General features: G+C 42.1%; 1 protein-coding gene and 2 long non-coding RNA genes across 13 annotated transcripts; 2 read left to right on the top strand and 1 right to left on the bottom strand.

Moving 5' to 3' along the window:
* Positions 1–3,638: 3,638 nt before the first annotated feature.
* Positions 3,639–7,074, top strand: LOC115644845. Its single transcript, XR_003998605.1, has 4 exons — positions 3,639–3,676; positions 4,055–4,174; positions 5,269–5,448; positions 6,480–7,074. It is a non-coding gene; the product is annotated as an uncharacterized LOC115644845 (long non-coding RNA).
* Positions 7,075–9,121: 2,047 nt separating this feature from the next.
* Positions 9,122–17,161, top strand: LOC115645498. Its single transcript, XR_003998763.1, has 2 exons — positions 9,122–9,291; positions 11,851–17,161. It is a non-coding gene; the product is annotated as an uncharacterized LOC115645498 (long non-coding RNA).
* Positions 16,111–184,017, bottom strand: ARHGAP12 (Rho GTPase activating protein 12). Of its 11 annotated transcripts, none has more exons than XM_030550204.1 (19): positions 183,912–184,017; positions 174,004–174,748; positions 102,839–103,102; positions 85,695–85,835; positions 83,772–83,852; positions 62,876–63,001; positions 52,242–52,316; positions 46,558–46,619; positions 42,296–42,377; positions 39,296–39,418; positions 35,445–35,549; positions 34,051–34,149; positions 30,607–30,709; positions 29,473–29,592; positions 26,046–26,144; positions 23,677–23,754; positions 19,260–19,394; positions 18,220–18,322; positions 16,112–17,680 (listed from the first exon to the last, which is right to left on the bottom strand). In XM_030550204.1, the coding sequence occupies exons 2-19, from the start codon at positions 174,664–174,666 to the stop codon at positions 17,506–17,508; spliced, it is 2,634 nt and encodes an 877-aa protein (XP_030406064.1). In that variant the 5' UTR covers positions 174,667–174,748; positions 183,912–184,017; the 3' UTR covers positions 16,112–17,505. The 11 variants fall into 11 exon arrangements, with proteins under 11 accessions (XP_030406070.1, XP_030406064.1, XP_030406066.1 ...); XM_030550206.1 differs by having other exon boundaries at positions 35,445–35,546; XM_030550205.1 differs by lacking the exon at positions 183,912–184,017 and adding an exon at positions 183,439–183,457.
* Between the last annotated feature and the right edge of the window lie 46,129 nt (positions 184,018–230,146).

Below are 230,146 nucleotides of genomic sequence, written 5' to 3'. Positions count from 1 at the left end.
AAATTAGGCTGTCCCATTATTACCATCCCCTCCATAAACTTATCAAGCTTAATCTTGAAACCAGATATGTCTTTTGCCCCCACTACTCCCTTTGGAAGGCTGTTCCAGAATTTCACTCCTTTGATTGTTAGAAAACCTTGGTCTAATTTCAAGTCTACACTTCTTGATAGTCAGTTTATATCCATTTGTTCTTGTGTCCACATTGGTACTGAGCTTAAATAATTCCTCTCCCTCCCTGGTAGTTATTCCTCTGATATATTTATAGAGAGCAATCATACATCTCCCCTCAGCCTTCTTTTGGTTAGGCTAAACAAGCCAAGCTCTTTGAGTCTCCTTTCATATGACGGGTTTTTCATTCCTTGGATCATCCTAGTAACCCTTCTCTGTACCTGTTCCAGTTTGAATTAATCCTTCTTAAACATGGTAGACCAGAACTGCCCAGAGTATTCCAGATGAGGTCTCACCATTGCCTTGTGTAACAGTATTAATACCTCCTTATCTCTACTCGAAATACGTTGCCTGATGCATCCCAAGACCGCATTAGCTTTTTTCACACCCATATCACACTGGCGGCCTCATAGTCATCCTGTGATCAACCAATACTCCGAGGTCCTTCTCCTCCTCTGTTACTTCCAACTGATGCCTCCCCAGCTTATAACAATAATTCTTGTTATTAATCCATTGTTACGGATGCATTTGCAAAAGAAGCTAATATAATTCTGGGCTCTATTTATAGGAGTGTTGAATGTAACGGTACGTCTATACTATCTGCTGGATTGGCGGGTACTAATTGATCTATCGGGGACTGATTTATCCCATCTCATCTAGACGCGATAAATCTATCTGCGAATCAACTCCCATACTCCACCTCGTCAGGAGGAATAAGCAGTGTTGATGGGGGAGCCACAGCAGTCGACTCGCCGCCGTGAGGATGGCCAGGTAAGTCAAACTAAGATACTTCGACTTCAGCTACACGAATAGCGTAGCTGAAGTTGCGTATCTTAGACAGATCCCCCACACCCCGCCAGTGTAGACCAGCCCTAAGATACGAGAGGTAATTGTCCAACTTTACTTAACGCTTGTGAGGGCACAGCTGGCGTAATGTGTCCAATTCTGGGCACCACACTTAAGGAAAGGTGTAGTTAAATTGGAGACAGGAGCGCAACAACAACAACAATGATGAAAGGGCTAGAAAACCTGACTTATGAGGCATGGTTAAGAAAACAGTATGTTTAGTCTTAAGAAGAAATCACTGAGGGGGGAACCCAATATGTTTTCAGATATATTAAGGACTGATCAGTTGTTCTCAATGCCCCTTGAAGGCAGGATAAGAAGTAATGGGCTTAATCTGTAGCAAGGGATATTAGGCAAAACTTTCTATGATTGTTAAGATAGTTAAGCACTGGAGTAGGCTTTCAAGCGAAGTTGTAGAATCCCCATCATTGGAGGTTTTTACAAACTGGATAGACAAACAAGGATGGTGTAGGTTTACTTGGTCCTGCCTCAGCACAGGGCACTGGACTAGATGACCCCTCAAGGTCCCTGTGATTCTAGGTTTTTCTTTCTGTGAAGCCTATTTTAGAAATGCAAAGAAGGCCCAGCACACATTTAAATAGCTAACTGGGGCGTTAGATATGATTTTTTTTAAGAGCTGATGCTACCATCCTCTGTTCATTGTTTATTAACTGTCTTTACTCACTTTCACTTGAGTAAACTGTGTACATACAGGGGACAAGGCTGAATACATCACTGCCATACAGAACACTTGGCTAATTGCAAGGAAATCTGTACCAAGAGAATTTAATGGTGAGGTAGGGAGAAAGTTAGTTGTCTGAACGACTTTTTACACAAAACTAAGTAAAGGGGCTGGCATTAGTGACCTTCCTTCGCAGTGGCATTAGTCAGTGCAAGTATTCAGATGTTCAGTGATTTGACAGATGGCTTATGTATCAGTCTACTCTCAAATGATGAGATGATGTTTAAGTGTTTGGCATGAAATTGTATTGCCTTCTCAAACACCACTTCAAAAATATCTAATTGTTTTATTCATCCCCACTTTTCTGTACTTCTGCCACACCATGAAATAGGCTACCGATATGTGATCTGCTTTCACATAGTTGTCACTAGTTGTAGAGGAAAGTTGTTATATATTCCTATACACTCAATTATTTTTAAATCTATAGCACTGCTTGGTTCAGATTCATGATTAGAAAGTAGCCATCAATGTTGCAGTACTTAAACGTGTGTGATGCTCCCTGCAGGCAAAGCAGCAACCCAGCATTCTTTGCAAACTAGAGCGCATTCCAGCCCACATTCTCAGTGATGAGACTGTACAAATAAGGAAGCAAACAGTCCCGAGTCATACTGACTTTCAGTGCCATAGAAATAACAGGTGGATGGACAGCGAAGTTAGTGCTTACCAAAGAGGGAAAAGGACAGACTAGCTATGAAAGAAGTGTTATTTTTAAAGCTCCAAAAAGGAATTCTGAATCCAGTAACTAATGGAATTAAACTATCACCGGTTAACAATAGTTCAGCTGAGCTATGAGAAACTGCAATCTTGTGCTTATTAGACAAACTTGTATGTCTGGAAAGGGGGCTACACTCTCATGTGGAATACTTAAGCGCATGTACTGAGAGGAGAGGTCTCTGCTCCTGGCAGGCAGCCTGGAGCAAACAGTATCATTCTTCTGTGAACAGAAATTATGGGATGTTTGTGCAATAGGCAAAGACGAGGACCAATCACTAGCCAAAATACCCAGTAAACAAAAATCCCAAGAATTTAGAATGCAAAATCTTTAGGGTGGGGATTGTCTCCAGACAGCACCTAGTACAATGGGTCCTGCTTCATAACTGGGGTTCAGTTGCTACACTAATACAAATAACCACCCAGCAGAATGCACTCCATGCTTTGCCTGAATATTAGAGTTCGGGCACTGCAAATTATTTCACTCTGCCTACATGACAATAAGCCATTATTTTTATGTTTATGTTTTTTATTTATATAAATATGACTAGTCTAGCTTAGTATTCTTGGTAAGGCTAATGAAGAGCATATAGGCAAATCAACATGACAGGTAATTTGCCATTAATAGTTTGATTTCATCAGCCTGGCCACAGTGCATTATAAACTAGGAAAATTATATGAAGCATGAGATGATATCATCAGTGTTTAACATTTAGTTTCCATTATGTTACTGCAAAAGAGAAGTACGGCATCTCTTACTGCATTTTTGTTAAAGTATTTTCATCATTAAAAAAATTTACAAACTCAGTGGTATCTTTTCTTCATCTGGACAAACCACCATCCCAGCAGGCTGGCCCAATCAAGCAGAGCTGTTGTACTACAGAATCTTCATGAAAAGTTTACTGAAGCAGATTATGACTTAAACCTACTGTGACGGGATCCCCGGCGTGCAGCTTGGGACTGTAGGACTGCTGTTTGCCCTTAACTCTTCAGCCTGGGCTGTCTCTAACAGTGTTTTCATACAGACAAGCAGGAAACCTCTCCAGGAGCTGTGATCACTCAGCACAACAGCATGTGGAGCCGCACACCCAGCTAGATTGCATGAATGCTCCCAGAGCCACTCATGAGTCACACAGAGAAAGGCATCAGCCAAACTCCCAGCTTTGTACCTCAGGAATATACCATCTTGCACTGCTCAGGACCAGCAATGTAAGTTTATTACTTGGTTCACCCCTTCGTAACTAGAAAGGGACAGTTGTCTGTTCCATAACTGGCATTCTTCGAGATGTGTTGCTCATGTCTATTCCACAGTAGGTGTGCATGCTCGCCACATGCACTAGTACTGGAAGTTTTTCCCTTAGCAGTACCTATAGCGGGATCATTGCTGTGACCCCTGGAGTGGCACCTCTATAGCGCGCTATAAGGGGAGCTGTGCGCTCCCCCCACCCTCGATTCCTTCTTGCTGGAGCAACTCCGACAGAGGGGAAGGAGGGCAGGATGTGGAATAGACATGCGCAACACATCAACAGTTACAGAACAGGTAACTGTCCTTTCTTCTTTGAGTGTTTGCTTATGTGTATTCCACAGTAGGTGATTGCACGCTATGTCTGATGGAGGTGGGTAGGAATTCACAGATTCCCTGGCTGAAGCACAGCTCTACCGCAACCAGCGTCATACCTGGCGTGGGAGACAATCGCATAGTGTGAGGTGAATATGTGCACTGAGGACCAGGTAGCCCTTGTTGAGTGAGCCCTCATGATAGGTGGTGCGGGAACCCCTGCTGGGTCATAGCATGTGTGGATGCACAATGTGATCCACCGGGAAAGCCTCTGGGTGGAGATTGGTTGACCCTTCATGCGCTTGGCTGAAGCAACAAATAGTTGTGGACCTGCGGAATGGCTTAGTCCGATCCAGATAAAAAGTCAGTGCCCTGCGCACATTGAGCTTATGGAGGCAGCATTCCTCATTAGAGGCATGAGGTTTGGGGCAGAGGACAGGCAGGAAGATGTCCTGGCCCATGTGAAAAGCAGAGACCACCTTAGGGAGGAATGCAGAGTGTGGGTGGAGCTGCACCTTGTCCTTGTGAAAGACCAAGGGGGTGGGGAGAAGGAATCGCAGGTCAGGGTCCTGAGCTCCGAAACCCATTGGGCTGACATGATAGCCATGAGGAAGGCTACCTTCTATGAAAGGTGAGACCATGAGCATGTGGCTAGGGGCTCAAACAGGGGTCCCGTGAGGCGGGATAATACAAAATTTAGATCCCACTGAGGAACAGGGGTTCTAGCATAGGGAAAGGACTGGTCTAGCCCCTTGAGGAAACGCCCAGTCATGGTATGGGAGAAAACCAGCAGTCCTGGACCGACAGATGGAATGCCAATATAGCCGCCAGGTGCACCCTGATGGAGGAAGGTGCCAGGCCCTGAGTTCTAAGGTGAAGGAGGTACTCAAGGATAAACTGGAGCAGGGCAGACATTGGGGAAGTACTCCACTCACCCGCCCACCTGGAGAACCTGCACTACTTTGTCAGGTAGTCTTGGCACATGGATGACTTCCTACTTTCTAGGAGGACATGCCTGACCCCTTCCGATCACCTCTCCTCTGCATCTAGCCATTGAGTAGCCATGCTGTCAAATAGAGGGTGGCCAGGTTGGGGTGGAGGAGGTGGCCCTGATCCTGGGAGAGTAGGTTCCGGGTGGAGCGGCAATGGCCACGGAGGGGCCACCAGCAAGCCCAGGAGGGTCCCGTACCAATGTTGCTAGGACCAAGCTGGGGAAATCCTTGTCCATTTTCACTTTCTCTAGGACCTTGTCAATGAGGAGGAATGGGGGAAAGGCATAGAGGAGTTGACCTGACCATGACACGAAAGCATCTGAGATCGCATTCCTCCCCACCCATCCTCTCAAACAGAATCGGTGGCAATGCCAGTTCTGTCAGGTCGCAAACAAGTCTACTTGGGGAGTGCCCCACGCTCAGAAGAGCTGGTGAGTGACCTCCGAGTGGAGCGACCACTTGTGTTGGGAGGAGAAAACCCTGCTCAATCGATCAGCCTGTGTGTTGATGCCTGGCAGGTGGAAAGCCTTCAGGAAGCTGGCGTGGGCTATACAGAACTCCCAGAGGCTGAGGGCTTCCTGGCAGAGCACCGAGGACCTCATCCCACCTTGCCTGTTGGTGTAAAACATCGCAGTCCATGTGTGCTCTGACCACTTTGCCATGCAGTCGTGAGCTGAACGCCACACAGGCTAAGCGTATTGCTCTGAGCTCCCTGACATTTATGTGAAGGGGCAACTCCAAGGCCGAGCACATCCCTTGAGTCTGAGAGTTCCCTGTGTGGGCCCCTAGCCCAAGTCCGACACATCAGACATGAGGTTTAGTAATGGGGTTGGGTCCTGGAAAGGAATCCCCTGGAGCATAAGCTGATTGAGGTCTCGTGAATCCAGGATAGGCCTGAGCCCCCCTTTCGCCTTCAGGATAAGGAAATAATGGGAGTAAAACCATTTTCCCCAGAGCTCCCTTGGAACTTTCTCCACAGCTCCCAAGCTGAGGAGCTGTCCCACTTCCTGCTCTAGGAGGGGTAAATGTGACAGGTCTCCCCTGCCATCTGAGGGAGGGGAGATGAGAGGGTGGGAATAAGACAAATTGTAGCATGTTGAGGACCCAACGGTCCAATATTATTCAGGACCATTCTGTTAGGAGCACACAAAAGCAGTTGCTGAAGACAAACTTTATTGGTAGGTGCCTCTTGGGGGGACACCCGGGTACCCTCCTGCAACCAGTCAAAAATGCCTCTTGCCCCTTGTGGGCTCAAGTAGTGGGGCAGAGCGAGATTGTCTTTGAGGTCGCCTCTTTTGGGTCTTGGACCTCTTATAGGCAGGCTCATATTTTGGCTGGGGAGCCGGGGCAGGAGCCTGCGGCTTAGGCTTTTCCTTGGGCAGAACATAAAGCCTGAGGGTTTGTAGGGTGTACGTGAGTCCTTCATGCCAGGAAGTTTCACGTCCGTTTGTTCCACAAACAGGTCCTTGCTATCAAAGGGAAGATCCTGCATCACAGACTGTGCTTCCGTGGAGAGCCTGGACAGCAGTAGCCACAATGCCCTGTGCATGGACACCACCGAGGCCATGGACCGAGTAGCTATGTCAGTTGCTGCCAACAGAGCAGCCTTTGCAGCAGTGGCACCCTCCTCAATGAGTGCCTTAAATTCCTTCCTTTCACGTTCTGGGTTCAAATTTCAGCAGTGATCCCCCACAAGTTTAAACTCATTAAGGAGGGCTTGGTGGTTGGCCACCAGGAGCTGGAAACTGGACAATGAATAAAGTTTCCTACCAAATGAGTCCAGCCTTATAGAGTCCTTATTCTTGGGTGTGGGTCCTGGTTGACCCTGTCTCTCCCTATGATTTACAGACTCCACCACTAGGGAGTGGGGGGCCGAGTGGGTATAGAGATACTTGTGCCCTTTCGTGGGCACAAAATATTTGTGCTCTGCCTTCTTTGATATTGGCACAAGGGAGGCTGACGTTTACCAGAGGGCATTGGAAATGTTAGCCACCCCTTCATGCAGCAGCAGGGCCACTCTGCTTGGTGCCGAAGGCGAGAGGACATTGAAGAGCGAGTCTGAGAGTCCCTCCATCTCCTCAGCTTGGAGTTTGCGGCTCAACGCTACTCACTTCAGTAGCTCCTGGTGAGCCCTGAAGTCTTCCTGGGGTGTGGAGGGGGGTTGGGGATGTAACCTTGTCATCCGGCACGGGGGAGGCCAGTATGGAGCTCTGGAACTCCGTACTCTGCTTTAGTCACCCACTAGGTTGTCTGGTTGGGTTCCGTCGAAGACTGTGCAGGCCTGAGAGCGGTCCTCTGACTGGGATCTGCGTTGGGTCGGGGTCAACTGTCTAGAGCCCAGCAGCGGCTTGCCTCTAGAGCAGGGCCCGGGTGCCGGTGGTGCCCTGGGTACCTGCAGAGTCATAATTTCTCGGGCCACCTGCAGAGCATTCGGACAGGCCTGAGTCGACGCAACCAGGCTGCTCCGCTTGATATGAATTGGAGCTCTGGGGCCCGGGGCGGGAACTCGGGCTGCCCAACGTGGGTCTAGCCTCTCCCCCTGCTTTCTCGTGACACCGCTGATTAGACTGGGCCTTTCTCTGTTTCTTAGATGGGAAGCGGTGCTGACCACTGGAAGGTGCCGGCAGGGCCTGCTTTAGGCCAATTAAACCAATTCCCCTGAATCGGGCCCCGCCCCTAAGAGGGCCCTGCACCCAAGCCCCGGTACTGCGTACCAGCAAGAGTTGGTGCACTGTACGGGGTGGCCCAGCTTCCCCAGGGGGCAATTTAAAGGCACTCCAGGCCCTTTAAATTGCCACCAGAGCCCCACTGCTGGAGCTCTGGGGTAGGGCTGAGGGGCTCTGGGGGGCTATTTAAAAAGTCTGGGGCTCCCACTGCTTCTACCGCCCTGGCCCTTTAAATAGCCGTGGGAGTCCTGGGGAAGTGGAGGAGTTCCCAGGGCCTATTTAAAGGACTGGAGTGGCAGAGGCAGTTGGAGCGCACCCCCACCCCGCCCCCGCCCTCGCCCTGCTACCCCAGGGCTCCCATGGCTATTTAAAGGGCTGGGGCGGTAAAAGCAGGGGAGCCCTGGGCCCTTTAAATAGCCCCCGAGTCCCAGGCTGTTGCTGCTACCCTGGTGGGAGGAGGTGGGGGCTCTCACCATACAGGGTGGGCTGCACCCCCTGTACCTGCACCCCCTGCCTGCAACAGACCCACACCCCCCTGCCCTGCCTGCACCAGCCCGTTTGCAGCCAGCCCCGCACCCCCTGCCTGCAGCCAGCCCGTCTCCAGGCAGCCCCTGCCACATCCCCTGCCCTGCCCGCACCAGCCCCTGCCTGCAGCCAGCCCTGCACCCCCTGCCCTGCCTGCACCAGCCCCACACGCCCTGGCTGCACCAGCCAACCCCTGCCACAACCTTCTGCCCGAAGCCAGCCAGTCCTGCATGTCTCTGTCTCTAGCCCTACCAACCCATGCCGCACCCCCTGTCTCCAGCCAGTCCCGCACCCCTTGCCCTGCCTGCAGCCAGACTCTACCTCCAGTCAGACACTGCCCTGCCACCAGCAAGCCCCATGTCCACTGGTGCCCTGCAGTTCCCAGGACAATAACCATGCACATCTGAGTCAATGAGGGTTCAGGGTACAGCTGGGACCCACACATGTGCACACCCGCAGGGAGTGGCAGGGACCCACACATGTGAAACGGAGCTCATTTCTAGTTCAGGTCCATCTTTTTAAAAAAGAACTTTAGGTAGGGTTAACATATATCCGTATTTTCCCAGACATGTCAGGCTTTTTGGTTCTTAAATTGCCATCCGGGAGGAAAATATGGACGTATGGTAATCCTATGGGTACAAAAAATACATACTGTGGCACATCTCTTAAATCAGAACTTTTTATAGGCAACCAGTTGCTAAGAAATGAAAGGCCTTTTTTTTTTTAACGTGTTTTTTTTTTTTTTTTTTTTTTTTCATCCCTGGCAGGGCTCTGCCAAAAATGTTTGAATTGGGCCCCACACTTCCTAAAGCCGGCCCTGGGTGCTGGGGGATCACTGTGCACCAGGGTTAGAGCCGGTGCTGACTCCTAGAGAAGGAGTCTAATGTCTCTTTCTTTTTTAGTTTTAGGTTTAAAGGACCTGCAAGTCACTAATGTGGGATTCACCCAAGCAGCAGAGACAGTTGGCAGGCGGGTCACTTCTGGGCATGGAACGCCTGAAAGAGTCGCACGCTTTAAGCCCTGGGGCACAGGACGTGCCCCAGCCCGAATGCTAACTAACTGAACTGAAACTAATGAACACAGGTACCACTAACAATGAATGACAAGGTCTGGGACGAGCTGCAGCAAGTAGGTCCAACGCACCCTCACTGGCGGCAAGAAGGAACTGAAGGTGGGGGGAGCTCCCCTTATAGCACTATGGAGGCATCACTCCAGGAGGTGCAGCAGCGTTCCCCCTATGGGTACTGCTAAGGGAAAAACTTCCGGCATTGGTGTACGTGGCAAGCATGTGCCCCTACTGTGGAATACACCTGAGCAAACACTTGAAGAAAAAGTGGATATACACCAGCCTTTTTAAACCTGAGCAGATTTACCAAACACTTCAGGCAAACTTAGGGTTGCCAGATGTCTGGTTTTCAACCAGAACACGTGGTTGAAAAGGGCCTCGGCGGATTCAGTCAGCACTGCTGATTGGGCCGTTAAAAGGCCAGTCCGCAGCACAGTGGGGCACAGGCAGGCTCGCTGTGTGCCTGGCTTTGTGCAGCTCCCCGGAAGCAGCAGCATATCCCCCACCTCCTTCGGCTCCTACACATAAGGTCAGCCAGGGGACTCAGCATGCTGCCACCACCCCAAGCGCTGGCTCTGCAGCTCCCATTGGCCAGGAACTGTGCCCAGCAACACTAGAGGACGGGGCAGCGCACAGAGCCACCTGGCTGTGCCACTGTCTTGGACCCAGAGAAGGGACATGCTGCTTCTGATTCTGGGAGCTGCTTGAGGGATGCTCCTGCTGGAGCCTGCACTCCTGCCCTCCTCACATACCCCAACCCCTTGCCCTGATCCCCCTCCTTCCCTCCAAATCCCTTGGTCTCAGCATGGAGCACTCTTTGTACCCCAGAGCCCACACCCCCCAGCCAGAGCCCTCTCACACCCCAACCCCTTGCCCCAGCTCAGAGCCCCCTCCCACATCCTGAACCCCTCATTTCTGGCCCTACTGTGGAACCTGTCCCCCTAGCTGAGCCCATATGCCCCCCAAATACCCCAGCCCTGCCTCAGCCCAGAGCCCCCTCCCATACTCTAAACCCCTTGGCTTCACGCTCCAGTCCCCTCCCATACTCTGAACCCCTCATCCCTGGCTCCACCCGAGCCCTCACCCCCTCTCACATCCCAACCCACTGCCTCAGCCTGGAGTCCCCTCCCGCATCCTGAACTCATTTCTGGCCCCACCTCAGAGCCCACCTCCCCAGCCAGAGCCCTCACCTCCTCCGACACCCCAACCCCTGAGCCAGCCTGGTGCAAATGAGCAAGTGAGTGAAGGCGAGGAGAGCAAGCAACAGGCGGGGGTGTGGGGGGAATGGCATGAGAAGGAGTAGTTTTGTGCAAGTAGAAAGTTGGCAAACTCGCTGGTAAAGATAAACAGTGAAACAAGTTTGACTTTTTGCCTATAACTTATAATCACTTAAACTCTACCTTTTGTAGTCAGAGTTACCAAAATATAAGCACGCAGTCTAAACTCTCAACCCTGTTAGACTAGGCAACATGTAGATTAAGGATTTTCTGCCCCCCCCCATTAGATATTGCAGTTCATAGTACACAGGTTTCACCCTTGAAACCTGGGCCAGTCTCCAAAATGGCGTCTTCAGTCTTCTCAGTGTTCTGGTTGCTTGCAGCATAGGTGCAGGAGAGGAGAAACAGCAAAGCATGGGGCCACTGTGTTCTGTTTTAGCTCCTTAGTCTATGTACTTGGAGAATACAAGCCCAGGCATGTCCGGTGAGCATTGCTGAGGCACCATGCAAGGTTGAGCAATTCCCCTGGTGTGGCCCTGTGCGAGTGGCATTGCACCGTAGCCTCCCTGTTGGACAATGGCTGTTGGTGGTTGTTTGACAGCGACCCAGGCATTGGTTACTTTTCCTTGCTGTTGTCTCTGGGGAGCTGCTAATTCCCCTATTTAGAGCATGTTTTAGTGACAGCCATATAACAGTCTCATAACTTCATAGCACTAATGATTTACATACTTAGAACAAAGACTTTCAGCAGCTCATGGCCTTCCCTGATACCTCACATGGCATGCTTTATATGCAATACCACAATTTTATATAAATGAGGAATATGGGGGGGTGGAATTTACAGGGCCCTCTCCCAGGTACAGTATGTCACACCGACCAATAGTACTGTTTTATATAGATGAGAACTCCCACTTACACTTTTCAAGCTGAACTTATGTACTAAACAATTGTTCTGTCTCATTTAGGTAAAAGCTTTAGGCCATGTACTGTGTCCCAGTATATGTACAGTGCCCAGCATGGTAGGGTCCTGATCTTGGTTGGAGCATGTGGGTGCTACTGTCCTAGCTCTTCATGGCAGGAACCATCTTCTATGTGTACAGCACACAGCACATTGTGACCTGGCTTGCAGCCTGTGTGTGCTATTATAATATGTGCTAGTGAGCTGCACAAAACTTTATAAAAGGAATCAAGATTACAGTAGAGGGTTTACATAGAAATGGTATAGCAAAATGGGAAGGGGGTATATTGAGGTGGACCCTCCACATTAGATTCAGGTAGGGGTATAATCTCATCACAGTAGTAGAGACTTGCATGCATACCATAGGTGTCTAACCTTCAAGTGAAAATCCTTTATTGCAGGTCACCCCTTCAGATAGAGGCGTTCTAGATTGGGATGGAAGATTTGGCCTGTGTCCTGCAAGAGGAGGTGTAGAGTCAACTGTACAGTGATTGGTGGACAGACTGCCATGTGCATGAAGTATGGGTACCAAGTCTGACATGGCCATGTTGAGGCTATGAGAATGACCGTGGCTTGTTCCACCTGATTTTGTGAAGCACTTCAAACAATAAAGCCATATAACCAGTACATCCCATCTAATGAGGAAGGCGTCCCTCAGACAGCTGACCCAGTGAGTCCACCATGGTGTTCTGGTGTCCAGATAGGTAAGAGGTTAAACTGTTGATGTCATGTCGGATACACCAATTCCTCAATTTTAGTGCTTCTGAGCACAAGTTTTGGGACCTTTCTCCCCTTTGTCTGTTACTATAATATGCAGGCGACATTGTCATTACTCTTGCCATCCTTTAAAGTGCTGGTACGTGTTGCAGTCTGCATGTAATTCTCACCAGTTGATATGCAACACCAATTCTGAAGGAGCGCACCTGCTCTGTACTGTGTGGGTCTGTAGCCATGCTCCCCAAGCACAGGAGGTGTGGGGGCAGGTAATTGGTTGTGAGTATCAAGGACAGTCTGTGCTCTTCCTTTGGTAATTACTGATTATCCAGTGACAGGTACCGGATGCTGCAGGGATTGGTGTGTGCCTAGTGCTAGCCTGAACAGAGAAAGCAAGGTCTGCGGCGCCCTGGAAGGTATTGTGCGTGTGTGGGGCGGCCAGCAGCACAGGCTCTTGGTTTCAGGGAGCTGAGCTACAATAGCCATAGGCAAGATTGCTTCTTGCTAAGGGTAGATAGTGGGCCTCAAATTTGGAGGCAGATAAATAATATCTGCTATAGTTCTTCAGCTGCAGAAACTACTGCACATGCTGAGGCTGGGAGACATTACTGCAGTTCCAGAAACACGTGGTAGGAAGAATGATGGGGATGTGTGGAGGGAGCTTATTTCATTGAGCTGCTCTTCCCAGTTAGCTTAAGTTCCTTTTCCCACCAGCCTAATTGCACTGTCAGACCTTTCCCAGGGTCAGTCAGTTTGCACAGCTTCATGTGCGCTGGAGTCACAAACTGGGCTCAGAATAGGCTTCTTAATAGTAAGCAGTAAGCAAAACCTGCATATACATACTGAAAAAAGCAAAACCAAGGACTGGAAAGAGAAGATAACCTGCTTAGAACTGAATCCTTCCATACTAGGAGATAAGGGGCAGCAGATTTTCCCCCACAGCTTCAGAGGAAACCCTCCCCCAGTCCGTTTATAGAGACGTGTCTTCATGAGCTGTGTAGCTTTTACACAGAATATGCTGGCTGACAGAAAAGAGCAGAATTCCATGCAATCTGGCTCACTCAGATCTCTGCTTCCTGGCCAGTCTACTGCTCTCCAGTTTTCTTTCTAGTTGTCTGTTTTGGGCTCTTCCATCTCCAATTGCTTTGGACTATTTGTCTGATATCTCCAGTCTCCCCCCCCCCCATTATCTCCTTTTTGTCACCTTTAGAATCCTGCAGCTAACATTACTTACCCAAAACCAGTGAGATCTATTTTTGTTTTCCTAATATGCTACATTTCTGTGGAATATGCAGTAGGAGGACACAATCCTAAAAGTAGCACCTGTTCATTACCAAGGCCTTTCCCAAAAGGAATCTCATTCCATCCATAAACTAAACCTCCATTTAAGAATTGCTGATTTACACATATTTACAAGGCTGCTGCGGGTAGATTAGGCACTCATTTCTTTCACAAAAATCATTCTAAGTGTCTTTATGTATTTTTCTCTGAACAGTGAAGCTGGCCAACTTAAAGAAATTGCAAGATCTTTAATATCAGAGCTACCATTTGATTCTTCAGGGAAAAGAGGACCAAAAGAGGCCAGGTTCCCTCCAAATGCCTTTTATGTTGCTTTGTCACAGTGTTATCTTGTTTTACAAGTGCTCTGTTTACGAGAATGCCGTGAAGAAAAATGTTCATTTAAGTTCCGTAATCACATAGGGCTACTTTGTAAGCCAACAGAATACAGCCTCAGCAGCTGCTTGCCCACAAAACTTTGCAATTGTGGAGACTAATTAAGATTCTTCAGAGGAAGTTCCTTCTCTTTGCAGAATGCCTTATTAGATATTCTGTACCTCCCTTCTTCAGAGCAGAATGTCTGACGGTGCCTGTTCTAAGTTTATGGCTTATGAATTACCAATTGATTCCAAAATATCTCTGCTCTTTTCTGTGTCTGAATAAAGTTGTTTCCTTTAAAGGAAACAAAAGTGGCATTCTGCAATTAACTACCAAAAGTCTAGCTATTTAACTGTGTTAGACTGAACTTTTAATTAGACAGCACAATACTTTCTAACTCATCTTCTCTATCAAAGGCTGTTAGGATTTGCATGTCATAATGCAGAGGGTTCAATAAAGGGGGAATTAATCATGGCTTTCAGCTGATGGTGGCTAAAGTTCAGGACAGTCTTGCCAGTTTGTAAGACTTGATTAAATTCAAGAGATTTTTTTTTAAATCAACAGAAGGACGTGTCAGGTCAATTTGAAAACTATTTTATTTACAAGGCTGGATACACTTATTAAAGTAGTCGGTATCTGTGACCAGTTCTCTTCACTGATCCACAGTAACTACAGCAAAATGTCCTCAATATCAAGCTTGAGCTATTCCAAATGTCACTCTTTAGTACTACTATATTCAGCACCTCCATGAGGCATGCAGCTATTGCCCATGGGACAAAACTTGAGTTTGTAAAACAAGTTGACACCAGTGCATAGCCACAGTGGGGATACAGGTTGTACGTCTGGTATACTACTGTCTCTAGTTTTAATAAAAAAATCAAGTTTATACTCTCACTTTTATGACTACTCACTTTTCTTTACGCATTTTTATTCCTATTTTGGGCTCTATACATTAGATAAAACTTTTATAAAATGTAAATAGTTACCTTTACCTTTTCTGCTGCTCAGCTTCATCAGTTTGTGTTCTGTTCCATACTGGCTTTGAAATAGTCAATGTAAAAATAAAGCTCTTAAACTTAAAGGTATGCCAATTTCAGGAAGCAGCAAGGCAAGTGATTAATGTTAGACATGGAAGACACCATTTGCTACAAGCTTATATCTATTACTAGGATTTGAAAAGGAAGTAAGAGATGTTAAATATGTAAACAAACTGCCATGGTTCTAATGTACAAAACTTCTAGCTGGTTTGTTTGTCTTTTACCATCAAGTAGATCAGTTTTGTTTTTCTGTTGACTGCAGTACGTGTTTAACTCTTGCCACATTATCTGGATTTTTGGGGAAGTATTTCCATCTCCCCAAATTTAGCAACTTAAAGCTTTCATATCACTTGCTGCACAAAAGTTATACTGTATTATGTAGTAACAAACACTTAATTCTCTGAGAATATAATGGAAAGTTACATTCCTCACTGTTCAAAGAGGATATTCAACACAGGTATTTTCTTACTTTGTTACAGCAACACTTAGACAACATGGTCTGAAATTAAACAATGCTATTCAGAGGAAATTGATCTTTTTTTAAAATTGGGATTTGACTAAACTATAACAAATTTCAACTTCATTTATATTTCCTACTAGAATGATGTGTCTCAGAACAAGTATCAAAAAAGAAATTGTACTTTTAAATCTCAACAGGAGGTTGAAAATGCAACATCGATTTATAGATATCACGATTCTCACCCAAGTTGTTTTGCAACAAACCGCAAGACTTCACCACTACCACAACAAAAATGAAGTGAGAAAACCACAAGATTAGTCGTCCCTTCTTTTATCTACAAAGACTTTTTCAAGCAAGCTTTCTGCTGCTGGAATTCACACCTTCAACATATAAAAGATCAAAGGTCAAATGGGATAATTTCACCACTTGTCTGCTTTCCTTTTGTGGGCAGGTGGTTTGTGTGTGGAATATACCAAACATTAGGACAAAAATACTTGTGTGGAACACTTATAAATATTTGCAAATTTAAACTTATAAATTACCCATCTTCATAATGCAATCCAACTACTGTTGAGGGAAAAGTGGGATTCTTAAAAGTTTCAGTTAGACACGCCATTTTTAACCACAGCACAATCTCTGCTGCAGGGAATATCATTTCAGGCAGTCAGACACAACAGAATATTTGGAAGTGTTTGCAAATTCAACAGGGGACTAAGTCATCCAAATTTGGACTGGCAAACTCCAAACTAGCTAATAGTTTTCTTTATTCAGATTAGACATAACAAATATCAGGTACAGCAGTTAGTCTAAAAAAATACATTTAAAAATCTTCGTAGACCATGCTCCCTATAACAATATTCTTCCAAAACCAACTTTATTTTACAAATTAATCTACATTATTAATGTAAAAAGAAATTCTCAAATTTAGCATTATGTCATTATTTCCAAACAAACATCTATTGGAACGTTTCCATTATTTGCAAATGTTAGAATCTGTAATACATTTCTCTAATGTATCCTGTACATATTAAATAACCTAAAAGGCTCCTCTTGTAGTGCATTAACAATTCAGCAAGCACACAGTATTTTTCCAGTACCATTTGCATTACAATTATTTGCCTGCAAATGTAATTAACATCTAAAAGTGCACGTTTAGTTTTTTGAGTAACCTGTTTATCTGAGGAAACCTAGACCTCCACTGGAAGTGTTACTCTACCTGTAGCTAATCTAACCATGATTAGAAATGTGCAACTAGAAGGTACTTTGAGACTATACAACAACTGAATTATGTACATAAGCCAAAGGTCATTCAGTCTTTAGCTTGTATTTACATCCAAAAATGTTCATTACCACAGGATCATACCGTGAACTCAATACAGCATTAGATAATGATGGTATTTAATTAGAATTGTTAACTGCAATTCAGTATAGCACAAAATGTAGCCCAAGAAATACCCTGAAAAATGGATGTGTGTATTAAATAAAACTCTAATATGTCACAGAACAAATCCTCTGCTGGATATTCTTACAAATTCAGTGTTTGAAATAATAGGATCCTGCTCTATCAAGCAACTAGAAGATCCAGCAAGGATGCTATATAATACAGTTAAAAAAAAAGCCTCAAATGAGGGATTATTTGAATGACTGTAAACCACACTGGCCACTGTTAGCACTAGTTTAAAGACAGTCACACTACATGCAGAATCCCCGCTGACAGGATCCACACGGGTTTCAGTACATAAGCATAGGATGAAATTTTATTGTCACTAAAAGTATTAAGAAACATTTTTGAAGCCAGTTGACAGTGTTTTCCTCACTCTACCAAGTGGTGAACCTTTAAAAAAAGCCATTCCAGATTATCCAGTCAGAGATTAATTTTAGCTTCTCACCAAGAAATCCAGTGTATATGCCCATACTAGAATTGCAATTTGTATTATTAAAACAGGCTTTGAAATATTCACAATGTAATAAGTGAATTATAAAGAAATTCAAAATGTTATCAATTTGCATGAATAGTAATTAAATCGGTCAAACACTCCTCCCGTTTATTCCCTCCCATCCTACTGAAAAGTGCAAAATTGAGCTATCGCTTGGTCCACAAACACAATACATCATGTACACAGAGAGATTTGACTTCTGATGGAAATCTGTTGCCAACTCCTATCTTCAGTTTTAACTTTGAGAAAACTTTAACATCCAAAGATGGAGTTCAGTTCCAGCAGAATTAATTCTACAATCTGATTCTGGTAAACAGTGTGGACTGCTATGTTACCCGTCTCTTTCTCTGGCTTTAACAGAGTTGGTCCAAAAACTATTGCTACACTTTGATAAGTCATTCGGTTCTTTTCTCCATTTTCTACAACTCTGGGGAAAAAAGAAAATAAGTGTTTAAAATAAATTCATCCATGTGAGAGAATAATGTGTTAACAGAGAAGAGAAACAAAACCAAATCAGTATTTCCTCATAATATTTATTCCATATTTACTGTCATTCATGAAACATGCCACTATTGTAATCACTTTCATTGTTTAAAATATATTTGACAATAGCTCTGTCCCTATAATCTACAAATTTCGCAGCTAAAGCACAACTAATAAAAACACTGTCCAAAAGTTGGATTTGCTTCTCCATAAGCTTGTATAAACACAGACAAGTGTTTTGCTTTGATGAAGCACGAACATCAAAGGAAACATGATTAGAACCTTCCCCGAGGACTTTTAATGTTTGATCACTCAGCTTTAAAAAGGGTGACTAGATGTTCTGATTTCATAGGGAGAGTCCCGATATATCTTATATAGGTGCCTCCCCACCCCATCCTGATTTTTCACACTTGCTATCTGGTCACCCTAGCTTTAAGAGAGTACTGCAGTACATTAAGACTTTCTCTTCCTTCTACTACTCACCTCTTGAGGTGTCTAAAAAGTATCTGCATGGTATCCTGATTTGGCTTTGGCAACTGTTTAATTAAATCTTTGAGAGCATGAACACGCTGTCTTGGTTCTTGTTCTGGAAAAGATAAAAGGCAGATACACCATAAATTCAATATTTTTATTTAAAATTTCAGTAGCATACAATTTACCAAAAACTGAATGAAGCAAATTTTACAGTGCTGATATTAAGTAATACATTGCCACCTGGTGGCCATATTGAATATTACTGATAATCTGAAGGTAACACTTTAGAGACAAGAAGGGAGAGATAATATCTTTCATTGCAATGGCTCTCAATCTTTCCAGATTACTGTGCCCCTTTCAGGAGTCTGATTACTTTGTGTACCCCAAGTTTCATCTCACATAAAAACTACTTGCTTACAAAATCAGATATAAAAATACAAAAGTGTCACAGCACACTTACTAAAAAATTGCTTACTTTCTCATTTTTATAAAATAAATCAACTGGAATATAAATACTGTACTTACATTTCAATGTATAGTATATACAGTAGAATAAACAAGTCATTATCTGGATGAAATTTTAGTTTGTATTGACTTTGCTAGTGTTTTTTATGTAATCTGTTGTACAACTAGGCAAATATCTAGATGAGGTGACATACCCCCTGGAAAACCTCTGCATACCCCTGGGGTACACAGAACCCCTGGTTGAGAGCCACTGTTTTACTGGACTAACTTCTGTTGATAAGAGACAAGTTTTTGAGCTTACATAGAGCTCTTCTTCATGTCTGGGAAATGTACTCAGTTTCATAACTAAATACAAGGTGGAACAGATTGTTTAGCATATATCAAGGACCATTCATTCACCTTGTCTCTAATATCCTGGGACTGACACAGCTACACCACAACTGCATATAAGGTAACACCTTTACAAAATTTCATAATTTCTCCTTTTTAAATAGTGAAAAGGAGAACATATTACAATTAAGTGCACCGTGCATACTTAAATATTTATGATTTATGAAAATGCTGTGCATGCTTTACGGACTTACTAATTGCATTGACAAAGTCATTGAAATGATTATACGTGAAGAGTGGTTCTGGCAGTTCTCTGAAAAACATTTTTAGAGCTCCTGTGATGACATGTATATCTTCCCATTTACTGTCATTCAAGTCCAATTTCTCATCTGAAAGAAAGCATATGAATGATTACTATAATCTAGTAGGTGTTCATCATTAATTACCTATTTCCTATACAAGTTGAACAATGAATGGGATTCTTATTACCCAGTGTAATGGGACCAGAGGAAACTGTTACTTACTGTAACTGTGGTTCTTCAAGTTGTGATTCAGACATGTATTCCAATTAGGTGTGTGCATGTAATCCACATGCCTAATACGGAGATATCTCTTTAAGAGATTTATTGGTGGGTGAGAAGGTATGAGTTGTGTCTGTCATTGTTGCTAGGCGGATGCACACTTAGCATTCCACATCCAGAAGTTTCTGGAATTGGGTGTGGTAGTTTTGGGTATGCTCAATAGGTTCCCTACTGGTAGGGTCGGACTCCATGAGGGCAAGCAGTGAGGGCAGCTGCTTTACAAAAGGCCATGTTGCTTTGTGTGGGCTGGGAGAAACTGAGCCCAGGAACAGAAAAGCAGGCTGTCTCTAACTCTAAAGCATTTTGCAGCAGGTTAGTGATACTGTTAACCCTTCAACAGGGAAGTCCTAGCAATGTTAAATACAGAAAGGGAAAATTGGGAGGGAAAAATAATTTTTTATTTTAATCATATACTTTGAACAATGTTTGATTTTAGCCAAATCATTTTAGTTAAATTGTCTCAACTAGTATGATTCACCAACTTTTCTTTAAATGTAATAATGGAGAAAGTCATTTATTGCTGTTCTGTTTTGTATTTTTCTTGTAACAGTGTTGGTTTGTTTAACCAACTGCTCAAACAAGTATATGGGTTTTTAATCAGCTGACTGGCTAACACTGATTTCAGCAGAGAAAGAGTCTGCATGGATTCCAACTGAAGATTCCTACAGGCAAGTGGAGGAAAGATGTTGCTTTTAACTCAGCAGATTGTATAAATTTGGTGATCAAAGACAAACTGAAACTCAGGTAAACTCAACCTAAGCTTTTGGGAACTCTGAGTTTCATCTCACTGTTTTTCTGTGGGAACTGACCTGTTTAGATTTAATTTTTTTTTTTGTGTGTTTCGGTATAACTGTGAAGATAATGTGTGTGACTTATAAGGTAGCCATGTTATGTTGTAAAAAATGTAGTTATTTATTATGTTTCTTTATCATAAGATTTTTAAAAGTTGGTACTTAAGAATTAAGTTAATTCTTTGAGTTCCTTTGGACTTGATTGTGGGGAGGCTGACTCTTTGCAATCCTTGCTGAAAATCCTCCATGACTGATTTCTGTGTCTCCAGGCACTGAAGAAGGCACCCACAGGTTACAATGCACACCCAGCATGCGAGAGCCAGATAATTTTCCCTAGCAGTATCCGTAGAGGGATGGCGCTCACGCCTTCTTGCTGTAGCCCTTCCCCTGGCAGTTGTGTTCCAACTCCCACTGCACTGAGCACCTGGAGTGCACAGAGACTCCAGTGCAGAGGGCATGGAGGGTGGGTTGTGGAATAAATGGCTGCATCACATCTTGAAGAACCACAGTTACAGTAAGTAACCGTTTCTTCTTCTTCAAGTAGATGCAGTCATGTATTCCACTTACATGGCTCACAAGCAGTATCCCCTGGAAGGCGGGGCTTGGAGTCTACCTAAACAAGATTTGTAGGATCGCCTGACCAAAACTTGCATCCTCTGGAAGATGCAGTAACAGATCGTGTAGAATGACCTTGCACACACTGAGGAGGCATAGCTGAAGCTATTTTATATGCAGTCTTGATACAAGATCTTATCCATTTAGAGATCATTTGTGAAAAGATTACGCCATATGTCGTACAATCTACATAAGACACAAATAGGTGAGAAGAAGCACAAAACACTTTAGTCCTGTCCAGACAGAAGGCTGGACATCACCTGACATTTAACGTATGGAGATGAATGTGGCTTAGGAAAAAACACAGGTAAATATAGCACCTGGTTCAAATGTAATTGAGAAGAAACTTCACGACCACACCCCAAATTTTTGTCTAAAGTCACTTGGTCTTTGGAGACTTGTGTCTAAGAAGGCTCTGACATGAGAGCCTGCAACTCTCACACTCTTCTTGTGGATGTTATCGCTACCAGGAATGTAGTTTTCGGACACAAAATCAGAAAGAGACAAGACGCCAGATGCTCAACTGGAGGTCCCATTAACGTTGCTAGGACCAAGTTAAGAGATCACGGAGGAAATGGCTCTCAGATCAGAGGATGGAGATGTAAAAGCCCTTTTAAGTATCTTGCCACCACGGCAATGGAGAAGACAGATCTTCCCTGAATGGGTGGGATGAAATGCCAACATTGCTGCCAGATGCACTTTCAATGAACTAAGTGCAAGACCTGACAACCGAAGGTGCAGCAGATATTCTCAGAACCCGAGGGCAACCTCTGATTTGACAAGGGCCTTGGTGCCGAAGCAGACCACATGCTGCTTCAGATCAAGATCCCTCACCACTTGAAAGTCTGTTTGGTGAGCAATTTGCAAATTAAACAGGCCGTGAGAAGGAACCGAGGGGGGTCAGAGTGGCACCACCTCATTCAGCCAGGAGAGGGGCTATGGCAACAAGGTGCAAGCAACGCCCTTCTACAGATTCTGCTAGGCAAAAATTCTTGCCCTGGATATGCATGCACCTAAGTGGAATACATGGCTGCATCTACTTGAAAAAAAACAGGGAGAAGAGTTGGAGCAGTGTAAAGGGGCTCTAAGAGCTCCATATTTGTCTGGGGGAGGATTCTCCTAGCTCAGGCATTGTGGAAGACACCTGAAAGACTTCATTCTGATGACCCACTGCCAGCCAGAGCCTGCTCCCCAACCCCCTGCCCCAGCCCTGATCTCCCTCCCACCCTCCGAACCCCTCGGTCCAAGCCGGGAGCACCCTCCTGCACCCCAACCCCTCATTCCCAACCCCACCCCAGAACCAGCACACCCAGCCGAAACCCTCACCGTCCCGTCCCCCCTGCACTCCCAACCCTGGTGTAAGGTCACAGCTGTGCAGAGATTATGGGCAGCACTAAGCCCATAAGGCAGTCCTAGGGAGGTTGCTGTAACTCAGACAGGCCCACTGGTTTACCTAAATTATAAAAAAGAGCCTTTTCAGCCTCCAGAGCAGCAAAGGATTGGGAGGGGCAAAGGTGGCTTAAGCTACTTTAGAATCCCCTCTCCTTCTAAGCCAGGTGGGCAAACTTTTTGGCCCGAGGGCCACATGTGGGTACAGAAAAATTGTATGGTGGGCCATGAATGCTAAAGAAATTGGGGATTGGGAGTGCAGGGGGCGGGATGGTGAGGGCTTCAGCTGGGGGTGCAGGTTCTGGGGTGGGGTTGGGAATGGGGGTTGGGATGCAGGAGGGTGCTCCCGGCTGGGACCGAGGAGTTCGGAGGGTGGGAGGGGGATCAGGGCTGGGGCAGCAGGTTGGGGCACAGGAGGGAGGGGGTCAGGGGAGCAGGCTCTGGGCGGCACTTACCTCAAGCTGCTCCCAGAAGCAGCAGCATGTCCTCCCTCTAGCTCCTATGCGGAGCCGCAGCCAGGCAGCTCTGTGCGCTGCCCCTGAAGCTCCCATTGGCCGTGGTTGCCGTCCAATAGGAGCTGTGGGGGCAGTATGTGGAGCCCCCTGGCTGCACCTATGTGTAGGAGGCGGGGGGGGAAAGGCAGGGAGCATGTGCCGCTGCTTCCAGAAGCCTCGTGGAGCCCCAGCATGCATGGAGCAGGGCAAGCCCTGGACCCTGCTCCCTGCCTAGAGCTCGAGAACTGGATTAAAATGTCTGAAGGGTTGATGCAGCCCCAGGGCAGTAGTTTGCCCACCTTTGCTCTAGGCTGAGAGTCCTTTGCTGGACTGCCTCAGGGCACAATAGAGATTCTCACCCAAGGTCAGAAGGATAGACAAATGTTAAATGCTAGTATAAGGTTGCTGGGTTTTTTAATACTTTTTCTCTTGCTTTCCATAAGATATAAAAATATTCTATCTGAGCGTCATTCCTTTTAAACTGCCATGCCACACGTTGCTTCAGAATTATTACAGGAGTGATTAGAGGGCTTCAATTAGGACCAAGGCTCTGGTGTGCTGGGTACTGTATGAACAGCACTGTATGATGTAGACAGTACCCACCTTGAAGAGCACAGAAGCTGCTATTTAGTAGCATTTTCATTTTGAAAACTCCTAGATATTTCTCATGAAATGTTGTCATATTGTTTTAAACAGATGGACCAAAAATCAATGCACAATCTGAAGAACTTTCTAGCAATTTTGACAAACACTCTTGCATATATTTTCAAATTGATAATACAGTTAGAGAATGGAACTTACCATGATTAACTGCAAATCTTAGCTTTTGTATCACTGCAAGATTACCACTAACTCGGTATAACCCATCAACATCCAATCCTAAAACAAATTTTAAAATTTTTTTTAGATACTTAAATGTGTCAGTCTGCTCATTTTAGAGATTCGAGTTAGCAAAAAGAAAATCCACCATCTGGAGAACTTCAAAACCTCTTGTCACAATGAAAACTATTTACTTATCTGCAGAGATAGTTGCTGACTAGTATCTTGCCACTGCTAAACTTATGCTTGAAATAATGTCTAAAATGTGATGTGTACTCAGACAATGTGAAGGAGTCTTCAGGAGTGAGGTGCCCAGCTCCCACTGATTTTCAATGATGGCTAGGGGCCCACCCTCCAATTAGTTTTTAAAAATCTCACACCAAGATTTAGTAAGCAAACCAATGCTTAGTACATGAAGGATTTCACCTTCTCTCTTGCACATATATGCGCGCTTTCGCGCTCTCATATACCTCCACTAATCCTAAAATACTAGCAGTGAGATTGTAGGGTTTTTGATTTAGGTTTTCCTTTCACATTGATACTATATTTACCAAAATGTATGGCGACTATACCAAGCTAAGTCAGTCATTCTGGAAAACATCTCAAAGTTGGTAGTGAGTGACCAGGTCCACCTGATACCACCCATTCTACTGGTTTATGAGTCTTCATGTGTGTTTAATTCCACCCTGTTCCCTTACTTTCTCGTGGCAAGCAGATATCCCCTCCATCCCTACCACATGTTAACATCTTTAAAGTTTCGACGAAAACACTGGATTTGGCAAAAGGAGAAAAACTACTTCTCAGTGGCTGCTGTTGCAGAAGATCAAAAGTGGTCAAGTGCGGAAGACAGGAAGGATTTCTGTCTACCGATGCTCATAACGTTTACATGAATTCAGTGCATTGTTTTGGCTGATATGAGTGTTGCAAAGACGGGATTCAACAACCCCCTTAATCCCATCCACAGGGAATCCTGATGCAACAGAAGCATCAGGAGATATGGCGCACAATTGTCAGTACCATCTGTCCCACCCATCTGTTCCCCACTACCTTTTACTGCCACAATCTATTGGCCACTCTCTCTCTGCAGGGATAATGGGTTGGGGAATGGAGATGGAAGAGGAGTGAAGAAGCTGCTCATATCAGTCCACCTTAAGGTAAAAGAGAATTTGCTTCTTTCACTGCTGTCCTATCTCAATGCAGAAAACACACATCCACTGCAGCTTCTGGAGTTGGGTGGAGGACAATAGAACCAGTTCCTGCTCTTCCTTCTTGCACTGAGTCACCAGACAGCAGCAGTAAGGGTGGCTACAAGTTGCACCATATTATTTCACTGTAGCTGCTTCCCCCATGGAGGGCACCTATTTCGCCCTGCAACATTTACCCTTAGCTCCCACTCAGGCCCTGAATGTGATTTGAAGGAAGTGGGGTGCTCCAAAAAGATGGGTGGGTAGATTCTCTTACACACAACTTTGATCTTTAGCATCAGCCACTACCTGGGAATAGTTTCAGTACAAGGGAGTAAGTGAACCACTTGCAATACTACTCTCATAAGAATTCTAGTAACAACCACAAGCAGCAAGCAAGCAAGAGACAAGCGAGGAGACAAGTCAGGGTGGGGATAAATATGCAGCCACTGTTACCTAAAAGTTTTTATACATATAAAATGCAGAAGCCTTGGGTCATCTTATACCTCAGACTTTCCAAAATTTTAACATTCAATCTAGATTCGCTTTAAATACTTGAGTAAGAGAGATTTGCTTTCTCTTACTGTCAACAGGAAAAGAGAAGGACATGTTCAACAAAATCAGGGCACTTGAACAAATCACATAAAATGAAGAAATCTGGTAATCTGAACAGTTTCAAGCAAATTTTCCAAGTTTTATCAGTGTAACTGGCAAAAGGAATCTCAGATGACTTAGTGTTAACTGAAGGCCTTGATTCTCAATGTATTTACACAGGTAAGGCGTCCCTAAAATGAACTTTTAGGATAAACAGTCTTTAATGCAAATGGTGTTTTGTTAACATAGGTAAGGATAAGAAGCAGTTTTATTAGTTACCTACTGACAAGGTCCTTTTCAACAATCTCATCCCCAAATATGATGAGCTGTTCCCAGTTGCCTCTTGCTACTCTTTGCTAGCCACGATCTCACTGGATACTAGTTCAGGTTCCCTTCCCTCCCTACATCCCAGCTGTTGACATCCTATTGCTATAACTCCAGCTATAAGACTCAGACTTCACAGTACTCAGTTACCAGTCATTTGGAAACAGGATAAGAATTAAGCTTCCAAAATTAGATACTGACTCTCAGAGATTTGAGATAAAAAACAAGAGATGAACATTTGCACCCTACCATGTTCTTCAACGTGTTCAATGCACAGCTTCACGAACTTTGGCACCGAGCTGTTTTCCCTCTGACACAAGCTGGTGAGATTGGAACCGAACACTTGATCTGGAATCAAGTATATAAAACAAAACAAAACAAAAAAAACCAACCCTCATTTATAGTTGAATGAGCTTCAAAGGATAAAACTAGTTCATGTACAACAGTGATATACCAAGAATATATGGCAACACCATGTTGGGTAACAAGCAGCAACGGGCACAGTTTTCAAAAGAGCTCAATACCCAACAAAGTTTTCAAAAGAGCTCAGCACTCCTGGGGAGCAGTGGTAACTTTTGAGTGCTGAATGCTTGAAAATTCACCTCCAGTTGCGAGAGCTGAGCACTCTTGACAATCTGGCCCAACATGTCTGGTGATTCGAGTAAAGGATTGGAAGTTAAAAGACTAATTTATTAAATTCTCAGCCACCAACTCAATGTATGACCTTGAGAATGTCAATGAACTTCAGTAAAATCTGTTACTATCACAACGGGCGGAAGTATAGACTCATAGACTCTAGGACTGGAAGGGACCTCGAGAGGTCATCGAGTCCAGTCCCCTGCCCTCATGGCAGGACCAAATACTGTCTAGACCATCCCTGATAGACATTTATCTAACCTACTCTTAAATATCTCCAGCGATGGAGATTCCACAACTTCCCTAGGCATAAAACATCCCTAGGTATAAAACATCTTAAGATACATACTTATCCACCTAGCTTAGATATTGTTATAGCTCTCAGACATGAAGTATCTTAAATGCTTCGTCTATAGAAATCACTTTGACAGCCTCCAATGAATTATTATAAAATGTCAGGGATACAGTTACTGTAAAAACGGACCTTTAAGGATTTGCATGTTTTAGGGTGTATTTTGCACTCATATGAATAATCACAGGACTATACAATATATATTTACTGTAATCTTTGTGCCCAACTTTTCTGTACAGAGATAGGGAGTACCAATAAGGAATATTTAAATCACAACTTTTGGCATTATCTTTAATGTTACTTTAAAAGAGCTACTAAACAATATTTCACATCATCGACCTGTTTAACTTAGTATACCCCTATAAACAGAGGTCCAGATCTATAACAAGTGCCCTCATGTTGCAATTGGATCCATAAGGGTGGATCCTCGTATCAGTGCACGGCCCTACTGACTTCAGTGAGGCTCTGCACAGGTGATCCAATTGCCTAATTCAGGTCCACCAGACTTCACTTCCTCATTTAAAATCTTTCTGAAGATTCACTTCTTCTTTGAGGGCCACAAACACATGCAAAAAATACACACTTGCAAGTGTTTAAGTGCCCCCCTTTGGGGTACTCCAGGTTCCTGTTCTTTCTGTTATAGCTTGAAAGCTCTCCCTGGACCACAGATTGCCCTTGTGTTTGCATCATGCACAGCACCAAGCATGTTTTGGCTCTTAATAAATTAAGTGGCCTCCTGTTCCTGACATGAGTGCTAAAGAGTTTTCCATCACTGGAGCATAATGGGATATCCCTAGAGGGTTATGGGTATTAATCATCACCCTGTGCCTCTTAATGTTTTCTTCCATTGTATCTTCAAAGTATTTTCCTTAATTGTACTTTTTCATGTAGTAAAAGCTCATTTAAAAACAGTTACTATAATTAATGCATGCTGTTCTCCAGTGCTTTCCTAGAGATTGTTTTTTCAACATTTTCCTTATTCTAATCACCTGCTTTTGTAGTTTACTACACTTTTTTGTAAAAGCTTTTGCATTTTTCTGTCTATTAACAGCTTCTGTATAACTCATTACACAAGGATAATGCAGAATTGCAGATTTATATTTTAAAATAAACTAATAGCACCAACTTTTGAAGTATATATGCTTGCTTCTTAAAAAAAAACACCTTTATTAGATCCAAACACCAGCATTGCATTTGCGCACACAGTTCAACTTGGATCAGTGTTCATACTAACTAATTTCTCAGAAATTTACACACAGTGCATAAAGTCAGCTCCAAATTATAAAATGTAATACAAAGCTGCAGTCTGGGAATAACTCCCTCCATCCCAATTAAAAATCCCACAATTTACTTTTGTAATTACGATCTGGAAGTATGATATATTTAGAAATGTTTGGGCTCCTATTACTTAAGCAAATTGGTAGAAATACATGAAATTTGACAGATTTAATGTCAGAGAAGAATTTGGCCTGGTGTATTTCTACTGATGTGAGCTATAACTATATTTATTGTACCAAGTGGACTTTTAATTATGAAGCAGTGCAACGTATATTGGACCATAAGAAACTAAGTCTAGAATAATATCAGATTAATAACGTACATGAACTTATGGTTTAAATATTTAAACCTTCATTCACAATTTTAAATCTAGAAAATCTATACAAGTATGTGTCATATTGGAACCACTACATACTAATTAGCAACTCATAAGGTATGTCTATACTACGAACCAGTGGTGAGATTCCCAGCTTGCATATACATATGCATGCTAGCTCTCTTTTGAGCTAGCGCACTAAAAATCTCAGGGTAGCATAGGCAGCAATGGCACAAGTTAGCTGCCTCAAGTACAAACTTGCTTCAATCCTGTGGGTACATACTTGGAGCAGTTAGCCCATGCCACCACATACTGCTGCCTGTGCTATCACAGTTACACTATTATTTTTAGCACCCTAGCACAGATGAGAATTAGTGCGAGTACATGTACACGAGCTGGGCATCATACCCCTAGCTCGTAGTGTACATGTAGCCTTAAGTCTGATACAAAGACGTATCATTTAAGAACTACTTTTTGGAAAAGATCAAATAAGTAAAATTAAGAAATATTAAAGCTAAAAACAAATTGACCAAGAGTAAAGAAATTTTAAATTAGGACTTCTTTAAACTCATCCTGTTTGGCTTAGGTATTTCACTTGTTTCTGAATAGCACATGGCTGTCTGGTACCTTGCATACTACAGAAAGATCCCTTTCTGTAACAGATGAGAATCTACCTGTGTTCAACTCTGCATTGTAAGATCATTTTGTTGCCAACAAAGGAGTGTTGGCTTCCCAAGCTTGTCAGCTGAAAGTGCAGAACAAAAAGAATTCTGCTTCCCATAGGCACTGCCCAAGGCCCGGTGGGTTCTTGGGACCTCATCCACCCCATCCCTTCACCTCTGTCCATTATAATAGGATGATTACTTCCTCTCTGTAGCTGAATTTGGTGACCATTAGGGCTGTTGAAAGAATGACTGGAACTGAAACTATCACATCTGCCATGTGTTACAAAAATAACTGGTTAATTTTCAGTCAAAATGTAGTTAACGTTATAAAGCTGGTTTCTTCTACAACACTAATTCCTGCTCTGCTACAGACATGATTGTAAAATTCAGCTTATCAAAAGGTTTCCTGAAGAAATAAGGATAATTTACCCTTAATGTAGCCTTTTTCTCGAACAGCTTGTAATGTAGGGCGTCGTGTAAGAAATTTCTTCAGCTTTGTTTTTGTCTTCTTCTGTTCTGAAGAATCCATGCTGCTAGATATTTTCATTGCTAAAAAAGAAAAAGTAAATTTAATATAAAAATGTAAAAACAAGCTTACTAAATGTAAGTAGCTAATAGTTTGCTAGAGAACAATACAAGAAAAACTTTATTTGAAACTGGCAAATACTTCAAGGAAAAAATAGTATATGCTAACACATTAAAATATACAGTGCAAACTATTCTCTCTCTATATATTTTTATTTATGCAAGCACCTGGTACATGCTAGGCACTTTCCAAACTCTCAAGAATGGCCCCTTCTCACAGGAGCTTACAAGGCAAAGGATTAGTTGCAACATTGCCATATACACATACACAATTTACTACAACTGTACTATTTCTAAGTCAGGCTTTTTACCTTAGATTTGTAAATTTCATATCCAGCATCAAACCTCCTTGATATGAAATTACTTACGCAGTTAAAATAATTAGAAGTGAAATGTTTGCCTGATCACTTTGTTTATTCTGCGCATTTGACAGTGCCTTTTAAGTTTCAGGTTAATTTGTCAAAAACATGAAACTTAAAGAAGGGATCTTCACTTATTGATATATCTGCTAACTTTAAAAAACTCTCCAATTGTTCAGTACATAAACCTCGAATTCATTTTATTCACTAGTCCTGGATTCTAGAGCAGCAAACTATTTTTCTTCCATTCAACCTTATCAAAAATCAAGTTAACTACAAAAATTTGAATCTCAAATTATGAAGTACTTCTCTTATATCTTGCAAAGCTTACAAAAAAACAACTGATGAAGCTTAAGCTTTATGAAACCAAACAGCTAAATTTCAAATTTTTGAAAAGTAGTTATAATAATTAGTATATGGATTGTACACTGGAAGGGTACAGGGCAGTTAGGATTGTTTGGAAAACTTTAACTTTGTATGATCTTTCATTTGTTTATCCTTTTAAGGTGTTTTAAACTGCAATGCACTAAAAGTTCTTTTTGCTTAAATTATATTATTTCCAATCTTAACCAGGTAGATATTAATAATGAAGGTTTTACTGGGAATTAGCTTAACTTACAACGAAGTTTCTTGGAGTCTTTATGGTCCTTCTCTTTATCTTGTTTTTCCACCCCTGGGGAATCCGGTACATCATCTTCAAATGCTTCATCGGACTCCACTGCCTGTTGATTAAAAAAAGACACTGATTAGTTCTCTTATAGCTTGACAGTTTTCAGAACAGACAATGGTATATTTTATTAACAATCATAATCCATATAGTGTCTTATAATACAAAAATGCTTTTTAAAAATATTAAACTGGTAATTTCTTGGAATCAGAAGCCATCGTCTTGTAAGCAATATTCTTTTTTGTATCAATAAGACTAGTATTAACTCTTAACAGTTACAGGATCTGTTCACAAGGCCCAACAGAGAAAACATCACTGGACAATCATTAGGTCAAAACACTAGGCCCTGCTGAGATTCTGTAACAACAACCAGCCAACCATTTATAAAATATTCTTTCATGTGGAGGTAGGCTGTTCACTATTCTAACTATGTTTTCCACCACAAAATCGCTTAGTGTGGGGGTTGGGTGTACAGGAAGAGCACATGAAGCAGTTTCCCTATCTTTGTCAGCCATGCCTATATTTAAGAAGCAATCTTCTATGTCAGAATCTGGAAACACCTATTGGCAAAGCAAAGTGTTGTCAGAACAACACACCAAAGATAATTTGATATAGTGATCTTGTCAGCCTCTGAAAGCCTAACCCTTTTTGCTAATGTCAGTGTTCTCTCAGCATGTTAAAGTGAATAGCTCACTCAGATGTAATCAGTGTGGATTATTTTCTACAATCAGGCATAAATTCCAACTAATCCAAGGGCTATTGCCAAAGCCCCAGTGAAACTGTACCTGCAATGTGATACCTGGACAGAACACACAATTCTGTTTAGTTTGGTAAGGGTGCTCTTGTTGGCTTTAGTGTAACATCTCCATATTCTGTTCCTTGTACTCTACTCCATGATTCCAGGAATGATGTACTTCTGCTTCATAACTATCATACTAACAAGACTGTTTTAGACTTGACTTTCACACTATTTCAAGGCCTCTATGTGCATCACCTTATTTTTGAGGAAAGAGTGAGACATTTTTATTAAAAAAAACAAACAAACAAAAAAACCAACAATAATCAATACTCTGGTCACATGTACAATAAACATATTTATAAATCCAGCAATTAAATCAATTATCCATTCAAAAAGGCTAGAAGTTAACCCTAACCCTTCCTCATTCCCTGCTGCCTTCTCAAAAGCCTAGGAGAACAGATAAACTCTCCAGGATGCCCTGAAGATCAATATGCTCAAGTTCTCATTACAACCAGAGATACGGCTACCAGACATACTGAGAACACTTGGCCAGTATCCTCTTCCATTCAGATCCTTGGCTGATCTCAAACCATTTATGACTAAACCGATTAAAGCCAAAACCTTCACTGAGAAATTAACTGGAATTCAAGTGACATCATAGAACAAGTGTAAGATGCTCATTCCTAGACACCTCACTAACCAAATGGGCAACCACATTCTGTACTAGCTGAAGTTTTTGAATGGTATTTGGGTATGGTGCCTTGCACAGCATATTGCAGAAACTGAATCCTGAAGTGAAAGATTAGGATATATGTAATGAGGTCTTCAACAGAAAGAGGTTGGAACCCTTTAGCTAGCCACAGAGGGAAAAGCACTCTTGGCCACTGCTGCTATCTGGATATCCAGAACCAGCTGTGAATCCAGTGTTGTTTCCAGGTTTCACAACTGTTACCAATAATGGGAACATATTTAGAGCTCTGAGCGGATACAAAATTTATACCTGATGATCCAGATATCCACGGATATAAAGCAGATATCTGTGGAGCTGTAGGGCTTTACAAGGAAATGGAGTGATGAAAGCAGCAGCATATCAGGCTGCCGCTTGCAGGAGCTGGCACCCAGCCCAGGCAGCTCCTCTGGTGTGGCTGTCATGCCCCTCGCCTTTCCCATTGGGGTGGGCACCAGGCTTACTGGTAGCTGTCCCTGGTCACACTAGTGTGGGCAAGCAGCTCGCATGCTCCTGGACAGGAGACTCACACTACTGCGTGGAAGAGACTCCTGTCCGGGAACGTGCATGAGCGCTCTAAACATATTCCCATAATCAAGGGAGCTGAAATAAACTCAGCTAATTTTATCAGTTGCCTCCCCCAGCCAAACAAGCTCTACCTCATTCTTGTCTGGACTAAATCTCAACCAAGTTAGCCCTAAGCTAAATTGAAAACTGTTAACAATGGGTAATCCACTCACTTGTGGCCCACGGGTCAGACAGGAGGAAGACAAAGTTGAGACCATCTGCATACTGGAGACAGTGCAGCCCTAACTCTTAATTAACATTCATACCATATACATGTTAACCAAGAGAAAGCGCTCAGGGTAGATGAGCAGTTGCCCAAAATTATCCTGTGGGTCTGTGAAGAAACGAGTTAAGCCACTCAACAGATTTTTCTACTTGTGCCTGGGGATCACACACGTGCCAACATCATTTCGTGGCCAAGAACACTGTTTTAGACTGTCATCTGCCTTCAATCAGCAATAAATAAAGTTTGTATTCGTTGCCAGGAAGATAACAATTGAGACTATTGCAGTCTTTGTGCAATACCCAGCTCTAAAATTAAACTGACTGCGGTAACAAATCTTAAGAATCTAGATAGTGATGGAGCTGCCTCACCACCACCTTCTCAATAACCTTTCCCAAATATAAAGCTTCCCTATAAAATGGTAATTACAGTTTGTCAGTATCAAGAGATTGTTCACAAGAGGTCTAATTCACTTCTTTTAACAAATAAAAAGCCCTTGGCATAATGCTTTCTCTAGGGAGGCACTGAAAATCAACTCTAATAATATCACACTAGTCTTCACCAGCCAGGAAGGGTATTACTCTAATTTACATGCAATTAAATGTATGTAACTTAAGCGAATGACTGACATACTCAAGCAAAAAAGTCTGCACTTAATATGGAAGTACTTATACTGACCTCCTCCCTGCAGCATTCAAGTACATCAGACATATATAGATTTTATCTTCATAATGCCTTTTCACCACAAAAGTATTATCCCCATTTAACAGATGGGGAACTGAGACACAGGACAGATCAAGCGACTTGCTCAAGAAAGGAAATTGCACAGGAAGCTTGTAATTGAGCTGGAAATTGAATCCAGGTCATCCCAGCTGAGCATCCTATCCATTAGACAATCCCTTTTCCCCTTATCAGTGCTTGGTGCTATTAGATTAGCCAGTCAAAAGGGACCGCTGAACTAGCTACTAAATACTGTTTCCTCTTCCCACCTCCAGTATACTCACTTTCCAAGAAGTCAAGAAATGAAAGCATGAGTGATACATTTAATGCTTGAAGGGCTGGAATCATGGAGTAGGTTCACAAAATAGTTTCTAACTATGACAGCACTGAAAAAAGTATGTTCAAGATTTAAATACATACCTGATTACTGATAGTATAACTAAGAACTTTAAACCACTCATTAATAAAAACGTCATTATCAGATTGAATTAAGAGTTCAGTTCCTTGGCGGGTTTTCAGCTTTAAAGAAAAGAAATATTCTATCAGAATTAAAACAAAATACAAATATTCAGAATAATTCAGTGTTTTAATATCATGTTAAGTTAAAATCAACAGTTGTACATGACCACAAATGTGCAGTAGCTGCAACTCATAGGACAATTCAAGCCTGTGTGTGTCAGACAGGATATCAAACCCTAAAGTGAATCTTAACTATCCTTTATTGTGTATACATGCTGTACAACTATTGTTTGATTAATATAGAAATTTTAAATGCTGTAACTGTTAATGATATTTATCTGTGACCTCTGTCTTCTCATTTTCAGACAGGAGAACAATGTACAGCATGTCGTAGTTAGCTATGCTGATAATATAAATATAGCAGACCCTCGCTAGAATGTGCATCTTTATAGCGCAAATTCGGTTATAGCGGTGGACTGCACATGGATCCCAAACTGAATTACTTTCATTGGAATCCATGGTAATGTGCTCCCAGTGTTAATGCGGGACCGCGCATGGATGCAAAACCCTGCGTTCCAGCAGGGGTCCGGTATACAAGGTACACAGCCAAGGGGTATTATCAGATGATCCAGTTCTCCAGGGCCAGCTCCAGGCACCAGCGAAGGAAGCTAGTGCTTGGGGCAGCCAATGGAAAGGGGCAGCACGTCCGGGTCTTCGGTGGCAAGTCCCTCAGTCACTGGGAGTGAAAGACCTGCCGCCAAATTGACGCAGAAGAAAGAAGCGGCACATTTGAGCTGCCACCAAAGTGCCCCCACACTTCGCCACTTGGGGCGGCAAAAAAGCTGGAGCCAGCCACGCAGTTCTCACAACAGAATTAAGAAATAAGACAAGGGTATAACATGTTGACCACTGCTTAAAACTTATTCAAAACACATGCACAAAATTGAATACTATTTAGCAGCAAATGACAACAGTTTATTTCTAAAAGATGTGTTAAAATGGCAATATAGTATTCTGGTTTCAGCTAACCTTAAGTTCCTGGCTACTGCTTTCAGGTGCTATATAATGATTCAAAAATTGATGTCACTAAAAAGAACAAGTTAACCTACATTCTAGAGCAATTATACATTATAGGCTATATTAAAGAGGTAAACAGCTTGCACTTAAAGTAATGTGTACATATTTTAGAAAAACCTTTATCTTGATATTGTCCTGGGGCATGTATGCCTTTAATTCAACTGACTGATTTTTTTTGTTTGTTTGTGTTTGTTTGAATTTTAGAGAAGTTTTCCCCCCCTGGAGTATAGTAAACCACACAAAACAAAGCCATACTTCTGAAAAGTAAATAAATTCACCTCAATAACATTCTTTTTGCTGGATTTGTCCTTTGATGCCCAGTCAATAACTGACCCTCTGAGATCCACTGTGAATTCTGGCTTAGATTGATTGACCCCAAACTTCTGAAAGAAAGAATAAATAATGATTTTCTTTAACTACCCTAAAAAGTGTACACAGACTTATGCCCTGCATAAAAAATAGAGCTTAGTATTTTACAGTCTACACACAGTTAACTCAAGTACATTGTTCTGCCCAACTACCCAACAGAAGCGATACCATGAAAAACTAAATGTTTCCAAAGAATGGTCTGTTTTTGAGGCTAGGTAAATGTACGAATACCAAAAAATGCTTTAAATGAAAGAACCAACTCCAACACAGAATATTTAATGTGACAATTGTACAACTATAATTTGACTATAGTATGGTTTTGGGCATAGATTGTCCAGAGTTGTAAACAGGTTGGCGTTGGTGAAGTCATTCTAGCATTTAACCAACACCTGGACACTGGGACCTAAAAAATACTAATGGCTTTATTAAACAGGCAAAAATATACTCTTGTAGAATATAGTAAAACCTCTCTCTGGTTTACTGAAGGGATGTTGGTTTTTAAGAAATGTTTCATAAAACCCAATTGATTTTACTATTAAAATGTTACTTAAAACATTTCCCTGCAATATTTGCAACACAAACACTGCTGCACTGTGCAAGTGCACAGAAACAGAAGGCAATTTCACTGTCTAATGTTCAAACACTGAATAACCAACAAATTGTGAAAGACTGAGAATTACAACCCACAAGTGTGCTTCACGCAAGTGGGGAAAACCATTCACAAACTTTCTTTTTTCACTCTTTTCCTGGTATCAGCACAACCACCAGTTTCCTTGTTAAACAAGGAGTGTTGCATTGGGTTTTATGAAACAATAAAATAAAAATTAAAAACACACTGAAAGTTTTACTGTGGTACATGTATAATGTAATAACAGTCTTGAGTGACCATTCAGTTTTCCATTTGAGTTTCACCTCTTATCACACAGCTTTTATTTCCCTTTTAAAGGGTCTGAACCGGTGGTCTTCACAAAACACAAAAGGTAATTTTGGGCCAAAAAATGAATAATCCAAATTTTAATTAGCCAAAAAGGGGAAGATTAGAAGTGAAGTTCTGACGGCATAGAAATTCAGTGCCATACCATCACAGAGATTCCTGGCTCCAGACTAATGACTAAACATGTTTTGTCTTTCTATAAAGGTGATATGAATGTTTGTGTGGAGTGCTGATTGACTGCTTTGGAGAAAAAATATCCTCACATTAACCACAGAAGAGAAACCCATGGAGCGAATCAATGAAAGCTTCTGCACAGTGAATCTATCAATATGCCTCAGCTCTATTCAGGAGGAACCACCTTTAGGATGACAGTGGTTCAGTTTCCATTCCCATTTAATCTGGGTCCTCTTCGCTGAGACTGTCAGCAATGATGTCTGTTAGGGCCAATGGTTCTGTACCATGGATACTGTCCACCAGGAACAGAGCAGGAGGTTTTCAAAAGGCAAACAGCAGCTGGGTAACTAATTATTATTTGTGGCTTTACAGTCTTAGTTTATTGAAAAATTTTCAAACACTGTGGAGACAACAGCTATATGCCAAACAGAATGACCACTTAAAATAAAAACACTACCTCATTCCATATGCGCCTCTAGGCAGCCATCCAATGATAAGGAAAACCATTTTAAAATAGTCTTGCAGCAGTAGCCAGAGGACTTGTTCAGGATCAGGCTCATTGAGATAACTGCTGTACAAGCACACACAAATACAGGATACCTGACAACCACCTAGGCCAATTCAAACTATCAACTTAGTCTGGTAATATATGAAATGAAAATTCTCTGAGTCATTCATTTCTTAACACATGCTGAACTTTTTTGGCTATTTTTTTTTTTTAAGTAATTTAATGAAGGGAGAAGGGATTTTACTGTTTTCTTTATTTTCCCAACAAAAGGATAGAAGAAAAGTTTTTCAGTAAGAATTTGTCTTTAAACTAGACAGACCCAATCCTCCAGAAAGATTTTATGTTCCAATTAGAGATAGTGCCTTGTAATTTTATTCTTTAATATACACAGTTGCACAATACTGGCAAGTTATGGTACAGCAGATAGTTTTAATAATATAAACATATTTAAGAGATCTCAGATAATGTAGACTTTTAGTATAGGTTGACAGCTGAACATTCCAAAGCAGTTTGTTGTATTTTAGTAAATCACACAACTCAGATTTTCCTAGAATATTTATTAATTTTGTCTTATTTCTATTACCATAGTGCCTAAGAGCCCCCATCATGGACTAGGGCTCCATTGTGCTAAGTGTTACAGACAGAACAAAAAGCTGGTTCCTGCCCACACTGAGCTTACATTAGTTGGCAGTGGACAGTGCAAAACTTTTGGTACCAAGCAGTTAAGAATCAGGCTCTCATTCAGCAACTAAAAGTCTAAATTTCTTCAAGAATCAGTTCAGATTCTGAAAGAATGTAGAAAAATCCAAACCACATTCTCAGAGACCATGTATTCAGGAACAACGGATGGTAAATATTTATGAGCAATCTGGGCCTAACATTTCATGCATTCAACAGCACATTTTGATTGACAATGGAAAAGAGTTTACATTAGTTTAATTTCTCTTATTATTTTGCTAATTAAACATGCACAGATGCATTTATACTGTCCTATTGCAAACCCCACCAAAGAGATCATAATCAAAAGTGATTGCCACAAGTGAAATATTGCCAACCATACCAAATCTCAAGTAGTCTGACTGCATTTAAAGTTAACAGCCTCTTTCCCTTTCCTCTAAAGGCACTAAAAAGTAATTGTACAACTATGGCATTTTTTTTTTTGGCAACATTTCTGTCCATCGTCATCAAAACATACTGAAAGTATGCCCACGAAAGCTTATGCCCAAATAAATGTGTTAGTCTCTAAAGTGTCACAAGGACTCCTCGTTGTTTATAATGAAAGTAGATTTTGACGTTTCGCGTTTGAGCTTTAGCTTTTTTTATTTAACTGATAATTTTGCAGAACTCAAGATACCTCAAACGAGCCAATTACCATCACTGACAAACAAACTTGCTAGCTGAACAGTAACATTTTAACCTACAGATATTGGATTCTTTTCTGAGAATACAGCATTTCTATATTGTATCCACACTATACCAAAGAAAGCTGTCTTACTGTATGTAAACTGGTATGGTGTTTTGCATCTGTTTTCTGCATCCTGTGCAGTAAGACATCTTTGACATTTTCCTCTTATTTCAGCTGCATTACATGTCCCATGATGCACAATGTGACATGTATGCAGTCATGTTATCATTAGGTATTTCATTTATAGCTAAAATTGACAGATTTCAAACTGACCATTCAATCAAATGCATATAAATATCCTCCAAACATCCTACATTAGTTGTCTTGTTAGAAAGAATTAGAGACAGGCCCTAAAAACTGTTCATATACTACATCATGCTCTCCTTTAGTCAAGATACTAGTGGTTCCAGTGATTGGTACAATGTGGGTTAGAACTCCAGTACCGATGAAGTGTACATCTTTGTATTTAGTTCCATTAGGATGATTAAGGGATTACTGGAATATACCCGTTAATTTTTACCTTATACAACTTTAATGCATTTCCAAAACACACACACACAAAACACAAAAAACCCCACAGAAGATACAGAGAAAACATGAAGCGTTACATAAAATGGCATGAAAATGACTTCAACTCAGTTAGCAATTCTTGGGAAATTATGTCTTTCAAATTTATTTTAAGATACTGATAGTGAATAAAATAGTATGGTGGCAAGAGGCATGTAACAAGAACACATACAGTGATAGCTGAAACAGGATCACAGTTTACATAGGTGACAGCAGGCCGACCACTGAGAGCATTTTTCCAAGAAGAAAACAGCGAGAGCAGGAGCTCAGGAATTAAGCCCCACTGGCAAAATGACTTGGTGAGAAAAAGGAAGAAAAATGATGAAGTCACAAAGCAATGCACAAGAATAACAGCAAATATATCAACCACTAGGTAACCACTAAATAAATATCTTTTCAACCAGATGATGATGACACTAAATTTGGGTCTTAAATAGGATTCACGTGGATCTTAAGCATGATTGTACAACATGTGTTTAAATATTCTTATGGGTTGTTTCTGAGGGGTAAGAGTTTACAAATGACTGATGAGTAATTTTTAAAATATTGTATTCATTTTTTTCATTACACAGGGAGAGCAGAAAAGTGCATAAGTATGTACACACAGAAATATACAGTCTTTGAAAACAGGTACTCTCTCTTGATAATTTAGAGGCTAATTTACACTGATCACACAGTAAATATTCTTCTCATTTCCCTCACTATATTCCTTAAAGTACTAAACAGAAAATATTTTACCATACAGTGGACAAGATATGTACTTGTATTTAAATTAGATCCTTGGTTACCAAACTTTAACAAACTGTGTTGAGGAGTTTAAGACCAGATAGGACACTATATTATCAGGTCTGACCCCCTGTATCTTACAGGCCATCACATTAATCCCAACAATCGAAATTAGACCAAAGTATTACAGCCCATAGGAGATTAGATAAGTGCCACAAGCAGAGAATAGGTGTACCAGTGCGTGAAGCCCCTGAGATGGGAGGGAAATAATTAAGTGAGATATACCTAGATAATCCTGGTAAGTAACCCAAATGGTGTAGAGGAAGTGCAAAAAACCCCAAGGTCACTGCCAATCTGACCCAAGGGAAAATTCCTTCCTGATGCCACATATGATCAGTTATATCCTGAGTATGCAAGCAAGAGCTATCCAGCCAGGCACCCAAGAGAGAGAGACTGCTTGGTGCCACCTCAGAGACCTGGCCCTCTCTGTTCAACCTCCAGCCGGAGATTCGCTGAATTGATTTGGAAGATTACAGTATGTGTTATACCTTTAGCTACAGAAAACTATAAAAATGATTAGAGGGAACCAATAACAGCAATGTGCTTTAAAGGGAAGGATCATCTTTATACATGACAGAGACTGAATATCAGAGTTCTCATGATCATCAGTAGTGAATATGCTATTGTGTAAAGTGGGTTGGTGAAATTAAGCTAATTAGATTCCAGTCAGCAATAAAAGGGAGAAAAATTTAATTTGTATTCTTGCCAAATCTAATCACTTCACTAATCCCAGCATTTCCCACTCCCATGCTCACCTTTCTAGATTCTTCAATATTTCTTCAATATGCCATGTTATTAAATTTATGTAAAAATCACATGCACTGCACAGAAAAGCATTTAAGTGTTTATATGTAATTGATTTTTTCCTTTAAAATGTAAATGCTTGTAGATGTCTTCTACCCAGTATTAGAATGATTATAGATGCACAAGTCATTTAACATTTGTTTCCTTTATCCTTTTAAGTGTTTCAAACCCACTTTCTATGCTTCGTCAACCATGCTTCCACCCCCATGCACACCCCCTCCTGTTCTTTCAATTCATTCATATTGTGTGAACATATCCTTAGATCACTAGGTCCATTCTCTATCATATCCCAATATGATTAACATTGCCTCATTCCTTTTACTCTTCATTTTGTTCTTCTCCTTGTTTTTTCTCTCTCCTTCCTGTCACCTGCTCCTGGTCCATCCTAGTAGCTTCTCTGTCCTTACCTATTCCCATTGTGCTTCCTGCAACCATCCACTCTACTGCTACAGAGCAACAGAATGGCAAAAACGACAAGATTTCTGATCTCTGAAATGAAAACAGTTCTTCAGAAAAATTGTCAGTACCAATTTGCTGCTCATACAGTGTGAAGCAGCAGAGGGTGAATCAAGGAGAAAAAAGTTCCAGAGAGTATGCTAGAATAATAGCACATGCCAGTCAAATACAGCTGCTAGAATTACAATCTAACCATTCATTAGTTTTCAAATAGGACTACATAAATATTTAATAAAAGAACTTCAGTAATCTTGTACAAAATCTAATATGGAAAGAAAATGGATAGCAAGACACTTCTGTGATGTAACTGGATATATACATAATCATTGAAACAATAACTGTTGTTCAACTTGGGGTGGATATACATTTGAAGACTTTTCAGTCTCAAGATACCCTTAACCAATGCCTTTTGTCTATTGGACATACTGCATGTGAAAAAAATATTTATTTCAACATGCAGCATAAAACAAAATGCAATAAAGCATGGATTGTAACATGAAAAAAGCTCAGTAAGTGTTCTGCCTTCTCCCCCATCCTTCAGATTGCTTCACACACATCGGGAGCATAATCTATGAAGTACATACTCGCTGATTCAGTTCTTCCAGTGTAATTAGAGCATCAGCATTTCCTTTATTATTTAATTTTATGTATTTATTTCAAACTTACCTCAAAGTGTGATAAATCTCTTCAAGCTACTAACTAATCCATGAACCAAAAAACACACACAAAACAGACCCAATTCAGAAACGCATTGGTGAGAAACAAATCAAGGACATATTTGGTGTGGAGCATCTTCTGCAACCTTCTGTCTTTTTATTCATTTCTGACAAACTTGAAGACAACTGAAAACCCTTTATGAGTTTCTAAATTAGTGCTGATAAAATAAAATCTTGATACATTCTTTTTTTTCCACACAGAAAAGAGTATATTTGGTTTTCTTCTTACCCTTCATCAAAATCGACTGCTACACTAAGCTCTTTTCCCCCTCCCTCATTTTCCTTGTTTTGTCATTTTTTGAATGATGCAAGTACCTTTTTATACAGATTCTACAGATAATTGCTAGAATTTATTGTGCTTAATCTGATCCACATTTAAATAAGGCAAAAAGATGGGTTGAAGTGCTTACCCAACTAGTTCCAGTTCCTTGGGTTTTAGTAAACAATAACGATGAACCTTGTAATACTGCCCACGATGACATCCAGTTCTTTCTGCAATTAAAATACTGACATTTATATTTGTTTGCAGATAAAATTAAACTACCTCATATTGTCCATCACTGCTAGAATGTGGACTGGTGTGTTAGCACAATTAACTACCTATATTCTCATTAGTGATATTAGTAAGTCTTTTAATTGCTACTATTATATTTGTGATGGGGAACTTGTGTTAATAGCCCTAAGCTGGCCAAAGTCTAAACCAAACCGAGCTATTTAGTAGTGAAAGCCACCAGTTTCACTAGAAGAATCACAGTGTATAATTATGATCTCAAAGATGCTAATTTAGCATGCCCAAACTGCAGAGTATTAAATAGGTTATGTCAAAGCATTGCATAATCATGAGACTGACTGATCATGGTACCTCATACCTACACAGGATGTAAATGTACCATTAATTTGTACTTGGATTGAAATAATTTTTGTTGTGCATTTACAATGCAGAAAAATGTAAGTCCATTACCATTTCTGAACATCTATTCCCTTGAGGTAAAAAAACAAAAAATCTTGAGTAGCCATGTCTTCTAGTCTTATTGCCTAAGTATGAAATAATAATAAATAGCTTAGCAAAATAGACAGAGTGGCCATACTACTACTTTTTAAGCAGAAGTCCATAAACCTAAATGGCTATACTAAACCTACCTGCATGATTTTTAAGGGCTTCTTTGGAACAAAAAATGTAATATTGCATGTGAGTCTAAGCAAGACACTAACATTCCACATTTTAAATTAAACTAAATGAAAAGTAGACCTGAGTTAAGTAGAAAATATTTCTACATTAAGGCAACAATTAAAACAAAAAAAAGGCAGAATTCCAAAAGTTGTCTCATAACATCAGACTGTCCATATTACAACCTGTATATTTATTCCTATTTATAATTTAAGTGGCCATCTGTGGAACTAAGCAAAGTGTCAGAGAAATTAAAGATGAAGATCATCACTTAGGCCAGAGATAAGATTGAGCCAGTACTCTGCAGTATATCATACTGACAATGCTTTGGTGGCCAACAGGTTTCTGAAACATTTCAGCTTTCATTTTTTAAAAAAAGTTCAGTTTATAACCCTTTTATCTGAAAAGAGAATACTCTGAATGTGAACACTGCAGTCTTACTGATGCCACACATGGATAAATTATCACTCTAAGTAATGTGAGCTGCCTCACTCCTCTCAGCTCCAACACTTAACTATTTCACAGCTGATCAGTTTCATCCAACAGTGATACATACTTCAACTTCAAAATAGCACTCCAACATAAAACCTTAGCCGATTGACCTCATATGCCTTCATGTCAATTATATCAACAAATCAGCGCATGCTGAATCACTTAAGCTTTTGTTTTAGAATGCAAGTTTGCCGAAGTTGGGTACCTACTGCTTTTGAGTATCTGTTGGAGGTGGAAATGAAAGCCTTATGAAGTATTGGAGTGAGTTACCTACTATTGTAGGCAATAAGAAAGTGGAAAGGAATGCACAAGTCTATCCTTTTAAGATATTTCCATGTCTTTAAGGTTTTGGGTGGACGCTGTCGCAATCTTCACTGTTACAAAACATAGTTTTTGTTTTTCCTAGATATTTTTAATGCATATTTGAGGTACCTCAGTGAATGGCACCAGAGCCAGGGAGAACAACAGCTGTACCTGCCTGGAATTCAGAGGGAGAAACTGACTTTCCAAATCTCCTCCAGTGTTGACCCTCCTGACAACTGTGAGAAACTGTGATGTGCCTCAGTAAATTCTTTGTGTCTAACATTTTATCACCATTTTAAAAGTTACTGAGACTAAGTACACCAAAAGCAGCCCTATATTTAGCAGTAACAGCATAACCTGTCAGCTGGAGGGAACAGCACTAAAGGAGTCATTTCCCAACACACTCCATGGCCTCTCATGGACTTCTAGAACTTGGATACAGCCAGATGCATTTGCAGCACTAGGGTGCATGTGCTTGTATTACACCAGCAGATCTGTTTATTGTTCTCCCCATTCCCTGATGGAATGAAGCATGCTTCTCAAATTTCAAATGTGTCAGCGGAGGACAGTTGCAAGAGTGATGGCCACCATGTTGGCCAACACAAAGGATTAAACCAATGACCTCCACAGCTAAAAGCTTTTACAACTTATCCTAAAGAGTCAGGCTCTCAAACTGTCACAAACTCGCATCCTCTGTGGATTTGGCACAAAAAGTGACAACACAGTGACCAGTGAGTTACACAAGCAAAATGTGTGATAAATGACTGAAATGTGCATTTTACAATTCATATAATAATTTACAGATTATCATAGTTTAAGTATAAAACCTACTTTTAAAATGGTCTAGTCACTGTGCAAGTCACACGTAATCATACTAACCTCTCACAGAGGAGCAGCAGGATACTAACCTCTTGACCTTCAGATCCCTTACTACTAGAGCTACAGGAGTAACTGCTAAAGCCTCCGTAGACCTGATATTGGAGGAGAACCTAACACTTTCCCAATGGGTTACACAACTGTTTACTAGTCAGCAGTAAATGGTTAATGATCCGGAATCATGGATTCTATCCCTAGCTCTGGGAAAGGAGTCTGGTGTTATAGTGGTTAGAGATAAAATAGCCAAAATAGGATTAGTTGCTTTGAAAGTCAGCACAGCGCAGTGGATAGTATTGGTTTTTTTCAGAGATCTAAGTTTTGTATTGGCAATGATATTGAATAAACTCTCTAATTTAATTGAACGAATTAGGGTGGGTGAATGTTTGGTAGCTCTTCATTAACTGTTCTAGGTTGGGGTTGAGGGTTGTTGTCAATAAGGCTAGTGAATTGCATGGAAATTTAAACAGCATTTAGAAAAGGTGAGATTTGAAGTTCTAGTCTTCGCCTTCCCACCTCAGGAAGCTTTCCTCTAGGCATCAGAGGGTATTTGGTGAAGGAGTCACTGTGATAGTGTTTGCACAATGATGATTTTTTTGTAAAATCAGCCTTGGTGCACATTTTCCATTATGGCTAAAAAATAATAAAATGCTCTCTGGATTAACACTACTAACATGAAACTGATACTCGAGGAATCAGTATGAGGCACCACAATGTAGACAAAGGAGAAGATCCCAGAGTGCTCTTGATTTCTTGCAAAAGAGGTACAAAGAAAAGTGAGACAATCCGGTTGGGAAAAAATTGCCCAAAGTGGTAATATTACAACTTATTTTTTTGTATGAATTCCTTTTTCAAACCATGAAAAATTCAAATAGTGTTCCAAGTTCATGTTTTGTTTTTTGCCATTTCAATGAGATTTTTACAAAATAAATGGTTAATGCTCCTATTAAAACTGAACCTCAGTGCAACCTCAACTATAGTGCAGTTATAGCACAGCATCAAAATACACCTCACACCAGTCTCTTTGAAAGTTTTTTTTTTGTTTTTTTTTAAAGTGCAAAAGATGAAAGTGGTAAAACTTATATCCACAAAAAAAATAAGAATCCGGACCAGAACATCTCCTCTCCTATGAGGTATAGGCTAGACAAGATAGCTAGAGGCAATAACTGAAGCTTCTCTCTCCTCCAGGGAATACAAATACTCTTGGAGTATAGGAGAAGAATTAGTACAGTGTTGATTAAAATTTAAAATTAGCTTTGTTATGAAAGTCACACTTCAGTTCTTTAAAGGAAGACTTATTTGATGGGAAAACAAAGAAGAACAAAGGTCTAGTTAAATTGCTAATGCCATACACGACTAATACCTTTCATCACCATATTCCTTTACCAATCAGTCTAACTGATATTTGGAAATGAACAATTTGGATAATTACAACAAAAATTAATTAGGTGAACCTGTGGATTGATTAATAATAGCTATTGCCTCACAATATCGCACCCAAATGGAGTACGAATGAGCACTTTCAACTAACGCAGGATCTTATTCAGAGATCTGACATGCCATAGTCTGTGTTGCCAGAAATCTAGGATCTTTAGTCCATTGACAGAATCACATGTTTAGCTCTGGGCTAGGGAAAATGTTATCCCAAAGAAAAACTGAGGCAAATTCACACAGAAATGTTACAAATTCTATCCAGAATAAAGAGGTTATAAATAACTGATTAAAAGTCCTACTATGAAAATCCTAATATTTGCTATTGCATACTTACTTTGATAAATAGCAATACACAGAACTAGAATAGGATGACCAAGGAGATATAATTAAGTGTAGACTTACCTGACTTTTTTCCCATTTTCTGTAATTTTTGTTACGTTTAATAATCCATACTTCTCTTGACCCTGTAGGACAACAAACATTACACAAAGAATAAGACATTACATTTATGAACACTAGCCTCTATATTCTTGTTCATCAGTAGCACCACTGAATAAGCATTTGGCAATAAAATGTTTTCACTGATATGACACTTGCAGAAATTATATTATGTTTAAATATATGCATAGTGATGAAAACAAGATGACAATGGAAGGTTCATCATTACCATTCAATAAGTGGGAAGCTGACTATTCAGGGCCCCATGTACTCTGTTGGAAAACTAATTTATTTGACAGTCTGGGGCAGCGGACTGGAAATTCTGTGGCAGATTCATTTTAAATTAAGGTGTGTAAATGAAGGTCTCTCTACACATTGATGACATACTGTATGCCCTCTCTTAAAATGATTGGTCTAATTGAAGACAAACCAGCCTTAACTCTGAATTCTGTCAGTTAAGAAGAAGCTTTTAGAAGTAATTTTAGCATTGCATATTTTTTAAAAACATACTCTGCAGACTCAGTAAAAATTTTTTCCCACTAATGTGTGTTTAATTTAGCTTAAACATAGGAAGTGAAACACTGCTTTGATGTCTCGTATATTATTTCCCCACCCCATGTATGTGCTTAAAGATTAAAATAAAAACTGCTGAGCTAAGATCTCTTGATGGCTGATTTTTTTTTTGATTTTTTTTTTGCTGTGTGGGGTGATCAAAGTGGTTTGCAGGTGCCACGGGGTTAAATATTTTCCAATGTTATGCAACATTAAGAACATATATAGGCATATTTATCAAATTCTCAGATTAAAAGAGGAAACTTTATATTTGTACTGTTTCAGACTTGCAGAATGAAGTAATAAATATAAATTCTGCCACTTCCTCCTTTGTTGTATGCAGTTTAGTTTTAGCCATGTCAGTTTCAGGATATTAGAGACACAAGGTGGGTGAGGTAATAGATTTTATTGGACCCACGTCTGTTGGCGAAAGAGACAATGTTTCGAACACACAGAGCTCTTTTTCAAGTCTGGGAAAAGTACTCCCAGTGTCACAGCAAAATGCAAGCTGCAGCATAAGAAGTTAGAACATATTGTACGGGACCATTCAAGGTAGAGTGGCCTGTTAACACCTCTGCAGTCATAGTACAAAAAAGAGGGGTTTAGTGGGTTACGGATCATTATAATGAGCCATAAATCCAGAGTGTCTGTTCAATTCATGATTTTTAGTGCCTAGCAGAGCAATGAATTTAAGCTCCCATGCTCATCTTTCGAAAGTGTTGGGTAGGTTTCCTTTAAAGATGAAAACTGATAGGTCAGATATACAGGGATTGCTTTGTGAAAAGTATTCATCCACAGGTGACAGGGTGTTTTTGTCTTTTATCATTTTCCTGTGAGAGTTCAGTTGAGAGCACAGTGATTGTTTGGCTTCACCCACACAGTTATTTGGGCATTTACTGCAATAGATGAGATAAAACCCAGATAATTCATATACCATATACCAGCGGTTTGCAAACAAGGATAGAGTACCTCTGGGACTACACAGAGGTCTTCCAGGGGGTACATTAACTCATCTAGATATTTGCAAAATTTTACAACAAGCTACATAAAAAGCACTAGTGAAGTCACTACAAACTAAAATTTCATACAATAGCTTGTTTATACTGCTCTATATATCATACACTGAAATGTAAGTACAATGTTTATATTCCAATTGATTAATTTTATTATATGGTAAAAATGAGAAAGTAAGCAATTTTTTAGTAATAATTTTGTATTTTTATGTCCGATTATGTAAGCAAGTAGTTTTTAAATGAGGTAAAACTTGGGGGAATGCAAGATATATCAGACTCCTGCAAGGGGTACAGTAGTTTAAAAAGGTTGAGAACCACTGCCATATACCACATGCTGTGATAGGACCCATAGATCTTGAAAAGTGTGTTTTCGGGTGTGTCATTACTGTAGGAGTGGTGATACAGCTGCAGTTTTTGCATCTGTTGTTCTGCTAGAGTCTGGGGCTGCTTTAAGTTGGTGTGTCCTGGTCCAGGAAGGCGGAGGGGTTGGTGGGGGGGCGCGCGGGAGGGTAGCTTGCTTCTGATGATAGGCTTGGAGAGGTTGGGGGGTTGTTTGAAGACCAGAAGAGAGGGTTCAGGAAAGATTTCTTCCAGGATGGGGGCTCAATTGAGTATGGATGTTAGTTTGATGATACCCTGTATGGTTTTCAATGTGGGGTGTTAGTTTACAACTAAGGTGTATAGTTGAAGGGCATTTTATTTCTGTATTGAAGCAGACTCTCTTGGAGTATCTGGGTGACCCGTTCTACAATGCAATCCACTTCCCTAGTGGAGTGTCCTATTCTGATGAAGATGGTTTTGAGTAGTTAACATGCATATCCTGGATTTCTACTCAGAGCCTATTCTGTGGTATCTGAGTGCCTGACCATAGATAATAGATTTCTTAGGGCACGGCTACATTTGCAACTGTAGAGCGCTGTGAGTTAAACTCACCTTCATAGAGCGCAGTAGGGAGAGCGCTGCAGTCTGTCCACACTGACAGCTTCAAGTGCACTGGCATGGCCACATATGCAGTACTTGCAGCGGCACTGAGAGCAATGCATTATGGGCAGCTATCCCAGCATGCAAGTGACTGCAACGTGATTTTCAAATGGGGGGTAGGGGTGGGGTAGAGTGGAGTGTGACAGGGAGTGTGTTGTATTTATGTGGGGGGGAGAGACAGAGTGGGTTTTTCGGGTGCTGCGAGTGTGTCAGCATGCTGTCTTGTAAGTTCAGACTGCCCCTCCCCCCCGGCTTCTCTCTCTCTCTCTCTCTCACGCAAAGCAAACAGTAAATGTTTGCTTTTCCTTGGAGCTGATAAGCAGCTGGCTTCTCCGAAATGGAGCTTTGAAAGGGCATTTCCACATTCCTGCAGCTGATTTCACAACAATGACAAGAGTGGCCACTTGACTTAAGGGGATTATGGGACATTTCCGGAGGCTGATCGCAGTGCAGTACTGCAACACCTTGCTCACACTGGCGCCATGGCACTCCAGTGGGGGTGCAGCAAAGGTTATTCCACTTGCCAAGGTGGAGTACCAGCAGTGCTGTAGCTGCGGAGTCAGAGTGCTCTACATACCTTGCCAGTGTGGACGGAGAGTGAGCTGGGGTGCCTAGGCCTGCTTAATCGCTCTAACTCGCAAGCGTAGCCAAGGCTTGACTGTGTTCATCAATTATCTCAGGTATATTATCGGTTTCATGGTGCATTTGTCCAAAAATTCTTCTTAAAGGTGGTCCATGAAGAGATTGGCATATTGGGGAACCATCCAAGTACCCATGGCTGTTCCCATGGTTTGGACAAGTGTTTGCTGTTGAATGTAAAATTGTGGGTGGAGATGAAATGGATGAGTTTGGGATGGGTATCTGAGGGTTGTCCGTTGTCATGTAAATATTTGAGGCCAGCAGCTATGCAGTCGTGATGGATGTTGGTGTACAGAGAAGTGACATCCATGATGGCGGGAATGGTGCTCTGAGGGAGGTTGTTAATAGTATGGAGTCTGGGAAAGAAGTCAGTTGTGCCCTGGGGGAAGCTAGCCAAACCACTCATCATATAAAGGGCAAGCTTCCTCCAGGACACAATACAAAATTGAAAGACGCTGATTTGGGTCAATGTTTTATTTTGATAATTTGTTATTGTTTCAGTTAGATTTTTACCAAATTTCATTTTTTTAAACTCTTACTATAATTAGCTCAAGTTTCAAGAAAAGTAGTTTCAACCTGAGAAACTGAAATTTTTCATTTAAAAAATGTCAGAATGGGACGTTGAGAATATTGAAGCTTTTATCAACATTTTTCCAGTGATGAAATTTGCAGTGAAGGGTAGGTTTTGACAACAGTTTCGGTTTCAAATTGACATTTTGTAATGCAAAAATGGTTTGCTGAAATATTCTAGAGCTGCTTGGGAAGTAGCATTTTCTTTGTAGCATGCCCTTTGTGGTCCTAACAAATCACAACTAATATTTGCATTTTTGCACTCTCCATTCAAACCTTAACGCTTTATTAATAATAAGGGGGACAACTTATTTCCTCCCCACAACCGTTAAACCTCCCCTCCACCTTTTCAGTGTTATTAAGCAGGCTGAAACATGCTGTTGCTAGGTATATATGGCAGTACTATTGGAAGCGCATCACAAAAACACCTTTGCACCCACCATAGCCTGAACAAGAGACATCGATCTTCTCAATGGGGAGGAAGACTCCAGAAGATAGAGTAAACTAAATAATTTCCTACTAAGCAACAGGAAGTGGGAGAGCTAATTTCTCATGTGAAAAAGGAATGAGAAGGGAGTAAGTTAAGGATCAAGCAATACAAGAAGATTTACTTGATTTTGTACGGATGTTTGAAAGCAGTGGAAAAACAATGAGCTGAGAAACACAGAATTTGCTGGAGAGGCAGTATTTTTCTGTTATTTAGACTGGTAGAGAATTCACATAAAATACATTTTTAATCATTCAAATACTGTGCCATATATAAAAACTATGATCAAAATAAGGAGTAGTGTTGTCTTAGTGCACAGGCAAACAAGCAATTCAGTTTGCTTGTAGGTGGAAAAGCTTAGCATATTGAGAGAAACTACCTATTTTGTTCTATTTAGCAACCTGAATGTTCATAAAATAGAAAAAACGGCACATCGTGAATAAACTATGGAATGATTAATACATGCCTTGGATGCACTGAGAGAGATGAGACTAAAAGATGTAGCCTTAAACCTCACGAGATAAATATTAACGACCATTAAACACGCTTCAAAATGTCATAATGCTATCACATTATGGCTTTTCAGTTTTGAAAAGGAAAACCCAATTGCTTTTCCTATTCCACAATTATTTAATACAGTTTCAAAAAACAAAGACGTATTTAAATTTAACCTAAACCCCAAATTGTTAAATACTCAGAACATGAAGTTGATGGACCTTAAAGGTTGCACAGATCACCACATAAAACCAGCTGAGTTCAAGCTTTCCTTTCAAAGCTGAGCTATTGCTAGAGAAGAATGCACACTACTGACTTTCATTAAGTTTCCACAATTTCAGTCTCTCTTTTGCAAGACACCAGTAGTAGCAGGAAGCTCAGAAATAACAGTTGTAATTAACTATTACTGTTTACTAACAATGGGAAGTACTTCATGCCTTTGACCTATCAAATTGCCAGCTGAACAAAAATAGTGGAGATGTCCCTTTGAGATGTTAAATAACTTGCCATAAATTATTTATTCCATATGCAAGTCCTAACTAAATACTTTGGAAAAAAAAATGTAAGCCATTAAAGAAAATCTTCCTATCTCTACAGGGACGTTATGAAGATATTATTGTTTGTGTAACAGGTAAGCATGTTACAATCTCAAACGATAGGCATATGAGATACTGAATGCTATTCTAAGGGAAAATCATGCAACATTTTCTTTTCCAGTATTACTGGATAGAGTCTAAATCCTAATGTACTTTTAAAATGTAATTTCAGAAACAGATACAAGACAACAGAGAGAAAATCCTGACACACCTTTACTTTGTTTAAAAGCACAAACAGACTTGCTGTCTTAAACTACCTAGTTCACCTGTTGCCTCACATCTACATATCTATTATGAGAAAACTTGCATACTGACTGTGGTTTGGTGCTTTGGCGAGGAAGGAGAGGACTCATTTTCCGGACAGTTGGGCTTTGAAGCAGCTGGAAATTCCTACAAGAAAAATAGATGATGCAACCAGTTATTCTCCTTCCTACAATAATATTCTTTATATCAGTCCTGGAAAAAAAAAACGTAAGTCATTTTACAATCTCAGTCCTGGACTATGGATCGTTTTCTGAAGCTTAAATAGTATACTGAAGTACTGATATTATAAAATTGTTAACTCAGCAGGAGCTCCTGCAAGATTTACAGAATCCAAACAAACTGAGTTAATGTGGACATGTTCGCTGAAAAGGAATAGTAACACCATCTTCACTATGCCATATTAGTTTACAATGATGCTTCTTAATATAAGCACAATTTTTGTATGGTATTATTTTAAAAAATTCACCTGTGTTGTCAAAAGGTAAATCATGTTCTGGATACTAATGTGTTCTGGGAACGTGTGGGAATACGTGGTATTAGGCAAGAAATGTTCAGAGGAAATACGTCTGTGCTTGGTTGGTAACTGTACAAATACAAAATTATTTTAACGTGTGGATAAATATTACATAGATTTTGCTAAATATTCTGGAGTGATTTTGGTAAAATTTTTTGTAATCAGTGACTAGAAGTTTCTGGAAAAAATCCAAGAGAATCAGGTTTACTGAATTATGTATTAATTATCCCTCAAAAAGGGAAGTGCTAAATCTCGAAAGACCAGGAAAGTTATTCAACTGAATTTTTTTTTTTTTTAAATTAAGTGTTTCCTCTGAAGCTCTTTATGATCATTCTGCATTTGAAAAGTTTTGTGCAACTTTCCCCTACACATCTTCAGTGGCGGTATTTCATATAAGAGACATTGTTTGGTTTTACCTGTTATTGATTGAAATTCTCTTTCTTATTCACTTTCCCAGGTACTTCTCCAAAGGTTAGACCAAAACCAGATTAGTGAACTGTCTCACTGCATATTTAATATTAAAGCAATAGTTTTTCCAGGGGCATGCATAACACTCATGATATAGCCCCAGATTCCTAAGTGGCCCCCTCAAGGATTGAACTAACAACCCTGGGTTTAGCAGGCAAATGCTCAAACCGCTGAGCTACCCATGTCTCCCCCAATATAAATGTTTGAAATCTATCCACAAGTCTAACTATAGCAGTAGCATGTTAGCTTTTTTACAGTCATGGTCACCAAGGGCATTAGAGTTGTAGAAAAAAATCTAAATACTAAAATTCATGTTTCCTAATTTTACTTCACTTATAAGGAAAGACAAAAATCTCCTCTGACTGTCACACAGAAATGTAAATATGGACAAATATGTACAAACACCGTAGTGCATATCGCCCGTTGCTGCTAGGCATTGAGCAGGTACTGATTGACATTGCTGAGTTATAAATTGTGAAATTAATTTTTGCAGCCCACTTGGTGACCTACACTGCTGCTCCTGTTGCCCACTTCAAGTGCTCCTTTGACTTCATAGAGAAAGAAATAATTTTGTTTTTTTCCCAGAAATTGTTTCCTAGAAGTTGGATGTGTTTCAACAAACAGTGATCCGCACTACTATCTGCACCTACCAGGCTAAGTGCATTTTAGATTGAGGATATAAAGGGGTAAGTTATTTTCCCTGTTAGTGCTAGGAAAAAAAAAAAGCCACCTAAAATTTAATTTAAGCAGGAAAACTCCAATGCATCTGATCGTGGACTATCCCTCACCACCTCCCATCCCATCCAAGCCAATGCAATGCCACGATGGTCATCCATCCACCTTCCAGTGGGTACCTCAATGATCTGAACAAGGGTTGTGATATTTTCAAATTCCACTTTCCATTCAATGTTAGCTTTTTGCTCCTCTCTATATTTTCTTTTCTCAGAACATTTGCACATTAGCACAGAGACTGCAGTTTTCGAAGAGCATTTGCAAGTGCATACTGCCTCACCAGCGCATGTAGTAGGCTCTTACAGCTAGCCATAAGTGCTCACCAGGTGACAACAAATTAAACTATTGGCTCAGACTGAATATGTATTATATATGCAAAGCCTTGAAATGCCCAATGCAGTGGCTGTATCACCTTTCAGGGATATAGATGATACTTAGTCCTGCCATGAGTACAGGACACTTGACTAGATGACCTCTAGGTCTTGAGGTCCCTTCCAGTCCTATGATTCTATGATCAATCATTTCCTAGCTTGTTTTGAAAGGATAGGTCTGGGAAAAAAAGGAGGAGGTGTTGCATTGTACATCAAGAACATATACACTTGCTCTGAGGTCTAAGAGAAAGTGAGCACAGACCTACTGAGAGTTTCTAGGTGAGGATAAAGGGCAAAAGAATAGTAGCAATGTTATGGTGGGGTCTATTATAGGCCACCAAATCAAGAAGAGGAAGTGGATGAGTGATTCTACAAACTGGTAACAAGATTAGCTAACACATGAGCAAGTATTAATCTGGATTTTAACTTCCCTGATATCTGTTGGAAGACTATTATAGCACAGCTTAATATGTCCTTCAAATTTTTAGCATGAGTAGGGAACAACCTTCTGATTCAGGAAATTGAGGAAACGAGAAGGGGGTCATCCATTTTGGATTTGGTTTTGACCAACAGAGATGAAGTAGTTGCAAACGGGAAGGTGGTTGAGAACTTGGGAGGACGTGATCATGATCTGACAGAATTCAGGATCCTATGGAAAGGAGGACATGAAAACAGCAAAAGAAGGATGTTAGACTAAAGAAGGCGAATTTTAACCAACTCAGAAAAATAGTAGGCAAGGTCCCAGGGAAAGACAAATTAGGAAGAAAAGGAGTCAAAAGGAGCTGGCAGTTCCTAAAAGATACGATACTAGAGGCTCAACATCAAGCTATTCTGATGCACAGGAAAGGTAAGAAGAGCCACAGGAGGCCATGTGGCCGCACAAGGATCTTTTTATCTAAAACCCAAAAGGCATACATACAGGAAATGAAAGGAGGGGCATGTCACCAAAGAAGTATATACAGGAATAACGAAAGCATGTAGGGACAAAACTCAGGAAAGCCAAGGCAAAGAATGAGTTAGGCTGGCAAGAAACGTTAGAGACAACAAGAAGGGGTTCTTCAAACATGTCAGGCAAAAGGGAAAGATCAAGGATTGTGTGGGTCGGCTGCTCCATGGAGAAGGTGAGGCTGGCAAGAAACGTTAGAGACAACAAGAAGGGGTTCTTCAAACATGTCAGGCAAAAGGGAAAGATCAAAGATTGTGTGGGTCGGCTGCTCCATGGAGAAGGTGAACTGGTAACAGACGATGTTAGGAAGGCAGAGGTGCTCAATAACTACTTTGCTTCAGTCTTCTCACAAAAATAATGTGACCACACAACTAGCTAAGTTACCATAGTCAATAAAGGGGAAGGGATGCAAATCAGGATAAGTAAAGAACACATTAGAGATTTTTTGACCAATCTGAATAAGTTCAAATCAGCGGGGCCCGATGCTATTCACCTGAGGGTACTGAAGGAATTAGCTGAAGTAATTTTGCAATACTGTTTGCAAACTCATGGATGATAGAAGAGGTCCCGGAAGACTGAAGAAGGGCTAACGTAACACTTGTCTTTAGATAGGGGAAAAAGGAGGAGCTGGGGAACTACAGACCAGTCCGCCTGACTTCAATATCTGCGAAGCGACTAGAGCAATGTATAAAACATTCAATTTACAAATACCTGGAGGATGAAATGGTAATAACTAGAAACCAGCATGGCTTTACCAAGAACAAATTATACCAAACCAGCTTGATTTTCTCCTTTGACAGGGTAACTGATTTGGTGGATAGTGGGAATGCAATGGACATAATATACCTGGACTTCAGCAAGGCTTTTGATACAATCCCACATGACATTCTGGTAAGTAAGCTGAAAAAGTGCGGGCTTAGTGGAACTACCATTAGGTGGATGCATAATTGCTAAACAATGCATAAAAAGAGTCACTATTAATGGAATGATGTCAGGTTGGAGGGAGGTCTCAAGTGGAATTCCACAGAGATCTGTTCTGGGTCCAGTGTTGTTTAACATCTTTATTCCTACACCCAGATCATTAATAGAGAGTGTGCTGATCAAATTTGCAAAGGATACAAAGCTTCTGGAGGACAGAGTTAAGATTCAGAGGAATCTTGATAAATTGGAGAACTGGGCTACAGACAACAAACTGAAATTCAACAAAGACAAATGTAAAGTGCTACACTGAGAAAAGAAAAACCAAATGCAAATATAGAATGGAAGATAACTGGCTTGGTAGCAGCCCTACTGAAAAGGATCTGGAAGTTGTGATGGATCACAACCTCAACATAAGTCAAGTACATGATGCTGTTGTAAAAAAGCAAATGCACTAATAGAGGTATACCATGCACGTCATGGGAGCTGATAGTACTGGTCAGGCCTCAGCCAGAGCATTGTGTCCAATTTTGCTCACCAATGTACAGAAAGGATGTGGAGAAACTCGAAAGGATCCAGAAGTGAGCAAAGATGATCAGAGGGATGGAATGCAAGCCATATGAGCAAATGCTGAAGGAACTGGATATGTTTAGTTTGGAAAAGAGGAGATTGAAGTGTGACATGAAAGTCTTCAAATACTTGAAAGGTTGCAATAAAAAAAAGATGGAGAAAAGTTGTTCTCCCTTGCCAGATAGGGTAGGACAAGTTCAAACTACAGCATAGCAAATTTAGATTAAATCTCAGGAAAAACTTAACTCTAAGAACAGTAGGACAATGGAACAGATAGTCTAGGGAGGCTGTGGAAGCTCCTTCAATAGAGGTTTTCAAAAAGAGGCTGGATAGCCATTTGTTTCAGATGGTTTAGACACAACAAATCCTGCATCTTGACAGGGGGTTAGACTAGATGACCCTGGCGGTCCCTTCTAACCCTGTGATTCTATAAACATTTGTACTAGTTGCCTTTAAAGCCAGTGCAAGATCTTTACATTTGTGCAGCTGGATTTGAGTTAATCTACAACAATCTCTCTCCAATGTGAACAAGCTGTTGCAAGTGTTAATTCTTTTCTGGCTCATGTTGTTTCACATAGTTCCACTCTACAAAATAGCGTCCAACTCTCTGTTTGGTGCTATGAGATAGGTGCACCAGGAACCAGAGAATACAATGATACAACTGCAGCCACAGGGTAGGCTGAGTGTGGATGTGCCACAATGGCAAACCACCACCACGTGCGTGTGCATGGAAAAACCAATTTATAAAACATTTTATTTGCTCAGTGTTCTGCAACAACTTCCTTGGTTAGTATAGTCACACCCAAGGACAACCCAGTGATAACAAGAAATCTTACTCTAGGAGAAGAGTCTCTGGTGAAAAACAAGGCCTACAAAATTAAGCCTAGAACCAATGGAGCCCATTAAATACATGGCAGTAGTCCTGATTTGGCTGGACCATCCCTGAGTTTTGAAATTAGACTGAGAACAGGATTTTGTGAGGTGGGCTCTTCTATAGGCTAAGATAAGCATCTAAAGGTAAGTCTGCACTGCAATAGAAGAGCCTGGGTTAGTTGACTTGGGCCCAGGCTGAGGGGCAAAAAATTGCAGCACAGACATTCAGGCTTGGGCTGGAGCCCAGGCTCTGGGGGACCCTCTGCGTCCCGGAGCCCAGGGTCCAGCCTAAGCCCAATGTCTACACTCAATATTTAGCCCCACAGTCCAAGCCCAAATCAGCTAACTTGGACCAGCTGAGGCTGTGCTGCAGGTCTTTCATTGAAGTATAAACGTACTTTAAATGTCTGAATGCTTTTAGAAACCGTAAGTCACTGAAAATAAGAGTCACCAGAATGCACATACCCCCAAACTTCCATGGCCCCCAGCCCCCAACCTAGGTAATGAATGATCTCAATATTGGCAAGTATTTAACTGGTGACACACTATCAGGAACATGGCAATACAATGGACTACTATAGCTCTTTGGACAGAGTCCTCACATCAGAGATAGAAAATTGCCACTTCCAGGAAAGCAAAGATTAAGAGATTCAGTCTAATAGAATTTAGTGAACAATCACCTCTGGAGCACTTTTCATTATCAACCACAAAACGCTTCCCAGAGGAGGATAAGCACTTCTGTGCTCATTTTGTGCGTGGAAACTGACAGTGCCACAGAACTAGGCTTCCTAACACCAGTGTGGTGCTCTATCTATTGGACGACACCTTTTCCCTCAAATACTAGTTCTATATACAATTATTTGTTTTCAGCAAGTTGAATAGTGAGTTGTTTTTGCTTTGTTTTTCAATATTCAACTTGCTCCGTTGCAAGGCTAAAGTAAAATTTTAATAAAAGACCAAATAAAATTAATAACTTGCAATATTACCAAAAGATTTTTAAAATTTAGGTTTATTGTTCAATACTTATGTTTCCTGTTTACTTTTTGTATTCAGCAGCTTTGAAAATGAAAATAATTAGCAACATTTTGCAATATCTGGCTTGCAAACACAGAAGAACCTTTATTTTAAAAAGTTGGAATCTTTAAAACACTTGTTTTAGTCTTATTTTTACAAAACCTTAATTCTGACTTAGTCTAAACGGGTTGAAGTAAAAGTGTTCTTCAGTGTGTGAACGCACATGTAGGAATCAAAAGTATCCTGGTTCTTCCAGTCATTGCTGAAACCGTAACTCTGTACTGCGCGGAGTGTCTTAAACTGACTTCAGTGGGAATTAGGAGCACATAGAATATCAAGCCTTGAAGCACTATCTATACTAGGAAAGTTTCTAATCAGTTTTTAAAACAATTCCACTAATTGTTTCAGTAAAAATGTTTCACAGGGGTAGTGCATGCAGAGAGGGGCAGTGCACGGAGCCACATCCCATCCCATCCCATCCCATCCCGCCTGGACCCCCAGCAGGGGCACATTGGCCCCTTCCGGGAGCAGTGTGGTGCCGGGGTAGGCAAGGAGCCTGTCTTAGCCTCGCTGCGCCTGCTGCCGACCGGGAGCTGCCGGAGGTAAGTGCTCCCGGCAGGAGGCCACATCCCAACCCCAGCCGTGAGCCCCCTCCCGGAGCCAGCAACCTGTACATCCTCCTGCACCTCAACACTCTGCCCCAGCCTGGAGCCCTCTCCTGCACCGAAACTCCCTTCCAGAGCCCATACCGTGCACCTTCTCCTGCACCCAACCCCTATCCCAGACTCAGTCCAGAGCACCCTCCCACACTGCAAACCCCTCAGCCTCTCCCCAGAGCCCGCATCCCTTCCCGAACCCCCTACCCCAGCCCGGTGGGAGTGAGTGAGGGTGGGGGAGAGTGAATGATGGAGAGAGCGGGGGGATGGAGTGAGCAGGGCAGGGCAGGGCAGATCCTGGGTTGCCCTTAGATTCAAAAAGTGATCTTGGGTGCAAAAAGATTGGAGACCACTGATCTATGCCATCAAGATTTTTTGAGGGAGGGTGGGGGGGAAGAAGCAGATTTAACTATAGTATACAGCATTTGCCCATTTGAGGAAGTATTAACATCTAATACAGAATTGTGTGCAGCACAATCTCCAACGTGTACTTTAGTATGTTACTTTTTCTCAAGAAGTTTGCGTTAACTGATATGACTATATTACATGAAAATATAAGGTTCCTTCTAATTTAGATTTATTGCTTGGTGTTTTTTTGCAAATTATATAATCTTGAAGAACTAAAGCTCCTGTGGATTATAAAGAACTAGACTATTAGTCCACAATTTCTGGAAATATATATTTTTATCCATCCATCTTTTATCCATGGCTTTTGGCTAATTTTTATGTTTAAACCTTTATTCCAAAGAGCTATGGTACCTATGGAGTTCCCTGCGATAAGGTTCATTAGTATTTTATAGGCTAATATTAAAATTTATTAAGGTCAAAGGGTTTATAGTAGACTTTTCAATAGGATGCAGATCCTGCAGGTCTTTTTAACATTCAAGTATTTTAAAAAGTTGCTTCTGAATTGCAGGTAGTACAGCCAGTTTTTGTTTCAAACACATTTTTGTTATCGGTATAGGAAGCCCGCTATTTGTGAACGATTATTTTACAGTTTCTTTTGAGTCCCAATCTTGCCCCTATTTGGAATATGGGATCTATGAATCCTTGTGGAAAGCCTTGACTCCTACTACTATTTTCTATTGTGTTCAGAGAACTTTCCTAATCTTGAACCAGACTATACCTTGCATAAAGGGGATGTACCATGGCTGGGCCATATAATAAATTTCTCTTAACAAAACAAAGTTTTCAATAAAGTAACATGGGCAGGTGAAAACTGTGATTCCAAGACAAATACTACCCAATGGCTCCCGGGCACTGTGTGTATTCTAATTGGGTAGTCCAATAGTATTTTTTGAAGCCAGGTAATCCAATACATTCACCCTCTTTTGGGCACCTGAGTTTACTCAGTGCCGCTCATCATCGTTTCTGGAAGAAAGCATTCTATTTCTACTGAGAGAAAGAATGATTTAAAATAAAAATACATCTGGATACAGTTATAATATTCTAAACAGCATATTCATTTTTATTAAGTATCAGAGGGTAGCCGTGTTAGTCTGGATCTGTAAAAGCAGCAAAGAATCCTGTGGCACCTTATAGACTAACAGACGTTTTGGAGCATGAGCTTTCGTGGGTGAATACCCACTTCCTCAGATGCATGTAATGGAAATATCCAGGGGCAGGTATATATATGTGTGCTAGCAAGCAAGCTAGAGATAACGAGGTCAGTTCAATCAGGGAGGATGAGGCCCTGTTCTAGCAGTTGAGGTGTGAAAACCAAGAGAGGAGAAACTGGTTCTGTAATTGGCAAGCCATTCACAGTCTTTGTTCAATCCTGAGCTGATGGTGTCAAATTTGCAGATGAACTGAAGCTCAGCAGTTTCTCTTTGAAGTCTGGTCCTGAAGTTTTTTTGCTGCAGGATGGCCACCTTAAGGTCTGCTATAGTGTGGCCAGGGAGGTTGAAGTGCTCTCCTATAGGTTTTTGTATATTGCCATTCCTAATGTCTGATTTGTGTCCATTTATCCTTTTCCGTAGAGACTGTCCAGTTTGGCCGATGTACATAGCAGAGGGGCATTGCTGGCATATGATGGCGTATATTACATTGGTGGATGTGCAGGTGAATGAACCAATGATGGTGTGGCTGATCTGGTTAGGTCCTGTGATGGTGTCGCTGGTGTAGATATGTGGGCAGAGTTGGCATCGAGGTTTGTTGCATGGATTGGTTCCTGAGCTAGAGTTATTATGGTGTGGTGTGCAGTTACTGGTGAGAATATGTTTCAGGTTGGCAGGTTGTCTGTGGGCAAGGATTGCCCACAATTTGCCCAATCATTTTTATTAGTCACTCTACTCAACAGAAATGCAAAACTTTTTCCTTTTAACAAGAGCTTTAACATTTGTAATTGTAGTTGCCCATTTATGTTTATACAACTATGGAGATCCATATTCCCAACTATCTAATTTTCCCCTTTGCCTTTATTAAAGAGAAATTTTCAGAAGGAAAGCATGCATCCATTCCAACCGATAGGAATCAGATTTTAACTAGTTTATTTTATATCCTCAGTATTGCAAAGTTACCTATGATTTCCATTAAAATCCTGAGACTGATTGCTCTGGCTGAATTATGAAAGCTAGAAACTCACCAGGATACAATGCTAGTTTCATTTCTTTTCCATTTATATTGATACTTATAATTTACTGAAAGCATTTCATGGTAATAACTAATTCGGCTATTGCTAAAATGAGATATAATAGGGTAAGTGGGCACACTTGTCGCTTTAATTTTATTGAAGTTTCTTTATATTTTGTTCGGTGCCAGAAGGGCCTAAGTGAGGGGGACCATCAGCAATCACTGTGCAAGGAGCAGCTTTTAAAAATGAGACTGAAAGAGCTACTCAACTCAGCTGATCTCTGGAGAGAAATTAGAGCCACTTGTTTAGCACGTTCAATACCTTCTATATAAGCAAAAATAGCTCCATGTGACAATAGCATATCCTCAACATTATTAACCGAAATGTTCTCTTCACCAAACCAAATACAAAGGAACTCAAGGGAATATTTGTTAAAAGAATAAAGTTACTACATATTTCTACTATCATTCCAATTTTAAAAGATAATATTTAGCTTGGCAAATATCCATGTGTGCCTAATATTACTGTGACAGTGAAACCCATATAAACACCTACTGAAAAAGGAAACTGTAAATGTTTGCACTTCACCAGCGTCTTCATACCATAACTCTGCTGCTGACAGTTCAAACCTTCAGATACAATGTACCGAGCATTTTACATAATTGATATTACATTGCTAAATACTATCAATTTTTAACCAAAACATAGGTGGTTTCTAATTAAAGGCAAGTAAACGGTTTTGAATCTACAAAGCCTAAATTAATGTTAGTTAAAATTCACATCAGCCAGTCAAATGAAGGCTATGGAAACAGTTCAGAAGAAAGGAAAACAGCCCAATAAAGATAAAAAATAAGCTACTCTATTTCAAAATAAAAAGAAAGATACCAGTTTATCAAGTTGTCCTTGGTTTCATCAAATATTTACACACATTACATGGTATGTAGCATAGAAAAACTGCCAATAATGAATCCTTCAGAAATTAGTGTGAATTAAACACTTCACAAACCAGACAATGACCAAAATACTAACATGCTCTTTAACTCATTCCTACCTTATCATTGGTGTCCAACACAATCGTGCTGTGCCTCCACTTTGTTAAAACTATTGGTTCTTGTAGCCTCCTGTCCAGACTCCTACTCTTAATTATTTCTCTTTGCTGCTGTGGTGAAGCATTACACTAAAGAAGAGAAAAATCACACTATCAACAGGGTCAAAATTATACTAACACAAAACCCAGGTAATTCATCTGTATATTTTCCAGCAGTACCACTGATTCAGCCATGAAACTGTTAACAATAGCCTACATTTTTAAACCCTAAATCTTGAAAGCTAAATTCTCTAGCACTGTTTTCTGAAGAGGTAAACAGGAACTAGCCTGATGTGATAGTGCACTGTACTGTCATCCAGGTGTTTGATTTCTGATCCCAAATTCTTGCTGCCTGCACCTGTAGGCATTGGGAATGCCACCAAAGCACTACAGTGTTATCAGCCACTCTTTAACAGAGTAGAATTAACATTGGATTTAGACCTGGGAAGTGTTAAGAGCACTACAAACACAATTGTATAAAAGGGGTGTGTCATGTCACCCTATTGTGATACCTCTGAATCAAGAACTATGATAAGGTCTGAGGGTGTAACGTCCAATCCTGTTTGGCCAGAAGGATGTTTGTGGGGGAAGAAAGGAGACACTGCAAGGTAGTCTATTCTGATACAGCAATTCCTGTCTCCTAGTGGTGGCAATGCAATAACTTTACTTCCTAGACCAGATTTATGCTACATTTAACCACAAACAAATATATATTTAGAGTAAAAAGTTGCAATTTAGTTTAATATCCTGATAGTAACCAAAGAGGTATGACTTAGAGAAAGGCACAAAGTCTATAAGCAGGGCCATGCATATTCTGTGTAATAGTAGCCCTAAACTTTGCAGCAAGCCCACCATCTCTGGCACAATAGCACTAAGTTATTATGTGCACAGAAATTCATGCAACATCCAAGTAAGTTAAAAAACATTCCAAACAAAGCTTTTTATTGAATATACAAACAGCAAATAAGAATGATATGACATTTTAACAATAAAAAAATCTTGACTGGAATTTCTTTCTGGGGCAATGCTAAAGTAGCAGAACCTGCGCTTTGAAACACATTAGACAACTAAGAATGTACTTGTTGATTCACTACACAAGGATTGTAATCCATTGAGTTTGGCATATGACAGAAGCAGGACATCATAGTTTTATTAAAATGTAAAAAGGGGATGATGATGTGCCATTGCACTCTAGATGATTTTATGAAAATATGCTGTGTGAATATAATGTAACTAAAATATGCTTCATGCAAAACGTTTCTTGTAAAGTATCATTACAAAGCTCATAATCTACTGAGTGTGGTCATCTTATTTGTACAAATGTATCACTCTTGTATCTGAAACTAGAAATATGAAATATAACTCTGAGGACTTGTTTTAATTATGCAATGTGTAGGCTATTAATGGTGGTTCGGAATCTTGATGGCTCCCATCGGCCAGGACAATTGACTGTGAATGGCTCTGTTTGCAGGCAGGCCTTCCTGTGAGTCAAGCTGGGAGGAATGAAGGCTTGGAATCTCACAGGAAATGTGACCATGTCAACCTGGTACTGAAATCCATCTTAAACCTGGTGCTTTTCCATTTAGAAAGGGTGGGGGGGGAGGTCAGAGAGATAACAGATTCCCGCCTTGTGCCAAAGCCACATAAGGGGGTGGAACAGAACAAAGGGGCTGCAATCATGAGAAATCCCCTTGCTACCACCTGAGCTGGAACAAGGGCTTTACCAGCAGAAAGGATTGTGCCCAGACTAAGAAGACGTCCAGTCTGTGAAAGAAACTTATTAAAACATCTCTGAGGGTGTGATTTTTATCTATATTCATTTTTATTACTGTATTAGGCCTAGATTTGCATGTTTTATTTTATTTTACTTGGTAATTCACTTTGTTCTGTCTGTTACTACTTGGAACCACTTAAATCCTACTTACTTTATTTAATAAAATAACTTTTTACTTATTAATTAACCCAGAGTGTGTATTAATACCTGGGGGGAGGAGGGGGAACAGCTGTGCATCTCTCTCTATCAGTGTTATAGAGGGCGAACAATTTATGAGTTTAAAAACGGATTTATTTGAGGTTTGGACCCCATTAGGAGTAGGGCATCTGAGTGTTAAAGACAGGAACACTTCTTAAGTTGCTTTCAGTTAAGTCTATAGTTTTGGGGCACGTGGTTCAGACCCCGTGTCTGGCTCAACAAGACAGGGTGCTTGAGTCCCAAGCTGGCAGGGGAAGAAGTAGTCTTGGCACATCAGTTGGCAGCCCCAAGGGGGTATCTGTGATCCAACCCATCACAGATTACACTAACCTCAATCGTAAAGTGCTTTAAGACCTACTGATGAAAAGTGTTATGCAAGAGCTAGGAATTATTCTCAGATTTGCCACTGACTCATGATAGTAACATCTGGCAAGTCACAACCTCTTAACGCCTCAGTTTTTCCATGTGTAAAATGGGAATAACACATACTGATACTTATGAAGCACTTTGAGATCTACTAATGAAAATTTAGACAAATGTAATGAATTAACATCCTGAGCTGCACCATGCTCCAATAAAGGGTAAATACTGCTACTGCCATGGCAGATACCATGCTTATGTTTGCAGCTTTTCATTTTATTATATATAGGATTCATGCTTCAACAAGAAATGTAAAAAAAAAAGTAGTGATTTTTCATGTCTTATTGAAATATTTCCACATGCATCACAAGAACGAATCACTGCAAATGGAGAACCTCATGTTAAAAAGAATAAAATTTGGTAATTGTGTCTAAGACAAACATACAAGTCTCCTATACTAGTAAGAATTATTTCACATCTGAGAACATAGAACATGGATTCAGTACACTCATGTCTGCATGACAACTGTAACAAGTACAGTGAAATAGTGAGGTCTGGGTGGCTCTCTCAGTTTGTTCCCATGTCAAATCAGAGCTGAATGGTCAGCCATTTAGCCTTTCAGAAGTGTTTTTCCTCATGTGTGCTGGAGTGCATCTAATCTCTGGTTACTTCAGGGGTAGGAAACCTATGGCACATGTGCCAAAGGCAGCATGCGAGCTGATTTTCAGTGGCATTCACGCCGCCCGGGTCCTGGCCACCAATCCGAGGGGGGCTCTGCATTTTAATTTAATTTTAAATGAAACTTCTTAAAATTGTAACAACCTTATTTACTTTACATACAACAATAGTTTAGTTATATATTATAGACTTACAGAAAGAGACTTTCTAAAAACGTTAAAATGTATTACTGGCACGCAGGGCCGCCCAGAGGATTCAGGGGGCTTCGGGTCTTCGGCAGCAGGGGGGGCCCATGCCGCCAAATTGCCGCTGAAGACCCAGCACTTCAGTGGTGGGTCTCAGAGCAGAAGGACCCCCCGCCACGGGTCTTTGGGGCATTTCAGCGGCGGATCCTGGAGCAGAAGGACCCCTCCACCGCCGAATTGCTGCCGAAGACACAGAGCGGAAGAAGCTCCAGGGGCCTGGGTCCCGTGAGAGTTTTACGGGGCCCCCAGAGCGAGTGAAGGATCCTGCTCCAGGGGCCCCGAAAAACTCTCAATGGGGCCCCTGCGGGGCCTTGGGCAAATTACCCCACTTGTCTTCCCCCCTAGGCGGCCCTGCTGGCAAGCAAAACCTTAAATCAGGCCATGGCTACACTGGAGAGTTGCAGCGCTGGTGATGGGGTTACAGCGCTACAACTCACTCTGTGTCCACACTTGCAAAGCATGGCCAGCGCTGCAACTCCCTGGTTGCAGCGCTGGCTGTACACCTGGTCTGCCTGGGGTGTAGCGATTCCAGAGCTGGTGATGCAGTGCTGGTCATCAATTGTGGACACCAACAGCGCTTTTATTGGCCTCCAGGGTATTAGGAGGTATCCCAGCATACCTTTTCAGCCACTCTGCTCATCGTTTCACACTCCACTGCCCTGGGCTCAGGTGACCTGCCCTTTAAATGCCCTGGGAATTTTAAAAATCCCCTTCCTGTTTGCTCAGCCAGGTGTGGAGTACAATCACTCAATCAATCAGTGACCATGCCTCCACACCCCAAACGAGCGCCAGCATGGAACACTTCCGAGCTGCAGGACCTCATCAGTGTTTGGGGTGAGGAAGCTGTGCAATCACAGCTGGGCTCCAGCCGTAGAAATTATGATACCTATGGGCAGATATCAAAGTCCTTGCTGCTAAGGGGCCATGAACGGGATGCACTCCAGTGCAGGGTAAAAGTAAAGGAGCTGCGCAGTGCCTATTGCAAAGCCCGTGAGGGAAACCGCCGCTCAGGAGCTGCCCCCACGACCTGCCGTTTTTACAAGGAGCTGGATGCCATACTTGGGTGTGACCCCACTGCCAATCCAAGGAGCACGATGGAGAGTTCAGAGCAGGGAGAAGTGGGGGAGGGTGTAGAGGAAGCTGAGAGTGAGGCTACTGGGGTGGAGGGAGACACCCCGAAGTCCCAGGAGGCATGCAGCCAGGAGCTCTTCTCAAGCCAGGAGGAGGCTAGCCAGTCGCAGCAGCTGGAACTTGTTGGTGAAGAAGAAGCAGAGGAGCGTGTTCCCGGTAAGCAGATTTTATTTATAAGACGTTTTGTGAGAGGAGGGTGGGGATTATGGCTGCCTGCATGCGTGCCTAAATGTGGAATAGCCCATTGATTTGGTCTATCACATCTCTGTAATCGGCCTCAGTAATCTCTTCAAAAGTTGCAGCCAGAGCGTGGCCAATGTGCTTGCGCAAGTTTATAGGGAGAGCCACCGTGGTCCTTGTCCTGGTCAGGCTAACTCGTCCACGCCACTGTGCTGCGAGGGGTGGGGGGACCATTGCTGCACACAGGCAAGCTGCATAAGGTCCAGGGCGGAATCCACATTGCTGTAGAAGACCCTCCCTCTCTTGCCAGGTAACACGCAGCAGTGATATATCTGGCAGTAGAAAATCCTGTTGAAAATGTAGTGATGATTATTCAGTGCAGGTCCCCAACTATCTGCACTCTGCTTTCCCCATTGCTGCTCCCCAACTGTCTGCCCTCTGCTTTCCCCACTGCTGGTCCCCAACTGTCTGCCCTCTGCTTTCCTCACTGCTGCTCCTTTAGTTATAGATTGGGGATGCATCAGTTGGAAGCAACAGAGGAGGAGAAGGACCTTGGGGTATTGGTAGATCACAGGATGACTATGAGCTGCCAATGTGATATGGCCGTGAAAAAAGCTAATGCGGTTTTAGGATGCATCAGGCGAGGTATTTCCAGCAAAGATAAGGAGGTGTTAGTACCGTTATATAAGGCGGTGGTGAGACCCCACCTGGAATACTGTGTGCAGTTCTGGTCTCCCATGTTTAAGAAGGATGAATTCAAACTGGAACAGGCTCAGAGACGGGCTACTAGGATGATCCGAGGAATGGAAAACCTGTCATATGAAAGGAGACTCAAAGAGCTTGGCTTGTTTAGTCTAGCCAAAAGAAGGCTGAGGGGGGATATGCTTGCTCTTTATAAATATATCAGACGGATTAATATTAGGGAGGGAGAGGAATTATTTAAGCTTAGTACCAATGTAGATAGAAGAACGAATGGGTATAAACTGGACACTAGGAAGTTTAGACTTGAAATTAGATGAAGGTTTCTAACCATTAGAGGAGTGAAGTTCTGGAACAGCCTTCCAAGGGGGGTAGTGGGGGCAAAAGACATATATGGCTTTAAGATTAAGCTTGATAAGTTTATGGAAGGGATGGTATGATGGGAGAGCCTAATTTTGGCAACTGATCTTTGATTATCGCCAGATAAGTATGCCCAGTGGTTGGTGATGGGATGTTGGATGGGATGGGATCTGAGTTACTGCAGAGAATTCTTTTCTGAGTGCTGTCTGGTGAGTCTTGCCCACATGCTCAGGGTTTAGCTGATCGCCATATTTGGGGTCGGGAAGGAATTTTCCTCCAGGGCAGATTGGCAAAGACCCTGGAGGTTTTTTGCCTTCCCCTGCAGTGTGGGGCATGGGTCACTTGCTGGTGGATTCTCTGCAGCTTGAGGTCTTCAAACTACAATTTGAAGACTTCAATAACTCAGACATAGGTTAGGGGTTTGTTATAGAAGTGGATGGGTAGGGTTCTGTGGCCTGCTTTGTGCAGGGGGTCGGACTAGATGATCACATTGGTCCCTTCTGACCCTAGAATCTATGAATCTAACTGTCTGCCCTCTGCTTTTCCCACTGCTGGTCCCCAACTGTCTGCCCTCTGCTTTCCCCAATGCACAGAAACCCCAGTCCTCTGGCAGTTCCCCTTCCCAGGTGAAGTCACGGCAGAAACACTCACCCCATTGCTCGACATGCCTATGCCTTCGCTGCCGTGGCCTCTCTGTGCTATGTTAGGTATGTGGTAATGATACTACAAAAAGTCTACAAACTCCTTCACTGTGATAATAAACAAACAATGTAGCCTCTGTATTAAATGTTTCTATTTATGTTTTTTTAAGTGACCTTGAATAATCCAGCCCTATCACCGCCTGCGCAAAGGTTACAGAACTTGAGGAAAAATCCTAGAAAATCAAAAGAAGATTTGATCAAAGCAGTTATGAATCAATACGCCAAAGACAGTAAGAGGCTGAAGGACTGGAGAGAGAAAATGCATAAGTGGAGACAAACACAGAGCAGGAGAAAGGAATTGGCTACCAAGAAAAGCACAAAGCAGCTGATAAGCCTCCTGGCTCGCCAAACTGACCGTATGCAGTCTCTCGTAGCCATGCAGGCAGATCAGTACCGTGGTAACCCCCACCCCTCCCAAAGCTCTCTCCCTTGTTCCCCAGTGTTCGCACAAAACACCTTTCTCCAGCAGCCTGGTTCTTACCACCACCAGCTGCCCCCAGCACCTGTACGTTCACCTACAAGCCCTGATAACTACAACCCTTACCCTATGCACTCAACCCCCATCACGATGCAGCATGTTAATCCTGAAGTGCAGCAGGCACTGAACAGCAATCCAAGCAGGACATATTCAAACCTCTGAATGTACAGTTCACCACCCTGCCCTTCCCTTTTATGTACTGTATTTTGAATAAATCATTTCTTGCTTATAAAACATTTTTTATTATTGAAGAAAGTGATAAATACTGTACCCCAAGGGAAAAACGAGCACAGCAAAGGCACCAAACACTACTGTTGGCTTTCAGCCTCAAATTGTTCCCTTAAGGCATCCCTAATCCTTGAAGCCCTTTGCTGGGCCTCTCTAGTAGCCCTGCTCTCTGGCTGTGCAAATTCAGCCTCTAGGCGTCAAACCTCGGAGGTCCATTCCTCACTGAATCTTTCACCCTTCCCTTCACAAATATTATGGAGGGTACAGCACGCGGATATAACAGCGGAGATGCTGCTTTCCCCCAAATCTAGCTTCACGTAGAGACACCTCCAGCGCGCCTTTAAATGGCCAAAAGCACACTCCACAGTCATTCTGCACCAGCTCAGTCTGTAGTTGAACCGGTCCTTCCTCCTGTCAAGCTTCCCTGTATACAGTTTCATGAGCCATGGCATTAAGGGGTAAGCGGGGTCTCCAAGGATCACAATGGGCATTTCGACATCCCCTACTGTGATCTTGCGGTCTGGAAAAAAACTCCCGGCCATCAGCTTCCTGAACAGGGCACCGTTCCGAAAGATGCGTGCATCATGCACCTTTCCAGGCCATCCTGAGTAAATGTCAGTGAAATGCCCACGGTGCTCCACAAGCGCTTGGAGAACCACAGAGAAATACCCCTTGCGATTAATGTACTCTGATGCCAGGTGGGGTGGTGCCAGAATAGGAATATGCGTCCCATCTATTGCCCCTCCACAGTTAGGGAAACCCATTTGTGCAAAGCCATCCACAATGTCCTGCACGTTCCCCAGAGTCACGGTTCTTCTTAGCAGGGTACGATTAATGGCCGTGCAAACTTGCATCAACACTATTCCAACGGTCGACTTTCCCACTCCAAACTGGTTCGCCACCGATTGATAGCTGTCTGGAGTTGCCAGCTTCCAGATTGCAATAGCCACCCGCTTCTCCACTTGCAGGGCAGCTCTCAATCTCGTGTCCCTGCGCCGCAGGGTAGGGGCGAGCTTAGCACACAGTCTCATGAAAGTGGCTTTTCTCATCCGAAAGTTCTGCAGCCACTGCTCATCATCCCAGGCTTGCAGGACGATGTGATCCCACCACTCAGTGCTCGTTTCCCAAGCCCAAAGGTGGCGTTCCATGGTGCTGAGCACGTCCATTACTGCCACAAGCAATTTATTGTCTTGCTTGTCAGGCGAATCAATATCATCGTCTGACTCCTCACTGTCACTTTGGAGCTGAAGGAATAGCTCCACTGCCATGCGTGATGTGCTGGCAACATTCATCAGCAAGGTCCTCAGCAGCTCGGGCTCCATTTGTAACAGAAATCGCGCTGCAGACTCACAAAGGCGCCAAACTGCTTGGAATGTGTAGCAAAGCACCACGGGGCGCTGGAACAGGAAGCGGAAAGACCCACACCCTTCCGTCCCCTTCCCACAAGCCACAGCGTCAAAATGGGACGAGGTGCTCTGTGGGATAGCTGCCCACAATGCACTACTCCCAACAGCGCTGCAAATGCTGCAAATGTGGCCACATTGCAGCGCTGGTAGCTGTCAGCGTGGCCACACTGCAGCGCTGGCCCTACACAGCTGCACAAATACAGCCGTAACTCCCAGCGCTGCGCAAATGTAAGTGTAGCCATACCCTCAGTGTGAATAAATGACAACTCAGCACACCACTTCTGAAAGGTTGCCGACCCCTGGGTTACTTTCTTGCTAGGGGAATATCGACTCTGCAGGTATTTAGCCCACAGAGGCACTCTCACAATTCACAGTATATCAGCAGCTAAGCATTATCTAGCAACCTGGCCCATCTTACAACTAAAAACTGAACTGTCTGCTATGGGACTATGCTTACAGTTAACTCAACTTCTAGGATTCAAACAGTGTTCTCTCAAGGACTTAAAGTAATTTAAGAAATGTATAGGCTGAAAACATATTAGCTACTTATTTCCTGCTATGGAAAAATGGGATTACTACTTAATTTAGTAATATTAGCCAGCATCATTGTGAATTTATGGCAGTCTGTGTATGCTTCTGCATTTGATTGTTTTATTTTTAATATGCTTTTCAAATACTGTGCAAGTTCAGAGTCCAGGATAAGTGCTTTGAATTCCACTGAAATAAAAATTAAATGTATTATTTTAAAATAAATCTTACATTTGTAAAATATGCAGGGCCTAACTGTACATGATCTATAATCAGAGGTGCCTCCGGTACCATCACAAACCATGAGGAGACTTTACTGAATAGGACAGACAAGTCCATTTTGAAGAAGGAACCTGTAAGGCAACATAAAACTCAGGTTTTAAATGTTTCTGCCAAAAAAGCAGAAGATAGAAACAGTTCAGGTATGAAGGACTGATGACAGCCTTGTTCAAATTCAGTGACAATAAGCAGTGCTTCTTAGCAGCTTAAATACTTTGCATTGCTAATGTAAATAGTGTTAATATACCCTGTAAATTTTCTGAGAGAACATTTGCCATGTTTCTATTTTCTCACATTGCAGGTGTCAAATAAACATCTTTACACTTGAATGTTTAAAGATTGCTTTCACTTCTTCTTCACCGCACAATACAACTCAAAAATAGTGGAAACAATAACATGAGGATAAAGCTGGTATATTTCTAGGCTAGAGAAACCCTAGACTTTACAAGCCCAGGAAAACAGTCTATTTACTTTAAGACTTTTTGCTGTCAAGTCCTTTTTCTGACTGAACCTATTAACAGGAACAACTGTCTCCCATATGACATGTCTTCAGACAAGATTCTTTATTAATACTTAACAATGCTGCTTTCAGAAGTCATTTGACATAGTCTATGCACTTCTGAAAAGTTTGTTAATTTCTTCTCTATTAAAGTAAATGATTGGGTTTTTTTAATAGCATCCCAGCATAGAATGTACATTGTTTACATTAATTCCATCACCAAATATATCAACATTCGTCTTCTGTTGTCTATACAATTATGCTTATGGATCTGACCATTGTTAATTAGTCTTTGGAACTGGCAACAAGCAAGGATCATTTGTTAGGTTAAAGTAGGCATGTCCAGGATTATGGCTATCCTGCTGGGAGAGTACCCTGTTGGTACTCAGTAACCAGAGGACTAATACTCAAGTATGATCTTGAAGGTTAAAGCTCATGCTTTAGGGCATACAATAAATTGATCAACTCAGGAGGTTAAAAAGGTATCTTACTATCATCCCCACGTATAACACTAAATATTTAGCTAGATCAGGAGTCGGCAACCTTTCAGAAGTGGTGTGCCAAGTCTTCATTTATTCACTTTAATTTAAGGTTTCGCGTGCCGGTAATACATTTTAATGTTTTTAGAAGGTTTCTTTCTATAAGTCTATAATATATAACTAAACTATTGTTGTATGTAAATAAGGCTTTTAAAATGTTTAAGAAGCTTCATTTAAAATTAAATTAAAATGCAGAGCCCCTGGACTGGTGGCCAGGACACGGGCAGTGTGAGTGCCACTGAAAAATCAGCTCGTGTGCCACTTTCAGCACCCGTGCCATAGGTTGCCTACCCCTGAGCTAGATGATGAAGGGAGTTCCAAGCTTTTCACAAGGTGTAACATATTCTTAATTGAGATTATTAAGATCATTTTGTCCTCTCCCAATCACAGTCACATTACACCACTGTGACAACTACATTAATATATTTACATGGAAGAATTAAGATGATAAAGTACTTTTACATTTTAATGCACTTTATCAACAAAAAATGAGAAGAGCCAGCACCATGTGACAAGCCAGGTCTCTGAACCATCAGCAAGTGCTCCATGGACCAAAGTTCGGGAACCGCTAGACAGATGTAGTATAGGCATGCATAGTGGTTTTCTTAATTCTAAAGCTTTATATATTGCTTGCTGCAAGAGGTAGACTTGATGAACCAACTGATTTGGTAACACAAATTCTGTGTGCTTATGCTACAATCAATCAGAGGCCGGTTCCACCCAAAACTGAAATCTTATGCCATCACCACAGAACACCATCTCAATTTATCCTACTTTTCGCCATCAGTTTCCCTCCACCACCGCGGAGATAGTAAGCACAATTTTCATGACTAGGTAGGATATCTCAATTTAACTATATACACTAAGGCCATGTCAATACGTACAGAGCTGCAGCAGCACAGCTGTACCGTTAGAGCTCTCCCATCAGCATAAAAAAACCTCAGTGAGCAGCAGAAGCTATACTGGTGGAAGAAGCTCTTACACCGGCGTAATTTATGTGGCTCGTTGGGGTGGTTTATTCACATCCCTAAGTGACAAATTATACCAGCACAAACTGTAGAACAGACAGACAAAGTCTAAAAGTAACCCAGCCTTATTTCTGTTCTGTTAATGTGGTATGGCTCAAGGCTGTGTTCCAGCCCATTTGTGCCTATTTGCAGCAGGTGTCCTCATTCTTATGTAGATGACAGGTTTCAGAGTAGCAGCCCTGTATCCGCAAAAAGAACAAGAGTACTTGTGGCACACCTTAGAGACTTAAATTTATTTGAGCGTAAGCTTTCATGGGCTACAGCCCACTTCATTGGTTACATGCAGTGGAAAATACCGTAGATAGATAGATATATACACACATACACACACACTTCCTCACATCTTCTTGTCAATTGCTGGAAATGGGCTATTACTACTACAAACAGTTCTTTTTCTCTCCTGCTGATAACAGCTCACCTTAACTGGTCACTCTCCTTATAGCGTGTATGATAACACCCATTGTTTCATGTTCTCTGTGTGTGCATATACTGTGTATTCCTACTGTATTTTCCACTGCATGTATCCGATGAAGTGGGCTATCGCACACCAAAGCTTATGCTCAAATAAATTTGTTAGTCTCTAAGGTGCCACAAGTACTCCTGTTCTTTTTTATGTAGATGAGTTTCTCAAGTTTCAGGGAGAGCACTGGTTCCTCTTTCTATGTCAGAAAGTACTTTCCTCTTAAGGACACCTATAATCAGATTAAAAGGAATTGGGCACAGCTTCATTGGAAGAATGTGGGAGAAAAAAATTGGCCACTTTTAGTAGACATAGCTCAAATTAGATTTTACTTTGTTTGCTTGGTATCTTAGATTAGTTTGAGATTTCAGTTTTTCCCATTACAAGATAATTTTCTGACTTGCAGAGACCTATTACATTTACCTCTCTTTTTTGAGACTTCTATCAACCTTCGTTACCTCTAATATATTTACCGCCATTCCTCTGACAACAGATTTTAAACTGACGCTGAAGAGAAATCCAAAAACTAAAAAATGTTTCTGCAATAAATTCTTCTTCCATTACTCATTTTTATATTTTTGATCATTTGAGGGTTGAGTTCATAATAAGTAAAAAAGAGCATCTGAAAATTAAGTGATCCTAGATGGGTTTCGGGGTTTTGTTTGTTTTTTTAAACCTGCCCTTATATATGCTATTGTTGATCTTCAAACAAAAAATGTTAAGACTTGCCCTCTTCCCCCTTTATATAGGTAAAAGGCCCAATGTCCTCCCCAGGTATGTATGCACACACGTTTGAGGCATTAGGTGCAATATGTGAGGCAGCTGCACCTGTCTACAGAGAAGAGGATGCCGCTGCACAAATCAACTAGAGAACTCCTAAGATAGAGAATGAAGAGACACCCTAACAATCCAATTCCTTCACTAAACTGTCACACATACTCTTTCCCCAACCTTACACTCCCAGCATCCCTTCAGATTGCTAGTCTTTGAAGCATCAAAAAGCCTGTTCTCTGCAAGTAGGTGTTGATGCCACAGATCTTGCTGTTGTGCCTATTTCAAATTCCTAACTAAGCAGAAGGAAGGTATTCTGTCTATACCAAGATCTGACCACCCACGCCCCATAAAATATCCAAAGTTGAAAAAACAAAGAAGACAGGTCGTTTACTCAGCTTTACTCTCATTTTTACAGCAAGAGACATCAGTGATATATGAACTACATTTTAAGATAGTTTCAGACTTTTTGCAGAAGTTTACACTTTTACGGCATACTGTCTTCTTTTATACTACTTTTACTCTAGATTAATCTCTTTGGCTGAATTTTAGATGACATCAATGATAGAGCTTTCAGTTTTACACCCACGCTATAGAACACATTCCTTGAATCTCAGAATTATCTTCTCCTTTATTAGCAAGAAATGAAAGAAAAGGCTGATTATTAATTTAACACAGCTGACTAGCATCTTTTGTACACAGTATCCCAGGAAAACATTTAAACCTGAAACCTGAGTGCAGGGACAGGTGGGCTGGGGGTGGAGGTGGGGGTGGTGTTACTGTCCAAGAAATTCAAAGTTTTCTGAAACTCACGGAGAATAATTTTATCTGCTTACGTGTGAGTTCATTAACATTTTTAAAAACCTACTACTTTAAAATTTAAGTTGAAAAAACTGTCCTCTCAGGATGCATGCCCAATCTGCCACCTATCCAGATTTTTTGGGATCAGTCCCAGTTTTGTCAGGGTGATTCCATGTGTTATGAGTAGAGCATTAAGGACAGTTATTGGTCCCAAAAATTACATAACATGTCATTACATATTAATCATGTAACAGTTGCAACTGCAAAAAATGTTCCTTTTATTTAGCCACAACTGACTATTGTGTCAAAGGACCTTTGGACTGAAGGCAAACTAAATTATCGCCTTTTGTTAATTCAAGCCCACGTGCTTCTGATCAATACTGTATTCTTCAATGTTCCTTTCATACCTATAAATTAAGTCTCAGGCTCTTCGGTAACCACATTTATCGCCATGACAGTGGGTTTGATGAGCCTTTCACAGTTCTGCTCATCTGTTGGTTTTATCAAAGCTGCTTTGCAGCCCTTGTTATTTTTATTAACATAGTGCCTATTAGGGTCCCATGGATCAGGGTCCCACTGTGCTAAGCACGGTAGAGAAAAAGTAAAATGAAGACTACAATCCTTGCCCCAGAGAACCCTCAGTCCACATCATCAGAAGACAGAATGCAGCAGATGAAGGAAAGACAAAAACAGTGGAGATAAGTTGGAAGGATGAGGTAGCAGTGAAGGGAACAGAAAAGCTAAAATTACAGCTCACCACTCACTTAACCAAGGTCAAGTGACATTCTCATCTAAAATTATGTGGTTGACAAGATTACTAATGACAGAGTTAGCTTAGAACTGATCTGACATCTAGCCCAAGGCCCTGTTCATGCAAACTACTTACGCATATGAGCAGTCCCATGGAGTTCAATGGCACTATTCATTTTTGTGAAGTTATGCCTATGCATTAGAATTTGCAGGATCAGGACCCAAGACACTACTTTAAGTGGTGGATTTTCACAGTACTTTCATGAACCTTGATTTTTAAAATGCAACCTTTCTATTTTTCTAAAATATTGAAGGGGAAAATTAGAAATCAGATGGAAGCTACTATTTTTAGCTCTAGATATGATTTCATGCAAAAATGTATAATTTTCATTAGCTAGAGTATAAATGGTTACTGTTTTTGCAGTTATTTTAATATACAAACTATTTAAATTGTTGAATTGGAAAGGTGTATATTATACCATTTCTTGATCTCCTCATTCTTATTTTAAATTTTGTTTCTACATTTCATTGCATGTTATTTTCTTAATATTACTTGATCTTTGTTCTGCTTTTACATTATTCAATTTTAAGTTGTGTGTAATAGACAGGACTTAGCATTCATTTGGCAGTACTGTGGCCTTTGAGACAGATGATCACAGGTTTGACTTTCAAAACCAAGATTCGGACTTATATCTAATGCTGACAGAGCAAAGTTAAGAAGTGAATAATGGACTGTTGGTCTAATCAGGTATCAAAAAAGGAAGTCCTTTTCTGGTGACTGTGCTGTATGTGGTGGGTGAAGGGGGAAATTGATGCTATGTTAATTTCTTGACAAAAGGAAGACTATCACCCAGTTTTTATGGTCAACATTGATACGTTTAAACTTTCTAAATATAAAAAACTGCGTGTTAGCTCAATGTTTAGAGATGAGTGTGATGGAAAGACCTAGGAGTGTCTCTAACGCACAATAGATTTTTTCCTTCACTCCTGTTTCACTTATTTTGTAATTTTCTCTCATTTTTGCTTTCTTTGATCTCAGTTTTTGCTTCTTAAATTAAACTTATTTTTATTTTACTTGCTTCATTTCAGGGATATATGACTGAGAGCTGGACTAGACAGATCAATCAGTGGTCATATGTTCCTATGCCAGTGTGGGGTGAAAGACTGGGAATGCATGTTGGAAATAGGTCTGTTAGTTTCAGTATCCCTTTAACCTCTACTTGATTGTGCTGCATTCTTTCCCACTTCTGAAAATTATTTATTCAGTATTTTGTAGGTAGATAAAAGGAAACATTGATAAACAATTTTTTAGAAAGCTAGTACGTGTTACTCCAGACTTCATATTTTTTCCTTTATAAATTATGCCTAATGTTCTCACAATTAAAACTAAGTGTTTTTAAACACATTTTTAACTCTTCATCTGGATTTTAAGTGCATGCAACATTTTTTCCTACACACCCATTTTATTTCCCATATCAGGGCTATATGATCCCGAAGCGGTGTATGACAGAGGAGGGTTGAGGCTTGAGCCTCAACATGATTTGGATATATACACACTGGATGAATAAAGTGTGGAGGAGAAAACAAAGCTAATTAGGACAGCTAACTGTCACAAATATTAGAAATTATGGACGATTAAAAAAATTAATCACAATTAATTGCACAATTAAAAAAATTGTTATTAATCACATTGTTAATCAATCATAGAATATCAGGGTTGGAAGGGACCTCAGGAGATCATCTAGTCCAACTCCCTACTCAAAGCAGGACCAATCCCCAGGCAGAGTTTTGCCCAGATCCCTAAATGGCCCCCTCAAGGACTGACCTCACAACCCTCAGGCTAATGCTCAAACCACTGATAGTATACATTAAATATTTTTGGATGTTTCCTACATTTTCAAAAATATTGATTTCAATTACAACACAGAATACAAACTGTACGGTGCTCACTTTATATTTATTTTTGATTACAAGTATTTGCACTGTAAAAAACTAAAGAAATAGTATTTTTCAATTCACTTAATACAAGTACTGTACTGCAATCTCTATCATGAAAATTGAATTTACAAATGTAGAATATGAACAAAAAACCGCTTTAAAAATAAAAATGTAAAACTTTAGAGCCTGTAAGTCCACTCAGTCCTATTTCTTGTTCAGCCAATCACTCAGACAAACAAGTTTATTTACATTTGCAGGAGATAATGCTGCCTGCTTCTTGTTTACAATGTCACCTGAAAGTAAAAACAGGCATTTGCATGGCACTTTTGTAGCCAGCATTGCAAGATATTTACGTGCCAAATGTGCTAAAGGTTCATATGTCCCTTTATGTTTCAACCATCTCAGGGAACCTGCGTCCATGCAGATGATGGGTTCTGCTCAATAACAAAGCAAAGCATTCGTTTTCATTATCCGAGTCAGATGCCATCAGTAGAAGGTTGATATTATCTTTTGGTGGTTTGGGATGCTTGGTTTCCGCATTGGAGTGTTGATCTTTTAAGACTTCTGAAAGCATGCTCCTCACCTCGTCCCCCTCAGATTTTGGACGGCACTTCAGATTCTTAAAACCTTGGATGGAGTGCTGTAGCTAGCTTTAGAAATCTCACACTGGTACCTTCTTTGCATTTTGTCAAATCTATGGTGAAAGTTTTCTTAAAATGAACAACATGTGCTGGGTCACCATCTGAGACGGCAACAACCTGAAATATGTGGCAGAATGTGGGTAAAACAGAGGAGGGGACATACAAATCTCCTCCAGGGAGTTAAGTCAGAAATTTAATTAACGCATTGTTCTTTTAATGTGCATCATCAGCATGCAAGCATGTCCTCTGGAATGGTAGCCGAAGCAAGAAGGGGCATATGAATGTTCAGCATATCTGGCACATAAATACCTTGCAATGCCAGCTACAAAAGTGCCATGCAAACACCTATTCTCACTTTCTGGTGACATTGTAAATAAGAAGAGGGCAGCATTATCACCAGTAAATGTAAACAAATGTGTTTGTCTGAGCAATTGGCTGAACAAGAAGTAGGACTGACTGGGCTTATAGGCTCTGAAGTTTTACATTATTTTATTTTTGAGCGCAGTTATGTAAACAAAAAAAATTCTGCATTTCTAAGTTGCACTTTCACAACAAAGATTGCACTACATTACTTGTATGAGCCGAATGGAAAAATACTATTTCTTTTGTTTATCATTTTTACAGTGCAAATATTTATAAAAAAAATACACACTTTGATTTCAATTACAAAACAGAATATAATATATCTGAAAATGCAGAAAAACATCCAAAATATTTAATAACTTTCAATTGGTATTCTATTGTTTAACAGAGTGATTAAAATTGTGATTAATCACAATGTTTTTGAGTTAATCACGTGAGTTAACTGCAATTAATCGACAGCCCTAGAAAAAAAATTATATATATTTTATATATATTTATTTATTTAAAGTGTACTCTGTTTGATTTTCATTTTAAAATATAATTGTTGAGATGTGACAACTAAAATTTTCCAGTCAGCAGAATCTGTGTGGGATACAGGAAATAGTTTTCAAAATATTCTTTAAAGAATAATAAATTTTGTTCATAATGTAAGGCCCTATTCAGTATGCTCATCTGTTGTAGTATAGCAGGATAGGCCACAATCTTGCAAGGCCTACTAAAGTTCTTTTAGCAGTTGTCAAAGCAACTCCAATCATCCAGACTTTGTGTTAGCTGGAGGCATTCTGCTACTCCAATATGTCACTGCATTCATTTTATTTCTATATAGATTTCTTATATCAATATTATATAATTAAATTGTTGTTTTCAGAGAAAGATATATATTTTTTCTCTCTCTCTCTCTCTATATATATATATGGAAAGAGTACTGTATATACTTGTTCATAAGCCGAATATATTAGGTAAAAAGGCGAAGCATCAAAGAGCAGGCGTCGGCTTATAAACGGGTCTACACCAAAATTTGATGATTTTAAACTCTATGGAATCACTGACTTGAATATCTAATACATGGATAAGCAACCTTTGGCACGCAGCCCGTCAAGGTAAGCACTCTGGTGGGCTGGATCAGTTTGTTTACTGGCCACATCTGCAGGTTCAGCCAATTGTGGCTCCCACTGGACACGGTTCGCCATCACAGGGAACTGAGCGGCTCCATGCCTGCAGACGCTCCAAGTAAACAAAACGTCCCGACCTGCCAGCAGCTTACCCTGACGGGCCGGAAGCCAGTTTTCCAATCCCTGAAATACAGGGTCGGCTTATGAAAGGGTCATACAGTTTTTGCTATTTTTACCTAGCCATTTTGGGGGGTTGGTTTATGAAGGAATGGGCTAATGAACGAGTAGATATAAGTTTCCCTAAAAAACATTTATGTATTCACAGTTCAAGAACATGCACTACAATCCCAGTATTTTTATCTCTCCAATATGTGTTTGAATTTTCTTCCAAGGTGGTATATTCATAGCAGTGTCCAGTATCCAACATACATCATGAGGATTTTAAAATTTTAATCTTAGGTTAGCATCTTTCACAGTTAACTCTTTCCAGACTATTTTTGATGATTTTTTGGTTCCCAGTGATAAGCAGTTGCTCTAAAGGATTTGTAATAATTTACCAAAAACGATTCTAGGTAAGAGAACTGGTGTGGTCTATATGTAATTTTTTTTTAAGTTCATGTTCAGAAGGATGTCAGAGTAGGACCCCCCTAGCTTCAACAGTATACCTTTTCAGTTGTAAAAAAAGCCAAAAAGTCTCCTAAAGTCTTTTCTTCTCCAACTCCTGACAGTTAAGAAGAGAAAAATCTTTTTCCTGAAACAGATCTTCAGTCTGTATTATGTTTTCCAATCCTTTACTTTCTGGGTAAGTTTTGAACCAACTTCTAATAAATCAGGTGTTTTCCAGAAATGAGGCTTCAATTGTGCTCCTGCCTTTACTCATAAATCTCTATTATTCGCTGTAAGTTATAGGTTGGGTAGTCTTAAAATCTTCTGTGGAAAACTGGTACACTAAATGACTTCTAGAATTTCAAGCTGTTATTTTAACAGTAGATAGGGCACTGGGTTATAGCGCGCAATCAAGTGTTCATTCGTTTACACCAAGTTAATATTTGGCAAATTTTGGTAATTTCAGACTCATTTACCATTAATCATTCATTTAAAAGACTAAGATTATTTCCTAACCATGTAAACAGAGACTAATTTAATTAATTAATTTTTCCTATTGTAGTGGTGACTACAGGCCTCAATCACGACATCCTTATGCTAGTACAAACACAGTGAAAAGACCATCTTTGCTTTAAGAACAGAGTCTGAAGTGATGATGAAACAACAGGTGGATACAGACAAACAAGGGAAGCATGTGTTAACAATGAGGCAATTGTGTGTTTTCATTTTGGCTACATCTGCACTTGGAACTGGGGATGTGATTTCCAGACACAGCAGACATACTTGTGCTAGCTCTCATCAAGCTAGCACACTAAAAACAGTAGTGTAGCCACAATAGTACAGACAGCAGCACAGGCTAGCCACGCTAAGTATGTACCCACAGGGTCCAGGCAGGTTTGTATTTGGGGCGACTAACCTGTGCTGCCGCTCACGCTACTGCTACACTACTACTTGAAGAAAGCTAGTATGAGCATGTCTGTTCAATCTGGGAATCACACCCCCAACTTCAAGTGTAGACACAGCCTCTGTGTAGTTACAATAACTAGTACAATCAGGCCCTGATCCTTGATTGGGACCTCTAAACTACCGCTTTACAAAAACACACAGCACCTTGAGACACCGCCTTTTTCTACTCTTCTGCTTTAGATAAATTTCTATTGGGTTGGCACTGTGAACTGTAGTTCTTAGATTAGAGCCAATAGTATCAATTATTTGTATAATTCAGATCCAAAACTGAATTAGTGTGCAAGATAGACCCATTCCACTCTGTCAAAAACACTCTGCATTAAAAATAGTGACAGTATGCAGCAGAAACTCATCTTTCACTTCCTGGATTAAATTTATATTATACAAATTGACTGCTCAAGGTGCTTTTGATAAAAGCAATTTGTCCAAGGGTATAAGACTGCTAATTACTAGACTGAAGCAACTGGGCAGTATTAGCCTGGTAGGTCTTTGGCTGCCACAAAATTTAAAATCTCTATTGGATTAGAGGATTAAAGAAAAATCTCCCTAACACATTGTGTGCAGATTACAGAAGAATTCCATTTAACTCCTTAGTATTTTAAAGGTCAATATATTTGAACAGGCTTAATAAAGTTTGTTACAAAACTATCTTCCTTGTCATTTCTCACTTTGCTCAGGTCTCTCTTTCTTGGTCTCCTAGTATTGGTATTGCAACTTGTTTTAAAAGCTAGTTCACAGTTTCTCTCAAGAGCCTCTGATGAATATCATTGTCTATAGAGCTGAGTTTAAAAAGTGAACACAATACTACTACTCATAAAAAATACTTTGAAAACTCTGCCTCTATAACAGGAAGGCCAATGCTAATGTGCAGCACTACTTGAAAAATACTGTTAGGCACAGAGGTAAGATTTTCTCTTGAATTTTTAATACTATTATACTGAATTATTTCTGATGTCACATCCTTCATGATAATGAGTTTGTCTTCACAGAAAAAACTCCAAGAAGTGTCAAGAATAATTAAACATGGGGCATTAGCGCCACAGCTGAAAGAATACATCTGTTGTGAAAAACTCCCACCACAGATTTCTGAACGTTTACTGAAAGAACAACCAGTTGTCACCATACTTTTGGTTTTTGTTACCTTTGGCAGTTCCCATTCTGATCGCGATCCATCAGCACTGTAGTAATATGGTCTACCTTGTTCATCTACATGTTTTATCCACTGTAGAAATAAATGTGATAATAGGAAGTTTAATAACAGTGACAGAAAGACAGACATCACAACACATCTTAGATACTTTGCATTCAAGCTTGAAGACAACTTGCAAATATAAAAATTCCATTTACTTCAGAAATGTACCAATTGTGCACCCTTTTCAAACAGGCAAAACTAAAAAGCAATGAGAAAGTAAATTGTATGTGCTCTTTTTCAGTTCCAGGTCACATTCACTCTCAACATCTCTGTTGTAACTCCCCAGAACATATAAACCTGTGATGTCACAGTGTTGAGATAAACAGGGTTTTTTTTTAAAAGTACAGTATATACTGCACTCTTAAAAACGTAACCATTTCACATTGAAAAAAGTCTGAGAACAGAATACAGACATTTATATAAAAGTCCTGCCACTTATCTGATCAAGCTCCATTAGGTTCCTGGTACGGCTAAGAGGCGAGCTGTAATAAGGGCTCATTTTAGAGAGATTATTGCACAAAAGGATTGTTCTAAACCTTTAATTATTTAGTAAGAGTATTGACAAGTCATTTATTCAGCTCCTGTAACTATCTGTCCAGAGGACAAGCAGTCTGCAGACCCAGCATCTGTAACAGTGCACACTCACAATTTCACTGAAAAGGAAGAGCTCTTAAGGGCAAAGTTCTTCGTATCAGGCCCTGATCCTGAAACAAGATACACAGACAGACCTTTGAAGCCAGGCAGAGCCCCTCAGAAAACAGTGGGACTTCACCCAGATACTCTTACAAGAAATTCTTTGAGTCAGGAAATGTATTTTACTGTAAAGCATAAAGTAAATTTATAATGCTACACAGCATAGCAAAGTAACACATTCTGCAACACCCAGGGGCAGTTTAAAGAGAGGAAAAGCTCTGGTAGTGGTGAAATTCTGAAGTTTTTTCTGAAGTAAATTAAATTTATGACTTATTTGCACGTCAATTTTGAGAAACTGAAGAATTAAACATGACAATTCATATCTCCTTAAAAGTACACTAGCTAAAACTTTCACAAAATTCAAGCCTTTACTAAAAATCTATTGTAATATAAATTCTGCATCTTAAAAACGATTTTAGTATACAACATATTTCAGCAGCATATCCAATTCAGTTACACGAAATTCATAATTGTTTCAAATAATTATTTTAAAAAGAATTAAGAGCAGCATTAATATGAACACAAACCAAAAAGATTACAAACTGTTTTACAAAACAGGGGTGTTATTCCTATTTTACAAATCAGGAAACAGTGTTATCATGACTTGCTCAAAGTCAAAGTTAGTCAATGGCAGAAATTAGAACAGAACCCAAGTCTCCTGATACTGCTGTGATCTAGTCACTAGATTTTGCGGCTTCCCAAAGGAAGATTTAACAAGGTTACAAAAAGCAAAAGCAAAGCAACTATATTTTCAGTAGGAAACAGACCCAGGGAGAATACTATATTATCAACCCTACACAGCACCATCAAAAGAAGTGTTTCTGAAAGACAGAAAGAAGAACATTAGAATGGTAAGGAATACGTTCCTATAACATCACAAAGAGGACAGAAATATAAAGAATTGTGCAATATACAGTCGTGTGTAAATTGGAGCTGATGCCCCAAATCTCTCACTGAATTAGCATTAAGAAAATTATCCCCAAGCAATATCAATACAACATACACCAGAGCAAACTGTTAGTTCAGTTGCCAAAGTTGTGGACATTTAAGAACAAAGGAAGCCAGCACTGAGTAAAGATTTTCACCACTGAAAATGAAACTGTATCGTCTTACAACTAAATTTATTGAAAAGGTTCTGCCAATTTAGAATATATGTGATGAGAAGAAAGGAGAATGTACCTTTTCATTAGTATAGTCATTGGTATATAAGGTTTGACCATGTTCATCCAATTCTTCTGACCAACCTTTTGGAGGAGAACCATACTGACTATCTGACTGGCTGTAACAAGAACTGTGGTCGTTTTCTTCAGATGAAAGCAGCTATAAGTAGTCAGAAACATACAAGCAAGTTTTAAGAATGAATATAGTTCAAAATCTGAAAGAGATCAAAGTTTACTTGGCTAGAAATAGGTTTTAAAATGCAGAAATAATTCAAAGGGTGTTTCCAGTTTTATTTAATACCGTTAAGTCAGAAAATAAATACATCTTTAGTGTTTAGAAACTTATCTGGTTATCACTAACTAGTTTCAAGACTTTGAATTTGAAAGAGCTAGATGACATCATAGAACAATGCTGTTCAGTATTTCCTGACATCAAACATCCACTCACCAAATTATTTTGGCATGTGTCACGTAACAAAGCAGCTTCAATTTAATTCATTTTCTCAAGGTTCCTGGTCAGTCAAGGCACCTGCATTTTATTAACATATATCTATTTGACATTTTTGGGCTGATTCAGTAGTTTAACTGCTAGCAATCCACAGTCTTGCATAAAACCTAAGGGGAGCAGATACCAGCTATTTATATCAAAATCTTACTCCCAAACTCAACGTACCAAACCTCAAGAATAACCTGAAGCCCCAGCGGTACTGTGCTAGGTCCCAGAACCCTCTTACTGAACAGTTGTGCACATGCAATGGAACCTACGGTGCTCCAAATTTCCACTGGCAGTCTCTCCCGCTCCTCCCCCCACCCCAACTCTGTTGCATATCACAGTGAAAAATTAAAAGGGTAGATGAAATGAAAGCAGCAGCCTGACAGCTGAGCACCAGTATCTTTAAAATATAAGAAAAGGATCATTATGTGTAGGAGAGGTAAAGAATAGAGGCTTTGGAAGGTGGATGATCAGGATATTCAGGGCATGTGGAAGAAAATTTGAGCAGGCATCTCTAACTTGACATGTCTCCTCCATTTACTTTTTTATCCATGTGATAGCATAGTCCCAAAGTCAGATGTGCCATACACCAAAAACTCCGGCAGCCATCTTATCTATAGATTCCCTTTTAGATTCTCTAGCTCCCATCGCTGGTAGCAGTTCGGACTGCTTCACTATTCATAGGAGGGGGCATATTTAGGGTTGCCAGGTGTCTGGTTTTCGACTGGAACACCTAGTCTAAAAGGGACCCTGGCAGCTGCAGTTAGCACCGCTGACCGGGCCGTTACAAGTCCGGTCAGCTGTCCTGTAGGCAGGGCTGGCTACAGGCACCAGGTAAAGAAGCAGGTGCTTGGGGCAACCAATACCAAAGGGTGGCATTCTGGCTGCCATTGGGGCGGCACGTCTGGATTTTCCGCAGCAATTCGGCAGCGGGTCCGTCAGTCCCTCTCGGAGCGATGGACCTGCCACTGAATTGCCGCTGAAGAGTGGAGCGGTGCAATTGCGCTGCCACGACTTTTTTTTGGGTGTATGTGTGTGGTCGCTTGGGGCGGCAGAAAACCTGGAGCTAGCCCTGCCTGTAGGTCTAAGGCAGGCTAGTCCCTACCTGTCCTGGCACTGCACTGCGTCCTGGAAGTGGACAGCAAGTCTGGCTCCTAGGCAGGGAAACCACAGGGCTCTGCATGCTGTCCCCGCCCCAAGCACTGGCTCTGCACTCCCATTGGCTGGGAACTACGGCCAATGGGAACTGAAGGAGCAGTAACTGGGGGGAGAGCAGCACACGGAAACTCCTGGCCCCCCGTCTTCGCCCTGCTGGCTGCTTCCAGGGTGCAGCAAGGAGCCAGGACAGGCAGTGATTGCCTGACTTAGCCCCACTGCGCCGCTGACTGGAAGTCGCCCAAGGTAAGCCTATGCCCCAACCCCCTGCCCCAGCCCTGAGCCCTCCACACACACACAAACAAACCCAGAGAACCCTCCTGTACTCCAAACACCTCATCCCCAGGACCATCCCAGAGCCTGCAACCACAGCTACAGCCCTCGGCGCCCCCCACACCCCAATCTCCTGCCCCAGCCCAGAGCTCTCTCCCACACTTGGAATCCCTCATCCCCAGCCCAGGGTCCGCACCCCTTCCTGCACCCTAATGCCCTGCCTCAACTCACAGCCCCCTCTCACACTCTGAAACCCTTGGCCCCAGACCAGAGCCCCCTCCTGCACCCCAAACCTCTCATCTCCAGCCCCACCCCAGAGCCTGCACCCCCACCAGAAGCCCCCTCCTGCACCCCTCATTTCTGGCCAACTCCACAGTCTGCACTCCCAGTTAGAGCCCACATCCCCTCCTGCACCCCAATTCTCTGCCCTAGCCTGGTGAAAGTGAGTGAGGGTGGGGGAAGTGAGCCACTGAGGGAGGGGGAATGTATTGAGCAGGGGGCACAGCCTCAGGGTGGGCCTAGGGTGTTTGGTTTTGTGCGATTAGAAAGTTGGCAATCGTAGGAACAATATGTTACTCGACAACCCTGACAGTTAACACATAGCCATAACAGGCTCTAAAGGGAATGGGTCCTCAGCTAGAAAGATGGGGCCATGATACAAGATTTTGAGAGTAGGAAATCTGTAAAGCAGGAGGAAAATGGCAGCTCTTCAGCTTTTGTAGCAATACAAAACAAGAAATTGGTTTCCTAGTATTTATATCTTTTAAAACAATACTAGTAATGTTGGTTCACCTGAATTTTGTTATACCCAAAACACCTATTTAGTTTCTTGGAGAGGGAGGCCATAGTGACTTTTCCTAAACAAGCATACCCATTTCTGCTGCACAGCTTCTCTCCTCATTCCATGTCTCATGGGCTAATGCCTCCCACCTGTGGAATTTGGAAGCAGCCCAATGTTGTTGCTGGAGGCACCAGGACAAAGCTCTGTCCTTCAACTTCAAGCCACCAGATTCTCTGCCTTTGGCAGTGGGACAAGTTGGTAGTTCAATTTCTCCCATCTATTGTGTTTCAAAGTCTTAAATTTCAACTATATAAAAGTGAATAAAAATAATCTTCCTCCTCACCCTGGTTTGGGTACATGGCAGTGTGGTGGTTTCAAACACCTGGATCTGCCACTGCAGTGCCTCCCTGTCAGACTCCTCTGTCCCCATTAAGGTATGGCAGAGCTGTCCTGCAAACACCTGGATTAAATCTGTGTTCCCTACATGAGGCAGCAGTCAGGCTCTACAGAGGGTGAATTATGGCTAAAAAGGCATATCTATTTCCTTCCATGCGTTTTTTCTTTGATGTGTGTGTGTACTCCAAAAGGAAGTACAAGCCTAACGTATAGTTTTACATGAAATGGCCTCAGTATTTGCATGAGCTAGCTTCTCAAGTCGACCAAAATAGATGAGCCCTCTGCAGAGTCACCTTCTGGATGCTAAAAAACAAAGCATGAAAAACCTGTTGATTATAAATGATGCCCACTTCAAAGGAGAAAAGACATATACCTCACCTATAAACTTAACATAATATTACTTATGTGTGAAGTTTGATGTGGATGTTTGTAAATCACTTAAAGCTGAAACGCCTTTGGGTATGTTCTGTCTGTCAGTTATAGTCCATCCTTGGTTCTGAATATCAACAGATGCACTGAAGAGATCTTGACAGTTAAGAAATACTAGTGATAGGCCCAACCTGATAAAGCCTTAAATATACTGGTATCTGTAGAACCAAAATAGAGGACTGAGCGCTGTTTGGACTTTTCAGATATCAGTGTGTCTTTGCAAATATTTTAGTGCATCTATATTCTGCTTCTGCCAAGCAGCTGCTACTACTACCACCACTATGCCACTGCAGAACTACCACACAATTAAATCCCAGCAGAATACCTGTGAATGGAAGAACTCTGCTAGAACAAAGTCTCATCTACTCTATTATACAAATTCTGCCCTCAAGTTACATTCCAGTTAGGCACAAGTGTAACTATATAAAAGTTGTTATCCTTGAGGATCACAGAGGCAAATGAATCAACTAGAATACCTTCTTCACATTTATCATGCAAAATCTTACACATGACAAAGGAATTTACGTGGAATAGGTCTAAACTTTAATGAAATTCCTGTTTTGTGATTAGAAAATAAATCAAGTGAAGACATTTTATATTCTTTATCTGGCAGAAGCAGTTGAAGAAGAAGTTTAAGCAAGTCTGGGCCCAGAACTGTAGAAGGCACCTTAAATTCCAGGAATAACTAGGCTTCATGAGAACCTCTCTCTCCCTCCAGCTGTGTGGGCTTGGAGAAAGGAAGAGAGAAACTGCAGGGAGGAGTCAGACAGACTTAAAGGCAGCTGCAGAAGCAGTTGAAGCAGGAGCTATAAGACAATAATGATAGACTGCTTTCTCCAGTTTTCACTCTGCATATTCTCATATTCCCTCTCCGATGCTGACTGGCTATTTGCTACAAACCCTCCTGTGTGCTCCCTCAGTCTCTTCACCACAACTCCATTCCATCTGCCTTCCATACTCCCCTCCTTCCTTCCTTCCTTACCTTCCTCTCTTATGTGTTTGTCTTTTTAGCTATTCCCCTTACTAAACTGGAGCTACAAAATAAAAAACATTGTACCACCAACCTCCATCCCATGGCACTAACATAACAATTGCAAAGCATTCTTTCATTCCTTTCCCCAACCTTTCATCTTCTTTGTCTATTTAGACTATAGCTTCTATTTGTACAATGCTCAGTGGTATCCTGTTCTCAGCTGGCTCCAAGGCACTGTTCTAATACAAATAAATACCATAGTGAAATAAATAACCTTGTGAAAGAATGAATGGCTTATTCAGTTTGTTTAATAATTGTTACAATTATACAACTCTTTTGCTTATACCACAGGACTCAGTGGATAATTAGAGATCAAACTTAAAAAGGGAAAAATTAAATATTTGCTATCAAATCAATTACATTTTGGCAGGAAAGGTAGCTTTGAACCAATTTCACTTTCCTACCAACTACCTTTAGAAGGTTCACTCACTTCTAGAATCATATGCTTTCAAGTCAGAGCTATTCCCTTAACACAGAATTACAGGTGTTCTTAAAAATTGAAGAGAAACATACAAAGTCACATTCTCTATTCCAGTTTCTCTCTCAAAATTAAAAAATTGGCCTATGCAACTTCTAACATTCCTGACAACATAAAATTTCCTTTCTATATTATTATTTTTGTGGCTCTTAACTCTATTCAAGATCAGTGGTAAAGAGCCTGTTGCTGACATTCAACAAACAATCATTTTTGTAGTAGTTCTTGTTATTATGCACTATGAAAGATTCCATCTGTTCTCATAGAACTACCACAAACTCCCAGAAAAAAATATCCATAAAAAGGGTGCTACTGCAGACACAGGAAGTTCTGGATTCTTTCACTGTTTTTCCACTTACTGTTTATCTTCCCTATCTCCATCATCTTTTGCTTGTTCATTATTTTATCTATGCTCTTAATAGGTTTTTTAATTTCCCCTGTCCTCCAAATCTTATATGTTCATAAGAAAGAAGTATTTTCACCCTTCTCTCCACATCCAGTTCTCCATGGTCATCATATTGTCTCTAAACAGATCCCTGTATTTTCGTTCCTGTCTTCTGTACAGGTCTATTGCAACTCCAGAGTTACTGTTCACAGCTATGAGAAATATGAGAGTGACAAAATCACCAAAGCCATTCCTTTGCCAGTGTCCACCCCTCCTTACAATATACTTTCTACTGTTTGGGTCAGTTCAGTTTTACAAGTCTTGAGCAGTGCAGCTTTCACCACCTCCTTTTGAAAATTATTCCACAATTAAATTAATTAGGAAGTTTGTTTTTATTTCCATCACTCGTAATCGGAACTTTGTTTACAACCTTAAACAAGTCCTTTCCCTTTACCTATTTCAAATATTTGGCAAAGATAAAAACTAAGTGTATCTAATTTTCAATCAGTCCCTACAGCCTCTGTTTTTGTTGCTCTTCTATGGATTGCCTACAACTTTCTGCTAACGAGGTACCCAGAACAGCACATTCTATTATGTTTGTTTCTAAGCCATGTACAGAGAAACCCATGCCATTCTCCGTGACAAAATACCTCTGTACGTGCAGTCAAAAGTTGTATTACCCTTTTTGCTACCATACTGCCTAGTTCCTAGTTCAAACTTAACTCACTGCCCATACTCCCACATCACTTTACCATCCAACATATTCACCCTGTAAATATCTGTTTTGCATTATTCTTCCTCAGATATATTAGGATGCATTGCCTAGGATGAAGCTCAGCTAATAATTCCAACTTCCTATTTACTTTCTAGACTCCTGATCTTTAGGCCCTCATTCTTGATCATTAGATCCTTTTTTTGTGCTAAATACCAAGAACTTGCAGAAAACTTCACTGGAAAAGACGGTTACTCACCTTTGTAACTGTTGTTCTTCGAGATGTGTTGCTCATATCCATTCCAGTTAGGTGTACGCGCCGCGCGTGCACATTCGTCGGAAAACTTTTACCCTAGCAACTCAGTGGGCCGGCAGGTCGCCCCCTAGAGTGGCGCCACCATGGCGCTTGATATATACTCCTGCCGGCTCACCCGCTCCTCAGTTCCTTCTTGCCGGCTACTCCGACAGTGGGGAAGGAGGGCGGGTGTGGAATGGATATGAGCAACACATCTCGAAGAACAACAGTTACAAAGGTGAGTAACCGTCTTTTCTTCTTCGAGTGATTGCTCATATCCATTCCAGTTAGGTGAATCCCAAGCCTTACAAAGGCGGTGGGGTCGGAGTGAAATGTGGCAGAATAAAACTGCTGAGCCAGAGGCTACAGCCTCTCTTGACTGCTGAACCAGGGCATACTGCGAAGCAAAGGTATGGACCGAGGACCAAGGAGCTTCGCGACAGATCTCGTGGGTAGAAACACGAGCCAGCAAGGCGGCAGATGAAGCCTGAGCCCTGGTAGAATGCACGGTGATGTGGCTTGGGGAAATATGAGCCAAATCATAACAAGTGGGGATGTCCGCCATCACCCCAGATGAGATCCTCTGAGAGGAAAACAAGCAAGCCCTCCCTTTGGCCTGCTACCGGGACAGAGCTGGGGCACCTTAGGAAATGGTTCTGTCAGCACAATATAATGCGAGCACTCCACAGATGTCCAAGGAGTGCAACGGTTGTGCCCATTGCGTTGAGCTGTGGGTAACATGAAAGGCCAAAACCACCTTAGGGAGGAAAGCCGGGTGCGGTCATAACTGCACCTTGTCTTTGTGAAACCTAGTGTACGGCGGAACCCCCGTAAGAGCTCTGATCTCAGAGACCCGTCTGGCCAAGACTAGGTTGAGGTCCCAGGTCGGGGCTGGGCGGCGCACCCGAGGGTGCAAGCGCTCCAAGCCCTTGAGGGACCTCGAACCCATAGAGCGTGAGAACACTGAACGTCCATCTTAGCCTGCTGGAAGGTAGAGATGGCTGCTGAGTGTATCCTCAGCGATGATACCGCCAGGTCCTGCCGCTGAAGGCCAGAGGCAGGCCAAATAGAGGGGATCGAGACCTCAGCAGGAGCAAGAATGAGCGAATTGCAGCTGTAAAAGAAACGCTTCCACCTGGCCCGGTACGTTGACCAGGTGGAAGGCTGCCTGTCACCCCGACTCAGGTACGCAGCATCCACCATGAGGCGAAGAGGCTGCAGGTCCGAGTGACGAAGCCTGTCGTTGCCCTGAGTGATGAGGTCTGGGCTGACAGGCCGAGCAACGTGGTATGTCAGTGCTGTCTGGACCATTCTGGAGTGATCATGATGATGCGCGCTCTGCCCCTGTGGAGTTTGAGCAGGACCTAATGAACCAGTGGGAACAGTGGGAAGGCATAATGCAGTTGGCCTTTCCACGGCATCAGGAATGCGTCCAAGATCGATTCCGAGGAGAGACCTTGGAAGGAGCAGAACACCTGGCATTTCCTGCTCTCGCGGTGAGCGAATAGGTCTGTGTGAGGAAACATCTCCACTTCCGGAAAGCGGGACGCCTCACATGGGGCAGAGTGATCACTCGTAAGACAGGAAAGACCTGCTGAGCCAAAGAGTTAAGACGTTCCGAACGCCTGGGAGAAAGGACGTCGCCAGCTCCATCGAGTGGGCCATGCAAAAGACCCGGAAATGGATGGCCTCCTGACAAAAAAGGGGGGAGGACTATGTCCCCCCTGAATACTTATGAAGCACCTGGCCGTTGTGTTGGCTGTAAACACCGAGATACAACGGCCACGCAGCTGCCGCTGGAACCCCTGGCATGCCAGGCGGACTACTCTCATTTTTGGGGCATTGATGAGGAATGCCAGCTCCCTAGAAGACCAAAGGCCTTAAGCTCGGAGGTGACCATGAGCACTCGAGCAGAGAGATGATGCGTCCGCCGTCAGGGGCAGTGAGGGCTGGGGTGGATGAAACCGCACCCCTGTCCACACCAAGGAGGGAGTTAGCCACCACTCTAGGGAGCCTAAGGCGTTCGAGGGAACGGTGACTACCATGACCATTGGCTCCCTGTCCAAGCGGTACGCCGAGGTGGGCCGGACTTGGAGAGGACGGAGGCGGAGTTTGGCGTGTTTGGTTACAAACTTGCGGGCAACCATGGACCCAGGAGACTGAGACAAGAACGAGCTGAGGTCGTTGGGAAAGCCTTCAGACCTCAGATGATTGTTGCCATCGCCTAAAACCGCAGTTGTGATAAGCAGGCTCCGGCTAGGTAGGAGACCAGGATAGCCCCTAGGAAGCCCAACCTCTGCGTGGGAACCAGAGTGGATTGCTCTATAGTAAACAGCAGGCCTTGACCTGTGAATAAGACCGTGACGATGCCCACGCGCTGAGTGGTTTGTGTCTCAGAGTCTCCTCGGATAAGCAAATCGTCCAGATACGGAAAAACGCATATCCGACATCAGCGACGGTAGGCGGCGACTATGGCCGTAAACCGGGAGTATTGACCGTTGGCTATAAAGCGGAGGCATCTCCCGTGCGGAGGGAAGATGGCATTGCGAAAGTACGCGTCCTTCATATCCAGGGCGGCATAGTAGCCCCCAGGAGGCAAGGATGGAATAATGGTTCCCAGGGATACCATGCAGAACTTCAAACTTATCCTAAACCGGTTGAGTCCGTGCAGGACCAGGAAGGTCTGAGACCTGTGTTCGAGTGGGGGACTAGGGCATAACGGGAGTAAAACCCCTTACCCCTTTCGTCCGCTGAAGGGGGACAGGGCTGGAGCAAATTAAAGGTGGTACCTATGCTCCATAGTGCGCAGGACCCAGCGATCTGAAAGTAACTGGGGCCATGCCAGGAGAAAGCGGGATCGGGATCCCGTCCTGCGACTGGTACACCGCCCTCAGGCGAACCTTGGAAGGTCCCTCTTTGGTCCCAGTGGTAATTGCGAGGGACCTTGACTTTGGCTCTTTAGGGGTCCTGACGTTCGTCTGCGACCACCTTGGCCTTGCCGTTTGCCAGAGTTCTGCCTCTGGCTAGGCACAGAGTATGGCGGCTGGGGCCAGAAAGGCCTGCGTTTGGTCGCTGGCGTATACATGCTGAGACGCATTAGGACCCTATTGTCCATCAGACTTCGCAGTCTGGGGCTGTCTCTGCCACGAAGATGCCTTTACCAACAAAGGGTAAATCCTGAATGGCATACTGCAGCTCCGGCCGGAGGTTTAAAACCTGAAGCCATGAAATGCACCTCATGGCGACACCCAAGGCCAGAGTGCTGGCCGCAGAGTCTGCTGCGTCCAACGAGGCCTGGAGGGACGCTCTGGGAACCTTCTTTCCCCCGTCCTCCAAGACGGCAGCGAACTCCAGGTGGGAGTTTTGAGGGAGAAACTCCTTCACCCCGGTGCTATAATTATCGCAGCTAAGCAAGGCTTGTTGCTTTGCTACCCAGAGCTGCAGAGCCCCTGCAGAGTACACCTGGCGGCCAAGCAGGTTCATTCGCCAAGCCTCTTTCTGCTTCGGGGCTGGCGCCCGCTGGCCATCATATCAGGATCGTGGTCCTGAGCATAAAATCTGTGCATATGGGATGACACGGATGCGTGTCCGGACGGCCATGGAGGTACTAAAAGAAGGCACAGGCAGAGTCTCTGACTCATTCGGACCTTGCCCAACTCGGCACCGGGGACCGGCATCGGGAGGCGTATCGGTACCTGGAACGAGATCCAGACCCGCAACCAGAACGGTGTCGGGAGGTCGACCGAGATCTCGAGGCTCGGGGAAAGGCTACAGGAGTCAAGGTACCTGCCACGGTGCCAGGAGTCGGAACGGTGCCGATAGCGGGTCGGCGAACGGGATACCGACCGGTGCAGCGAGTGCGACCAGTACCGAGGAAAACAGCACCGGGACTGCCAGTGGTGTCCGGCGTGCCGACAGGACTTGGAGTGTCTGTGGGACCGTGATCATGAACGGTGCCACTCTGCTGTGCTGACAGAGGACAGTCACCTGAAGAGACTGTATTACCCGCACCGGCGGTGCCGGGGTCAGGCAGCATTGACTCTGTCATGGCACTGAGAGCCCTCGCCGTTGGTAACGTCTCCGGCGTGAAGGGAACAGCAGGCTCAACCACAGTGCATACTGGGGAGCTGTCAGGCACCGGATTCGACGGCCCTCGTGGGACCGGGATCAACGGTACCGAGGTCACCAGAGCTTCGGTAGGTGTCAGTGCCGGGCGATCCGAGTTAGATAAGCTGTCTGGCTGCGGTGCCGTCAGCACGGAAGCAGCGGGAGCAATACGCTCAACCACGGCGCGTGCCGGGGAGCCGTCGGGCACCGGATTCGATAGCCCTTGTGGGACTGGAATCGACGGTGCCGACGTCGTCGGTGCCTCAGAGGCGTCGGTGCCGGGCAGTCCGACTTAGGCTAGCCCTCTGGCTGCGGTGCCGTTGGCACGGAAGCAGCCGGAGCAGCAGCTCAACCACGGCGCGTGCCGGGGAGCCGTCAGGCACCGGATTCTACGGCCCTTGTGGGACCGGGATCGACGGTGCCGACGTCATCGGTGCCGCAGCAGGTGTCGGTGCCGGGCGATCCGACTTAGACGAGCCCTCTGGCTGCGGTGCCGCTGGCACGGAAGCAGCAGGAGCAGTAGCTCAACCACGGCGCGTGCCGGGGAGCCGTCAGGCACCGGATTCTACGGCCCTCGTGGGACCGGGATCGACGGTGCCGACGTCGTCGGTGCCGGGCGAACCATCTTAGACGAGCTCTCTAGCTGCGGTGCAGTTGGCACAGGAGCAGCAGGAGCAGTAAGCTCTACCACGGCGCGAGCCGGGGAGCTGCCAGGCACAGGATTCAGTGGCCCTGGGGGACTGGAATCGACGGTGCCGATGTCATCGGTGCCTCTGCAGGTTTCGGTGCCGGGTAATGCAACTTAGGCGAGCTCTCTGGCTGCGATGCAGGTGGCACGGAAGCAGCGGAAGCAGGGGGCTCAACCACGGCGCGTGCCGGGGAGCCGCCAGGCACCAGCAGGAATCGTAGGCTCTCTCGACCTCGGAAGAAGGGAGCGGTGCCGAGTCGACATCGGTGCCGGCGACGGCCGGTGCCGAAAGGCCTTAGTAGTACCGGCGGGGTCCGGTGCCGAGGAGGCGCTTCTGCCCGCCGCTTGAACATCGCTCGGTGCCTAAGGTGGAGGGGTAAGTGAAAGTCCCGCACCTTTTTGTTCTCGGCTTAAAAGCCTTGCAAACGGGGCACTTAGCTGTCAAGTGTGATTCCCTGAGGCACTTCAAACAGGAGTCATGTAGGTCTCCCTTCGGCCGCGGCTTCTGGCAGGCCGGGCCCATTTTAAAACCCGGTGAGCCATGCATGGGCTCCGGCACTGGGCTCATGGAAGGGGTTACTTCCTGAACCCCGCTAACTAAACTAATCATGTTAGCAAAGAAAACACGTATAACTATACAAATATATATATAAAAAGGTTATAACTGCATAACTATATACGAGAAATACGAGTAGCTAGGGAAGTGGAGGTCAGCTAAGCCGCGCTCCACTGTTCCAACGACCGACACGGGCGGTAAGAAGGAACTGAGGAGCGGGTGGGCCGGCAGGAGTATATATCAAGCGCCATGGTGGCGCCACTCTAGGGGGTGACCTGCCGGCCCACTGAGTTGCTAGGGTAAAAGTTTTCCGACGAATGTGCACGCGCGGCGCGTACACCTAACTGGAATGGATATGAGCAATCACTCGAAGAAGAACTATATTTGTTTTTCCTTTGTGTTTATCAAGTCCCCCGCCTGTCCATCTGAAGTGCAGCTATGCTCTGAAACACTTTCACTTACTTTGCCTATAAAAAGGTGGTGTTACATCAGTTTCTAATTATCTAAACTTTCCTTCCTAATCAAGGAGTTTCAGGACCAATAATGACCTAATTCAATTGCCATCTGCTTCAGTATAACCTTACACACTCGTCAGATCTAAGTCACCCTGCTTTCCCACTTTTCTGACAAAATTTAAGTGTCCAGTCACTTCTCCCATATATACAACTTATAAGAAGTCCTGTAGGTTATTTTCTTTTCTATTTATGCTTGCCGGTTAACATTTTGAGATATACTCATTCATTTCAGTTAGAGACCTAAATGTGTGAAAATACAATTTTATACATCAATCACTACTCTAGACCAATAGTATTAAGGTACACATTTTAAGAAAACAATATGAATCTTGATCATCAGAGAAGATCTAGAACCAGAGCAGTTACATGTATCCTATCACAGCTGATTTTTCTCAAATCTTGGGAGAGTCTCATGTTTACATCTTTATCATACCCAATCTTGCACTTAAGAAATATTAGCTGCACCCTGGATCTGATTATTTAAATTGTCATTGTATTGTATTGCTAGACATCTTCAGCTCAACCACTAGGACTCAAAGGAATTAGCAGTTTTGCCAGAAGTTCCAACAAACATACTTGAAAAAATTCATAGTTAAGATGTCCAACATAAAGCAGATAGAAAGAGATAATTAAACTCCCAAAATGCAAACAGGAAAAGGCCCAATGGATGAAAGGGCTAAAAATACATACATCTGACAATTTTCACTTTCTGAAAAATACTGTCTCCATTATCAGGTTATAGCAGTATCTCAGAGGTTCAGAGACTGTGGAATCCAGCCATCAAGGACACAAAGGTTATTTAATTTATGAGGATCATTCGTGATTGGGAAACCTTAACCAGAACAAAGTTTACATTACTCAAAGCATGCATTCTTCAGTGGCCTTAAAGAGACTGAAAAGACAGGACTGTCCGAAAACAAAGTGCACAAGGATCATGAACAAAGATGAAGAACTAAACTTTAACCATCAATGAAATGAGGTATTCATAGCAAAAATGAATAAAATATTCATGAGGGTGGGACCACATGGTAAGATGATGATTCAGAGGTAGAGGGAAGACAAAAGGTAAAATGCAGCTCTTTGATGAAGGACTGGAGCAAAAAGACAAGGCCCATTCTTAGTGCTGACAGTGGAAAGAAGGAAGAAAGATAAGGTGAAAAATAATGTCAAGTATCAGAGGGTAGCCGTGTTAGTCTGGATCTGTAAAAGCAGCAAAGAATCTTGTGGCACCTTATAGACTAACAGACGTTTTGGAGCATGAGCTTTCGTGGGTGAATACCCACTTCCTCAGATGCATGTAATGGAAATATCCAGGGGCAGGTATATATATGTGTGCTAGCAAGCAAGCTAGAGATAACGAGGTCAGTTCAATCAGGGAGGATGAGGCTGATGAGGATGATGCTCTCCTACAGGTTGTTCTGGTTAAGGTTTCCCACTTCAACCTCCCTGGCCACACTATAGCAGACCTTAAGGTGGCCATCCTGCAACAAAAAAACTTCAGGACCAGACTTCAAAGAGAAACTGCTGAGCTTCAGTTCATCTGCAAATTTGACACCATCAGCTCGGGATTGAACAAAGACTGTGAATGGCTTGCCAATTACAGAACCAGTTTCTCCTCTCTTGGTTTTCACACCTCAACTGCTAGAACAGGGCCTCATCCTCCCTGATTGAACTGACCTCGTTATCTCTAGCTTGCTTGCTAGCACACATATATATACACACCTGCCCCTGGATATTTCCATTACATGCATCTGAGGAAGTGGGTATTCACCCACGAAAGCTCATGCTCCAAAACGTCTGTTAGTCTATAAGGTGCCACAGGATTCTTTGCTACTTTTGTGAAAAATAATGTATACCATCAGCCTATTGTCAGGAGACTGCTAGATGGCTGGTTACTGAAGAGCTACTATTTCAACCAGACTCTGAATGAAGTCCTCTTCTAGTCAACAACCGTGAGTGGAAAACTTTTTTTTAAGCTAATGGGAGTGTGTCAGAAGCAGCACCATGACATTTACAAACATATCATCTGCTTCACTGCTACTGCCTATAGGCTGTGAGGCAGTGAAACTGATGAAATGATTGTAAATGCCACAGTGATGCTGCTTCAGAATCTAGGAGAAGCAGAAGAGATTCGACCCTGTTGGGGGTGGGCAAGATCAGGGAAGAGGAATCATTTCTTTCTACACTTCCTCTTACTACATTAATAATCCAGAGTCAGAAACTTTTGAAGTCCTCATCTTTTACATCAGGACACCAGTATTCTAAAGTTTTAAATCAGTTTTCTGATTAAGTACACCTCTACTCCAATGTAACGTGACCTGATAGAACACAAATTCAGATATAACGCGGTAAAGCAGTGCTCCGGGGGGCAGAACTGCGCACTCCAGTGGAGCAAAGCAAGTTCGATATAATGCGGTTTCACCTATATAACACAGTAAGATTTTTTGGCTCCCGAGGACAGCGTTATATCGGGGTAGAGGTGTACTTATAACAAAGTACTTACAACAAAGTACAGCTGAGGAAGACGCTTGTACTTAAAAAACCAACAACAAAAATGAAAATGTTAAAACTGGGCACTGAAAAATCAAGTAGGAAGTTTGCCAGTAAATGTTTGTTTTTTCACCCAGTCATATCAGTTTCTGAGATTCATCTAACAGTTAGAATGGCAAGATAAAAGTGTATATTAAAAGAATTTATAATTTTAAATAAATAGTGACACCTCCCTCCAACAAGAGTTTCCTCATTTTTGTCAGACTGGTTTATTGAGATGCAAGGAGAGAAGGAAAGTGGTGTGGCTGCTCAGTTTGGAAAATATGCATGTACATCTTAGAAAGTTTTCAGGTAAGCAGAGATTTATTTATTTTCAGCAGTATTTCTAAGTAATAGGTTCCATGGATCCATTATAATGCCTCCTCAACATACTTGCAATTTTGAATACTGCCTCCAATGCTACAAATATGCTGAGGTTCCACTGTAACAGATCTGTGGAGTATATTAAGACACATTAGGTAAATAAAGTGCAGGTACTATAAACAAGGGAGAGATGGCTATATAGAAATATATTATTTTTTCATCTACATACGCAAGAACACAGTCTTTCCAAACAGGACTTAAACTGCCCTAACACAAAATTGTACCTGTCCTGCAGTTGATTCGCAATTTGCAGTCTTATAATTCTGAACTAAGACAGGTTCTACGTGACCATTCAGAAACTGTTGAAAAGCATGCAAATTCAAGTCTAGGAAACAGGTGTTAAGGATTGCTCCCATGATGATGCATGGAATCACTGTAATTATCCCATCTCTGATGAAATCAAGTTCAAAATAAAAAATTTCAAACTTGAATGTATCACCATTCTCTTTTGCTTTTCCTTTTTATGTAATGGCTTAAGTATGACATCTTCACATTCCATCATTGTTAATGTATCAAAATTATACTCTTTATTGCAGAAATAAAATTTACATTTCTGTCTAAAACTGACTAAGAGCATTATTTCTATTCTACAAACAGTACTGTTTCTGCACATTGTCTATCAAGACCCAATAAGAGCAGATCACTGAGGAAAATAGTGGGAGCAAAGCAGCATGTACTTCCATTTTCATTCCAATCCCACTGTAGACAATTTTTAAACGATTTGTTTTCTTGCAGATTTTATCATATTATTAATTACCTGGTATCCAAACATCTAAATAACCCTTTTTTCTGTTTTTTTATACACGTAACTGATATGTTATAGAAACCCTTCAAAAATTTATAAGCTAGTCAATGAATATTAGACCGTTTTTTCCAGTAATTAGCTACTATTTTGCAGTGCTAAAATATGAAAAATGAACTCTTAATTCCTACCACCACTAGGAAGTACTATAAAGAATTTGTAGGGAATTATTTGGCAGTGTTTTCACACTATTTTGTTTCATTTGAGCTTTAAATTTCGTTCCAATATTCCTTAAGGAAACTTGAGGAAATCCCATTTTTATTTGTCTATAGGTCAAATTTAGTCCTTCTGCCCAAGAAGGACTGACGGATCACATTCTGAGCCTAAAATGAAGCTCTTTAATGGGAAGTGCTGGGAGAGAAAGCTAGGGAATAACTGTTCCTCCGAACTGCCCTCCACAAGCTGAGTATGATACCCGTTACAGCAATGGAAGCTTCTGACAGCATGAAAGTGAGATGCCAATAAATGAATCTGTGCACTGTAAGACATGTGAATTGTACTATGTTCTGGTACAGATGAAGCAAAGGACAAAAAAAAAGGATCAAAGCACAAAAAAAGCCACAAGAAAGAGTTGCCAAAATTGTGTGGCCAGTGATTGACTCCACTGTTTTCTGTCCACTGAGATAGGAAGATATGCCACAAGATCCAAATCAGCATATGAGAGCACGAAGAATAATTTAGTATGCAGACTTTCAAGCTAGTCACATCTTATTTTTCCAAGATCCCTCTTCTAAACATAACATCAATAAGAGGACAAAATGCACAAGAGAATGCATTCCACATGCTAGAAGTTACAGCTGACTTACTCCACTGTTACATGGAGTCTTACTGGTTTCAAAGAAGGCCATTCACTTGTTCTTCAAAGGAAGGAAAGAAAAATAAAACACTAACTACAGGTGGGCTCACTTCTAGTTTGGGGGCACATGAGTTTGACAGAGTAGAGTAACACAAATTATACTAACACACATCTAGCCAAATGAAAGAGGCTTTTCCTCCAGAGAAGAGGAGGAAAATAATGAAAAACAATTCCTCTCTACCGCAGAACAGTTTACATTTTAATTTTACAGTTCAAATAGGTAGCAACATAATTTACTAGCCCAAGAGCATAGCCACGCATGACTCAATCTCACTGTTCTAGTTACATTGAATAACTACCTCCTGATCAGCTTGGTTCTGGGAATCCCCTTTGTTTATGCTTGCATCCCGGGTCCAACGAGGAGGTTTCCAGGTTCTTTCTTGTGTTCCTCTGTTGTAGTAGTAACAACGTCCTGTAGTATCTTTATGTGTTTCCCATTCTCCATTAATCTGAATTGCGGAACTTGTAGGTAAAGGTGGAAGTGCAGACTGAGATATTTTCAGTTCTTGTAAATTAGCATAAACTGGTGAATCCGGCCTGCCTTGGCTTGGAGGAGTAGTTGGCTATTGTGAGAGAAGAAATTAAGTATTACTTAAACTGCAAGTGCATTTTTAATTTTTTCCTTTAATAAAAAAATTGATTATATTATAGCAGTATAATAGGAAATATAATTTATATAATCAAAAATGAAGTCTTACTTTTATACAGAGAGATCTTTTATAATTAAAACAGTCAAATCAAAGTCAAACAAAAACAAATCTATTTTTTGACCCATAACCACAAGGGTTATTTCACAAACTGTATTTATAGTTTATTAAAAATCTTTAAACATTCCTGCAAATGGCATCTTTTAATGATCTCATATGGCAGACTTGTGAAAAGATAAAGCAGTATTCAATAACTGGAAGATTTCACTAGGTTTTGTTTCAAGACATGAAATATGGATGTCTCCTCTCCTCCCCAAACCTGAATGTGTGTGGAGCGAAAGGAGGGGGAAAAGCACTGTTTTACACCTCTCATCCTCTATCTTGAAAGTGAGCTCTAACAGGCAGTGCAGTCTAAAGTAATGAGTACAGTATTGGACTAAAGAACTTGGGAATTTCACTTGAACCTTTCCTCTGTAATTTTTTCCAAATCAACAGTCACAGAACTGAGCTAATCAATCTATTTTAAATTGATTTAAGATATTATTTAGTACAAACAAAATATTTTGCATACCACAGTAATTTAGCAATGTCAACAAAAGGAATAACTTTTACCTGTTTAATCTGTAATGTGGAACTGAAAATATGTAGTCAGATAAAGTTTAGTCCTAAATACAAGAAGCAGAACCACAACCAACATCTGCAGGAGAATGTAATACTACTAGCAGCAATGGTACATAAATGCAATTTTCTGCTAGGATGGTGAGCTCAGGTAGAGAACATCCTCAACCATTTACTCACAGGAAAAACTATTGGAAATTCAGACAGAGAATTACGAACCACAAAGTTACTTACAGGGGAAAAACTGTCTTTTTATTTTTAAAAAATATATATAACACCACCCCATAGTATGTTATCACCATATGACAGGATGGATAAAAAAAATTTTACATTGGATTTTATTTATTTAAAGTATGCTTCTTTTTAAAAATAAACCTGTTTAAAATGAAATCTTACTGCAATACAAAATGTTATGTCTAAATTTATCAGAATCTCTTAAAACATTTTAAAAATAAATATGCTTAATCCATGAACCTCTATCAAAAACTGAGTTAAAGGCAACTTTTCCATACAAAAAAAGAATTAGAGGGAACAAATCTAACTTTTGAGGTCAATAAGTCATATACTACATCAAAGGTATAATCCTGTGGGGGATCCAAGGGCTGTGCTACAGGGTGCAAGAGACTAGCAAAGTCATCACAGGCACTGGGACCCAGCCTCAGACTTTAGGAGATACCATCATGGATCCCATCAGGATGATTCACTGACCACCTGGGTGGTCTCATACTCACATACTCCTATTTTATAGCTTCTCCCTACCTAAGTTCTGATTGGCTCAATTCTCAAAATGATAAATGCTTATGACTCTACCCACTATGGAAACTTACTCTTCAGCTCATGGAAAAACACTCATTTACTCAGTAACTACCAGCCCTTGCTTCTGGATTGTTCTGGACACTTCAAGTAAATGGCCTTGCTCTGCCTCCTTCCATGTACACACACAGATACAAACTTAACAGAAATCCATTAATTTTGCAACTGCCTCCCTCCATCTCTAAACAAATAAAATACTGCAGTGCACAAGGCATGTGGGTTACACAAGCAGAAGTCCTGGATTGTTATTAGTCCTTTTGTTTTCTTGCGGGTAGGGATGGGGGAGTTATTTAACAAGGGAGAAGGAGCACAACCAGAAAAAGAGTAACACTGGTGTCAAAGCAGGACACTGTGTGAAGAAGGGATGACATTCATTTGAGTGCAGCCTCTAGTGTTGATTTCAACACATGGGAACAGAAGGAAAAAACTGCCATGACTGCAGGTTATAAAAAAGACCCTATTTGGGAATATTTTTACTTATTTTCCAGAATTTTGTGAACCTCCGGATAAGAAAGGAACACATGCAAAATGTAAACAGTGCAACACAAAGATGAAAGGCCTGGTTATCAGAATGAAAGATTATGAAAAACGCTCCCCAAAAGGAAATGATTGTTTCAAACACATCCGTATCATCATCTTCAACCTGGATTAGCTGATAAGAATGGTGCAAAAATAAATTTATTAGACTGCCTACCATTTCTTACTATGCTAGGAAATGAAAACAGATTACTGTCATAAATTGGTGTTTTGGGTAGATTTAAGAATTTTAAAATGTTTGCATTCAAAATATAGCTGGTATGTTATTTTGAAGTGCACGTATTTATCAATTATATTTTTACTGTTACTGATACACTTCTGAAGTGATTTTTATTGCACATAAGCAAATTTCGAAGGTAAATATTTCCAGTTTAAAAGTAAAGTTTTATTAGTCATTTATGAATTTTAACATTTAAAAAATGCTTTTTCTCAAGCAGTTTGGTATGTTGCTAGAAATAAAACGTTTAAAAAGATTTAGATTGGGGTGGCCAACCTGAGCCTGAGAAAGAGCCAGAATTTTCTAATGTACATTGCCAAAGAGCCACAGTAATATGTCCGCAGTCCCCTATCAGCTCCCCCACCCTGCTCCCAGCACCTCCCACCCACTGACAGCCCCACTTATCAGCACTTCCCCCTCCCTCCCTCACACCTCCCAATCAGCTGTGTCGTGGCACGCAGGAGGCTCTGGATGGGAGGTGGGAGATGTGAGGGCACAACAGGCTCAGGGGAGGGCATGGGAAGGGGTGGAGTGGGGGTAGGGCCTGTGGCAGAGCCATGAATACCCCCTGGCACATTGGAAAGTTGGCGCCTGTAGCTCCAGCCCCGGAGTCGGTGCCTATACAAGGAGCCGCATATTAACTTCTAAAGAGCTGCATGTGGCTCTGGAGCCACAAGTTGGTCACCCCTGATTTAGATAATCCTAGTGATCTATTAAATAATTATTCTCACTAACAATGTGGGTTTAGTATAAACAGAAGTACAAGCACCTTCAAAGGAGGAACCTTTCATTTACAGATTTTTTTTTTTAATCAATGTATTGAATAGTACTCAGTGAGTATGAGTGACTTTTCTTAACCACTTTATAATTCAGTGTCTAAGCTGGACCCTGAAACAAACATCCAACATCTGCAATGTCTACAACTTCAGAGTTATCTGCTTGTACCACCATCAACTAAACAGTCTTTTTTTGAGCAAGTTACTTGTATGTCTTTCTTCATTATCTAGTAAAACCATGAATCAGGACCAGCAAATCCCAGGAAGACTCCATAGATAAAAAGATAGGTGAGTTCATTTATAAAACAAATTCTCCCTTTTGTCTAGTTCAGAACAAACATTTCATTGACACGGTTCAATCATTATGACCAGGCTACATGCCACCTGGCAGAGCAGACATTGCCAGAACATTGCTGGATACACTGTACCAGAAGGAAAATTGAACAGTGTGCAAGAAACGTTGATGGGAAATTCGTTAATCTGAGTCTTGATGGGTGGAGCAATGTACAAAATTATCCAATAATATATGATTGTGTGACATCAGCTAATGGAGCTGTCTATCTTACAGAAACAATTGATACATCAGGAAATGCCCATACAGCAGAATAATTAGAAGTAGTAGCAGTAAAAGCCATAGCAAACTGTGAATAAAAACTGAAGTGTCGAGTGTGGAGCTTTGTCAAAGACAATGCCACAAATGTAACGAAGTTTAAAAGAAATTTAGAAGATATTAAAGTAACCTGAAACTTAAAACAGATGGGTGCAGTGCTCATCTGATTCCTCTTTTAGCCAAAGACTTAACTCCAGGAATAAAGGAAAAAGTTGAAATTGGAAAATACTTCCATAAGAACTGCATTGCTTCAGTTTCACTGAAGAGAGCAGGATGCTCCAAACTAATTCTACCCCAAGATGTAGTATGGAATTAAGTGGTTGACCGTTTTGACCCATTTATCAAGAACTGGCCTATTCTGATTACTATTTCTGAAGAAAACCATGACAAAAACACATAGACCTAAAAAGCCAAAGTAGTCAACAATGGACTAAAGAGAAATGTAGAAGATCTGCTGAATATATTGAAACCTATGTCCATAGCCCTGGACAAACTCCAGAAAGACTGTTGTTCTGTTTCTGATGTTGTTGAAATTTGGAAAGAACTTCGAGACACTGAAGAAAAAAATACCCAACAACAAAGTTAAACTGCAGGCAGTAAGTAAAGAAGCAGATGGATCCAGCTCTTATTCCACCTCATTTTCTTGCCAATATTCTCAACCCAAAGTACCAACAGGTAGATGCCTAACTGCTGAACAAGATGCTAATGCTATGACATGGGCATCTAATAATCACCAATCAACCATGCCAACCATAAATTTCAGGACTGAAGGTGAACCATTCAAGCAGTATGAAGAATATTTTCATCATTTGGAATAATTCATTCAAAATTGAAAAGGCGACTAGAAGCTGAAAACACAAGAAAGCTTTGTCTCTCTCTTCCAGTCTATGAATAAAACCAAGAAAGAAGGGGATGCGAACTACTTATTTTAGTAGTTTGAAGGACAGCCTTTAGTAATCTAGGCAATTGTCTCATTTTCAAGAGACTTAGGCCAGTAGAAACTTAAGATCTAGTCACTTTCATTTAGGCATTTTTGAAAATTGTCTCAAGTTGACCAGAAATAATCAGTTCAATTCCCTGACTACAGGTAATTCCTCTGTTCCTTTAATAAATCATTTCATTGTAAATGTGAAACATGTTTTGGTAAGAGAAGTTTATGTATCCAAAACATTAAGATTGTTTTGTTTAATAAAAATAAATGTTATATGCTATTGTGTGTGTAATTAAATTCCAGTTACCATTCTAATGCAGCTTGACACGTCATGAACACAAAGTTAATTTTCCAGTAAACAGGCAACATATTGTTCACCATTTTCTAACATCCTAAAACTGTACAAGTAATAAGAATCTGAAGATATTAAGCTATATAATTGCTTAAATAAATGTACTAAATCTAGTGACAGACCAATTAGTTGTAAATCAACATGTTTTAATAGTTATATCAACTAGTAAGAACGCACCTTTTTTTACAAAATAACTGAAGTTCAAATGGAAAAATTAATTTAAAACAGGATTTAAAATAATTGATTTAAAAGTCAATCCACATTGCCATATAAATTCAATGGCAAAAACTATGTTAATGAAAAGTTAAGGCTGCATGGTGGTATGTCGTCCCCTTGCAGGATGCCGAGTTTAGCAAAACCTCAAAATTGTGAAAACCAGGAAATGCAGTTAAGGTTGCCCATGCAATCTTTAACTCGGTCCTCTATTGCAGTGCCCCATTACGTGCTGTTAACACATACAACTTTACACTGCCAATCCCACAGTTGCTGAAATGTACAAGACCTTCACCTCCTTTCACAACCCATTCACTTTTACACATAAGATTCCATTTAACCAGGGGTGAGCCGGAGCCGGTTCGCACAAACTGGTTTTAGAATCACTTGTTAACTGGCTTCCCTGCGAGGGAAGCTTTGATGGGCAATGGCGGGGAAGTGTGTAATTCCTCCTCCCGGCTGCCGGGAGGCGCTGTGCTGCACTGCAGGAGCCATGTGGGCTGCCTCCTGGCCCTATTGCTGCTGCTGCTGCTCCTCCTCAGACTTCTGGCCCTGGGGCTCCGGCTGCTACCTGGTGGGTCCCCGGCTGCATCCTGCTGCTCGGGCTGCTCCAAGCCGCTCTCTCCGTGAGTACCTGCCATCCTGCCCGCAACCAGACCTGCAGCCCCTGCCCTGCCTGCACCAGCCCCACACCACGCTGCCCGCAGCCAGCCCCTGCCCTGCTCACAGCCGGCCTCTGCCCTGCCCGCACCGCCTGCCCGCAGCCAGCCCCTGCCCTGCCCACAACCAGCCCCTGCCCTGCCCGCACCGCCTGCCCGCAGCCAGCCCCTGCCCTGCCCACAACCAGCCCCTGCCCTGCCCGCACCGCCTGCCCGCAGCCAGCCCCTGCCCACAGCCAGCCCGCCGCACCCCCTGCCCACAGCCAGCCCGTCGCAGCCAGCCCTTGTCACACTCCCTACCTCCAGCTAGCCCTGCCCCACGCCCCTGTCTACAGCCAGCCCCATGTCCACTAGTGCCCTGCAGTTCTCAGGGCAGTAACCCTGCACACCTGCTTCAATGAGGGGGGGCAGGGAGCAGCTGGGACCCACACATGCGCACACCCTAGGGTAACCAGACAGCAAGTGTGAAAAATTGGGACAGAGGGCGAGGGGTAATAGAAGCCTATATAAGACAAAGACCCCAAAATTGAGACTGTCCCTATAAAATTGGGACATCTGGTCACCCTAGCACACCCCAAGGGAGTGGCAGGGACCCATACATGTAAAACGGAGCTCATTTCTAGTTCAGGCCCATCTTTTTAAAAAAGAACTTTAGGTAGAAGTAACATACATCTGTATTTTCCCAGAGATGTCAGGCTTTTCAGTTCTTAAATCGCTGTCCAGGCCGAATTTTTAAAATTTAAAAATTCCTCCCAGGAAAATACAGACATATGGTAACCCTATTGGTACAAAAACTACATAACTGTGGCACATCCCTTAAATCAGAACTTTTTACAGGGAACCAGTTGTTAAGATTTTAGCAGCTCATGACTACATCTAATGCTATTAAAGGCAAAAGGGGACATGGGGGGGAGGGAAGGGTGCCTACACCACCTTTCCTCTATTCCCCTGGATCAGGCACTAGCTGATGGAATCATTCACATACACTCCAGTATGCATCCTTTCTATTGCAAAACTGTGTAGATTACAGGGGTAGCAGGTCTTGTCCACAGAAAGGAGGAATAAGATAGCCATCATTAAAACATTAGAATCCTAAATTAAAGCGCAGATTGAGACGGTATCCTTGAGTAAATGTAAGGGAGGTGTAAGAGGCTGTGAAGGTTCTTAAACTCTACACGTGTGGTATTCCTTTCTATGTCAGTATATGGAACCTCCTGGATTTTATAGCGCGAGTATGGGCTATGTGCCTATTGAGGCATTACTCTAAGATGGTAGAGGGGAGGTAGCACGGGAATTTTTTTTTTCTTTTTCTGTCTTTCAATAGTGTTAGATGGAATTCTGTGGTGAGAGTGAATGGGGGTTAAAAAAGGAGGTGAAAAGCTGGTACATTTCTGCAACTGTGGGGTTGGCAGAATAAAGATGTGTGTGTTAACAGGACCTATTGGGGCACTGCTCAAAGAGGGTAAAGTTATGGGTGCATGGGCAACCTTACCTGTGCGTTTCCTGATATACAGAAGTTTGTATTTTGCTCAAATCAATGTTCTGCACTAACTATTCTGCTGCATTCACAGTAAGCCTCCCCACATATTAAAAATCTCATTATATTAAGTGACCTTTTAGAAGCAGCGTTTACATTTTTATTGCACAGTGGTAAAAGGTTTGGACCAGAAACATCACTGGCAGGGTGTTCACAAGGGCAACGGCGTCAGCACATTCTCTTGAATTTCCCAGGCAAACATAACATGTCTCTGTAGAAAGCTTCATGTTCCCCCCACTCCCCTTTATGGGTGAATGTGCACTAATCCTCCCAGACTGCACATCTATGCAAAGGAAGAAGTGAACTTGTTTTTAATTTGGCATCCACAAAAACTTAGTGGGTGTCATGCACTTAGATAATAATTAACTATTTGAGACCATTTTGACCTGCACCACAGCAACAGCTGGATCTCTAGCTCTGCCCTTTGCGGAGCTAAAAGGCCCCCCCCCCCCCCAGATCTGGGGCCACACATGAGGGGAGAATGTAGAGCTGACAGGTATATTGCCCCTGTTCTCTCCCAAACTCTCTGCTACTCAAACCCATGTCCCTTCTCCCAGTATTCCACCCCTCACTTGATCACCTGAGCCAGGCATCTCTCCCCTCACTTCCCACCCACTCCCATTTATCCTGCTCATTACCCTCCTGAAGCCCCAAACCCCTCTATTGCCCCATCCTTCACCCCTCAATTACCTGTACTCTCGCAGGCAACATTCACATGATTATTTCCCCCCAAATACTTTGATTATGTTTCCCCCAAACTAGAATCGCCACCCATGACTCAAATTGTTGTAACCTCCAAACACTCAGTCCAAAACTCCTTCTGTCTCGGGGCTTGTCTACACCACGCAGCTTTTAGCAACAAGGCTGTGTCGACACAGCCTTGTCACTAGAGGTCAGCATATGTAAACGCTCTTTGTTGGCACTTTTGCGGACAAAATACTTCCAACCCCACTAGCGGCGTAAGCTTTGTCAGCAGAAGAGTGCTCCTGTCAACAAAGCCGCGATCACACTGCCACTTGGGTTGGCAAAACTTTTGTCGACAACTTCACAGTGTAGACATACCCTCAAGTGCAGGCTTGTGATTAAACTATCCTTAGTTATGTTAATCAAATGGTGAGTTCCCAGTCATTAAGAGCTCTGTGATTCATTTAGTCATCAGCATCTCAGTTTAACAGTACAAGGCAGCAGAAGGGAACAGTTTTGGGAGGGCAGTAACTTGGGGACCCGTTGGTAAAAGAACCCCAAATTTGGATTACTAATGCTACCCCACATGCCCATAAGGCAATCTAACTGTTCAGATTTTAGGGCACTTACAAGAGTTGAGCTTTAAAGTACATAAAATGGCAAGAAGAGAAACCTCGACTCTGTTTTTCTGTATTGCACACGCACAGTATAAAAATGTACATTTTCTTAAGTAGAAGAAAGAATGTGGATCCCCCAAAGGCTGAGTAGATACCATGCACTCTCTTAGGTAAAACTTGACAGATTGCCTATTCTGACTCACATCACATCAATAGTTTGATCTCTAACGTGACGCAAAAATCTAGAAACTTTTTTTTTTTTTAATTGCTATTTTTCCTCCTTGGCTTACATCTCTGGAACCCTTGGCTCAAATTACTCCAAATTTGGTCAGTAACACCCTATCTTGCACCCTGCTGATGCACACCAAATTCCAAAAGTATCTGGCTAAACATGTCCATTAAGATTGAACTTTAAGTCTGCTAAAACCGATGTCATGACGCAACCTTAACTATATGGTGCTGCTGTACCACTATAATACCTAGAATATGATACTAGTATGTCATTTTTCAGAACTGAGGTGATTATACTAGCAACCTATTATTGACTCATGCTGTACAGAAGATCCTGTTAATGCAGAATCTATATCCCTGTGCCTGGGATTAGTACTGTCATAGGGTTTTTTCTTCGTAGCTCCTAAATAAATAATATTCTGTATTTTTCCCTTCAGTCTTCTACTTAGTTTTAAACTGAAATTTTCATCTCTGGAGGCAAAAATATCATCTTTTTTTGCTGCATCTTTTCAAAGCAGAAAAAAAAATCTGTTTCAACATAAGAAAGAGCTTGCATTATACAATTATAATCAAAACCAACACTGATAATCTGGACTACATCTGGTCATAAATAGATGGTTTTGCTTACATGAGGAAGCATATTTTGGTTTATACCACACAGTCAAATAGAAGCCACAAGTGGCCTACACCCATAACCAAAAGGGGAAATAGCTATAAGAGGAACAGATTTCCTGATTTACAACAAATATACTTAATAGGAACACAGAAAAGTTGGTCAAAAAAGTGGAAACTTTCATTGCTGGAAACCAGTTAAATAAATAACATTTTCCACCATATGTATGACAAGTTTTCGTGTTCCTACCAAGTTTTATTATGGCATATGATAGTTTAAAAGGTTAAAAAACAAAACAAAACAAAACTATGTTAGCCTGTCAAATAAAAACCTCAAATCTCATGCTGGAAGGAAAAAAAGCTTCTCTACTCTAGAAACAGCACATCTGGTTCCCTACTTCCCATCCCATGGATGGCTATCTTGGAATGCAGAAAGAACTGGTCCTTGTGTATATGATTAGTATATCCAGCTGGTTTAGCTTCCTTGTGCTTACAATATTAAATTTATACTTCACTCTCTTTTAAAATTCTGAACTCCACATCACCGCATTCATTTCAAATCTTGTTTATGCCCCCCCAGTCTCCTTAATTTCAGTAATGCAGCCTCCATACCCCATCTACTTGCTTCTCCCACTCCTGTCTCTGCCATCTTCCATGTCAGCTTCTATGCATGCATGTAACCACCCCAATACCAGCATCCCATCCCTCCATCCTCTCCTCATTCAAGTCCCCTCATAAAGACTCACTACTTCTTAAGCATGAACCTGTCAGACAACTTTTCACCACAGGAGATTAGTAAAGTTAGAACAGAAAAAAATCTAAATTATTCCCTTCCTCAAGGTCTTCTCTTTTGTAAACTCTTCAAGGCTGATAATTGTGCATTGTACAGCACTGAGGCCATTCCTGGCACCTAAAATATAAGAGGTTACTTACCTGTAACTGGAGGTTCAAGATGTGTGGTCCCTATCTGTATTCCACACATGTGCTCAGGCGCACCATGCACCTGAGTACAGAAGGGTTTCCAAATAGTGTCCGCTGACCCACACATGTGTAGTGCATTTCCTCATGCTCTTGACAGAGGGCATAAGGGGCAGTGCAGGTCGACGCCACTCCAGTTTCCCCTCTTACTGTTGTGCAATTGAGTCCGAAGAAGAAGGGAAGGAGGGCAAGTTATGGAATACAAATAAAGACCATACATCTCAAGGAATCTCCAGTTACAAGTAAGTAAGGTCCTCTTCTTCGAGTGATGGTCCCTATGTGTATTCCACATGTGGGTGACTTTCGAGCAGTAATCAATGCAGAGGTGGATGTGAGGATGCTAACAGCAGAGCCATCTGAAATAAAGTGTGACCTAAAAGAGGAGAGGTTTGACTGTTTATAACATTCCAGAATTCAACCTGGGACACACTTAGAGATAATCTGGGAGGAGACAGCAAAGAGTCTGAAAACATCTAGTTCTGTGCAAGTATAATTCCAGGACACATCTGACATCAAGAGAGTGCAGGGCTCTGTTGTTGAAGGACGCATGTGGTTTTGGATGGAACACTGCCAAGTGGATGGATTGGTTGAGATGGAATTAAGACACCGCTTTAAAGAGGAACTTGGGGTGTAATCTCAAAGATACCTTGTCTCTGTGGAACACCATATAGGGAGGATATGCCATCATGGCACTGAGCTCACTGACCTTTCTGTCCGATGTGATGGCAATCAGGAATGCCACTTTCATAGAAAGGTGGGTCCTGGAGCATTGTGCCATGGGTTCAAAGGGCGGTCTCGTGAGGGCTGAGAGTCTCAAACAAAGGTTTCAGCTACTTTCTTCCCCAGATCTGTGTTCTCAGAAATCTGCACAATGCTCTTTTAAAAGGAATCACTTTGTAACTAAGGCCTTGGAGCCATGCTAGTCACAAAGGTCTTCGTAAGTCAGAGATTCTATGACTTCGGCGACCTCCATGATGAAGTCACAGCCTTACTTGTAACCACATCTTTGAGAAATACTATATTCTTATCCAGAACTAGTCTAAATAATTATATAATATGCAGAAACATTTCATTAGAATTTAACGTCTTTGTAAGTTTACAGTGTCTAAACACAATGGAGCCCCAAAAGATTGCAGTTGGACCCAGATGCTCCAATATACATAATTAATAAATTACAATATACTGAGGAAAGTTGCAATTTTTAAAAATTCAAACCTAACTGCAGTACATTAAGGAATTAAATTCACTTTTTCGATATAACCAGGACTCTTTCTTCCCCAAATCTCACTTTTTTTTTTTTTTAAATTTAAACAAGAGTACTGTAAAAAGCAATCCCCACTAGATGTCAGTGTAGAGCTCTAAAGAACTTGAGGAACGTTGTAATTTAATTCATCCTGGGGAAATGTTTCTAGAGTTACACAGACACTAACCAGACAGATATATTAGGCAAAATAGTCCTTAATAGTTCCAAGTTAAGCTATATTTAAACAATTTTAAATGCATTCCTCTTACTTACTACTACAAAATAGTATAATTCATCATAATGAGCATTTTTTTTTAAATCCCTAATCCAGAAATCTAATCCTTCTAGTTACATCTTAGTAAAAATTTCTAGTAGACTCTGTATGGGCCAAGAGAAATAGATTTGAAAGAGGGCTAGAAAATACTGAGTTACAATTAGACGAACAAAGTTTTTTGTACATGTTAATTTCTCAGATTTGTCCTTGTAATCTTGACACTTTATGTAGTATCTTCAGCACACAGAGACAGACTTAGGCTGCCATCATTATAAGCCTTACCAAACAACAAATGCATTTAATGATTTTCATGCAGTATTCTCCCACTAGAATATGGAAAGTTAGAAAAAAGAATGTTATAGGACAGACTTTCAAAGATAGATAAATGCAAATATTTGCATGAGTTTACAATTTTGCATGCAAATTCCAAACATATGCATGGCCAGTTAGACATTTAATATTTACATGCACTGAACTTTTAAAGTGTGGTCTCAAGTCATAATCTACACAGGAAAGTTGATTTGTGAGCAACAGATCTTCGTGAACCAGTGTGAAGACTATTTAATCTAGTAGTGTAGGCAAGAAAACACAATTTTTAGCACCATTATAGAACGTGTTCTTGAAATGGGGCTTGTAAATACAGGTCTCCAGACATAAGTTTTCACAGTCACATAGTACAACAGGTAGGTATCCACCCCTAAATAAAACACCTGGTTAATCATTTATGAATGAACTGTCAACATTTTCATACAAAAGACCAGATTTATATTTCCTAGCCAATACATACATTTGCTTGAACTCTGCGCCAAGAAAAGCAGACTTACCGTACGTCACAAAGCATACTTTGATATCAAAATGAATGTCAGACTCTCAGGTAAAACTTGGAGATTTTAAAACAGCACCCTATGTTTTGATGGCTTACTTTATTAAAAAATTATATATGCAAACAGCATTTACTTTTAAATGCTCAAACACTGCATGAAGCACTAACATCAAGATGACTTGAAACCACATGCACATATTACATACACTCCTTTAGTATAACAGATTGTGAATGGCATGAGCAAAAGACATCCAGATTTTTTGGACAACTTGCTGCAATTTTATTAATCCTTTAACAACTTCAAGACAACCTGTACTTGCAGAAATTAAAAAACTGTTCTAACAGTTACCTGCCTTCCCCCATGTACAGTGTTTAACTGCACAGCATCACAACTGCAAAGCTTAATAGCTGCTTAAGGGCAAGAAGATATAACATGGGGTCTGCAAACAAATCACTAGTGTCTCTTGTTTCCTGAGTGCCAACAACATGAAACGAACAAGAGGTTTATTAGTGTCATTGCTGGTATTCAAATGCACGTGGGCAGCAATTAAAAGAACAGGAATCATGTAAGTTTCAGTGGGCTGCTGTTTAGGAAGCTACCAGCACTAACAGACATTGGGACTTCTTATCCTCCCACATGAATACAAGTTGAAGGGGGGAGGAATGATCCTAACCACTTAGATTTTTGCCAGAAAATTGCAGCTGTATCTTTTGGCAAGGCCCAATCCGTAGACCTCGCCCCATCCCTGTCGTCCCTTGCCTAGTAACTAACTAGAAAATTATTCAAAGTCTAAGTCTTTTTTTTTTTTAATGACATATTTATTAGTTGACAGCCCAGGCCAACCAACAGTCCCTGCCACATGAGGGCTATTAGACATGGGAACACTATTGAGGAGCATTGGTTGGCTACCTCTTTTCGTTTTATTACTGCTGAGCTTTTAACATACATCTTACATGTATTCTCTAGGTTTTGCCTTCTTTCCTTAACATACCTTAATACATTTAAAACAACCCACTATATGGTCAATTTTGTATATGTTGCACTTTTTTTCAACAGAGCCTTTCTTCAGAAGCAAAAACAGAAGCCTAGTTTGGGGGGAGGGAGGGGGGGAGTTATGAATCCACAAATAATGCTACACTATACTAGCTATCCCCATCTAAATACCAATTGGATAAATTATTAGTTAAATCTAAATACACATTTTAACTGGGAATTCAAACACTAAATGTCACCATAAATCCACTTACTGAAATTGTCCCTTTCAGTTTAGAACTACAGTAATACTTCACTTAAAGTTGTCCCAGTTAACATTGTTTCATTATTAGGTTGCTGATCTACTAGAGAACATAAACATTTGAAGTCATGCAATGTTCCATTATAAGGCTGTTTGGCTTGCCCCGCTCCGCCCGCCCACCCAGCATTCCAGCCGGGGAGTGGGCAAGCCACTAACCCCGTTCCCTGGCAAGAGTGTCTGGCGGGCAGAGTGGAGTGAGCCCCCATGCCCCAACTCCTCTATACCCCTGACTCAACCAAGCTTCACAATCATCATTGGTGAGTATGGTATGAAATTGTTTAAAATTATTTAAAACTCATACTGTATATGTATATAATGTCTTTTGTCTGGCAAAAAAAATTCCCTGGAACCTAACCGGTCCCCTCTCCCTCCACATTCACATTAATTCTTATGGGGAAATTGGATTCTCTTAACATCATTTTGCCTAAAGCAGCATTTTTCAGGAACATAAACTACAACATTAAACGAGGAGTTACTGTATGTTACATACGGTTGTCTAAATCTGCAGCAATCTCCCACTCTTTATTCAGAGGAAACACGCAACACTACTTGTGCGATGTAACTGACTTTCAACCACTAGGTTGAAAATTAACAATTATATGATAATAAGTAATATATCTATTAAATGGCAATTCAGAAACATTTGTGTTCACCAAGCAGATAAAAGTCTCATGCTATAGTGTTTCTGGGCATCCTCTTCAGAAACTGTAGCAAAATTAAGCAAACATTTAATAGCTTTTGCTGCAAAAGCTGAAACAGATCACTCAAATGAATGGAAGAACATGGGAAGCAATGTACATCAAGCAGTACTAGGCTAATGCATTTGTGAAATGTACATGTAATTCAGTATTAAAGTGATTAATAATTAAAGAGGACACTCTTAAAGAGATACTGCCAAGTTAAGGAAATCACTTTAAAGTATTTCACCCAATTTCGCCTTAGATTAAGACTAAATTTTAAGCATCTAGTTTACTTTTCATCATTTATATTTTGAACTAAAAGTAGCATGCAAAATGCAGACTTTACCTTCACCTTCACCTTTGTATCTAGTGATATTTGTACATTATAATAATGGAAACATTTCTATTCATGTTTTGTTTTATAAAAACAAAATGGCTTATGAAAAAAAAGGAAGCTCTTGTGGTTAAGGCACAGGATTTGGACCGGGGATATCCAAGCTCTCCACAGACTTACCTTATCCTGTTACCTTAACCCGGTTACTTAAGTCCCTTAAGTTTAATACTCAGTGAGACAACAGTGCATCTGTTTGCATTGCAAAGATTAATTTCACAAATCAAATCAAAAGAGCTAAAAGCCTCATTTGGTTCTTCTCTCTCATCTATATTGTCCTAGAAATACAATTTGAAAACCATACTAGCAAGACTGTTTTCCAGCACAGTTTGATCTGCTCTTGTGGGCGGAGATTTTATCAGCACTGTATTTAAACATCACTTTAGATTTTAAATTATTGTATTTAATATAAGAACTAGGGGCCACCAAGTTAAATTAATGGGTAGTAGGTTTAAAACAAATAAAAGGAAATTCTTTTTCACACAGTGCACAGTCAACCTGTGGAACTCCTTGCCTGAAGGGGTAGTGAAGGCTAGGACTATAACAGGGTTTAAAAGAGAATTAGATAAATTCATGGAGGTTAACTCCATTAATGGCTATTAGACACGATGGGTAAGGAATGGCATCCCTAGCGTCTGTTTGTCAGAGGGTGGAGATGGATGGCAGGAGAGAGATCACTTGATCATTACCTGTTAGGTTCACTCCATCTGGGGCACCTGGCATTGGCCACTGTCAGTAGACAGGATACTGGGCTGGATGGACCTTTGTTCTGACCCAGTAAGGCCATTCTTATGTTTTTAACATGGGCAAAAAACAATTTTCCCCATCAATCTCAGTCTCTGAAGTGACAGAAACATTTTGTTTGAAATTTTACAAAAAAAAAAAGTTCAACCTGTGACAGATAACCAGTGTGTAAAATTTCAGCTCGAACTATTAAAGTTAGGCAAATTATAAACAAGTGAAAACAGGGTCTTACAATAAGTGTTGGGCAACCTTAGTTACAGTGGTGCTACCAGCCCCACCTATAATAAATGCAATACAATTTTTAAAAAATTGTTCGGGATATTTTAAAAATTCTTTCTGAAATTAAATGAGGGTCACGATCATATTAAAAACCACTTCTGCCTGGTCAGCCCAAGTAATAAGTATTTCTTTCCATCTATCAGATTTATTTAAGTCAATAATCATGATTTGCTTCTCCATCTCAAACTGTCCATAGGTGTTTAAAAACAAACAAAAAAAAATCAAATCACATTTTCTGGGAATATATCTTTAGGTCAGTGCATAGGAGTGGGGATGGTGTGTGGAGATCTTAAATCCCTGCATAACATGATATGTCCCAAAAGAGAGGTATGATTTCCTCCTATCTTTAGCTATCATCCCAGACTTTGGCACATCTGTTTCACCTTACCCTAGAACCACCAAGTTAACGGCATTATAAAGGCCAACACTTATAAAATGTCAAAAGTCTATCAACTTAGAATATGAAAAATAATTAGCATAGAACCCTAATAAAATGTTCTAGAGAGCAGGAAACCCTTTGCATGTTACCAAAAAAGTTACTACACATAAAAACCAAGGATATTCTTTCACAAACACATTTTGTCAAAATCAATGACTAGTGCAGTTTTAATTTATAATACTTCAGAGGGCTCTACAAGATATATTATACAAGATTTAGTAATATGAATGCCGTCTCAGTAAATAAGACACCACGCTAGAGTCATCTGTTAAATCTTTGGGAAATGGAGCAAGGCCACCAGACACTTTTTTTGAATTTTTTTAATACTCAGCGTTCTATGGCAGCTAGAACTACCATTGCTCCAACAAAAATGTCAGTGATTCAGAAGAATAATCCACCTTTTCTGACACGTTTGTACTAGTGTAGCTAACTACTACCATGTTAATCTCAGGCATGCTTCATGAGTGGGCTACTACAACTGCACTATAGTTAATATCACAGCTAGTCAGCTTGCATCCTACTCACCACCTCAAATACTTCTAGCTGTGGTGGTTAGGATGACCAGACAGCAAATGTGGTGGAGGAGTAATAGGAGCCTATATAAGAAAAAGACCCAAAAATCAGAACTGTCCCTATAAAATGGGGACATCTGGTCACCCTAGTGGTGGTTCTATCCACATTTCTCCCAGCTGTCTCCAGATTATTCAAAAATGAGTAACAGTCAGTTTGGCCAACATGGAAACTGAACACCCAATACCCTGTCTACACAAATGGCACTAACTCTTGGGAACCCAAAGCTTATTAGAAATTCTGCAAGAGGATTTTTCATGAAAACAGGAAATCACTGCCAGTACAAATATGCACAGCTAGGAACAGACAGGGCCACTACAATACCAGTTATAGTACTAACACCATGGTTCATTACCTCGCTAGCCTCAAGAGTTATGTGCTGCTACCAATTACAGTACTGTTGTAATTATCATGTGTTCATTTCAGTTGCAATGTCACACATACAGAAAGAGGTGCCCATCTTTATTTATCTAGTCACCTCTGACAGAACTGAAAAGAAAAAAAAAAACAACCACTTTAAACCAGCAGAGAACCCTAAAATTGAATCCCAACCTAAAGAGGGAACACTTTGCTCAGATTCCCTTCTCCCATACATCTTACCTACCATCAGTTCTGTTCCTCTAAAATCCAGATAACAAACAGGCCTTGAACTGTGTACTTAAGGTCAACCTCCTTTCTGTACAACAGTTTCTCAAGTAGCAAACTTTTATCATCACCTTGATGTTTCAATTTACAGGACTCTTATTTCCTGAACACATACACAGGATACACTCTAGATGAGTGAGAATTCTGACACTGAGAAGTACATTTTGCAAAGAAATTGAGACTCCTATGCTGCAAAGCATATTCCAGCAGTCTCAAAACAATATTGAATACCATTGAGGTTAACAAAAATACCATAAATGATACTCATAACAATAGAATTAAAATAAGAGGAAGTGACACAAGCCACAAATCAAAGCAAAAGCTACCGTGAAGCCTAAAAAAAGCAAAATATATTTTGCAAATAAGGTGTTCTTACAAATTTTTGATAATGGAAGTCATAATAAAAACACAGGAATCACTGTTCCACAACAGAACAATGGTTAATTTTGTCCAGTAACCTGTCTCAAGTGTGATTAATGCTAAATACTTCATAGAAAGGTGTATGACTCCTGTAACAGAATTTCTTCACAACCCCCAGGTACTTTATGGTTGGCTTATATCTCTCATAAATTTTCAGCCTATTTAATGTAATATAGCAGCAAATATTAACATGAGCAATCTTTTGACTTTCACAACACTCTTTGCCTTAACGACCTCTTGTGGAATGAGTTCTACAAGTTAATTTGTGTTAATATTTTCTATTGTCATTTTTATTTTTTTATTTTTTTTAATTTGTTTTTGATAAAAACATCTAAATGAACCTGTCACTGAGGTGCATGGTTGGAGAGTTTAACAATGTAGGTCTACATAGTCCTAGGCAGCCACAGCAGGTAAAGATCCATTTATTTTCCCACATTTCATCTTAGCAAGCAAATCATCTAGGCTGTTACCCTTAAGCTATGCTGGGATGACATTAATATTTTTTAAAAATGCACCCATACAGTGGCTTTTATGAGCATGAGAGTCTGATATTGGGATCCCTTAACAAACAGAGTGGAGGGAGAAGGGATTTACGAACAACACATTTGTACTAACGAATTATCTGCATAAATCCCCATGCATACACAAGAACAGTTCTCTTTGAGTACAGAAACAGTAGCTACATGGACATGATTGCCTACACTGAAAATTTACTGAGGCTTTGTATAAATTCAGCAGCAGTTCATGCACACTGAACCCTCACCCTGAAAAACCAACATTCTGATGTCTTCTGAGTTACATCAACAGATACAATGAAACAACCGATTGTACAAAACCATGCCCTCAGCTGGCACGCTGATCTCAGTTTGATACCTTTTTGTCAGAAGGAAATTACTGCCCGAGAGAAGGAGAAATGTAGGACAATGGCAATTCCAGCATTTAAGAATATGGTCTAAAGGAGGAAAGACCACAGGCATTCAAACTTATTCTCAAAGGATAAGAGAACTATTTCAAAGTGACGCCTTCTCCCTCTCAAAAAAATCAGAAAAATAAGGGATTTTGATAAGCAGAAAAAGATGTTCAGCAAGTTCCTATTAGCTAGTACTATAACAACACACAAGCAGCAATATGACTGACTGGTTAAAGAAAGAAAGCCCTCATTAAGACTACCGGCACTAATATAGTGGACTTCTGCTTGCATAGGGTAACAATCACTTCATTTTTTTCAGCAAAGAAAATTATTTTGCAATAACTATATGTTCTCTTCATACCAGCCCCAGAATCCCACAAGACCCTCTGAGCCCTTAGGATCCTACCTCTCCTATTCCTGCAATACAGGAGTAAAAACTGAATCTTTCCTCTGGAAGAAGACTAGTTATAACTCTCTTCTGAGCCAGTCAGTCCCATTTCTCGCTGCAGGAGGGGATGCCATACAGGTAGCAGATGTAAGCCTTCTTCAGTAGACATGGATTTTGATTGTTTACTGCAAAGAATTCTCTCATTCTGCTCATAGTGCAGTTCTTCCATCACTTTATATGAGCGAGTAACCACAGGAAAGAAAAACTAGTTGTTTCCACTACAATGGTCATTAGCAAAAAGAGAAGAGAGGGAATAGAAGAAGTCTTAGTAGAAGAAAGGGCAGCAAGCATTCTCACCTATGCTTGACAGGTGTGCCTGTAAATCTGTTAGAAAGGAACAGCAGCCCATCAATTATAAGTATTGAAAGTACTGAACTATTTTAAAGCTATTTATTTAAGATTATTATACTTCAGGTAAAAATTAGTTTTGTTAAAATCTTTAAAATGAAAATTGATTTAGACATTCCCATTGTACCTGATCCAATTTTAAAAAGGAAAGATGCTTTATTTTTTATTTTTTCTGGGAGACTCTAGGGTCCATCAAAACCTAAAATAAAAGTTCCAATACAAATGCAGCCTGGTCTACACCTAAAATTTCCGTCAACCTAGCTACATCATTCAGGACTGTGAAAAATTTTATGCCCTGTGAAATATAGTGAGGCTGACCTATCCTTCCATCAACCTAGCTACCACCTCTCCAGGGGATGGATTTACTACAGCAACAGCAAAAACCTTCCATCACTACAATAAGTGCCTATAAGTACAGCAGCGTAGATGTAGTGCTGCAGCAGTGCCATTGTAGCACTTCTAGTGTAGACATACCCTGAGTTGCAGAACATTCAGAAACCGACCAATAAAGACACAGGGAGATTTCTCCCAATTGTTGAAATTAAAGAGTTTCTTCAGCCTGGGGTACAGTGGCAGGGATGTGTGAAGAAACTTGTCCTAGACTTATTCATGCTGCATCTGGTTCTAATCAGTGCTATTAGGCTCTTCAGTTTTTTGAGAGCTAAATAATTTTTTCCATGTGTTTCCATTTGCACTGAGTCATTCTACCAATTTTGACCCCTGCATCTCCTTTAAGCAAACAGATTTGCAAAAACAAAAAACATTTTTACTCAAGTGGTAGTAAAACAAACCAGAGATAAAAGTTTATAGCAAAATACAACACAATTCAATTCTGAGGAAAACTAGTCAGTCAAGAGTATTTAAGAACTTCAGTACAAGAGTGGACAGGTCTATCTTGTATAATTTCTACCACAACAGTAAATCAGTGAAATCACGTTGAAGCAAGGAAGTTATATTTATAGAGAAATGTCACCTGAAGCATTACATTATTTAAGAATGTTATTAAGGCAACTACAAAGGCTGATGCCTAAACCAATTTTTCTTAATACCAGTTTCACTCTTTTTGTCAACAAGAAAGGAAGTTGGCAAACCAATCATGGAGATAATTTGCAAAATATGGATGACAGGTGGCAGTGTGCATCCTGAATATCTGCATATTTAGACTTGGAAGGATTAGATTTTTATCAGTAAATATTTCTCACACAAATTTACACATAGGCAAAGCAAAATGTTGTGCGAGAACTCACTAGAGTTTAGTCTATAGATATTTATTGTGTTAAAATAAACACATGATATTGACAATTTGTGGTTTTATGGTCATAAAGCTTTAACTTTTTTAAATCAATGTCAACTGTCATTAAATAACTGGCTGACCCCCATAATTTCCCACAGCTCCGAACATTTTAAATCAATAGAAAAATGCTTTAAATCATCATATCAAACTTATAAAAAATGAAAATAGACTTCTGCCAAACCTACACCTATTCAAAACAGTTCTATTTAACTAGACCTGTGACTATTTCTCACTTGTCAACTTTTACAGATCCATTAACAGGAAGCCTCATGTCACCTGTCTTGTCTGAAATGAATTACAAATTTTGAGTTGTTTCATCATTTGCCTGGTGGTAAGACAAAAAATACAGTCCTCACAAACAAAAGTGAAAATACCTCATGTTTTAGACTACTTTCTAGAATGAATGCTTACTTTTCAGGAAAGGTTAGCTACATATTTTCCAATTTAACAATGCAGTCACTAAGATGACTGTAGAAAGGCAGTCTGAACCATTAAGGCCTGTGGAGCCAGGGGCAAGCAGGCCCTGGTCTACCAAGAAGTCCAGCAGGACAGTACTGGCAACCAGCTGATTCAGTTAAGCAGCAGCTAATGATTGTCTCCGATTCCCAACTGGAAGATATAAGTAAAAACCCAGCTCTGTAAGACAGAAGACTAGGAGACAGAATTTCTCACAACAGCAGTAAAAGGCTGCAACAGGTCTGTGGTGCCCCAGAGCCTAAGGGAGGGCCATAACCCATGAACTACTGGGGGGCACAGGCAATGTGCCTCTAATCTTTTACATCCATGTGCAGAATGTATTTTGTTATGTGCACCAATATGGAGAGGATGTGTGGTGAGAGGGAGGGCTTCGGAGTGGGGCTGGTGATGTGGGGTTTGAGGTGCAGGAGGGAGCTCAGGGCTAGGGCAGAGGATTGCGGTGGGGGCGGTGAGGGCTCTGGCTGGGGGTGCAGCCTCCAGGGCCGTGGCAGAGGCACCTCTCCCTCAGCTAGGGCACCTCCGGGGCCAGGGTAGAGGTGCCTCTCCCCACCTGCTTGGTCCTTGATAGCCTGCTGTGTGCCCACGCAGCTTAGAGGGAACTTAGGGCAGAGGATCCTGCGATATCAGTCCAGATCAGAACTGTTATTTTTCCTTATTCTTTTCCCTTTGTGTGGCAGAAGAATAAAAGCCGGCATAGCAGGCTAAACCAGAGTTGGTTGTGGCTGATTTTTATGCCCAAAACCACCAGACTACAAACTCTCTGTATTGTATACATTGAGAATGGAAAGAAGGGCCACTTAGGGTAGTGTCAGTGCTAGCTCCCCCCGGCCCCAAACTTCATCTAGCAAATTGTTTCACCGTTTTTTGGCAGAATTAGTGAAGGACTCAATACTATTGGTCATTTATGTTGCACAGTTTAACAACTTACTAAGAAAACGTGCATGTATTTTTGGAGGAAAATTAATACATGAAATATCAAAATTAACACTGCATAACAGTAAATAAGTTTCTTATCAAAATGATCCCTATCACCGAGAAACTAAGGAATTCTCAGTCATTAGAATTCTTAAATCAAGACTTGGTATCTTTTTTAAAATGCATGCTTTTTACTCAACGGAAGTTATGCAGGAGTAATTGATACAGAAATAATTCTTTTTCTTTGGCCTGTGTTATGCAGAAGGTCAGACAAGCAGGTCAGAATGATTCCTTCTGTCCTTAAAATACATTAATCTGCAAGTCTGACACCTCTTGAATGGAGATTACAGTAAGAGAAACCAAAAAAAAGATTAAAATGTAACAGTGGTGAAATATGGTAAGATAAGTGCATTTTTAGGTAGAAAGTAATATAGTTTAAGTAGTTCAAGAATGGGACTCCCCAATTCCATCACTAACTTGCAGTTTGATTTTGGGTAAAATCACTAGATATCTGTGCCTGTTTCAACATCTTTAAAATAAGGATAATTATGTCACTGTCAAACTTTTAGAAAATCAGATGAAAGACTATATAAATGCATAGTACTGTTATTCTTTCCAGCAGATTCCAGTAACAAGAGGGGAAACAAACTGTTTCACTTTAGAGTTAGTTCCACAATGCTGTTATCTAGTATTAGAACCTGTCAAGGTCAAAAAAAGCCTAAAATATGTGTAACTACATAGATGAGAGTCAGCCAAACTTCCTATAACATATTTCAGTAGCCTAACAAGAATGTTGTTTGTGTATGAAGTACCTTTTTTTATTTGACTTCCTCTGAAACAGTTGTATTCTAAAGTAATACTCTTTTCAGTTAAACTACTCAGAAAAACATTTAAGGAATAGATTTCTGTAAGCAAACCACATTGGAGGAAAAAATTAGATTGACACATTTTTACCATGACAGCATGGAAAAAAAAACCAAGAGTTTTACATAAGTACACACATTCAGCTCTAATACTAGTATTGTACTGTTTCCGGTGTTTAGCTGGCATTTGCTTCTTTAATTCTACCAAAAAAAAAATTGTTTTTAGGGAGCTAAAGGAGAAAACCATCAAGCATGAATAAACACACTGTTACTAGTATGAAAGAAAAAAATTGTTCACTTTGTTAAGCTTAAAGCTGTCAGAAATCATTCCTCCAAGATTACAGTAAAACCTAAAGCCAAAATATTTAAGAAATTGGACATCTAAAATTTGACACACAAATCCACATTTAGGTATCTAAATAAGTGACCTGATATATATATATATTTTTTTACAACACTGTGCGAGTTTTGAGTGATTCAACCCCTCCAGATCAGACCACTTACGTGGATGCCTAGCTTTTAGCACCCAAGTTTGAAAATTCTGCTCTAATGCCTTGCATGTTTGTCTTCCCAACACGGGTCTATACTGGTTATGGAAGGAAGTCAACTGCTTGAGAACACAGAAGAGGTTTTTTTAACTTGTAAATTTTGTTTCTGCATCTTTCACCCACCACTCCAGATTGGTGAGTTGGTCTTGTTTCCTCAGACAAAAAGCAGAAGAAACTAACAGTTAAAACCTTTATCACAAGTTTTCTTGCCTGTTTGTGTATCCTAACCAAGAAACGCTTTTACTGCATGGGGATGGGGCAAGGGTTGGGGGAATTCCTGTCCACAAGAACAAAAGTTTAGTCTTTGGCTGGAAGCAACAGTTCCACATCTCTCATTGTATGTTCACAAACAGCTATTATAGAACTCAACTTCTTACAAACTGTGCTGCCACGTTGAACATACTGAAAAAAATTCAGTTGTTTGATATTGAGAGTGAGGGCTCCAGCTCCAAAGTCTTGAGGTCATGTTCAGAATAATCCAGACTCTGGTAATGCTATATCTTTCAGAAAGTTAATATCCTGTCAACCCCATTACAGATGCAACATACTGGAAGTAATGGAATGGAATGAGGTAAATAGTGGTGTCCCCCAGGGGTCTGTACTGGGACCAGTACTATTCAACATATTCATAAGTCATCTGGAAAAAGGGGTAAGCACTGAGGTGGCAACATTTGCAGATGATACAAAACTACTTAAAATAGTTAAGTCCAAAGCAGACTGCGAAGAACTACAGAGAGATCTCACAAAACGAGGTGACCGGGCTACAAAATGGCAGATGAAATTCAATGTTGATAAATGCAAAGTAATGCACATTGGAAAGCATAATCCCAACTATAAATATAAAATGATGGGATCTAAATTAGCTGTTATCTCTTAAGAAAGATCTTGGAGTCATTGTGGATAGTTCTCTGAAAACACCAACTCAATGTGCAGCAGCAGTTAAAAAAACCAACAATGTTGGGAATCATTAAGAGATAGATAGATAATAAGACAGAACATATCCTATTGCCTCTATATAAATCCATGGTATAACGTATTCCACATCCTGAATACTACGTGCAAATGTGGTCGCCTCATCTCAAAAAAACCTATATTGGAATTGGAAAAGGTTCAGAAAAGGGCAAAAAATTATTAGGGGTATGGAAGAGCTTCCTTATGAGAAGAGATTAATTAGATTGGGACTTTTCAGCTTGGAACAGAGACGACTAAGGGGGGATATGATAGGGTTTGCTGTCCCAGGCCAACGGGCACTGCGGGAAGTAGCGTCCCGCGCCACTTCCTGCAGCCCCTATTGGCCTGGAACGGCGAACCGCAGCCAGTGGGAGCTGTGATTTGTTTACCTGCCGCGTCCGCAGATTCAGCCAATCAGCCGGGCCTGCCAGGAGGCTTACCCTGGTGGGCCGCAGGCCAAAGGTTGCCAATCTCTGTATAGAGGTCTATAAAATCTTGATCGTTGTGGAGAAAGTAAATAAGGAAGTGTTATTTACTCCTTCTCATAACACAAGAACTAGGGATCACCAAAGAAGGAAGACTCCACTAAAATTTAGCTGCTATCAGCTGGTTTATGTATTTACTTTAAGGGATTAGTCTCTATTCCCATCCTCCTAACCAAAATACAGAAACTGTCTAGTAGAGATGGTCCCTACATGCCAGTTCAGCAAGATTTGTACTAGAAATATTGGAAATACCTTAAGACGAGGTTACCAATAAAAAAAGTGGTCCACAGCATAAGTATTACTAAATTTTGCATGTAGAATCTAAATGGTCTTTGCTGCAAAACTATCAAGTCCCTTGTGGGACAATATAAGCCCTCTGATTTTTTAAGCACATCCATGGCATAACTTGGATGGAGAAAGACAGGATCAGCCCTAAAAGGTAACAGAAGATTCTGTGGTTAAGATCATGTGTCTGGGAAGAAGATTCACGGTCACTGGTAGGGGAGAGGGAAAAGGTATCACATATTCGTATGTATGGAAGGAATACAGATTTCGGACTGAAGGAAATCTGTCGTTAAGTGAAAACTTTGCAAACAGTGAAATATGACGGAGGCTCTTAGGCACTATAGCAATACAAATAAACAACAATTATTCTTAAGGAAGTCCACAAGCACCTGTGGGTTGATTTTTTTTTGGTTGTGTTTTTAAACTCCCAATACATAGGAAAAAGAGTTCTAGCCAAAACCATACTTCTCTTGCTTCCTTTGCAAAACACTACTTAGGGAGAGTTCTCACAACAAGCCAGCTAACTAAGAACTGTTGGTCCTTCTATCACATCAGGGTCCAGTCTGAACAATAATTCCTCAAACAGGTCAAATGCACCGAGAACTGGCTGCACTAATGTCTGACATGAAAAAACTATTTCTTGACTTTTCTGGAATCCTGGTCCTAATTCTGCATTACAAAATGCAGAAATGCATATTGCCTCTAAAGCAGAAGGTACAGACAGGAGAGGTAACAGAAAAACAGGACTGAGAAATATTTTCTGCTAGTCATCCTTGTGATTTATTATCTCTGATTGTCTATGGAGAAGGTCTAATTCACCATCCTCTGAACTGCACATTCCAATTTATTTTCAAATCTGGAGAAAAATCTAGAAAAAAACTTAAGTAACTTGTTTAAAAAAGTATTTTTAGAGACTTTTAATATCTACAGTAAAACTATAGACATGTATAGCTTCTATAAAACCAAGGTCAGAGTACATCAAAACAAACTTGTTAATTGTGACTGTAAATTTTATTGCTTTCTATAGCATATTTCCTGTGACGACTGGAGATGGAAAATTATGTAGACAACTCTAGTTAGTAACACTAAAACAAATAGCATCTCACATGTTGACTGGCGTAAATACATTCATGTTTATTTATGAGAGAGAGGTTAAAAAAGGTGTCAAACTTCATTAAGTTGAGGTATTTGCAATTATTAAAACATCCCAGATTCTTTTGCTGTCACTGGTCAGTTAAATAAATAAACCCATGATAGCTGAGATGGCAGGAATTAGTTAAGTTTCATGCTGATTAAGCCCATGCAGTAATCAGGTGCCTGACCATTCATTAGAACTAAATATCCCCCCACACAGGACTGAATTATAACGCAGTATTCAGCATTCAGAGGAACAGCTAGTGAGACGAAATCTTTGGAGAATTTTCTCATTGTAACTTCTAGTAAGAATATAATAAAATGTAATGGCACTATCCTCCATGCTTAGAGAGCAATGCTTACAAAGATGTGTTTTTGCTATAAGTGCAGTATGGTCTTTACGTGATTACCATAAAGTTATTCCTGGAAGCTGACAGCTTTTTTGTACTACAGAAAATGACCACACCACATCAACGAATATTAAAGGAACTGGCACATGAAATTGCAAGCCACTTAGCAAGAATTTTTAATGAATCTGTAAACTCAGGGGTTGTACCGTACGATTGGAGAATTGCTAACATAGTTCCTATTTTTAAGAAAGGGAAAAAAAGTGATCCGAGTAACTATGAGGCCTGTTAGTTTAACAGTTGTAGTATGCAAGGTCTTGGGAAAAAATTTGAAGGAGAAAATAGTTAAGGACATTGAGGTCAATGGTAATTGGGACAAAATACAACATGGTTTTACGAAAGGTAGATGGTGCCAAACCAACCTGAGCTCCTTCTTTGAGAAGGTAACAGATTTTTTAGACAAAGGAAACGCAGTGGATCTAATTTACCTCGATTTCAGTAAGGCATTTGATAACATTTCCACATGGGGAATTATTAGTTAAATTGGAAAAGATGGGAATCAATATGAAAATTGAAAGGTGGATAAGGAACTGGTTAAAGGGGAGACTACAACGGGTCATATTAAAAGGTGAACTGTCAGGCTGGAAGGAGGTTACTAGTGGAGTTCTTTGGGATCAGTTTTGGGACCAATCTTATTTAATCTTTTTATTACTGACCTTGGCACAAAAAGTGGGAATGTGCTAATAAAGTTTGCGGATGACACAAAGCTGGGAGGTATTGCTAACACAGAGAAGGATCGGGATATCATACAGGAAGATCTGGATGACCTTGTAAACTAGAGTAATAGTAATAGGATGAAATTTAATAGTGAAAAGTGCAAGGTCATGCATTTAGGGATTTATAACAAGAATTTTGGTTATAAATTGGGGACACATCAGTTGGAAGTAACAGAGGAGAAGGAGGACCTTGGAGTATTGGTTGATCACAGGATGATGATGAGCTGCCAATGTGATATGGCTGTTAAAGCTAATGCTGTTTTAGGATGCATTAGGCAAAGTATTTCCAGAAAAGATAAGGAGATGTTAGTACCGTTATACAAGGCACTGGTGAGACCTCATCTGGAACACTGTGTGTAGTTCTGGCCTCCCATGTTTAAGAAGGATGAATTCAAACTGGAACAGGTACAGAGAAGGGTTACTAGGATAATGCGAGGAATGGAAAACCTGTCTTATGAAAAAGAGACTGAAAGAGCTTGGTTTGTTTAGCCTAACTGAAAGAAGGCTGAGAGGAGACACAATTGCTCTCTATAAATATATCAGAGGGATAAATATCAGGGAGGGAGAGAAATTATTTAAGCTTAGTAAAAATGGACACATGAACAAATGGATATAAACTGGCCATCAGGAAGTTTAGACTTGATATTAGACAAAGGTTTCTAACCATTAGAGGAGTGAAGTTCTGGAACAGCCTTCCAAGGGGAGTACTGGGGGAAAAAGACATCTGGCTTCAAGACTAAGCTTGATAATTTTATGGAGGGGATGGTATGATGGGATAGCCTAATTTTGGCAATTAATTGATCTTTGATTATTAGCAGGCAAATAGGCCCAATGGTCGGTGATGGGATGTTAGATGGGGTGGGATCTGAGTTAGACTACAGAGAATTCTCTCATGGGTGCTGGCTGGTGAGTCTTGCCCACATGCTCAGGGTTTAACTGATTGCCATATTTGAGGTCGGGAAGGAATTTTCCTCCAGGGAAGATTGGCAGAGGCCCTGGAGGTTTTTCACCTTCCTCTGCAGCATGGGGCACGAGTCACTTGCTGCAGGATTCTCTGCACCTTGAGGTCTTTAAACCATGATTTGAGGACTTCAACAACTCAGACATAGGTTAGGGGTTTGTTACAGGGGTGGGTGGGTGAAATTCTGTGGCCTGCATTGTGCAGGAGGTCAGACTAGATGACCATAATGGTCCCTTCTGACCTTAAGTCTATGAATCTATGAATAAAGCGGGGGCAACATTGTCTGGGCTTGCCAAGGGAAAACAACTGTGCTTTATGGCCAGTGGGGGGGAAGAAAAGGAACGAGGTCAAAAACAGCTGTAAAAGGGGAACAGTGGTCAGCTTTGTGGCACTGACTCCCCCACCAGGAATGTGAGGTCTGAAGGCTATAAAGGTGCAAGCCTTGCGTGTTGGAAGCCCATTCTACGAGTTTGTGGCCCAAGGGCACTAATGGCTACATGTGATATCAAGTCTATTTTTTGACTGCTGCCTGTGCATCCATTGGACTTTTTCCCACAAAAGAGAACCCAAAAGGTCAATTTTATTTTGACAAAGTTATGCCCAGGGCTGTCCAGTATCCTGTTCAGTATTTGAAAGATTTAGTACAACGTTGCACTGGGCAGTGATGCAGGTAGTAGGACTATGCCAAGTAGTGCATTATATACACAATTTTTTGTTTGCGGGACGAGCCAAGTCAGATGAGTGTGTTCACCTGTTAGACACATTTCAGGTCCTGGCTAAACAGATGGGGCTACCCCTAGCAAAAGAAAAAACAGAGGGCCCTTACACTACATTGACCTACCTGGAGATCGAGCTGGACACCGGGGAGAGCATATCGCAGCTCCCTCAGGATAAAAGCTACAGGAACTATTGGGATTGCTCAAGAGAGCTGTAGGAGCCAAAAGAACTTTCACTATGAGGCCTGGTCCACACTATAGCGTTACATCGATTTAACGCTGTACCCGTCCACACTACAAGGCACTTTAAATCGATTTTCAGGGCTCTTAAAATCGATTTCTGTACTCCTCCCCAACGAGAGGAGTAACCCTAAAATCGATATTACTATATCGATTTAGGGTTAGTGTGGACGGAAATCCAAGTTAGTGGTCTCATTCTTTTACTGAGCTACCCAGAGTACACCGCTTCGGAAATCGATGGTAGCCTAGGACCATGGACGCACACCACCAAATTAGTGTGCCCTAGTGTGGAAGCGTAAAATTGATTTTATAAAACCAGTTTTATAAAACCGGTTTTAATAATTTCAATTTTATGCTGTAGTGTAGACGTGGCCTGAGACCTGCAGTCTATTCTAGGACACCTGAACTTTGCCAGCACGATTGTTGCCTGGGGCAGGCATTTTGTACCCGGCTGGTGGTGGCAACAGCAGGCATATCCAGGCCACACCATTACATAGGAGTTACTAGAGAGATGAAGGAAGACTTCAAGGTGTGGGAATGTTTTTTGAGTCAATTTAATGGTGTGTCATTGTGGAGGGTAGAATGATTGTTACAAGGGGGGTTTAAAAATCAATTTGGATGCTGCAGAGGGTACAGGTTTTGGGTTGGGTTTCTTTTGTTTGTTTTTTACCCATTTTAGTTGCAGTGGTTATTTGGGGACCAGAGATGGTTAATAAAAAGGTGTGCTTCGGATGTGACAACATGACAGTAGTACAGGTTATCAATCACCAAACTTGCTAATCGCACAGGGTTATGAAGTTAACGAGGACATTTTCTCTACAGTGTTTAAACCTCAACATTTATCTATCTTCCAAGCACATGTCGGGCACAGATAATGGCATAACGGATGCCTTGTCTCACTTCCAGTTTGACAGATTTCGTGAGCTTGCACCAGGAGCTAGCAATGAACCCGAGCAGATGCCGCTGGCTCTATGAAACCTCAGCATATGATGTTGTCAATGGCATGGAGATTCTTGGCTCTGGGCATATAGCTGAGCTATACATTAAGTTTAACTGAGGTCTTCCAATTTCAGGATCTGGAACACTGGTCACAGATACTGCTCACCGCGGAGGGCGGGAGTAGCAGTACCTGGTAACAGACAGCCCAGCTGCTGGCATCCTTGACAATCCTGGCACAGTGCAAGGAACAACTGTTTCTTTCAGGAGAATGGGGCTTCACCTATTGGGGCTACTATACAAGAGGCCGCTGGGAGATGTCCGGGAACCCAGCTGGGTTTCAGGGGGGGCAGCAGAGCAAATTGCTGGCACATCCTTGTGGTGGATGTCCAGTGCAGGTACTCCATAGGGAGGGCACCCAGTGATCAGATAAATGGCCCGGTAAAGGACTTAAAAGGAGGTGCTGGATAAAGGAACAGAATGGGGGAGGGTTGGGGACTCCTATGATTGGTATGGCAGAAAGTGAATTCTCTCCCCTCTCCCCCTTCCCCCGTTCTTATAGATCACCTTAACCCTCCTACAAGGGGGATGGATGGTAAGGTCCAAGCCATGGGTTGGCTGGGGGGGGGACCTGGATGGAAATGAGGGGGGGGGGCTGGTGGGAGCCCCAGGTAATGATTTGAATAAGCATGGATTTGCCTGCACTGTACAATTTATCTGCCGGGTAGTCCCAGATAGCTATATTACAAAGTTGCGGCCTGATTAAAATCCATATCAAGTGTCTCCTGTCCTCCTTTCAGTATACCCAGACAACATAGGTTAAAGCAGGGGTCGGCAACCTTTCTGCAGTGGTTTGCTGGAGTCTTCGGTCCTGGCTACACTTGCAGGTGTGCAGCACTGGGAGTTACAGCTGTCTTCGTACAGCTGTGTAGGGAAAGCGCTGCAGTGTGGCCACACTGACAGCTACCAGCGCTGCAGTGCGGCCACATTTGCAGCATTTGCAGTGCTGTTGGGAGTGGTGCATTATGGACAGCTATTCCACAGAGCACCTCGTCCTATTTTGGCACCGTGGGTTGTGGGAAGGGGGCGGAGGATGCCGGTCATTCTGCTTCCTGTCCCAACGCCCCGTGATGCATCGCTTCACATCCCAGCAATCCCCGTTTTTCTGTCCACATTTGGCACCATCTTGACTCTCTCAACGGTTTCTGTGCAGCGCGATTTCTGTGGGAAATGGAGCCCGAACTGCAGAGGAGTATGCTGATGAGTCTCGCCAGCACATCACGATTGGCAGTTGAACTATTCCTTAAGATCCAAAGTGATGAGGAGTCCAACCATGATTGCGAGTCACCTGACGCATACGACATGAAATTGCTGCTGACATTCATGGAAATGCTCAGCACCGTGGAACACGGCTTTTGGGCTCGAGAAACAAGCACTGAGTGGTGGGATCACATCGTCATGGAAGACTGGGATGACGAGCAGTGGCGGCAGAACTTTCGGATGAGAAAAGCCACTTTCATGGGACTGTGTGCTGAGCTCACCCCCGCCCTGCGGTGCAAGGACATGAGATTGAGAGCTGCCCTGCTGGTGGAGAAGTGGGTGGCTATTGCAATCTGGAAACTGGCAACTCCAGACAGCTACCGATCGGTCAGGAACCAGTTTGGAGTGGGAAAGTCAACTTTTGGAATCTTTTTGATGCAAATTTGCAGGGCCATTAATCGCATTCTGCTAAGAAGAACTGTGACTCTGGGGAATGTGCAGGACATTGTGGATGGCTTTGCACAAATGGGTTTCCCTAACTGTGGACGGGCGATAGATGGGACGCATATTCCTATTCTGGCACCACCCCACCTAGCATCCGATCACGTTAATCGGAAGGGGTATTTCTCTATGGTTCTCCAGGCGCTTGTGGATCACCATGGGCGTTTCATTGACATTAACACAGGGTGGCCTGGAAAGGTGCATGATGCACGCATCTATCGGAACACTGGCCTGTTCAGGAAGCTGCAGGTAGAGACTTTTTTCCCAGACCGGAAGATCGCAGTAGGGGATGTTGAAATGCCCACTGTGATCCTTGGAGACCCCGCTTAACCGTTAATGCCTTGGCTCATGAAACCATATACAGGGAAGCTTGACAGGAGCAAGGACCGGTTCAACTACAGGCTGAGCCGGTGCCGAATGACTGTGGAGTGTGCTTTTGGCCGTTTAAAAGGGGCACTGGAGATCTCTGTAGGGGAAGCTAGACTTAGGGGAAAGCAGCATCCCTGCAGTTATATCCGCGTGCTGTACCCTCCATAATATTTGTGAAGGGAAGGGTGAAACATTCAATCAGGCACGGACCTCTAAGGTTCAACGCCTGGAGGCTGAATTTGCCCAGCCAGAGAGCAGGGCTACTAGAGAGGCCCAGCACAGGGCTTCAAGGATTAGGGATGCCTTGAGGGAGGAATTTGAGGCTGAAAACCAACAGTAATGTTTGGTGCCTTGCACGGGAGTGAAGTGCAGTGGTTACAATGTTAGTAGGAATCTGTTTTTCCTAAGCTGATTTGCAGTGCCTGTTTCTTTCCTGGGCTAAGGTATCTTTTGACTTTCTGCAATAATAAAGACTGTTTTCAAAGCCAAGAATTCATTTATTGAAAAGAAAATAACTTTCTTGACAGACACACAACATTTCGGGAACCTAAAAGGGCAGCGGGGTGCGGTGGGGAACTGTACAGTCACAGGTTTGAATATGTCATGTCTGGAGTGCTGTGCAATGACTGCTGCACTTCAGGATGCCTATACTGCATGGTGATGAGAGTTGAGTGCAGAGGGTAAGGTTCGTAATTCTCAGGGCTGGTTGGTGAACGTACAGGTGTTGGAGGCAGCTGGTGGTGGTAAGAACCTGGATGCTGGGGAAGGGAGTTATGAGCCGACATTAGGGCACAAGGGAAAGAGCTTTGGGACGGGAAGGAACCGGCACGGTAGTGCTCTGCCTGCATGGCTACGAGCGCCTGGATAGAGTCCGCTTGGCACGCCAGGATGCTTATCAGCTGCTTTGTGCTTTTCTTCCTGGCCACTGCATTTTTCTGGCAGATCCTGTCCTGCACTTTTTGATTCTCTCTGGCAGAATGATCCATAACTGCTTGCAGCAGGTCGTCTTTGCTTTTTCGCAGCTTCTTCCGGAAGTTTTGGAGTCTTTCAGCTGTTGATTAACATGGGCATTCGAGAACTCAACCTTGCTTGGAGAAAGGCAAAAAAGGCAACAGCTAACAGAGGCAGCATTGTTTATATCACATCAGACAGTTATTCCCACACAGTGAAGGAGTTTTCAGTCTTCACAATAGCATAATTTTCCCATACCAAAGAGAGTGCACATAAGCCACAGGAGCCCCGAAATGGAGAGTAAGGGGGACTGATTGCTTTAGGGCTGTACTGGGGTTTCTGTGTGTTGGGGAAAGCAAACAGCTGCAGGGGGCACCTACACTGAACACTCTCCCAACATTTTCCACAGGAGTTGATCCTGGAAGATATCTCGCTGCTGCGGGTCACCTGGGAAGAGCGGGAGGGTCTTCTACAGCAATGCGGATTCTGCCCTGGCCCCTATGCAGCTTGCCTGTGTGCAGCAATGGTCCCCCCACCCCTCACGGCACAGTGGCGTGGACGCATTAGCCTGACTGGGACAAGGACCACAGTGGCTCTCCCAATAAACTTGCGCAAGCGCATTGCCAACGTTCTGGCTGAAACTTTTGAAGAGATTACCGAGGCCAATTACCGCGACGTGATAGACCACATCAATGGGCTATTAGACTCAGACTCATAGGTCAGAAGGGACCAATATGATCATCTAGTCTGACCTCCTGCACAAGGCAGGCCACAGAACCCTACCTGTCCACTTTTATAACAACCCCTAACCCAGGACTGAGTTATTGAAATCCTCAAATTTGGTTTGAAGACCTCAAGCTGCAGAGAATCCACCAGCAAGCAACCCATGCCCCACGCTCCAGGGGAAGGCGAAAAACCTCCAGGGCCCCTGCCAATCCACCCTGGAGGAAAATTCCTTCCCGACCCCAAATATGGCGATCAGCTAAACCCTGAGCATGTGGGCAAGACTCACCAGCCAGCACCCAAGAAGGAATTCTCTGCAGTAACTCAGTTCCCATCCCATCCAACATCTCCCCGCAGACTATTGAGCGGACTTATCTGGTGATAATCCAAGATCAATTGCCCAAATTAAACTATCCTATCATAACATCCCCTCCATATACTTATCAAGCTTAGTCTTAAAGCCACATCTAGGCATGCATGCATGCAGCCCTAACCCTCCCTCCTCTCCCGAAACATTTCCATACTGAAAATAAAAGCCACTTACCGGGAACCCACTCCTCTGCTTGTCCTTCACCAAGTACTGGCTGCTGCGACTGGCTACCTTCCTCCTGGCTTGAGAAGAGCTCCTGGATGCATGCTTCCTGGGACTCTGGGGTGTCTCCCCCCCACCCCAGTACCCTCACTCTCGGTTTCCTCCTCCCCCCTCCTCTTCCTCCTCTGCCTCTCCTCCCCGCTCTGAAGTGTCCATCGGGGTCCTCGGATTGGTGGTGGGGTCACCCCCAAGTATCGCGTCCAGCTCTTCGTAAAAACGGCACGTCGTGGGGGCAGCACCAGAGCAGCGGTTTCCCTCACAGGCTTTGCAATAGGCACTCCACAGCTCCTTCACTTTAACCCTGCATTGCAGCGTGTCCCGGTCATGGCCCCTTTCCAGCATGGCCCTTGATATCTGCCAATAGGTATCGTAACTCCTATGGGTGGAGCGCAGCTGGGACTGCACAGCTTCCTCCCCCTAAACACTGATGAGGTCCAGCAACTCGCCATTGCTCCATGCTGGGGCTCGTTTGGCGCGTGGAGACATGGTCACCTGGAAAGATTCACTGATTGCACTCCACACCTGGCTGAGCAAACAGGAAGGGGATTTTTAAAATTCCCGGGGCATTTAAAGGGCAGGTCACCTGAGGCCAGGGCAGTAGAGTTCGAACTGATGAGCAGAGTGGCTGAACAAGCATTCTGGGATACTTCTGAATACCTCTGGAGGCCAATAACAGCGCTTTTCGTGGCCACACTGGCAGAGCAGCACTGCATCAGCAGTGCAGCAGTCGTTATTCCCCAGGCAGAGGTAGAGTACAGCCAGCGCTGTATCCAGGGAGATACAGTGCTGGAAGTGCCTTGCAAGTGTGGATAGTGTGTGAGTTGCAGCGCTGTAAAGCCACCACCAGCGCTGCAACTCTCCAGTGTAGCCAAGCCCTCTATTTATACACTCTAATTTAAGGCTTCACATGCTGGTAATACATTTTAAAGTTTTTCAGAAGGTCTCTCTATAAGTCTATATATATATAACCAAACTACTGTAATACGTAAAGTAAACATGGTTTTCAAAATGCTTCAGAAGCTTTATTTAAAATTAAATTAAAATGAGATCTTATCTGTTTAATGTGATCCTTGCCCTTGCTTTTCCTTGCTGAGTTTTCCAATGTCTGGCACGTATTTGGATACTTTTAAGCTGCACACAGGCTTCTGAGTGATCACTTGTTAACAGGCTCTGAGAGGGATAGAGGACAGATTTCATGTGTGAAAATACCTGTTCACACAGGTATGTGGATCCAAATGCTGAAAGCACTGCAAACGCAATTTTCTTCAAACAGTTAAATTTCACCAGCAGGGATGTCCAGCAGGTCGGAATAGAGGCCTCATGATCTCTCTCGGTAGCTTCAAGTGCACTCCATAGATCCACAAACTTGGATGTCCACAATTCTGAGCTTTTTAACTGAATGAGTTGCATTTTGAAATCTTCAACAACCATCCACTGAAATACAGACAAATCCAAGTCGCTTTCGTTCAACTTTTCAGGTTGAATTAGAAAAGAAAGCATTGGGCCAAATCGCTGGAAATCTTGAAATCTGTCAGAAAATTCCGATTACAATTCTTGCATGTACTTTCCAATCTCATCGACACTGACAGCGCAATGTGTTGATAGCTCTTGTATGAGTTGGAAGTAGCGGAAAATTTGAATACCCCTGGAAAAAACTGCTAGTTTCGCAACAAATGCTTTCCAGGCTTTATAAAGATCCAGAACTGTTTGCCCTGCACCCTGGAGACAGAGGTTAAGTTCGTTTAGGTGAGCAGTGATATCAGTTAGAAACATGAGCTTACACAGCCATTTGTCATCATCCAGTTCAGGGTAGTTTTGTTCTCTTTCTGACAAAAAGGCCTTGACTGCATCAAAACAGTTTACAAAGCGCACAAAAACCTTGCCACGACTTAGCCACCGAATGTTGCTGTGAAGTGGGATGTCGTTATAAGCACTGTCTATCTCTTCTAGCAGTGCTTGAAATTGTCTGAGAGTCAAAGCAGATCAAGCAACAAGGAAATTCACAATTCACACCACTGTATTCATCACATTATTAAGCTCTGAATTAGAAATTTTAGCACATAGGTTTTCTTGATGGATGATACAGTGAAATTTGACTGTCGGATGGCCAATTTGATCTTCAAGTAACTGGAAAACGGAAGGGATTTGTAAAATCATGGCAGGAGCACCATCTGTTGTCTCACAAAATGTTTTTCTGATGTCAACTCCTCGTTCTTCAAAATGGTTTACAAAACTTTGCAGTACATCTTCACCCTTTGTTGTGCCATGCAGGGGTTTTAGGCACCAAAGTTCCTCCTGGATTTCATCGGAAGCACAATATCTTGCAACAACTGCCAAACGTGGAACGCCGTTTATATCCACATTCTCATCAACTGCAACACTAAACACTGCTGTGTCTTTCAATGCACTCGTTTGCTTTTCCTTAATATTTTCTGCCATTTCACTTATGCATCTCTCAACTGTACTGGCAGAGATGGGCAGTTCTTTTATTCTAGATGGGGTTGTAACTTTATTTGGCAAATCATTTAACAAAATCTCCGAACTCCTGAGAGAACCTTCTTTTATATATTCCCCATCTGTAAACGGCTTTCCGTTTGTTGGCAATGTACTGTGCAATCTTGTAACTTCCTTCTGTAGCTTGATTTTTACTTACACTTAAAAGCTTTTAAAAACACTGCTTTGCTTCTCATAGACTGCTACTGCCTTTTTGATTGATCCAGTCTTGCCTGCTTCGTTAAGAAAGGTTTTCTCATGCTTCGTTTCACAATATCGAACACTTGATGTGCGACAAACACCACCTTCATAACAGAAAGTACAAACAGCACGGCTGGCAAAGGACCAGCACCAGGAACCCCAGAATGGCGGCGGGCTGAGTGGCTCAGCCCGCCCCGCAAGCCATCAAAAATTGGCTCGTGTGCCACCTTTGGCACTTGTGCTGCAGTTTGCCGACCCCTAGTTTAAAGCATTGGGAGTTGAAGTCTCTACTGAACTTTGAGGTAATTTCAAAGTGGCATTTGTATTTTAGTACAGAATTTATTTGTTGAGAAAATCTAGTATTCCTGATCTACCTATTACATTAAGCTGTAACAGATTCTGCACATTATCTTATAGTTTTATTTGGTGGTTTTGAGCAATCATTTAGGATCGTCTATGGATAGTCCCTTTCCCATTCATAGGAGAATTTAATGATTGAAACAGTAGTCATGTTCAAATTTTAAATAAGACAACAGACCTTGAACAGGTTGACAAATACGGAAAGTAGAAGTATGCCTTCTTCCTTTACTCAACCTATTTTTGGAAGGGAAATATATTTGTGAAGGTTGAGCAGCTGGCCATTGGTTAAAACAGCGACCACTGCTTTTATCCAAAGCTGCAACACAAGTTTCCAACCAAATGCCCTGCCACTAGCCACAACCCTAGTTTGCAGATTAACCTGCTGGAATTTCCATTTGAGCTTCCTGTAAGAAAAGCAGACATATTATTGCTAATTGTGAGTATCCTAGTGGTTGGTGGTTCTCTGATGGATCTTTTAAGTCTCTGTGGTTACACAGTTAAAAAGCTGATGTTCATTCTTGCCAGTGGTTCAATAAAACACATTTTGCCTCGATTCACTATTCAACTACTATTGCTCATCTGTCTCTAGTACAATAGCTATATTAAATATAGTTTCCAGAAAAGCTTTAAATACTTTAATGGGCTTTAGATTAAGATTACCCCAAATTCTTTGTTTTCTCAAAAGCTGCAACTCCATATAGTGTCATTAACCACATCTTCCCTATAAAAATCAATTAACTGGTTTCAATACTTGTACATTTTCCATTGAAATCAGTGAGCTTATATAAGGAGCAAATACATAATCTGGCCCAGTCATACTAACAGTAATTATAAAATACAGGGCTGAAGCCATTCAGCTGCACTTGTTACACTTGCACCTATGCTCATGGCTACCATCATTATGTCCCACAGGAAAAGGGAAAACAATAGTCATGGAAACAAATTTTAAACCTGTATGATTTTGCCCTTACCTGCCAAATGTATATTCTTGTATACACCTATGTATTATACAAACAGATACACTTTTTTTGCTTTAGTATGGTAGAGTCAGTCAGCAGTGGAAGCATAACTTACATTATTTAAGCTGCATGCAGTGCAGTTGTAGCCATATAGGTTCTAGGATATTAAAGAGACAAGGTAGGTGAGGAACTATCTTTTAAATGGACCAACTGTGACACTATCAAACTAGGTTTGAATAAAGACTGGGAGTATATGGCACATTGCACCAAGTAAAACTATTTCCCCATGCTTATTTCTCCCGCTCCCTCCTGTAGTTCCTTACATCTCCTTGTCAATTGCTGGAAATGTGGCATTTTCATTACCGATACAAAAAGTTCCTTCTCTCTCCTGCTGATAATAGCTCACCTTAACTGATCACTCACCTTATAGTAAAAGGACAGGAGTACTTGTGGCACCTTAGAGACTAACAAACAGAAGTGAGCTGTAGCCCACGAAAGCTTATGCTCAAATAAATTTGTTAGTCTCTAAGGTCTCACAAATACTCCTGTTCTTTTTGTGATTCTCTGAGTGCCTTTCCAGACCTGAAAAACAGTGCTGTATGGTTCGAAAGCTTGTCTCACTCACCAAAAGAAGCAGGTCCAATAAAAGATATTACCACATCCACTTTGTCTCTCTATAATGTGCTGATCAATCCATTATGCTATTGGTCAATACTGTATTTAAAAAAAAAATAAATTAAAAAAAAAAACCTTTCAGCCACGTGCACTATGAAGGAATGGTGGCGTCAAAAAGTTATAACAGTCAATTGGAAAAAACACACACTTTATAACACTATGTGTTATACTGTTATTGGAATCCTTAAGGCAAGTATTGAAATACTTAACAAAAACACCTGAACTAGCATTTCGTAATTAGCACAGGGCATTATTTAGAACGGTGATTTTCAACGTGGGGTACACAGACTATGTATAAGATTTCTAAAGGGGTCCGTACTTCCATATGAAGTGTTTTAGGGGCCTGCAAAACAGGTTGAAAACCTTTACAATAAATTACAATACAGAAAAAAGTCACAATAATTATTCAGCTTTTCCTAAATACATGAAAGTTAAGTTACGAACACTTGGTAGCTAATACTCCACATACCGCTCATAATCCTGGATTTTCATTTAAACAGAACAAAAATAGAATGTCATTTTAAATTGCTCAGACTTTCACACGTGAAAGTCACAGTTTTGCTAATCATTGTCCTGGACCTGGCTGGGTTCTCTGGGAAATGCTTGCTTTTGATTCTCCTGACATTTTATTGACTGCCTGCTAGGTGGTTTATTTGCCCTGAAAGTCTTTTTTTTTTTTTTAAATGGGTAAGTAAAATAAATCCTGAGCTATAATCTAACCCCATTATGCCACTTTGGCATAGGAAAAAAGTGAAAAAGCATATAGATCTTCCTAGCTGATTCCCTTACTCTAGCAATGAACTTTTACAGGTTTTATGCTCCTGAGGGAATTGACTGAGAATGGGAACAGGTTAACTTAGGATATGTCTACACTATGGGATTATTCCGATTTTACATAAACCAGTTTTATAAAACAGATTGTATAAAGTCGAGTGCACACGGCCACACTAAGCACATTAATTCGGCTGTGTGCATCCATGGTCCAAGGCTAGCGTTGATTTCCGGAGCGTTGCACTGTGGGTAGCTATTCCGTAGCTATCCCATAGTTCCCGCAGTCTCCTCCGCCCCTTGGAATTCTGGGTTGAGATCCCAGTGCCTGATGAGGCAAAAACTGTCATCGCAGGTGGTTCTGGGTAAATGTCGTCAGTCATTCCTTCCTCTGGGAAAGCAACGGCAGACAATCATTTCGCGCCCTTTTTCCCTGGATTGCCCTGGCAGACGCCATAGCACGGCAACCACGAAGCCCGTTCAGCCTTGTTTTTTAAACACTGTCACCGTATGTGTACTGGGTGCCGCTGACAGAGGCGATACTGCAGCGCTACATAGCAGCATTCATTTGCTTTTGCATGACAGCAGAGACAGTTATCAGTCGTTCTGTACCGTCTGCTGTGCCATTTGAGATGACGGTTATCTGTCGTTCTGTACCATCTGCTGCTGTCATGTGTGCCCCTGGCTGAGGCCGGCCGGGGGCGCAAAGACAAAAACGGTAATGACTCCCCAAGTCAATCCCTCCTTTATGGTATCTAAAAATAGAGTCAGTCCTGCCTAGAATATGGGGCAAGTGTACTAAAGAACCAGTGTATCAGAGAACCAGAGAGCACAGTCGCTCCGTGTCAGATCCCACAGAAATGATGAGCTGCATGCCATTCATGGGGGGTGCTGCAACAACCCCACCCGTTGCTTCCCTCCTCCCCGGGCTACCGTGGCAGTGTCCCCCTCATTTGTGTCATGAAGTAATAAAGAATGCAGGAATAAGAAACACTGACTTTTTAGTGAGATAAAATGAGGGGGAGGCAGCCTCCAACTACTATTAGTCCAGGCAGGACATTAAGCGGTGTGGGGGAGAGGAGTCCAGCATCCTGCTGCTATGATAGTCCAGGCAGTACAGAATCTTTTCTTTACACATGAAAGGGAGGGGGCTGATGGAACTCAGCCTCCAGTTGCTATGATGAAGATGGTTACCAGCCGTTCTGTACCATCTACTGGGAATGACCGGGAGTCATTCCTATTTTTACCCAGGCGCCCCAGGCCGGCCTCACCTGAGGCCAGCCAGGAGCACTCAGCAGATAGCAAGCATATTGTACCGTCTACCACCGGGGAGGGAAGAGGAGCGGATACTGCTCTTTACTGCCACTGCATCACATCTACCAGCAGCATTCAGTAGACATAGGGTGACACTGAAAAAAAAAGTCAAAAAACTATTTTTTTTCCCTTTTCCTTTCACAGGGGGCGGGGGAGGGGGTAAATTGACGAGCTATACCCTGAACCACCTCAGACAATGTGTTTGAACCTACAGGCATTGGGAGCTCAGCCAAGAATGCAAATGCTTTTCGGAGACTGCTGGGGACTGTGGGATAGCTGCAGTACCCCCTCCCTCTCTCCATGAGCGTCCATTTGATTTTTTGGCTTTCCGTTACGCTTGTCAGGCAGCACTGTCCTGTGGACTCGGTATCATAGCGTGGAGATTTTTTTCAAATGCTTTAGCATTTCGTCTTCGGTAACAGAGCTCTGATAGAACAGATTTGTCTCCTCATACCACGATCAGATCCAGTATCTCCCGTATGGTCCATGCTGGAGCTCTTTTTGGATTTGGGACTGCATCGCCACCTGTGCTGATCAGAGCTCCACGCTGGCCAAACAGGAAATGAAATTCAAAAGTCTGCGGGGCTTTTCCTGTCTACCTGGCCAGTGCATCTGAGTTCAGATTGCTTTCCAGAGCGGTCACAGTGGTGCACTGTGGGATACTGCCTGGAGGCCAATACTGTCGATTTGCGGCCACACTAACCCTAATCCGATATGGTAATACCAATTTTAGCGCTACTCCTCTCGTTGGGGAGGAGTACAGAAACCGATTTAAAGAGCCCTTTATATCGATATAAAGGGCCCCATTGTGTGGACGGGTACAGCGTTAAATCGGTTTAACGCTGTTAAAATCTGTTTAAACGCGTAGTGTAGACCTGGCCTCACAATAGGAATATTAACAATGTTCCTGAGCAGGCAGGCTGCTACATTTCTGCCTCCAGGACAGAGCCTTCCCTGTGCATAATAAAAAGATCAACCCCTCCACACCCAGAGAGGGAGAGTCTCTTTCACTTGTTGGCAGGCATGCATGCTCAGCCCCGCCCCCTTACAGTGATCAGTGTCTCCCCCACAGGCACGTACACCCAGCCTCCTTGCTTTTGCAGTAATTTGTGTCCCTGAGGCTGCTCCAGGCAACTGAAACAGACATTCTGGCTAGGTTACAGGGGAAGAGGTGAGTGTCCCCCACAGATTTCTTTTGGATTTTTCTGCGCAGGGTACACAGAAATATGCAGGCCATGTGAATTCTGTGCCCCCGCAGGAGCACAGAACTCTGCCAGGAGTACTGTGCATGTCAGTATTGCAAAGTGACATACTTAAAAAAAATCACAGGTATCAGGTCTTAAATTACACACAGATTACTTACTAGATTACTTACTGCATACAATATTTACTATATAAAAATAGTAAATTCCTGAGAGAACAACTTTTCATGCATCTGATCTGCTTTCTACTTTTGTGTAATTGTTTAAAGCAGTACAGTAACTCCTCACTTAACATTGTAGTTATATTCCTGAAAAATGCGACTTTAAGCGAAAGGATGTTAAGCAAATCCAATTTCCCCTTTAAGTACACTGTTAATGAGATCAGCTTGCTGAGACCACAGCTGCTGCAAGCTCCCTCCGTCCTGAGCCCTGGTGTGTGTCCCCAATCTATGGAAGATGGGGTAAGCAGGGTGCAGGAGGGAAGGGGACACCCTGACATTAGCCCCCCTCTTCCTTCCCTCCTCCCCACACAGCAAGCAGGAGTCTCGGGGAGCAACTCCAAGGCAGAGGGCAGGAGCAGTACTTGGTAGTGAGGGGAGGTACACAGCTGAACTGCAGGCAGCTACTGCACAGAGAACTTTGGGGAGCGGGGAGCTGGTGGGGGGCTGCCAGTTCACCCTGGTTACAAGCCCCCCCAGCTAGCTGCAACGGGCTGCTCTTCCTGCAAGCAGTAGACAAAGCAGGCGGCTGCCAAACGACCTTAGAAGGGAGCACTGCACAACTTTAAACAAGCATGTTCCCTAATTGATCAGCAACATAACAACGAAACAATTTTAATCAGAGCAACTAAAGTGAGGCGTTACTGTAGCTGAAATGCATCCCTATCTGCAGTGGAGTTAAAATATATTTGGAATACAAGAGAAGTTACTCCCCAAAACAAAATAATTTCAGCTATAACTTGACAGCATCTCTATGTTTAAAATTTCCAAATGATAGTTAGTTAGCTACTGATTTACAACTGAATCTTCCTACTACTACTTTTGTAAGAGATTAAAATCATTTGTTTTAAAAGTATTTATTTAATTTACATCTCAACATTCTGGAGATAGAGGGAAGAAAAGGAGATCTTTTTTAATTGCTATTCATGTTTACACAGGATATAACCATGCTGAAACTAGTAATATAAAAATTCTTGGTTATTAGAATAGAACCAACATTAATTGTTACATAGAGTTTAGTTTTGTTTCTTCTTCCCCTATACGCCCTTTATCTGACCCACAGTAGACCCACATAAAACTGATTTGTGCTCAACAGTGCCTGTAACAAGAATTTAATTTACATCCAGCACAGTCTTGGCACAATGACAATCTTCCTGCATGACCACCTCCAACAGTGCAGGCAAATACTCGCAACAGGCTTCATTTACAATCTTCCCCCACTGAATGCCTGCATTCTATTATAAACATCAACTTTATAATATCTAGCCATCATTAAAGACTCAAATGCACATTTCCATATAGTTTTAGTTCCCCTTTGGGAGTCTGGAGTATATGCAGATTCTTCACTATTTTTTTCTTTCTATTTGTGTACAAACTCATTTCATGTTGTGAAGCTCTCATCATTAAAAACATGGTAGGTCTCCGGCACTCAAAGTAGTAGTAAAAGGGACTCCATAAGAGTTAAGAGGAATAAAAAACAGCTTTTACAAATCTGGAATTAAAAGAGTTCTAAGGAGAACATGCCTAACAGAGTCAACAACTAGGAAGGCAGAGTGTAGATTCATAGTGTAGATTTTTCAGACAGACATCTAATCTTTAAAGACTTCAACTATTGGAGTCTCCCTAGGCAAACTGTTCCAACAGTTAATTGGCTTCATTTAAAAAAATGCACCTTATTTCTAGTCTGGATTTGTTTAAGTTTATCCTCCAGACATTTGATATTGTTATGTCTTTGACTGCTAAATTAAAGAGCCCTCTCCTATCAGAATTCTTCTTCCCATGCATGTACTTATAGATTGACTATACCATCTCCTAATCTTCTCTTACACATTTCTCTGGCGGCAAGATAGACAGTGCCCTAGACTCTCCGGTCTGTGACTCCATGGTAAGACTGTTATAGTGACCCAGAATTTCACATTTGTTACTTGCTTGGCGAAATCTAATTATAGAACATACCATCAGTTTGAAGTGTCTTCCCTGTTTCTGACAGTGTGCCCTGAGGTAGGGACTCACTGTCGTAAGCAAAGGGCGTGGATCAGCCTTCACGTTGCACTCCCTGTCAGTGCCTGACCCAAGCCACGGAAGCTAAAGATCCAACCAACAGACCAAATTCGGTGATTAATCCTGGTCACATGCTATCTGAGGCACATTGGACATATGCTAAGATGACGATTATCATAAGCCATTCCAGACAGAGCAATACAAAGTACTACGTTTATGAAGGAAAGTTCAAATGCACAACTACAAAACGGGGAATAGCTGGCTAGGCAATGGTACTGCAGAGAAGAAACTGTGAACCAACAAATATGATGCAGTTGTGAAAAAGGCTAACATTCTGATGTATATTAACATGGATGGACAAATAGGAGAGAGTCCAGAGGAGAGCAACAAAAATGATAAAAGGTTTAGAAAACCTGACCTATGAGGAAAGGTTAAAAAACTAGGCATGTTTAATCTTGGGGAAAGACGACTAATGCCGGACCTGATAACAGTCTTCAGATATGTTAAGGGCTGTTATAAAGAAGACAGTGATCAATTTTTCTCCAAATTCAATGAAAGTAGGACAAGTAGTAATTTGCTTATCTGTAGCAAGGAAAATTTAGGACAGATTCCAGGAAAAAGTTTTTACCTATAAGGACAGTTAAGCACCTGGAACAGGGCTTCCAAAAAAGGTTGGGGATGGGAATTCTGCAGAGGTTTTTAAGAACAGATTATGGAAAACCTGTCAGAGATGGTCTAGTTATAGTTGGTCCTGCACAGGGGGGCAGGACTAAATGGCCTCTTAACGTCCCTTCCCCAGCCCTACATATCTATAATTCTACAGCTGATCTGAGTTACATGTTGCCATACATGCAGGAGTTCCATGATGGTTTGTCTTGATTACTATAACATATTCCAAATGACTAGCATACAGATGTTAACATTTTTACTAACTGACCAGCTGCTCAAGCTGAAGGCTTTGGGGGAACCTAGATTGCAACTCGAGCAGGTAGCACAAGGTAAAAGTAGCTGTACAGCAGTGAGCTGTGTCCAGAAAACTCAATCGTGCCCCTCCTACAGGTTCTACTCAATCAATCATTCTCCCCTGACCACCACTCGATTCTCAAAAACCACAAAGGAAAGTCACCACACACAAAAAACAACAGTAAAAGAGTTAAGGTTGCTCTGTAATGGATTGTATGCTTTCAGAATGTGGATGGTGACAGCTAAAACCAAATCTGAGCTGAGGAAAAATATTCAACCATATTAAAACACAAATATTAGAAAAATCAGGAAATGCACTGCAAAGGTAAATGCACCTCGCCTATATAGAGATTGCAATACACCTTCCAAGTATAACTGAGCCACAACCATTCCTATCAGTACCTGCCATTTTCATCTGCCTTCTCCCCACCCCACTCAAAAAACCCTCTACACATCCCAAATCTACACTCATATTCCATACACCTTATGGATCTTCACTGTCCTCTGCCTGCTACTGACCTGGGGAGTACTAACAAGGGGTCGGCAGGTATCACATTGGATAAGATGACAATGTAAAGAGTAAAGCTGGGATTCCTCAGAACAAAGACCAAAGTTTGAAATACTCAGGGCTTGTCTACATCAGAAAGTTGCAGCGCTGGTGAGGGAGTTACAGCACTGCAACTTAGGAGGTGTACACATCTGCAGGGCATCACCAGCGCTGCAACTCCCTGTTTGCAGCGCTGGCCGTACTCCCGTTTTGTCTCGGGTGTAGAGGATCCAGCGCTGGTAATCAAGTATAGACACTTACCAGCGCTTTTCTTGACCTCCGTGGAATAAGCAGGTATCCCAGCATACCTGAGGAAGCCTCTGGTAATCAAACTGGTCTCCTTCCCCAGCTTGCTCTCGCGTTCCCCGAACCCCGAGCAAGCAGGTCTCCTTCCCTGAGGTTTGCTGGGTGGTTCCGGGAACGCGAGAGCAAACCGCGGCGAAGCTGGTCTCCTTCCCCGGTTTGCTATCGCGTTCCCCGAACAAGCAGGTCTCCTTCCCTGCGGTTTGCAGGGTGGTTCGGGGAACGCGAGAGCAAACCGCGGCGAAGCTGGTCTCCTTTCCCGGTTTGCTCTCTCGTTCCCCGAACCCCCGAGCAAGCAGGTCTCCTTCCCTACGGTTTGCAGGGTGGATCGGGGAACGCGAGAGCAAACCGCGGCGAAGCTGGTCTCCTTCCCCGGTTTGCTATCGCGTTCCCCGAGCAAGCAGGTCTCCTTCCCTGCGGTTTGCAGGGTGGTTCGGGGAACGCGAGAGCAAACCGCGGCGAAGCTGGTCTCCTTCCCCGGTTTGCTATCGCGTTCCCCGAACAAGCAGGTCTCCTTCCCTACGGTTTGCAGGGTGGTTCGGGGAACGCGAGAGCAAACCGCGGTGAAGCTGGTCTCCTTCCCCGGTTTGCTCTCGCGTTCCCCGAACAAGCAGGTCTCCTTCCCTACGGTTTGCAGGGTGGTTCGGGGAACGCGAGAGCAAACCGCGGCGAAGCTGGTCTCCTTTCCCGGTTTGCTCTCGCGTTCCCCGAACCCCCCTTGAAGCCGCCCAACAGCGCTGCAGTGTGGCCACATCTAACACCACTTGCAGCGCTTGTTGCTATAAGTGTGGCCACTCTGCAGCGCTGGCCCTATACAGCTGTACTAATACAGCTGTAACAACCAGCGCTGCAAAATTTTAGATGTAGACATGGCCTCAGATTCTTTAGAATTTCTTTAGCACCACTCCTCACTCCACCTGATGATCATCAAGCCTATAGGCAGAACACAGTGGTGTACCCCACAATAAGTGACCCTTTGGGGCCATGATCAAAGGGGCTGAAACATTATTTTAACTATGCAATTAACTCAGATTATATATTCCCAGTTTCCCAATGTTTCTGTTCTGTGGTTCAGTATTTTTCCCTGACCTCAGAGATTTACGATTTTGGCTGCCACAAATTCCACATTTTGGAGGGATATAAGGCACAGTGCAAACTCAAATCCTCTTTAATAAAGTGTGTTATTGAACTGTAAGTTACTTACATAACACTGAACATACAACAGAGAATATACAGTGGTAACAGACAGTTTACAACTGCTCTGGAAAACACCAATATCCAACTCATATTAGAGTCAAACACGTAGCAGAGCCATAGGAAGGCAAATACCTGCTTTTTATTGGACTCCCACAGAAATGTTCCGATTATCTTAGTTGTGTACTGGAATATTCATGCTGACAATTGGAATCCTGCATTTATCAATATCTTGAAAAGAAAAGAAAGAAAAGAAAAGAAAAGAAAAGAAAAGAAAAGAAAAGAAAAGAAAAGAAAGAAAAGAAAAGAAAAGAAAAGAAAAGAAAAGAAAGAAAAGAAAAGAAAAGAAAAGAAAAGAAAAGAGAAAAAGAAAGAGAAAAAAGAAAAAAGAAAAAAGAAAAAAGAAAAAAGAAAAAGAAAAAGAAAAAAGAAAAAAGAAAAAAGAAAAAAGAAAAGAAAAGGAGTCTGTACATAGGGCAAATATTCAGATTCATCTGAACCAAGGAAGAACTCCACTATTACCATCCATTCACTGGAAATGCTGCAATAAAGAGGTCAGTATGCAAGAATGACTATTCAGCAACTCTATGAAGAAAGGTAACAGTTGAAGGCTTATGGAGGTAGTTTGAACTGATAAGAAACTTAAGTGGGAAAACGGAAGAAAAAAAGCAAAGACAAGTGAGCAAAACTTGTTTGCTTTTCTTACCAGCTAAATTGTTAGCCACAGTAAATCATTAAAGATTCCGCAGTAAAGTAAATGGGAGGAAGTTTCTGCCATTTAAAAGATAGTAAGATCCTAAGCCAATGCACACTTTGGCTTTAGAGCTTTTTTAGCACAGGATATGCACTCTAACTGAACTAGCTAAATCTAATTACCCTTTCAATTATACTATACCTCTACCCCAATAGAACACGGTCCTCAGGAGACAAAAAAAATCTCAATGCGTTATATCAAACTTGCTTTGCCGCCCACTGTTCCTTGTTCCCTGACCACCTCCTCCAGAGACCCTCATCCCTAATCATCCCCCAGAACCCCACTCCCTACCCAACCCCCCTGTCCCCTGACTGCTCCGACCCCTATCCACTCCCACACACATCCTGCCGCCCCCTAACAGGCACTTACCAGCAGCAGCAGGAAGTGGAGCAGTTTGGCCCCAGTCCGCTCCACTTCACCAGTGGCACTCTGGTTCCCGCCGCCAGTGAGTGCGGGGAGGCTGGGGAAAGGATGCCATGCCGCACTCACCTGCGGCAAGAAGCGGAGCAACGCGGCCCCAGCCCACTCTGCTTTCCTTGCCCCGGCCCCAGCCGTGTCACTGGGGGGCAGCTGGGGAAAGGTCCTGCACTCACCTGTGGTGGGAAGTGCCATGGCTGGGAGCTTGCAGAGTGGAGCTGGCTGGGGCTGGGCTGCTCTGCTTCCCGCCGCCGGAGAGTGCAGAGAAGTTGGGGAAAGAACACCCTCCGCACTCACCAGTGGCAGGAAGCTCCACTCTGCCACCTCCCAGCCACAGCGCTCCACTTCCCCCTGCAGGTGAGTGTGAGGGGAATCCCTTCCCCCGGGCTACTCTAGGACTGTGGGGCCCCCAAAAGTGCCCTCCCACAACTCCTGCCCCCCAGACTCTGGGGGGGAGCCCCTGACCACCCCCAAGACCCTCTGCCCCTTATCGAACCCCTCGGCCCCGGCCTGGCCCGGCACCCTTAACACGCAGCTCAGAGCAGCATGTCAGAGCTTTACCGCGTTGTATGCGATCCCACGTTATACCAGGTCGCAGGTGTACTCTGTTACATTAACTGGAGGAATAAGTGAAGTGATTACAATTCACAGCATGACCAAACTTTGGAACTCTTAAAGTTCCTGATAAAGTCATCTGTATTTGGGTAATTCTCTGTTATTTGAGTAAAATATCCGCTATTACTTTGTAGGCAAGCATAATCTCTCCTTCCCCACCTCACTCCCTACTCCCCCCCCCAAAAAAAGTCTTTCAATGCTCTTCTCCAACAGAAAAGCCAGCAAGTACAGCACTTAGTGCAGTGATGCTCAAACTTTTTCAGTCACATGCGCCGCGCATTTCTTCCCTCCCACCCCCGCACCTCCATTACTGCACAGCCATGGCTTCCTTAGCAGCAGAGCTTGGGCTGAAGGCGGAGGTGGGGATGGGGGAGGGGCTGGGGCTAGAGACGGAGCTAGTCTGGGGGGCTGAGCAGGGCTGGAAGCATGGCACTCCCTTCCTGCCTCCTGTGGGAGCGGGCGTTGGCCTTGCTGAGCGCACCCCTCCCCTCTCCCCCGCAAAAAAACAAAACTTTCCTCTGCATCCTTCTAGGGGGGCACACCCCACAGTTTGAGAACCACAGACTTACTGTGCACATATTGAAGGAAAACAAATTCTAACAGAGATTTCAGTTTCAAGCTCCAAAGACTTTTTCAAACACAAATTTTTAACAGTGTTATAAAAATATGCTCAGGCAGTGTGTTTGTTTAGTCATGTAATATAAAGATCAAATATTGAAACCTTTGCAGTCAAAGTAAGAACAACAAGTTCTTAACCAAACAGTAATACTAATAATCCAAAGAATAAATACTATTGAGAACACAAAAACCTGTAATCAATCTTCTATTTAACTGGAATATCTACAGTCATGGAATAGGCTACAATAATTTCAAAATGAACATGTAATTGGCACACTTCTGTACAAATATTAGTGCCAATGTTATAGAAACACAGTAAAGCCAATATTTTCTAGAAATTCACTCACTGCACAGTAGACTAGCCCCAAATGGTTAGTACCGAAACACTCTTTTAAAAGTACTTATTTTATAAAATGCTCTAGTCAAGAAGGGCATAATTGTAATATTAGCCGTGACCTCATCATCAGCCAAAAATGAAAAACTGAGAAGCTTAACTGTTTATTACATTTAAAAGGTGTGCATGAGGCTTTCAACAAAAAGTAAGTCTAGAGGAGTTAAATTAGAGGCCTCCCACAAGGTTATGCTTTTCTCCATGATAAAAGCAGTAACACTGTATGCATTTGTCCTTTGACTTCCTTTATTTCTCCATACTTGCAGATAGTTTGAAAGCACTTGACAGTTTTTCCTGGGGAAAGCTTGACATACAACCACACATTTCTGTATTTTCGCTTCCTCTTTATTTTCCTTACTTTAGCAAGAATTTTTTTCACTTTTAGAAACATTTTCTTTTAATGAAAAAGGAATTTTTGCTAATTCAGTGCTTTTAGAACAAGAGTATTTGCTTAGCTTTTTCATTTTACTGTTTATATGTGTTCAAGAATTAAACAGAATGTATATAGGGCTTTAAAATAAAGGATATCCCAAATTATCAAATCCTATGTTTCACTTTAAATCATTTGTCTCTACTGAGCTAGCGATCATCCATCAAATATTTTAACATTTTTAATTTCCATATCACTTACACAGTTCCTTCAGAACATCAAAATAAAAATCTCCAAATTTTATCTGTCACAATAGCACCTAGAGGCCCTATCTATGTCAGGACCCCATTGTGTCAGGCACCTTACAGACCTGCCCCAGAGAGCTGTACAATCTTAGTTTTAAGATATGACAAAACACGTGAGTGAAACAAAAAGAGGTTTGCTTTTTCTTGGGGGGAGGGAGGGTTTGAAAGGTTGTGAGGAAGTGACGTCAGAATGAAAGTCTTTTCAGATAGGATGTGTGATGCTGTATGGAATATGTGGAACACTAAGATATTGTTGACAGTTTTATAAAATTGCAAGGCATCTGACCAGATATGCCATGTGAGGTATGTGCAAAAATTTTAAAATTTGCCAGTCTTGTTTATGTGTTTGTATCACCTTTGTTTTATGAGTTACAGATATGTAGGGTATATCTGTATTTCCAAACTTCTGCTGTTTCTGGGTGACACCTCCAGGCAGATTGGGTCAACTGTACAATGAACCCATTGAAAGGAACCAGGAGGACACCATATGAGTCAGCAAGACAGCATGTGGTTTGCCTGCCTGTATAGAAAACTCTGAGGTCTTGTCTACGCTGCTATTTTACAGCACTGAAACTTTCTTGCTCCAGGGTCTGAAAAAATACACCGCAAGCACTGCAAGTTTCAGCGCTGTAAAGTGGCAGTGTAGACAGTGCACCAGCACCAGGAGCTGCACTCCTAGTGCTGGTAACTACTCCCTTCATGGGGGTGGTTAGCTCTCTCCCAGCGCTGGTGCCACGACTACACAGCCACGTTAAAGTGCTGCTGCAGCAGCACTTTAACTCTGCTAATGAAGACATACCCTGAGGCTTCCATGCCATGTGCTGTGAAGCTTGTGTTTGGGATAAAGGAAGTACAAGCCGCATGGCAAAAGACTATTAAAGGGCAGTTGCATGTTTTCCATTGTGTCTTCATTCCTGCTTCTTACCTCTGGAGGATCTTTTCTACACACCAAACTCTGACTGAATGACCTATCCAAACTGTGGATGTGTTCCAGAGGGACTTGCAAGCCAGCAAACTCACCAATACTGCTAAGAACCTGATATATGGCCTTTGAAGTCTTTTTATGTATGTGAGTGCTTTATAATTTAATAACGCTCTTCTTGTTCTTTTTTCTTTATAATAAACCTTTATTTTAGGCACTAAAGGATTGGCTGGCAACATGGTATTTTGGGTAAGATCCAACCTAATATTGACCTGGCAATGTGACTGGTCCTTTGGTGTCAGAAGAACATTTTGTATAGTGAGCAGAACTTTAAAATAACTTTCACTGTACTGGACAGGGTGCTGATTGGAAGCCAGAGAACTGGAATACAACAAGGGGGCTATGTGATTCTTTTCTTTTCTTGGCTCTTGATAACCAGTATGGGGATCGGAAGTAGTTTGTGACTGGTTGGGGATTTTAATTTCAGTGTTACCCACCAGTCTTGGGAGTATCCGCTCTCCTTTTTGCAGCCTGCCCTGACCTTGGCATTTCCAGTGAGGGCTACCCCAGGCACACTAGGTGACAAGTTGAATGGACAATTTTTATGCAGAGGCTTTTTTATTTTATTTTTTTTTTAAAGCGGAAACAAGCAAACAGATCAGTAGCAGCAGTCTCAGCTCACCACTTGCTTAGACATTATCAGCTGGCAGTGTTCTATAGGCATCACTGTGACAGTTCAGTAGGGATTTGAAGGACTGAGTTGTGGTTTTTCAGTTTTCAGCAAGGGAGAGGTTGACAATGCAATAAGATAAGTGGATAGGTAGAAGGAGAATAGGTGACTGGCATTACAGAATTTAAACCTTTTCATTAGCGTTCAACATAATGCTGCCTTTGGCTCAACCTGAGACTTCAACGGTTTCATCGCATTGCTGGCAGCACACTGTTACATGCTTGCCTGCCAATGATACAGAATTAGCTAGTAGTTTCACCAGAGTTAAAAGTGTAGTATTTCAGTTTTGGCTTACCATTTCCATTCATCCATTACGGAGAAGATTGATACAGTATAAAGGAGAGGCGTGTGGATTTTCTGAAGTTTAAGGGGAAAATAGGTTTTATGCCTGTTTTGAGCACCACACAGAACTGAGCATGTATGCTGTGCTGAAAAATGAACCAGGACTTGGAAGGTTACAGCTTATTTCATCAGTGGCAAGTTCCTTTGGCTAGCATGTCTGGGCAGAAATGTAAAACCAAAATAAGCTTGGCAACTACTTGCTTGTGCACAACACAGTCTACAAGAATCAATTTCACTTTTCTGCTAAGGCCCTTATAGCAGAAACAACAATCCTGTTGTGAGGAGATGAAGGTGGGGAAGAGACAGACAGACTGGTATGTCTATATTGCGAAGTTGTCGACGAAACTTTTGTCTTTCCTGGGAATTTAAAAAAGCCCCCCTGTGAAAGACAAAAACTTTTGCCAACACAAGTGGCAATGTGAACACAGCTTTGTCAGCAGGAGTGCTTGCAGGGCTAGAAGTATTTTGTTGGTCAACACAGCCTTGTCGCTAAAAGCTGTGTGATGTAGACAAGCCCACAAGCCCTCTCCTGCTAACAACTACAAAGGACATAGGAAGAAGAGATGCCCTCCTCTTAGGAATCAGCTGGGAAGTGGGGGCTCCCAATTTAGATCTCTAATAACTAAAGCTTATCATAAGAAAGTTCCCACCATCAGAGACATCCAACAGCAACAAGCAAGTAGGGAGATCTTTCTAGCAGCCATGAAGGGTAAGTTTTCACCAAACCCTTACAGAGCACACAACCTGCTGAGGTCTCAAATGGCTTTACAATGTAATAAAGCAATGAAAAATATCTAGAACAAAGTTGTAGCCAAGCACTCAGAGTTGGTTTTGTTTTTAAACTAAACTGAAGAGTATAGGCAAAGTTTGGGTACAACAAAGTGTCATGCTGACAATTTGCCCAGCATGAAGCCCCCATTTATTAATTATTCGTAAAATGGAGCAGATCTAAAAACATGAGGGTGCAGCTTCTGGAGATTATACATACTAGGCAGTTCAATCAAAAAGGGAACTTGCAGCACGCCACATTTCCAGCCTGCACTTTCCTATTAAAGATTAGAGCAGCTGCCAACCACACTTTGGCCAGCATCAGTATAAGACAGACAGTTACTCAGACTTATTTTCCCCCGTAAAGTTTGGCAAAGGTATGTCAAATATCTCAATGATCTTTGAGATGCACAGAAATTCCTTTCTTTTGACCAAACGTGTTATGCAGTTACAAAATACAGTTAGCCTCACACAAAGGAAGACAGACACCTGTAAAGCCTTAGAATCTAATGTAGATAATCAGTGCTGTATGTAGACAATGAGAAATCAGGGTGGATATTGTTAATTTCATATGCTTGCAGTTTAACAAAGCCTGTGGATCTGTCAACTTGCCCAATTGCAACAGGAAGAGCGGTCTAGTCAGCATAACTCACTTGAGATCCTTCAATTTTTAGTAGTGCTATATTTCTCATTTTCATAGACTCTAGGACTGGAAGGGACCTTGAGAGGTGATCGAGCCCAGTCCCCTGCCCTCATCATATAAAAACACTTCTAAAATGAGCGGTCACAAAAGTATCTTTCTGAATGCACAAAGAACAAATAGTGCCTACATGTATAACTGTGCAAAATACATGGGTTCCAGACAATGCTAGGAAATCTATTAAGTTAGAAGATAAACACGTATGCAACACTAACTATTATATACACAGAATGCCAAAGTTCAGAAAGTCCACTGTCCAGACTTTGAAATGTAAAATTACTCATGCTTTATTGAAGAGCATTTATATCAATATTTATACTGGAAGTCTCACTTCACTAAACAATTTAAAGCATATTCTTCTATTATAAAAGATCTGCAATGCTTTGTATTACACTCTTTACCTCAATCTAAATTAAGGCTGGGCAAACTTTTTGGCCCGATGGCCACATCTGGGTGGGGAAATTGCATGCAGGGCCATGAATGTAGGGCCAGGGTAGGGACTTGGGTTGCAGGAGGAGTGCAGGATGTGGTATGCAGGAAGGGGCTCAGGGCAAGGGGTTGGGGCAGACAAGGGGTGTGCGGTGTATGAGGGGGCTCAGGGAAGGGAGTTGGGGTACAGGAAAGGGCTCAGGGCAGTGGTGCAGGGAGGGGTGAAAAGTGCGGGAGGGGGCTGAGGGCAGGGAGTTGAGGTGCAGAAGGGGTTTGGGGTGCAGGCTCCAGGGCGGCAGCGGCACTCAACAAGGCTCCCTGCCTGCCCTGGCCCCACGCTACTCCAGGAAATGGATGGCACTGCGTCCCTGAGGCCCTTAGGAGATGGGGAGCAGAGGGCTCTGCGCTTTGTGCTGGCCTGTGGGTAACTCCCCCGAAGCTCCCAATGGCCATGGTACCCATTCCTGGGCAATGGGAGCTTCGGGGGAGGTACCCACAGGCAAGGGCAGTACGCAGAGTCCTCTGACCGCCCTCCTCCAGGGGCCACAGGGACATGGTTGTTAGGATATAGATATTCAGGCCTGTCTGCAAAGGTCTATACTTTAAGAATTTAGGTGTATTCTTATCACTTAGCTACTTATAGAGGTATAAAAGAAAGAATCAAAATCACTGTCTGTGTAATGGCCTTCTCTTACTGTGACAGGCTAAGGCCTTCAGCTAAGATGTAGTTAGGCAGCCATAAGCTGGGAAGTGTATGGTCATATCCTCACATTCCAAACTAGTCACATTGAAATAAGGTGCTATTGGGCTATTAGGAATACAATTCTGTCCTGATATTCCTATCACCTCCAGAGAAAGGGAAGAGCCTAGAAGATGTAAAAGGAAACTTAGTTTGATCGCATCCTGTCTGGCAAGAACTCACTTATCAATAGACACAGCTGGAGAACCCTTATGTCTGTAGAGACGTAGTTGTGAAATCCTCGCTTCTGTATTGTTTTGTATGTTTATTTGCATGGTCTCTGTCTGGTTCTGTAATTGTTTCTGTCTGCTGTATAATTAATTTTGTTGGGTGTAAACCAATTAAGGTGGTGAGGTATAATTGGTTAAATAACCATGTTACAATATGTTAGGATTGGTTAGTTAAATTTCAGTAAAATGATTGGTTAAGGAATAGCTAAGCAAAACTCAGGTTTTGCTATATAGTCTGATGTCAATCAGGAAGTGGGGGGGGGAATGGGAACAGGGACTGTGGATGGGGGAACTGGGATCATGTTTTGCTAAAGGGGGAAATGGGAACAGGAACAGGGACACAGGCACGGCTCTGTGGTGTCCGAGCTGGGAAGGGGGACACTAAGGAAGGAAACTGGAATTGTGCTTGCTGGAAGTTCACCCCAATAAACGTCAAATCGTTTGCGCCTTTGGACTTTGGGTACTGTTGCTCTCTGTTCATGCGAGAAGGACCAGGGAAGTAGGAGGGTGAAGGAATAAGCCCCCTAACGATGGTGCCGACTGCTTCTGGGAGCAGCGCGGGGCCCACAGCACCACAGGGGTGCAAATCCCACAGGCAAGATCCAAAGCCCTGAGGGGCCGAATCCAGCCCGTGAGCCATAGTTTGTTCACTCCTGGTCTAAATAGTGGTAAAGAGAACCTGCCTGAAGCCTGGGAAGGACAGGGCAGCCGATTGGGGACATCCCAGGACAGGAGCCAGGAAGAGCACTGTGCCAGGGAGGAATTGCCCAAGAAGGATAGGCCAACATCAGGGCTGCCCAGAGCTGCATGGGGCTGTGAGTACTGGGGCTTGTGACTCTGCATTGGGAATAAGGAGGGAGGTTGCTAGATAGTTAAGTGGGGAGGTAGTCGCTCTGTGTGGCTTTGAAGAGAGTAGCAGAAGACAGCACCGGAGGGGTTTGTTGGGGAAAGCTCACTGGCGCCGAAGATGACCAGAAGCACTCAAGACTCACCACTGGACTGGAATTTTGCTCAGGACTCCTGAACTCTGTGTGCAGACACATTGCTCGGTATTTGCCCTTTCAAACTGAGCTACCACTGGGCCCGAGGGGCCTTGGTTTGGAGGCAACCCTGTTCTGCTACTCCCCCTATATTTCCCCTTGTTGTACTTCTCCTCTCATCCCTCTGTAAATAAATATTTCCCTTTCTTATATCCACTGTACGTCTCCTGTGGGTGGGGGTGTTCAGTCAGGCGGGGTTTGGAACAGGTGCCCCTGGCATGGAAGGGATTTCTCCTGCTGCATTCCTGTGTGCGCCTTCTTTTGGCCAGAGCTGCCTGCAGAGCAGACTCCATCTTGGCCACAAGAGCGCTAAAGTTACATGTATATAACACAGGGAAATTTCTTTAGTTAGCTGGACTATCTGCAGGGTAAAGCCACCACACTAGACTACTCTGAAAGAAAAACAGAGTCAAATATAGTTCTCTTTTTACTCATCAACACTTGATAGAATTGATCAGCATAGTTTGAAGTTAAAAAAAAAACTAAACTAAAAGAGCAAGGCAGGTAACATCCAATTGTCAAGTTTGACTGTGTTCAAGTGGATTTATTGAGTCGGAAAATACCATTAAATGTTTTACACTACTGGAAGAAGTCACATGAAAAAAATAAAGCCAGTGGTTGGTTAACTATCAAATTAAATGAAAGTTGGGGAGTAAGTGGATCCTTCAAATGGACAACCGTGTGGAAGGGGTACCAAGATCCTGGAATTACAGGGATTTTTCCTAGCACAATACCAACACTAACGAATGAAAATTGTACAGATAAGTTCTGAAAATAGGCACTCTTTTCTAACCACATATTTAGTAAGCACACAGCCATCCAGTAATAGCTAGGCAGGTGGCAAGTAGTAATTACTGTTACTGATTAGCAAAAAGTTCTGCCTACAGCTAGTCCGGAATAAAGCAGCCTATTATTTTTGTTACCATATCCACACTTATTTCATCCACCTGTTGTGACATCTTTTATATTGTAAGCTCTTTGGGGCAGAGAGACTCAGTTTGTACAGTGACTAGCAAAATGGCATCCTGAACTAGTTGAAGACTCCACACCCTATAACACCATGATAAAATTTAAGAAATCAATATTTACCTCATTATCATGGTATCCAACCACCATCTAGAAGCAACACAGTAAGTAATATAACATCTGCCACATGTTCTTTTCTTTTTCTCGTTTCTCAAAAAATAAAAAAATCTGTAGATTTTGATTTTTAAATTGTTTATGTGCAATGTTTTTGTATCAATCAAGGTAAGGTCAAAGAATCGACAAAATTTGATGGTGGTTCTATAATCCTCTTAAGTTTGTTCCACAGACTTGGACTGGCCCTCAAGAAAGTTCTGTCTTCTGCACTGATGAGCTTTACTTTCAAGACAGACATTTCCACTATACCAGAAGAATTGCACTGTCCAGTTCACAACGATTAAGTGACGATATCAAAATGATTCATTATTATTGGGAAACAGATGACATAGCTACATGATAGCTCTATATTGCAGCCTTAAACAAATGTACAGATGTTAGCTAGGTAAAGCCATACTACATATAAACAAATATTTTCCCCAAAATGTATAAAAATATGAACTGATGCTAACAAGTGCCCTCAAACAGGAATTTTGTTAATTTTGACGCATGTTTGCACAGGTTCAAGATCAGAGGTTCCCAAACTGCAGCCCACAGAATGCCTATTGGCAAAAAACAGGCTGATCCCACCTTATTTCCAGCTGCTAGATTTCATTAAGAGACAATATATTCATTATATTTATTAATATCACTTTCTAATTAAGCATTTGCACTAGTTGCCACAAGGATGACAAGTTATGAATGGTGCAAGAGATACTTTGCACACTCTCAAACAGAAGGCAGATGAGACCACATATACTATAATATGATCTACATTGAAAGTTTGAGAAACCTTTTTCTAGACTTCAGCTACCAGACAAAGTATATGGCAAGATACAAAATTAAGCACTGCAGCTTTGCATCAAGTAATGCATCAAGGCATCAAGTAATGCTACTCAAACTGAAGAAATTTCAGTTGTTAATAATGTGGGATCAAATCAATTCACATTTACCAGCATAAACTGATGTCTTAAGAGTTCTACATTACCATGAGTCATATATGCACAAAAATTGACTATGAAACAAAAGTACAAAAATCAATCTTCTCTTGACTTTTCAACTCTGCATTCTAATTCAGAAATTGCAAAAACGTAAAATAAGATTGCCTAGACTGAAAGTAGATTTGCATTTCACTGATCTAGTCAGTTGAGAGACATGCAACTACTTAAATTACTATCATTCCAATATTTAAATAAAAACTAATTAAAGCCTTCACTGTCTATCCCCGTTTGATTTTTCCATTGATCTCTAGAAAAGATCAAGCCACTTAAACTCTCAAAAATACTTGCTGTTGTAGAAAAGAAAGCCAGAGACTGTTTTGTTAAAGTAAAAAGTTAATTTACTACACTAAAGCATCACTATGGGATGGGTCAGGGAATAATAATGAAACATGGAACCTCTTTGCTGTAGATCATTCATATGAATAAAGAAGTATCAGCTGTGACTGAAAGGGAGTACCATCTGCTGGTTGATACAAAGAGAGCTATCAGTTTCATTAGTTCGTCAAAGAGATGTTGACATCAACCATTTTAAACATGATTAGAACCCTTGTTAGAGAAGCCAAGAAAACTGAACTTCTCTGGTCTTGGAGGTGACCCCAATCCTGCCAGTTGAAGGACAATTTAGTGTAGAAAAGCTTACACCAATAGGAGAGGTGCTGGAGTGATAGCACTAATAGTCACTTAGAAAACACTTCAGGGTGGATATGAAATGCTAGATGCAATAACTGAAGAAAACACAAGTCTAATAATTTTAGTGTTTTGCAAAATACTTCAACTTGCAAGTAGTTTTTGGTCCTAAATTTAAATTTGCCTTTAAAAATCTTAACTATACCAGACAAAACGTTGTCCTGCTACCGAAAGCATAATTTCCAGGGGTAAGGGAAAGGGGTAGGGAGGGAGAATTTTAATTATTCTGGCACAGATCTTATTTTAAATGGGTTTTTAATATTACACATAGCACTTTATGCCTGGGATCTACATTAACCAAGCTATATATGCAGCCTCAGAATTTGGTGTACATGTCCAGTTTGATTAAGTATAGGTCTTGTAAACTGAATTCTTTCAATATCCCTCCTCAAATTACTAATTGCTAGACCCTGTGAATTAAAAATGAAGACAAGCAGAATAAGCAGCACATTTCCAACAATAAAATCAAGTTAAATCTGGGACCTAGAGAACTTGACAACTCCCCTGTATTTATAGGCCTAATTCGATTTGTCTAATTAAGAGGAAACTATAAACAGTGATTTCCCCTAAAGAAACTTACAAGTATACACACACATTTTCTAAATATAGTTAACTTGCTATATTTTAATGTAATCAAAAACAAAATTACAGCATTTTCTAGAGAAACTGTAGAGGTAAAATCAGCTCCATTTGTGGGATCTTTACTACTCAGAATTAATCAAAGCAAGACAGGCATCCCAGTGATAATCCCCTTTAGCGCTTCATAGTTTATGCAATAGTCAATTACTAAAGAGGATAAAAGACTGAGCACTCTTTGCAAATAGGTCACAGTCTATATTTGTAATGATTAAAACAGCCTACTACTAAAAGTAACTTTTCTATGAACAGGAAAAGATAACATTTAATCAGCACAACAAAAGGTTTAAGGAGTCAGGGTCACTCCACAACGAAAAAGAGGAGGGAATGCGAAAAGTGAGGAAGTTCCTCACCACCACCATGCCTACCATGGAGGCACCAGGCAGACCACAGGAAGATTACCCACATTTAGCAACTTTATAAAGGTTTAAAAAAGCTCTCTGAGGGAATTGTTAAACAACATTAAAGTACTATAATATAGAAGTATTGAGCACATGCTTATTCAAATCACAAATGGGTATAGAATACAAGTGGAACACAGGAATACAAATTCCAGGTAAACTGAATGTCCCACTTAGAGGCGTGTTGCACTAGAACATAATCTTAAAGTTGGATCACGCTCCATGCTGAAGCTATCAATCAATTTAGTACAATAAAACTAGAGCAGATGGTACCCAAACTTGCTCATGATTTCATTATGGAAGTTACTTTACAGAATTAAGACATATGCTCAATATTTTAATTCAAATACGAACACTGATTGGTGCAATTCATTTTTATAAACCACCTTTAGAACAGTAGTATAGGTGCTCTTACAAGATAAATGACAATAGAAACTAACTACAGAAATCAGAAAGGTATGCTACTGCTGCCATTATTGGGGATATTCCAGCTGCTTTACACTTACAGTTGATATAAAGTCCAAAGTGATTTGCGCACTACATCTTCCAGACACTAAGATTACTACAGATGCAGATAAGCCAGAGGAAAATATCACTTGCTACTTATGGCTCTAGTATTTCATTCAGTTCTCTTAATCACACACAGAGAAAGAAGCTACTGAAAAGCCAAGATAGGACATTCAATTAACAACAAAATGACTACATTTTCCTTCACATTAAATTCTTTTAGTGCAGATGGCCATGTCAAAGACTCAAGTAGGAGAGAACTGAATATTTAAATTTGTTTTTGTTGAAGATGTATAACTATAGAATGGAGATTCTCAACCTTTTTCTTTTTGAAGGCCCTCAAAATGCTATAAAAACTTCACCTCCCACCTGTGCCAAAGCCAGGGCCAGTGTTAAAGCATAGCTAAGAGGGTAACTGCCACAGGGGGCACCATAAAGCTATGTTGCTCAGGCTTTGGCTTCAGCCTCAGGTGATAGAGCTCATGGCCCCAGGCCACAGTCCTGTGCAGCAGGGCTTTGGCTTTCTGCCTTGGGCCCTAGCAAGATTGGCAGACCCCCCTCTGAAACCTGCTCATGGCCCCCCAAGGGGGCCCCGTAGCCCTGGTTGAGAACCACTTATATAGTGTTCTTGGCCAATAAGCAAGATATACAAAGTGGATTGTATACTACAGTAATCTCCAATAATCTCCAGATAATTCAACTATGGCCCTATCTCCATTCTGCCCTTTACCTCTAAACTCACTGACCATTCCACCTTCAATTATTGCCTCGAGTGCCTCTGCTCCAACTTCATTCTGATCCCCTCTGTTCTGGTTTCCATCTTCTCTACTGCACCCAAACTGGTTACACCAAGATTTCCAATTACTTCAATACCAAACTAGCTATGACACTACTTCATTCTCATCCTCCTTTATCTCTCTGCTGTTGACACATTTTATCATACTCACATTCTCTCTTGATCTTGTCCAGCTTTGGTGACAAAATTCTCCTCTCCTTGCTCCCCTCCCTTCTTTAGGCATTCCTTCATTCCAGTCTCTTGGAGGAAGATTTTGTCAACGCCTCCCTCCTTCCCTGGGGTCCCACAGGGTTCTTTCTTTGCCTCCCTCTGCCCCCCCATACACACACCTTTTTTCCTGGGTAACCTCATTTGCCCTCCCAGCTTCAAGCACCATCATCTTTATATCAGTGACTCCTAGATGTACTCATCCACTCCCGACCTGTCTTCTTCCATCCAACCTCACCGCTGCTTATCTTTGGCTTCTCCTCCCACATATGCGTCTCGCAATTTAAAGTGGCTACTTCTGAACTAGTTTCCTCACAAGCCCTCCCTGGTCACTGTAAAACAGCATCATCATCCTTCCTGCTACAGGACAGGCCCAACAAAGAAAGTAACAGAACGCCACTAGCCATCATCTTCAGCTCCCAACTAAAACCTCTCCAGCGCATCATCAAGGATCTACAATCTATCCTGAAGGACGATCCATCACTCTCACAGATCCTGGAAGACAGACCAGTCCTTGTTTACAGACAGCCCCCCAACCTGAAGCAAATACTCACCAGCAACCACACACCAAAAACACTAACCCAGGAACCTATCCTTGCAACAAAGCCCGTTGCCAACTCTGTCCACATATCTATTCAGGGGACATCATCTTAGGACCTAATCACATCAAACACACTATCAGATGCTCGTTCACCTGGACATCTACCAATGTGATATATACCACTACGTGCCAGCAATGCCTCTCTGCCATGTACATTGGCCCAACCAGACAGTCTCTACGTAAAAGAATAAATGGACACAAATCAGACTTCAAGAATTATAACATTCAAAAACCAGTTGTATAACACTTCAATCTCCCTGGTCACTCGATTACAGACCTAAAATTCGCAATATTACAACAACAAAGAACTTCAGAAACAGACTCCAACGAGAGACTGCTGAATTGGAATTAATTTGCAAATTGGACACCATTAAATTAGGCTTGAATAAAGACTGGGAGTGGATGGGTCATTACACAAAGTAAAACTATTTCCCCATGTTTATTTTTCCCCTCTAAGGTTCCTCACACCTTCTTGTCAACTGCTGGAAATGGGCCATTTTGATTACCATTATAAAAAGTTGTTCCCCCCCTCCCCTCCTGCTGGTAATAGCTCACCTTAACTGATCTGTCTCATTATAGTGTATATGGTAACACCAACTGTTTCACTGTATATATCGTCCTACTGTATTTTCCACTGCATGCATCCGATGAAGTGGGTTTTAGCCCACGAAAGCTTATGCTCAAATAAGTTTGTTAGCCTCTAAGGTGCCACAAGCACTCCTGTTCTTTTTGCGGATACAGACTAACACGGCTGCTACTCTGAAACCTATCATCCTTTCTACAATTCAAGCCCATAACTCAGTGCTCATTTGATTCCTCCCACTCCCCTTACCTACACGTCCAGGCTACATCCAACTACAACTGCTTCTTTGTCCATAATAATTCTAATATCTAATGTTTTCTTCCTGGCCACATCACCAGAATACTTGTGCAAGCCTTCAGCAGCAAATTCCTCAACATTCACATTGTCACCTCCCCATCAACCTCTAGTCCATATGAATTTCAGCCACTAAGATAATCTTTTCCCATCACTGATAATGTCAGCTCTCCACCTTTCTGAATCCCTGTGTTACACTGGCTCCTTATCAATGTTTTTACTTCAAGGACTTGGTCCTAACCTACAAAGCTCTCAACAGGATGGGACTGGCTGTGTCCTGGACCATATCCCTTTCTCTATGAAGCCTAACACACAGTTGCACTCTTCAGGGTCTCTGCAGCTGGCAGAATTACTAGGCAATCATTAGTGACTGGTCCTGTCCTCAGGTACAGCATTCCCCTCCAAAAGAAATCAAGATGATCCCACAATTCACCAGAATATAGTTTAAAAACCATCTCTTTACAAAATTCTTCCCACAATAAGAATAGCCCCCTGACAATAGTGTATGAAAAATAATCCAAAGCCCACACACATAGTCCACACTTATGCTACTGGTAAAGAAACAGGAGGTGGAGGACTATAATCCCTCCAATGAAGTGTGCCTTCACAGTTCCATAGCTGCCCATTATTACTATTATTTATATTACCATAGTGCCAAAGAGCCCCAATCATGGACCTGGAGCTCATTGTGCTAGGTGCTGCAGAAACAACATAATAACAGTCCCTGCCCCCAAGGGACTAACAATTTAAGTATAAGGCAAAAGATCAGATGGATATAGACAAATCAGCAGGGAAGTACAAGTAAACAGTGAAACAATACTGGGCAGCCTGATAGGTCGGGGCTAACTATTGTCAAGTTTTTTGTAGGTATCACAGCAAGGGAGAGCTTTAAGGAGTGATTTGGAGGAGGAAAACAAGCTAGTTTTGCAAACATTTACAGGAAGCTCTTTCCAAGCATGAGTTTGAGAAAGCACAAAGGATGCTTGTCTGAGAATTTAACAAGTGGCCAATGAAGGCTAACAATGGGCCAGTCAGAGGCGGGAATCAACCCTTTAGTACTGAATTGAGAGGCTAGGTAGACACCATGGTAATGAGCACATCAGATTCTAAGCTTCCCCCTGTAATAAAACTGTATATAGTATATATTAATGCCAAAAACTGTATAAAAATGTATTCTAAGATGCTGAGACACTTAAAAGCTCACTTTGCTGTGGGATAAGTGTTAAGCAGCCTATACCCATCTCACCCAAGCTCATACACATCCCTTCCTAAAACTTTTACAGAAATCCTGGGTGTAATCTATCAGACCTGTGAAAAACAGTTTCACAAACATACCTGGAAACTTTGGTTTATATTTGCTGAAAAATTGCTCTCTCAATTTTTCTGAAAATCTTAAAAATCCCAACCCCCTAATTGCCTCATTACAGACAATAATTAAACCATAAATCTTTTAAAACAACATTTTAACTGTACATTTTAAAATTTAAATAAACCATTCTCACTTTTGGCTAAAAGTTGAATCAATTTAAGAGATAAATGTGAACTTCTGATAGTACTGTAAGTTAAAGCTTATTATGATACAGACTATGTAAGACTGGATTCCACAATGAAAAAGAAAGGATTCAGCTTGCCTTATGAAATTAAAATAAGCATTTGTGTATGCAGGTTTGGAACTTCATGTTCTGACTACAGACTGAGAGCAATAAAAACAGCTTTCTAAGCCATTAATTTCTGCACAGCTGACTTCTGCTAAACAATGCTGATTATTGAAAGCATGAGGGATGTTCCAGTGGAGCAGGCTGGCATTTGTAATTTCTAAACCAAGCCAACACAGTAACAATGACATCAGCACTACCACTGCTTTAATCCCAATGGCTAATAAACGTCAAATATTTAAATTATATTTAATGAGATTGTGATTCCATATGACGAGATTAAGTTACTCCACTGCTTTAAAAAATAAAACACAAGCAAGCAAATGTTCAATATGGTTTGCAATTGTTTCTTAAGGCAATGACAGTAAACGACAGCTCCACAACAATATTAATAACCACCTCACATCATTTTTAACACCATGGAGATTTCCCATCACCAAACACAGTGGATACTAGAAGTATCCATGACATTGACCTTTTTCCTCTCCAATGCCTGAGAAATGTATGAAGATTAGCATATTCAGTTCACTAAAAAGTATTAGTTTGTTACTAATATTGCCAAAATTAGCTGAAGACTAAACTATAAACATAAATAAGTGTGACAGCATGATCAGCCATGCAATGCTAAGAGCATCTACTTATACCACAAATGGAATTGACTAGATTTGCTCCTTCTAATACAATGTTTCTTCCCATTTTAGTGGGATTGTATAAAGCAATATAGACAGCACCAAAAAAAGTGTTTTAATTAGAGTACCCTTTTAAAAAGTCCTCTTATCCTTTCATGAATTTGGAAGTCACCATATCAACAGCTCATGGACCACTAAACATTTTGCCAATACCGAAAGAGCAGTTAAGTACATATTTCATCCTTAGTAGTTCTCTGTGGTGCAGTTTGCTCTCAATTGCAGTTCATAAAACAGGTTACTTTAAAAGTTCATACTTTCAGTTTTTTTTAAGTGCGACAGTTCAAAGGCTAAATAAATGAGGACATGGTAGCAATATATAAAATTAACAATATGGAGAAAATATATCCAGTGATCCTATTTATCCCTTCTCATTATGCAAGACAAAGGGAAAATGAAAATGAAAGGCAACCACCTTAATAAACAAAGACCACAACCATAATCCATGGAACATAATGCCTCAAATTAGAGGCCAACAGTTTAGTACATAAGAACAGCCACCTAGGGTCAGACCAATGGTCCATCTGGCCCAGTATCCGGTCTTCCAACAGTGGCCAATGCCAGGTGCTTCAGAGGGATTGAACCGAGCAGGCAGCCATCAAGTGATCCATCCCATCATCCACTTCCAGCTTCTGGCAAGCTGAAGCTAGGGCCACTCAGAGCATGGGATTGCATTCCTGACCATCCCAGCTAATAGCCATGGATTGAGCTATCCTCCATAAACTTATCTAGTTCTTTTTTGAACCCTGCTTGAGTTTTGTCTTTCACAACATCCCCTGGCAATGAGTTCCAAAGGATAACTGTGTGTTGTGAGAAGAACTACTTAATTTGTTTGTTTTAAACCTGCTGCCTATTAATTTCATTTAGTGACCCCAATTCATGTGTTATGTGAAGAAGTAAGGCCTTGTCTACACTACAAAGTTGCAGCGCTGGTGAGGGGGTTACAGCGCTGCAACTTAGGATGTGTACACACCTGCAGGGCATTACCAGAGCTGCAACTCCCTGTTTGCAGCGCTGGCCGTACACCCGGTCGTGCCTCGGGTGTAGAGGATCCAGCGCTGGTCCAGCGCTGGTCATCAGGTGTAGACACTCACCAGCATTTTTGTTGACCTCTGTGGAATAAGCAGGTATCCCAGCATACCTGAGGAAGCCTCTCTGGTAATTAAGCAAACTCCACTGCCCTCCAAGCAGGTCTCCTTCCCCGTGGTGTGCTCTGGCGTTCCCCGACCCCCACTCCAAACAGGTCTCCTTCCCCGCGGTGTGCTCTGGCGTTCCCCGATCCCCCCTCCAAGCAGGTCTCCTTCCCCGCGGTGTGCTCTGGCGTTCCCCGACCTCCCCTCCAAGCAGGTCTCCTTCCCCACGATGTGCAACAGCGCTGCAGCGTGGCCACATCTAACACCACTTGCAGCGCTGGTTGCTGTAAGTGTGGCCACTCTGCAGCGCTGGCCCTATACAGCTGTACTAATACAGCTGTAACAACCAGTGCTGCAAAATTGTAGATGTAGACATACTCTAAATCATAGTTCCTTAGTCACTTTCTCCATACCGGTCAAGATTATATAGACCTCTATCGTATCACCTTTTAGTCATCTCTTTTCCAAACTGAAAAGTCCCAAGTTTTTCACTCTCTCCTGAAATAGAAGCTGTTCCATACCCCTAATCATTTTTGTTGCCTCTCTCTGTCTTTTCCAATTCTAATGTATCTTTTGAGATGGGGAGACCAGTAGAATACAAAAAAGAATTGGACATATAACAAGAACACCCACCTTTATATTTTATCGGTTAGAAAGTTTTAAGGGATACAAATACTCATGATTCAGTGCATAAGCCAACCTCTCATTGAATGGGATTAAGAAAAACATTGTCTCAATAAATTGCCAAGTGGGGTTGTGGCACTGTCCAATACAATGTTCCTTGTACGTTCCTCTGAAGCATCTAATACTGGCCATTATCAGTCAGGATACTAGATTAATGTACCACTAATCCAAATGTATGTGTGTCAGGTCCGGGTGACCAACTGTACTGGTTCTTGTTAACTGAGCAGTGTAACAAAGCTTTGCAAGTTATGCTGTGGAATTTCCTAAAAGAAAACTGTCTTAATTGTGGCTTTTCAGCAAACTGATTCCAGCTAACAGCCATATAATCAAGATTTTATTTCTAAAATTACAGTCTATCTTTATTTGAATACCATCCTTAAACTAAAACATATTTGGGTGTTAAATAGTTGCTGATAAATTTACTATAATCAATGTTTCTCAGTATGTACTCAAGCTACAGTATCACAGCAAGAGGGGGAAAACGTAGAATTTATTACGGAGATAATGTATATCACCGTTTTAAGTGACCTCTCCAACTGGAAAAAGCACACAGAGCCTTACATTTCTATGTTAATGGTTCAAATGGTCTAGAACTATAGTGTCAAATTGCCATTACCAGTCAATGGCTCTCTAGCAGCCCTTACGGCAGGGGTCTCAAAGTCCCAGCCCGCAGGCCATCTGCAGCCCAAGAACCTCCCGACTGCAGCCCGTGGAGGAGAGACACATGCAGCCATGTTGCCTTCAGGCACAGGCCCCGCAGCTCCCATTGGTTGGAGGAGAGGAACAGAGATACTATCACTAGTCGCCAGGCAGAGTCAGCCATGGAGGCAGCATCATTAACTGCCGGGCAGAGTCAGCCATAGAGTAGTATATAAATATAAACTAGTCAAAATACCGAACACGATTATCTGATGCACATCTTGCCGCTATCCTGAAAGTTTCAACTTCTCAGTCACTGAGGCCAAACATCAACAAACTGACAGAACTGAAGTGTTGCCAAGTGTCTGGCAAACACTAAAAACTCTCTGGCAGGTGAACAATTGTAGAAATAATAAAACTGTCATACAACTTTATAAGATATTCAAAATAAAAAATACCATATAAACATTTCCTTTTCTGAACACCATCTTCAGTGACATTATTGGCCCGCTGGGAAGATTTGAAGACTGGCCCTGGCCCGAAAGTAAATTGAGTTTGAGACCCCTGCCTTACGGGAAAATAAACTGGTGAACTCCCCAGCCCATTCCCAATAAGCAAAAAGACACTCTACTAAGATAACCAATGGTACAGCAACCCTGGTATCTTGCCTTTTAGCATAAAAAGAGTCAATTTTTTTAAAGCTGTCACTAACTAGCTTCGGTAAGAAGCCATCCTTACCATCACTACTTCTTTCATATCTCAGCACATCTCTGAATTAAAACTCAAATATGTCAGTTTCCATTAGTTAATTTCAAGGCTAGATAGTGTGAAAATATCTCGAGAACATTCCTAAGTGTGAACATTAACTTTTAAAAAGTATCATTTCATAGCCACAAAGCCATTACATTACATTCAGCTTCCCACACTTCACAAATTACCTACATGCAATATACATAAGAAATCAATGACGATGGCTAGTGACCATCACATGCATCTGGACTAAAGTTCAGTGAACCCAGAAGTTGAAATTAACAGCACTGGGCTTGCTTCCTCTAGGGAAGAATCATTAAGAACTGCTTAAATTCACATCTCCAATTACATGTTCAACACTGAAAAAAAAAAGTTCTAATTGAAGTTCTTCTATGCCATTCATTTCCAAGGACACTGCAAATGAAAAGAGCACAAAGTAAAGTACTTTTTGTTACACAAATTCTATATGCCAATTTTTCTATCTTGACAAATCAATGCCATGCTAGATGAAATGAAAAATATGAAATGAAGATTTCACCTCAATCTTCCAATTCTTTCTATTTAGGAAGCAAATTAAAAACCAACAGTAAACTACATCAAAGATGTATAATTGAGAAAGAAAATAATCCACTTAGATCCTTTTCAAGCTTACCTGCACTTGTTCTGTGGAGCTGCTACTGAGTTCATCTCCAGACTCTGAATCCTGATGGACTTTTTCTGAGCTCTCCCCTGCTGAATCACAGGACTGTTCATGTGAGAAGCTGGTCTTCTGTATTTCCATGAACTCTTGACAAGTGAAATGGCCCAGAGAGAGAGACCTGTACTGGCTGGAAACTTTGGGGGACTGCAACTCACTGTTAAGTTTTCCATTATTTTGGGCAAGGTCCAGGCTCAAGCCAAGATTTTGACCTGGGCTACTATTTGGTCCCAGATTCTGATTGGCATCACGAACTAGGCCAGACACTGAAGAGAATTTTCCAAAACTAGAAAGCTCTGGCGACTTGTTCACATTTTCTGTCGACCTCTGTAAACTATGCATCAGTTTCAAAGAGCTATTTGGCAGACCACCTGATTGTTTAACAGGTGGCATTAGTGCTTTTCGTGTTACTTCTTTCACATACTGTGCTGGCACATAGAAGGGCTTGGAATTTTCATCCCTTTTGACTTGCCACCAATCATCATTAGTCTTTTTCACTAAGATGTATCTCTCCCCTTGTTTTATCACAATCTTTTTATCCTTTGCCTCATACTCATAATCATACTCCACTTCAATGTACAGTGGTCCTGGGAGGACCTTTCCAGCTTTGTCAGCCATCTCTATCTGAAAGAGATATTCACGTTTCCAGGCGAAAGATAAGGCACATCATGACTTGTTTTTTCTGTTTGTATCTGTAGAGCTATAAGAAAAACAAAAACAAAACTGTCACTAGTCAATTGCCTAAAATGTCTGAGGGAAAAGTGGTTTCAAAATTAATACCACATATTGAATTAATTATCTAAGTCTTTCAACAAATAATAACTGTGTGATAAGAAAACAACTCTAAGATCATAGCTGAGACACTCTTTATGAAAGTAAAACAGTTGAAACAATGGTCTCTAGGGTTGCCAACTGTAATCCCACAAACCCAAACATCTTTGCCCCCCCCTCACCCCACACCTTCTCCAAGGTCATGCCCCCCACTCACTCCAACTCGTCTCCCTCTGTTGCTTGCTCTCCCCCCCTCCCTCTCTTTCACCAGGATGAGGCAGGCGGTAGGGGTGCAGGCTCTTGGGAGGGAGTTGGGGTGCAGGCTCTAGGCTGCGGCAGAGGGTTGGGGTGTGAGAAGGGATGAGGGCTCTGGCCGGGCGGTGTGCTGGCAGCTCCCAAAAGTGACTGGCATATCCCTCTGGCAACAGCTCCTAGAGAGAGGGGCCAGGTCTCCACATGCTGCCCCTGCCCGCAGGCACCGCCCCCACAGCTCCCATTGGCCACAGTTCTAGGCCAATGGGAGTTGCAGAGTTGGCGCTCAGGGCAGAGGCAGCACACAGAGACCTCCTGGGCTCCCCAGGGACGTGAGGGCTGCTTCCAGGAGCAGCGTGGAGCCAGGGAGCCTGCCTTTGCCCCACTGCACTACCAGACTTCTAGCACCTAAAATCTCATGGTTTGGCCTCAGTAGCCTCCAGGAGATAGAGCCTGATTCCAGAAGACTCCCAGCAAAACCAGGAGGGTTAGCAACCCTAGTCACAACTTTTGCCCTCCTATGCTCATGACCCTCTTACTATCTACAAGCTACCTATTAAGCCTATTGTTTCTGTTACTTAGCAAAGAAGATCAGTGTTTTTTTTAGCTCTTGAGTCAATCGCTTACTTACGTAAAAGCTTAAATTCTTCATGGAACTGTCTGACTTCTCTTATAATTAAGTCTTCAGAAGGAGAAGGGCTGGTTTGCTTATTTTGCCTCCCTTTCTCTGGTCCCAATAAGTCCTCTGAGGACCCTTTCAGAGTTCCCAGAATTACTCATTAGTCCTCTTAATCATTCTCCCCCCAAACCAATGAACTTGTGACAGGCCAGCAATCCTTGCTATTCAAGTGCTATAAACACCTCTTCTGTATTGGCCAAATAGATCCCTGTATAAGGAACTCTGTCTCTTCCACATGCCCATCTTCTGATACTTCAAAAGTAAGGAGGTATTGTCAAACCTCTATGATAAAAGTTTAGGCATCCATTACAAGCTAGTAACGCTAGTGTAGTCTAGAAGCGAGCACATACGACTGGAGTTAAGAGTTCTTGATTTATTCCTGACTTTGTCACAGCCTAAAATGATACAGTGGATCAAGTTCTGTAACTTCTCGTCGCTCATTTCCACCCACCCACCCACCCCATCATCTGTAAAATGATAATAAATTCCCACTATGGTAAAGTGCTTTGAGATCCTCAGATGGAAAGTACTGTGTATGTGTGTGTGTTTTAAGTATTACTTGAAGCAACTTTCTCTACAGAGTACATCTGTAGGCTTTGATATTTTAATATATCTGGAAACCTGATTCATGAGATTAATGTTACTGAATGGACCCCTACTGATCACACTGTATAGTCAATAAGAAAATTCACCATTGACAACAGGACCAAGATCAGTATCTATACTTGCATTTAAAACCACTGACAACATCCTTTAGTCTGGTAGTAATTAAGTTCTCACACTCTACAAGGCATTTGTGCCATCCTAAGGTGACGTACTATGCAGAATACAATTATATTACCTATATAATAGGAACTGAAGCAGTTAAAACATAGACTCATAGACTCTAGGACTGGAAGGGACCTCGAGAGGTCATCGAGTCCAGTCCCCTGCCCTCATGGCAGGACCAAATACTGCCTAGACCATCCCTGATAGACATTTATCTAACCTACTCTTAAATATCTCCAGCGATGGAGATTCCACAACTTCCCTAGGCAATCTATTCCAGTGTTTAACTACCCTGACAGTTAGGAACTTTTTCCTAATGTCCAACCTAAATCTCCCTTGCTGCAGTTTAAGCCCATTGCTTCTTGTTCTATCATTGGAGGCTAAGGTGAACAAGTTTTCTCCCTCCTCCTGATGACACCCTTTTAGATACCTGAAAAACATATTATGTTAGATTTTTAGATTAAGAGCTCATGCACATCATCTCTTAGGGCACCCATTTCCTAGGGGAAATGGAACACTTCTCAACACAGAGACAGTGATTATCCATTAAATTGTGTAAGGACATACTCAATATTGAGTAGGTTTTATGAAAGAAAAAAAGCCCTCTCCTGGCCATGATTCAGGAGCCTCAGGTCCAAAATTTAGTCTCTCATAAAAAGACTTCTCCAATTTTAATGGAATAATGGGTTTGTTATGACAATTCCCTCATTGTCAGACACATACCCCTGCCAGAAGAGATTCATCCATAAATAATCTGGGGCCTTGTCTAAGCACAAATTTGCACTACTATAACTAAAGTTGCTTTTTTAAACCAATTTACTTAAAATTGGTGTAAATCTGCATGTAAACACTTTTAGGTTGGTTTAATAGTTTATTTCAGTTTAAACTAAATGTAATCTACACTGAAATAAGACTCTCAAACTAAAATAAGAGTGACTACACAGACTTGCACGAGTTTAAATTGATTTTAAAACCCATCTTTAGTTAAATCTGTGCAACTTTCAGATAAAGCCTGAAATAAGTACTCTATGGGCTTGGCTACACTGGAGAGTTGCAGCGCTGGTGGTGGCTTTACAGTGCTGCAACTTACTCACCATCCACACTTGCAAGGCACATACAGCGCTGCATCTCCCTGGCTGTGATGCAGCGCTGCTCTGCCAATGTGGCCACCAAAAGCGCTGTAATTGGCCTCCAGATGTATTCAGAGGTATCCCAGAATGCCTGTTCAACCACTCCCAACAGCGCTGCAAATGCTGCAAATGTGGCCACACTGTAGCGCTGGTAGCTGTCAGTGTGGCCACACTGTAGCGCTTTCCCTACAGCTGTATGAAGACAGCTGTAACTCCCAGCGCTGTACAGCTGCAAGTGTAGCCATACCCTATGTAGCTCAGCTACTTCCCCAGATTCCACAGCACCTCCCATCTTCAAATATCAGCACTACTCTACACAAAGGGCAAAGATCTCCCCATGTGTGGTTGCTGGGTTGCTGTCACAGCAGTTAGTGAAGTTGTGTATTGACTGCATTTCTAAGGGCATGGCTACACTTGCAAGTTAGAGCACATTAAAGCAGCCCAGTGCACTCTAACTCATGAAGCATCCACATTGGCAAGGCATGTAGAGTGCTCTGACTCCATGGCTAGAGCGTTCCTGGTACTCCATCTCAGCGAGTGGAATAACATTTGATGCGGCCTCGCTGGAGTGCCGTGGTGCCAATGTGGGTGCCCGGGTCTGTTAACATGCTCTGATCAGCCTCCAGAAGTGTCCCACAATGCCTGTTCTAGCCACTCTGATCATCAGTTTGAACTCTACTGCCCTGCCCTCAGGTGACCAACCATCAGACCCACCCTTTAAATTCTCTGGGAATTTTGAAAATCCCCTTCCTGTTAGCTCAGTCAGGCATGGAGTGCCCTCAGCGAATCTTTCCAGGTGACCATACCTCCACGCGCCAGGCAATCCCCAGTATGGAGCAATGGCGAGGTGCTGGACCTCATCAGTGTTTGGGGGGAGGAAGCTGTCCAGTCCCAGCTTCGCTCCAGCTGTAGAAATTATGATACCGTTGGGCAGATATCAAGGGACATCATGGAAAGGGGCCATGACCAGGACGCTCTGCGGTGAAGGAGCTACGGAATGCCTACAGCAAAGCCCACAAGGCAAACAGCCACTCCACTGCTGCCCCCATGACCTGCCATTTTTACAAAGAGTTGGACGCAATACTTGGGGGTGACCCCACCTCCATTCAGAGTACCACCCTGGACACTTCAGAGCCCAGTCCAACAAGGCAGGAGGAGGAGGAGGAGCAAAGCAGGAGCAAAGATGCTGAGGAGGAAGACACCCCATCACCCCTAGATGCATGCAGCCAGGAGGAAGGTAGCCAGTCGCGGCAGACAGTGCTTGGGGAAGGACAAACACCAGAGGAGGTTCCCAGTAAGCAGCTTTTATTTTCGGAAGGAAGTTGTTCAGTGCAAGCTCTTGGGGCGAGGAGGGTTAGGGCTGCATGCATGCCTAGATGCGGAATAGGGCATTGACGTGCTCTCTCACATCGCAGTAATCCGCCTCAGTGATTTCTTCAAGGGTCTCATCCAGAACTTGGACAATGGGCTTGCACAGGTTACGTGGAAGAGCCACTGTGGTCCTTGTCCCAGTCAGGCTAACATGCTCGCGCCACTGTACCATGAAGAGCGGGGCGGGGCAGGGGACAGGGGAGGACCATTGCTGCAGACAGACAAGCTGCATACGGGCCAGGGTGGAAGCCACATTGTAGAAGACCCTCCCTTGCTTCCCAGGTCACCTCAGCAGCGAGATATCTTCCAGGACGAACTCCTGTGGAAAATGTGGGGACAGTGTTCAACATAGGAGCCCCCTGCAGCTTTTGGCTCTCTCCAAGGCACAGAAACCCAGAGGACAGTACAGCCATGAAAGAATCAGTCCCCCTTGACCCTGTGCTTACTCACCATTTTGGGGCTCCCAGAGGTTATGTGCACTCACTTTGGAATGGGCAAATTATGCTATTGTGTAGACTGTGCTTGCCCTCCTTAAGTATAGGAGAATCCTTGCTCTGTCTGATGTGAACAATGCTGTCTCTGTTAAGCATTGCATTTTGCCTTTACAGATGCAACCTTGAGATCTCAGCCGTCTGTTATCACCTGCTGAGAGGCTGCAAAGAGCCAGGAAGAGGCCACATAGAAGCAAAGAGGACATGCTGCATGAAGTCATGCAGTGCTCCCTTAATGAAAATCAGAGGGGAGGAGTGAAACAAGGGTCCTCCGGCAGAATGCGGATGGCTGGCACCAAAGCACGTAGAGGCTCATAAGCATCATGGAGCACCAAGTGGACTTGACCCAGGCACTCGTAGCCATGCAGGCGGACCACTACCGCACCCCCTTCCCCCCACAGCCCTTGTACCAGAACTCTTTCCCTTGTGCCCCCATGTCACCTCCAACCCACTTTCTCCAACATCCGAGTTCTTATCACCACCAGCTGCCTCCAACACCTGTAGCTTCACCACCCAGCCCTGAAAACTACGACCCTTACCCACTGCACTCAACCCCCATCACCATGAAGTATAGCCATCCTAAAGTGCAGCACTCATTGCACAGCACTCCAGACAGGAAGGCTGAGTAGAACAACAGGACATACGCAAATCTACGATTGTACTGTTCCCTACCCCCTTGTCCTTTCTGTTTCCCAAGCAGTTGTGTTTCTTTTCAATAAATGCATTTTCTTGCTTTGAAAACATTCTTTATTATTGCATAAAGTAAAAGATACCTTAGCCCAGGAAAGCAACAGGCACTGCAAGTCCGAGTATCATACATAGCAAAAACAGATTACTAATCACATTGGAACCATTGCACTTCACTCCTGTGCAGGGCACCAGACATTACTGGTGGCTTTCAGCCTCAAATTGCTCCCTCAAGCCATCGCTAATCCTTGCAGCCTCACGCTGGGCCCCTCTAATAGCCCTGCTCTCTGGCTGTTAAAATTCAGTCGCCAGGTGTTGAACCTCCGAGTGCCATGCCTGAGTGAATTTTTGGCCTGGTCTACACTGTGGAGGGGGGTCGATGTAAGATACGGAACTTATCTTAAGTCGACGTGTCTTATTCCAACTTACCTCCCATCCTCACGGTGCAGAATCGACGTCTTTGGCTCCCCCGTCAACTCCACTACCGCCGCTCACTCCAGTGGAGTTCCGGAGTCGACAGGGAGCACTTTCAGGGATTGATATATCGCATCTAGATGAGAGGCAATATATCGATCCCCGATAAATCGATCGCTACCCGCCGATACGGCGGGTAGTCTGGACATACACTTTCACCCTTCTCTTCACAAATGTATTGGAGGGTACAGCACGCGGATCTTCTGGTCTTTGAAAAAAGTCCTGGCTTGTAGCTTCCTGAACTGGCCAGAGTTCCGAAAGATGCATGCATCATGCACCTTTTCGGGCCAGCCTGCGTTAATGTCAATGAAATGCCCATGGTGATCAAAAAGCACCTGGAGAACCACAGAAAAATAGCACCTCCGATTAAAGTACTGGGAGGATAGGTGGGTTGGTGCCAGAATTGGAATATGCATCCCATCTATCGCCCCTCCGTAATTAGGGGAACCCATTTGTGCAAAGCCAGCCACAATGTCATGCACATTACCCAGAGTCATGGTTTTTCTGAGCAGGATGCTGTTAATGGCCCTGCAAACTTGCATCAACACGATTCCAACAGTCAACTCCCCACTCCAAACTGGTTAGCGACCGATCGATAGCTGTCTGGCGTTGCCAGCTTCCAGATTGCAATAGCTCATCAGCATATTCCTCAGCAGTTTGGGCTCCATTCCCACAGACCGAAAGGGAAGACAGAGAGCACAGTACAAAATACATTGAAAGATGGCACCAATTGTGGACAGAAGCAGAGGGATTGCTGGGATTTGAACAGATTCATCACAGGGCTTTGAGACAGGACCCCAAATGCCCCGCACCTCCCGTCCCCTTCCCACAAGCCACAGCACCAGAATGGGAAGAGATGCTCTGTGGGATAGCTGCCCACAATGTACCGCTCCCAATGCCGCCGCAAGTGCCGCAAATGTGGACACGCCAATGCACTTGCAGCTGTCAGTGTGGACAGACTGCAGCACTTTCCCTACTGTGCTCTTCGAAGGCTGGTTTAACTCAAAGTCCTCTACATTTGCAAGTGTAGCCATGCCCTAAAGCTTCTACGAACTTGACTCCTTTCCCAAGAGTTGTTTGAGGAATATCAGAAAAGTTTTTACAATTACTTAGATTTTTAGGAATATTTTTGAAGAGCAACTGTTATGACCCCAAACAATAGCCACTGTTTATGTGAATCATACAAAAACAATGGCTTGTTTCTTGTACCACCTCTGCAATAGATATTTCATTGATAAGCATTATTCCCTACATCTGCGATGAATGCATTAATGATGTTGCTACACAAACAAGGAAGTCAGCCACAGAAACCATATTTGAGAACATCTGTCATAAATTGTTACCAACTGAAGGTCAGATGAAATATAAAATCCACCCAATTATCTCTACACTTGGTGGATTTTTTTCCCCTTGAGTTTGTCCTTTTAGCACCCACAAAAACATCTGCTGCAACAGCATTTCTTGAATATGGTCCCAAGATATACTTAGTTTAAGGACAGAATTAAACGCTTTGTGTAATTCTTGTTATATCAGGGATGAATTTAGTCTTTTATTCAAATTTCTCCAATGAGGCACTATTTCTTATTTTTCATGATCAAAAACAAAAATTAGCTGATCACTCTTTAAAGCTTTTCAATATATTCAGTGACTGAGGGGAATAACAAAGGAAGTCAGCAATATATTTTGCATTTTATAAGTGTTCACGTTAGGAGCACAATTTAAAGAAATCTTCTTTAAAAAAAGAAGTAGCTTTTTGGATATTAATGTCATCAAAGAGTATTTCAAGTCCATACTTTCTATAAGACCATTTTCCCCTCACATCTGCCCTGTCAGAAATGAATTTCACATACTGAAGTTCATCAGAACAGTTTTGCTTGTCAACATGCATCAGGTATTTGTACAGAAATTTAGGCAAAAATCATATCAAGCCAGTGTGCACATATATATAAAACACAAGCAGTTAATGCGGACAGTAGGGACTTGGAGGCCCTTTAAAAAACCGGTCTAATCCTCTACCCCTTTCCTCAGACATAAACCATCATTAGTATTAGGAGATAAATGCAATTCCCAAGTGGAATAACCCCCCCAAAAAAATGTTTAGACTTCCTTAAAAATTAAAAGCATAACAAGTAACCATCCAATTCCTGATAACTGTTTATTGACTAAGCCTACAGACTTGTGAGTACATGGTATATTTTATATCGTTGTCAAAGCCACCTTTAAAGGCCACTTTTCACCAACTGTACATAGTAAGGAGCATGCAGCCTAACATCAGCCCCTTGCCTTTCACTGTGCACTTTTGTTATGTTGTTGACAAGAATGACCAGCTATAAATAGCTGAGCAAATCTGTGTACCACTATGATTAAATCATACAAACAAGCACCATTCAAACTATTTTAGGGCGTGTTAGTCACCATTCAGCATGGACATCTGATAAATACAGTAATGGCTACCATCCCAATTAGCATTTAAGTTGTTTTCATCGGAGCCTTAGGATTCGTTTTAACAGGTGAAACAAAATTATATAAGACATTCATAGCTCCAGTGACTAATTTGTGAACACGTATATCTGCAGTATCTATACACAAAGGTCTACGAAAAATATACCAAACAGTATTGAACACAGCCTGTGCCATGACACACACATAAATCACTTCACATTTTCAACTCAAGAAAGTCTCTCTCTGCCAACTGCACAACCCGGGCTATGCTGCCAGCTTGTCGGTATAGGGACGGCAGGGGGATAACAGTGCTAGTGTCACTCACTTTCCCCAGGAGTCACGGTGAGTCAGAGCAGGCCAGCCCCGCAGGGGTCTAACCGGCCCTGGACGACAGCGCAGGAGGGACTGATGCCTTCACGCTTCCGGGCACAAGCCAGCCAAGGGCAAGGGCCAGGAAGCCACTTCCCCTATGGGCAGGTTATTCCCTAGCTGCCCGCTACCGGGATCCTCCAAGCGGCTGCTCCCAGTCACCGTCTGGGCAGGGCCAAGGCTGCCCGGCTCGCCCCGCATGGCACCCCTAGGACCTCCGCCCTCGGGCACCGCAGGGGTGGGGGCACCAGGAGCCCAGGCTCCCCCACAAACAGACTTGGGGGCGCCGTCCGAGACCCCCTCCCGCCGCAGCCAGCCAGGGGGCGTCCCTGGGAGCAGCAGCCTCCCACCAGCCAACGGGGCCACCCGCAGGGTCCCCGCCGCCCCGCGCTCCGCCTCGCCGTAGCCCCCTGCTCGCAGCCACCTTACCCGGGTGGGCGTCGACTCCGCTCCCGCCTCAGCGCGGCGACTCCCGCCGCCACCGTCTCCTCCTCGCACAGGGGCAGCTCCTCCAGGGCACGGCGCGGCGTCAGCGCTCCCGCGTCACGTGCCCGGGGAGGGGCGGGGCGGAGGACGTGGAGAGGAAAGGTGCCGAGGGCGGGGACAGCTGGGGGCGTGGGGAGCTGGAGCGGCGGAGGCGCTGTGTGCGGTGGGGGGCTGGGGGTTGTGGGGACCTGGAGGAAGAGAGAGAAGATGGGGGGGGTTATGGGGGGAATGGGAGAGGAGCTGTGGCGGGGGGACGGGTTGTGGGGACCTGGAGGAAGAGAGAGAAGATGGGGGGGGTTATGGGGGGAATGGGAGAGGAGCTGTGGTGGGGGGACGGGTTGTGGGGACCTGGAGGAAGAGAGAGAAGATGGGGGGGGTTATGGGGGGAATGGGAGAGGAGCTGTGGTGGGGGGACGGGTTGTGGGGACCTGGAGGAAGAGAGAGAAGATGGGGGGAGTTATGGGGGAATGGGAGAGGAGCTGTGGCGGGGGGACGGGTTGTGGGGACCTGGAGGAAGAGAGAGAAGATGGGGGGGGTTATGGGGGAATGGGAGAGGAGCTGTGGCGGGGGGACGGGTTGTGGGGACCTGGAGGAAGAGAGAGAAGATGGGGGGGTTATGGGGGGAATGGGAGAGGAGCTGTGGCGGGGGGACGGGTTGTGGGGACCTGGAGGAAGAGAGAGAAGATGGGGGGGGGTTATGGGGGAATGGGAGAGGAGCTGTGGCGGGGGGACGGGTTGTGGGGACCTGGAGGAAGAGAGAGAAGATGGGGGTTGTGGGGATCTGTGAGGGGAAGGGAGATGGGAGGGAGGGGAAGCGGCTGGCAAAGGGGTGGGCCACTGGGATGGAGACAGGGCCAGCTCCAGGGGTTTTGCCGCCCCAAGCAGCCAAAAAAATAATAATAAATCCACGGTCACGATCTGCGGCAATTCAGCGGGAGGTCCTTCGCTCCGGGAGGGGGTGAGGGACCCTCTGCCGAATTGCTGCCATATACCTGAAAGTGCCGCCCTGCTCCGGAGTGGCCGCCCCAAGCACCTGCTTGATAAGCTGGTGCCTGGAGCCGTCCCTGGATGGAGAGGTCAAAGGACAAGGTGCCCAGCCTTAGGTCTTGCTGCTTCTGGCCCAAGGCTGCCTTAGTCTGTGTTGAAGGGGGGGAAGGGCAGGTTTAGGGCATTGTCCGGGTCTGATATGACTCTCTTAGCACAAGACGTCCAGCTGGGACAAATCCAGGATGGGTTTTACCCTCTGTCTTGCTACCTTTAGGTGTTCTGTGATCTCCAAAACCCAGTGCACTGGAACTCACAATCTCCTCATTCAAGTTCCCTCATCATCTGGCTCACACACTGAGCTCAGGCAAATGCCCTCTACATCCCAACATCCCATCAGAGAAGGAGTGAGCTCTGAATAACTCACACATCACACACACGACCTGTGCTAATTCCATTGTTTGCATTCCCCTGAGCATTTTGTTCTTTTTGTCCTTCAGATTGTAAAATCTTCTGGGAGGGTTTGGCCTTAACTGCTCAGTGTCTTGTACAGTGCACAAGTACATTGTAAGTGCTTGATCAATAATAATAACCCTCAATCTATCCTGCTCCCTCCCCAGGTTATTACCCATTTTGCATGATCCATGTTTTAACAAGGAGATCTTTGTTCTACAGCATATCCCAACTTCGCTGTGTCAAAATAATGCACATTTCCCAATCAGCAAAACTCAAAAAAAGTGATATCCTTGTCTAGCAGTAGGGGCTGATTAAATGCTGGCCCCACACCATTAAACTTCTGATATCTTTAGCTAATGTAAGCCCTAATTTTAGCCAGGAGTGGGCAAACATACACACTTGCATTCTGCCACCCTTCTTCATGCAGTATCCCTATAATCTGTCAAAGTAATCCTGATACCACTATGTACACAATAAAATCACTCACTAACACAGATGGTAGTATAAAATATAGAGATCTCTATGTGTGTTCAAAAAGCCTGATAAAGAGTAAAGAAAATCTGCACCATTTTTGGAAATGCACCCTTCACTACGTAATTGTGTACACAATTTCAGAAAATCTCTCCCTGAAGTCACTTCACTGGCTTCCTGTTAAGCAACCAAACATTTCTAAAATTGTACCCTCATCAGTCTCCAATTCACTGCAAATCCCCCTGCCCACTTCTTGTATCATGGGCTACTTTCATCATATGCTGCTTTTGACACGAGGGGGTATATTTTTCCATACATATTGTCATGTGGCTATAGCAACCTTAGTCATTTCACTCCCCATGTGGTTTAAGAACTGATTGTCAGTTCAATCACTCAAGCCTGGGTGACCTTGAAAATCTAAACTTAAACACTTATTTGTTCTGATTAGCATTGTTAAATATCTTATTTTAGAATTTTTCTGTGTTTCACTGCTAATTTTAACTTTAATTGGAAACTGCCACGGGCTACAGAACTCACAAACATGATCATCTAGGTTAAATTCTCATTATTACTGATGAAAATCTACAGAAGTCAAGGAATTTTAAATTAACCCACTTAAATAAGATTATTATTATTTTGAGTGCCCAGAAATGTGCTGGGTGTCTCACAAAAGCCAGTGAAGAGCCTGAAATCTAAATTAGAAAATGATGCAACAGATGGGGGTAAAAAAATCTAATAATGGGAGGATGGAAGAGGCACGATTGAGGTTGCAATAATAAGAACACAGATCTGCAAAGAAAGGACTTGATTCATTTTAAATTTATTTTATTCTACTTTTTATTGCTAATTTCCCCCCCTCTAACATCTCACTCGCAAGGCAGCAATAGTGAGGGATTTGAATGGTGTTTTTGTAAATTTTGGATATAGGAGTTGCCATACTAGAACTGATATTTGTAAATGTAGCTCAGCTTTCTAAATACATTTATAAAAGTCTTCCTTACCCTTTAGGAATTTAAGCCCTCACTGAAGTGTACTGGTCTGATCTTTTGTGTTACTGAACAGTTTTCTTTGGGCTCTTTGTTCTCTATTATAGCCACTTAACGTTGTCCAAACTTTGCAGCTCTGAAAGCAAATTAAACTAGACCCTATCTTTACTGGCTAAACAACTGAATTTAAATCCTACTTAAGCACAATTTGAATTTGGTTATAGACAAATGGGATTCTAACATAACTGGATTCCTGATCTAGCACGTACCCAGTCGGTCAGGTCATAGGCATAGTTTGACTTAGATATCAGGTGGGGGAAGGAGGGACTCCGGTCAGGCCACTGGGGCCATATGTGGGGGGGACAAATTCTGCACCTGTCTGAGGTTTGCAGTTTGGGGGTGGGCAACGTCCTTTCTGACCCCTCCAAGCTATGCCCATGGGTCAGGCAGGATTGTACTTGGGTGGCTAACCCAAACTACTGCCAGCGTCACCACAGCCACACTGCTCTTCTTATTGTGCTAGCTGGAACAGAGCTAGTGCATGTGGAGGACTCTCCTGCTGCGTAGACATACCCACAGTGTGCATGGGGCCAAAGATATGTTAAAACAATGCTCTAGTTTAGATAGCATGACCTAGAATAAATCATCATTTTTTAACTCTGTTCTAGCATAGTACAATCATGTCTATACTGGCCAACCAAACTATGTTACAACCATATTTGGCCAGAGTTTAAATTCTGATTAAGCAGGTTTTTATCTGATTGTTCAGCCAATTACTCCTAGAGGAATTCTGCACCAAAAAATTCACAATTCTACTCTCCAAAAAATTAAAAATTATGCACACAATATTTTAAAATTCTGCAAAATTCTGCATATTTAATTTGTCAAAATTACACAATATAATCTCGCTGGTTTCAATTATTTTGGTAATTTATTTAAACTACAATACAATGGATGGAGAATGGCAGTGGGGAGCACTGGAAGAAATCCACAAACCTCCTTTGTCTAATAGGAATGTAGTTAGGTTTGACCCTTTCTAGTTATTAGTCAACAAATATATGCAACCATATGTTCAGTGTTACATCATAGGCAACTGAAGAGCAATTGAGGACTGGGGAATCAAACTCACAATTTTATTGGCTATTGACCATCTCCAGAAAGGTCAGTAGCAAACACTTCATGGAGCATATTTTGATAGGAAATGTTTTCAATCCAAAAATTTAGACAGGTTCTAATAATTAAAGCACCATAAGCATTTATAAGCCATACTGTCATTTACAATATGACTCCTTTACATCACACTGGCAATGTAAAGGAGCCTTAAAACTTTTACACGTTTTATACTCCTGTGGGATTCACAAAGACAATGAGAACAATTCACTAAGCAGGAAGGCTGCTACATTCTGCTTTGCCTGAGGAGATAGAGCCTGACCCATGCCTACCTCCTCAGAACCCCAAAGACCTGCCCCTCCATGTCGAGTGTGCCACAATAGCATGCAAGAGGGACAGAATGTCTTTCTCTCTCACACGCATGACTACCCAGCCCCTCACCCCACCCAGGAGGTGATTTACGTCTCTACTGGCTTTTCCAGGTACCCAAACCAACCTGCCTGCGCTGCTGGGGAGGGGTTTGTGACTGCTCCTGAGACTTTCCTTTGCTTCCCCATCAGAAGTCACTTTTCTGCGGGGAAGCAAAGAAATCTGTGGGGGACATGAATTCTGTGCATGTGCAGTGATGCAGATTTTCCTAGGAGTAGCCAGTGTAGATAGCCCTTAAGGTGACCTGCAAAGGAAATGGGATTTGTGTTGTTTTTTGCTTTTCTGTGATAAAAAGGCAGCTGCAAGCTTTTGTTTTGTTTTAAAGAGCTAATTTTTGCTTGTTTTTTACTTTGAGAACATCAGAAATATTAATTCTGGTCTTCCCAGGTTTTGTTTAATAACCCTTTGGAAATGTCATTTGTGGATTGTGAGCTTTTTCAGCCCTTAATTGATAGGATGTTAAATCTTTAACAAAGACATATCAGCTCAAGCAGCAAAGAATCCTGTGGCACCTTATAGACTAACAGACAGTGCATGCATCCAACCAAGTGGGTATTCATCCATGAAAGCTCATGCTCCAATACGTCTGTTAGGCCATGGCTACACTGGCACTTTACAGCGCTGCAACTTTCGCACTCAGGGGTGTGAAAAAACACCCCCCTGAGCGCTGCAAGATACAGCGCTGTAAAGCCTCAGTGTAATCAGTGCCGCAGTGCTGGGAGCGCGGCTCCCAGCGCTGCACGCTACACCCGTAAGGGATGTGGTTTACGTGCAGCGCTGGGAGAGCTCTCTCCCCGCTCTGGCGCTCCGACTACACTCACACTTCAAAGTGCTGCCGCGGCAGCGCTTTGAAATTTCAAGTGTAGCCATACCCTTAGTCTATAAGATGCCACAGGACTCTTTGCTGCTTTTACAGATCCAGACTAACACGGCTACCCCTCTGATACATATCAGCTCAAGTATTTCTCAGATGTTTGAGTTTAAATAGAAACCCAAGTTTTTAAACAGTCTGACCAAAATATATTTTCCATTTCAGTTAGACACTAATCATTTGCTTAGTGTCTCTGATTACATTAGCCAGTGGTGTCAAACATCCAGCTTGCAGCTGGATGCATTTAGGTGGTCTGCGTGACAAATTCAGATTTTGCATAAGCCCCCCCCCCCCCCACACACACACTTTTAAGTATCTAGTACCCATAGTTGCAAAGATAACCTTGAAAACATGAACTGACTGTAACGGATGCAGTGATATCTGAGTGAGTTTGCAAACATTCTGAAACAATGATATAGAGAGGTGTGACCTGTCTGCCCTCTATTAATCGAATCAAGAGCAATGGTGATATTTCAGATGTCAGCTTTAACTATTTCATTGCTGATCACTTTAGCATACGGAATAGGGAAGGAGGCAGGAATGAAATCCATGGGGGTGTGAAGTAGGAATTGCTGAAAGGAAGGAAATGCAATGGGAAGAACAGGGAAGATGTATACAGACAGGGAAGAGGGAGAGACACAGAGACCTTCACCGAGGAGGAAAAGGGGAAGATACAAAGCATAGAAATAAGAATGATCGCAAAAGTGGGAAAATTTCCCACTGAGGCCAAATGTGACACAAACTTACAGGACAAATGATAATTTTAATAACCAAAAGTTTAATTATTATGTATTCTAGCCTTGATCTTTGTACAAAGCTCCCAGTAGCACCAGTGAGAATTCAGCTCTGAGCTGAAGTTAGTGTGTGCTCATGGAACATTATTATTGAAATGGAATTTAACTCTCTCCACAGAATGAGTCTGACACCACTGTCATAAGTCTGCTAGTGTCCAAGTTGTTCACAGCATCAGGAAAAGGTTAGACAAGACTAGAATTTGTGTTGTAAACAAGGAGAACAAATTGTTTTAAAGAAACACTTCCAGGTCTTCTTTATGTATTATAAAGATTAAAAAGAGGATGTAGGGCATAAACTCATCTTCCACCCATCCCCGCTTTGACTTATTTTTTAAGGAAGGATCCCCATCCTTATTCTGCTCCATAGTGCAAAAGGCAAGTGGGTTTGTCTTTCTGGGTTAAGTTTTAATTGTTTAAAATGTGAAAATGAATGTAGTATAAATTGGGATACAAAATTCAGTTTGATACTTTTAGATAATAGAATTTTCTCTATTGTTTTGCACAACTTTGGTATAAAAAACAATTCAGCCAACAGTCCCTGATATTTTTAATATATCACATTGCAATTTATCTACTGATATTCCTGACATATGCATGAAAGCACAGTAACCAGATTATTTGTTATGTCTGTTTACTGCCAGGACCAAGCCAGTGTGCTACAGGATGTGGTGTTAGTGATTCAGTAGATACCACTGTAGCAGTTTTCCCACTCTAAATCAGTGTCGAATCAATGGCCCAGCATAGTGTTAAGGTGCACAGTACTGATGAAGGTGCCAGAAGATGGTATGTAGATCTGAGGTCCTGACCATGTGCAATCACTAAAGGTTCCATACTACTTTGCAATCAGCTTGAGTGTTCAGCACAATTTCCAATTCAGTATTTACTGTATATTCTGCCTATCTCTGTCATTTCAGTTGGTTAAATTGAGTTAAATTACATAGTCCACCACTATATAAATGGCTGTGTATCATAGTTCTGCTACTCCAGAATGGCTGCCACATGTACACCTCAAATATGAATGCATTTCAGCAATAGGTGAAGTGATCCAGCACCTAAACAGGCATGCCACTCTACTGCCACTGTGCAAATCAAAGCCCTGATTTTCCCAAGTCTGCAAAGCCATTTGGGACAAAAAATGCTGTGTGAAAGTAATGTGTTGTTATTATGAAAGTATATGAATATGATACACTAGAGGATATGTTTGGGGGCAGCCACATAAAGAAATAGAACTATGCATGTGGTGTTTTATAATTGTAACTTTCATGTTAATTTGAATTACCTGTATTCTGATTAGAAGAACAAACCATAAAAAGCTGCACTAAATGCCCAGGAAGCAACTTGAGTTCATTTCACTTTCTTGCTTTTCTTCCACTAATTCTTCCCTGTCTTATCATTATTTGTCTTACAGTAGCACCTAGATGCCCCAACTAAGACTAAAGCCTCATCCTGCTGTGTGCTGTTCATAGACACATAGAAAGCGACAGACCTTGCTTATACTCTAAATAGACAGGACAAACAAAATGTGAAATAAACTATAGAAATGAGCAGAGACTGGAAACTGAGGCACAGAGAAATTAGGTAACTTGCCCAAAACAGACAGTGAGTCTGTGACAGAGCCAGGAATTGAAGTTAGAGCACCCGAGTCCTAGCTCACTGCCTCAGCCACAATACTGTTAGTCCCGTCATTGGCTACAGAGTTGGTGGGGCGGGAACCCCACAGACCATGGACAACCACTTTTAAGCACCCTAGATAGCTGCCTAGTTTGCCTATAGCTGCCTAGTTTGCCTATAGCAACCACTTTTAAGCACCCTAGATAGCTGCCTAGTTTGCCTATGGGTAGAGTGGCCACTCTACCTATAGGCAAACTAAGCAGCTATCTAGGGTGGCAGATTTCTGGGTGAAGCATCACAGTCTTGTCTACTGGGGTGTGAACTGCAGCAAACTCTAATATGTAGTTTCAAATAGGACTACATTTGTGTGTGCTAGGTACCTTTTAGTTTGCGCCGGCCCAGCAGGATCTACTTGAGACAGCTAGAGTGCTTGGTAGAAACATCTGCTCCTAATTGGCCCAGGCACCCTATTTAAGCCCAGGAGGCATGCCAGGAAGTGTCCATGTACTAGCTGCAGTCACAGATTCTTGCCAGTTGTAATGATAGACCTGCTTCTTGGCTTGTTCTTGGACTCCTGACCCTTGGCTCTGGTTCCTGACTCCATCTCTGATGCTTGCCTCTGATTCCTGTCTCCAGGGCCAGCTCCAGGCAACAGCAAAGGAAGCAGGTGCTTGGGGTGGCCAATGGAAAGGGGCGGCATGTCCTGGTCTTCGGCGGTGGGTCCCTCATTCCCTCTCGGAGGGAAGGACCCGCTGCTAAATTGGCGCCGAAGAATGAAGTGGCGGGTAGAGCTGCCACTGAAGTGCCGCCAATTGTGGCTTTATCTTTTTCTTTTTTTCCTGCTTTGCTGCTTGGGGTGGCAAAAAAGCTGGAGCCGGCCCTGCCCGACTCTGGCTCTGACCTTCAGCGCTGTTCCTGTGTTCTCACTGCCCCTGTTCTGATCATTAGGACTGACCACCCAAGCCCCTGTTGTGAGAGGATGGGGGTGAAGGGAAAGCAGGAAGAGGTTCTGACTGGTGCCAGTTTCTCCAGTGGGAAGGGAGGGGAGAGGTCCCAGCCACCACACTTTAAATGGCTTCATCCTCTTGCCAATTTCTTTTCAGAGTACTCACTAACAATATAGTGTAAATATTCCCCCCCCCTTTTTTTAAACTAGATGTATATTTGAGTTCATTAAATGGGAACTCTAATTTTATGTTTTTCCTTTTCACCAAAAGTCCAAAATTAAAATCCTAAACTATCCATTATTTTACAATTTAATTGCAATGATTCTATATAAGTATTTGTGTTCTGATTAGTTTACAGCTATGTGTATTCAAACCGTCGCAAAATTTGATGTTGGCATCCTATTATTTATGATGTCTGTTAATTAATGGAAACATGGTGTTAGAAATATGTTACTAATTCCTGTAAATTAATTGTTTTAACTGTGATTTTTTCTTTCCCCTAACAAAATGGGCTGACTTCATTGTGAATTATACAGAAACTTTGTTTGGGAAGTGACGAAGACGGAAAACACTGCTTCCCCACATTTGGTGGACAGACAGTCAGGAAATACTCGTATCACTGTACCTGTTTCCTTATTGGTTTTTTTTTTCCTTTCCTTCACTGGGCTTCTCTGTGAGCTTAGAGGAAGAACTATGTGATTAATGGGGCAAACTACTCTGATATAAATGGAAATATTTCTTTTGTAATAGCTAAAAGTGTTCTAAAAGTTTATTTTTAAATACCTACCCAATTAGCCAGACAAAAATATCTCCTGAGGCAACTCCTCTCTGCTGTTCCTCTGCTCAGCACTTTGGCAGCTTCTCTTCACTCACCATTATATAGCAATAGTTGTTTCACCACCTACACATACAGTACAATCACTTCCTCCTTTAAGTTCATTCTAACAATCTAAGAAAGCACTTCTTGACAGAAATAGATTCCTGTGGGTTGTTTTTTTTTTTTATGAACTTGTCAATTTACTCGGCTTCCTGCCTCAGCTAACCAATAAGCCATGTTTATTTTACTTGTTTGTGGCAAAGTATGTAGTTGTGTGTACATGGAAAATCTGATTTAAGCACACATTATTTATCAAAGTTCAGCAAAGATCTCTGCTTCACTATTAAACCAAAGAGAGAAGTTTACAGGACTCTATATTCTTAAGAAACTCCCAGCAGAGTTTCTTTTACATGATATTAATCAATTGGAATGAACTGTGGTTACAAACACTCCTGTCTAACTGATTCCATTTACCTGCCTCATGGATGTTGTGAGGCTTAATAATTGTAAACTTCTCTGAGATCCTCAAATGGAAGGTGCTATAAAAATGAAACATATGACTATTATTTGTATACATATAATTTATATCTGTCTACAGTACAGTCATTTGTAACTTTCACAAACTTCTGATTATCTGCCTGAATTAAATGGGGGAGGAGGCAACATAGCTTTTAATTTGATTATCAGAAATAAGCACCTGAATTACTTCTGAAACAGTAATAAAATTGTTTATATTTTTTCAGCCCAATATCCTAAAATCAGTAACTTTCATAATGAGCAGTTTCAATCCCATACAGCTAGCAGTCGTGGCACAAAGATAAAATGAGGGAATGCACCAAATGGTTTGCTGATGAATTCCGTGTGGCAAGTAACGGGTGAAGGGGGATACTTTCTAAGCAACCTTGACCTAAAACTTTTGCAGTGAGACAGAACAAAACTTCAATCAAACCAGCCAGCTCTGCATCACTAGTTTTAATCTTACTCTATGCAAGTAGCTTGAGCTAGTAGACAAAACACACCAAATGTGCAGTTATCCCTTGCAACTGGGAATGTCTCTTTCTTGGAATAAACCTATATGAAAGGTTTTATTCAAAGAGCCTCAACATAATATTTCCTTCTAGCATCCTGTTTTTTCCCCTGGTGAATTAAAGACAGACCTCACACAAGTCTCTGCCATTGTTAAATAGCTTATTTTTGTCTAATGGAAAAGTAAGAATTATATTTCTGTGCAGCACTGAAATGCAGAACCTAGAGGAATATAAAGATATTATGTGATTGTGTGGGCAAAGAACAAGGTAAAATGTTTTGTTTAAAATAAAAATTTCTTCATGCTTAGAGTTATTTCATGTCTGTTAACACTGCACAAAACAAAAGACTTTAGAAGTGGGGTGAGGTAGGCTCACAATCCCCAAACTAGTTAAGCTCAGAATCCCCTTTTTATGCAGAGTTTCAGTATGGCTCAGCTGGCAATATGCTGACTTCTGGGCCAAGTGGTTTGGATTCAACTCCCAAACTAGGACTTGAGCTTATACTTAGTACAGTACAGTATTAGGAGATGTTGCCATTCCATAGGGGTGCCCTCCTCCTGACAACATGTCAAACCACATGTTACCCAGTGTAACAATTCCAACAGTATTTTTGAGAAAGAGCAGGGATAGACATTGAGCTCAGTTGTAATACAGTTATGAATATTGCTATGTAGTCTTATGAACATTGAAAGTCACCTGGTCAGAGAGGGGAAGATATATTGTATATTGCATCTATTAGGATTTCCTGTATGGCTGTGCTGCTCTAACTTAATTGGGGTGTGGGATAGTGGACTGTTTATATGCCTGTAATGCTTGAATTCAATGGGCCTATACAGGAAGATGAAGCAATGACTTCCTAGATAAGAACACCTAGGCACACTGTCAGGGCCGCCCAGAGGATTCAGGGCGCCTGGGGGAAAGCAATTTTGGGGGCCCCTTCCATAAAAAAAAAAGTTGCAATACTATAGAATACTATATTCTTGTGGGGGCCCCTGCAGGGCCCAGGGCAAATTGCCCCATTTGCCTCCCCTCTGGGTGGCCCTGCACACTCTTGAAAGACAAGGGCATCCTTTTAAGCTCTAAAATGAAGTGACACAGTTGTTTTGTCAGCCTGAGAGGCTAAATAATAATAAAAGGGCTATAAACAATTTTAAAGTATCTTTATCTCTGCCAAGGGAGAGAATGAGGGGGAGTCACCAGGGCTGGCTAGAGAACATCAGTGAGATCTATCAGAGAGAGGCTCTGTGGAAGAGTTTATAGGGAGTGAGCCCTTCTAGAATCCCATGAGGAAGATAGCTAAACATGTGTGTAATGTGTTTTACTGTTTTTAAGATACTTTTTCTCTGAAATCTTTTGTTCTAAATAAATTATACTTTGATTTAAGAAGGCTGTCTGGTCACTGCTTGCCATTGTCAGGTTTGCCTTATTGTTTACTTCATTGTCACTTTCTCTGCTAGTTTCCCTGGTTGTGTAACCCTTCTGCCAGATAGAATCGGCAGCAATACAGGCCAGGTTCAATATCTAGAGGTTCTTCTTACATAGAATTGATTTGAGCCCCCATCCAGTAATCTGGGGAAATTTAACGTCACCCCTGGGAGTCTGCAAGAGGCAATACTTCCCTGCTGGCAAGCACTGAGTCTGTGTATAAGAAAAGATCATTATTTTAAAAAAGGAACAGGAACTAAGCATTAGTTTGGGAATACACCACAACCACATTCAAAAACATGCAATCATAAGTCAAACATCCACCCCAGAGTAGTTTGGGCAGTGTCCTCTGCATCAATTTCTCACATTGGGGTGTGGAAGACTGACAAACAAGTGTTCCTTTAACAAACCACTCCCATCTCCTCTCCACTGTCCCCACTGACTGTTGCTGTCCTTGGTCAGCAAAGACCCACAGTTTCAGAGTTACATTCACCTCCCACCCAAAGGGATGGTGGAAGGCAGTGGCATCAAGCAATGCCTCAGCTGTTGCTGCCACAGCATCACGGTTGCCACTGTTCACTCCGCATAAGTCCACCACCATCCGTCACTGTGCTGTCACTTTCTCTGCTATTGTAGAGGTCCCATCATCACTTAATTAACCCAGCTCTCAGTGATTTCAGCAGTTAGTGAAACCTCACCACAGTCTCTTTCACTGAAACACTGTCCCACAGCAGGCCTAAGGTTTAGCACTAGACTTGGGACTTGTTTACATTTGCACTTTACAGCACTGCAACTTTTTCGCTTGGAGGTGTGGAAAAAACACCCCCCTGAGCGCAGCAAGTTTCAGTGCAGTAAAGCGCCAGTGTAGACAGTGCACCAGCGCTGGGAGCTATGCCCCTCTTGGAGGTGGGTTTTCTTTAGAGTGCTGGCTCTCCCAGCGCTCTGCCATGACTACACAAGCCAGGTTAAAGCGCCATGGCAGTGCTTTAACATTGCCAGTGTAGACTATCCCTTGGTTTCAGTGATTTCAGCTCTAGTGATCGCTTAACAGAACAAAAGACTCTCAGTTGAGCCTAATCTACTCCAGCTTTACAGTGGAGAGGGGGATAGTCAAAGGATGTCTAGGGCTATGGCTATATTACAGAGCTTGCAGCAGTGCAGTTGCACCAATGCAATTGTACTGCTGTAGTGCTGCTAGTGCAGATACTCTAAGCCAGGGGTTCTCAACTTTTTTCTCTCTGAGGCCTCCACTACATACTATAAAAACTCCATGACTCACCTCTGCTACAACAATTGTTTTTCTGCATATAAAACCTAGGGCCGGCATTAGGGGGTAGCACGCAGGAAACTGCCTGGGCCCCATGCCACCAGGGACCCCAAAAGGCAAAGTTGCTCAGGCTTCAGCTTCAGCCCTGGGCGACGCAGCTCAGGGCCCTGGGCTTCAGCCCCATGTGGTGGAGCTTCAGCTTTCTGCCCTGGGCCCCAGGAAATCTAATGCTGGCGCTGCTTGGCAGCCCCCCTGAATGCTGCCCCAGACCTCTGGTTGAGAAGCACTGCTCTAAACTGATGGGAGAAAGCTCTTCTGCCAACTTAATTACTCCAGCCCCCACAAGTAGCGGTAGCTAGAATGGCAGGAGAAACTCTCCTGCTGACATAGCACTGTCCACACAGGCACTTAGATTGGTGTAACTTACATTGCTCAGGGCGGTGGCTTATTCGCACCTCTGAGCAACATAACATATACCGACCTAAGCTGTAGTGTGTACATAGACTAAGACTCCTTGGGCATAGCCCATACCACTTCTCACCTTTCACTGGGATTTGGCATCTCTATCCTTGCTTAGCAAATGCAGTTCAACTGAGGGACTTGCTAAGTCCAGTTCTGTTGCCCCTTACACATGCAATAAGAATAACAATATTTCTTTACCCCTGCATTCAATACTAAAGTGATTTGTAACCAGCACCAGCCAAAATTGATCACGGCAAACCAGCTCTGTCTGCTGAATACCTAGGCAGAGTAAATGTGTTTATGCAAATATAGTCTGCTCCTGAAATGTTGCCCCCCAGCTCGTCACTAGATATCAGGGGAGAGCTCATTCAGACCCTGCTTACAATTGCAATTCTGTTTGTTTATTTGTTCTTCCCTGCATAGAAAAAAAGAGAGGGAAGTGCCTTACTCCTTTGCTCTGGCGCAGTGGTTCCCAAACTGGGTTTGTGAACCCCTGGGGGTTCATGAAATGTTACAGGAGGTTCTCAGGAAAAAATTCCCTAATGGCGGACAGAGCTGTCCCTAGGGACCCCTGGCAGCATGGACCCAGCAGCCCAGAGCCTTGAGGACTTCCAAGAGTAAGCAGATCAAAGCAAGCATATCTATCACACTGAGGAGATTTAAACTTCAGGACTCCTTTTATGAAATAGAAAGGGAGGTGGATATTTTTTGCTGTTTTTAAAATTAAATAGGCACCTAGTGTTGTTTTTAAAATTATTATGAAGAACAAGTTTAAGCTTTGTTGTAACGTGCGTTGTTTGCCTGGACTGCTCAAGACCTGAGGAGGAACTCTTTGAGTTAGCTTCTTAAATATCTTCATGCTGTTTCACATCTGATACTCCTTGATGAACCATAGGAGCCAGAGGCACCAGTATCGGGGGTTGGGGGGCAATGAGGATCATGTGCCGCCCCCACGTCAGCACACCGCCCCGCCCCCCCCCGCAGGTCCCTCCCCTTTTTTTCCATGGGCCTCCCCACTTTTCCGGTGGTGCCCCCCAGATCCTCTCTACTGGTGCCTCTGATATGAGCTTTGTTTTATAACAGGCTTAATCAAAAGTGATACAAGCTACAAAAGTGAGATCTTGGAAGAGTATTGCCATTTTCATAATGTAATAAAAATACTATAATGATAAATAATAATTAATAAATAGTGTGTAATAAGCATGTCATAAAAACAAATTTTATATTTCCAAGATCACTGCTTTTATAATTTATGCTGAGGTAAGGGAGAAAATTCCTGGAAATATTCATTTTTAGGATGGGGTTCATAAGACTTGACATTTTAGTGAAAGGGGTTCGAGGGTTGTCAAAGTTTGGGAACCACGGTTCTAGTAGAATATATTCATTGTAGCAGGATGGGGCTAGCAGCAGTGCCATCACCACTTCTGTTTTCTCAGATGGCTGTAATTAGAAATGTGGCATTCATTTTCTAAGCTAGAAAGCAAATTAGTTAAAAATAAGGTTGAAATGAGTCTGGCTGATATTATTCCTCTTTATTTTGATTTATAACAACGTCAATTTATAGTTAGAAAAAAATGGGAAGCTACAGTGTCTTGGTGAAATTGATGTGGGTGTTGGCCTATATAACACATTGAGGACTTGAGAACGTTCAGCAAGTTACAGCATGTGATTGGCTGAACTTTCTCACTGCTCCATTGCCTGGTTGAGAGAAAGATTGTGCTGGTTAGTAGCAGTTGCATTGCTTCTTCACCGCAACTCCTAAACCTCGCTGAAGAACTATGCTGGCATTTCATAATATGTTCATAAAAGCTCCTTACCTGTCTCTCTCTGCTATTGGGTCAATTCCAAGACCCAGTCACTTGTTATCAAAACCATCATTGCAGGTTATCAGAATTTTTCATTTACCAGAATGCATGATTTTAACAAACAAAACAGTTCAATAACTGTTTCCATTTTTTTTAATAAAAACATTGATAAAAAAATTAATGGAAATTTTTGAAAAATTAATCTACTTTGAACCCTCTGAAATGTAAACAACTCCAAAATTTTGATTTATTATTTTTCCCCAACCAGTTCTAATGCAAACTGTTTCATCTATAAACAGGAAGTTTTGTGCAATACTATCTCATGATAGTAGGATAGGCTATATGGACCTCCCTGTGTTTTGCATTATTGGGATTAAAAACCTATTCCTGCACACAGATGCCAAGGAAAATTGCTGTCCTAACAGCCAGGGCCATGCCAGAATCCAACTGTGCAGGAAGCTGTTGGGGTTCATTAGGATTCCATGCCCTAAAAGGGAGGTGTCTCAGCTAGGCAGAAATGAAGCTGAGTCAGGATGGAAGCGTATAATGCTAAACCACATATATATGTGAGTAGATCTTTTAGGTACGTATAATATAATTGCTATAACAATATGTTGAGGGTGCTTCCTGTTTACAAGATGATGACTATATCCTAGGGCTGATAAACTCCAAAGCCAAAAGGATAGGTGTTTATTAGACCAGGATCTCTTTATTATTCAGTCACCAGAGACCTTTCAAGTTATTAAACTAACACTTTACATTAAATATTTAAAATGTTGCCTTTGGCTGTTTTGTTTTCCACACCAGAAAATAAAACACAAGATAATATATTTTAAACAGGTCTTTCCAAACACCAGTTTTCTTTGTCAGTATCCGTGGCACTGAGCAACAGGCGAGTCATCACCTCATTGTATCAGCTTCATAATAAGCAAAACCTAGCACTATAGTAGTGTACAAGATCCAGCAGTCTTGATCACATGCTGTATCAAAGGAATCTCATGAGGTGCTGATCACAGTAGTCATCTGATGTTTTTATAAAACCAGTTGCTGCTGTGGATACTAAGGAGCTCTGATGTAAATAAAAGAGTTAAAATAGGTCTGTTGACATGGCAGTGGGTAACAGTAACAAAAAATTGTAATACTTTTTCTGACATAGGGCTCATATGCCAATGAACCTATTATAATTGTTGTTACTTTTATTATTAAGATCCCACTTGGTCACATGGTCCCAGAAACTGCTATTTTTCTAAGCCATCTTGATTAGCTTTTCTGGGGTAGGGGGTGCAGACAGGTTTAGAAATTAGGAAGCACCCTTTCAACAATGGTTTATATAGGTTGCTTCATGGAAGAATGGGTATTACCGCTTATTCCCACGGATTTTTGCCTTTGCCATTTGAAGAGAGATTTAAAAGATTTGCATTGTTTGCCTTACAGATGAGATGCATAAGAAGTATACAAAATAATGAATTGTAAACGGAAAGTACATCAGGAACTTCTATTTCCTTTGTCTCATAAGTCAAGAACAATGGAACATTCAATTATATTGAAAAGGGGCAAATTATAAATTGAGGAAAAGAAATACTATTTCACACCATGCAGTTACACCGTGGCAGGGGCGGCTCTAGACATTTCGCCGCCCCAAGCATGCCTGCGGGAGGTCCACCGGAGTGACCAGCAGAGGGCCTCTCGTGGCATGCTGCCCTAAGCACGCGCTTGGCGTGCTGGGGCCTGGAGCCACCCCTGCACCGTGGAACTCATTTCTACAAGATATCACTGAAGCCAAGAGTTTAGCAGGTTCCAGAAAAGGGTTAGGCCTTTATATGAATAACAACAATATCCCCAGTTATTATAATAAATATTTTTTTAAAATAATCATGATCTTTGGAAGGGATATAAATCCTCAAGCTTCAAGCTTCATGACATAAACTAACCTATAGCTACTAGTGATTAGGAAGAAACTTTCCCTGGAGCATTTTATCCCGTAACTGCTTACTTAGGGTTTGTTCCTCTGAAGCACCTGGTACTTACTACTGTCAAAGAGAGGTTCCTGGACTGGCAGTGGTAATTCTTATGTGCTGTCTCTGACACCATAATGAGGCTTTGAACTATGACACAAGCAGGTTACACATTCATTATTAAATGTGTTTATTATTGATTATCATCACTTTATAAACTCCAAATGCTTGGCTCCTGAGGAATATTTATTATAAAGGCTCCAGTACTGTTTTAACTGGATCTACTGTTTGTTCCAGGTAGTATTTGTGTAATAAGCAAGTTAACTAGATTTCCATTTCATAGGGCAAAATCCAAAATCAGATAAATACTGATTAACTTAGATTGTTACTTGCAAACAGAAGATTAACAATGGACTAAAAGATATAAAATCCTTTATAAAATTCTTCCTCCCCACAGAGTGGTGAAATAGTGGTTTGCAAGATAGTAACAGGCTTGGGGTCAATTATGGTAAGCTAGAACTAAACCAAGCTTCTTAACTGAAACTTCTACTCACATGGTTTCCACTTGGCTTCTGCAGTATCATATGCAATAGCCCTCTTTGGGTCTCAGATATGGTTCAGAGTCCTTTGTATAATCAGCCATATCACCTGATTTAAAGCACCACAGCTGTTGGTGCGAAGGATTCTGGGACATACCTGAGCAATATCAGGTGTATACTGCCGATGGCTCAGTAGAAACAGTAGCATTCTTCTGACAAAAGAAATAATACAAATAGGAGCCAATATCTTGGTGGTGATCAGGAAATGATTTGTGGGGAAGAGAGTAGCACCAAATCCTGTCATCTCTTAGTTCTGTAACATACCTAATGGCCTTGTTGCCCACAGAATATATAAAATATTTCTAAAGCGTGCTGTTGATTTCCTTTGACCCTGCTCCCATCTTTTTCCTATGTTTGAGGCATCTCCATGAATCCTATTCATCTCCAACACTGCAGCATGGTCTTTCAGCGTTGAACAATTGTTATCCTCCATTAATGTTAATGATAAAAAGATTATTTTTCAGCCTACATTTCTGCAGCTTCCTAGCTAATCATTTGAACACATCGCACACTCCTAGCTCAGTTACACTTTAAAAACCAACAAAGGGAACAAGCATTTTATCTTTCTCATCTTTATTTAAAATCCCCTCTAAGCAATTATAGATGAATTATACACTCTCTCCCTCTCCTGTGTATGCATTTTCTAGCTGGCTAGATTTTAGCCATCTATTATTTATTCGCTCACTCACTCTCTCTCTTGGGACTCATAATTTTTTTCTTATTGCTGCACTGGAAGCTTATGGTCCCATTAATGTTCACACCCTCTACAGTCCTGTGTACATTCCATTCATCCTGCTCACTCATTATAGGTTATTGCCACCTGCTGGAAAAACAGGGTGGATTACCAAATAACCACCTCTGAATTCCTGAAAGTAAAGTTTAAGCAATAAATTTGAAACATGCACATTTTTTTAAAAAGCGATTATTTTCTGTACACTTCTGCTGGATTCCAGTCATCTGAATGGCTGACTTGTAAACAAGTTTTGTATGCATAGAGTCAAAGGCAGTTGTCATCAGGCGTGTTTAGGGAGAAAAATATATGCCCCACAGCGTTATGAGTAAGTCACAAAGCAACCATACTGTTGCAGTGACCAAGTTGTTACTTCTGACAAGACTGCTGAGCAATCTTTACATTATTTTGAATATATACATATCACCATTTAGTTAGACTTGCAAGGAGATGGCCTTTTCTTTAAAGAATTAATTTACCCCAAATAAGAGTGAAAGAGAGGAATTACACTGAAACCTCCCCTAAACAATCCAGATATTTTATCAATAATTTGCCCAGCAAAGGAAAAGACCTGAGGTGAAGATCATTTCTTAAGGAGAGGACTAGAAGCCAGGCATTCTTTATTTCTAATAACAGCTGTAAGATTGACTTTCTATAGCAGAGGTCGGCAACCTTTCAGAAGTGGTGTGCCGAGTCTTCATTTATTCACTCTAATGTAAGGTTTCGCATGCCAATAATACATTTTAACCTTTTTAGAAGGTCTCTTTCTATAAAAGTCTATAATATATAATTAAACTGTTGTTGTATGTAAAGTAAATAACGTTTTAAAAATGTTTAAGATTCATTTAAAATTAAATTAAAATGCAGAGCCCCCCTGACTGGTGACCAGGACCTAGGCAGCATGAGTGCCACTAAAAATCAGCTCATGTGCCGCCTTTGGCACACGTGCCATAGGTTGCCTACCCGTTTTATAGCCTTGCACAAGTCACTTAACTGTTCTGCCATTGTAAGATAGGGATGATATATACTCTACCTTATGGGATGTCAGGAAGATTAATGTTCATAGAACCAGGGCCGGTGAAACTACTAGGTGAACTAGGCAGCCGCCTAGGGTGTCTAGTGGTTGAGGGCGCCTAAAAGCTCACTCAGGCGAGGAGGTGGAGTGGAGGTGAGCTAGGGTAGTTTCCCTGGGTGAGGTTAGCTGCAGCGGAGAGGGAGGTGTTAGCTTCTGTGGAGGAGGGCTCCCCAGATGTGGTTAGCGGCCGCAGGGCAGTGGCTCCCCAGGTGGGGTAGGCTGCAGGAGGGGTACCTGCTGCAGGGGCGGCTCCCTGGGTGCGGGGGTGGTGGGTGTGGTTAGCTGCCACAGGGGGGGCTCCTCTGATGGAAGGGGCGGGTGGGCGTGGTTAGCTGCTGCAGGGAGGTAGCTAGGTGGGCGGGGTGGCGCAAGATGGAAGTTTTGCCTAGGGCACGAAACTTCCTTGCACCAGCCCTGCATAGAACACTTTGAAAATAAGTTATTTTTATGCCTTTCACCATTCTATAAATATGTTGAGGTTCAGCTGATGTTGATGTCAAGAGAAAAAGAATTCATCTCTTAAGTTGAGGCTGGAACATCCGCTTCTATATGCTTCATTTGCTTTATTTCTGGGTCGAGGCTACAGAAGCATTTAATAGCCCACTGAGTGATTATGGTTTTTTGCAGCGATATGCAGGCTCCCTTTTTACAATTCCACCAGATTACTAACCCAATTCACTACCTCCTTACTTATAGTGCCAAAAGAATCTTTTACTCAGGCTGCCAGGCAGCAGAAAGCCATGCAAGGAGTAAAATGCTTGAGGAGGTGATATTGTACAAGGAATACATAGTTCAGATAGGAGAGAACCACTAGAAGTGTCTGTGGTATATCAATGAGAGCTATTTTGTCTTTTAGTCACAGCTTTGGCGCAATTTCAAGTGATAATGTAAAAGGGGAGGAAGCTAAGAATCTGAACTTTACCCCCGAATAATTTTTGTGTTAAAGCAGATGTGTTTGCATACACTCACACGTGGGGCACATCAAGCCTCAGGCATCGGAATGTTTGACTTGGTGCCAGTGCTGAGAAATTATATAAAATAACTAGACCACAATGGATGTTCAGACTTGCCTTGTAGATGGAATGCTAGGGGAAGTTCTAGCTTCCCCTCCAAGTTTGTGGTACTCTCCTGACAAATTATAGTCCTGCCAAGATGATACTTTGATGACTATCTATTCTCTATAAACGCTCTAATTTCAGATTCAGAGATTGTAAAGTGGGGGAAGGGGAGGACAGATGTCCCTTTCGAAATCAATGCTTCCCAAAGGAACATGAGTTTTTCCTTTTTAGAAAGTCTGTTTTTCTTATCTGGAACTTCCATGTGACGTTCTACAGGAACTTTACAATTAATTGATTTTTAATCTTTGTAAGATGAAACAGAAAAACAGATTTCGCAAAGATTGCTGGGGTGCTTTACACTAGGAATTTTGTTACCTATAGATGTTCCAAGAATTTATTCTTGTTGAATGGCAAGAGTAAAATATTAGTGCCGTGCAAGCTTCATACAGTTCCTGAAGTGCGGGATTTGCTTTGGACATAGCATTAAGATAGTGAAGAACTTTTGTTTAAAGAATTCTATTGCAGAGCCAAAAGATTTTACAAAGAATGATAAAGGTTTTTCTGTCGATTTAATCCAAGCCAATGGTATCCAATAATCTGGTAATTATACTGTTGGTCAAAGCAGTCTCTCTAGTCCATGATTAGATCTTTGCTTGTAAACTGCTATATATCACTCATGTCATTATTTGCATGTATTTTATCTGCTCTTAGGATCGAGGAGCCTGTGTCCAAACTCAGAAAATTAATGTTTCTTTCAGGTACAATACAGTGGTTTCTTGAGAATCCATAATGAAACCAATGTTCTGGCCTCCCTCATATTCTACTATAAAGGCCTGTCACCATGGTATCTGAGCACCTTCCACATGAAATCAGTAGCAATAGCAAAGTCCTGGTGGACATCCTGGAGTCTCTGGCACTTCTTCCTGTTGAGGGTAAATATTCTGCCTAGGAAAGTTTTTGTTTGTTTGCCTTGTTTTGGTTGCTTTGTTTGAGGGTTATATTTAAGTTCTTTGGGGTATTCTGAGTTGAAGGGGTTGGAAAAGTTGTGTGTCACTCTTATGGTGAAATGGCCTTTGTCAAAAGAAAGGCCATGACTGTGTAAAGAAGCTGTCCTTCTAACCAGGGACTCTTGGAGCCAAAAGTAATAGCCATTCTACTGCTTGTATTAAATGAGACTCTCCTTTAGATGTCAGTAGTAGCCTCACATGCCCTTTCCATGCAACTGCATTGCCAGCCCTGCCTCCCAACTGATCTCTCAGTCTGAATGCTCAAAGTGACTTATCTGTCCCCTGCAGGTTCCTGGTCTGAGACAGCAGTCAGGAACTAACAAAGGGAAGTGGTCACATCAAGAGGGCATGCTGGGAGAAGATGAGGAAATTTGGCAAAGTTAAAGAGGGAGACAAAGGCAGTTAGAATTCACAACAGAAGAGTCCCAACATACCTCTGCCTCCCAGACCTTTATAGCCTCACGCCTCTGGCACAGGGTAATTTCCTTTTTATGGGTTCAGTTTATTTATTTCAGTTATGTAACTTTAGTCAGATTTCAAAGGGAAGAACTCTGCTCTTGGAGCTTATTCTGATCATAATTAAATCACAGGCAGAATTTCCAGTAGGACCAGGATTGGGGCCCTTGTCCTTAGACATTCAGAAGTAAATGTTCAACCTTGGTACAATGCTATTCATTTAAGTGGAGTTGTACCACAGCTGAATATGGCTCCTTAGTCTCCAGTTTCTGGGGTTTGGGATTTTTTAAATATATACACAAAATATTTCAATCTTGCATTTTGGTTTTACCAGACAAAGAGCATGAGAAGTGGCTATTCTCTAGGCAAATTATTGATACAATTTTCTCAATGTGTGCTGTAAATAAACTTGTAGTTTTCAGACAGACAGTAAAGACAGAAGAGCAGCAAAGTCAAGATATACAGAGCCATACAGGCAAGTATAATCACAGCCACCTATGGGTAAGTACAATAACTAGGCAAATAGTCTATATATCGGTAGCCAGTGTAAGAAATGCAAGATCACACAAAATGTAACTCTACTGAAATTTATAACTAATTTGTTTTATTTTGTTTTAAACATAGGATGCTGTTGGTGCAAGAATTATTAAGTTAAAGGTACAGATAGTATTTGAAAGGTAACTAAAGCAGACTTAATGATAAATTATGTATTTAATAACAGCATGAAATAATTTATCAAATAGAGACACTACTGGTTGCTGCTGTAATTTAGCCTGGCTGTATTACGTCTCAGTCTCTGCAGCTGGGTCCTGTGTATGTGTGTGTGTGTCTGTCTGTCTGTCTAAGGCCTGGTCTACACTACACAATTAGATTGACCTAAGCTGTCTTGCATTGACCTAGCTGTAGAAGTGTCTTCACTTAAATTTGGTTCCCGCTGACGTATGTGCCTCTCTGCGCTGATTTGGTAACATCACCTCCCCGAGTGGCATAGAGTCATGGTCAATGTAATTAGGTCAATGCAGTGTCAGTGCAGACACTGAGTTGCTTACATCAACTGTTACTGGTCTTCAGGAGCTGCCCACAATGCCCCACCCAGATAATACAATCCAATCAAGGGCTCTTGGTGAGGATGCACACTGCCAACACCAGGAGCCAAGCGTGCACACACACAAGCAATTTAATAACTATGGTGGCTGTATGCTCATGTAAGTTAGGTTGACATAATTGTGTAGTGGAGACATGGCCTCAGAGTCAATAGGAAGTATAGCACTGCATAGTGCCCTGCAGTATTTTAAACTTCCTGCTGAAACTTAAATCTATAGGCACAGAACATTGGTACAAAATCCCATATAAAAACAAGATAGCCTGTGTTATTAATAAGTCATTTGAATATTAAAACAGAAGTGATTTCTAAAAGCCAGTTTACTTCTCACCACATATATTGTTTACTGTTTTCATTTCTCTCAGCATGTGCAATGAAAACAAGCTAGTTACATTCATTGTTATCTAGTCACTTCCTGGCTCTTGGGGAATGTGTGCATCCCAACAAAAATAACTGTTTCATTGGATTTTTTTTTTTTAAATGGAAACCTAAGTTCAGTAGAAATGTTTTGTAAAAAAACTTTATAACACCTATTTTGGGGACCTAAATGGGATCTGACAGTGTCTCTTTAAAGCCAAAAACATTATGGGACTTGAAGACTAAATATATTGTCATTAGCAAGACAGAGATCTCCCTTGGGATTTTTTTTTTCTCAATGGAAAATGTTATTTTTGGATGAATTGTGTATTTAATCATTGTCAAAGAGTCTAGAACCTGAAATAGGCACTTTTTATGTTTACACATTAAAATAAATAACATACTCATTGACAAATGGTGCATATATCACAAAGACTTTGCTAATAAAAGCAGCATTATACAGTATTCCAATGAGAGATCAGGAGTACCACTTATTTATATAATGACAGTGTACACAGTGCTATATGTTACAGATCACAGCTCTGTCCCTTTTGTGTCACCTCTGGAGGTGAAAAGGGGTCTGTTAGCTATCCTCCCAGGTCAATGGGGGATTGTGTGTAGTTAATGGCCATTACAGATTGCAGAACTGATTGATTTAACTCACACAGTGAGAAAACATTCTTTCAACTAGGTGTTATGGTTAAAAACTATTATCGCCTGTTGCACAACATGCAACAAAATCTAGGTGTTCCACATTCTGTACATTTGAGAACAGGTGGAAGAATCTCTGCCCAGCCATTAGGCCCAAATCTGGGTTTCTTCTGGGGCACCAGGGAAAGGAGTAGTTCCTGCCCAGATTGTCCCCAAAGTCATTTCATGCTATCTTCCTATACAATCAGTGAAGCTCCTTATCCCCCATTAATGCCACCCTCTTACAAATAATGCCCTTTCTCTTAGTGCTTGCTGCCCTGAACACACACACACACACACACACACACATTTAATGTATCCTGCCACAGTTAATGTTGGCCACCCCTTTACAATTAATGCAGCCCCATCAGCAGCTGCTGCCATACTGCCCCAGGGATCCAGAGCTGCTTCTCCTCTTACTGCAGTTCTTGCCTCTTCTCTCTTAGGAACACAGAGATGCCTGTGAGGGAATGAAGGGGGAGCTTTCTAGAATGATGACAGTAAATTTCAGGTCAAGGAGGAGTGACAAGGACGAGCTCTAATAGGCTGACATATTATTCACTTCATGGATGGGGGAAGGAGAGGGTATCCAGCAGCTCAGAGCCAGTTCTATTTTGGGAGAGGCTACCTTATATGCCATAAACCTGATGTAGTTTAATATAGACAAGGTGCAGTCCCCCAGAAATTATGTTTGCAATAGAACTGTTGATGGATGCTAACCTTTCAGTGCTGTGGTGCTGCTTAATAGGTTAATAGTTGCTCAAATTGAATGGGATTTTTGGTAATTGCACTAACATCCAGGAATTCCTAATTACTACTGCAACCCTAATTGCACTAACATTCAGGAACTCCTAATTACCACTGCAATCCTAGCATCACATGACACTCACCTGATGTCATTCTAGATGGGTATTTCAAAACAAGACAGTAAACAAACAAATGACTATTCCCCTAACAGGTGTTTCTCTACCTCAAAGCCATGTGTATACAGTTCAACTTATCTCAAACATAAACAGATTCATGGCAGTAATGACCTCCTATAGTAGACGGTTCAGGGAACTGGTGGCTCATTCAAAGGTGACTTGGCTGGGAGGCTAATGGTGGTTACCACCCAACTAAAATGATTTGGCTGTCTCAGGACAGTTTTTAGAGAATGGGGTCACCATCACTGTGCTAATTAATAGCACATTTATTGGTAGACTCAGCCAAGAGGCCAAGAAACAGGAACAGCCTGGAGGCTGAATCAAGATGGTACCAGACTGATGTTGCAGGCAGTGAGGGGGGAGTTTGCACTGCAACTTTTATGAGCGCTAAATTCAGTTTAATGAAATATACTAATAAGCTTTTGTTCACCTTACAATAACTTGATTTCTTATTTTTAAAAGGGAAATGGCAATGACAATGTCTTGCAATGAGAAACAGTCAAGACCAGGTCAGTGTTACAGCCTGGTCACACTTCTATTGCACCTCTTCCTGCTCAAGGCCAGAGAGCATTCCAGTGGGCCCAGCTACACTAGAGAGTTTTCAGGCGGTGCAGTGGTAATGCTCTCCTGTCGGCTTAACTACAGCCCCTGCGAGCGGCAGAAACTATGTTAGCAGGAGAAGCTCTCCCACCGACATAGCGCTGTACACACTGGTGCTTGTGTCCGTGTAACTTATGTTGCTTAGGGGGGTGATTTATTCACCCCCGAGTGACAGAAATTATGCCGACATAAGCTGTAGTGTAGACATAGCCAATGAGTCAGTCAGATTCTTTTACCTCTTCAGGTATGAAGGGCATGTGCTCCTTCCTGCCTCAGTCAGCTTTTGAAAAAGTATTATGACAGCCTTTGAAGTGATATCTCATCATTGCGCAATTAATATTATTTCCCTTTGCCACATGTTAGTACACTGGACATTGTCATAAATGGTGATGACTATTACAGAAATCCCTGTAAAGAAGTCGGTCGGGTCTTAAACATCTTTGTGCCATTATGAGAATGTTAGCATTTGCAAATGCTCCTAGAGTTATGGGATGGCACTACTTTAATCTCAGCACGTCCGCCATTGCCACTGTGGAATCTATCAACATCCTGATTAGCCATCCTATTGTAAATCTATTCAGCACTGTTAAGGACATGACTCACTGGCGAGAGAAAGCTGTCTAGCTCCCAGATTCAGCTTAAAACCATTTTAATGCCAAAGTGAAACAACACCCTTTTTGTTTTCATTTTCACATCTTTTTTCCTTTGAGAAAATGCCTGCTTTCCTCTTCCATAGACGTGGAAGGCCCCAGAAACAGGGCAACAAGTGAAATTGAGCTGTACAGACAGAAGAAAGATTTGGGGAGTTTGTGAAGGCAGCAAACTGAGGGTGGGGGAAGCAAGGGCCTCCAGGAAGGAGAGAGAAAAGGGACTAGAGTACTGGGCTGGGCATCGGGAGATGTGGGTTCTCTTCAAACAGTATGTCCGGGGATCTCAGGCAAATCACTTCACCATTCTGTAATTCCATTTTCATATCTGTAACATGGATGAAGTGAACCCTATCCTCCTTTGCAAAGTGCTTTGAAATCTAGTGATGCACAGCACTAAGGGTTACCATTCTTCTGCTTTTCCTAAATGCAGCAAATCTTTTCCAGTATTTGGCTAGTTAATGTCCTTTTTTAAAATCTAAAAACGAAAGAGTGCTAGAATGGAAATGAGGCTCAGGCATATGAGACAATCCCCATGCAGGTGATACTATGCAGTGATGTTAGTGACAACGCGGAATGTTCATTGAGCTAGACACAGTGGGGTACAGTTTCAGCAATAGACGCACACTATGGACATTATATATAAAAAGGTTATTTTGCGAGAGCACATTCTATACACCCACTCAGTGTGGATGTCCAGAAGGCTGCATAGACCAGCAGCTGTGTGAAAAGTCTTAGTCTCTTTAAAGCATAAGCCAATATTTAATGACAAATGATTTCCCATTAAATCAGTGGTTTCCAAACTTTAACAGTCTCAGAATCCCTTTCACTAAAATGTTGTCTCATGAACCCCCTCCTAAAAATGAATATTTCCAGGGATTTTCTCCTTTATCTGAGTATAAATTATAAAAGCAGTGATCTTGGAAACATAAAATTTGTTTTTATGACATGCTTATTACACACTATGTATCATTCATTATTATTTATCATTACAGTATTTTTATTACATTATGAAAACGGCAACACTCTTCCAAGATCTCACTTTCTTAGCTTGTATCACTTTGAATAAGCCAGTTATAAGACAAGGCGCCTATGTTTCATCAAGGAGTATGGGATGTGAAACAGCATGAAGGTATATAAGAAACCAACTCAAAGTGTCCCTCCTACACAAACATTCAGATCTTGAGCAGTCAAGGCAAACAACACACGTTACAACAAAGCTTAAACTTGTTCTTCATAATAATTTTAAAACAATACTAGCTGCCTATTTAATTTTAAAAACAGCAAAAAATATCCACCTCCCTTTCCATTTCTTATAAGGAGTCTTGAAGTTTAAATCTCCTCAGTGTGAGAGATATACTTGCTTTGATCTGCTTGGCTCTTGGAAGTCCAGGGGCTCTGGGCTGCTGGCCCTGTGCTGCCCGGAGATCCTAGGGACAGCTCTGTCTGTCATTAGGGATTTTTTCCCAAGAACCCCCTGTAACATTTTGTGAACCCCCAGGGGTTCACAAACCCCGGTTTGGGAACCACTACACTGAATAAAAATATAGGACAAGAGCTTGCACTGGTGCTTTGGGGGTTCTTGTGTGGGATGAGGGGATAGTTTCTTATCACAGTCGCCACTGTGGAAAAAATGACAAGATCCCTTGATATCATGTGAGGCCATGATGCCTAATGTGCTATCTCACCCTTTGTCCACCAGCTGGGCACATGATCAGCTCTCTCCATCCATCTAGAGGATTTGCTACCATCAGTAACAGCAATGAGCACAGGACTTGGCACTTATATGGGTGCTTTAAATTTTCAGAGCCATTTACAAACATTAATTAATCCTCACTATGCCCTGTAAGGTAAGTAATCATTTCACAGGGGGAAAATGAGGCAGAGAATTTAAGTGCCTGACATTAACACAGACAGTCCCTGACAGAGGCTGGATTAGAATTTAATGTTCTCTGGCACAGTCTAGACAATGCTGCCTTCTACAGCAAATGCTGAGCCATGCTGCTCCTTTTCTTACTCACTGCAGAAGGTCTTATGCAAAGCACAAAATCATTATTGTGCTATTCCCTCATGGGTCACATGGAGGAGGAACAGGACTTTGCTTTTAGTACAATATGGGCTTGTTCTAAACCCCAGTGAAGTAAACACAAAAACTCCCATTGACTTCAGTGGTCTTTGGATCAGGCCTTAAATAGTGTAAAATTCCTACCTGTTCCTTAAGAACATAAGCAGCAAAGAATCTTGTGGCACCTTATAGACTAACAGACGTTTTGGAGCATGAGCTTTCGTGGGTGAATACCCACTTCGTCGGATGCATGTAGTGGAAATTTCCAGGGGTAGGTATATATATATGCAAGCAAGAAGCAAGCTAGAGATAACGAGGTTAGTTCAATAAGGGAGGATGAGGCCCTGTTCTAGCAGTTGAGGTGTGAAAACCAAGGGAGGAGAAACTGGTTTTGTAGTTGGCAAGCCATTCACAGTCTTTGTTTAATCCTGAGCTGATGGTGTCAAATTTGCAGATGAACTGAACCTCAGCAGTTTCTCTTTGAAGTCGAGTCCTGAAGTTTTTTTGCTGCGGGATGGCCACCTTAAGATCTGCAATTGAGTGGCCAGGGAGGTTGAAGCCACACAATAGCGGATCTTACAGATTCTCCTACAGGTTTTTGTTTATTGCTGTTCCTAATATCTGATTTGTGTCCATTTATCCTTTTCTGTAGAGACTGTCCAGTTTGGCCAATGTACATAGCAGAGGGGCATTGCTGGCATATGACGGCGTATATTACATTGGTGGACGTGCAGGTGAATGAACTGGTGATGGTATGGCTGATCTGGTTAGAACATAAGAACGACCATACTGGGTCAGACCAAAGGTCCATCTAGCCCAGTATCCTGTCTTCCAATAGTAGCCAATGCCAAGTGCCCCAGAGGGAGTGAACAGAACAGGTAATCATTAAGAGATCCATCCTCTGTTGCCCATTCCCAGCTTCTGGCAAACAGAGGCTGGGGACAAAATCCCTGCCCATCCTGGCTAATGGCCATAGATGGACCTATCCTCCATGAATTTATCTAGTTCTTTTTAGAACCCTGTTATAGTCCTGGCCTTCACAACATCCTCTGGCAAAGAGCTCCACAGGTTGACTGTCCATTGTGTGAAAACCTGCTGCCTATTAATTTCATTTGGTGACCCCTAGATCTTGTGTTATGAAGAGGAGAAATAACACGTCCTTATTTACTTTCTCCACACCAGTCTTGATTTTATAGACCTCAATCATATCCCCCCTAGTCATCTCTTTTCCAAGCTGAAAAGTCCCAGTCTTATTAATCTCTCCTCATATGAAAACTGTTCCATATCCCTAATCATTTTTGTTACCCTTTTCCAAACCTTTTCCAATTTCAATATCTTTTTTGAGATGGGGCGACCACATCTGTATGCGGCATTCAAGATGTGAGCATACCATGCATTTACATATGTCAAAGCATGTCTATGTCAAAGCATTTACATAGAGGCACTATGATATTTTCTGTCTTATTATCTATCCCTTTCCTAATGATTCCCAATATTCTGTTAGCTTTCTTAACTGCCGCTGCACATTGAGTGGATGTTTTCAGAGAACTATCCACAATGACTCCAAGGTCTTTCTCGAGTGGTAACAGCTCATTTAGACCCCATCATTTTATATGTACAGTTGGGATTATGTTTTCCAATGTGCAGTACTTTGCATTTATCAACACTGAATTTCATGTGCCATTGTTTTGCCCAGTCACCCAATTTTGTGATATCCCTTTGTAGCTCTTCACAGTCTGCTTTGGACTTAATTATCTTGAGTAGTTTTGTATCATCTGCAAATTTTACCACCTCCCTGTTTACCCCTTTTTCCAGATCATTAAAGATCTATATAATCTAATGGAATTACTAGTGCTAGAGGGCAAGTTTGCTTATTTTACCCCACAAAACTATTTTCTATGTCAAAGCATTCAGCAACATTTACCTTTTCAATGGATGAGAAGTGCAATATCCAGAAAATACTTATAGCTGGATCGATTTGTGAAAAAAGTAGCCTGGATATACAGTGCAAATAATGCAGGGCTGCCGGGGGGGGTGTTAAGTGGGGCAATTTGTCCCAGCCCCTGGGCCCCGCAGGGGCCCCCACAAGAATATAGTATTCTATAGTATTGCAACTTTTTTTTTATGGAAGGGGCCCCCAAAATTGCTTTGTCCCTGGACCCCTGAATCCTCTGGGCAGCCCTTAAATAATGAGCAGTTTCTTTCAGTTTAAGGCTACCCATTATAAGTAGCTTTGTGTGATTTCCGTTTACTTTTAAAAATATTTAAATACTGGCTAGTTTCTAGGCTAATGAGCACTTTCTAAATTATCATACATTATTAAACATATACACTAAGAAATGCAAACTGTATGCTGCATATAAGGAAACCTAACATTATGGCACTTCTTTAGACAAAGAATTAGAGGGGAAAGCATACACTAGTCAGTTTGCTTTTAGGACTCAGTCTGGAAAGGGGAATCCACCCACCTCAGAATTATGTGCAAGATCAGGGCTCTAGATTGTTAACCCAGATTGTTTTCTGATGTCTGTGCAGTATTATGCATTCCTGTGGTGCTGTAAAACTAAAATAGCAAATTTTTAAAGTTGTAGCATCTCATTAATATATAGTTTTTAAAGATTAAAAGGCCCATTTCAGTGCTAAACCTTCCATTATGAACACTGGATTTTCTACTTAGATGCTCATTGCTACTCATGGAAGAACTAAAACTCTTTCAGCTCTGTTGTGGTTAAGAGCTTTAGAGCATTGATGATGTGAAAGAGTATTTGTTCTAATAATTAGAGGTTTGGTTTTGTAAGAGGCAGGGGGTTGGGATGGTGACAGGGTGCCTGTTGGCAGGTGAGGGAGATGAGTTTGCAAAAAAAAATCTAAAAAACATTGTTTTGTTTTTGGAGGAAGGAACAAACAAACAAAAAATCCGCAACACAAAAAACAACAAAACAAAATCCCTAAGCTACACCACCCCCAAAACCAAGAAAACCAGTTCTTCTTCCAGCTATTCACTCTAATCACTTTTGTTTCGTCTACTCTTATGGGTGAGGTTGATCCTTTATTGTTTGTGATGAAGCCATCTAAAATTGTGAGCAGCTCAGAGTGATGTATTTCTACAGAACTAGGCATATTATGATGCTGTAAAAAAATGTGAATAAAATACATTCCTACCTTTACATCTCAGCACAATATTTTTTTCACAAATAACTTCTTGAGTGAAACGTTGGCTATATTCTGGAAATGTCAGCTAACCCTACACTATTGCAGCACAAGAACGAGTCTATAATAATTAGAGAGATGCATCCTTTGTGATTACAGTATATCACTTTTCATCACTGAATTTCAAAACTTTAAAGAGACTGGGAAACCACAACTGTAGGGCGGTATATTTGAACTGGCAGTAACTGATAATGAACAAAAAATACTTTGCTGTATCAAGATTCTGGCACAGCCCTAGTTACATAAATATTCTCCTGAAGTGCCATCCAGGTGCAACACAAAGCACAGATATGTTCCATGACATCCGATACCAATGCCAGTTAAAAAGAAGCAAGTCACAGGCCCTTACGCATTGGCATCATATATATAGCCCTATATACCAGCTCCCTCACAGAAACACTAGTGGATGCTGCAGCCTGCCTGCACACCTTTTCTAATGGCCACAATTGAATTTTGCACATACTTGCTAGCATTCATCTGGGTCACTGGTAGGTTTTCATCCTGATTCATAGCTAGAAGATAGTAAGTAGTACCCATTAATTTTTTTAACCCCTTAAGAATGTGAATTAGTGCATAGCTAATTCCTGACAGCTAGTGCCAAGGGGCTGATTAATTGATTCCTTCAGTAGGAAATTCACGCTTTTATTTATAGTTATAAGGTCTTACAGTCCAGTATCTTCAAATGATAAAAGAATCATGAATGTGTTAAACCCTTAAAGTGAAATACTATTATTCAGAGAGAAATATATACATATTTTCCTCTTTTCATTGTCTCAGAGACAGTGTGACTTGTCTTTCATCTCCACTCCCTATATTTCTCTCCCACCTCCTCTTGTCCCGTGAGGAACAATCCTAGCCTTGTTTCCATTCAGTGACCTGACGCAGAGATTAACACACATGAGTGGCTGCACCACTATGTTCCATTGTGTGCACTCCTGCCAGACGCTGATGCCATCTGGTGGGGGGGGGGGGAAAGAAGATCAGCAGCTCTGATTTTCAGCAGTCACATGGAAGACTGTGGCTCATTCATCATAGTCATTTAAGAACAGATACAACAGCAATTTGCTGGGGGTGGGGAGAGGAGATTTAAATAAACCAGAGATAGACATTTTAAAAGTTTGTTTTCAAGAAAGATCAAACTAAGAGGTTGAGCTATAAACACAGATTTAGTCCGAAAAGGACTAAACTACTCCATCTGCAGTCCAAGTATCGCACTGCAGGTCGGGGCTGAACCCTGGACCAGGTTATGCAGGCCATGGTAGAACAAGGAATACAATATATCTGTCTATAAGGTGCCACAGAACTCTTTGTTGCTTAGAACAAGGAATGTTTGTACAGCATCTGATATTGAGAAACCCTGATCGGGTTGGTCTCTAGGCACTGCCATGATATGAGTAATGCATAAAGGATTCTCCATGCTGCCATGCCAAGAACTCCAGCCCTGATGTTGAGTCTTCATGGCAACTGCATCTTCATTTCTGAGAATGCCAGACTGTGCCCACTGCAGTGGTGGGTTCTTTGTGATATAGAGATCTGTGATGGAGAGATCAAAGTGAGCCACCAAAAACATTTCATATAGGCCACCAAACAGCTGATAACAGCTTTCAGTCACCAGAAACCTGCTCTGAAGTGGAGCTGGATGCACAAGCTGTGCACTCATTCTGCAAAGCAACACTTTCCTATCAGTTTGGAAAGAGGCTACCTGTTTGCCCTCAGTGTTTTTCCTTATTTGTCATTCCTTTCTGCTCTTCAGCAGTTCCAACGAACAGTGGAGAAATGGCTCATTGTTTTAAACTGATGACAGCTGCTGTACAGATCACATCAGGATGTTGTTGAGTGACAAGAGCTGAATCTTTATCCCTGGAGAATCAGGAAACACCTTTGAATACCTCGATTCTTTACTCCCAAGGGCATTCTGCACCTAAAAATTAAAAATTCTGCACATAATATTTTAAAATTCTGAAAGTTTTATTTGTCAGTAAATGAATGCAGAGGCTCCAGCATGGCAGTGGGGAGCACAGGCCACTGGCTGCACGAAGGTGGGTGATCACCCTGCTAACCCCACCACTCCTGAGACACGGACTCAGCGGTGATGCTGCACCCAACCCTGACACAACACAAGGTCTGGACTGCCCCAGAAACACCCTGGGGCACTGTCCCTCTGCGCCAGGCAGGCAGGCTTAACCAGGCAGTATCCAAGTGTGAAGGAGCTCAGTGTGGGGGAGATCCAGGTGTGGGCGTGAGAGTTTTCTGTGTGGGATAATCTGGATGCAGGCAGCTCAGTGGGTGGTCTCTGTGTGGGGGGATCTGGATGCACAGAAGCTTGTTTGGGGGGGTTCCAGGTACAGGGGCTTTCAGGTGAAGGTGGTTAGGGCTCAGCAGAGAGGTCTGGGGGTCTCAGCAGAGGAGTCTGGGTACTGGGGGAGTGGGGGTTGGTGGGGTGGGGGTCTGGGTGCAGCTAATTGGGGGTCAGTCATGTGGTCTGGATGTGGGGGCACAGGGTGGTGCAAGGGGTGGGGGGTTGAGTGAAAGGTCTCAGACGGGGATGGTCTGGGTGCAGGGGTGGGGGTCTGGAGGCAAGGGTGCGGGTCTGGAGGCAAGGGTGCAGGGGGCGGCTCCAGATGCATGGGTTGTGTTTCAGTGGGGTGGGGTTCGAGTATGGAGGGCTAGGGGTTCTTGGTGTACAGGGTAAGGCTTCACGAGGGTGTCTGGGTATGGGACATCTGGATGCACAGAGGTTGGGCAGATGGGGGAGCAGCTTACCATACAGTGACCCCTCTCCCCACAGCTGAGGAACAATGGGGGCAGGAAGCAGGGGAGAATGCTAAGCTTCTTGCAGCTGGGGGAGGTTTCTAGGGGTGGATCTGACACAGCCCCAGCCACTCCTTGCAGGGAAAGAGGAAGTCCCACCCTCTCCTGCCTTCAGGCTAGCCGGGACTAGCAGCTGATCTCGGCTCAGGGTAGGAGCCACTAGCTGGGGTGTCCCCAGCCCCATGGTGATTTACTTCTCTGACAGCTGCTCTGGGTGCCTGAAATGATGTACTGGCACAACTAGGGAGTGCTGGGTGACTGCTCTTCAAGCTTCCCTTTGCTTCTCTGTCAGAAAGTCATTTTTCTGCAAGCAAGCAAAGAAATCTGCAGGGGACATCAATTCTGCATGGATGCACAAAATTCCTCCAGGAGTAATTCTTGCAGACACAAGATGGGTGAGGTGAGGTAATATATTTTATTGGACCAAGTTCTGTTGCTGAGAGAGAGAAGCTTTCGAGCTTACAGAGAGCTCTTCATGTCTTGCAGTCCTGGAAAGCAAACAATTGAAGCTACAGCATAGACTTGTGTCTCACAATCTCCTCTCTGCTTCAGGTTCAGAGAGATTCTTAACCTTTTTATTGGCCTGGCTTAAAATAGAGGAAGGGAGGTAGTGGCTTTCTCCCACCCGCTGTTACTTTCCACTCTCAGATTCTGTGCATTCAACATTTACCATCCCCACGTTTTCACCTTCACTCACAGTGAGATAGACCTACCTCTGTAGCGCCATACACCCTCCAGCATAGGATCGACACTTTCCAGAAGGGTAAAACACAAGCCAAGCTTATTCAAGCTCCACTCTTTCTCTGTCTTATAGCCACCTCTCCCAGCTGTGGATAGGGAAGGAAGCAATCACCCGTCTTTCTCCTTGCATTCTTGCTGCAGAGAAAAAGCTCCACTGTAACACTCCTTCTTTCCAAATCCTCCACCCCACAGATGCTGGCAGGAAGGTGCTTTTTAGAAGTTGCAAGTGCTGGATGCAATGACCGGGGTATGGGTGGTCAGGCCTAGTGGTTGGAGTCAGAGGCAGGCCTAATGGCCAAAGACAAGGGTCAAAACTGAAAAGTGTCAGGTACCAAGCCAAAGGTCAGTCAGAGCCAGAGCCAGAGCCAGCTGCCAAGCCAGGGAACAGTGTCAGAAGTAAGGCAGATGAACAAGGACCTGGAGTAGGGGAAGATAGCAGGAACGGAGAGTAGATGGGAATCTGGAATAGGAGGACAGAAACCAGGAGTTGGTGGGGAAGCAGGAACCAGGACCTAGCAGGAATGCAGGGCTCAGGAGTCAAGTAAGCTGGAGGGGTCTGTAGTAACAACTAGCCAGCCAGGGATTCCTTTAGTTGTTCAACTTCATGGTTTGCATAGAGTCCCTCAGCCAATCACGGGGCTGCATGTTTCCCCAAATCGTGAACTTTGGGGGTGATGACTTCTGAGCGCTAACCCTTTATTGGTCCCTTCCCTGGTTAGTCAGGTGAGCTGCTGGGTGGGTCATAGCCACTGGGTTCCCTTGAGTATACAGGCATCAGGTAGAATGGAGAGCTGTTCTCCGCACTCCACTAACTTCCCAGAAAGTGTGCACAGAGCAACAGGACCTGCCATTCTGGGAGCAGGGCTCTCACACTGCAGGTCAGGGCATGCAATACTAGTGTGCACAGGCCCACATGGAGCTCTGTCTGCTGAGCTGATTTTTGCCTGAATGGGCATAGACATAGGACGACACTGCAATGACAGAATCTGTAAGTAACAAATTCTTTTCCTCATTTCCCCACAGCGGGTGTCTCAGCCATCAGTGCGGTATTACAGCAAGTTAGAGGTTATACGTATTTTACATCACCATCTGAAATGTTTAAAACATACTGAAGCATCTGTATGCAGCTTCAGTAACCACTGCAGCTGTATGTGTGTATATGGGATATTGTTCCCCCCTTTGCCTTCTTTTGCTAATCCTGGTAATTAAATATGGGGTGATCTTTAAGTGTAGACTTCCCTCCTTACTGTTGCCCCTCTAGCCTCACTCATTCTTTCAGGTGTTAGTGGAGTCAAATTCTCCTAGTGCTCCCGGACCGAAAGGTTTCCAGGGCTGCTGTCACCTGTGGTAAAGTCTGGGGCTTTTAATGTCACAATGACTGCAGGGCAGCAGGAGTTAAGGAACATGAAGATTTAAAAAAAAAAAAATCAGGTCTCTGTAAAAACTGCATTTAAAAAAAAAACTAATGGTGGGTAAGGGGGCGTGAAGAGGGAGGGTATAATTTATGACTGCGGCAGCACTTCCAAATTTAGGTTCAGAGATGTGACCCTAGAGCAGACATTTTGTGGTTCCATAGAAAATTTAGCAGTTCACAAATCTAAAGGTTTTGTTCCTATCCATTATTTACCATATCAAATTAGGAAAATCTGAAGCAGTTATGGAGAAAATGCTTTTTAGCTGTTCAATAATTTAAACAACCTACTCCTCCTTACCTACTTTTTTCCCCCTGGTGTTACTGTTGGCATTAAATGAAAGTTCCGTTTCTATGGTTACAAAGATCATTTCCCAGTTACGAGAGATTACGATCAATAAAACATGCCAGATGCCACTTGAAGTAAAGAGCTTTGGCTAATAAAAACAAGCGTGATGAGCATCTTCAGGCTAATTCTGGTGGACTGTGAATAAGATGCTTTTAAATAAGTGATCTGATAAATCTGAAAGCAGCTAAAGATCATAAGAACTCATACCAAGCTGTAACTGCAGTGTTACTGTAGCAGAGAACATCCGGCACACACTGCAGTCACCAGGAGAACTATCACCATTTTCCTTATGATAAGAATGCTGCATGAGCTCTCTTTCATGCAGAATAACTGACATTCAGAAGAAAGAGATTCCAAGGCGGGAGTGAAGAAATGTTAGTTCTAGTGTTAACTACAAAACTGCCAATCCTCAGTGCCCTCCAGTCCTTTTTGGGTCATCACCAGGTCACGATACATCACATTTTTGGGGGCATCCAGTTGTGTGCCAGGTGTGCCCGAAGTCCAAAGACAAAGGCTATAGGCACATTATATACTAAGCCTGAGCACCCAGTGTGTGCCAGCTACATACCTAATAGAAAGTTGATCTCTGCTAGGGGTGACAGAAAGAAGTTGGGCAGATTAATCTAGAGACTCTGGTGTTACAGTGGTTCTATGGGCAGGCAGTACAGTTCCCAGCTAAAGCCTTGACAAGGACCCCGTAGAAAGGCGAGAGGCTGTTACCTCTGGCATCTTCCTAAGTCTTAGATTCTGTATCTCTACTGGAGAGCTCTGCTTTTGTCTCCATGAACACTTGTTAGGCCATAATTCCTGAATACTTCTGGCTCTGCTTCTCTCGTCTCTCTTCCCAGCTCCACACTTACTAAGGAGATCATCTCTTCCAGACCTAGCTTATCCCTGGTTGCCTAACCTGGATCCCCTACATACACTGAGCCCGAACCCTATGGTCACATACAACCACTGCCTTTCTCCACACTAATAACAATGGGTGAGCTCTGGCCCCGGTAGCTGCTCTTGGGGCTATCTACCCTCAGGATTGTATATGCTTGTGGGTGGTCTCAGATCCATATTGCCCTCTAGCTCCTACGACAACTCATAGAAGGGTTCTAGCTAGAGCTAGTTGAAAATTGGGAAGAAAAAGTTTAAGTGAAATTTTATCTGAGTTTATGAAAATTGACACATTTCAATTCATATCTTTAAACTTTTAAGGTATTTCCAGTCTCATGATTTCTTTCCTCCTGCCCCCGCCCCCAAACCACAATGGCCAATTTAGTAATCTGGCTCCATTCTACCTGAAGGATTTTTTGCTCAGTCATGGATGGCAGTCTGGGTCACTGCAGGAAAAAAAGAGTAGGTGCACCCACAACAAGCTAAGGGACTTCCTACAGTACGCTACCTTACTGTCATTACAATTACCGCATTCTGTAGCTGCAGGCCAGTGTTTGTAACCATGGAAATGAAGCATTAATTTAATACTGACTGCATTTATTACAGACTGACTCAATTGTCAGTGGCTGCCAATGTTATCTGACAATCCACTAAAATACTGAGCTTGGAGGAAAAGCCATTTATCATCCATAATGTGCACTTTTTCCAATTCTTTCCCATGCCTTTAAAAATATCGTCAGGTCAGATTTAAGTGGGAGTAAAGCATTAAGAATGGCTCCATCTCTAACCTAAAGTACATTTATTCTAAATATTATTTAATACCAAGTCACCCATGTACAAGTCCTGACTTCATGTCCCTTGCAGAGACATTTTACAAGTTCAAGCAAAGAGTGAACAGAGTTGAGGATTTGAACTGATATTTGCCTACAAAAATTTAGTGAATTTAAGTAATGTCAGAGGAGTATTATAATAATATTTAAGTCTTTCATTCCACTTTTATGTTAAACGTTCTTGACATAGATTAACTAGTGGGCCCTCAAAATACCCGTGAGTCATAGATAAGTTTTATTAACTTTGTTTTACAAGTAGAAACACTGAAAAGGTGATTGAGGGCCTGTTTCTGTAACTCTTACTCATGACAAGTAGCACTTACTCTGCAAGGAATCAGTAGGGCAATTTGCAGAGCAAGTATTACTCAGCATGAGAAAGGTGACAGAATCTGTCCTTACGTGACTTTGGGAAGATCACGCAGCTGGGGTCAGGACTGGGATTAGAATGAGGAGTTTCTTGCACTTGGTCCTGTAACTGTCCAGTTACTGGCAAGTGATTCATAACATGTTTCATTTCCACCTTCCTCTCTCAATAGATCATTGCATGATATAATGAGATGCTATGTGATTTATTTTTCACATATACAGTCAGTCACCGGATAGTTATTTGCTCACAAAACAGAATAAAGTAGCTGCTCTAAATTCAGATCCACCTGACTCATGTGCTATTCTACAGGGCTCTTTGCTGTGGAACAGATAGGGCACCTATCCTACAAACCCCAGGGGGAAAGAGAGTTCTAATGTATGCAAAGAAACAAGACATACAACATCTTGAAGAAAACCTGCAAATTCATCTAGAGATCCCAGCATAGGTACAGTCTCAGTAGCTCAGATCTCTGTTGAAAGAAGCACATGAACAAATACAACTTTTCACTGTTGAAAAGCAAGAAGGGAAAAAAGATTCTGCTGGTGAATATTACTACTGAACTTTCTCGTATTAATAATACTCAAGAACTACTAAGCAGTGTCTTGTAATACCACAAACTAAAAAGCAAAAACAAATAAGGCCTTTCATATTTTAATTCCTACTTACCTGTTAATTTTGTTTTCTGCGGCTTGTTCAAAACAGTACAGGCCTTGGGTTTTCCTATTCAGCCTCTATCAGACCGAAAGATTTTTGCACCCTCTAGCGGTTGATTGTTATTCCTGCTTTCTAACAAAAGAGCTGTTAAAGCTTATCTACATTCCATAATGGTAGTTTGGCTCCATTTTATCTCGGAGCCAAATTCCCCCTGGGTTGTATTGATCAAGTAGGGTAAGAAGACAGCAAGTGTGAAAAATCACAACAAAAGGTGGGGATAATAGGAGCCTATATAAGAAAAAGACCCAAAAAATCAGGACTTTCCCTATAAAATCGGGACATCTGGTCACCCTATGATCAAGTGAGTCACAGAAACCAAGTAAATATGTAAGTAGAAATAATTCCCTTTCCCCCTCATGATTTGATATGGCATGAACTCAGGGTCCTGATCTCACTCACACACACACACACACACACACAGAGTATAAGTTTTAAACAAACAATTTAATACTGGTACACAGTGATGATGATTGTGAAGCTTGGTTGAGGTAGAGGAGTTAGAGGCTGGGATATTTCCCTTACTGCTAAATGATGAACTAGCAATTGACTGAGCCCTCTCTCACTCTGCAAAGCAGCAGGAATGGAGGGAGATATGCACATTTCCTTTAAGTACACTGCCTTGTTAATTAGATCAGCTTGCTGAGACTGCAGCTCTGGTGTGTCCCCCCTGCTCTATGGAAGATGGGGTAAGTGGGGTTCAGGAGCAGGAGGGAGGTGGACACCCTGACATTAGCCCCCCTTTTCTTTCCCTCCTGCCCCCCCCCCCCCCAGCACATCAAGCAGGAGCTCATGGAGCAGCTCCAAGGCAGAGGGAAGGAGCAGCACATGGCAGTGAGGGGAGGTACACAGCTGAACTGCAGGCAGCTGCTGCACAGGGAACTTAGGGGAGTTGATAGGGGGACTGCCAGTCCATCCTGGTTCCAAGCCCCCACCAGATATCTGCAATGGGCTGCTCTTCCTGCAAGCAGTAGACAAAACAGGCAGCTGCCAAATGACATTATAAGGGAGCATTACACAACTTTAAACAGTCATGTTTCCTAATTGATCAGCAATGTAACAACAAAACAATGTTAACCGGGACCACTTTAAGTGTGGAATTACTTACTGTACAAAGTGTACAATGCTCACCTTACATTTATTTTTATTACAAATATTTGCACTGTAAAAAACAGTATTTTTCAATTCACCTAATACAAGTATTGTACTGTAATCTCTTTATCATGAAAGTTGAACATAAAAATGTAGAATTATGTATAAAAAACTGCATTCAAAAATAAAACCATATAAAACTTTAGACCTACAAGTCCAATCAGTCCTACTTCTTGTTCAGCCAATCACTCAAACAAGTTTGTTTACATTTGCAGAAGATAATACTGCCTGCTTCTTGTTTACAATGTCACCTGAAAGTGAGAACAGGTATTTGCATGGCACGGTTGTAGCCAGTGTCGCAAGATATTCACATGCCAGATGCACTAAAAATTCATATATTCCTTGATGCTTCAACCACCATTCCAGAGGACGTGTCCATGCTGATGACAGGTTCTGCCTGATAACAATCCAAAGTGATGCGGACCAGTGCATGTTCATTATCATCATCTGAGTCAGTCTGGTGGTTCGGGGGCTGTAGTTTCCTCATCGAAGTGTTGCTCTTTAAAGACTTCTGAAACTGTGCTCCACACCCCATCCCTCTCAGATTTTGGAAGGCACTTCAGATTCTTAAACCTTGGGCTGAGTGCTGTAACTATCTTTAGAAATCTCTCATTGGTACCTACTTGGCATTTTGTCAACTCTGCAGTGAAAGTGTTCTTAAAACGAACAACAGACTGGGTCATCATCTGAGATTGCTATAACATGAAATATATGGCAGATTGCAAGTAAAACAGAGCAAGAATCAGACAATTCTCCCCCAAGGTATTCAGTCACAAATCTAATTAACACATTATTTTTTAAACAGGTGTCATCAGCATGAAAGCATGTCCTCTGGAATGATGGCCAGAGCATCAAGAGGCATATGAATCTTTAGCGCATCTGGCAAGTAAATATCTTACAGTGCCAACTACAACAGTGCCATGTGAACACCCATTCTCACCTTCAGGTGACGTTGTAATTAAGATGGAGGCAGCTTTATCTCCCGTAAATGTAAACAAACTTGTTTCTCTTAGCAGTTGACTGAACAAGGAAGAGGACTGAGTGGACTTGTAGGCTCTGAAGTTTTACACTGTTTTGTTTTTGAGTGCAGTTATGTAATAAACAGGGGCGGCTCCAGGCATCAGAATGCCAAGCATGTGCTTGGGGTGGCAAGCCACTGGGGGCGCTCTGCCAGTAGCCTCGAGGGTGGCAGGCAGGCTGCCTTTGGTGGCTTGCCTGCAGAGGGTCTGCTGGTCCCGTGACTTCGGCAGACCCCCTGCAGGCGGTGCCTGCCGAAGCCACGGGACCAGCGGACCCTCCGCAGACAAGCCTGCTGTGCTTGGGGCGGCAAAATGCCTAGAGCCACCCCTGGTAACAAAAAAACCTACATTTGTAAGTTGCACTTTTATCATAAAGAGATTACACCGTGGTACTTATATGAGCTGAACTGAAAAATACTGGTTTTTTGTTTATCATTTTTACAGTGCAAACATTTGTATTAAAAATAATATAAAATGAGCACTGTACACTTTGTATTCTGTATTGTAATTGAAAAGTATATATTTGAAAATGTAGAAAAACATCCAAAATATTTAATAAGTTTCAGTTGGTATTCTATTGTTTAACGGTGCGATTAATCGTGATTAATGTTTTTGAGTTAATTGGGTGAGTTAACTGCAATTAATCAACAGTCCTAATTTAGAGGAAAAATGGAGGGAGGGCCAGGTAGACATATCCATGGATGATGATGATGCTTCTCTCCTCACACGAGGCAGACACCTTAGTTCTGATGAGGCAGGGATCTCTATTGTCCTGAATATCTCCGAAGTACAGAACTTGATACAGTAAGCCAAGATTGCCTACAAGCTTTGCAGTCCCTTTCCTAGATGAAGTGAATAGGACAAACAGAAAATCCACTCTTTCCCAAACTTTGACACTAATGGGTAAATTTTCAGAGCTTTGAAATGTCACAGGGATGGGGACAAAAATTAGACAATGTGATGTCCTGCGTCAGGTAAACGAAGGTGGAACCTGAGAAATGGAGGTAAAGGCAGATAGAGGGGCCATATGGAGGGAAAGAGCAAGAGATCTAGAGCACTTGGGTTTGGATGCATCATCAGCCCCATGCTGGAACAAGTACTGACCACAAGGAAAATGACTACTCCTTCCCCTCAAGCTTCTTGGCTACTCTGGGAGCTATTAGGATCAAAGAAGTCTTGTGAAACACTAACTTCTACATTTATAAAATTTCTAGGTATTGCCTATCCTGCAAACGAGGCACTGCACCACATCCATCTACCCACCAAATCCCTCAAGCAGAATTTTCCTACATAAAAATCCTCTTGATCCTTGCAGTATGCAGTGAAGGTCATCAGATTTAGGCTATTTTGGAACAAGGCCTTTTATTTTGATTGGGGAAAAACCAAGGAAAAGGGACCTTGCTTGAGCAGGAGAAGTTACATACCTTGTAAATGAGTTCAAAATGTGAGACCCTATGGGTGCTCCACTTGAGAGGTGCATACATTGCTCTAAATGCACCTTCAATCTGAGATTTTCGGTCACAGCGCCCATTTGGCTTGCACATATTTCCTACACAACCTCGTGTCCTAAACTGAAGATATATAGGGCTGTGTGGGCAAACCCCACTCAGTTCCTTCTCCACTGCATAGCCCCATTATGAGGAGATGGAGGGTAGTGGAGCACCAATATGGACATACATCTCAAAGAACTCCTGTTGCTACTCATAGTAGTAACCGCTGCTTCTTTGAGTAGTGTCCTTATGGGTGCTCCATTTAAGGTGACTCCCAAGAAGTTCCCCTTGAAGGAGGTGGGTGCTTTGTAACTCGGTCTAAGGCTGTCTGTAGGATTGCAAAGCCAAAGGCAGCATCTGCCTGGGAAGCAAGAACCAAAGAATAGTGTCTTGAGAAAGTACAGACTGAAGCCTTTGTAGCAGCTTTACATATTTCTGTAGAAGGCATGTCCTGTAGCAGGGCCACAGACATGAATATGTTCTCATAGAATGAGTGATACAAAAAATCCTCAATGCCATCTGGCAAAGGAGTTACAAGAATATCCTGATACTGATATGTACATCCTGCTTCACCAAAGGAAGTCATGTAAGGTATCAAAGGAAAGCCAGTGTCATACTGGTTATGAAAATTGTCATAAAAATTGTATTGATACTAAGTAAAGAGTTACATAATGGAAATATGTTCTTATAGTTTGTATCCAGGTGCTAGTCCTCAGCAGAGGTGAAAAACTGGTTTCCTGCCAGATCAGAAATGTTTATCCACCTATCTGTTGAAATGTAAATTTATTGTCTTGTTCACAATCACCAGTCTGAGATAAATACAGATGACGGACTGTAAGATTTAACAGGAAGAGAAGAACAGCGCGGGTGCGGTGGGGGTGGGGGAGCTTATCTGAGGGTGCCTTTGAAAGGTTTACTGGACTATAACTGGAGGGCAAGAAAAGCACTCTGTTAAATGAACAAACAGTGCATTTACATTCTTGAAAATGGGATCACAACCAGACTTGGTTGGAAACACTGCAAAAGGGTGTGCGTGTGTGTGTCTGTCTTTGCTGGCTGCTGACAAAGTTTCTGAGATACCATGTGCTGTCTCTTTAAGGCACTCACTGAAGGCTCCCTTGCTCTGTCCTGAGCCCTGTCGTCTCCCCTCCCCCGCTCTGCAAAGATGGGGTACATGGGGAGATGGGAAAGAGACTGTGTGAGCTGGCTGCTGGGGAAGTCTCAGAAACCATGCACTCAGTCACTCACCGTTCAGACCTGAGACCGCAGCAGGTCTGAGTCCTCCTGAGCCAGGCTGTCCTCTCTCCCCTGCTCTGCGGCGATGGGGTACAGGTGCAGGGGGGAGGAGGGGTCACCCTGACATCAGCACCCCCCCACACACACACACACACTGCATAGCAAGCAGGAGGACCCTGGGAGCAGCTGCACTTGAATCTCTCTTGGCACAGTGCAGCTTACAGGGAACACAGGTCACAAGGGAACATGACGTATCTCCACCTAAGATATGAGGGCTGTGGTGCTAGAAACCTGAAGAGTGGGTGCTCTTGCTGGATCATGAAGGGGAATATAGGTTTCTTTGCCCTGAACTGAGACAATGATGACAAAGGGGTTTAATTGTACTTGGTTTTAGAGAGATTAAATGATCCTTGATCAGTTAGTTGTGCCCAGGAGAACTAATAAGCATGAAAGTAGTTTCATTTGTTTATCTAGTATCCTTTACTTATCTTGCTGTATAATCCATGGCTCTGTTTAAAAAAAAAAAAAATAAATTAGGAAGGCTTCTGAGAAAATTGTCTTGCTTTCAGAAAGATCTAGTAAGATTAGACTTGAAGCCTAAAAGTCTCTAGAGAAGGCTGATAAGTCTTTGGTGGCAGCATTTGAAATAAAGTACCTCCCTGTTACCCGTTTTCCTGTTCTTTTTATGCAACACTTTTGAGTAAAGCCAGAAAGCATTTTTTAAAATCTGGAATAATGTGGACAGAGAAAAACGTAACAAACTGAGGTACCTGGATCCAGAGACAATGCTGCTTTGATGTCTTAACCCTAGAGTATTGAAAAATTTAGTGCGAAGTGGCCATCTTTCAGAAGTATCCTGATGCTGAAAGGGCAGAATTTCATGTGTATCTTACTTTGCTTCTTCCCTCCATTGCGGCCCAAACAAGCCCAGATTAAGGCATACGTGCTACATGTCTGCAGAAACTGAGGTTTTATGTGGAGTCGAGAGTACAGATTCAGTCAGCTTTCGTTTAAAAGTTTCTAGCCTCTGTGCAGAAAATGTGACTGGAGCATGACTGGTGTACTGACGTCTGCCAGAGTAGGCAGAAAGCTGGAAGCAATAATTTAGATTTGAATTGCCTCATTCATTTCATTTGGGGTGTTAACTCCAAGACCATCTGCTCTGGTGGAACCTTCTGCCACCTTCACAATGAACTGTGTAGCAGGAAAAGAGTGCAACAGGACCAGCCCACTTAGGCA

The sequence above is a fragment of the Gopherus evgoodei genome, chromosome 2 (assembly GCF_007399415.2).
Source record: "Gopherus evgoodei ecotype Sinaloan lineage chromosome 2, rGopEvg1_v1.p, whole genome shotgun sequence".
NCBI classification, from domain to species: domain Eukaryota; kingdom Metazoa; phylum Chordata; order Testudines; family Testudinidae; genus Gopherus; species Gopherus evgoodei.
This window is presented reverse-complemented; position numbering and strand designations above follow the sequence as displayed.

Excerpts from the sequence above, each read along its gene's own strand:
- ARHGAP12 (XM_030550204.1), bottom strand. The coding sequence starts at position 174,666 with ATGGCTGACAAAGCTGGAAAGGTCCTCCCAGGACCACTGTACATTGAA. Across the intron at positions 85,836-102,838 it reads AGAACCAAGCTGATCAGGAG|CTGCTTTCATCTGAAGAAAA; the intron begins GTAGTTATTCAA and ends GACTACTTATAG. Across the intron at positions 83,853-85,694 it reads ATGACTATACTAATGAAAAG|TGGATAAAACATGTAGATGA; the intron begins GTACATTCTCCT and ends TTATTTCTACAG.